This window comes from Struthio camelus, chromosome 4 (genome assembly GCF_040807025.1).
Source record: "Struthio camelus isolate bStrCam1 chromosome 4, bStrCam1.hap1, whole genome shotgun sequence".
Taxonomy (NCBI): Eukaryota; Metazoa; Chordata; class Aves; order Struthioniformes; family Struthionidae; genus Struthio; species Struthio camelus.
In genome coordinates, this window is record NC_090945.1 from 70,027,787 (window position 1) to 70,308,098 (window position 280,312).

The 280,312-nt window shown below is 39.6% G+C and overlaps 1 protein-coding gene across 11 annotated transcripts; it reads left to right on the forward strand.

The window, feature by feature from the left end:
• Window positions 1-3,470: 3,470 nt before the first annotated feature.
• LDB2 (LIM domain binding 2) lies at window positions 3,471-218,191 on the forward strand. 11 transcript variants are annotated; one of them, XM_068943319.1, is made up of 9 exons: window positions 3,471-4,035; window positions 81,244-81,346; window positions 166,034-166,206; window positions 171,489-171,611; window positions 173,264-173,347; window positions 206,518-206,641; window positions 207,792-207,943; window positions 214,027-214,169; window positions 216,901-218,191. In XM_068943319.1, exons 1-8 carry the CDS (start codon window positions 3,904-3,906, stop codon window positions 214,129-214,131), a joined length of 996 nt encoding a protein of 331 aa, XP_068799420.1. In that variant the 5' UTR covers window positions 3,471-3,903; the 3' UTR covers window positions 214,132-214,169; window positions 216,901-218,191. The 11 variants fall into 11 exon arrangements, with proteins under 11 accessions (XP_068799420.1, XP_068799421.1, XP_009671597.1 ...); XM_068943320.1 differs by having other exon boundaries at window positions 207,792-207,937; XM_009673302.2 differs by having other exon boundaries at window positions 207,795-207,943.
• The last annotated feature ends 62,121 nt before the right edge of the window (window positions 218,192-280,312 follow it).

Below are 280,312 nucleotides of genomic sequence, written 5' to 3' on the forward strand. Positions count from 1 at the left end.
AGCGCTGCGGGTTTCACACTGGCGGGCGCAAAGGGGACGGGACCCGGACCCTGCTCCTCTGAAAAATCCAGGCTTCTCCTTGAAACGAAGGGAAATCTTCATGCGGCGCTGTCAGAGCGAAGCCCTTGACTTGGCGAGGATCCTTCTGTCTGTGCCCAGGAGAGGGCAACACGGCACGCAGACATCAGCCAGCTCCTTGCACCATGTCTGGTGGCTCCCGGGGGGTGCCGAGGCCCCTGCGGTTAGCGCCCTGCCAGAGAGACGCGACGCGTGTGCCTGTGCCTCCACCGGCCAGGTCTGGCGGTCCCCTTCTGCTTCCCGCCGCGGTGCCCTGCGGGGCAGTCGCGTGCCCGTGCCCCAGCGCCTCGCTGCTCCGCTGTGCGCCGGTCCGGGCCCCGCGCGTCGCGCCTGGGGCGTCGGCGGGGCTGAGGCAACTTAAACGGGGTGGCAGTTTCGGGAGGTGGTAACAGGGTCGGGAGCGCTCTCATTTCTGGGCTCTCACAAGTGGGGTAAGGATCTCCGCTTCGAGACGTGCAGATACGTGCAGGTGGGTGTATGAGTATCTGGGTGAAAGCAGCCCGCACGCACCGTCTTTCTCGCGTGTTTGTAGCCACACGCAGGCAGACGCACAGACGCGTTCATTTTCAGATTTGGGAATACTGACTAGTCTCTTCCTCTTGTTTCCCTCTGCCTCTTTTTTCTCCTGCTCTCCCTAAACCCCTTTTCCAGATTAAGGAATATATTGGTTGTCTTAAACACATGTTTAAAGCTGCTTGCCTTTGACCGCGGCCCTGCTTTCAGTAGCTGTTTCGTCGCCGTTGCTTCGGCGGGCGAGGGCAGCGCGGGGCGAGCTGCGCGCCCCCTAACTGTCACTGCCGGACAGCAGCCACAACTTTAGAAACGGCACATCCAAGCGGGAATCGAAATGACACTGTCCCTATCCCTGTAACTTTGTTTTTCCTTTGATTCTGTCTTCTGTTTTACCGTTCTGCGCATCACGCTAGCGCAGATGATGACAGGCAACAGGGAGCGCTGCTGGGGCCTGTAACTAGCCGGTCCCTGCCCTGGGGCCGAGTTCTTGCTCGTGGGCTATGGGTGCGCTAGCGTTTGTCACTTCCTCTCTGGGAGTTAGTAACATAGTGCTGCGTAGTTTTGCTTCACGCTCGATCTGTAGGCGGGAGTGAGGGGGACGATTCTGGGGTCCGCCGGGAAGCAAATCATGATTCTCATTCACTTTCAGTACTTTGTTTTTTGTTTTTTTATCATTATTTATTTATTTATAAAGCAACCTCTTCTCTCCTCTCTGCCCTCAATAAGCCAAATGGAGAAAATAAATTTTAATGCCTGATTTAACTTCTTAAAACAGTGAATTTTACCCTGGTCAAAAAGTCCTTAAAACAGATACAGTTTTCCAGCCGGGTAAAATTCCACCATTTTAATTACAGAAGGCAATACATCCCTTCTTGTATAAACATATTTTACTTTAGGTTTGCTTGGCAAACAGAAGAAAATCTTCAATTTGATGGGTTGATTTTTTTTTTGTTGTTGACAGACACTTAAGTAGGTAGTACTTCAGTCATAGAAATAAAAACGTATACATCAGTGCTGTAACTGTAGTTTTTCTGGTCGTTTTGGTTTTAGGCCTTAAGGCAGCCTTGCGACACTAGGCAGACAGACCTAGTGAAGCTTTCGCTTAGGTGTGTATCCATGTTAACAGAGGTCTCCCGCAGCCGCTGAGCCTTGGCAGAGTACTGTCATGGTCATTGCAGCCCTACTGAATCATAGGTTGTACATACTATTTATTAAACTCAGCATATATGAAGAGTATAGCTTTGCTACATGGCTAGGGAACATTAAAAGAGAGAAGTAAAATACCGCATGTATTATCTGCTGGCTCTGTTTAGGGACAGAGGCTGAGGGAAGTCTATATTATAAACAGCTCAATGCATCTCTTGGTACGGAAACTGTTAATTCCGCAAAAGTATATGGAAATAGTTTTGCTAAACAATGACTGGTGCTGCGGAGCAAACTGTGCCCCCGATCACTAGTCAGCAGAATGAAGTGGTGGACTTTTATAATTTATCCTGAAAGAGAGCTCTGATTTTCCAAATTTAGCCAAATATGGAAGATTCCTTTCCAAAACAGGAAATTTGCAAATTTATCTTGAAATATTCCTACATTCACTTGGTTATGAGTTAATTTTCTGATAGCGGCTAAAGCTATATAATGCTCAAATATTTTCCAGGGTTATTGCATAAAATTAGAAAATTAAACCTTGTTTGTGCCTTGATTTCCCCATCTGTGAACTGGGCAGTCCTACAGTGATCACATAAAGCATGCTGGCTGAAAACTGCTGAAAACAGTCCGACTGTTATTCTCTTAATCATATTAGTTAACTGTATCTATTCCCAGAGTGGTTCCATTTGCTTGAATGAATTTACATGAGAGGTTAATTCAGCGCTGTTTATTGTTGTTTTTGCATTTATTCAGCATTACAGTTGTGTATAAAGACACAACGTTTGTTTCAGAGGCTTTTCTTGCAGGCGGTTGGAGGGCTCCCCTTCTCAAACCTTGCACTTTCCCCTGCAGCACATGAGCCCATTTTGTTTTCTCTATATTTTAAGCACTTTTTTTTTTTTTTGGTCCACGTGATAGGCGTTTCCAGGACTTTCTTGGAAGTACAATTCAGTAGCTAAAGTTCATCCTTCACCTCCGCGGGGTGATTCTGCTCCCTCGCCCCCTCCCCTCCCCCAGGCTGAGCCCCCCCCCCCCTTCCAGTTTGGGATTTCTTTCATTTCTAATGTACTCTGACTGCTCCAAGATTTGTGCGCTTGAATGGTCCTGAAAATACGAACCAGCCTCCTACCTGGCTACCCCTACCTTTCAGCTGGATAGCGGATTTTAAAATTATTCATGTGGTTATTTATAATCAGTGCCTACCAGAATTTTTGGCAGTTATTTGGGCTAGTTTTCCCACCCCGTTCTTTGTGTTTTATATTTTTCTGGGCGGTTTATGTTATTAGCATTTGACTGTTCTCCATTGTGTGAAGTGTGGTATTGAGATTATTTCTTTGTACGAATTCTCTGTCCCCAGTGATTTTAGTCTCTGCTGAAACAGGGAGCCCAACCTCCCTGCAGCCCTCTAACTGTTGATTTGAAATGTAAAAAAAAAAACAACAAAAAAAAACCACCACACACACACACACACACCAAAAAAATGTACAGAAGTGTAATGGGCTGTGGAAGCCACTGTAGATAAACACAAACACTTTGAACTGCCAGATCTCCACTGAAAGAAATCATCTCAGAGAGGTGAATCACCAGCTCCAAATGCAGGGCATTGTTGTGGCCTGTGTTTATGTATTTTGTAGTAATCACATTTCTGCTATTACACAAGTGTGCTCTTCTTAGAGGGTGATTGGCTCAGGCAGCTTTTAAACCACCTATATGCTAACAAGCCTTGCTGCCAGGTTCCTAAGGGGTCCTGGCTGGGAAAAATTAAAACCAAACCTTAGACCTCTGTCAGACTGGGAGGAAAATTATATTTTTGAACTAGTCTACAGTGTGGACAGGAAATGACCCCTTCAGAAACTGCTTCTTTAAAAACGAGCAGTGGTGCCTGAAGCTATCCAGTCTCTCTCTCTCTCTCTGGAGCTTGTGCTCTCTCTCTCCCTCTCCCTCTCTCTCTCTCTCTCTCTCCCTCTCATGCTCTCTCCCTCTCTCCCCCCCCTCTCCGTCTCTTGCTATAGAGGGCTCCCACAGCAGTTCCCAGCCAGTGTGTTCAGCCTGTATGTGTGTGTGTGTGCGTGCTGCTACTTTGTACTGTGAAGAACACACAGCCCATGTGCTCTGTATGGATGTTGATGATACTCTGTGTAGCTTGATTCTCTGCAAGCAGGCAAGATGTCCAGCACACCACATGACCCTTTCTATTCTTCTCCTTTTGGCCCATTTTATAGGAGACACACACCATACATGGTGCAACCAGAGTACCGAATATATGAGATGAACAAGAGGCTGCAGTCGCGTACAGAGGTAAGTCCCTCAGCCTTGTTTTACTGTGCATGGACTGTGATAGGTTTCAGCCTGAATTCCGTCTGAAGCGTCCCATTAGACAGTACAGTATATACAGGCATGAACCCTAATTAATTTAGTACTTTAATTGGGTAATCCCTCATTATGTTTCCATGCAGAGCAACTCTCTGAGTAGATACCAGCTTAGGCTGAAATCTTGAAATTACAGTACAGCACTTCAGGATTGATTATAATGCTGTTCTGAGGAGATTTCTGTGCCTCAGGGTGCTGTTTGCTCAGAATCTGTCCTGCTGGCATTTGCAGCTATAATGTTGCAAGGTATTGCTGGAGCATTTGCACAAAACTAATTCGGAAACGCTACAGATTTAGGGGGAGAGAGGAACCGTTATCTGGTTTTGTTTTGTAAGCCCATTAAAATTGAAAAGGACTGACAACAGAAAACGGGAGCAGAGTTTTAAAAACTTATTCCTAGGCTGCACTTAATGGACACATGTTCAGAACAACCGACAGAGAAATTCATGTTTACATTTAGAATACAGTTGCTTTTAGCAAGAGAGATGATCACTACATGACTTTATATAGCTGTCAAAAGTACCTAATAACGCAAACTACATTCACTGTTGGTTATGCTTTGTATAATCTGTAGCTGGTTTATACAGACTGGATTTTACACCGAGATCAGCTACCACAAAGAACATGCTAAATGCAAAAGGGGAGTACTTTTGTCACTTAAAAAAATAGTGGAGGCTGCATCTGGATATTTAAATGGTTAAAAAAAGCACACTTTTTGGTCTGTTAAAGTGAAAGACTCTGTGGACTGAATCAGGCTGCGATTCTGCCCATGTGTCTGTGTTTGTGCAGCAAACATTCTTGGTGCTGTAATTTTTCGCAGTAGTTCACTAGTGGTGTCCTGAAAACACTTTAAAAAGTATTAATCTTTTATAACTAATACGTTTGTGTAGAGGCAGATATCTGCTGAAATAGCGTCATGAAGCATGGTAAAGGATTTTAGATTGATCTGTTTGTTGTATCGTAATTCTTTAAGAGAACATGAGGTTATCATAAAATAAAACACACATGCCTGAATTGTCAGCTAAGCCATGCAGAATCTGTGACGTTTAATGTATATGATACAGCTAACAAGATGTGACCTGCTTTCTGATTGGTTAACTGCTACAGGGTAACTGATTTTCTAACACTGTTATCACTCCTCTCCTTAAAACATTATTCTTGAATAGTTGTTAAATGCAGTTAATGCTACCTGAAACTCAAAGAAGCTCATTGCCCCCAAAGTCATGGTAACTGTTTCTCAGTTTTGCCCCACGTTGTTGATTGCTGATAATCACTGACATTTAGATAGAGAGATTTTGTTTTGTTTTGTTTTTTGTTACTGCTTGTTTGTCCATGTCTTGCAACTATGTTTCCTTACATTCCTGTGCATTCTAATGTAATAATTACTGGCTTTTTCAAGTACACAGAAGAAATGTGTCACTAAGTGACTCCTTCAGCATTTTATATGGAAGCTGCTCTGAAAAGCTGCAAGTGTCCATTTAGCCTTTTTCTATATTATTTTAAAAGTAGTTTAAATATTTTAGTGTGACCAGCTTCCGATTACAGCTCCTTTAAAAATGTTACACTAGGAAAAGGTTTTCACGGACCTGTAAAACAACTTTCCCCTCTTGCATGGCTGAGGTGCCCTGAGCTAGACTTCAGTACATTCAGTAGCACTTTTTGCTGTGCACATCCTGTCACGTTGACTGTTCGGAGCAAAAAGGGATAACGTACTCGTCCTCACTAGTACTGCTATGGGTTTCAGCAGCGTTTTGCTTTGACAGATAGCACTTGGTTAATGAAGGCCTTATATTCAAGCATTTTTTTCATTTGCTCAGAGTAAAGATACTTTTGCCTTGTGATTGTTCATTGTTTACATTCTTGTTCTCTTGTTTTTTAATTTCTGAGGTCTGTGCTGTAAGCAGTGTTGTCTGTTGAAATTTGTTTTCTAGCTAGCTTCACACCATCTCATTCACAGTGTGGTTAAAACGCTTCAATAAAAAGTTAGTTTCCTGGGACACTTAGCAGTGACTAGATGTGGCAAGCCTGTGAAAAGTGAGGCTAGCTCCTTGGGCAGGTTGGGAGTGGAAGTTTCACCTTTCTTTGGTGCGCTTCCAAGCGTGTTTGTGATTGGTAGCTGAGCTTTCTGGAGCGTGTATGGCTGGCTCTGAATTTCTTGAATCAAGACCAGTGGAGCCCTGGGTGTCATGGGAGCAGTGTGCTTGTGCTTTGGCTGATACGGGCTCACTGGAGGAACTTTTCTTTTCAGGCAGTTTTTGGAATAATATAGGCACGGGTCTCTGAAGGAGGCTGCTGGCACATCGTGAACCCCAGGGGGTAGGTGAGCACAAGTAAAGCAGCTTAAGGGGAAAGGAATTACAAAGAAACTCTCCAAAAGTTTGGGAGTAGCAAGTTGTCAGCTTCCATCTGGATCTAACTTCTGGAGAAAGCCAGGGGCAAGTGAGGACGCTTGAAAAACGGGAACTAGCAGCCCTTATTCATTCTCCCATCCCAAATGAATACTTGGAAAGCCTTTGGGATTTTCTTGTCAATATCAAAATATTCTTAGTAATCTTCTAGCATCAAATTCTCCGCTAACCCTTGCAGTGGTTGAAGTTCCAAGGCAGAGCAAAATGAACACAATCTAGTTTAGTTTTACAGACAATGGATGAAGAGCCCATGAAAGGAGTCTCTGTATGTCACATCTGTCTGTTCTCTCTCCTCCATCTGCAGAGCCTAGCTTTGAAGTGGATCCATGTAACTGCTGCTCTAAGGAGCCTGCAAACAGGTCAGAATGATCCAAAAAAAGGCAATGGGCTGGTTGAGACACCCTTAGAGAGTCAACCATTAAAGGCCTTTATTCCTGCTGCTTCCCCAGCAGCAGAGTCTATGGCACGCTGGGGAGGTAGAAAGGTCCTTCGAATGGTTCTGCACTTCAGGTCCCTCTTTGAGAATCCTCCACTTCCACTCTGGTGCCAGCATTGGATGGAAAGAAATAATAGTCTCTGTGAAGGATGAGCCCCGTGTGTTAAGCAGACAAAGCACAGAGTGATAAATAAAGGTCATTTAGACACAGTCTGTGTATCTTTGCTGTTCTTGTTGTCTTTAGGAAGAAATGGTAGTTCTGAAAGTATCGAATTATCAACTCTAACCCATGCTAGATGTGCAAACTTTTGCTCTCCAAACTTCTCATAACTTTCTGGGCTCCTCAGGCAGAACTTAAAACTGCCTTTTTAAATTCAGGGTCAGTCTTAGGCGAAGAATTCCAATCACACCCAGGCAGGGGGTGGTTTTATGATGTAAGTGCTGGCAAAAATCCACTACCTAGCTAATTCTTATATGATCTAAAGTAAATTAGGGAGTCTGAGTTACTAACTAGCGCACAGGAACACCTTAACTTCCTTAAAAGTTGTGCAAAGAAATCAAATCTTGTAATGCTTTTTCTAAATGGAAATGAATACATGCTTTCTTAATAATACTTTGGGAGTGTCTAGTGCGATTTTGTAGTACATCAACAAGCCTGGTTTTAAGCAGCAAAATGAATATTTAAATGTTTGATAATTGCTGGGAGATGTAAAGATAAATCTTATTAACCTCTATCATAGCTGACTAAACTGTCTGATTAACCAAAATGTCAATGTCTCCTTGGTGTAAGTGTAGTTTTGAGGATTTCTTGACTATTCACTCAAACTCAGTATATTTTAATATTTTTATATCTATGTTATTTTAACATTCAAGAAAACAACCCTGTTGTGGCATAATCAGCAGTTCCTGAAGTTCTACGCAGCAAATATACAATATAGGTAAATTAGCTTAGCTGCTTTATCTCTGCTCTTCATAAAACTCCATGCAAAAAAAAGAACTATTTTTGTCTTTGATGTTGCAAATCCTTTTTTGTTATAATTTTTAATCATTTGAAGTTGCTGACACTTAGAAGGTGATTAGATCTCGTGTATAATTATTTTTTCACTAGCATTACAGTGTGCTTGCTGTGGAAAGATCAGTTAAAGTTGCTGACCGTTTAAAGTTGGATGCATTATTGTCAATAATCAAAGAAATGTATCAAGCCTTTCACTTGTTTATGTAGTCCCCTATATTTTTAGAACTTATATGTATCATAGTAGACTAAATTCACCTAGGATTATATATTTATCTCTACTACAAGAGGTAATGCTTTGCATCACCTTTTATGCAAAGCTTAACTTTCCTTCTGGCTCAGAATACAGTGTTACAAGGATGACTAGAGAAGGTGGTTAGTAGCATATTTATTTTAAAGATAATCAACTTAATCAAATTATATTAAACTCCTATTAAACTGTATAGTAAATTTCACAAAAGGAGAGATTTCATGATGAAACAAAATTTAAAGACAATTAAGAGGAAAATAAAAGGGGATGTTAGGATTTTTTAAAAGCTACTAAATGAACTGGAAGTTTACACAGACATTCTTGCCCAACCAAATATTTAAAGCAAAGCAAATCAAAGCAGAAGAAAATTTCTACAGCTAAATGGAGATCTCTTATTTTACTTCCTCATGTTGCTATCTGATGAAATAATCTTTCTTCTTCTTCCTGATGCATTTTTAATATATTAGTCATAAAAATCTATGTTGTGACATCACATTTGTTCACATAGCAACTTAGTATCACAAACAGATCTCTGATGTTGTGTACATAAGTCTGAGTTTGCCCAATGAGTTTGTTTTGTTGGGAGGAAAACAAAAACATTTTGAAACAAAAGTTTATGTGAATAAATATTCTTTTATCCTCAAATATACTCATAACTAACAAATCTAGAAACGTGAATAAAGTGTTTTAAAATATTACTTTTAAAACCATGCGATGCTGAAACTAAAAGGATCAAATTTAAAAGAAAACGTTTGAATTTGTTTAGCTAGACATTGACTTTGGGATGATTTCAAGGCTCTTTATACTGATTGTCTTTTATTTCATACAGTTTTTTCATCCCTTTTAAAAAATTTCAGTTGCAGCTGTTTTCAATTAAAATTGCTACAAACTAACAATTCTTATGAGGCTGGAAAAAAGAAAAAGACTCTACTTCCTTTCCACGCTGATCCTTAGCTTACAATCAGGGATGTCTTGCTGCTTTTTTTTCCTGAAGTTATAATGTAGAATGCAAACTGCACGCTTAACTAAGAGGAGCTTTGGAGGGCCAGGGCTGGTGAGGGGGGAGAGGGAGACTCAGTGTGAAAGTGCAGGAATGTATCTCCTCTGTAAGTTACTGTGAACCTTTCTAGCTCGTTTTCTACAAAGAGTCCTTTTTACCTCTTCTTTTTTCTTTTTCATTCTTTACTCTTCAAAGTGTAAATCCACTTTAAAAAAATTAAACTCAGTCTTCCTCTGATATAAAAAAGATTTACCATGCAGATCCAGTCTCAAAAATAGAAGCTGCTGGATGGTGAGAAGGAACAAAACAGAGATCATAACCGCTCTTATTTCAGCTGAAGTTTTGTCTGCATTAGGATTGTATATCAAATTTAAAAAATGATTTGTTTTTGGTACATGCACTTTCTTTGTTTACAGAAGTGTATGGGTAGATTACTAAACTCTCTGCAATATCTTTAGCTGGACTCCTCACTTCTAATGGTATTTTTTCGTATCTTTTGCCAAAAGTTGCATATCTGCAGTAAACAGGCATTCCAACTGTGCTGATACTTTGTTCGGTTGCTTCCTCCGCAAGCAGAACTTTCTTTCCTGCACTGGACTGTATAAACAGGCAAAAATGTATCCTCATTTTTGCTCGGTCCTCTTTTCAAAAGTGTTTTTTGCATTCTGGAAGCCTCAGAGTGGTGACCCTGGCAGGGGCAAGGTTGCCCCAGAATGGCTGGTGCTTAGCAGTCTCCAAAAAAGACTTAGGTAGGACAGGGCCACTTGACCGGGTCTCAGTGATTTCACTTATTAGGGAAAAATAGCAGCAAAAGAAACTTCTCTGAAACATTCGCTTCAGTCTTCTTAGGCTTGTGTGATTCCTTTTCCCAGTGTGTTCTCTCTAGGTTTGGTTACTAGGTTTGGTTACTGGCAGAATTCATTTCCAAAGGAAAGCATTTTGTTGTCAGAGTACTGTTTCCATCTCCATTACATGCTGGTGGACAGCCATGGCCATTTAAACTAAAGGCTGTAAATTACTAATCTCTGCCAAACAGTACTCTGGGGATCAACTAGAACTACCTGAGGACCATAAACCTCAGGGTAGTAATGGTGTTTCTGGAGACAACTCTGGCACTTACATGTCTTACAGACCTAGTGAAAAATCACCGACCCTGAAGTAAGCCCGTGAGGACTCAGGAGTGTTGGTAGTGTAGAGTCTTTGCAGAGGCAGTAAATTTTACAGGGGCAGGCTGTCTTCTCCATGAGGCTCACGCTCCCACCTTGCTGCCTATAACCGTTGTCAAGATGACCTCCTGGCCAGGCTGGCATTCCTGTCACCTTCATACAGACTTGAAGCGTGAGACTTGAGCATAGCTAACTAAGGGCTTTGTGAATAGCTCTTGATAACTGCAGCCTAAATGAAAGCATGAGAAGAGACTTCTTCCATAAGTAAGGTCTTCCTGATGTCAGCACGCGCATCCAGGTAGATGCCAGGGTAGATTCACAAGCTCAAAACTGCCACAGTGAAGCCATAACTTTGTGTAGGCTTCTAAATCCACTTAAACTCTGCTGCCTGGTTACCTGCAAACTGAATAGCGGTGGCTTTGCATCCTTCCAAGCAACTGATAAATTAGAACATAGTTGTGCTATCTATCACGTGGGATCTGAAATACCTGGTGGTATCTATGCTTCCAAATTCCAAGCCGCAGAGTCAGCTTGCCAAGTGTAGTTAGCTGAAGAGAAATTAATTCAAATCTGTCTGTACCATATGCATATGTGAGTTTAAAAAGGGAAGGGGGAAAGCTAATCTCTTGATATAGTTTTGCGATTAGACACCCACGTACAACAGATTCAATATCTGTCCTGATCCTATCCATTATACAACTGCTAGTTGCAGACTACAGCATCCTTCATGCTCCAAAAGGATTGCAGGGGCTGGTTAAATGACCTTATCTGTTGCACTCTGAGGGCAAATAAAACACTGTATGTATATAAAACTGGTCATATTTGGAAACCCTTTATTAGGGCAGATCGGAAAATAGACCTAATTACAGATCTAGTATGCTCTTTCTTCAAGAATTAAACACATGTAAGAACCAACTGTCGTGGTGTCTTTTGAGTATTTCTGTATGCCATCTACATCACCTGTGCAGTGGACTCTCTTCTTTCTTTCAAACACTTACTTTTCTAACTAACACTTACTTTTCTAACTAAATTTTTGGTTACGTTATTTTCTAAAGTACCGAAACATTTTTTTTCCGGTACAACCTGATTGAGAGAAATATGGCTTTTTATATATTGCATATTTATAATATTTCATGTACTATGTTATGATTCTTGTTCCAGTTGTGTATTTTCACTTCAGCCATTAGCAGAACATTGTATCAGTGAAAGATTTGCCATCTGTCTTAGAGCAGGATACAGAGAGATTTCTGAAACATTAATAACCGTATTATACAAAACTAAATATTCTAGATCTTTAACTTCGGTAGTCTCACAGAAGGGAAACGTCAGAACACGAGGAAGTAAAGAGAGTGAGTTTTTAGTTTTACAGTTTAAGCTTAAGCCCTCTCACCTTACTTGATGCCTCAGGAAGAAAGTCAGCAGCACTGGTATTCCAAAGCATCACCTTCTCTTTGCTATAGCGTACCCTCCAGTTTCACAGGCAGGAACCTGCTTCGCCATTGGATTTGCAACCAGGATGGTATTTTACAGTTGAGCTAAGGCAGTGTGAAATGACCCATAACTAGCATGCCAGGTTTTCTTTCAGCAGTTTTTATAAAAGTCTCACATGTGGCTTATAAAGCAGTGGAATAAGGCTATGAGTGTCTGTTTTCCTCAGCCCCCTGTATTCTGAGAGTAAGTTGCATTTTCAGATCAGTGTCACTGTCTTCCTTTATGCTTCCAGCATTTCCATATTGCTCCATTTCACATCACAACAATGCTATTGTGACTAGAAAACACCATTAAGTAAAAGAACTGCTGTAAAATAATTACTCGAGAGCAAAGGAAAATGTTTCTGGTTGAAGTTGTTCAGTGTCTTCCAGGAGCCTCCTTCCTTTTGGTACTTGGCCAATGTTTCTCCACCCCTCTTCTTTGCCATAGGAAAATGCTAAAAACGCACATACAGATTCTGTATGTGCGTTTGCAACCCAACCGCTTACTTTAGTGGATGAAGGCAATACAGTAGCTCTATCGCCTCTACCTAGATTTAATCACCAGAGTATCAGTTAACCCTTAGGGTAATTAGGTAATAATGCTGATGTGATTTGAAGTATCATTTTAAGCAATTAGAAGTTCAGATATAATGTGCTGCAATTATGTATTATATAGTGCCTCTATCCATTTTACAGAGCAAAAATTACCATATGTTTTGTGGGAAACTTGGCATTTTGCAGTAACTGGAGTTCTGCTTGTATTTACGAACAGTATGCCCATAAACTATGCTAGTAACTCTTTGAAGGCCACACCTGTGCACATCGCTGATTATGTTAAAAAGCATAGGTCCATTTAAATGAATGTGTCAGCATGAATAATGGGACATGAAAAGCCAACGCTCTGAGTAAAGGTTCATTACATGAGTGCAACAAATACTACAGGCAGAATTTCCATGAATATTCACTTGAGTTTAAAAGCGAATGTGCCTTGGCTGTGCTCATACTCTGTGTGTGTGTTTCGTTTCTGTGAGGCTTTGATCAATGAAGTTTTATTCTTAGAAATAACTGAAGAATGCAAATTTCAATTTGTTAGGCATTCTGGAAAGAAGCTGCTTATTTTATATGGGGTGAGTTAAAAGGCAATGTTTCCTGTTTTGAGTTTCCAAAAGCACCTAGGTAGAGCCATGACTCTCAGAAATTAAGTATGCCAGTGAAGAATCTGTGATCGATGTGCGGTGAGGACTGACTGGTGTGTGCATATAAAGCAAGTTAATGTCAAGGACTGGTGGCAATGGGAAAACCATAGATCAGTAAATATGATATAGTTGTATGTTTTTCCGTAGGACAGCTCGCTGCTTGCCATGCGTTACTTTAGATGAATCTAACAAGAAAGAAATTGTTTAAAAAAATTCAAAGCTTCCTCTCTTCTTAAGCTCTAGCTCCAATTCAGATTTGTGCTCTCTCCAGTCAGGGATGAGCAGCAGTAACACATGACATATGACCAATCACAGCTTATATTCTTAATAGACTACTACATGCTTACAGCAAGCTGCTTGTTATAAAAGATGAGCAAAAATGTATCTTTAATTTGAATAATAAATGCATTCAAATAAATTATTATTAATTCCTAGCAAGTCCGAGCAGAAAGAGGTGGAACTCATAATATTTATTATTTGATATGAATGATTAGCTCAGCTCTTTTCAGTACATCTTAACACTCTGTCAGGGTTAATAATGCAAAGTAAAAAGATGGGTCAAGATGCCAGCACACCAAGTACATCTTTTCTGTGACAGTGTTGTAGGATTATTTAACACCCACATCAAGAGCATCCTGAAGCAACCAAGTTACACCTTGACTGATTGTTTCATCCAAAGGGCTGCACTTGCACATATGCAGCGGAGCACAGACTTCCTAGTACAGAGCGGAGTGAGCGCTGGTATGTAACCTGAAGCCACGACCTGCGTGTCTGGACTGACAAGAATCCTACCAGTTGAGCCGCTGTGACACCTTGTGGCTTAGGAAGTAACACAAGTATCTTTCAGAAAATTAACAGGTAAAATCCAGAGGTTAGTGGGTGCTGGTAAATGCCCCCTCATACAGCTATCAACAGAAATCTCTTTGCTGGATCAGCTTATTTGAGATACAGCTAAATTAAGCGGTAGTGGGCTCAGTTCTGCTCAGGGTCCTTATAATATGTATTTTACTGTTACATGCTACAAGATGGGACATCACTAAGTCTGAGGTGCTGCCCTTATCTCCAGTGCTCTGGTGTTTGTTCATCATTTAGATTACATGAAGAAACCCTGTTTTGGCTGCAGTACAGAGCAAATATTTTATTTGTTTGCAGCCATTAGTTTGGTTAAGTGAAAAAGAAGCTTTAAGGGCGTAAAGTACATATTGGTGCTGAGTGTGTTTAAGCAGTAGCAGAGTTAAATGAAAGTAACTAAAATACAGTTAGCTTTTGGCAGTGGGCACACAACTCTGTAAAACACTGAAATTGGGGTTAAATAGATCACTGTGTTCAGCTGTGGATAATTCATTAACCATTTGCCTGGTTAATGAATTATTAGAGCTTTATGAGAAGCTCTCAGTAGCTATACAATTGGGCCAATAATGCATTGAGCTCCAGGGAATTCTGTATCTGCAAAGGCTCAGGATCTTCTTCAGGATCTTCAGGATCCAGTCGTCCTAGACTAGGACGACTAGACTTCGTCCTAGTCTCTGATGTTCACTTGTTACATCTTCAAACACACACTTCCATGTTTTCATCCATGTTGATCCTGAGTGTTTGAGAGGAGTTTCCCATAAACTTACACGTTACATCCCATAACCCTTTCCTTGGCTCGAATGCCTGCAAAAAACTTGGCAACACGTGGGCTGAAATGGTTGTCTGCTGCTGACAAACACCATCTTACTGTGATATGAACTCCCTTATTTATTGGTCTGCACCCCTCGGTTGTCCCTTATCTTCAGGTATGTCCATGGTGTTCTCGCTTAAACGTAATATGGAGAAGTACATGCCCAAACTTGCATGTAACTAGCTAGTGTCGGAAGCAATAAGCAACACAGGGCTCAGTGCATGCAGTCTTATTTTGCAGGTAGGTATTTTGATCCTTTGCTGAACTTTGTGCTTATAAAGCTGGGTAGCTACTAATGCTTACGCATAATGCTGTCTTCACGATGTGTGCTATTGTATTTATTATATAGTTCTTGGGGCTGGGACCATCTTTTCTGTTCCGGTACAGTGCAAGCATGGTGGAGTTCTGGTCCATATCTGCAGCTCATTTTTACTATTGTGCTATATGTCATAACTAACAGAAGGCTAAAAGTAGATAGTAGTATTTAAAATACTTCCAAAACCAAATCTAAATGTACCGCTTTCGTTTTGATTCCACAAATCAAAATGTTTTAATTGATATTACATGTATTTATGCACTACAAAGACTTTTCTGACTAGAAAAAAACATAATATAGTAGGTTCTTGGAAGATGACTGTTTAATGTTCTTAACACATCTCATTACTTATCAAATAACTCAGCACACCCGTGCAAACCTACTAGCTTTACCAAGAAAGCACAAATACATTTTAGGGCAGCATTTGGCTGATTGATTTGTACATCTGATATTGTTATTAAATATAGCGCTTTTTTAGCATGATTCTTCAGTAGTTTCAAACAAAGAAGCTCTTTCCAAGTCCATTTTCTCTTAACAGTGGAAAGACTAACTTATCTTAAATTCCACAGGAAAAGTGTTTTCACCTGAATAAGAAGTGGTCTAAATATATCTTATTTCATGAGCATTTTGGGAGGGGATATTGTAAAGTCTTTTAATGAATAAGTTCCAAGGTAGAGATGAACCAGAGAGGTTGTTCTAGGGAAGAAAGGCAACACTTTGCTGAGTTTATTTTTTTTTCTTTTATTGTTTGCACTCTGCTGATTTAATTAGCCAGTGAGAACAGACCCACGTTGAATATTAAAAAGACAAAATCAACCCCCCTTCCCCCGTCCTCACATCTGTTGCCTTTTGGAAACTACATACAGTACCAAAACTATCCAATGTCTAATGGATTTTGCTTTTTAACAGACATTACCTGTATTCACTTGCAAATAAATGACATCGTACTTATAAATATTTTATTCTGGTTCTGAGGGAAAGGGGTTATTTAAATTGTCATTTTGAAAGGCAATGGGCTACCTTAAGCAAAACTAGAACATTTTTGGTGTGCTACACAAATGAAGGTAGCCACATTCTTAATACATTTCTGAAGAGTGATCTAATAGCAATATCTTAATGATTACCATATTATAGGCACTTAAATTGTTCCTGAGGCAGCTTCAAGTTGAAAAGGATGGAGTCCTGCGAGGGGCAGAAAAGGCCAGGGTTATACATTGGTCAAGAGCAGGGCAGCAGAGATGGATAAAACTACTGAAATGCTCTCTGCTATATTTCATTACGCTACTGCTTTCTGCAGTGTAAATTAGATGAAATGAATTTCAATAAGGAAGCGAAGCAGTTCACTGCACCTCTGGTCGGGGAGGGCCACCCCTGCAAGGGAGCTAGAGCCCTTTTTTAATCACAATCTGGAATATGAATATTAACGCCTGATCCTGGGTCTCGGTGTTGCAGAACTGAAAGATACTTCTCTTGGTCACGGCCCTTCCTCCTTTGGGACCTTTTATGCTCTCTGCAACCCAGGATCCTCTTAGTTGTGTGTAGTGCAGCATCTTAAGGTCAGCATCAAAAAGTGTGTATTCTGCAATAGTTTTTCTCCCCATTTTTATGGGAGCATACTAGATACTTTATTAAAATATTTTTTCTATCAAGAGGAAAGTAGCCTACTAATTTTGCTGAAGGTGACTCTTTACAAACACTAGTACTTATATAATTTTCAAGATCATTATTAGGAAGCATATGAAACTATTATGACCATGGGAACTTGGATAAACCCACCTGGTGTGCAAATTTGGTTACCAAAATAGCTTCACTGAGCTTGAGAACACTAAGTGGGATTATAAGAGTCAACTGAGAAGTATAAATTGAGAGCTCAGCCCAGCAGTCTTTCCCTTCCGTAGAGACTGATGGCACACAGATGCATGATTGCAAATGCATGCTGTTTGTGGGCCAGCAGTGCTGTTGTGATTTTTTTTTTTTAATCTTTGTCACAAACTTTCTAGGTTTGTTTCAGCCAGATATTAGCGCTTGCAACTCTTCGTCACTGCAGCTCCTCATCCCATGCAAAGTTTTCCTGTTAACGAGCATTTGGCCCTGTACCTGAAGCCCCTAGAGATATGTCATTGAAGCAACTGCTGGCATATACTTTATCTCGGCAGGAGTTGATTCAGCAAAAATTTATTCTTGGGACCTGTCTTTCCTAATGGGTTTAACAGTTTTAGGTGACTCAGTTCTTAGGGACTGAGTTGAGACACCTTAAAAGGACTGACTGAGAGGGCATATTCAGCTTTTTAAAAAGTGTTGCCCGTGGTTGGCTGTGTGATACAATTGCATGTTCAGGGGCTTACATTGTATTTGCACATATTTCACAAATGCTAAAGGCATGGTTAAGAACAGCAGCTCTCACTGTCAAAGAATATTGTGTTGTACAGCGAATAACAGAGCAGGTGAAATTTTTCTGAATCAGAAATTTAGCTGGAGAGACATATATGGACCATAAATAAATTGGCAAAATAGTAGTTAGATCTGCTGAGCAAGCTACATGAAGTAAATCATTTTGCTGAGTTTATCCACACATTCACTGAAAGTGGACTCTGAAGGCTGCATTGTTAGCTGTGTTAATAGATAACAAATTTCACAAGATTTGTTATTCGATTTATCCTTAGTTTGCTTGGTTTTAATACCAAACAAAACAAATCCTGGACATTCAGAGTTAATATTTTTCAACATATTTCTCAAGCAGCTGCTAGCGTGTAGTGCTTTCCTGGGAAGGGGAAAGAGGCGATTAAATGAAATTCATAGCCTTTTAGTGCCTGCTCAGCCTGCAACTGGCAGCATGTGTGGTTTGTGGCTGCTGAACTGGCAGACTTACAGCCTTTTTATGACGTCAAGCGCACACATCACGCATTTGTGCATTGAGCTCAGTATGGGCTCTTAAAAAGCAGCCCCTCCCCCAGGTTGCTTCCCTTTAGGAGGCTGAGGACTTCCCCCCCGGGGAAGAACAAGAGGAAAAGCATCAAGCGCCTGATACAAACTTGTAATGCTTGGGAGCCTGGGCTCAGCTGTTGGGTTCAGCAGCGTGTTTTGTAGTTGCACTTTCTATATACTGCTTTGTTTGTTTAGTATCATAAACTATAACCTGCTGCTTTAATAAGTGAAAAATGGATGCAGCTAGCAAACCTTAGTCCTGCTGAAATAAGAGGCAAATGGTTCATCAGTTTCACTAGCACAAGCATATTATACCATATATTTACTTAAAAGTATAGATTGTTCAGTTCCTTATTTGTATGAATCTTTGAAGCTCTTTTGCTAAGAAAATGAGAATGAAATACTTATCTCTACAAGGTTTTATATGTGTGGACAAAATGCTACTGTCTGTTTCACACTCAGTTGCATTTAAAACCTGTGGGTGCATCTCAGGCTATGGAATAAGCTTACAAAATTACATCCACTTGCACTCTTAGTTTTCTACCTTGCATCTACTTTATGATTTATTTCTTTTTTTAGAAATTATATTTGAAATTCCCAAACATCTAAGGCTTTTTCAGCATCAAATTGACCACTGATCTTGAAAAAGCATGTACATCAGCACCAACTCAATCATCAGCAAGGGCTGGAGGAAATTAAACATCTGGGATCTATTAAGATTTTTATTTATGCTTTTAAATATTGAAATGTGTATTGCTACTTGCCTGTTATGCTTTGAGCATGAATCCATTAAAGAAAGCTCTCAGAACACACTTGTATGGTAAAGTGATTTGGGCTAGAAAGCCAGGACACAAGCATATAATTGTAGAAGAATCACACGGAAGTAATGGACTGTGTTGAATGTTGATTTCTGTCACACAAGAAATTACTAGATTATTCCCAAAGATGCTAGTCTCTTAAATTCTCTTGTGACTTCTTGCTGAAAAGGCTTCACTGTTGCATTTATCTGCTTTCTACAGGCTGTGCCTTTGAGGTGAGACCTTGTTGCAGTTTTCAGTCTTCAGTGAAAAGAGTGGTGAACTGAAATTTTCGCATTGCTACGCTTTCAAGTAATCCCCTACTTCTTTCCCTGACCAAAGGAGGAATTTTTTTTTTTTTTTGCCTTTTCAATAACAGAATATTTTTGGAGAGGGGAACTGTATTGTTGGGGCAGTAACCAGGACTCAGCAGAAGTCTGCCGAGTTTCCTCCTGAACTGCCCACGGCTGATACAACTCTGCTAATTCCCCTCACCTTTTACTTGCCTCTGGAGTGCATGGGGACAGTGGGCCAGAGGATTGATATACTAATGCTTTTGAGCTGCTCCATTGCTGCTATAACAGGGAGCACGTAAATACATTATTAGATAAAGACCTTTGGGCAACAGGAAGTGCTGTTGCTGGAGCTTTTTGGAAGTCAGCTGGGGAAAGCTCTGAACTGGAGTATGGTAGGTTTCTCAGTGATTTAGCCTTGCACCTGGAATACAACTTTCAAGAATGCATCTGAATGATACAGTTATTGTGTTTGGGGATAAATTTTCCTGATTGCAGGCTCTTATTGTAGTTTGCTAAATATACTACTCTCTCTTGCTCCTCTTTAAGCCAATAAATTTAATAATTTATCAAATAAAGAATTGTGTAGGCTGTTTTGTTAATCAAGTACTTGCAGATGTCCCTTAGGGAAAGAGAAGACCCTAGATGGATTCACAGCTGTAGAAGCCTATTGCCAACCTCCATCCGAGTGCATGTAATAAACCAACACTGCCAGTGCGCAGAACACCTTAATCAACAGCACACTCAGCACCTGGGATTTTCAGCATCAAATACCAAAGCTGTAGGAATGTCTCTGTTACCCATCAGTTAGTAACTGTCTCCTATTCTCACTGGGACCAGTCACTAGAGGGGGTGAAATCTCATATATTAACCGAGAGTATTACAAACATTTTGGCAGAAGATTGTAAATCCTATTTATGGTGACTGGTGGGAAGAGGAGCTCATTACCAGGTAGCAGTGCTTCAGCTGAGGCTGAGTCCCTTCCATGTCACAGCAACACCCTGTAAAACGTATTCAGAATTTTGTAAATGGCTTGCTGATTTTACTAGAAGCTCTGAACACAACATCTGGAAAGAATTAATTGGAAACCATGTCATTTTGGGGGAAGTGGAAGAAAAAGGATGCATACTTGCAGATAGCTGATGCATTCAGTGTATGTTTTCCACAGTGAGCTCTACCAAAATTTTCCATTTTTCACTTTTGGATTCAGAGTGGTAGAGTAATACAACAAAGGGTATAAGTTAGCTTTAGGAAGGAGAGAAAAGGTTTTCAGGAATGGCTTGCTGGCAAATAGACCATTCTGACTGACCATGAACAGAGTGATTGATCTAAATACCATTCTCATAGAGAAAGTGGTAACTGAAAGGTACAGTACAAGTGGAAGGGTTTGCTGAGGGGGCATACAGTGTCTTTAAAATGACATTTTGAATTTTTTGTGACCTGATGTAAAGGTTCAAGATTGGAAAATATCTATAATGAAGATGATTTCCTTAGTTAACTTCTATTACCTTGATGAACTACTTTAAAACTTGCAAAGTATGTATCTAACCCTGTACTGAGGTAATAAGTCAGTGAAAAGCTATTCTATTAAAGTATCAACAGATGTTCACTAGATTACAAAGACCTGACTGTCCTTGAGAATTTCCCTTTGGATGTGGTCACAGAAATACACGTGAAAATGTTAAGCATGTCAGCATAAAAACTTCAACAAAAATGAATTTAGTTCAAGTTTCACCCAGAACATCTACTGCTGATATAGAGAACTGCAGTGAATATGGGTGATTCCACAACTGATTATGATTCAAAATGTCAGTGCTAGATCTTTTTGTTTTTTGCTTTTTTTTTTTAAAGTAACATAGTAGATGAGTTTTTTTGCTAGTTTAAATTGGCATTTCACACTCTTTTAGTGAGATGCCCCAAGTTCTAATAGCTGAGGATCTAAACTTGTATTGTGAATGAAAAAGAACATTTAAAAAAAATCCAAGGAACTAGATCATAGCGTGGAAATTCTACCAAAGGACACTGCTCGCGAAAGAGTTAGTTCTCAATAAAGAGCTCTCACTAAATGCTTTTCCAATCATTTATTGTCGCAGAGGAATGGAGAGATAGGTAGCTTATTAAAAGAGACCATGTCCGTTTATGCAAATTTAATGAATTTAGCAGGTTTATCATGATAAATGGTCAGGATGAGTTGGTTCATGATGCATCTCCAGTCTCTTCTATGAAGATGCTTGTATCTTGCAGGAGGTAGCCCCTTGAGAGATCAAATCTTTAGAAGTCTGTGGCAGATGGTGATGTCGGCAGAGTGTCACAGATGGCTTTGAAGTTCGTCCAAACAGGGCCTTCAGTTAGCGTGACTGAGTTTTTGCCAGTTCTCTTGCTTCATCTCTCCTTTGGTGTCCTCTCCCCTCCTTCCTAAGCTTGTGTCCCCAGGTTGTTTCTTATATTGGGAACACTCAGTACATCCTTACAGAGCGCATCTCAGCTAACTTCTCAGTCCTGTCATGTCTTTCCCTGTAAAGCTGTTCTGCCATTAGGCATCTTGCATATTTTAAGTGCAGTTGTTCACAACAGGAAAACATTAAAACTGAACAAATGTCTTAGAAAAGCCTATCCATCATTCATGCTTCGTGTTCAGTTTTTGACTAAATCCTTGGAGCCAGCATTGACACTAGTGTCATGTTAACTAATTCATCAGTCATAATCAATTACCAATATTAATTAAGCCAGCTTCTCCTTTGATTAGTCACAAGAAATGGTTACATTTTAATGCTGCTGCAGAGAGTCTGAGGGAACATACAAAATCAGAAAAGACTGTGAAGCTTTTGGAAAATGCAACCTAATTTAATGGAATATAGCCAATTAAAAAGATATAAAAGCATAAAATAATTCAGGTTAAAGATCTGAAAAATTGTGTATATTCAGATATGAGCTGCATATTTTCACCTTCCTTCAGCTAACTGATTGATCTGAGTTTGGCTGGGCACTAGCTTTTCTTCTGAAATCGAATACCCAATTTCATGTGTGTTTTTTATACCTCTCATGTTCCCTTCATAAGTTCATATTTTAAAATCATTCTCCTGAAGTATTTTTGTTACCTTCTTCACTCTACGTCCTAAGTTTTTTAATTCATAATATTTAGTTAGGTATACAGAAATTTGTGTCTTTAGGATTTTTTTGGCATTTCTTCTCTCCCAAGTGCAACTCTCATAACTTGATTCCTTTTAAATCTTTTAAATATCTGTATTTGTAGTGGTTTATCAATCATGGCCCAGTGATTTCTATTAAAACCTTCACAAAGCTCATGTTTTAATATATCAAGTCATGAGTTTCATAATTACTGTGCAATCCCTCAGTCTACTATACTCAGTGTGTAACTAAGCATAGCTTCTGTTAAGGCTAAGACCTGAATATTTCTGTTTGTATCACGCTTCCTTTTATTCTTTAAACTATCCTCAAAGGCTTTTTTCCTCTTATACATGTAGGATACACGTCTAACCATGCTGTAATACCCAACTGCTTTAAAAATAGAGAGGGTCAATGAGCTGTTTATTCTTGAGATGTTGTATGAGGAAAATAAAGGGAAGTCATTAACTTCTGGGATTGATTGAGCTTAGAAATTGATTTTGAGGTTGTGCCTGCAACCTTCAGTCCAGAACATTACCTAACAGCTCCTTGGAACGTAGGGATTTTTTGAGATCTCAGTTAAGTTTTGAAGGCACATTAGCCTATCTGTCTTCATCAAAATATGCTTTAAGTCCTTATTATTATGATTTGCAAAACTTTACAGTTGCATGTGACACTGAAGTTGTAAAGTAATGACTGAAAAACTGTACTACAGGCCTGACTCAGCTGTCTGTGACATAGAAAGGGCTACTAAAGACCTGTAAAAACTCCTTGTTACAATTCTGTTAGTGAGTTAAGGCAAAAACTGTGGTGACTGTGGCGTTCATTTTGTTTCTGGTTATTGCTGTATCATTTCATCCCAAGATGATATATAGAATCATGGAATCTCATGGAATGATTATGGATGTTTTAGATTCATTTGTAGAGTGAAGAGTACCTTTTTTTGCCTTAGGAATGGAAACAGCAGCACCAAAGTGATAGATACAGTCTTTTCTTTAAATAAAAAAATCTCAAATATTCTCATACCTAATTGACATTTGCAGTATAGATCTGCAAGGCCTATGAAAAGACGTCTTTCCCCTCTGCAAATAATTTCTTGCAGTTCTCATCCAGACCCAAACACTGTAATAATTATGTATCTTGTAGCGCATTTTAATAAATGATGTTATTGAACGCAAAGTTACATTAGTCCTAATTCACAGTACCTAACTGAAATGTCACCTTTACCTTTCTTCCCCTAAGTTGAATCAGAAAACTTCTCATACGTCTAAACCATTTGTACATGCAAATAAAATAATAAATAGTTACCCGCTTACTACCCTTTCTGTAAGTGCAGGGTTTTCTGGATGCAGAATATGAGACATAGCTGGGACATGTCAGACTTTTCTGAAAATTTTGGCCCATGTCAAGGGAGGCTGAATCCATATCTGTGAGTTGCTATGATTTACCACAGATCATACTAAAGCCTACTAGACAAGACCATTGGAGGCAATTTGGCCACGATCAGAAGACTCAGTTGTTAAAATCTCACCTGGTTTCCAAGTCAGCTGTTAAAAATTTGTCTAGCTGTGTATGCCCTGCTCTGTTACTGTCCCTTTTCCTAGGAGCCGTGCTGCTTGTGTTTTATTTGGTGAGCAGCAGCAGCTGTTCTTTCTCATCCTGCTTTCAGACCCAGAAGTCCTCAACACGGTGCTCTGACCTTACGCTCCTTGTCCTGTGTTAGTAATACGGTGCTACGTTTTTGCTGGTGAAGTTCAGAGAAACACAACGTCCATCACAGGATCATTTCTTAGGCTTTCTGGAACAGCACCCAGAAAAGCAATATAGTCAAAATTCTGAATTTTCCAGCATTGATTGATATTAATTGTGTTATATATATATTTTTAATAATAGCAAAATAAGAAACTTTGCTCAGTTTTATTCTGAAAATCGTATCTATCATGTTGCAAGTGAATATACAACTCAGCAGCATCAGTCAAGAATTTTGTGTGAACAGAATGTCCTGAACAGTCCTACATCCATTGCAAACATCATGAATCATAACCCCAGTCTCCTATCTAGGGCACCTTTTGACTTTGCTTATGAGTGGATTGCTATCTAGTGATCTAGTGATCTTTGGAGAAGAAAAGCTGCTTAACTGCGGAGAGGCCTAAAAAAGGAAAAAGGAGAAAAAAGATAATGCCATCAAGACTAAGTGCTTCACTGATAGCTGTGTCCACACAACTGATGCTACTTTTTAATCAATAATATGGACTGATAAAAAAGAGTTTGTATATTCCAGTGTGGAAAACCAAAAATATTTACTCAACTGTCTGTTAGCTTTTATAGTAGCAACCTAGAGTTTTATTTGCAAACTGTGAACAAAGATTAAGCACTAAAATAGCTGTGAGTTTTACTTTTCGGAGGGGTTGAGGGGTAATCCTTTCCATAACTGTCTGTTCAGTAAATGAACACATTTTTAAAATGTAGTGATCTTACATGGTAGCCGTTTAAGCTAGCTAGAGTTATTTCACTTGCAGGAACGCCAGCAAAGCTCTAAGAACTAAAATAGACCCTACAGCTAGCTTTGATTATCCTGGACTATGTGGGCACACACATGGAGATGCGGTGCCATCCCTTCTGCGTTGCTTTGCCAGCCTGCCTGCAAAGAGAGATCAGCCAGGCAGGGCAAAGGGACAGACTGGCATAAACCTTCGTGCATGGTTCCTAGGAACACCAGGGAAAAACAGATTCAATCCCAATAATATTTCAGGCCAGCTAGCAGAGTAAGGAACATATTGGCAAAATAACAGGCTTGGTTTTAGAGCAGCCCAGAGGCTTTTATTTTTGTTAAGCAGTAATAGTAAACATAGCTAATATATATAATTTAGATCAGTCAGCTTTGATGTTTTAGTGCTGTCTTTCTAAGGCTAAGGATTGCTTTAGGTAAATCTCAAGTTTTCTATTCATAGAGGAAGGTTCCCCAGGAGTTAGCGGGTAGGTTAAGAGGGATCATCTGGTGAACATGGCAGAGTAACGTCTGCTTTTTCAGGAACATAATTTACTGATGAGTATGTGCAATTGGCCTGTGTGGACACTGTGCTTATTCAAAGGCCAAAACTGATATATGCCTTGAAATATGTTACTTGGGCATTTTCCGTGAGCTGCAATACAGAGAGGAGAAGGGGAAGGACAGGGTCCACAAATATTTCTGATATCTTATAGCTGTAAAAGGAGAGGATATTGCAGGACTTTTTTTTTTTTATGTGTAAGAAAATAATGTATGAAAGAAAGCAAAAGACTGGAAACTCCTGGGATGGTATGCAGCCAAAAAGTGGAAATTCTACTGACTGCAATAGAATGGCAGTGTCTTCTCAACTGGAGAATTATCACCAAAAGGAGCAACTAAATTCATATTCTATAAAAATTATGTTTCTAGGTCCTGTGAATTTCTGGTAGTTGAAGCCAATATCATGTCTGTGAATGTACAGCACTCAGAAAGGCACAGAACCAATACCCAGAATGTTCTGTTGCTGTGTTGTCACTTCTCCATCCACGCTCCCCATCTGATTTTATCTAAGGCTCATATTTGAAATTCTGGTTAAAAATAATACTGACAGATTAAAAAAAAAGTTAGTGAAAAACTAAAATTCCTCACCAGTAGCACTATCTATCACTCTTCATTGTGTACTGTTCAACTTTGCATAGTCTTTTCTACCTGGCAGTGAAAATTTATTAAGCTAGTATTTTTTTTTTCTGTGATTGATGGACTTCTGGAAGGGATTTTTCTGGCAGTAGCTGACGTCCAGGACTGATTCTAAGGGATTCATAAAAGGTAACTAGGAAAAGCAAACTTCCTGTCAGCAATCTTGTATGTCCAAGGGCTGGCACGTCTTTCATTAAAAATTCGTAGGTGTCTGCATATCAAAAAAAATTGAAAAATAGTGCATTGTTTGGTTTCATTTTCATATTTTTAAACACTAAATTGATTGGGTGGTGTCTGCATTACAAATACATTGATTCATGGTCCTGTGCTTGGGTCTTAATGTGCAGGTTCAGCGGCCTTGACAGAACTCCACTGAAGTTCGTTGCCTCTGACTGTAGCATCCAAGTCAGTTTGCTAATTGATAAAAATAATGCACAAAGCCTTAAAAGATTACCCTCCCCTCACCACAAAGGAAGAAAAAAAAAAGAAAAAAAGAAAAGGCCTGGATGTCTGAGTCAAACTGCCAGACGTTATCTGTTTAAATTCTCAAAGACACAAAGTGAGATCTACAAAGAAACTCAGAAAGAGCATCTAGAGACTGCACATTTTCTCACATGCCAGTGCTCTCACAGGCTGGCATGTCAGAAGAGGCTTTGCATTTTTGCAGTTCTGTTTTTCAGGGTGTCACAAGCTAGCACAAGTGTGCAAGACTTTTATATTGCATGAAATTTGAGGAAAAATTAATCCCCTCACGTAAGAGCACTCGGGAACTGGGGAAGTTCTGCTGTCTTCCTTCCTTCTGTCCTTCACCTTCCTCCCATTCAGAAGGTTCATTTAGACGGAAAATGTAGACCTCAAGCCTTCTGTCCTGGACAAAATGTTCTGAAAGATGAATTAGGGGTGGGGTTGTGTGCTATGTTCACATAGACCTTCATCCTATAGAAAGATCTACCATTGAGAAGCTCTGCATCCACACAGTCTCCTGGAGGCCTAAGCTAGCTGACCTCATTGTAAGCCTGGGGCCTAGATGGGGATTTTCAGCCCAGATTGCTGCTGTGAAGATAACTTTTGCTATAGTTTTTATTGTGCTTGATCTATTAAAAGCTTTCCCCCTTTTTGTGCCTCTACATTCACACAACAATTCATTGTTGCAGCTGAGATCAGCAAAGAAAAGCATTAAGTTGGATGACTGGACGACTGGAAGGAATGAAGTTCTCAAAACTAGCAGTGAATCTTTAACATATGCGTTACATGCTGCTTCCTTCAGCCTTTCCAACTATTTTAGTGCCCTCAACAAGAGCTCATTGATGGGCTGGCATAGCTCTGTTACAGTGAAACAATTTTTGGAGACTATCCTAATCTCCCTGTCTAGGATCTTGCATTAACACTCATTGCCATTGTATCTGAGCACTTCCCAAGTGTCAGAACAACAATGGTATCTCTCTCTTCCTTCCCTGCCGGCAATGGAAACAGTTAGTTTGTTCTTTCCTAGTAAGGGAACTTCAGTGGGGTCAGAGAGCCAGGATGGTTTACAATATGGTTTTGTAACTTAGCTGGATGGGTGGATTTCATACCCATTGTTGTTTTCTTCCTGCTTTGTGGTGCTTGCATACTTGCTTGCCAACTTCCTTTTGTGGTCATTGGCACAACCCAAAAAAGCAAAGGAAGGCTATAAGCGGCTGGTTGCAGAAGTGAGGCTGGGAAAAGGTGAGATTTTGCATGAAGCAGACTGATAAGGAAAGAGGCTTGATGACATGGGCAGATAAAAAAGCTTTAAAAGGCTGAAGTCACATCTGCTGAGAAGAATTTACTGCACCACCAAGAGGTCGTGTATTTTTCTCATATAAAGCCCTAAAGGAATGGGCTATAGTGCAAAGAACTATCTGAAAGGCAAGGAAGAGGAGTTAGTTCTCTGTAATATGCCGGCGGAGATACGAAGTCATCCACTGGGCTGTATGGGCCAAGGTGCATGCTGGAGATGATACAACCGAGGGCACGCTCCAGCTTTTGTTGCAGCTGGGTGCAATTTTGGGAGTAATTTCTTCTCCTAAAGTTAACAACCTTAGTAGGGACCTTTTAGCCAGAAAGACACTCCAAAAAAATTTGTGAAAAAAGTGTGCTTCTGGACAAAAGTGTTTTTTTTATTTTTTTATTTGGCCCCAAAACATTTCAGCATTTTGCCTTATACTATGTACCCTTTGCATTAGAGCTTTGAAGGTTTTCATATATGACCGTCTGGAGACTGTGGCTTGACAGCAGAAGGGAAGTGGCAGAAGAGAGGGTGATGCTGACAGGCTCACTCGCCCTTTACAGAGCCGGAGGACTACAGGATGCAGAATGGCTTTGCCTTGCAAAGGCAGAATATAACATTGGCTCTAACATGTCAGATGTACTAGTTGTGCGTAGTTCGGTCAGAGGAGCACCACGTTGCTCGTGTTAAATTTTGTCAGTCGTTTTAAAGCGCACGAAATGCAGAGTTTTTACATTTTTTCTTTAGCAAGATAATATTTCCCTGTGATATATGTCCACCCTGACCTTCTATGCAGACAATGCCATGACTAAGTATAACAACGCCGCATTAGGCATGATGTTTCCAGAGCGTTCGTCTTTATTCAGTAACTCTGCAGGGCTCTTAACACAGTGAGTATGTATAGTATGTATAGTATGACTAGCTGCCAGGACTATAGGCACATTACTGCTACACCAGTAAACATCAGAGGGCTAAAAATGTCAAGGGCCAAAATTTGTGCCTGGATTAAATATGAGAAGTGTGTTAATTACAGAGGGACTCCTGCATGGATGTTACCAGTATGCTGCTCGATGCTGGTCTGTGCGAGCACTTTGCTTATTCAGTTGTTGTAGTAAAGGATTCCTTCAGGTCTACCTTATGTCTTTTTGGAGTGCAAGTGCCTGGCCTTTGAGAGTTCTTTCTTTCCCATCTTGTTCCTCAGTTTATTTTTTAATACTTCCTTAGTTTCTTTCAGCTTTGGTTCACAGAAACTGATGTCCTTAGTAGCTGTCAGTGCACAGGATGCCCAGCGATAGCTGGTGACTGATAGCTCCTTTACTGAGCTCATGTTGTCTTTCTACATCCCCTTCCTTTTCCGTCTTCCATTTCCTTTTCCCCTTGACTATGCAGTGGTTTCCAAACTGGATGTCTTTGGCACTGCTTTGGTTTAAAAATACTTCAAATTTACATGTTTTGAGCATTCTGGAAAGGAAAAGAGAATGGCTGAAGGCTTCTGTGGTCCTCTTATTTTCTGCTAGAGTTTGAATTTTCTTCAGTTCCCGTGGGAAAGAGAACAACTTGCCAGGCAGACTGGGAGTTAGATCCTGGGAACTTGCAATCTAGTCACCTGTAATATGAATGCAGCAGTCAGAATGCCTCCTCTAATCTCTTTTATCTTGCAATTCAGTGCTTTTGGTTCAGAATGCAAAAAATATTTAGTCTAATATTAAAATATGTGAGAAAATCTAGGTACCCACTTCTTCCTTGGCCTCTAAAACTGCCGTAGCATGCAAAGTCTTCCTTCTGACAGCTGCAGGTGCTGTGCTGTTGTCTTTCACTTTTGGAACAGGGCGTATTATGTAGCAGCTTCTTCTTTGCTGAGTTTTGTACTATTTTGGTGAGCTCTGTGCAGCTTACGTTAGAGATTTTTTTCTGTAGGTGTCTTCTGTTTCAGTTTTGCGAGCTAGACTTGACTCCATCCCCTCATTTTTCCTTTTGAATTTGGTTTCGACTGGTATGTTTGTTTTCTGCAAGGCAGAGGCAGAATATTTGAGGCAGTTCTTTCCACTTCACTCCCTGCAATGGTCTCCCTCCACGACTGTACCTGTCTGGTTGGCTGGCAAAATCCCTCATCTGACAATCATCTGCAGTTGTTTAATTTATGTTATACCAATCTCCGAACAGTTTATGCAGCCCTCAAACTTGAATGCTTCCATTGAACTCTGCCCTGTACAAAACTGAAATTCTGTGGTGGCAATGAGACACTCTGGGAACGGAGAGTTCTTGAGCCAGTCCTTCTTCACCTCCTTAAATGTAAGTGATAGCATAAAGGGAACGGGAAGACGGTTTATGCCACTGGACAAAGATTTACCTTTGTACAGAAATCGGTGGGTAGCTCTGGTAGCTGGCCATTTACTTTTTGAGCAGGGTGCGTTAAGTCCTACCTTGATCCTTTTGGCCTTGGTGACCAAGAATGAGAGTAACTTAAGATGATTCAATTACAGGTGATTACTTGCTACACTGCTACACAATCTAGGTAGTTTTGTCTTTATATCTGCGTACTAGGTTTGGCTTAATAGTTCAGGAAGATGTTCCAGAAAATAGCTCTCATGCTTTAAAAATTTCAGCAAACGTTTATTTATGTTCATGTAATTGAGTGCAGACTGAAGCTCCCTCAAACAATATGTATCGTTCCTTCACGCACGCACACATGTTTTCTGCAGCCTATTTTACTTAACAGAAAGTCCATTTAAAATAAGGCTGCACAGAAATGCCAGTCTAAGCTTTTCTGCTTGGGCCTGACCCTGCTGAACTCTCCCCTCAATGTGGAGTTGGCTGTTCTATGCTCCCTTCTCACAGGACTTTCCTCTCCTGAGAGCTGTCATAATCTCCATAAATATTACGGCAATCTAGCTAGTTCACTAATAATCATTCAGCATTTTCCAGGTGGAAGAACACCTGCTAAACAGAGTGTGGGGAATATGAAACAAAACCATTCCTGTTAGTCTGTGACAATAAATGATATTTTGTTAGTTTTAAAATTAGTCTCCTAAAACATACAAAGAACTGAGGGAAGCTCAGGTGTGTGGCTATTACACAGGCTTGTCTCAGTGTGTGTCAACAGAGGTGATAAATGCTTGTGCTACACTTCTGTTATTAAAAGGGAATGCATAGCTGACCTATTACATAAAGAAGATGCCTTGCCACACAGGAGCATTTAGAGTTCATCTTCTACCTTTAGGACTGGATAGCAGTTTTAGGAGACTGAAGGCCTAGGCAAGATCAAGACTGACTCTGCGTACTCCTAACCTACAGAATGTGGGCTAAAATGCATTAGCCTGGATGTTAATGTTAGCGGTTTGTGCAATGTGCCTTACCCTGAATTTGCAGTGGGCTATAGTGTGCATCCAGCCCATTACTGTTGTCGGCTGATATACAGACGCTCACTAGGCTGCGGTTGCTAATTATCTGGGTCTGAACCCTGGGTAATACAGCAAAAATGGCCTATATTGAGAGGACTGGGTTTGCAAACAGGGTTCCTTAGAGGCATTTCTTACAGACACTTCTGCTGTAAGAGCTCTCTAAGACAAAAGATCCTGAGCATTATGATGAACAAAGGTTATTTTAAAATAAGAAATAAGAAAAAATCTTTATGAATGGGTATGCAATCCATTAGATAAAAAGCAGTACTTTGGCACCTGCAGAAAGAATAAATATGTCTGATAACTTAATCGTGGCCCTGGGACATCTTGTTGCTCTCATGGCCCTATTTTTCACTCTTCAGATGCATTCTGAGATTTCCAGATCAAAATTAATTTTTCCACATCTAACTAGTATCTCTGATATATATATGTGTATATATATATATGCTACATATATTTGTATATAGCACGTTTTATTCTCACTTTGATTTTGTTGTATCCTCCCTTCCAGTGAGAGAAGATGGTGGGGATGGCATAGCGCTGGCCATGTAGTCCTGCTGCGACCCTGTGCTAAGCCTTGCAGAAGGCCCAAGAAAAAGCAGGAGGAGCCCGTAACAAACTGTGATTTATAGCAACTCTCTCCAAGTAGTCACTCTCAGGCATCTCTGCTTAAGTCTTCAGCCTGTTGATAGAAGAAAGAGAGAATCAGAGTTGGAGGAGATCTGTTGCCTTACACGCCTCTTTGTTTTTACCTCTCTCTTCTGGGCCACTTTTAAATCTTTTCAGTTGGTTTTATTAGCATTCTTTCCTTCTTTCTCTCTCTCTCTCTTTTTTTTTTTTTTTAAATCAGGTTACTTTCATTTAAGACGTCTAATATAGATTTAGTAACAAAAGTATCAGCAGTCAGATTTAAATATCTTGGCCATTATGTTCATAACTGCACTGAAATATTGAATCTGTTCTCACTAACAAGGCAGTTTTTCACACATGGAAGGAATATGTCTAATGTTAGATCTGTTATATTCTTGAAGAGTGTTGGATCTCTCCCCTTCTCAGTGCAGCACTCCTCATTATATATTGCAATTCAACAATAAAATACTGAAATACTCTTGAATCATGCAGAGTCTTCCTATGTTTCAGTCATACAAAACACAAGAAACAAAGCTCAATTGGCCCCTTGAGGCTGAAGCAATAGTTCATCGATGCTGCTAAAAGAGAATGTCTTAAAATGCTAATGTAATTTTTTAAATGCTAGTATATTTTTTTGCCATATATGTCCAGTGGCAAAGAACTGGAAAACACAGAGATAAGTGTCAATACCATGCACTGCCTATTTCTTCCTTATATTTTTTCAGGTTTACTGTATGGCAGCATCCATGCCTCTGCAAAGAGCTTGTTTAAGACTAATGTGCCTATTAGGTTTCCTTAAACTCTGTTTATATGGTCTCCTGGACCTCTGCAGGAGGAATTTAATCCTGTGATAAATACTTCAGCTCTTTTCTAGTTAAATGAATTTTGTCCTTCGGTAAAACAGAGGTAATAACATAAATCTTGACTAAAAAAAAAAGTGGAATAATTGATACTTGAAGATGCTATTTAGAAAAAAGCATAACTATATAAAATAGAATTTCTGGTAAAATAGTAGGCAGTCCTGTACCAGAAATACCCTTAAAAAATAACATTACAGAATGATTAATTTCTTTCTTTTTTTATACAGTACTGCGTTGTTGCATGTGCATATTGGTTTTCAAAGTCAATAAACAGGGCATCAGCTCCTGCGTAGAAAGAGGATGTTGCAGAAATAATTATGACATGATGCGATAACCCCTCCTTAACAAAATTTTAAAAAAAGAAAGAAAGAAAGCAAAGCAGAACAATACTGTGGTGTTCTGGCCGTCAGGAAACAACGACAATGCTCCCACCTTTTTCCTGTGACTTACCCAGAGTTCCTTCCAGGCGACACAGATAACCGATAATGCTGTGCACCGAATCCTGTGCCAAACGAAAAGAGAGGAATTTTTTTGTTAAATTCATATCTGATAAAAAAGGGATCTTAACAACACCCTTTCCATGCAGCTTTAAAGCTCTCCTAGATAAAACACGTCTTTGTAACTCCTGCATTAGGAAAGGAGGCAGTATTTAGAGCTGCTTCAGCAGAGGACAAGCGCAAAAAAGAGTTTACTTTGTAGGCTGATATTGCCTGTGTTAACGGCTGTGAATGAACGAGAAGGTTGTTCCGCGGTGTTTATGTTCAGGAGAGAATCGCTGGAGGTGCCTTTGTAACATCCGCAGGGACCTGAGTGTTACCGAAACAGCGAAATTAGCCGGTAACGCTCACCCGCCAGGGGCTCGTGGCTTAGGGAAGGGGTCTCGGCAGTAACGCCGCTGCAGTCCTCCTCCCTGCACGTGAGCCCTCCTGGCTGCGCGGGCAGGTTTATGGCCCCCCCGGTTCTTCACGCCTGCCCAGACGTGTGTTTTGCCGCCTGTCGCGCAGGTGTGCGTTGCGCTGTGTGCGTGGGTGTTGCGTAGACGCGCGCTTTGCCGCCTCCGTCGGCGCTCAGGCCGCGGTGGGGAGGGGGCCGCCAGGAGCCCGGCCGCAGGGCCCTGACTCTCCAGCTGCGGCTGCCGCCCCCGTGGCTTGCAGCCGTAGCGGTCCTGGGTTTGCCAGCTAAAATAGGGCCACTGCCGTTATCTACTTAGGAATGGCATTTAGGCCAAGTCCCCCATGAGCGCGGGGCTCTGCAGGGTGCGGGGCGGGTGAGGAGGTGGCTGCGGCCCCTCCGGTGCGGGCGCAGGGCCGCCGGGCGCCGGCCCGCGCTTGGCGCCCGCGGCCTTTGCAGCTAGGCCGCTCTTCACGGCCGCTGGTTTTAGCTCTGTTCCCTCAGCTAATTTGCTCAGGCGTTTTGCAGGGTTATTTATGCCTCAGCCTGTACTTAGCAGCCAAGTTCTTTTTTTTCTGACTGGCTACTAATGAAGAATAAGTCAATTTATCCTCATCAGTTAAATTATAAATACAGAGAAAACAGAGTAAAATGTCACCACATGGAGATGGCTTCTCTTTTTCCATTCCCTAAATCCTGGCTTATGTAAACTGAGATAAATATTTATAAAAAATGCTAGGCACAGTAACCCTCGTTGTTAAACTATTTGGATTAGCTTGTGAGATGTAACTATTGATAACACAGTTTGATACCTTTGTAAATAGATTTCCTCTGTACAATTATGTTTTCCACTCGATTTTAAAACAGATGGTGTATTTTATTTGAGCTATGTAAGAAAGGAGCTTGTGAACCTCCAACAAGACAGAGACATCAGAAGTTTAATTTTCATAGCATATATTGCGATTTCAAAAAACGAAAATGCTGTAATTACAGGCCAACACTTGGTCCCAGACCAAGTGCAATTACAGGGCACAGATAGGAGGGATTTCCGTGGACATGAGGTGGATCTTCTGTACACCCAAAGATGCATGCAGGAGGCTAATGGGTATATTAATGCCTTTTCTCCTCGTTCTCCCCGCTCCATCGGTGTCTGTGGTGCAGTGGGGAATTTGGCTGCCGATCTGCTCAGTTCAATGCCTGGGCTTCCCCTTATTTCAGAGGAACAGGATTAAACCCTCCATTACATGCCCTAGAGGTTGTCCTCTGGTGTGATCTCTTTGTGCCATTCCAACCTCCCAATTATTACTTCTGCTGTAATAAGTGTGCATGCCAGAGGAGTTTATGTGTTTTTTTTTTTTTTTTCAAAAAAACATAGTGGAGGATTTCAGCATGTTATGAGGTTTTTAATAATTAATCGTTAAAAAATGCAACAAAAATACATGGAACATTAAAGCAAATTTGCAAGCCATTGAAGTAAAGAGCTGCAAATAGAAGCAATGCCTGTATTCCACCTTCAGCTATCAGTATAAAATTCATCAAAGTAAACCTGTTTTATTTAGACATCTGGAAAATGTACTTTGACAAACATCTACTTGATGACTGTCAGTGTCTTATAAAGAGACTTTGATATCAAAGATCCTCAGAAGCTGTCAGAATAAATCGTATGTTTTTTATGACAGAAGAATGTTTCCTAGCCATGATCTGTATTGTCTAGTTGATGTGTTTTTAGCATCTTAATACAAAGGATTATTTCTACAAATGTTTTTGTACCTACTTGTGCAAAATAATGTGATATTAATAAGATATTTTAGGAAGGTGAGCAAACTGGAAAAGCAGAGTCTGTATTCTTGCTTCTTCTGGCGCTCTTAATTCTTCCGTCCCCAAGGTTAATGGCTAGCAACTTTAAGACTTTGTGTACGCGATAGATTCACAAAGCTTAGGTAATCTATCAAAAAGCGTTTTCAAACAGATAGAGAGAATGCACTAATCGTGTACTTTGAATGATGTTGTTCCCTTGCATTTATGCTACTGAAATGTATAGAAACAGGGCAAAAATACAACTGATTTTGTTATTCGTTTTAGCCTTTCTACAAATGGTTTTTCATCTGCCATATCCAGCATACCTCACCTTAAATACAAAGAAGATAATTAGTCACTGAACTGTTTAAGGCTGTAGATATGACTGCAGTTATCCAAAATTGCATCATGCTTTCTCTCAGCTTTTTTTTTAATCCAGAAAGGCGGTGTTGCCTTGCAGTGTGACTGAAGAAGCCAAATACATTAAAACAGGAAGACGAGAGGAATGCCTTGTGGGGACTTCTTGTAAACATGCAGCATGATTGCTTTCTACTGGGGAAGGCATTTCTGCGAGGTTCTGTGCAATGCAGTGGTGCCATACATATGCTGAAAATGCTGTGAAAGCATTAACTACTGAAATCTCGTAATCTGTCTGTGAGCACTAAGTCATTAGTTGCATTTCTCCTAGGGTGGGAGCTGGTCTTGTGACTTGCACGAGACTGCCCGGCAAGGCCCTGGCAGAGGCAGCGTTAGCACTAGCCTCAGCCTGGCAGGCCAAACTTCTCCCTAGCTAAGTAAGAAAAGGGCTGGCAGCGTGGTCCTGGGTAAACAGAAAACTCTGCAATGTGGGTAGTTTACACTGGCTGGAGGAATAGTAGTGCCGTGGCGTGGTGCCTGCAGGAGCGCTCACACTGCTTAATTTTCAGCAGCAAATTCAGGAGTGTAGTTCCTGTTCAGTCAATGGGCAACAGAGGGTTCTCCCATGGGTAAATCAGAGCAAGAAGCAAACTAAAATTTAGGTTTATGGGTACATCTTCAGGCTGTCCTCTTCAGCCTCACTTGGGTAGTCTGACTCCATGTCTGAAGGATGAAACTGCTAGCACAGGATTTGCTCAAATGTAGATTCCTGCACACTTTCTTCTTTGGTACGAGAGAACGTGCTGTGGTATTTCAGCATCCCTGCCTCGTCAGAATACTTGGTTTGCAGAAAGGCATTTTATCGGCAGATAAAAAAATACAAGAATCTTGAAACAGTTTGTTTTAGGAAAGCAGTCCCCCTTGGGGTGGATATCCTGCATGGAGCCGGAAGGTATAGGAGGGGACAGGACATACTGTGCTTTCAGTGGCTGTAGATCTAGAAATGGATGACAGGAGGGGGAAGAGTTACTCTCCAGGCTCTCTTTCTCTCTCTCATAGGCTATTTTTGTTTAACTGATATCAATCAATCAATATTATAAAGCAGTCCTCCCAAGGAAATAGGGTATTTTCAAGTGTGTTTTATTTATTGCAGATTCTCAGAAAGTTCAGCCAACTTTATCTCAAAATGAAGTGACTGAATTGATTTCATTATTCACTTGCTGAATGGCTAAACGAGGGTACAGTTCGTGTATAAAACACCATGCTATTCCAAAAACAATTGCTTGTGATACAGGTAGTTACATGACAGCACTGATTTCTTTGTTTAAGTGTGGTTATTCAAGGAATTACAGGTATCAGCCTGCTGGGACACAACTAGCATTGGCCATAGCCTGAATATTGATCTGTGCTATAACCAGCTGTGCTTCAGCAGTTGCTATGTGCAGATGTAAATAGCTATGTCATCTGCTATGTGCAGATGTCAACAGCTATGGCGTAGTGCATTAAATGGAGACTGGTTCTGCCTTTCAGAGTCTATCTTTCTTAGGTATTTTTGGGGTATCCTTCCATGTTTTGGGTGAACCTCAGCCAGTGCTCCAGCAGAACCAACTCTGACTTTCAGTCTGAACTGAACTGCAGCTGGAATCCACTTTTTCCTAGAGGCTAAAAGATCATATGCTCCATTGTCTACTATTATTTAGTGTGTGCACAATGCTTACTCTAGGATTGCTTAAGGAAACAAAAAAAGTCATCAATAATTTAGATTTTACTGGAATGGAGGAAAGCTCATTTAGCAAGGAGCTTAGACAATCGCTGGAAATGAATGGGCGCTGTTAAACTTTATCCTGCAAGGCAAGACTACAAACTATTTTGATGAGACAAAAATGTTTTAAAAACTGTAGATGAGGTTTCAGCAAAAACAGCTTGTATCTTTGTGATAGTTGTGTCTTGGATCATATTCCCCAGTTTGTTTCCATGACCATAAGTATCTGAGCTCACCTCCTTGTATTTCTAGCAAGGAAGCTCGTTTCAACTGGTTAGGCTCAATGAAATTTGCTTGACCTGGGGATGGTGCTCTTCCTCCCTACCTGTGCACATCTTTCTTAAAGAAAGTGTCCTCCTCTGCCGCTCATTTTTTTCTTTGCATGTAGGATGCAGAGAACCAGTATCCTCTTTTTTATTTTTTATTCACCTTTTTTTCCCCCGAAATCTTCAGTTATTTTGACAAATGATTTCTGAAAATGAATCCATGAGGGTGATTATTATTATTATACTACGTCCTCTGGAGGGTGATTATTATAATTATACTGCGTCCTCTAATTCCCTCCCCCTGCAATCTCCTCTCTGCTTTCCCACCTCTTGAATCTCCTTCCACAGGTTTCTTTTTTCTCGTTCTTTTTCTCTTTTTTTTGCCTGTATGTATCTTTTTGTGGTTCTTTCAGTCGTGATTTTTCCTCCATCAACTTAATGCTTGTCAAAGTCAGGCCAAGAAACCAGAATAGTTTGCACCTAGACCTATTTAGCCGCACACAGATTTCCATTTTCAGTCTTGTGACTGCAATATGTCAGCCAGTTCTCAACTTACTTTCCCTCTATATTAACAGTCTGTGTCTTGCCAAATTCTGATTTTGGGATACTCTTTTTTCCCTCGTTATGTTTAAGTTCTAGAAGTCAGGCAGAATGAAATGTTAGCTTCACTGCATGCTCTTTGCTACAGAGAAGTACCCACACTTTCAGTCTCTGTGACTGAAAACATACAAAATTAGTGCCTGCAAAGCTCGATGAGCAGTGAGAAGCTGTAGTTCCCATAAACGCTCTTAGCAGACATAAGCCACTGCTGTCACTGAAGATGGTAACTTTCTTCTTTGCACTTAGTCCTGCTGCATACTACCTTTCCTTATGCCATAAGAATCATTTGTGTAACTTGCCAGATCAGGGAATGATTTCAGTAACACAACTGAGGAAAATAGAAGGTTAGATCTGATGCTTTTGAGGAATCTCAAGCTTAGGATTTTTTAGTTGATTTGTTCCTTCTATTTAAGGAATTTCCATTAAATGCTTTTCATTTCTCTTTCATGAATTCTTTAATGATGGAGAATGCCTAAATTCTGTTTTCACTGTTACAAAATGCCGGAGGAAATGTGCAAAGTCATGCATTATAAATTTGTTCAGGCTTTTCTGTGGTAGCCAGAGACCTGCCATTGTTTTTCTTCAAAAAATATACAGAGCCCTTGGGAATTTCCCAGGCCACCTATGAAATCTTGCATCGACTGTGAATTTGTGAAAAACAGGAAAAAAGAAAAAGAAAGCTTTTTTTTTTACTTCATCATTTAAGAATCAAAAGTTAGTATCCTACAGAAGGAGTTTCAGATTGCCACCCGACACCTAACATCCTCAGTTGAAAACTGTTTCAATCTAAGTGGAAGATGAGAAACATGAAGTGCTCAGAGCATTATGTCAGCAACTATAGCTAAAAATTTGGTTTTCAAAATATTTTAAAACAGAGAATTAAAGTTACCATGAATGTTTACATCTAAACCCAAACTAGTCTCCTTATTTGAGTAAACATTCAAAACTGTGTTATGCTTTCTAACAACTGTGTATCTGATCGGAGTTCATGCACTAAGTGTTTAATTATCATCCAGAAAATTAAAGCTTTACAGTCAGTACAGCTAAGAATATTTAGGAGTCCAAAGAACTACATTTTCAGATTTTGATTAAGCAAAAATTAAATGGTAGACCAATTGCAGAGAGAACATGAAATAGATATTGTTTCTCTCTCCCCATGTAAATAGACAAAGCCCTGTAATAAATACAGTTAAAAATTATCTTCTTGCTAGATTAAAAATAGCAGTATAGCAAAGAGTCTAAGTAGTCTGTGATAATCTAAGTCGTCCAAGAAAGCTGAGCTGGCCATATTTCATTCAAACCTGCATAATTCTGTCCGTTTCAGGAGCATGAAATAGCTGTAGTTTATCAGCAGAGACTATTTTGAATTCAGCCATATTTTTTAACATTTGAAACAGAGCCTAGTATTCTTCTCTGTTCAGTGATGCTTTCCTGAAGATTTCAGTCTGTTCTGAAATGCTAATGCAAGAGCTAGTTATGCGTCAGTTAAGTTTTAACCGGTGTAGAGACGGCACTTTTTCTGTGAAATAAAATTCAGCGTAACTTCCCAGCGTACTTTCTCTGCCAACCAGGCTGTAATTTCCCATGCTAACTGCGTGTAATAATTGAAGGCTCTTACGGGTTCTAGGGCTAGAGGTGCAAAAGTATGCCCAAACTGGCCAGGCTAGGTAGTATTTTTTTGAGCTCAGTCGTATCGAGCATGGCGCATCTCCATGGCTCTCTTCCCTCGCGGTGGGAGTGGCGGGACAGAGGCGCTCTGATGCCCGCCGTTGCCGTAGCCAGCTTGGAAGCACGGCTGCATAAACTGTTCCAGCTGCAGCACATCTACAATAAATGGATCCTCCTTAACCCCTGCAGGAGGTTATGTCCATTTAATCGTCTGTTTGCTCTCTAACCCATCTCCGAGAAACAATTACCTCTCACAAAAAGGCTGGCTCTTGGGTTTAGCTGGAATCAGTTTGAAGCACTGGGTTAGAGAGTGGCCAGCCAAACAGCTCAGCTGGCGGGAACGAGTGCGGCGGTGCCTCTGTTGAGCTGAGTGGGAAGAGGTGGGGGAATGAATAGGCATCGGGGGATAATGTGAATAAATAAGCAAGTGCTGATGGCTCTACGCATGCCTGCTGCAGTGCAGGTAGTCTAGTTACTGGTGCTCCCAAGCTGCTGGTCCTTGCTGGGAAAAACCCTGTGATCCCCTGCCAGCCAGGCACTCTGATGGCTCCCTTTGCAGCCGCAATGGCACGTCTTGAACCATGCCATGAATTGATTCAGCTTGCTAAAGAAACGTAAGGATACCCCAGACAAACCAGAAGAAAAATTCCCTTAATTTTCTTCCAAGTGAACGGCTCAAAGTGGCTCCCAGAGAAGTCGAACAAGCACCAGAGCTCAAACACAGGAGGCTCTGGGACTGCAAAGCCAGGAGAGGGGGAGGTAGGAGAGGAGAGGAGAGTGGGAGCTGCTCATTTTGGCGTGGTGGGCTCCGCTGTGCTGTCTAACCGCACTCTCAAAACGGGATTTGCAGCACTGCGCAGGGAACCCTCTAACCTAGCCATCTGGTAACGCTGAAGAAAAGACGGGAGTTGTAAATCCTGCCTTAGTTTTGCTCTGCAGGGAAACAGCTATTTCAGTTTGGGATTGTCAGCTCAACCACTTCCTGGAGCAGGCAGTTGTCCCTTTGAGGCCCCAAATTACCCTCTCTTCTGGCTAGTGTGCTGGTGATGCAGAGCTTCCTCAGCTCTCTTGCTAAGGCAGGGCGAATGCGCCCAAAAAGCCAATTCCACGTTCACTGGCGAGATGGGGACGGAGAAGGAGCTGGCGGCTGCAGGGTAGGGAATAAGGCACTCACCTGGGCACACGGAAACTGGGACCCAGCCCTGCACCCAGCACCCTCCGGCCACTGTTCTAGTTATGTTCCTGATCAAATGTGGATGGCTACATCTTATTTACATTTCTAGACTCCCTTTATAATCACTGAAAAGAAATATGTTCTCACAGGAAACAATTTATGTCCTTCGAATGTAGGCATTGAAAAGAGAGAGATGAAACGCAGCCTCAGAGCATCTCTTTCTCTCCACTGACGAGATGTTTACAGAAGCAGCTCATAGGTAGATGCCTACACTGAAGGAGCCGGGTTCGCTGAGATAAATCTTACAACAGGGGCCTGAGGAATTCAGTGGGCATTTGAGAACGGCCCTTTACAATTCTATTGCTTGAATTCGTTTTGGCATCTAAGTCATTTAGTGGATCGTGTTACTTAACAGGATAGGACTTTGTTTCCTTGAGTGGAATGATTTCTTGTCCAAAAGTGCACTTCATGATGCACACTCCAATGGAATTTATAGCAAAAACCTAGCACAGAGGAGACATAAAGTGTCAGAGGATAATCATCTACTGACTTAAATAGTGAGCAGGATTTGTTTTGTACTTTTTTTCCTCAACTCTTTGTCAACCTGAGCCTTTTTCTCATCATTGAGATGGATACATTATTTAGATAGCAAAAAGAAAATGCACGTTGAGCAGTAGTCTGGTAGCCACAAAGCTGGGAAAATATTTGCAATATTTATCAAGTTATTTCCATTGAAGTATTGCAGCCTGAACTTGCCAGTTTCAAAAAGCGCTTGGTTTCCAGGCTGAGAAGGTTTCCACTGACAGCAATGCAGCTATTGCACACAGTGAGCAAGCTCTGCCCATCCAAGCTGGTGAGTTAGCACATACAAGCACCGACAGGGGGAAACGAAAGAAAGAAACAGAGGAAGAGTGACTCCTATCTGTCCAAAGAGCCTGGTTTTATCTCCAAAACTAAAGATGTGGTGAAGATCAGCCAGTGTGCCATTTTCTTGAATAGTATCTGAATTCACTTCTGTTTTTGTTTGCTAAGTAAAGACCTTTTATGGAAATAATGTTTCTGCTTGCGAAGGGGAGGGAGAATTAGAACATTGAAAAAGGGAGCTTGGAGAAAGAGAAAATCAACGCTGCTGACTGTAGCATGGTTCTGCTTCCCTTATTTGGCTGCACTACTGCACTATTCCTCTATGGAAATTACTAAATCTTAAATCACAAAGTAAGTACCAGGGTACTTGATTTTCCAAAATTTGTGAAGCGACATAAATCTTGAAATTCTGAAGGTTTCTTTTCAATGGGACAGATCTAATAAACAAACAGTAATTCAGCTGCAGAAATTAAAATCTTTTCACTCTGGTAGTAAACAAACAAACAAACAAACAAACAAATATTGCTATATAAAGCAGGCGTAGTCGTGATCCAAAAGGGTCGATGCTGTGCTGCTATGTGTCAATGAATGCGGCATACGAATAAGCCGTATTCCACAGAGTCCTCCACAGAGCCGAATAGGACCAGCGAGTAAAGGCCCCTCTCTCCTCAGAAGATTATCTGCAGGTAATGATTTCTTTTGTGATATGTGATGACATTGCTGTGATACATTTGCATCAATGTCATACTCAAATTCAGAACAGCTCTAAAATCAACATTTTTATTTTTCATTGAAACAGTAATAGCTGAGCAAAAATGGGCTTGCAGTTTTAAGAAAGACAAATATCAGGTCATTATCAGAAGCATCTGAACGAAATGAATTCTTAAACAACTAATCAAATTTCAGCATTCTGTATTTATATATCACAGTGTCATGGACTGCAAATAGCTATCGGTCCCCTTTAATCAAATGACAGTTGCTTTATAGTGACTATGGTACTAATCATAATGAAGCAGCAGGTGAAACAGATAGTAATTCAATTAATTAAACCTCAAGAATTAATCCTCCCTGTATTAGAGTCATTGTTTTGGGAAAGAGTAAAAGAAAAATTGTGTTTGATATTGGGAGTTGCTCCTGCATAGCAGCTTTATTTTGTTTATTTTTTTCATTTTCTAAGCTTCACACAATGGTTTTATTCTGATTTAGTTAATGTTCAGCCTCGTCAGAAGGGTAAAATTACTGGGTGAGCTTTATTGCTGTAATGGATGTCTTGAGAAATTTAAATTGGAAAGTATTCTAATGCATCTCTGTAGAATATTGTCTGCCTCATGTCTGAATGCTTTGCTACCATGTGCAGAACATGGCACATAAGTGGCTTTTGGGCCTTGATGCATTTATGCAAGTGTTTTTCCTTGTCATCTCCTAATGCGATGAAAAGACACTTGAAGCCTTTCTTGGGGCTAACTTTTATGGCTAACTTAAATGCAAAGAGACTAATGTCCACCACAGTGCTCCTGTAGGTTTTTTTTCAAAGGTAGATGTTTTTATGATTTTCAATGAAAAATTGTGTTGTTGACAAATTGTGGAAATGAAGGTTTGTAGAAACCTTTTGTGGAAGTTGGAGCCAAGACTGAATTAAACAAAATTAATTTTGAAACTTGTGGTAGATGGAAATTGTTTATAAGCTTATATTAGCCAGTCAGGGAACATAAACTTTATCATGTGCCTTAGCCAGCCAGTTCTACAGTGAAAATGTCAAACTGCATGTAATGAATTATCTACGGAATATGCTTTGTGAACAGTTGCAAACATTATATGCTGAGATATGTTCAATACACTGTTCCTCGAACAACTCTGAAGAGTAATAGTAATAATAATAATAGGAGCCTATTTGCAGACAGTTGCAAGCAGGAGAAATGGCTAAATGTTCTAGTTAAATTATTCCTTATTTGCCTTGTCATACTATGTGGTAACAGTTAATAATATAATGCATTTTAGTAATGGCTTGGGTCAGGTTTTTTACTGTATTACTTCCTCTAGCCAGATTATTCTCTTCCATTAGACCGTTCTCAGTGGTTTATTTGTTTGTGAAGCCCATCCAATGATCATAGGCTGAATTCAGACTCGGCTTTCCCAGTATGTCTAAGCTATGAAATAATGTCTTTCTGAGGATACTTTCCAAGCAGATCTGCTCGTGGAGGGTTTTATTTCCATTTTATTGAGATTCTTCCTAAAGGATCATGTCAATGTTGAAAATCAAAATTGGAGATGGATGTGCTTCTCCTCTACACATTTTTCAGAGAATTCCTAACCTCATTTTCTGACCTTTGAGTACCATAAGATACATTAATAAATATTATGATTGAGACTTTCAAACAAACAGGGTAGTATTAAGTCAGTTTAAAATTACATCAGTTTTGTAGTGCAAATGTCAGTCTTTACACCTCACTAAGCTTTCCTATTTGTATTTAACTCATCTATTACTTTCTGCAGAGGAAACTATATAAGCTTGTATGAAATTGTATCTTCTCTTGCCTGTTTACAACAACTTGCTTACTATAATATATTACCAATAATATGGTATTCAGCTTCTTATTTTTAAACTAATATAGCAGTTCATGCCAGGCTGTATAAAAATGCTTAAGACACCTAGTATATTCAGATACATCCACCTAAAAGCAGAGCAGTGTTGTGCATTAGAGTGAAACAAGAGGAATTTTAGTGTATGCAATGGATATTGCCACTTGCATAACAATTCACCTCCCTCTGTTGCTAGTGAATATTCATATTCCCATAGTAGGGCTCTTTGTATTTACTTTTCTGTCAAAGTGTGAGATGGCATCCAAGCCCTCTAGCGTTTTATCAGGGTAGACGTGTCATTTGCAATGTTATTCTAAACCTTCCTAAATAGAACAAGCTGAAATGAGCATATTCCTGTATACCTCTCCTAAATCTCTTTAAAATGTAAATGTAAAATGATATCGACTCCTGTAGAATGTCCTCCTTCCGTAAAATCACACTGGCTTGATTTATAAGGTGGGAAGGGAGGTGGTTCTCAGGACCACTAGCACAACTCCATCACTTCTAGTCCGTAGAGTAAAGACCAAGAATCCCCTGTATTAGAAGAAATAGTTTCTAATATAATAGCGTGATGGAGAGAACATTTACGTGGAAAACAAAGTATTAAAGTATTAATGGAAAGTAATTCCATTAGGGCTCTTGTTACTGTAGAGCTGGAGAACATGCTTCCCAATGGCCATCACAACCCGTCTGTAGGATTACAGCCTGCAGCTGAAAATTGCAGACTGCTGATAAAGCCTGGTTCCTGGCATCTTCCCCGCTCTGGCTGCTGCACCCTTGCCTTGATGGCCCTTTCCTCGCTGCTTTGCCTTCCTTCCTACCTGCCCCTCACCTCAGCCCTTTTTTCCTGCTGTTAGTGCACTCTTCACTGTGCTGCAGCCTTCATTGTGTAGCGCTGTAGCAGCTTAGCCCTTCCACTCTGACGGCTGCATCTTTTCGCCAGGAACAGCCCTCACTGCCTGCTCCCACAGCCCCCTCTTCCCTGGGGGAGTGTTGGTTGTTTGCTTCCCTTTCCTCCCTCCCCTCAGCTGCCTTTCCGCTCCAGCAGCTCTTTACTGGGCCAGTACCAGGCTGCTCTCTGTGGCCATGAAGGTGGTGGTATCTCTGTGAGATGGGCAGGCTGGTCTTTGAGCAGTCCGGGCTGCAGCTGAATTGAACACCAGGCCTGAAATCTGGACTATCCAACTTAGACCCAGGTAACAGGCAAGTGTACATCACAGCTTCAAGTGCCACATTTCAAAACACATGTAAATGCCTTCTCCTGTCTTGAAAGGGAATCAAACCCACCTGCACAGCCCTTATCAACTAGCTTGCTCTTATACAGTTAGCTTCTACGGTGTTTGTGTGCAAACAGTGCTTTAAAGTGATCAGTCAGCATAATTAAGCAAAACTGCACTTCAGAGGCACCGAGTGAGTTTTCTCTTCATCCTGGTGAGAAAAGAGGAATCAGACATTAGGCATCGCTCTTCAGTAGGCTGAGATCCTTGTGACTCTGTAGCTGCTGTTTAGCAGCTCTCTAATCAAGGTATTTCTTTCCAGACCACAGTTAATGCTTTGTCAAGCCCTCATCAGACTCCAGTGCACTGTAAGAACTGGGAACACAAACATGGAAATAACAATCTGTTGTTCTGACAGGTTATTGTATGCTGGTGGCATAAGCGTGGGAGTGGGGTGTTGGTGGTGAACATAGGAAATCAGAGAGAGGAGCATGGAAAGTTAGTTTTCAACAGTACTGGAAAGGGCTGAACCTTCAGTGTTTTTGCGAAGCAATGCCTGGCCTTGAAGGAGAGACTCCACACCGGGAAGCAGAACCGAACCACACAGGGCTTAATGGTGCCACCTTGCAAACTGCTGAGGTCTTCTCTAGGGGGACCTCGGAGCCCTGATTCAGAGCTTACAGGCAGACCCCACTAGTAGCGTAAGGAAAATACACAGCTAATCTTCTCTGCTGCCCTTGTTATGTTTTCATATATCCATATACACAAAGACAGAGTTTTTGCTCTGGGATTATAATCCCCATACGTGTGACAGATGACTTTTGTGCATGCTCTATATTCTCTAGAAAATACACAGTCAGCATACTCTTGGCCCTCAGGACGCAATTTCAGGTAAGCTGTATTTATCCCGGTGGTTACCCAATGCCCTTTCCCTAATAAGGGTCTCATTGCTACACGTTTCAGTCCGGGTCGGGGGCATTCAGAGCAGTAAATGGGAGCTGGGTGTCTCATTTCAAGTATCTGCACTGTGATACTATTGGGTATCTTTTTTGCTAGTGTAGTTATACAGTGTTTAAATGAATAACATGTTTCAGTGGGTGATGTTATCAATAAAGATAATTTTAATCATCCTCTTTCTATAATCTTCTCTTAATTTTTCAGTGTGACAGTGCTACCTTTGCAATTTGATTTTATTGCAGTCTCTGTTAATTCAAATCTGATTTTTGTTGCTTTATTACCATATTCAGCAGCCATTGTACTTTATAAATATAAATGGCTTATGACTTGAAACACCTGAGTGGGATGTTGTAACTTGTCATTTTGTATTTTTGAGACCAGATTTTCATTATTTTGTCAGGCACACTTTAAGCTAAAATGCCTCTATCAGTAAATGAACAAAATGAATTTACCTCAGCTGGGAGCTTTTCAGTAATTTGAACGAGCCAGCTGAAATGCTTGGTTCATGTGTCTTACACAGATGATACTTCTATCAGAAGCAATGACTCTTCAGACCCACCTTTTCATGGTTTTGTTTTGTGTTGTTTTTCTCCCTCAACAAATCAGCTGGCACAAGAACTTCCTGCAGAAACGTCTGTGTCTGTGTGGCTGTGGCGTAGGGATAGGGTATATTTCAGATGGCACCAGCTGCCTCTGATGCAAGAGGAAGGGAATGCAATTACTTGTGTGGAAGTCTGTACATATTTGCCAGAATTTATAAATGTTTACAAGTAACTGGTCTTCACATAAGCAGGGCCCTCAGGGAGTGCTAGGCCCCCATCTGCTGGAGAGTTTTATGTCAATTCTGGTGATTTTTAGGTTATTTTCTGTGCATTTTTCTCTAAGAATTATCATCACTTAGCTTTCTTATTTAAATTTTGATAGTGCCTAGAGAGGCAGAGGCCTGATTGTTTGGATACGCTGCGTACATATGGTGAGAGACAGTTCCTCTCCCAACAAGTTTTCTGTCTGAATAAACAAGGTTAACAGGGCTGGGACGAAGCAGTAGCTCTCCTGATTTCTCTGCAAAGTGCGAGGAGGCGCACACGGAGCCCCAGTCCTCACAGGCACTGGAAGGCTTGCTCCTGGCAAGGGCAGAGGCTTTTGGAAAATATTTGCAAGTTGAAAACAGTTGGAAACGTACTTCAGGAAAAATAAACATTGCAATCTGCTTGGAGAGCTAAGGAGGAGTGGCGCAGAACTTCGCGCCCCAGAGGGTGTAGGGATTAGTGGCTTTCTGCTACTTTTATGCCCTTTTTGGGCTATTCTGTGGCCTCCCAAGTTAAGTTTGCTCATTCTGACAGCTTGATTTATATGGGCCATCCACGTTATAGTATTGCCTCGAGCCACGCCGTTGACTGGAGCCTCTCTGCGCTTACCCAGCCAGACCCTCGATGTGACCAAAGTCTGAGCAGGACAGATCCTCTTCTGCACGGGTTCGAGGCTCCTGAAAAGGTACCTGAGGCATCTGCCCCAGCGTTTGCTGAGACACAGGGGAACGCCTTGGGAGGGAACCTGGCCCACAGCTGGAGGGCAAGCAAACACAAACTCTTTTTATGATGCTGCTTTTCTCATACGCACTGTTAGTTGGGCAGAGGGAAGTAGGAGAACGTAACCAAGACATGGAGAAGAGGCACGTTTATATGGAATTTCCCTCCCCTGCTCCGTCTTTCTCCAGAAGTGGATACTGCCAAGGGCAGCAGCGAGAGGGCTTCCCACACTCCCTTGGAGCTCCTCTGAGTGAGCTAATGGCAGTGTGCTCCTGTGACTGGAATAAAATTTCTTGCACACTTGGATTTTGCACACATATTTAAGGGCATCCTTAACTATTAATTTATTTTATGTTACAGTAGAAAATTATTTAAAAAATCAGAAAGACATGGAAAATCAAAATGATAATATTGAGGGTTTTTAAAAACAGACATTTATCATTAGCAGGGAACTGTTTAAGGAGGTGAATCTTATTTTATCATTTCCCTCCTTTCCAAGATAAGAATAGCGTTGGACGAAGGTCCGTCCCTAACTGACCAGTTTGTAAATATAAGAGAAGTCCCTCTGGCCAGTGAAGACAGCATTTGCCACCTGTTCTTTTAGAGATTATCATGTTCGCATAGCAACGTGAATAAGGTAAAACATCCAGATTTTGGAATTCTTTGGGGAGACTGCTGTTTCTCCCTATTGAGGTTTAAGAGAGGAAATCCTTCATAGACCTGCCCAAAGAAACCAAAGGGAAGCTAGTCTCAAAGTGCACCACCAAAGTGTACCTAAAGGTTCATTACAAAGAGTAATTTGAAGAGCTCATCAGGGCTATAAATATGCATGGCTGGTTTTAACACCCAGCTGATTGGCAAAGAAAATGGATCACGTTTAGGTAGAATCACATCTATCGCTGCACATTGCCATCTCCTGCTTCCCCCTAATCCTGCTTTCATTCTGTGGCCCAATGTAGTGTAGAAAGGATCAAACAAGCAGTATAAAAACAACAACAAAAAACAAAAAACAAAAGAGAGAAATTGTACTCAACCTTAGAAGGGTTTTGGTTTCTTCAAAAGAAAGGCAGTTTTCCTTAAGCTCAATAAACGGCATTCATAGTGTTCCAACCCACAGATTTAGCTTGTAACAAAAAAATGCGCTATGTTTAAATACCCAAAAGTCTGAAAGACAGATTTGTCCTGAGAGCTTGTCATTTACCAAAATGGGTAGTGATAATTGGACACAGGAGACACTTGCATTTCTGCCTTCAGTGACAGTGCTGATAGTTCCTGAAAACATAAAATATCTCCTAGTGGACCTTCCATGCCTTTCTTCTAATCAGCCAGGGTGATGTCCCAGCGAACACCTCATGCACCATGCTCAGCCTTACTTTATCAAAATATTCTCAGTTCAATCCCTTTTCCAGTCCTTAAAATATTATATAACTGTGGGAATACCACAGTTTATAAAATATTAATGAAATTGCAGAAGTGTAAGATATGGAGGGCCTTCTGAGGGTGCCTTTGGCTCTGATGACTCTACAGTGCAGCAGGCATATTAATTACCTTGTTTAAAGCTGTTTTTCAAACCCTGGTGCCCTTGATCAACTTCTACCACTCATTTTAATTTTTTAGCCTCTCCCTTTGGTATCCTACACCACAGGGCTGAATGCTGCTCTTGTGGAATGGAACAAGATGAAGAAGAAAAGAGCTTATATAAGCATAGGAAAGGGTGAAAAATCAGAATTAACAGAGCATTCAAGTATCAAAAACCCTCTCAGTCTTTCTTAATTATAACCTTTTCTTTTGCTTTGTTTTTAGGTATCACTTGCTGCAGATTCCTATTAATTTAGTTTATGCTTTTTAGAGAATGTGTTATATTTTTGAAGAGTGCTATACACAACTATGACATAATGCTAGTAACATCAAAAAAAGTCTTACCTCCTTCTGACTTCTCCTACTATGCTCCTGCCCATCTCCAATGAGGAGAATTTCAGATTTTTTACTGGTTTTAGCATGCTTGGATGCTGTCTTAGATGTAGGTTACCCATCTCCTTACTCTGTTTTGGCTTTTTCACTAGTTGACGTAGCCCCTTCCCAGCTTAGTTGTAACATTTGGCTGACAACAGAACTGCTTAAAATGATATTCATCTGAAGTTAAATTGCAAGCTAAATACTGAATTGAAGAGTGCATGATAAAGTCTCATGTGATATTTTATTATTAATTGCATCAAGGGTTTGTAAAGAACAATACCAATAATTAGTCAACCTTCTAACCTCACAGAACAGAACCTATTAGTTATATTACCCTTCGTAGTGTATTTTATTAATAATTTGCTATTGTCCTCATCGTACATTATGAACTGAAAAGTGCTGTTGCTGAATCTTAATGAAGTTGTATGAATTAAAAACTAATTGAAGAGGTGCCATGGCTTTAATAACAAAAAAGATTTTTTTGATCAGGTCTAAACTGGTGGTTATTAGGTTAGTGTGTATGATTTAAAAGGTAACTTTTTGGTTCTGAAATGAGACCTTGGATTAATGTATGCTGGAAAGATTTAAGAACTTACTTAGCTGCCCTTTTGCTTATGTTGTTACTCTAGATATAAGGTAGTTGGCTATGTGTTATATTCCTATCTACTGCTTCTGAGACAGATGACCTGAAAGTAGCAAAAAGATAATTTTATAGTATAATAGTAAGGATTTGTAAGGATAAGAAATGAGGCCAGTAGCTAGCCTACAGCGAAGTCTCTTGTTGAGGAGAGAATCCCTGTCCGGGAGAGTTGTTAAGTTCTGTTAAAGTAAACGGGATTTCGGCCTATACATAAACACATACCATGGTGTTCTCCCAAATAGCAGTGGGCTGAAACACCAGTGATTGTCTCACTGAAGGGAGGGAGCCTAAACACCTGACATTCCGCTGTCCCCACCATCTCGCACCATCGCAGCTCCAGAGAGTTGGCATTACACACAAATAAAGCATATACAGTAACTGAACATCGCCCCGCAGAGCATCCTGCAAATGCAGGGCTTTTCAATAGCCCAGGTTTACCAGCATTGCTCTCGTGCTATTACTACCTCCTGTGCCGTGGAAAAGAGTAGCAAGACTTGTTTTGCTGTCAAAGCTACAAAGCTAAGGTCTTGCTGAGAAAGACATGGCAGTGCAGGGGTGAAAGACAGTAGAAAAGTTTTAGCAGGACAGAGGGAAGGAGAAGGAAAATCTGCACAGGGGTCAAAAAGAAAATCATCTCCTCCTGCTGTGTCCAAACCACTCTCAGTCGTGAGCGCCCATAAAGGGGAAGGCTACAAGTATGATTCTGACGCAAGATCTTCTGATAACTATCAAAGCCATTCTCTTTTTAATCAGGATCAGAAAGTTTGTTACAGTTTATTATTGAGTCAAGAGAAAACATTTGAACCCCTCAGCGAGTTACGGCCTTGGTGTGCTGTATGCTGCAATTGCATCATTTTATCCAAACATTATCGGGCATAAAATATCCAAGGGAGTTCAGTATCCCAGACTGACTCGAGTTCTCAAAACAGCACAACCACTGAATATATTTATAGATTTAACTTTGAAGTGTACTGCTAAAAATTGCTTGCATTTAAAATTTGCTGCAGTGTGCTAGAAATGGTTTCTCTGACTATACGGCTCGTATACATGAGTACCACGTGGTTCCCTGCTTTGAAGTAATTTTTCTCAGTTACTTAGAAGGTTTTTGGGTTTGGTTCCCTAATTATTAGGATGATGACTGGCTAGTTTTAGTCTTGTAGGAACAGAGGACTAAAAGGTGTCATCGCAAGCAACCCTCCTTAATGTAGGGTAGACTCAGAGACTGTCCATTTTACTACTGTCCCCTCAAATGCTCACCACAAGCCACAAAACACCCTTTCAGGAAACCTTAACAAACTGAAGGCAATGTTTTTGAAGAGGATTGCAAACATTGTTGTAGAAACACACAGAGGAGTTTAAAGCTTCAGACTGAAAAGAAAAGAGGTAATGTTAAATCTGTGGTATGGTCTGTCAGTTGTCCCCAAAGTATTCAAAATTAAAGTTGAAATTCCATCCCTTACTTTCCTGCTATGGATTGCAGGAATGGAAAAATATGTAAAAGAGGAAACTGCTTTTGCTGTTAGATATCTTCAGTTTTTAATTTATTCTTCCATAATTGGCCCAAATTAATCCAACTCTGACAAACTTAATGTTACCATCTGTTCGAAACTCTTGAAAGGAATTTACTGAAGACTGGTTTTCAAGCATTAGGGCTTGCAGTCATTTGTTTGTTTGTTTTCTTTTTCTTTTTTTTCTTTTTCTTTTTTTTTTTTTTTGCCTAGGAGTGTTTTTATGTCTGTCTAAGACGCCCAGAGCCAAGCTAGTGGGTTTTCTAGCTATCTGATGAAGACATTTAAATACATGTAAACTGTATTTATTACTTTATGTAAGACCTGTGGATGATGGAATGAATTGATAATACTCTGCCTAGTTCTGCACAAGCATGATCGGACGTTCGGCTTATTATTTGACTAATAATTAATTAAGTAGCTATATTAGTCCTAGGTATTGTTTTTACATCAGCAGTAAATTTGCTATATCTTTTTACAACTGTTTAGTTGTTTATTTTTTGTTTGTAGATTATAAAATTAGATGTCATGGTGGAGACTTTCAGCTGCCAGCTGTGTGAGCACACACCAATACAAACATAACGATAACAACTAACAGTCACTCATAATGATCTTTTCCCTGGAAATTCTTTGCAGACGTCAGATCAGATTCTGGTCTGTGTACTCGTGTATCTAACTGCTGAGCTCTGCAAAAGCTGGAAGTAGTAAACGTCAGAGAGTCCAGTCAGGTGTCTGAATTTGGATTAAGAGACCCGCTTAGAGGTTCTAATGAGCAATAATTCATGTGGCAGTTACGGCCATAATTAGCTGTTGTGTGACTATTTCAAAGTGAGTTAAATATCCTTCAAGAGGCGCAGAACCACCTTAGGGTACAGGACATGTATCTGAACACCAAGAGCGACGCCAGCTCCACCTGAAGTTAGTAAATCAGAGTTTTGACATATTCTGCAGTGAGTAACTGTTGTTCCCAGCGGAGAAATGGTGAAGAAAAGCGGGTTTGGAGCAGTGCTGGTTAGGAATGATGTGCCGCTGCTCATTTAGATCATGAGCTGTTTGTCAATACTAACAATTAGTGGGCTAACGATTCCATTGACCACATGACAGGAATCGATACACACACTACTTGTTAGTTATTTACCACAGAGTGTATTAAAGCCTATAGATTCGCCATAAATCCTTTAAAGCTGTCCTGCTATGATCCTTGCCACAACATGCATTGACACATCAATAAATCCTTTTGACAAGAGCCATATGTGAAAATCAATACCAGTTTATCAGCTATTTCCATGTAGTCTTTTCTACAAAGGTTTAAAGATCTTCTCCCAAAGCTGTATAACTGACAAGGTGTAGGGACAGATCTTGTATCAAATGTGCACACACATCAAGAGTGACCTTGATTAATACCTTTCACTGAAAGAATTTTGTAAATCCCAACCAAGGGAAATAAAACTGGTTTGGATGAGGTTCACAGTTTGGAAAGTCCTTTTCAAAGCTTTTACAACAACTGTTGTTTTTGTAAAAACGAATGAACTTTCTGCACACACAGAAAATGAGTTAGGCTTTTTTTTAAAGTTTCTTGTGCTGATAAAAATTGCCAAGTGCTTCTCTTTCACTAAGCCATTTTCTAGGCTGTGATGGCCATCACCAAAGGCTGTGATGTTTACTTACTTTGCTAGATGAACATTATCGCATTATAAAAACATAAAACATATATGACGTAACATATATATATATATATATATATATAAAATTTAGGCAAAATATACCTATTTCAGCAGGGTCTTCTTTAGTGCTTGAGTAATGTTAAGCTGATGCCACCTGATTGTAAATTCCAAGCCATCATTTAAAAAATTAGGCTCCTTAGACTTTCAGCGGTTATCTTTCATGTCTAAGTAGCAGATTATTTAGATTTTTACATTGATTCCATCTGGGCAAACTGTCCTCCCAAACTTATTCAGTACTTTTGTCCTGGAGTTGTGTATGTGAGATGTTTTACCAGCAAGTTCTGATTGTCTTGGAGGAGAGTATTGGGATAAAAGAAATCTTAAAATACAGAAACATATCTATCTGAAGCAAAAGTTACTCAGAAAGCAATAGCTATATTAATAATGTTAATTCTTATTCTTTTTAGAATAAACTTTTTTCTCCTTTTCTTGCACAATATACGAACAGTTCAAATTCCAAAATAGGCAAAATATTAAATTAGTTCTGTATCTCACATTCAGGGGCATGTAAGTCATGCAGGAGCTTAAAAACCATCTCAAACCCCACAGAGAGGAAAGGATAAGGAAGCCTATTACATGGCTCTTTGGGAGTACCTCTGCCAAAGTCAGCTTTGATAAAAGCAAATCCAACTCCCACTTCAGTCAACGGGAGCTGGCGCTGCTAATGGCAGGGTTGAATTTTGTCCCTTTTGTATAATTTTTCGTATGAAAGCGGAATATGTTATGCGTTACGACTCAATGAGAACGTTTCCTGAAAAGTGTTCTACAGCGGTACCCTCCCTAAAAGGAAGGAATAATAATGCTTTGGCATACTTTGCAATGGTTTTAAATTAACTGCTGCAAAAGATTGCTTTAGCACTCACGGTGGGAGATTCTGCTCTCTGCCCCCCTGTCACATGCCATACAACTTTCTACCATTAAAATCTTACCTAAAACCTCCACTCTGTAATCTCTGTTCTGCTATGCATGTTATATAATTTTATATATGTACTGTCTGCCTTTCTTCCTCCCCTTTATTTGTCTGACCTCTCCTTCATTTCTCCTTTATGCTGTTCCCTCTGATTAATCTCCAAGTAGTCATGAACGTAATGTTTTAAATGGCAATAAAATACAGGGAAAACTCTGTGTTGCTTAAATGCCTTGTTTATTGTGATGAGGATATTCAGATTGCAACGCCCCCCCCCCCCCCCCCAGTTTAAATACATGATCTATTCTTAAAACTTATTAGTGTGTATTTTTCACTTTCCACAAAGGACTTACTTAATACCTTTTCTCTCTCTCTCCCTCTCTCTCTTTTAAAGAAGAAAACTATATTTCCTTCCAGGGCTTTTCTTTCTCATTAAAATAGTGTGGATTTCTCAGTACACAACAGGATGGGCTTCTGGTATGTGCTGTAGGGACTACATGCTGAAAAGGGAGCAAAGTATGAAGAAGAGGCTGGAATAAAATCCACATAAACAACTGAAGAGCAATGATCCCTGAATGAAAAGCAAGGTAGACTAGCCTCGGGCAACGGATAACCCAAGCTTAAGCTGACCTTGGCAGCGTGACAGGGTCTTTGCATAAGGGCAGAATCCTCCAGCAATTTCATCGGTTTTGCCCCCATGTCAACCTTGCATGTATTGTTATTTTACATGTTATTTTCTTTTTCCCCACTCAAGTGTATTTATTATGGCTAATGCAAGGAAAATCCTAACTCTCTGTGTATGTCTGAGCTCTCAGAAGTCTCTCAAACTCCAGAGTACTGATGAAATTCAGGACTATTGCTTTTTTTGTTTCAAAACTGTTGAGCCAGGGTAAAGTAGATGCTAGTTTTGCACCAGCAGGGCTGGATTTGGGGCGTAAGAGTGGTCTTGCTTTGCATTTTGGCATAGATTGAGAGTATATCTTTCGCCCTTTCTGCTGTGACTGTGCAGTTAAACTAACAGCAGAGGCTGGAAAGGCAGCCGTTTCAAGCACGTCAGTTGGCAGCAACAAGACCTTAAGCATGAACAGATTTGTTGAGGCAACTTTCCCAGCCTATTCAGTAAAGGCAACCCGTTTTGAGCCATGTGTACTACGAGCTGATGGAGTCTATTAAATATCTTCCCATAAAACACGCCAGGGGCCAATGTAAGGGAAAGGGAGGAGTGTTCATTTAGAGACCTAAGTTTGAAACTGTCACCAGTCCTATCTCACCAAGGCTGCTTGGCTGACTATTCATTGGCAAAGGATGCAGGAACGCATCTCACTTTAAAATTGTAGGGGCTGCCTGAATTTTTTATCTTATGATAATTTTGCTATTTCTTTGGGTGGAACAGATGATCATGCTGTTCCCCCCCGCCCCAAGCTGGTATTTATGTACGAAACTCTGGCGAGCTGAGCGAAGGCGATGATTGCTTGGCGATGCCTTGGTTCCAGGATGCCCTGGACCCCAGGAGAACTAGTGCAAGTGACAGTGTATCAGCAACCGCTAAACACTCGTGAGCTCAGGCCTAGAGGATTAAAATGTGTTGCCACAGTGGAGAAAATTATGTTCTGTATCTTTTGATGTCATAGCAGATTTAAATGCCAATATCACGTAAGAGAGTGTGCTGCAAGTTAGTTGGTGATTACAAAAGTAGCACTTTTACTCTTTGATGCATTTTGTATACGTCTTTATTTAAGACTGATCCAGTCACTTCAAGTATGTTTATTTTTAAAAGAATGAGTTGTACAGCTTTAAAAAGCTTTAAACCATTTTTAAAAATTTTAACGCTTTTAAAAGCTCTAAAGCTTTTAAAAGCTTTAAACATGCTATTAATTTGTAGCACTGCTGAAAATACAGGGGACTTCTACTTGCATAGTTAAAAAGAAAGACTTCTTTCATACAATGAAACTGATAAATTATTACAGGGAGTCCAGTTCGAGTAGAGAAAAATTTTGCCAGTCGTTAGCTGATTGTGCCTATCTTGATCAGATGTGTTCCAGATTTGGCTGCAGAGGAGGTGCAATGGCAGAAGTCTGTGCAAAAAACCCTCTAGGAAATATTGCTACACATGTTTATGCAGGGAACCATGAGGTCTTTTCAGAAAATAATTACCCAAGTAGTTGACAGTGCAGGTTAGGAGAAAAGTTAGAAGTCTGAACAAACAAAAAAAAGCAAGGAGCAAGAGAGGTGATTTCAGAGGCAGAGATTTGTTTGGTAGCCAAGAAGAATGGTTTTATTCTTGCCCTCCAATCTGACCTATTTTCTGTGCTTTACTTGTTTTACTTTTTTGTATGAACAGTGATGTAGCATGTGTGTTAAAGAAGTCTTTTGGGAAGAAGAGGTTGCATTTCAGTAGGAAGACTATCAATTGCTTTAGGGAGTTTGTAAATCCATTTGTAGATATACCTTAAGTCTGAAGTCGACACAATGTTGCATAGATATTTAAGTGAATTAATTCAAAAGATGCAAAAACATACCAGAATCTCTATGTTAAATGGGGAGGCGACAAGCATATTTTGGTTTCAGCATAGCTTCAGTTGTTATGTGACAAAACCAAACCACCCATTTTTCAATTTGTGGTTTGCACAGTGGGGATTACGGAATATTTTACTTCTTTCCAAATTTATGACAGTAGTGTGCTAAAATAATAAAACCTTCTAGAAATTATATTTCCTTAGCTTGTAGGGTCATAAGGAGAAGAGACATTTTTTAAAAAAGAAAATGCAATCTTGTTGAAGCCTAGGCTCAGGGTGGTCAGTCCGCACATGATACCTGTTTCTTCCTGGGAGTCTGTCACTTGTCTCAGTGCTCCTGGCATTCGGAAATCTCTTCCGCGCTCTGACTCAGACAGAGGCCTGTGGTGGAGGCAGGTAGGAAAGGGGAAGGGCTTGCTTTTAAAGAGATCTCAGCCTGGAATTCGGCCAAGGTCCCCTCAGGAGTCCTAAAGGTATCTGACAGGTGAAATTTAGCAGTCCTGCACAAAAATGTTTCCTCGTGATTAAACAGCTCAGGTGGCCGGTGTGAAGGAGGGACGACTGCCAATCACTCCTAAGCTCTACCCTGCCCTTTTGGGGAGAAACTGATGTCGTGATTCATCTTAGCATGAGGCAGCGCTCATGTTTCCCTGCTGTTTTATGCCTCAGCACAGGAGGCGGTTCTTTGTTTCCTCGCCCCTCGTGCTTGCTCCTCGCAGTCCCATGCCGGGCTAAGCACAGTCTGGCCCATGGTAAAGCTTTGGAACCCGTTCGCTTGCTCTTCTGCAGCTTTCAAGGCTTGCCAGCAATGCTGTGGGAAGCCTGGAAAAAATTAAAGCGTTATTCTATCCTGAAACTTGTCTCCGCAAAAATGCTATTCTAGGCTCCCATGTTTATTGTTTCTCCATGATTCTCTGCATGAAATGTGATCAGTTTAAGAAAAGGAAAAGAAAAAAAAAGAAGAAAATCCATAATTACCTGCCCAGCGGACTCCTCCTGTGAGCAGCAAGCCAACCTGAATTCTGTCTCCTGAATCTCAGAAGTAAAGCTTCTTCAGCGGGGATTTAACTAACGTTTCTCTTTGAGAACCGAGCCACAATAGGGTTCAGCTCATCCATCAACAGCTACTTTGACAAACCACTGAGTAGAAAGACCACTGGTGAACACCAGTGGTGTTTAAAAGACCATTGGTGGTACACACCACTGGCAAAGCAAGTCAAAAAACAAAAACAGCTGAGAATCTCTCTACTGTGTTTGAGTTTAAAATCCATTTCAGCTGACAGAAATTTAAGCTACATGACAGCAAATTCACAATTCAAGTTGTTTTTGAAGATTATTATATTGACTGGGTTGCAGGGAGAACTGATGGCTGTAAACTGTTGGGTGAAAGAAGTGACTTCATCTGAGCACTCATATCTTCACGGAGATTCCAATATCATTTCTTCAGCTTGCAGAATAACTGCTCAGGCTGCAAATGCAAATCACAGTCCTATTCTCCACTGAGCCCTCTTATAGAAGCCCACATTACCCCTGGACTTAGTTCATTTGTAGGGAGCCCCTGGAGATTTGAACAGTGTCTCTGTATATAAAACTCAGAGAAATTCATTGCAAACTTTTCTTTAGAAGCAGTGCATGTATAGTCAGAGGCAGAGCACATGGCACATAGGTTGCCTTTACCATTAGACATGTGGGAGAGGAGAAGTTGTGCTCTACCAAAAGGGTCCCAGTTCCTCTAGTGCAGTAAGTTCCTTTAATGCAGTAAGGTAAGTCTTAGGTCCTGAAGCGAAGAAAATCGGAAGAATCGGAAGAAAATCGGAAGCGAAGAATTTTGGACTAAAAACACGGAGGCAGCAGATTCATTAATGGTCAGATCTTGTAAAATGGTGAGTAGCCTTTCTAATCCATGGGAAGTATTCTGTTGCTGTTTTCATTTAGAAAGCAAACAAGTAAGCTAAACCAAGTTCTCTTGATCTGTGAAAAAAGAAACCTCTTCTGGCCTACAGAACAGTAAAGACGACACTTGAACTGCTCCCCAGGGAGCTAAGAGCTTGCTCATTATTAGTTAGCTTGGGAGTGTACTTATCTACTTAAATATAATTAATAAAAAAAATCAAGCTTAATGGACCATTGAGTATATTTTTCAACACAGAAAAGCCAGGGAACACAGAGATTAGATTCATGAATCTATCTTTTATTCTTCTGATTACTCCTAGACAGCATGTGTTGATAGGGGGTCATCTCCGAAGGGCCAGAGAAGAGGGAGGGACTTTGTGGCTGGCCTCACTGCTGGCAGCCCCCACCCAGCCTTATGCCATCTGGCCCCACGTTGTGGCCTTTGAGGACCTGCTGAGTCTGCATCCCCTGAGTGGCACATGTCCTGCTCACTGCCTTCAGCAGCAGCCTGGCACCCGACATTTAAAGTTGGTGCCTGGTGCTTGTGGCTGAAACGGTGAAGGAGTTTGGCCTCACTAAGCCAATGGGATAAATTACTCCCTCAAGCCCCGGTCTTAACTATGAATCCCTTTGCTTACCTGCTTTTGAAACTATGTGTTACTGTTAGTATGGCGCATTTTAAACACAGTAATTTTCCCATTTTTGAAAATCAATTATAATATAGTCATTTAAAAAAACCTTGGGTACTTGCAAACAAAGAGAATTGCAGGGCATTATTTGTTACGGTCATTGCCAGGGTTTATGTTTTCATTACTTCTAGTTTTAAAAGTCCTCTTGGCCCATGAAAAAAGGATTTTTTCAGTTTAATGACATGTTGAAAAATAAAATAATGCACACTTAAAATGATGTGCAGCAAAACGATAATGAAAATTTATCACAGAAGTCTATGCTTTCGTTATATCAGAAGTGTCAGTAATCGCATGCTTTATACTGTATTTTGTGCTCCTTGGTGATGTCATAGATGAGGTTTTATTAAGACAGCCTGACATTTTCCATGATAACTCACTGTTTGCAGTTGCTTATAACTTTGCCAGACTTTAACCATTTGGCATTTCTATGGGCTGAAGTTTTCCATGCTGGGTTTCTTCTTAGTTGAATCTGTTTCGGAAAATTTCATCAAAAAATGATTCAAATGTTTCCAGGCATTAGGCGAGGGGAAAATGTATTTTTTATGTCTGCATTGAAAAGTTCTGGCAAAGCTTGCTCTGAATAGCAGTAGTATCCCCTCCCTCTCTCTGTCCCCCATGCTATTGTTTTGGAATAAGGATCTGAAATTTGGCAGGGGTGTGATCTTTGTCTTTTAACATTTTTATGAAAGGCCAAGTTATAAATGTTTGAATAAGTTTGATGAAGGCAGGTGAGAGAGCAGAATTAGTTGAGAAAAGAAATAGCGTTGTGGTTAGTGCAGTTAGGACGTAAGGGGGGAAAGTAGGTGAGGGACGGGGTATGAGAAGAGAAACAGCCGATTAGGGGTGAAGCACTGATATTAAACTAGGAAGCAAAGGGAGTTATGGGATTTGGTATTTCCTACACGGAAGGTCAGGACTTGGGATCAGTGTTTGCGGAAGGGAAGATGTGGGTGGCAAAGAGGTCAGCTGTCCGCTAGCCTGTTGCCCCAGCAGCCACTTTTGGGGAAGCGTATATAAGAGAAGCAGGGCAACGATAGGACACATTGTTTTGCTATGTATCAGCTCATCCTGAGCATCTGGACCACAGTGTTTAGTAACCACTTAACTACCAATGCATTAAGCCTCCATTAATATGCCTAATATGTTTTTGGTTATGCTTGTGACTTCTACAAAGCCCGGCAGGAGTGAGTTCTACAGTTTGTGTATTGTATGAAAAATTGCTTCATTTTGTTAGGTTTAAAACCATATGCTAATTTCATTTCAGACTTTTTTTAAAATTTATTTATTTCAGTGATGATTGTTATACAAAATAATCGTGTCCAAATCACAGACAGGGAAGTCCAGAAAGGTCTAGATCTTTTCTGGTTTGTAAACCTCTATTTTACCCATCCCCAGTTGCCTCTTTTCTAAGCTGAAAGCATGTAGTTGGCCTTTTTTATCACTACATGTCATTAAGCCAGTATTTCCATGGAATTATCCGTAATGGTTCTGAGATTTTTGCGCTGAGTGATAATAGCCAGGGTCCACTGTGGTTTAGATCTAATTAGGATTGTTTTCCCTCATATGGGTTACTTTGCATTCATCAATACCCTCTGCTGTTTTATTGTTGTTTAGTATTTTAAGGCTCTCATAACTCTTTGCATTCAGATTGACTCTTTCGAGTGACTTTCCATGATTGGTGAACTTTTTATCGTTATTATTCGTCTTCTTTTCAAAGTCCTATGCGAATAGGACTATACCTAGCATCTCAGGTCCTTGGTAGCTCTAGCTGGTAAGTGTTCTTTTTTGTGAAAGCTGACCAGTTATTCCTGTGCTTTGTTTGCTATCCTTTAATGAATTAATATTGATTGAGTCTTTGATTTTCCTTTATTAAAACTTAGAATAAGATAAAAACTGTCTGACTTTCACATAAAACTTCAATGCCACCACTTAGAAACTTGGAGATGCAAGAGTTTAATTTGCCTGTGAAGTTTAACTGGCATCTTTTAGCTTATCATAAAGTCTTTAATTAAATGATCACATAGTATCTTTATCATGTGATTCCTGTTTCATTTAGTGCACAGCATGGCCCTGTAATGGGAATGAATCAGGGTAACATAGAGAAAGAGACTGTTGCCCAGCGGGTAATTTTTCCAGAACTTGTTAACTGCCTTTTGAATAAAGCAGGGAAAAAAGTATCCCCCAGCTAAGATATCACATCATCTAACTTTAAGGTCATAATGTGTGCAAATAACGCACAGGTTCACATAGTTCAAGATAGGTTCATAGTTCACACAGGTTCTAGAGCTTTGCCTGGCTATTTACAACAGACTACCATAATTTACTAGAGATATGAGTAACGAATGACATGTCATTCTTTAAGCAGAAATTTTAGGTGAAAGAAGGCATAGACCCACACAGAGGTATATGGCCAGACAGATCTATGCACATAAGATCCTTCTTCTAAGTGTGATTCAGTATCACATTGTTAGTTATTATTAGAAAATTTCTTCTTCTGCAGACAGCAGAACCTTCTCCAGAACCACTGTCCACTACAGTACAGAACAATTGCTTGCAAATGCTTAGGCTTAAATGTTGGCAAAATAATATCTAAACTCTCAAGAAAACCCTGGTGTTTATAAATCAACACCAGCTGTTCCTGTTTATAGGATACTTTGTAAAAATAAAAGAATAAAATGGAATCTGATATGGCAGCCCAAATACCAAGATTTTGCTTTCTGCAAAACAAACCAGGCCATTAAAAAATTAGGGGTTTATTCAGATATTCTAATAGAGCCAGCTGGTTTCATGATAATGAATGTAACCATGTTTCTTCAATGCCTTCAGGCATACGGAAGGTACTTGGCAGAGAGATTCCTAAAGCCAAGCTATTAGAGCTGTTTTCTTGCTGTCCCTCTAGCAGGAGTGTATTGTATACATAGGGCCCTCTCCTATGCAGCATCTTCAAGCCTTTCTGGGCCATGGCAGGCTCAGATTTACCTAAAGGGCCAAATTTTGATTTCTGTCACACTGATACTGTCACAGAATCTGAAGAGATTTCGGTGAAGTCGGTGGGATTTGCTTTAGCGTAGCTGGCCTCAGAATTTAGCCCTATTGTATCTCTTATGGGCTAGCTGTTTAATACTGTTGAAGTATTGCTCCTTGCATATTTAAAAGTTCTTGGGTTGCTTAGCTTGATGATTATTTCTCATGTGCAGAGTGGCCCAGCTGAAATTGTTACAGTTAGTTAAAACCAGTAAAGTAGGAAAAAACGTTAAGAAAGACAAGAGTCATCTCACATTTAGTGCCTGGTCCCCAGAAAGGAGTAAGAAAGCAGGCAGGTTCCCTATACGGCATGTGGTGAAGGCTGGGCACCATGGGAGAGGGATTCAAGACAATCCCTTTGCGAAGCTCACCGCTCAGCTGCTGGTGGAGTGGGCTTTGGAAGGGGCGAATTTTTTTTTTGTTGTTGTTCTGCAAGCTCAGCGCCCCTCCAGAGTGGGGATTCACCCGGACACTTCTGTCCACTCTGATCCCTGAGCACCTAAAACTTTCCTTTCAAGGAATGAGCACAGAATTGAGTGCTGTTTTTCCTTTTAAAACATGTCTAGAAAAGGTAATAGAGGCTGTTATCTTAGCCTCTGCTGGTGTTTTAGTTTGTGCTTGGGATGCCACTTTAAAGCAAATTATCTGGATGTCCCCACTTACTGCACATCCGCGCGTGTTGCAGTGCAGCTGGGGAGTGTGTGAACAGGGTTCCTTTGGGGTTAATCTAAAAGATATGCTCCAGGAGCACACCTAAAGGCCTCCAATGGCAGTTGGGCTTTCAGACCGTGAGACCAGTGTAAAGCTCACTGAAATTAAACCGTTCTCTCCTCCTCCCTCATCCCCCAGAGTCCGTATATTGTGGGCACTGGATTGTCAGCACCGACTGTTTCGCTCCTATTGCAGCTTGCTAATGTAGATGTGGGTAGAGACCATTTGCATAAAAGGCTATTGGTTAGCCTCCAAAAAGCCCTATCTCTCAGCAGTGCTTTATTCCCTTAGCTCCAGACTCTGGGTCCTTCTTGCTTCATCTCTTCTTGGCCCTGTGGGTTTGCGTTCCCTTCTAAAAACAGTGGCAGAGCCTCAAAAGGAAGGTTAAAAAGGGGTAAACAGTGCCTCTCTTGGAATGGAAATTAGAGCACCGCCTGGGTGCTAAAGGCGGCACTTTTGATATATTGTTACATGACATTTTCTCCTCCCTACCCATGCTTCCCAGAGCCAGCCCTCTCGGGGACTTAGGTGCCGGCTGTCACCTCCAAGCTGCGTTGTGGCTGCTGTGGATGAGAAACGCTGGGCAGGAGCCGACCTGCAGCCCTATCTCCTCTGGCATCCCTCAGGGTAGACATGACAGTGTTTTCAGAGGGGGAGAGATTGCTTTGTGGAGGCTTTTTTCAATTAAAAACGTGGATACGGATGGACCTTAAGTCCAGCTTTAGGTGATAAAGTCATTCTTTGGATCTGGCTTCCTATTGTTTCTAAACAGTTTATCTGTAAACTTTTCATTCATGAATTGTTCAAAAGCAGATCATAAATTCTGTGGCTGCTTTTGGAAGTTGTTCAGATAAGTATTATATCTCACTGTTTATTGTTCGTGAACTGTTTGCAACACATTTCCTCTACTCAGATTTGCTTCTCTTGCTTTATGGTTGGTCACATATATTCATAATTTCCTAGGTTTTTCTTAAAGCAAACAAATCTAAACAGAAGTCCCATCATGTGGCAGACTAACTAGTAGCAACAGTAGGTTTTCATGCTGGTTTTTCTATTCGCTAATTCTGCAACTCATTTTTTATAAGCTACCTCTGTCTACACTGGAAATAAATTTAGTGTAATCACAAAATGATTTTTCTTCTGATGATTACATTCAGCTTGGCAACATGCCCCTAAATTCATTGTTCACAGACATTTGTATGAACTAAACTTTGGTTGCGGAAATCAAAATAAATAAATGAAATTGAGATCAGATTTGTAATTTGAGGAACTCCCTACAGAAAGATTTTTACAATATTGAGCAACTACTTGTGTTAACTGTTGCACTACAAACAACTGCCTGTAGATTTTTCACCAGCATGGTGGTAGGACAAGGCATTAAATTGAATTCTTGAGAAGTGGGATGCACCTTCTCTGGGCGAATTTTATGGGCCTTGCCGTGATAGAATTGTTCTCAGAATATTTATTGTTCAAAAGCCACCTTTATTTCTAAATAGTATATAGCAGTAACTGTATACAAAAGAATGCCATAATTTTTTCAGGGTGTGATTCAGGTGACATTTATCACAGTGATTTAAAGCTAATCAAACAGAGCTGGATAAAATAAAAAATACAGTCTCATTACAGAGGCTTGGCCCCACAGTGGAGCACAAGAGCTCCCCGGGGAAGTTGTTAAGCCTTACCCTGCGACCAAATACTCTGATCAGCGCTACCGTAAACTCGCCACCTTAAGGGTGTCAATAGCCAAAGAGACATAATAGACGACCTTCTTAGTCACGGAGTTATGTGCGCAATTCAGAACATCTCCAAAGTAAAGACATGAAACTCTGAAATCTCAGTTTTCCTGGTTGGAGACTTTCTGGGCCATAGTGATGGTATGTCATTTTAGTGGCAGAATCAGCTGAAGAGAACACATTATTTTGCAACTCTATTTTTAGCTTACTTATTTACTACTTGGCAGACTCCTAGTCAAGAGGGGATAACCCTGGCCCTAGTGATAAGTTTTAACAACTGCATGTTTATGCACCAGTAGGTATCTGGAGGTCAGTCATAAAAACCTGTCAGTTTGTATTACTTCTCTGTTGACTTTCCATCAAAGCATGAAGGAAGGAGAGCTGCCATCTTTCTTTTCCTATGAGTGGGCAGTATGTCAGGAATTAGATAAAATAACCTGATTTTTTTTTATATTGATTCAGAATGCTCACACCTTTGATAACTGGCCAAAAAAAAAAAAAATCCAAGTATTTATTCTGTCAGTGAAGCAGAGATACAGCTTTTGCAGGTGAAGGCAATGGAAATAATATATAAGAGAAGACATTTCCAGTTCTTTTTCAAGTGCATTGGCAGCACTCTCAGATGCTTGTGACGTCTAGTGTTGAATTCTGATCAGGTGTGGATCTGTGTGGATATTAATGAACAGTTAATTTTTAAGTCCTGCAACAGGGAATGGTAGAACTTGCATCTTTTTTAATAAGTTCAGGTCACTTTCTTTTGATACCAACACTCAAATAAAAGGTGCTGGTATGAGAAAAGAAAATATCAAAGATGGTCATGGTTTCTTCTGCTACAAATGAAAAATTTACTGTTTAGCACCCAGCCTCCAAATGAGCTTTCAGGTCTCAGTTATTGATGGCCATGAGATGAACATACGCCATTGCAAATGCAAAACCACTTAGTGGTTCTATACAAAACAGAGCTCTCAGCTGGCAGCAAGAAGGTAGAGACTGAAGACCAACTCTTTCAAATGTTAAGCTCCAAGGTCTAGCCCTTTGCTCCAAATGCTATGCCATGTAAAATGACCCTGCTGCATCTCACATGGGGTAGAACCTGCAGATCATAAAGATACCCACAATTCTTTTGATCATTGTGTAGGTGGGAAATACATATTTTGCATATTGAAGCAAGATCCATACTTCTTTTCTTCAAGGCATTTGTGGTAACAGTAGTTAAACTGAACAGATTGTGTGCCTGTTTTTCTTTATTTCACTGTGGAGTGAGTTACTTTGGGGTTCTTCTCTTGCAAAATCTGATAGAATTGAGGCCCTAAGTTCTGACCTCCTTGGAAATACGGAAATACTTGATTAAATCTAAGTACACCTGGCAAGTGGACATTTTCTAGGAATGAAAAGGGAGTATAAGCTTTCAAGTAGGAAACATCAGTTCTTAGAGAGATGGATACTTCGTGCAGTACCACCTTTTCACCTTACATTTCTTGGGAGACATTTAGTATTCCTGACTCCTGTGCTTATTATCATAGGAACATTGTGGAACATCATGTTTCCTTTTATGTTTGCAGGGCGCTGCTTCAGGTGCTCCAGTAGGTTAGCTATTTCCATATGACATTCTTGATTGTGAGACTCACCCTGTGTAACTTAGGGAACACTTATGTTTTCATGTCCTATCCCGACCACTGGGATCAGTTGGTATATATTGGCTGACAACCCAGAAAATTGTATGTCTGAAGCACACTTTGTAATATAGTTGAAAATATTCAGTACTTCTGCAGTTTCAAGGCCCTTCCCCCTGCCAGTTTAGTATTGCCTCCTTGGTTGCTTGTTACTAATTGGTGTCCATGGAATATTGGCAAAAAGGGATGAAGAAAGTGCTGACAACTTAATCTTGCTTGTGGTCTCCTCAGATCAAGGTGCAGGTGTAGTTTCAGGGAGAGATGGGGAAGTTGCTTTGATTCTGTACCTGTTCTGTGAGTCCACTGAGGCTTCAGGACGCGATAGGCTGTAATTGGCAGCTGTACTGGGGAGTGGTGAATCAAGTCAGAAGGCAGCCAGCCCAGCTCTGACCCCTACCAGATGTTGAACCTTACTTAACTGAAACATTTATAAGAGTTCGAACAAGGAGCTGCTTGCTTAATACAAAGCATATTTGATCTTCAGTACATTCCTTTGTCCTTGCTGATATGCTGCTAGATACATGGAGGGCTCTGTGCTGACCTGGCAGTTTCTGACGGGCCTCTTACTGTTTTCAGACCTCACATGTTGTGGAGGTTATGAAAAGTTCATGTTCGTTCTAGAGTGCCTCAGACCAGGGATGACTTAATATATGATTTTAAGAGATGGATGACCTGATCCAGCAGACACTACCAGATGAGCTGAGATTATCAATAAAAAAGTGTGCATGCATTTGTGCTTTCAGTGTATCTGCATGTAGAAAAAGCTCTTGACACTCAGACCGTGGAACTGAGAAAACAGGAAGGAGGAAAAAGAACCTAAATTGTTTGCTATAGAGCAGAGAGGTGATCCTTTGGCTTGTCATACAGAAATCAGGTTTGAAAATCAAGCTGATTGTGGAGGAACTAGTTTGGAGAAGGAGAATCCTAAGATGTTTGAATGCTTGGCATCCAAACTCTAGAAGAGGATCCGTGAGACTTTGACATAGTCTTTATGTGTGAGAGAGATCCAGCTACAATCAATTTTAAAGGCTCTAATGAAACCCAGTGGATAGAAATATAACATCTTACTGCAGTTCTCACTGGATTGGTAGAAAGCCAGCTGGTTTGGATACTCTGGCCTGGGCTTGACTTAAACTTCTCTTGGTCTAAGAAAGCATTACCACTGAATCTTTGTTCTCTGTCTCGCTTTTGGATGACAACTTCTCCCTCAATTACACGTTCCCAGAAACGGGACTATGTAGTTTTTTTGCTTTGTCATGGCTACTGCTGCCTTTTCAGGCTCTTTAGTAGCCTGAACACAAACCTTCCCAGAAAATCTTTGAAATTTTAGATGCTCTGGGTTTATGGTTCACTCTTGAGGAACACAGAACAGTTTAAAATTTTGTTTAGGGTTCTAAACACAATTATTCCTTATTTTAGCTAGAAATACACAGCTGTAACAAAAAAAAAAAAACCACACAAAAAAACCCCAAAATAAAACAACCACCAAAGACAAATCCATACCATCTACCTTTGTTAAGACATGAGGGTTTAGATCTTTGAATATAGGTGTGAGCTCCCAGAAGTGCATTCTTCACTTCCCTTTCTTCTGCAGCATTTCTGTACATGATTCACCATGCTAAGCAAAAATGTTTTCTTTCCTAAAGTAGTTTTCTGTGTCTTGCAGCTTTCTTCCAGACTTCATATCCTTTGAAGGTTTTAAAAGGCTGTATCAACACCTGATGTTTTTGTTTGCTGTAGAAATGCACCATGTCTCTAGATCCTGTGTCTTTAAAGAAACTGGGAAGGAAGGGAACTGGTTTTCCCAAGTCTTTGCTTTCCCTTTACCTTAAGATGCTTTCATCTGAAAAACAACCGAGGTTAAAAATCTACATCAGCAGTTCCAGGTGTCACCTACTAGATTATCAGGCTAACATGGAAGTCAAAAATTAGACACCTCAGTCAGTTTTCACAGTGGAGTTTCTAATCTGACATAACACACTAAGAAAGTCTATGGTTTCCAAGACAATTCACAAGCTTTCTATAAACAAGTTTTCCAAATTGTCACATGCATACTGTGATTTTCTATACTGCTTGATGTCCTACAACTTTATATAAAGAAATTTTATCAGCATTAGAAAATGGGGAAGGCTACTATCCATCAAATGCCAAGAAATCTCAAGTGAATAAGCTTTACTGCTGATCTAACAGATCCACAGAGTCTGAAGTGATAGGCTGTAGTTCACAGGAGGCTACTGCTGTGATGAAAAGATGTTTAAAATTTCATTAGATGTTTATAGACCCAGAGGTGAAACCCCAGTGGATTATCATATACAATATTAAGATTTTCTTTTCTAAAAAAGGATTAAACTCTGACCTGTTTTGATCTTTCTACTAGATCGCATTAGGTCTCAGCTGCAAGAATGACCTTAGTGGGTGATTTCCCTGACATTAAGTAGTTCACACTTGGCCTTGCTTACCTTGCTTAAATTCAGATTTATACATTTTTCATGTTTAAGCAGTGGGGTGGCTAGTAACTAGGCATTGTTAGTAAATAATTGCTCATGTTGCTACTAGTTGACTGACAACAAATGAAATCCTACAAGGGTTTTTATACATTTTGGTGGTAGTGATACAGCTAAGTGGCCACTTGGTAGGTGAGAGCTTTGTTTGTCTAGGGTTTTAGCATAATCATTAAATCACAGCTTTCTCTAATTGCTTCAGCTGCAGCCAGACGCAGTTGGATGGGATTCTATAGCAAATGGAATTCTGTCACATTCAATATCGGTGTTTGCTTTATTAAATAGCATTTCTCCAGGGACCCGCAAAGACTTTTCAGAGTTTTTAATTTGTTACAATATGTAATAGCTAGCTTCTGTGAAGGAATTGTTTGGCAAACTGCATGCTCATTATTACTACTGATGCCTTTTTACTTTAAATGAGGTTGACAAGGTAAGATATGCCATTTAGAAGAAAGCTGTGCTTACTTTGCTCAGTGCAGACAGAGTTTTGAAGCGGAGCACTTCTTGGCAGGCGTAAATTCTCCCATTTCTTTGAAGTGAAAATTTAAAGTTAATAATTAAAACAAACACACGCCATCACTCTGTAATCACCACCTCTGGGTTTCCCAATGTGTGCTTCATTCTCTCTGTATTTCTTTCGGTGCCTTCCAGGACAAGAATATCCTTTGTCTTATTCAGCTACCGCGACATCCTTGTCAGTCAGCTGTTACACTGTTATATAATATTACAGCAACAAAAGTGGTACAAAGTCTTGGTTCTAAATAGCTTGCCTTTTGGAAGCAGAGTTTCAATACTTTTAACACAGGTGATTCGGACATCTCTGTTTCAGTCAGAGGTTTAATTTGTGAAGATCAATGCCGGCTCAGAAAGCTCCCTGCTCTGTGCTGATGGTGCTTCTCACCGCGTAAACTTTGAAACGAGTTTATGCGGAGAATCTTCTGCCGACTGAAGCGCGACCCATTCCCGGGCCATTCCCACTTGGGCAGGGCAGCGGCGACTCCTGATTCTTGCCTCTGCGTGAAGCAGACGTGGATGTCTCAGGCCCCTTGGCGTGTGGCGTGCGCTAGAGAAACACTGAAGCAGGCAGCGTCCAAGTGACGCAAGGGTAGCTAGCTGAGTAACACATGAGAAATGACAATATTCGATATGTGTTGTCTTGACTTAGGATTTCCTTGTGTTTCAGGTTTCTGAGGCTGTGGCAAGACACATTTGAAAAATCCTGTCTCTAGTTTAATTGTATTTTGTTTGGGAATATCTTACCATTGAGAAAATAAATAAAATACAGGACATGAGAGCCTGTGTCGGCAAGTATGGCTAGGTGGGGAGTGAGGTTAGGAAGCCAGGCAAATAATCACATCTTTTTCATTTAAAACATTTCATACTGGCAGAGAAATCTTTAACCAGTGCTCCAACTTCTGTCTGCCACTCGGAGCTTTTTATATGAAACAGCAGGAACCTGGCAGCCTGGAGAGCTTTGAGCATTTTGAGGAAAAAGGTTGAACATCATTTACAGTTTTTCCTGCCAAAACTGTAAAAAATCTAGACAAAGTAGACACAGTTGTTTCGCCCAGCTTTCTGCTTGTGTTTGTCCTACTCTTCAGTATGTAAGCACCCAAAACCTCAACCAGTTTCCTTCCTGAAATTTAAATTCTTGGTGGGTACCTTGGATAGGATTTATCTTACCTACCTTTTTCTCTGTAAAAGTTATATGGCTAGACTGAACTATTCCCTAGGCTCTCTCTACAGTCAGTGAAGAGACAGCTATCTCCAGGAGGCTTTTTATCTTATATGAATTTAGACAATTGTCTTGGGGTGAAATGAATCCCAATCCTGTTGTCACCCTCCAGCTTGCATTCAGCAAATGGCAGCAAGCTCCATTTCCATGCTGGGATTTGGAGCGTTGCACAGACTATTCCCACAGCTGATTTTCACTGAATTTAAGGGAAAATGGATGCATGGATCTTTTAATTAGCTCTAAAAATCTCAGCCTAAATATCTAAGTTGGAATGCACATACATTTACATCGCAAAAATGACAAGCAACAAATGTAGCTATACTATTTTCAAAAACCTGAACATCTGACCACTTCAGTTGATTAATGTCTCAGCTAGGTTATATGGATGATACTAATTATGCAGGAGCTTTGGAAATTTGATCAAGTAAGTAGAATCTAAAATATGAATTTAAGAGCTTAATTATGAATTTAAGAACTTAATTAATTAAGAACCTGGCCATATCTTTTTTCTTTTCTTTCTCTTGAGTACAGTTTAGATTCTGAAAGATACATTCAGCACTGACAACATTTGCTGTAGAATAACGTTGCCAATTGACAAAAACGGCTGTGAGTACTAACCCTAATAAGTACAGAATACATACATGAATTAACGTGACAAGTCCTTTTGCTATAGTTAAGAACTAATCCTTTCAGAAAAATCTTAAGAATTTGGCCTCTGAAATGAGTTGAATAAAAAATATGAGTGATCTTTTAAGGGACATAATTTTCTGGTGACTCTCTCTGTCTTATCTACTTGTTAGTTAATTTCCACAGTATTTTTAGCTTAAAGAATATGCACCGCTTATACAAAACTGAAATAGTATATTATTAATACGTGACAAAGAACTTGATTCTGTTCTTTACCATTGCTTCTTAACAAAATTTCTGTGAAATGCTTTTGCTTCCCTGCGCTGCCTGGAATTATATAGTGCTCTTACAATTTCTTTGGGTGATAACTGAGAACTCCGAACCACAGTTATATCATTAAGCACTTAAATGCAGACAACAATATATAATTTAAAGTGCAGATATGCTTGTAAATAGACAATAACAAAAAGGAGTGATTTCTTAAATATTTTTCTCATGGCACTTCCAGCTATAATCTCAAATGTCTTCTCTTTTTCTGACTAGTTATCGGTAAACTAAGCGCTTATGGTATGAGCTTACACATAATAATCCTATCCTCTAAAGGAGATGGGACGTATGATAAACTGCATCTCTTCCACTTCATGTACCTTCCCAAGAAATAAGAGCTCTCCACTTAGACAGAGCTGTCCAGCATAGTGATATGTTCTTATCTGATTTGCAAAGCTTAATAGGAATTAATAACTTTTAACTGATTTGGCTTGCTGGCTAACAAGTACATATTCGGATCCTAGTCCAGCAAAGAATTTTAAGCATCTCCTTAATTTTAAAAATATTTTGCTAATTCATAGTCTTAGCAAGAGTCTTCTCAAAATCCTGTAGGGTAAAGTATCATATGGAGATAAATCCTCTCACCTAAATGTCTTTCCAACACCGTTAATCTTAGTATATGTTAAAATCAACTCTTCATTGTTGTATTTCTCAACCTGTCACCATTGTGACACTTGGCTAACAAGCTGGAACACAAGCCAGAAGTGCCTTTGTCTCATCTAGGATCCCATTCCCTGCTTTGACCACTATATTTTGCCCAAGAAGAAGGCAAAAGTGTTCCCCTAACTCAGTTGAAGAGCTGTTTCTTACCTTTCAAAATACAGTGTGTTATGGAAAAAGCCATACTTTAGATGTAGTTCCTCAGAGGCAAAGAGCTTAATTTTGTACTTGTCTGTAATGTGCCTAGAGCTCTAGTGAGACTCCAGTGAGCAGCGACAAGTGGTGAGAGTCCAGTCTGAAATGGAGGGGTCCAAGACTGTGTTGGGTCTCCGTTGTTCATTGGTGTAGTATTGAAATGCTGTTAGTAATAATTTATTTTTTGTATTTGTTATTTTTTGTTTCACTGTAATAACTGGCATAAGCATTTGTGTACACTAAATTTTAGTGCTTCGGGAGTGGGTTCTATTGGGTAGATACACCCAGAGGGACTCTTTCACTGATGTTGCTGGGAATATTACTTTTTTCTATGCCCTTGTGACATACGATATTTGATGTTCTGTATTCACTGATGGCAATACTAGTTATTGCCTTTTCATTGGGATAGATGGCATAGTAGCTTCCATTTACTCATATAGATGGAAGTAAACAAGGTAAAAAAGAAACCAGGTCAAAATGTCAGAATAAAATAAGAACATTCATATGACTGATGGTAGTACAATAGATAATAGACACACTTAATATTCCATCTCTATAAGCCATTCTCAAAGGCTGAGGCTGTTGAGTATTCTGTTGCAGAATAGAGAAGAGTAACCACAGTTCATTTTTGATAAATGCCAAACTCAGGTCTGTGATTTGTCTGCAATGATCATGGATGGAGAATGCTATAAAGAAAATTCTCTACTGTTATCAGGCAGCTAGAGACATCTCACGTCTATTGAAAAGAGGGCTGAAATTTCAAAAAACTTTGAATATGGATGTAGCATGCAATATATATACCAAGGCCAAACAGACAGTACACGAGGGGTGAATGTGTCTATCTCTGTTAACAATTGCACTACGGTCATAATTTAGTTGTTAATGCCCAGTCTTTTTGTTCACACAGCCAGAATATAGGTCTTACCTCAGGAAACCAAAGGCAATCTTATCCCAAATACTTCATAAGAAGGACAAAAGAGGATCCTCTGATTGTCACTGATAATAATGCTGTGAAATATCAACAATGGTGCCATGCTGACAATAAGGAATTGGCAGTAGAATATACTTTCTTGAGACCAGCTTCATTGCTGTTATTTTCCCTTTCTTTCTCCTATGCGTTCTTGTGTTACAGGTGCAAGTTCCCAGTCAGGAGCAGAAGTAATGATTTGAAATTAAAAATGCAGGTGAAATGACACATTTCATAAATTAACCCCTTCTGCTTTATACTGCTTACAGTGTGGTATTAAACAATATGATCTGTGTATGTTTGCTGTAGGGGAATAGTGATTCATGTACAGAGTGAGTATTTAAGGATTCGTTTCTCTTTTGTCCACAACCTGCAGTAAAATTTAAGCAATGAATGATAAATAATAGGTTTGAGACTATGCATTCTTTGTGGATTCTATTATTAGACTGAACCAGCTAGCTTGCCATCATATCCTTTCCTGAAAGCTTAAGTTAGAAAATCTCCATAACTGTAAGGACTCCAATTTTAAAAGGATATCCAACTTGAAATACATATAACATCTGTGTAGATGGTAAAATTGGGTGGCTTAGATGTAATGAAATAACTATACTTTTATAGCTGTATGTAGACTTGTCTTGCTATTTGCCAGCCTAGCAAGCAGTTGCCACACCACTCTGATAAAACGTTTCTCATTCGGGCATACTTTAATGACCGAATAAAAAGAAATAGAGGAACCATGCCTCTAAACATATGGAAACTGTCTCTCTCCTTCCTATCAGTGTCAGCGTATTTCAGTTAATCTGAACCCCTGATATAACTGTCCAGTGAGGACCTGACACTATCTCAGAATAGTGTATCTGCAAAACTGAGTTGCAAGACCAGAAAAATCACAGTATAATTGTTCTGCTGTAGCGATGCTGATTCTCAGGTCCCCAGGTTCAGAGCACATCAAAAAAATGGCATGAATCAATTAGCATATTGTGCAAAGGCTCTCTAATCTTTTTGTTTGTTTGTTTCTCCCATTTTCATCTGGATTCAAATAATTACTGTCTGACTTTCACAGTTCCCCTTTCAGAAAATGAGCTGTTACTGCTTTCTTCTGTATTTTGTTACCTCATCGTATCAAAGATATTATGGGCAATGAAAGTATGATCCTTGATAATATTAGAACTTCCAGTGAATTTGTAAGGGTAGCAATGCGTTACAAACTTTTTTCTTATAAAAAATTCTCATTCTTAAAATTCCTTCCAATGGACATCAGGAGCAGAGTCTTTGCCCACTTTTTGCATGGGAGTCAGTTCACATTTTCTCTTTGAGGTGCTATTGCTATTGTATATTTGTTGCCCAACTATTTTCTGCCTTTTCAGTGAAACAGAAACTTGGTGTTGTTTCTTTACTGCACAAACTAAGATAAGTTCCAAAGTGGAATGTAAACAATAATGTAATTAATTAATAAGTAAGCTGAAGGAACTGATATGCTTTGGGCACGGAGTAGAGTTTTGGCAAGAAGTTGGAAGTATATAATGGAACAGAAACCTACTTATGACCAAAGCCAAGTCTTAAAATCTTTCTGCCAGTTTTACTACACATTGTTTGAGAAATGGCATCCAGCCACAGTAGTAAGTGAAAGAAAAGCAAGCAACATCATTAAAACTGTGACTATGTGTGAAATAACAAATGGAAATAGTGGAGTCAGGCATTCCTAGCAGGGGGAGGGCAGTTAGAGGTTCTGTAAGATACCATTAATTGCAAGATTACGGGAGTGTTTAACTCTATGTAAAATATGCTTTATGTCTAAGATAAAAAAATAAAGTAGAATGACAAAAGCAAAAACAACAGGAGTAGCCCTGGGCAACCAGATTAGGGTTTTCTCCAGGTGCTTTTAAGAGTGGTACTAGCACCACATACTGCTAGGAAAGCAGTTCTAAATGAAGGTCAGTTGCATCCTTTTCTTGTACCTGTTTTTCCTCATTATCCTGGATAGTGATAGAAGGCCATTTGACTATATAGGTTTCTCACCAACATACTGTATATGAATATTCCACTCTTTTGCTCCATTCATACTGTTTCCAGGAAAATCAGCTAGAGACTATCAGAATATCATTATGCTGTACAGAATTTATGTAAACCATAGCAAAAACGCCCTATGCCAGATCATAAAAAGATTGTGCGTTGCAGTGCCAAACATACAGATCTCTACTGAAATGTCAAAATGTGTAAAATTAAGATATATGGATCCCTGTTAATTTGTTACTTCAATGAAAATTTGTATCAGAACCTGAAATATGTTGGGGAGGCTCAAGCCAGGTCCAAATTAAAGCTAATGGGGAGAGTTACTAGTTTCTAGTTTTCAGGCGTTTTATATTTAACGGTCCGTCAGTGTGCTCTGAGTATAAACATTAGCGCCAGAATTTTTATCATACTTCATCTTGCAAGCTTCATACTTTTCAGTGGCTCTGCAGTTTTCACAGGTGCGTTTAATGGCAAAATCTTATCTTGAATTGCATTTTGAAAGCTCCGGTGTAGCTGGATTTGCTGAGAAGTGGGGAGGGGTGGAATAACATTCCTCCCTTGGGGAGGCAGCAGTTTCCTTGGGCAGCGTTAGCCTGAAAGACTATGAGAAGCGCGCGTGTGGCCAAAAGGAGGAGGGACGTACAGAGCGCTGAAAATAGTAAGGGTCGATAGGGAAGACTTGCAGGTGCCAGAAGAAAAAATGTACGCTCCCAAGAGCACCCTTCTCTTTTTCTTTTGGCCTTCGCCTAGGTTGGGGTTTAAAATTCAGTCCTTCCCTGAAAAGCGATTATATAAAAGAGGCGCCGTTTCACAACAGATGTGCTTCCTGCGTGTATGCCGAATCACATTTATTTGTTTTAGTGACTGTCTTTGCAGCGAACCGTTTACACCTGCTACACGCGGGCCGCCAAGAGCGAGGTGAGGAGGAGGAGGAGGCAGAGCTGCGCCGCCCTCCCGAGCGCCAGGCCACACACTGGTAGCGGGGCGCTCGACCGCTGCAGCCACCGCGGTGGGCAGCGTGAGCTGGTCATTACGGCTCCTCTCCGTGGTAGCCCCGGAGAACCAGCGATCACCCTTCTCTTCATAGCAATCTTTTTATGTGGTTGAAGGCTCGTCGCACTCCCTGCTTCCTCCTTCTCGAGCTAAACGCGCCCGGTGCCTTCTGCCTCGCTTCCTATGGTTTGGGGGCAGGGGGGCTGCTCGTTTTTAACTCAGGTAATTCCCGTTGTTTTCAGCTGGGTCCTTACAGCTTGCCCTTGGGTCGTGGGTGGCCCAGAAGTGGGCAGAGCACCCCGGGCGTGGATGGGCTGTTGCAGGGTGGGTCTTGCCAGGGAGATGTTGTGGGGAGTGGCAGGGAATTCTGTCTAATTTCCCTTATTTGCAGCATTCCCCTTATTTGCAACAGCAACAGATTGCTGACATATTTGGTTTACAATCTGGCCCACTTCTATGGTACTGCTTAGCAAGTCATTCCCCATTTTGTATTTGTGCTTTTGTCACAACACTTACTGAATTGCATCTTCATTTCAGATCATTTCTGCAATCTGTCAAAATCATTTTGCATTCCAGTTCTGTCCTGCATTCCAGTTCTATCCGCACCTCCTCCCAAACATGGTTTCATGTCCTGGTTTTGTATGTGAACTATCTATTCTACCTTCCAAGTCATTAAACAAAAATAAAGGAATTTGGAGAAAGGGCCATAGGCACAGTTAGCCCTGTAGTCCAGCTGCAAGATCTATTTTGGTTCAGCAGGCACCATCATAGGCAAGACGAAAAGCCTCGTTTGGCTTGCAGACTCTTAATCACGTAAGTGTGTAAGGTGTAAAAAAGAACCCAGCTTGACTCTCAGATCACACAGTGAATATGTGGGACTGTTAGATGGCGGGGGAGAAAGAGCATCATTGTGCTTAAAATCTGATTACATTGGCCAAAGAAATCAGAGTCAGAAAAAAAATATTGAAACCGTAGGATTCCATTTATTTGGAGTCCCTATTCAGACTTGAACCATGCTTCAAATTACAAATAATAATAGGGGTGGAGGTGGTCGGAAGGAACAATGACAGTTGCAGCACAAGACATTTTGCTGCTTTGGTAGCTGGATACATCTGCATGTCATCTTCACTCCTCACCCAACTCTAAGACTGTCCCTGCCCTTTTCTCTCCTTGGACCTATTCTTTAAGTTTATTTTAATAAAAAATATTTTTCAGAGTATTAATTTTTTTGTTATGTTTAGTCCATTATTTCAATGTTTGAGTGTGTGAGTGCGCTACGTGAAAGGGAGGTTGCCATGGTAATTTCTCATTATTGTTGAATAGAAAAATAATTACTCTGGCAAAATCCCCCGTAACCTGTCAGAGCAGAAGTTAAAGATGCCTGGGGCAGCCTTGCCTTCACCATCCCCTTTTTGTAAGAAAAAGTGGGTGATTTTATTCATTTTTTTCATAAGAAGTCCATCCATTTTCTTTTTCCATTTGGCTGGGAAACACCTCATTTGGTTTTGTTCACCATGTGGCTGAGAGAGGAGTTGGGCCCACCTGTGACAAGGGCAGAGCAGAGAATTAAGCAGCAGAGTGCATCCAGGCTTGACAGAGGGTTCATGTATCCCATTAAGGGGTGTGTGTGTGTGTGTGTGCCCCCATGTGCGTGTATACATGTGTATGCATGTGTATATGTATGTATGTATGGGAGTGGTATTTTCTGTTTTTACTTCTTCCTGACATAAAGTATGCAAAAACACAAGATAAAGACCTTGGACAGTATTCAAACTGTGACAGAGTCTGGATATTTTATTTATCCAGGGAGAGAATCCACAGTAATTCAGTCTCCACATTTTCCTAGCCTTCAGACTTCTTGGAAGCAAGAGTGAGTGCAAATATGTGTGGTTTTGAGGTGAGGCCCTGCACTTTTCCCTATATTTTTTCCTTGTTTCCTGTGTGCATTTGCATTGCAATTATGTGATGCTTCCTTTTGCTTCTCTTATTAGTGGATTTTGCATTAGTAGCTCTAGAAATGCTGAAATACTGAGGTAACAATTGCTTTCCCACAGCAGAGCTGCAAATGTGGTATATGGCATTGCTTAAATCCTTTCCTCCTCTCCCCCTTTACAATGACAAGATGTATGGCCAAAAGATCTTGGGTAAAAAATGCTGTAGCCTCTTTTTTTGGCAAGTGACTGAGAATGGTAGCTCATAATTACTGATTGGGCAATGAACTATTGTATGGGCTGATAATATTGACCAACCAGTTGCTGTGAGTGAAGTGTCAGCGCTCAGAGCACAGAGAGGTGTTGCTGGAGGTCAGTTTTTGAGCTATTGTTGAACACCTATCTATTCCGTACTTACCATTGTGGCTACTCAGCTAATAAGTGCAACGTTGTTTGCATGCACAGAGCCTCATAAGGTTTACACAGGCCAACAGGACAGAGCAGCTGCTCTTTGTGACAACAGATTTCTGAGAAGCAGAGGCATTTTCGATACCTCTGTGTGAATGTGATTGAATTATGGAGCGAGCATAGCAGTGCCCAGCCTCTCTGTCCTCCCTCCTGCTTGGGGATGCCGCTGCCGTGTGGGATGAGCATTAGTGAGGAAGGGGAGCACCAGCAGCTCCGAACCAGCCAAAAAGTCTCTCAGGCTTCTCTAACAGGAGCTGGAGTGCTAAGATGTGTCCTTCTCGTTCCTCTGCTGGCTATCTGACAGCGAGCAAAGTAATGTAAAATGGTAGGGCAGTAAAGACACCCTGCTCAGCAGTGAGGAGTGAAACCCAATAACAACATCTTTAGGAGACATGGGAGCAGAACTAAAAAGATCACATAGTTATTTCTCTGCGTGTGCACATATAATGACTACGATAGATGCACGTTTTGTCTTAAATCAGCATTTTATCTGAGGGATTATTTTTCTCATAAAGGTAACATCTTCTGACTTTTATATATTGCTCAGGCCTTAGGAGGTGCTCATTGCTCACTAAGTTGGATGAAGCTAGTCTTGCACACTGGAAGGACTGCTGAAGTGATCGTGATATCGTGGTGATGAGGGTGTGATGGTGGCATCTTCCCAGGTGTACTTCCAGCTTGGGGCTGATTCTGTGCATGGCGAGTGATTTAAATCTCAGGGCCTCCGAGGAGAGGAAGATCTCTGAGGAGCAGAAGACACTGCACCAAAGATTTCAAGTGCAGTTAATAAACATATCCATATTTAGTGACATAAACAAGAGGTGGATTCTGTTGTTATCTGACTCTGGTGCAAAGCCTTGCAAAACTGAGCACATGGGCAGGTGCTCGCCATTGAGGCTTGGCTGCCTGTTGGTAATCACCCAGGTGCAAATGCATAGTTCACTTTCCAAAGGCAACAGACCACCTGTAGGGGTAGATTGGTGTATGCCTTACATTCTACACTATTTTAATAATTGTTATGTTCTGAGTATGTGTATTACTGCAAATATAAGAATACACAGGTCATCTTAAAATATTGTTTTCACCTCATGTATTGTACTGGAAAGTAAAGATTTCTCTCAACAATTACATGTAAGTAACTAGCTGGTATTTAATTAATCTATGGTAGCATTGTACTTATATTAAATACATTGAAGTGGAATGGCTATTATATTTAGTTTCAAAGTTACTTTCTTGCCAACTCATGCTGATATTCAAATTACGTGATATTATAGAATTAAATGCTGAGTTTTTTTCATGATTAGGACTAAACATTTGAGGTATGCAGCCCAGGAAAAAGGAGGAAAAGTCATAATTCCTCTATGTGCATCTAATTTATAAGAACATTTTACAGTGTAAGAAAGTATATGTAAGAAGTTACTTGTGTTTATGAGAATGAAAATTTTTGCATATTTGCTGTGCTGGACAAAATGAAAGACAGTTTATTGTATAATATACTAAACATTTTACCTCTTTTCTTAAATTAGAAGGAAACTCTTATCTAAGAAAATTAGTTCAAAATATCATATAGACATCAACACCCAAAAATCATAGGGAAGGATATGCAAACTATGCGTGTTCCTTTGGAATTTCTTTAAAAAAGGAATAACATATTTTCATTTTGCCCACTGTTAAGTGAATGATCTGTTGCTTCCTAGGATAGTGACAACCTCTGGTGGGATGCCTTTGCAACTGAATTTTTTGAAGATGATGCAACCTTAACCCTTTCATTTTGTTTGGAAGATGGACCAAAGCGATACAGTAAGAGATGCATTTATTATTATAATTTTAAGACTGAGTCTCTATACATTTATCTGTGAAAGTAAGAGACAACTGAGAACCTGGCAATAACAAACACAGTTAAACAACAGTTGATTGTGTTCAGCAACCATCAAGTTCCATTAACAAATTGCACGGGTTGGGATTTGTTAGGAAAGATATGTAATTCCTCTGAAATTTATTATATGAAAATATTTCCTGGTGGAGCAGGGCGAATCATGCAACATAATCCCTGGAATTTTTAAAATAATTTGCTTTGGCTGTGCTTGCACTCTTTGTTCATTTGCTTTCCACAAATATTCAAATGTTGAGTCTTGTGGGCAAAAACGTTCACAGAAAGGGACTTTGCAGCAAATTTTAGTATTCTCAACTAAAGAGCTTCCAAATTCAAACAGGAAGCAGGAAAAGATACCTCAAAATATATCCTTGCTGGTGTAAATAGTCATTAGTCCATCAGCTGCATGGACCTGTGCTGTTTGCACACAGTAAGGATCTGCCCCGGGTATTGTGTGAACAAGTCTAAAATATTCTCAGTCAAGTACTAAATACAAGCTTGAATAAAATGAAGCAATGAATAAATCTAATGGTGTTGGTATCCATTGCCCACATTCTCCAAGAAGGAAAAAAAAGGGGTACAATTCATTGAACAAATTGTTTGAAGGAAATAATTCACTCAGCTTTAGCACTAAGCAACACAGAGATAAGTAAACACTGAAAAACAGCATTGCAAATTGTTTCACTCCATTCAGAGTGACCCCTGCTTCACAGTGACAGCTTGTGCTCTGTGCTTAATGTTCTGAATCTTGCAAGGTTCTTATTTTTCCTGAGAGTGACTGATTGTCAGTGTATCACTCACATACTTCTAATTCCTTTTATCAATTATCTCAGGTATTTATTTGACAAGTGTTACCTTCTCCTGAAGAAAAAATAACAGCCACTTCGAATGCACGTTCTGGGATTAGTGTTGACAGAATTACAGTTTCTTGCCTTTCAAAGCAAGTGATAACTCTGTAAAGGTCCTCAAATTACAGCCTATAGCAACGTTGGTAACAGCTGATCTGTCCTGATTAGGTTGAGTCAACTTGTCAGATATCAGATTTGCTAGTTGTGTTATCAGTCCAGAAGGCACAGATACATCAGCAAAAAAGCAATTAATGTCCAGTTAGATCAGAGGGAGTTGTGTTTCTGGAAAACAGTGCTGCATATGAAAGAATTTGTCAAAGGGTAAAATATTCCTGTTGTCACAAATGCTTGATAATGGTTGTGCTATCTGTAACTGGAATAGTTCACTACAGGGCTATACTGTGATTCTTAGCAGTGCTGTTGATAAGTGTGATTGAAAGATCAAATTACTGTGAGCTCATTTTTTAAAGTTGACTAGTACATGTGATTATTTTGTCTTTTTTATGGTTTTGATTTCTGACCTCTGCACAAACTGGAGCAGCTTTCAATGTTGCTATTCTCAAGCATCTGCGATTAAAGCCCAGCATATAGGCCTCTTTCTATTCATTCACACTGGTTCCTTCGTTGGTAAATATTTACATAATTTGGAACTGCACTATTACTGTTCTTACTGACACCAGCAGTATTCTTATTTATTGATGCTATAAAAAGTATGCTTGAGCTACTCTAGTCCGAGGACTTTGGCCGACGTACGAGCAGGCTTTGAGAGCAGCCCTGCCGGGTGAGGGGATCGCCTGACTTACTGCTTGCGTTTCCAGCACTGCTTGGGGTGGGCACAGGGTGCAACTCATGGGTTAAAAGCTCCTGGCTGGGGAGCTTGATGTCCTAAAGCATGCCCAGGCCTTGGGAGCAGCGCAGTTGCTCGCCTTTCGGTGGGGACGTTAGCAGAAGAGCCACTTTGACGTGTGGCGGGTGCTCGCCGAGCAGAGACCTGGCCGAGGTGCCCCGTCTGCCCGCCAGAACCCCTCATGGCTCTGGAGCGTCTTGCCACCTCCCCGAGCCCAGTAGGTGCTCACACGGTAATGTTATTGCCAGGAAACAGTGAAATTGTTGGCTGGTAGGCAGACGCTTGGGTTGTGTAAGGCAGGACACACTGAGAGGCTGCACGGAGAGCATGGAATTTAGAGAAAGATGAAATAAAAGCAACGAGTCTCCCCCCGCTGTTCAGTCCTCAGTGTAATACCTGCCTCCTTACCCCAACATACAAATTCTGTTATACTTAGTGGAGATTAAAAACATCTGAATTGACTCTGAGGTTGGGGCATGGGAGGAGGAAGAGGAATTGTTTGTTCTTACTCTTGAAGGCACAAACAGTAGTGCAGGCAACCAAGATTAGACCCCAGAAAAGAGAAATAGGCATCCTTTGATAAGTCATTTATAGAGTTGAAGTTGATGAAAGATGCCGACCTCTTGCCTTTGCTCCAGGATTCAGCTCAAAATTGCCTTCCTTTATCTTGCTCCAATCTGTGAGATATTTGCTTACATCCCGGACATTTGTGGCTGGCACCTCATTTGCTCTCCTCTGGGCAATGGTTTTCCTCTTTTGGGAACTAAAATATTCTCTTCTGGGGTGAAGATATTCCAGAAAAACACAAACCAGGATCTTTGCAGGAGGGAGGAGGAGGAGGGGGGACAAATTGTTTTTGTTGTCCTTGGTCCCAGTTTTCCTCTGGGACGTGGAGATTCCCAGTCCTCAGTCTCAGGGACTAGCCAGACATTGGCTCGAGTGGCCAAAGACCAGGAGGAGCGCTGTGTGCTTTCCCTTCGCCCCAGCTTCCACCTCTGGAGCACCCAGTGAGCGCTGTGGGGCCTCCTGCAAACTTGCATACTCTCATCTTCTTTTCTCTAATCTTGACCGCAGTCCCCAAATCCCTCTGAGGCTTCTTTTCCCTGCTTGCTTTTGCATTAGCCTTTCTAAGCACTCCAAAGGTTTCTTATCGCAGCCTCTCCTGGCCTCTTTCCCAGCTGGCTCTCCCCACGCTCTGCTATGTTACCTGGACGCTTCAGTCCCTTACCCGGTACCAGGTGTTCAGAGCATGTGAATTAGGGCTGTAAACCACTGTTTGTGTAAATATTACAAGTTTAAAAAAAAATGCTTTTCCTTGCCTCCTATTTTTTTAACTTTTAATATACTCTGTGTCCAAGGAACTGTAAGGGTTGTAAACTTACTTTTTTTGTCTCAGCTGAGAAGCTGCTCATCTAATTTCATGACCCAAACCAAAGTTTTATGAAAACATTTTAGGCCTACCTTTACATTATCACATTTTACTGCACTCCTCTATATATTGAGAAAAGTGGTTTTCTTCCCTTTGGTAGGTTCCCTTTTAGGTATGCCATGTTTCTCCTAGATTATCAGCCCTAGGATTCTTTAATTTGTAGGGAAAGACAGATATGTGTCAGAGGGCAAAATTTAAGTCGTTGGATTACGTTTAGTTTTCTTTGCGTGAGACAGCACTATACTGATACTCAAGCTAGCCTTAAATGTGCCTGTATATCTGTATGGCACAGCAAGTAAAGATACTTACTCAGGCCCTGGAAAGAATAGAGGTCTGTTAGTTCAGTGATATGCCAGTGCTAATTAATTTGATTGCCAGGTTTGTTAGACCTAGCCTGGTTATCTTTGCAGAACATTATTCTGCCTCATATAGACGTGCACTTGAAAGCCCAGCTCAGCTTCGCATGCAGAGATTCTGTGTCAGACCTGAAATCACCACTGTGCCCATCTCTGCTGCTCTTTCTTTTTCTTCAGTATTTTATTTCTGTAGGTGCAAGAACCTTACCTTCCCCAATTTCTCCTCACCTGTACAGTATTCCAGAAAGAAGACACTGTCTTCTTTTAAGCATCAGCTGAAAGCATACGCTTTTCTCCTGCTTGCTTATGCCCCTTAGCTATTCTTTTGGTCTGCTATTACCTGTGAACCCTACTGATATGTTATTAAACTCCCTGTTGAAAATGAGTTTTAATGAGAAATGCTCCAAAAAAGTAAAGATATATTTTAATGTCACAAGGATGTGAATTATATGTGTTTTCTCTAGTCTGGCTTTTCGGCTGTAGTAAGACAGAGAGGAAGACCACACACCCCAATCCAATGCCCAAAGAAAGGGAAAGGCTCCCAACACCAAAGAGGTATTTCCTGTTTTAACCTGCACTGAATTATATTCAACAGAGAAACTTAAGAAGTAAACCTGTGAAATTCATTTTACAGTGGAAGTAACATGAAATTGGCATTAATTTATTTTGACCTGATTTATTGGGTCAAGAACTAAATCGGATTTAAGCAAAAAAAAAAAAAAAGCCTAATGGAACAGATTTTTTTTTCCTGGTTGTGGATAAAACATACTCGTTCCCTGTTAAGAGCCTTCTACCCCTATAAAAGAGTAAATACTAGACTCTGATCCATTGTTGCCCAGGTTCTTTGTTTCTTAGAGACAAAATATTTCCAGAACAGATAAGAGAAACAAGTTTGATTGACAGCTCTTAGCAGAGTCTCATCAGCTGCTGTGCTGACAGCCTGGTGATGCGCACTGTGCTGATGTGGTGGGGACTGACAGGTGATTGACAGCCCAAGACTGTGGAGACAGAAAAGATGAAGCATGCTCAGTAAGAATAATGTGCAGTGTTTATGCAGCACTGCAGAGAATAGGAGCTAGAAAGTTAACTCTTTCAGAGCAAAGGGACACTGTAACGCAAAATCTATGTAGTTGCCACTGTGCAGGAAATTAGAGCTTGGCTAGATTTCCGCTTTATTCACTAAAAGCTTTCTGTTTATGGAGAAGATGTATACGGTGAGGAGCCAAAAGCACAGGCAATCACATTTGTAGCTGTAAAAATTTTCATGCAGGTATGATGGAGTCCTCAAAATGGATTTACTAAGCCTATCCGTATAGAATGTACTGAGAATTACCGGCACCTCTCATGGGCTTCCATCACCAAATTTTCTATGCCATTGCATAGTGCTACACCGTTTCAAAAGTGGAGTTTTCAGAAGGGACAAGCTGAGCTCTTTTGATCTGTGTATTCCTAGAAAAAAGTAAAGTGTTTTCAGTTTTATTTTTGCTTTGCGTCTTCAGATGATAATTGAATACACGTTTTATGTTATAACTGCTTAGTGCAGTTTATGTTTGGATTGTTCAATATAACTATACCATGCTTTGCATTTTATGTACCTACTGTTCGTTTCCCCTGTTTGGTGCATGAACCCTGCTTTGACTTTTCCTCATTTCTCAGTTTTCCTTGGAAAGTTAGAAAAAAGCAGAATTTTGTAGACAATAAGAGTACAGTGAACTTTGGGCTTTAAGGTGCTGCCTGTGCCTTTAGAATAGATTTTGCAAGTGCCTTCACTACAGATTACCCAGCCTGTGCATACACAGCAAGTGAGCTGCTAATGGTGCTTTCCCGTTCTGAAACAAATTCTTTCTGCCCTTGTCCTTGTTTATAACCTGTGATACACCGTTAACTTTAGAGACCTTTGTTGGATGCCTTCTGCTGGTGAAATCCTGGAAACCTGCGTCTAGTGGGGATTTCTCACAAGCAAAGCAGATAGTTTGGGGATAAACAGCAGAAATCTGCCACACATTATCCACTTGCTTAACTATTGTCAGAAAGATTGCTTTGAGAGGCTAGCCTGCTACATTATCACCCCAGGTTTCTATAAAGCTGTCGCCTGGCTGCTCTCACATAGCTCCTACAGAGAAAATTTAATAAGCTGAGTGAAACAGATTGTAGTATTTCCAGGTACATGCTCTTTCTTTTTCCTTTTTTTTTTTCCCAGAGAAATCCCAGTCATTAAACATGATTTGAGCATTCAGGTACAACACAGTAAATTGACCTAGCTTAGTAAGTGAGACAGATTATTCTGTGTGACTGCCTGGTCTTCAGCTTTATATCCAACTCTCCTAATTTATGTTTCACCTTCAAAGTTTGTTTGTAATACTTTTGAATTTAATTCCAGTCCATGGATAAAAATGTCTTTAGAGTCAGATCTAATATCTAATACCAGTAACTGTGGGTCATCACTCCCCCCACCAGTTGATGACTCTCAATCAATATTTACTTTGTAAAATTGGTTTGTTAAACATTCTGAATCCATTCAACATGTGCTTTATTAATATTGCATATTACTAATTTTTAATTAGAATATAATACAGTGCACTAGTAAGTCAAATACATTACAGATGTCTAAGTGTATTGCATCTACGCACTTATCTTTATCACCCAAACTTGTGTAATCTCATCAAAGAATCAAATCAGATTTGTTTGACAAGACCTATTTTCCATAAAACCATGTTGACTGGCGTTAATTGCCAGTCCCTTTTGCTTCAATCTCTGTCAGTTGAATCCTGTATAATTTTTTTCACTGTTTTGTCTGGATTGGTATCAAGCTAGTGAGTGTATTATGTTATCTGGTATACAGTTACCTGATTGTATACTGTCCCTCCTTAAATATCAGTGCAACCAGGGAGTCTTTTGAAATTTCCTCAGCAATTCTTTTTTTAAAATAACTTCAGGTAGAAATGTGCAAAAGAAACTCCTAGAACTGCTAATTTAAAAATTTACTCCTAATAGACACTATTTAAGATCCTCCTTAGTTGCTGATGGACTAGGAAGCCCTTGGTCATCTCCAGATCAACATTCTTTCCAAATGTAGAACAGAAAAGCTTTTTTAATTGCTATTAATAAATTTACTGTATCCAGATATATGTAGCTTCAAATATACTTCAGAAAAGGTCTTTCTTATTTCCCCTAGTGCATACAATCTTAGATTTTTCACTGACATCTTTAGCATCTCTTTCTAATATTTTTTGTTTCGTAATGTCTGTTTTTATAGAATGCTTTCCCCTTTTTCTGTTTGTTTTTTACAGTTTACATTTATCCTAATTATCTTTTCTTTTCTCTTTGAATTATTGCTTCATTTTGCTACTAACTTTTTAGCTAAAGTTGTTTTCTTTCTCATAACATATTTGTGGATTTGTGGATATTTTATCAAGTCTGTTTAACAAGTTCTTAAATTTCAGTCATAGTTTTTATCCATATTCTGTCCCGGTCAGTTGACCTTTGGAAAATCAGGTGTTTTGAAGCACTCACTGTATCTGTCCTACTGATTGGGATTTTCCTTTCTTTGTCTGAACTGAATGCATGTTTTGGATGGCAGCCTTGCACAAAAATGTGGACCAATTGGAGCGTGTCCAGAGGAAAGCAGGAGTCTTGAAAATAAAAGTTACTAAGAAAACTGGAAGAATTGAAGCTGTTCAGTGTACAGAAGAGAAGGCTTGGGGGAAAAGAAAGGGGGAGATGGGATCTAATAAAAGCACTTCTGAAGGAAAGAAGTGTAGTCTGTTTCCATACCCATTGTGAACAGGGAGAAGATATGCTGGCCTTAAATTGCATAAAAATGTAGATTAAGATATTAGTTCCTACGGAGAAAGAGAATGAGGCACTGGAGCAGATCTGCTGGGGGGGCTGGGAGATGTCCCCCAGCCAAGGTGGCCCTGGGCCTCTGTCCGTGCAGCTCCCCATGGTCCCTGCTCCTGCTGCGTGTGCCAGCACTAAGCTGCTGCTCCCTTCGGTCTCAGCCATCTTCCTAAGTCCTGAGATGATTTTGTCATCTTGGGTGCTAAACCTTTTGTGACTAAAAACACCTTACAGTTTCTCATTTTTAGCAATGTAAATAATGTTTCACTAATACTGGAGGCTATGAAAGACTTCTAGCCCAGATACTCCAAAATAAACTGTTCAGTGATTGCAAAGGTTTATCGTAAAACTTGTCCTATCAACCTCTTTTAATCACACTGATATCAAATATCTTATGAATGAGTATCTCAAATCTCTTTTACTTGTTACCAAGCATATTATACAAATCAATGACAGGAAACCTCTCTCTGTAAAGGAGCACCTGGAGAAGAGCTACTAAACACCTGATGTTAATGTTGCACAATTATATATTGCCTGTAATTGCAAAGTCGCGCGGAAATCCCAGTCAATCAGACTGATTCGGTTGCTGTGTAAACAGATTAAGTGATAAGCCCTTTCGGGGAGAAATCATAATATAATAGGGAATGAAATGCATTATAGGAGTCTAGTGTCCAGGCAGAGGGCAGGAAACATAAAAGTAAAAGTAACATGAGAGAATCACAGTGATTTATGGGCTTTTTCCCCACGCGGTACAAATAACCCCTTGTCTTGGTTGGATTCTGTTCACCTATTTGGTCTCAGTTACATAGCTTTTAGTTCTATCTTTCTCTTTTTTCAATAAAAAGGTAACATAATACCAGAAATCTATGCAAAATAATGGAAAGCGGTATCTTCTGACTTTAAAATACTGAACAATTTTCAGTACTACAGACTCAGGGTAAACTATTTCATGCTTAGCATAGTGAGAGTTGCCTTTGGGAAGAATTAGTCAAAACTTTTACTCTTTTTTTGAGAAATGGGCAAGCAGATCAGTGTATGGCTTCAAATGGTAGGTATCTGTACCTTACATATGGTGGTTGTTAAGTTTTTGTAAATTTTGAAAAATATAATGTTGATCAACTAAGGTATTTTAAAATATTTGCTGTAAGAAATTAAAAATAATTATTATTACTTCAGCCTTTAAAATTAGCAGGTGATTTTTTTTCAAAAACCAAAAATTACATTTATTACACTCTAAGATGGTCAAATAATAGATATAAACTATATCTAAACTATACAGCCACAGAAAAATTTTATAACATACTTATAAAGTTCCTATAAGAAACAAGACTCAGCCTGAATCTTCATCCAAATGAGAGAACTATATATATATTTTTTCCCAAGTAGTCAGAAAATATTTTTCTCCTGCATGTTTGGTTTTATTTCTTTTCTTTCTATTGCACTTGTGTTGTTTCCTTTTTAAGGAGTACTCTATAAATGACCTAAGCAATACCAGAAAAAGCTGGAAACATTGTGACAGAGCATATTTTCATAATTTCATCTTGTTTCTGGACCAAAGAGATTCTAATAGGCACTTAACTAAGTGTTCTAGAATTTTATCCACAACCAGTATAAACTATAATGCTTTGGAGCATATTGATGGCCTGAAGGTGTTAGAAATGAATTCCCTTTTATTGAGTGTTGAATGACTAAACCGGTGGAATTTGATGGGTTTTTTCTTCCCGCTTTGAATCCTCAGGTGCAGGTGAATCAGAGTATCAGCCCCAATGGTCTGAGAGTTTTCTGCATATTATGATAAATTTATAACAGTTTGAAACGTCTATATTGTGTATATACACTTACACTGTGGGTAGTGATATTATGGAACTCATGGCCCTAGGACATCAGTAGGACAGGATTTGTAGGTGCTGATGCTTTTTAAGATCAGATAATAAAAAGTTCACTACAGAATACTACCTCTGCCTACAAACTTCATTTTGCTTACATACAATACACACACAAATAGAAAACAGCTAAATGTACAAAAGTGCGTCCTAATATAATGTTGGGTTTATTGCATAGATATATGTGAGTTTATGTATTTATCATGCAAATAAAACTTTAGCAAAACTTTAGCATGGTATTTCAATGATGCTGGTGGTTCCACATGATGTACCTTATTTTTAGGCAGTAGGTATTTACTGTAGTGCAATATGTTAAAATGGCTTCATAGAATACAATATGCAACATCACCTAAAATTACGGGATCTTTATAGAAATACTTTTAAACTGGATCAGCTATAACACCGTGATTATAGAGCCAAAAGCTGACTCTGGACATTGGGATACTATTCCCAATTTCACATTGGAAGTTTTCTGGAATTAACGTACTTGAATTTACTTATTTTTTTTAAGTCTGCTGTCTATGAGAAACCCGAAATATTATACAGAGGCTATCATTCTTTATCATACTGAATTCTGCAGTCCAAACTATATTACCTTTTAAATGATGCTGATATATTGCTATTCCGCAATTCTTATCTGTACAAGTTTTATGCCATAGTATTCAGGTCCATTCTGGTGCATACAGCACCAGAATGTAAGCAATACCTTCCCTTTGTTGCTTGCTCTCCCCTTGTTTTCTCAGGGGAGAAATGGGTTCAGTGCAGTAGTTGTTTAGGATCTTTCAAGACAAATGCAACCAATATATAGGCATTGTTAAAAGTTTACATTAGAGAGGACAGCCTATAGGAATATGTTGGATTTGGAACAGAATGATTAAGACATGTGATATTCTTGTGCTCGGTAGAGCAGTAGTTTGTGCTCCACAAAAATGACCAAGAATGTCCTGGCTCCAAAGGGCATAGTTCTGTATCTGCCTGCCCGGAAAAGGTGCCAGTTCACGTCTGATGTTCCAGAGCTGCTCTTTTTCTTTTTTTTTTTTTTTTTGTTAAGGATCTTGGATCTAAGGCGTTGAAAGTGAGTGCTAATACCTTGATTTTTTTTATTGTATGGGAAAGCTAAGAGAAAGCACAACGGATAGCTCTGATGTCCTAGTGATTGCTGAGGTTACTGAAGAGATGTGCCACGAATGGTTTTGGTGTGGAGGTGTGTTTCATTGCTGAGACATGTGGATCAACATTCCCCGGCTGAGAGCAGCTCATTGCGCAGGATCCTGTCACGTGCCGCTGAGCGCTGGACAAGAACATGGGAGCCGTCTCCTACCTACTGGTACTCCAGAATGAATGGACTATTGTGAGAGTGGTTCTCCAACCAAAGGGGCTTGTGCCTTGACTAGAGTGTCTTTAAGATGCTCTTCCTTTGTTATCGGTATTGCCTCTTTCATACCATTTCAGCTTGAAGCAGCTGCTTTTCATCTGTGACTTGGGTTAATCGTAAGAATTTATCATTTTGGTTCTGGTGGGGGAATGTGTGCAGAGAAAGACCAGTAGACGGCCACCTGTTCAGCGCAAGCTTTCAAGTCAACATTGTCTGTCCAGTTCGCTGGGTGCCTGAAGGAAGATGTTGACCATTTTGTTGTACCTTTTAAAAATCCGTTTACTCCTCCCGTCTCCGTATGACTATGAAAAAGGCTTTTATATACAATTTTATCTAGTCCAGAAATATTAAAATACTGCATAATTCAATTTTATTTTTGTCTTTAATGTCTGGACCTGAATTAATAGGGCATTACTTTTCATCTGATATCAGTCTTGTTTCTTTCATTCAGATCCAAGTTCCTTTGTAGTACATGATTTAATTCACTAAAATGAGATAAAATGAAACTCTGGTCCAGGGAGCGTTAAACTAACATATTTTTGGTGATAGCATGTAGCAGCAGCCTGCTGTATAACTGTTTGTGTTTACCTCCCCTCTATTAAGCCACTCAGAGACTTTCAAACTTTTCTTACTCTCAAGAACTGATATTTCTTATATTTGTTTCATTTCTCTCCCCTCTTCAGTCTTAAGGAAAATCAGTTCATCTATTTTTAAAAGAGATTAGAGAGATTAACAATATATGTTTATTTTATAAAACATGTCCTTATGACATTATTTTGAAACAATCCTGCACCCAGAGCAGTTTAGTGTTCCCTAACTGAGGATCAGTGCCTTCTTTTGTGTGGCAAATTACCTTTGATTTGACAGCTATTTTTGTTTCAAGATCATATGCACAGTGGCTTTTCTACTGAGGCTTGGCTCTTAGGGACTGTTGCACATGCATGGCTGGCTGTGCATCAAATTCTGTAATCCAAAGGGAAGCTCCAGGTCATGGTTATTTAAAACAAAACAAAACAAAACAAAAGCTCATGCGAGGAACAGGTGAAAGTTATTATGGTACTGTACCAAAATGTGGCCTTGCACCAAGAAAATGTTTCAAGTTGTAAAACAAAGATTCTCTGTTCCGTTCAGACTGCTTGTGTTCAATGTTCTTCTTTTCATAATCATATATACACAAGTAAATGAACTCCTTAATTAACTGGTTAGTAGTATTAGACTGAAAATGAGACCAGAGGATATTCTATACAGAGGGAAGGCTTTGACTTAGTTTAGGAAGATATGCATGGCTGTGATATGAACTTGTGCACAATGTGTGAGTATCAAGGTAGAGAGAAGGCATTTCAGCAAATAGAAAGGAAAAGTCCGGACAATACATTTCAAGTTTAGTGATTCAGCAGCTCCAACCAGTACCAGAAAGGTAGAATTTGTACTGTTACTACTCTTAGGGATCACTTTTTGACTTAAGGTCATAATCTGTTGATGTGCTAGTAGCTAGAGGCTGTATCTACGTTAGCAAGTAGTACAATGGGAGAGTATCTGTAGAGCAAACCAGTTGGTGTTAAGGACATGACGTCCGTATAACTATGGTTTGCAGAGGTTTACTTTGGACTAGATTCAGTCCCATCTGGTGAATTAAATGCCTGTGAATGGCTGGAGTGCATTAGGGGCACTCCTGGAGTCCGCCTGATTCCTTCCCTCTGAAACGAATCCAGTTTGTGAGCTTGGAGACCGTTCCACAGTGCAGACCAAGGTGTGCAAGGTGGGGATGATTGGGACACTGACTTCACAAGAGCGCTCCTTGTCTGAGCTGAAATGTTAGCGTGGGTTTAACCTGGGGAGAAGGAACCCCTTTGTAATATTGCCTTCATTAGGCGTTCTGCCAGGTGCTGTGCCTGGCATCGCAGGTTTCTTTACTTCTGATCTCATTTATAGCATAAAGGGAATAACCCTGCTCTTCTCCCTTGATTCCAAAGGATGTATGTTAGTCCTAGAGGAGTCTGATCTTCTGCGTTTCCAGCAGTGGTCATGTTCCTCCAGTAACACGCCTTTCTGGTTTGATGGGAATTGCTTTTCTCCACACACGTGTTTATTTTTTGCTTCCAGTGCTGTGAAGGTGGAATAGTCAGCCAGCTGTCTCCTACCCTTCCACCAAGGTCATTTCTTTGAGGCCGGGTGAGGTCTGCAGCCTTGCTCACCTCGTGCATCTCTGCCGCTGTGGTGCTGAGAGGCTCCCTCAGTGAACTCACTAGGCAGGCTCAGAAGTAGCTGAGTTTTTCTGCTCTAGACCTGCTGGCCCCTTGTTGGTCAAGCACTTACCTGCAGCTGAGGCGATAGCTGCTCTGACCTGTAGTCTGCTCGTGACTGCCATGGAGCCCATCACACAGAGAGTGGCATCGTTAAACACATGCGTGTTCATTATTTGAAAGCCAGTCTTACGTCGCAAAGTGCCTTCTGTGGAAGCTGCTTTTTCCCCCCACCACTTCTCTTTAATAAAAGCAAAGATAGAAGACCTGTTTAGAATCTGGTGTTGTGATTCCACAGTGTAGAACTCAGATTTAATAAATAAAACCTCATCTGCTCCTAGCGATAACTTTTTCAAAAGCATGTAAGCAATATGTCAGTAAAAATATTGTGGCCTGGCATGACTTCAAATTATTATTAAGATACCTCGATATGTCTCTTGATTGTAGAAAGGCACACGTATATCTAGATTGTAGTAAATTTGTGTACTATCAAATTCATTTGTGCAAATGTATGTCATCATACAATTACAATCTGCATCTTTGCAGTACATACGTGCAAGGAAGCAGGATTAAGACTGTACTTCAGCTTCAATCTGAACATTCCCTGATGTCTGAGTACATTGCAATGCAACCTGAGCTTTGAATTAGCCTCAATGCCTGCCTCTCTTTGGCAAGTCACTTTTACCCTAAACCAAGAAGTGTTGTTCTGGCCGTTGCGATCTATGCGTTTGTCCTCCCTAGCTCCACCACAGCACAAACAGAAGTACTGAGGCCAAAAGGAAGGGCCATGGGGCACTTCAGCTAATGCAGAAAATGACAGCATCCCTTCTGCTTGGTATGCGGCTTAGATAGCTTGGGACACTTGCAAGCACAGGGAGCAGAGCATCCGCTGGCACTGGCCATCACTACTGCACCTTGCTGCAAGAAAAAAATAGAGTAGTCACCTCCTAGACAGTTAGCAAGAACTGTCTGTCTCCTTGCCTTAATCACTACATAACTGCCAGCTCTGGAGGAAAAAGGAGGACTGACCCATCTTCTATACCTGAATGATACCAGAAGTAAAGACAACGGAGGATCTCCATTTTATGGTCTTCTAGAAAGGAGGGCAATATCAGTATTTGATATTTTTGCTTGTTTATACAATGTATCATGAGGTAATCATTCAATTCTGTTTAAGCTGAATAATCAGTTAAAGACATTTTAGTATCTACTGAGAGTGCTAGTTAATATGTGGAGATGAGAAACAAAAAATAGCATTTATAGAGAGCATGTTAAAGCCATTTTTAAGCAAGGCCATAATGTGGTAATATTGGCATGTGAGAGTTTTCTGGCTTGCATGTCTTTCTAACTGAGTATTCCTCTTCTGTCACTTCTTTTTTAAAATCAGGGCTATTGCAATTGCATGGCATTTATAACTTGTCCTTATGAAACTGATACATCTGCCCACCAGATCGTGACACGTTTTGCTGACCTGTTGATAGGATCTAAACTATACTTCTGTGTGCTTTGAATTTGCAAGCAAAAGTCAGCAAGACTGAAAGGAACAACCATGAGTCCTTTTCCATGAAATTTTGAAACAATTCTAATGTTAGAGAAAATGGGAGACTGAATCAGACAGCTGTGTTACGATAGCATATACTGCTTTTCATGTACACATTATCATCCGACTTTCATTCTCACTGAAAAACATTACAGTTTTTTTCTGGCAAGCTTTTCAAGTGCGTATGTCTTTTTCTCCTTTCCTTCTTTGCACAATCATAGTTATACTCTGATTTTTTGTCAGTGTTTTATTTTAGAAAATGCACTATTTGATATGTCAGGCTAGTTTATTTATGAAGGAAGCAATGAAAAATAACATGCTAATAAACTAATTATAAAGAACAACATTATTATAAAGGCAACAGTGTCTGAGCAAATTTTGCTTTATACTCATATGCCTTATCTGTGCAATGATAGTGTAAAGGGGCAAAGACCAAAATTTACAGAGACATACAGCTATTTCTACAAGTGTTCATGTAAACGTCTTATGTATATGCACAAGGGACTGCCATTATGTACAGCCATTTGAGGAAAAAAAAATTGTTCTTTGAAAAGACATACTGTGCTATTGTATTTAAAGTCTCACCATCATTTATGCATGGCATATGCATTCATGAAACTTTTGTTTTTTCATAAAATAATTGTTAATATACTAGGGTTACTGGCACAACTAACTTCTTGGTGAAATGTCATGAATGTATACCCTTTCTTTTCAAAAAGCAGTGTGGGAAAGGTAATGTTTGATTGATTATATGAGTAAACCTACTATTTCAGACATTGTAGTTGAACATATTTCATGAAAAAATATTAAAATACATGACTTTTAAAACAAAGATGGGCTAAAACATCAGTAATTATTAGAGTCTTTATGCAGCTTCACAGCAGTACAGCAATTCACTTTCATTTGATAATTACCTTGTTAAGCTAGTGTCCAGCTAGCTCTGTATCTTTTTAAAGAAAGTAATCTGCTCATTAATTCCTGGCAGAGCTCCAGCACCCTTCATCAAAATACTAGTTTGGAAATTTAACTGAGTTTTAGATTTTCTGGACTGAAGTAAGCAGCTCCTTTTCAGATTCCCTCTGGATCATTTGCCACTCTATTTTTCCATTTTCTTATCTCTGCTGTTATTCTTCAACTTAGGTTGTGTTTAGCTGCCTGGGTCTGGGTCTGCCCAGTGTTACGTAAATGGCGAGAACTCCCTGTCTCAATACAACTGAAAGGCTATATATTTTTTGTCTGTCCATTTCCCCTCTGAATTTTTATTTGTTAAAATAAAAAAGAAAAATATTTACTAACTTTTTATTTTCTTATGTATTTTCCACATTTGAGAGTTCATGTTGCAGATATGGCAGATAACACAAGCATCTTTTCAAAAAAGGTGTAAAAGTTTCTTTGGATGATGTGAGACAAAATATGGAAATTTTCTTGGATGATATGAGAATGGCTACCAATTCTTAAAGGGAAGTTTCTTCCTTTCTTTGATATTTTAGAGGTAGCTCAGACTTGTTTCATGGATTTGCTGAGAGCTGTTGACAGACTTAGACCAGTGGAAATCTTTCTTAAAAGTTACATTTTCTTCTTTCTGTTCCTCTAGAAGAAATCTAACTTCCTCTTTCAAATCTTAGATGCCTCTTGCTTACTGAGAATAGCAACGATCGGATTTATCATATTTCTAAACTAGCGTAAATATAGACATCTACAAAGATAGCAATAATGAAACTTCAACTAATATCCTGTTTATTCTTACAGTGCTTTTGTATAGATTCCTTCGCTGTCACTGAAGATGCTTTTATGATTTCTGTAGTGTATTTCTCTTTCAAAACAGCAGAGAAACTTTCATCTCTCTGCCATCATTACTATTTACAGTTGCGGTGGCACTAAAGATGATCTTCCACAAGTTTCCAGTCTACAGTATTTTCTCAGGCTCTTCAAAACTGCCAGAAGTTATCTCAGGGATAACATACTTAATATTGCCTGTTAAATCTGATGCCTTGAATTCCTCAAGACATGTCAGGAGGAGGAGAAGCTCTTACTTGTTTTCCCAGGGACTTCATGAGAGCATCCTTTTATTTGAAACCAGCCCAAGTCCACTGCCAAAAAAGCAATGACAATTAGTTCAGAATGGCTGAAAGGCTGTAAGATACTTTGCTAAAGGTGTATCAACAGAGTCCTCCACCCAGTGCTCTAGACATGTTGCACAGTAGGAAATTCCAGTATTCCCCTTAAAGCAAAAAGTAACAAAAATAGCGATGGGGGAGCAGGGTAGCGGTGTCTCTTTTTTAATATCAGTATGCCTCAAGAAGTCCTTTTGCTTAACATGACATCTTAAATAGTCAGTTCTCTTTGACTTTGTGTAGAAGTTGAATGCCTAGTTACTTCATGTGCTTTTGCATCCCAACCTGCATAATCTGAGTACCTGAACATGGGAGAGGGCAGGAAGGGGCTCTGGCCAGTTGGACCAACCCTGTGAAGGACTCGTTTCCCTTACCAGCTCCTAACCTGTCAGTGCCTGGTACCATGCTTCATGACGTCCAGAAGTGCCTTTCTGCAACCTTGAGGGCTTCTTTTCAACCTGCCATCTCTGCTGTAGTTCCCCTGTGGAGGGAAGACTGAACTGTGGCCCCAAAGAAATGCTTCCGAGTGCCTTGTGGGAAGAACCTAGATGGTTTTTTTTGTTCAAGAACCTTTGCAAGAACACGTTGGGCCTTCCTTCCTCTCACTATTTACCTTTACTCTTAGAGTGAGGAACAGGATAAGGATACAGGAAAGTATCTGGATGAGTCTGGTTCTATGTGTTTTCTGACTTTGATGAAAGTAACAAATCTCCTGCAGAATTTAGTTCTAACTTTCATTCCCTGTTCAAACAGAAGTATATTGCCATGCAGAATTTTACTGGAGACCCCTTGCATTTCCTTTGAAGTTTGGTCAGACCATGCCATTTCTTTCCAGTTTAGTAGGACACAGACATTCATCAATGTTATTTTTCTGCCAGCAGGAAAGCTTCTTTTGGATTTGTAGGAAAGCTTCTTTTGGACTTGTAAGGCTGCCACGCCTTGGAATTTCACTAGACAATGTCATAATCTGCAAATGTGACACAAAACTCAGTTGAGAACAGTTTTGCTGGGTTAGTTTCTGTGGTATTTGGACATTTGAGCTCCTCCAATCTCTCTTGTACCTGCCACTTCATCCCCTCCCTTTCAGTGCACAAGAGAGGAGTCAGTGAGGGTCCAAACACAGAGGCAACTTCTCTCTATAGCTGGAGATAGAGGGCCACTGCTGGGGCTGCCTAGGGAAAAGAGGGGACTTGAGGCCTTGAAGGGGCACTCATACTTGGGGCAGGGGGATAATGAGGGATTGGAAGAATTTGTAGTCTCTACCAGTGGGGTAAACACTGGAGAAGGAGGAAGAAGAAGAAGAACATCCCAAATACTTGTTTTTCTGTTCAGTTCTAGGATATGTTTATGTCTGTTCTGCTTTTAAGGGATGCTCAAGGAAACTCACCACCTGAAAAACACAGTGATATCCCCAGATTGTTGTGGTTATTTTAAGGTAAACATTGAGATGAATTTTTTCCTAGTATGATTTCTGAGGGTTCTGACTTCTTATGTCTCGTGAAAGGCCGTACTGTGAGCTGAGTATTCTAAAATTTGAATAGTATTCTACAAACTTTTGAAACTAATGAGTCCAGGATGAATTGTCTTGTCTAGCTGTAAGAGGATACAAGGAAGGAAGCCCAAACCCTCTGAGTTATAATTCCTGAACTTACTTACACTACAAAAACAGATTTCTTCTTTAGACCGTCTTTCCTAAAGCTTTGGATGAGATGCTGTCCAGGTACAAAAATATTTCTGTAGTTAACCTCTTCTTTTACTATTATTTATTTTACTTATTTCTGTGCTTTTGCCACTTTTATGACATTTTGCCTGGTTTTGGAATGAAGATATTGAAATTCCATGGAAATTACTATTTTCTCAGGATCACCAAAGTTGCCAAATACCATTCTAAGTTGCTTATTATTTTGAGAGATCCAATTTGATTATGAGATCCAAAGTGAATGCAATCTAGCTAAGTAACCAAAAGTTTGAAAGCCTGTGTGAACCAAACTGAACTTCTCGTGAGTTGTATATTGCTATAAAATGCAAAGCAGATTTTTTTTTTTTTTTTGCTAGAAGTATTGCTTGAATTCTGAGATGAATTCACAGAATTTGCACAGGCAAAAATATTTATTCTACATTGGCATCATTAATCCTGCATTTTCTACAGCAAAAAAACAAATTAATTTTATGTACCACAGTGCTAAAAATCAAAGGTAATTAAACCTTGCAGGTTACTTCTAATCTTCTACAGTGTGCCTGACTGCATCACATTATCAATGGAGAAAAGACAGCTGCCATTTCAGCACACAGCCTTTTTCAGCTTTTTATCATACAACCTCTTGTTTGTGTGAGGAGAATTTGCATGCTCCCATTTATTTTGTCCCTGCCACTTTTATCATCTTGTAGGTGAAAAATTCTGCATCCAGTGATTCCTGTCTAGTAGCTGTTCTGAGAATTTGTGCTCTTATGTGCTTACTTGAGCAATGTTTTTCTTCTTGAACTCATAAGCAAAAGCTACTGCTGATAATACACAGTGTATTGTATTCACTAAATAGAAGTGCTGACTTTTGCTATTATTTGTGCCTGAAGTTATACCTCAACAAGTGGAGAAAGTCTAAAGGATGCAGCTAGCAAAGGATCAAATTCTTGTTTAGTCAGATTGCGGCCATGAATTCAGGTAAGATTTGTTCTGTTGGACAAGATCAGGTGCCCTCTTTGATTTTCTGTCCTGAACACTGCAGCACAGTGGAGTTTACATGGGAGCCACGTGTCTGACAGGTCAAACCAGATGCCTTTGCACGTACACAGATATTGGGTACTTATGGGCCCATCAGAAAGTTATCTTCTGTGCTAATCAATTTTAAAGACTTTCTAGTTGACTCTCTTGGAAATAGGGATCCATGAACATCTCAGATTTAAATAGTCTGAATTTGGTCGTCATGTTGCAATGAAATGTTTGTCTTTACTTGTAACAGCAGCCCAATTTACATTTGTATAAAGTTCCATTTCTCGTATCTGCATTCCTTATGACTCAGGCAGTGCTTTAGTGTTAGCCTGTAAGGATGAGGAAAATTTATTTTAACAACAGGTTCCTACAGTATGTTCTGGAACATGTTTAAGCTCTTAAAATTTGTCCTCATTTTCAAAATTCCAGAACATGCAGAAGTTTCCACCAGAGTCAGTGAGAGATTATTAAGGCTTATAGTTACTTACGTGCTTAAGGGGAGGATTGTCAAAGACACACAGAGGAGGCAAACGCTGAAGGCATGTTACAAGCCAGTGTGAGTTTAGACTATTAAATATCAGGTAGAAAAGGGCAGTGCTTGTTCAGTCACATGGCAGTGGCGCATTGGATTTGTGAGGCCAAACTCTGTTAGTGATTCACAGCTGTCTCAGTTTGGATAGGACAGGTAACTTGTTTGGTCCTTGTGAAAGACTGAAAGCTTTCCATATCACTTCTTCATTGGTATCTTTTTGGACTGTAGTGACAGGAACGTCAGAATAGGCTGCATCATCTTGTCCACATGTGCCATTTGTCCTATAACTGTTAGGTAACCATATAAATGGGTAAGAAATATACTTAAATGAATTATACAATAATTTCATTAGCTGACACAAAAAGCAACCTCTGCACTTTCTTTCCCTAGAGAAATACCATGACATTTGTGTAGATGTGAATTAAAAATGCCGTATAGATAGGGCCTGGACTTCTGAACTCTGCTGAAAATGGAGTATATACAGCTGTCAAAAACAGCACCAACAAACTAGGCAGTGAGGGTACAGATCTGTCATTCAGATTGATTGGGCTTACATACGTTCACCATTTTCTGTATCTTGCACGATGCAGTATTTGATGGTCCAGACAGCTTTTATCAACTGCTCAACTGACAGAAGTCCATTGAAAAGTGGCCTAAAACAGTGTATGAATTACCTTGCTGTGATGCCTGAGGCACCGGAGGGCAGCTCTTAAAGGCTAAATCTGATTCACCTCTGTGCTCACGTCAAATTAAGCAGGTGTTACTTCTGTTTTTATTTGTTTTATCTGATTATTCATTTAACAGAAATTGACAAATAAAAAAACCCGAACAACTTGTTTTAGCTATAGAGAGCAGAATTTGCTGGAATGCAATGTTTTGTTTCTGTTGGTTTAAAATTCATAGCCATGATCCATTAAGTTCAGTTTTCCCAAACAGCTAGTTGTCTGTGCTTGTTCAGAAGCAAACTAGGGGTGACTCTTTGCTTTATATGTATTCTAGTGTCTCAACAAAGAAAAAAAGGATCACAGAAATTTGAAATTGTAGGACCTTATTTACAAAAAAATTACTATAGATGTAAATGGCTTCAACTGAGTTGATTTTATTTAGATATTTCATAATTCCTCAACTGCTGTGGCTATTCCTTATGTGCTGTTCTTGCTGTTTATCAGAACTTAAAGTTTTACAAAGAGTAAAGATTTTCTCCATTAGTGGATTCATCTCCATTCGCTGTCCTTTTCTGTTTTCAATATCAACTATTGACTGGTAGTGAATATTATACGGTTGTTTCAGACTATCTCATTCTATCTAAACTTTGCAGAATAGATGAGGCTCTTAACAAGTGGTTAAATTGATAGAAGTTAAATAATGTGGTGCATTTTGCGTGTTAGACGGGTTAAAAATCACACAAAACATGAAATGTGCGTTGTCTTCTGGTACAGGTACAGCAGCTATGGATATAATAAGACTCACTGTGCTCAAGTCCACACTGAAGAAGCACCATTTTCCATTCTTCAGTAATCAGAAATTGTTATTAAGTGCTGTATTATTCTTCATGTGCATTTATGTGTGTGTATGTGTTTTTCAAGAGACTAAACTCATAATTCATGTCTGCAGGTATTATTCCTTTCATGCCCAAATTGAAGCTTGATTGTCTAGAGTGGTTGAGGAAAACTCATTTGTATATGTCTAAATTAGATAATAAAACTTGCTTTGTTTTCTGAGAAAATTAACAGGGAACTGGAACTGGATACAATCTTGGGCAATACCCCAAATCCCATCCAAATCCCACTGCGTAGTAGGAGAGCTCAGGCATGAATTTATCATCTGTGACCTCTTCTCTTGTTCTGGGTTACGCATGGGGATCTGGGTTATCTACAGAGAAATGGCAATAGCATCCACATGCTATCAAAATAGGTAGTGTAGTTCATTTCGTAAGGTCTCTGAAATAGATGAAATAGATGATGAGAGTGCAAATATTTGTCAGAACTAGTCTTGGCTATTCACTGATTTTAAACAATTGCACTACTGTCGTGTTACTTCCCTAGCTGCTAAAAATCAATGATAATGCCAGAGTACTTTGTTCATTGTTATTTTAGAAAATCCCTAATCAAAACAAGTATATGTGCTGATGTGTGCTCAGTGGTGGAGTTTTGTGTGTTCCTTGGAAAGATGATATTCCCTGGAGAGAAAGGAAAGGATTAGAAATGATAACCACTTTTTAAATACATCAGCTTGCTCATGTGTGTGGTGTTTTTTATCAGCTTTACAGCAAAAGCTTCATTTGATTTGTGCAGGGATGTGGATAATAAGGAGAGAGGCCAGTGAGCTGATTTTTATAGTCCGTTTGTAGCTTAAACAAAGATCTGGGATTTTGCGGATAAAGACTAACTGAAATACAGCAGATTATGCAGCTTTGGTTTTTTTCAAAGATTTGTTAATTCCTCCCCCCCCCCCCCCAAGCCTGATTTACATGTGTCCATTCCAAATGAGAATAGGGAGTTTTAAAATAAAATTTATGGCAGAACTTCATCAAATCCTGCTCCTTAACCTTGGCCAGTTCTTTGTATTCAGGAATGTGTCATGCTTCAGCACTGTTGCATTTGTGATAAACACAATTTGAACTTAGACCACCATGATATTAGCAGGCACAATTTACAGTGCTAAAATGCCACTGTTCTGGATAAAATCCTTGATGTCAAGCAAGGGGTGGAGCAAGCTGCTGTCTTCACTGGAGGGTGAATATAACTTTGTGGCATGGTTCCAGTTTTTCTGTGCCACAATTATAAAGCTTGATGAAAACGGTACTGTGTTGTCTGTGGGACAGGAGTGGAACATCCAGCCCTGCCAAAAGATTTTTTAGCGCAGGCAGAAGTAGTATTTTTTCCCTTTTTCATTTAATTTCTTTAGAACATTATGTATTTTCTGCTTAAGTTAGGATCACCCAAATGCGAAGTGTCTTCTGGTTACTGATCACCTGGAAATTCAGTTGGCTAAAAACTAACTAAACAAAGCTGAGTCTGCAGGGAATATTTCCATCGCAGAGACAACTGCGAGGAGTAACGCAGCAGCATTCTTGCTGGCAGTGTGATGTAGTGGGCAGAGCTCTGGAGGGAGGATGGGGAGACATGGGTCTCAACTGTGGGAATGCATCTGACTTAGGTGTTTTAATTATTCTGATATATGCTTTACATTTTCAATGAGCAATCTCTTTGTTTTTAAGCAGAAAACAGCAAATTGAAAGAGGTGGTGCAGGCAAAACAGCACATTCTTATATAAGCTAAAGCCATTTTTAGGAAGGTAAAATAACTCAGAACAGCTAAGGGACAAGAGCAGATTTTGCTCTTAATAGCTTGACTGTCCCTAGTTTCAGAAGGCTGTTAGGCATTTTCAGCATTTGCTTGCAAATTTGCCATCTTTGCTTTAGTCTTACCACGTTTCACGTACAACTGATACCCTGATGAGAGATTTCTGAGGGAGGCTCAGCCTAAGTGGTCAGCTATGGCATATTCGGTCTGTGAAGCACTCCGGGTTCTCAGAGAGGTTAAAGTGCTGCCTGAGTTTTTCAGTACCAAGGGTCAGATTCTGATGCTGGTCTTTATATTAGCTAGCATCTGTATTAATGTGAGTGGAAATGTGTGTTGAATGCGATATTATTGAACATGAATAAAGTTAGGTGACTTATTCCTCGAAAAAATACCCATCAGTGTATAATACGCATTGTTAAAAAAGAGTTTGCTTTTTATAAAATCCTTGGCTATACATGAAGAGAAACGTCTTCAAAAATAATATTAAAAGCTTTAAAAAACCCAACTATTAATTCCTACAGAAATTTTATGTTTTCAAAAGGTCAAAAACTATCTTGTGTTCTGTGGTTGCTTTTGAATGGTACCAGGCTGTAAAGTTTGGATCACGTTGAGTTCTCTGGCAGGTGTCTGGCCACAAAACAAAACTCTGAATGACTTGCTCTTATCTTGCTCATAAGAGATAAAGAACTGCAGTAGGGGGGCTGTTGCTGAAGGGCTGCCAAGGTAGTGTGATTGTCTGGGAACAGAGGTGGTCCGTCCCCGGCTTCGCAAGGGTGAAGTCACAAAGTCCTGTTAACAGCCTTTTTTCTATACAGCTAGTGGTAGGCTTAACATATAGTAGTGCGTATGCCATCATGAAGTGCTCAGCTCTGGGGCAAAAAATTACTCAGGTAGGTAAATTTGGTTTCTAGGAAGCAGATGAAATAGCAAGCAAACTAAGAGTCTTTGCTGTAAATGAAAGAATCAGTATGAAGGGGATAATCATGATTATGTGAGACAAAACCTGCATTTCTGTCACTTTCATACAGCTGGCCATTGAAATTCAGGTTGTGCTTGATATATACAGGCATATTTTGGGAATTTACTCCAAATGGAAGAGTTTCCCATGAGATTAGCCCCATCAGGACAGGCTGAAACTCCAGACTCGGTGAGGCTTTTGTAGGGCTGCATTCATTCTTCAGCTGAGGTGGAAGAAGATGGCACAGCTCAGTCCTTCCTGGCCTGTTCGCAAGAAGAGTTGGTCAGTGCAGGCTTTTAAACAGCAATCACCCAGCAAGGTGAGGAGCCTGCTGCTCCAGGCCAAAGAGATCCTCCCCTTGTGCCAGTGTCTTTAGGTCACTACCAGGGGGAATTAATTATCAGAGATTTAGCCTTGCTGCTAGCCAGAAGGTTCCCACAAAACTATGTCCCATTTTTTGAGAACAAGTCTCACATCTTGGCTTAGCTCAGCATGTTGACTTACTAGGGGCCTTGGAAGGTATCTGTGAGTTCGCTCCTGCTTGTGTTATAGGCGCTTCTTGTTTCTAGCCCCCGCTTTGCTGTAGGGCAGAAGCAGAGAAAACCCCAAAGTTCGGTCGTGGTGGCTATCTTCTGTATTTCTCATGAGCTACGTTCAAAGAGTGCCAGTCAGCGGTAAATCATTTCTGCTATCTTACTGTGTTGTTCCTTGTGTTCCACTGATCTGCTCAGCACTTCAGAAATGGTAGAAACATGACCTTTCCCAGGAATTTTTAACATAAGGGCCCTTATCTTGCAAACTCGTCTGCCTCTGCAAACCCTAGAGGACTGAAGTCAGAGCAGCTTGATAGGGTAGCAAGATTTGTTACTAGAGATCATCCTGAATCTGGCAGAACTGGAGTCTAAATACTTTTTGAGTCTCTTAGAAATGTCTAGCAGTTTTAGGATTTTCCATGAATGTATTAAATAGAATCAGTTTTTTAGCCTGTGCTTTAAACTAAGTTTCCAGTCGTATAGCAATAATTTCAATTTGTCTTTCTTAGTGTATATTGTTAATTTTTAATGCTTCAGTTTACATTTTGGAATAAGCTTTTATGATATTTTATTACTGTACATCAGTTTGACAAGATTCTGCTATTAAACCTTTTAACACATTTATGGTTGGAAACAATCTCTGTGGTTGTGAGATTGTTTAACAATAAATACAAGCTGAGATGAGTAAATTTTATCTATTGTGAAAGTAGTCTGTCATTATTAAACTGAGCTTCTATTATACACATATTATTTACTATCATTTGAATTAAAAAGAACAATTTATTTATATTACAAACTGTAAATTTAATTTACTGTTAAACCGTTAAATTACAGCATTTGTGAAACTAAGCTGCCAGTAATTTGACTGTAAATGTATGTGGTTTTTTTTTCTGTATGCTTATGCAAAACATTAGGAAAATGCATGCATTACAAGAATCCAGAGGGTGAGTGTGTGATTCAAGCTCTCCTAATTTTTATCTGAAAATCTATCCATTTTCAGCATTAGAAAGTAAGATGCAGTAATGTATTCAGAATGATAGAACAAGGGTTTCTGATGGCTTTCAGCCTCTAACACTCTTCTTAATGCTTCTACATTTTGATCTTTTAAGATATCATCTTGAAAATCATTGTGAAGCAAAGCTACTATAATGTATGTGATACAATGCATCTGGTATCTGCCTCTGTGTCATCTTCTTTTAACTGCCCTTTTTTCGAGTGTTTTAAACTCATAGGTATTTTTGAACTGGTTTCCATAGTTAACAGTTACTACTGACAACAATTTTCGTATAATTCACCAAGGTCTTGGTCCTACAAGGTGTTGACTGCTCTGGTGCTGATCTCAGAAAGGTTACCTCGGCCTTAACGTTGAGCGCACGTTGTTATCCCCCACTGACTTCACTTAGTGCAGTGCGAGAAGAAAGGCTCACATCTCGGCTGCTGGATCTGGGGAGAGATCAGCCGAGGGGACAGCAAAACAAAAAGCCTGTCTGAGAGTTGACATAGCTGTGTATGAGCCCTGGAAACGATGAAGGCTTGAGAGAGTCACTAATCCTTCCTTGCTATCAGTTCTGACTTCCAGCCCAGAGGCCTTCAGTTCAAATTCATGCTTGGTATATGCTCTTGGATGACATAAGGTGCTTTCAGGTATGCCTTCTTCTACACAAACATTAGCTCTGGTGGCATACAGAAAGGAAATACATAGTAAAACCAGCCAGTCCACTAGCAGGACTAGTCTGGTGGCAACATCAGTTTTTGAAGAGTTAGTAATAATTTGTAAGTTGTTATTAGTGGGACATTGCTGTTGTTGGATGTTTTCTTCATCTGTTTTCTGCTGCTGTGGAATGCACAGAACATACACAGACGGTTTACGACTTTGGCACAGAATTTAAGTGGACTGGTTGACTCTGTGGAGTCCTTAAAAGATGCCTATGGCTCTCAGTTAATGTCATAGAGAATGTAGATGCCTACTTTAAGTGATCCGTTTACCCCCCCCAGCCCCCCAAGCCTAGGTGCTTAAATTTGCATCTGCTTGACTTAGGTATGCATTCTTGAGTTTTTCCGCCATTGGTTGGACTCATTCCTTTAATTCTGCCCACTTGGGGACTGCGTTTCCTCTTCTGTATCCGTACTGTTTCTAGTGGTGCTCTTCCTTCCGCTTCACTGGGACAGAATTAAGAGTTGCAACTTGTCTTATGCATAACTGGCAAAACAAAACTATTATTTAAAAATTTGATAACAAAGGACAAAGTGAATTTTAACAACACAGAAAAAATGAAAACCCCAAACTGTTTGCACAAACGCAATCTGAGCAATTACAATTTGATCATCTTTTGTCTACCTCTGCTACTCTACCCAATCTCTTACACATGAAAGCTCTCCGATGAAAACCTTATCCTGGCGTTCCATTTGCGTTAAGGCCTGCTCCTGCACCCGTCACCTCTTCCATTGCTACACAGCTGACAAACTAGAACAGCATTTGTCTTTACTGTGCTGTCACGTGCAGGCAGCAAACAAAAGTGTCCTGTGACTCTCACTGCTAGTTTTATTTCTGTGTGATCTGGTGCAGCGTGTTTGTACAAGCTGTGCTAACAGGTAGGATGGAGAACATATACCTACCTTAAACAGTTATAGTCACATCAAACATTAATTATGTTTTTGAGTTAGATCTGCAGAGAGATTCAGTCAGTGATAAACATTTAACTTATGTTCTTAAAAGTAACCACATTGCTTTGAGAAAAGAGGGGTTCAGAACATACAGGCTATTGGAGAGGCGCCAGCTTGGTCAGATGCTCATCAAGTATGGCCTGGGCTGTATAGTCCTCGTGTGCGCCTCTGCCCCAGACCGTAGCTGCCTCCCTTGGATTCATTTGTAGTTAACAGTTTCACAAGGAAAGCTTTGTGAATTTTGGCGTAGCCAGCATGAACTAACTGTTTGAGATGAGCAAACTCCTTTCTAAAAACTGTGAAAAAGCATTTTCTGGAGCAGTAAGAGGTTGGTCCATAGTGTTTTTAACACCACAAATGCTTCTCATTTGAGTCATGGAAGCAAATCTGCTCTGTGCTTCTTGTTCTCTTGCTCTGTGTTATTGAGTTGCAGGTACGGAGTTCCTTGCCTCGCAGCGCCATGTCAGGGGTATAGCTGTGAAAGGTCAGTATATAATGATATAGCAGTTTGTACTGGACGACATTTTTCAAAGTGGAATTTTTCTCCTAAACATTTCTGAAAAATCATACAATTTTTAAGCACTTCTGAGCTGAATTTGAACAAGCTGCCTTTAGGAATTTGCCATCACAGTGCTCAACGATCCCTAACCTTGAAATGTTAAAAATAAATAAATAAACGGATTAGCATAAAATAATATAGTAACTCACCGAATTTGTTTAGTTTAATTTATGCTAATCATACCATATTGGTGCTCTGGCAGATAAAATAAAGCTGGTGGAGAAGACTGCACCGGGGAAGCTATGACAATTAACCCTAGAAATTATCACTCTGAAAGTGAGTTCTGCTTTGCCATTGAAAAGAACCAGTCCAGCAAATTCTGTTAACTAGTTCTGTTAACTAATAAGATGGATTTAATTTTGTATTTTTGTATATATACATACATATATACACATGCATTTTCTTATGCCCATGTATATAAAATACAACTTAAACCAGCAGTGACTTCAGGTCATTTTATATGGGTTTTATTTCTGGCTTATAATCTTAATTGTGTTTTTTTTTTTCAAGTTATATCTTCTACCATCTTAGGAATAAATGTACATAATATAGATTGTAATATTAATTTAAGCTTTCAGTAACATCAGGAGTAATAAAAATGACAAAGCAGAAAAGGTTATAATCATCTTTATTGCTGTGATCAGAGGTGGATAGATGGGCTGTATCAGATTGCATCTGTTACAATTGTGACTTGGCTCTGACTAATGGAGGAAGCATACAGCTCACCAAAATAAATAAAATGATTACCATAAACAAACAACTATCTCAGGGCTTCTCATGTGCTCTAGTTCCTGTGTATGCTGATTTGCTTTTAGATGTAAATTAACTCCAGCTTACAAATGTGTATAGCACTGAAATTGAAAAAGAAAAAAACAGCTCTCTAAAACTCCCTTCTTCCCTTCTTCCCCTCAAATTACATTGCATGAAATGAATCTCGGACAGGATTTAAGCGTAAACAGTCTTTGAAAAGAGAAGACACTTCTACTGTTTGCCAGTTTTAATTAGCTTTTTAAGCTATTAAGCAACAGGCTTAAAGGCAATAGCAAAGATTTTCAAAAAGAGATGTCTCAAATAGATTTTTTTAATTTTATTCAGGACATAAGTAGGTAGCCTGATTTTCAATACTATGGAGCAGCAAATGGCAAGTCAAGTCCCATGAGGACTGCAGGATGCTGTCCATTTTTAGAATCAATCCATTTGTTTTGCTCCCAATTTTTTGATTTTAAATCATATTATCCTGCACTTTAAAATAGTTCTCTTCTCCTGGTGAGCGAGTGTAACGGCTAAACAAATGGCAGGAGCTGCACTAGTAGCTGCCTCTGCCCTGGGAAGGGTAAAACTGATTATGTACAACTTCTGCCAAGTACACAAAACAAACATGTAAACAAAGATCATTTTCTCAAATGTCTTTTGTTAGCTGTTATTATTTGAAGCAAGGATCACTAGCAAACTGTCAGGCGCAATCACAAGCTCTTTAGGCTTGCATTACGTTTTGACCTTGCAGAATAGTTTTCATTTGAACTCCTTGTCTTAAGTTACTTGCCAGACTGTTCACTTGGGGTTAAAAACGCTCATACTACGTATCTGCCTACAATTCCTGTTTGACAGCCTGAACAAGTTTGAGCCATTTTCTAATATGAGCTAAAACAGAGCGTATACTTTTCCACTTCTGCAGAGAGTATTTGTGGACTCAGACAGCTTGCTGGGCTGTAGGTAGAAACTTGAAATTTGGCATGGAAATAGCTCTCATGAAGGAGAAGTGCCACTGCTTTTTCTAGAGAAAATTACTTTTGATTTGACGAGGCTGTAAGCCTTTGAGCAAGTGGGTTTTTTTTTTTTCTCAGAGCTTATAGGATGTACAGCAGAGGAAAGACTCCCTGTGCATATGGTTAATGTAGCTGCAAGTGAAGAGTATAGTATAATACACTTCTGAAAATGGGTAGAGGTACCTGAGGCTGGGACTTTATAAGGTATGAAGGACACAATGAAAGAATTGTAATTGGTATGAAGTGCAGGGACTAAGCCAAAGGCTTGCTCTCCTCAGGTCCTACAGATCTCCTAACTGTTGTTGACTCCTCAGGTCCTACAGATCTCCTAACTGTTAGTTGTGTTGTCATAGCACAAACAAGCAGATATACCTACACACACACAATCATGTTTCTCTGCCCCAGAGTAACAAGAGAAGAAAAAGACTTTGTGCAAAAGCTGTTAACCTCTTGCAGAGTTGGTATGACTTTGTGGGTCCACTAGAGAAAATCCAGCAGGCCCATCTTGCTGTACATCCTGATCCACCTAATGAGCCAGTCAATGAGCAATCTACCCAGCCTGTCATATGTCACATCCGTTGCTTCGGGTTCTTCACTTATAGCCAATATCAATCCCACATTTAAATCTTTAAAAATTGTTCTTCAGGCATTTTGCGTATTTGTAGTTTGGTTCAAAGTCAGTTTTTCCAGCCATCTTTCCAGGACCAACATATCCCACCTAGCCCTTGTCTAAAGCTTCCTTTTTCTTACAGTCTTCCCATAGGGACTCTGCAGTTGTCTGTGTCTTTTCTAAAGTTCAAACTGTTCCTTTGGACTTGATTGCACAGACCAGAAGGAAGGATTCCTCCCTTTTTCCCTCCAGCTGTCTTTGCAGAGCACAAAACCAGCTCTCCTCAGGTCTGGCAGCACCTGCCCTGGCTCCAGCTTTCTCTGCGCCTCTCTACTTTACTCGCTGACTGACCCCCCAGCTTCCCTTTATATGCAGCTCTGTCACCTAGCTGTCACTTAGTGAGAAGATTCCATATTCCATCATGCACAAACTGGATGAAATCGTTGAACCTAAGATACACTGAAAAAGCCCGCTCTGTGTCAGGCCTGAAGGTTTTACATTGTGCAGTTTTACTATATAAACTGCTATCCAGTTATAACTCCGCTGACAGGTAGTGATTGACCTCCCCAACAGGGATCGGGTCCAGTCTCACTAAAATACTCCCCCAAACACTGGCTTGACTCCCTGCCCACAAACATGGGTGCTGAAATTAAGCCAGCGCCCAGGAAGAAAAGTAGTTTCTCTCTCGCATGCAGTGAGAGGACAAAGGAGGACAGCAGAGCCTTGCTGGAATAACAAGGGGAACTAAAAAGACAGAACAGGATGAGCAGTCCCAAAAAGGCAAACTGCAACCGCCCTCTCCGGTCTCCCTTCCTGGAATACATTGGTGTCTGGCCAAGTCCACGTTCTCCTTCTGTAATTGGGAGTGAATGGTAGGGATAGCTAATCATTTTCCTTCTCCTACAGTTGTACACTTTGGATAAAGTCTTGTTGCTAAAGAGTACGTCCTTGTGCTGCTGAGGAAAAAAAATCATGCTGTAGTTGTTACTGACCCTGATGCTGTGCTTTTGTTTGTTGTAGCCATTCCCCACTGTGATGCAGGTCACCACTCCCTCTTGTTGGATTCTCCATCAGTTATTCATAGCCACGTTCCCCCCAATCTCTTCTGGTAGTCATGTTCAGCTCAAAGGGATGCAAACGCGAAGTGATCCAACTAGATGTGCTGTGTGTTCTGTAAGTCTGGTGGCTCCTGCTTTTGTCTGCTCTGGTTTGCCGGGTTGCCTCTGACAATAGCTTCAAGCAATGTTTCAGTTCTTGCCACAACAAACAGCCTGCTCTAAGAGTGAATGGTATATTTCCTTTCCTTTCAAAAACATTTTCAGAACCTTCTTTGTCCAGAATTTTTTTGCCAAAGGATGCAGCTGAAGATCAGAGTGCTAGATCAGGGGCAGATCTATCATAGATGGATATAATAATGATTTTCATATTCCCCTTGTCTACATTAGGAAGCTATTTTCTCTAGAAATGCTGCCAAATAAGCATATCATTTATGCTTGCTCAGGCCTGCCCACTGGCCTGTCCCAGTCAGCTCTTCCTCCCCACTCCCTCAAAGCCTGTACACTGCTGATGCCATTGGACTTGGTCCCTGCGGAGATTTCAGAGAAGGGTTGCTTTTCTTCCTTAGGCGTCTAGCTGCCAGGCTTCCCCAGTACAGAGTGACACCATGTCAAAGCCAGCTTATTCACTGCTAAATTAATTATGTTGTTAATTGGTTGACCTATGGCAGACCGTATGGAAAAAATGCTTAGTATGTGTTTGTTGGCAAGAGCGGGTGGAGCTGGGCAATAAAGATGCACAGATTATGACAGTGGGACATTTTTATTGTAAAACATTGAAAAATGATGTACAGTTGAATGTTGTAAAATGTTGCTTATATTATTTGAAAATACAACATCCTCTGGAATTAAATCACAGATATGAGGACAGAGTTGGGTTGTCAGTGTCATTTTGGTATCTTTTCACCTTTTCATGCTTAACTGTCAAGTCTTAACATTCTTCTAGCTGTCTAGAGTACAGAAGACAGTATGGCATAAAGAGAAAATTGAGTAGTGCGAGCTGAAATCAGTAGGTGCAGAGAGCATGCAACAGCTAGAGTCTTGGGCCTTGAATCCAGTTCTTGGGAAAGGACAAAGTGCCACTGTGAGCATTAAAAAAAAAAAAGAAACTTGAAAAAATCCGAAAGCCAAACATCTCCAGTACAGTGCTGCAAAAAAAAGGCTTAATCAAATTGCCCCAATCATTTTAACCCCACAGCTTGAAAGTGTCAGTAAATAAATAACTGGTTATGCAAAGTAAGATAACTCTTTTCTGCTAATATAGCATAGAAGAAAAGAGGCAAAGCCACTAGGGGTTCCTTCTTTGATCCATAGTAGGTAACGAAAACACAGAGAATACCACCAGAACAAAAGAAAGATGTTTCCTGCAAAGAAGAGTTACTTAGCTGTCAGTCCTCTCCTTGCTTTGGATGGGAGGAAGGCAGGTTATCACCTGTGCTTGCATGAAATTCAACCTTGTTTGTGGTATGATTATATAAATGGCACTTTATTAAAAGCCAACTTTTAGTCTCAGACTTTAAACTTAAGCATAGACAAGTTCAGGAATAGATATAAAATCAATATAACTCTTCAAGTCTTGCAGACGGCATTTTGAAAGGCCCCTATTAGAGTGATTTACTGATAAGGTTGTTCTGCTGATTGGTTTGCTGTTGATTTGCTATATCTTGTCCATTAGCATCACTTTAAAATGGAAAAGACTTTGGTGTGATTCTACTGTAGGATTTTTATTTCTTCCTCTGAAAAATCAAGAGCCGTGTATCTGGGAGTAAGTTTATACAAGAGAAGTTATAATATCTAATGTAATCACACTGTATTTTTATACAACCAAAATACCCTGCACTTCTGAGGTGATTTTTTTAAACTGTGAACTATGCTAGAAATCTTGATTTATTCTGGAACACTTAGGTATATATAAAATTTTAGTAGCATGTAAGCAGAGGTAATGCAAACTCTGGGTTATTTAATATCTATATTGGATTCTAATCAAATTACACTGAAAATACACTGAATTCTGCAGTATTGATACTACTTGTTTGCTTGCGTTGTATGAGAGGCACTGAAGCAAGCACAATGATCATGAAACACAGCGCCAATACTTCCTCAATGGCCATATGATTTCTTACTAAATTAAGTTTCTAGCTTATCTAGTTTTAGCTAGCGTTCTGAGTACAACCCAGCATGCGAACATCATCCACCTCAGCAACACTAGTTTGATGTCAAGTGTGACTTAGGCTTTGAGGCTGATGGGATGATAAGTAGCCCACCATTTTCCCCTGTGGGAGATAATGTCTGCTCCAACTTGCCTTTTTACATTCAAAGGTCATGTCCAGTTGAAAGAGCAACATGCACAAATGGGAATTTAGGTACACGGTTAGCTTTTGCCCCTGAAAGTACAGGGGGATTGGACCACAATAAATATACAAGTTTGTCTTCAATCATACCTATTACTATAACTCAGCAATTTTTAAAAAGTACACAACTTTTTAAAGTAGGTATACTTTTTTCTTTAATTAGATCCTTTGCCCTAAAAGTCAGCTTTTCAAAGCAAAAGTCATTCCAGCATAGAAAAAACCACAAGCACAAACTGGACAAGTGTCTTTATATATACAGTTACTGTGATGAGCATGGTAGAAGAACTCCTGTGTGGTTTGAAAAGTGTAATGGAAGATTTGAAAGATGAAAATGCTTTAGAAGATTTTTTTCTGGAGAGCTTTTTAGGTGAATTCAGTGATGATAAATTTTTGCCCATAATTTATGTTCAGTATTTTACGTCTCCTATTTTACTACCTACTCTAAGGATCTGGAGAAAATCAGAAAGAAAAATAAATTAAAATATGAAAAGATGACATATGAGTACATTCTGATATAGTACTGAATACATGATGGGAAAGATTGTTACCACTTTCTGATCAATATTGTAAAATATTATTTTTAAATTCTGCTGTTTGATGCCTAGGCACCAAATTTCAGACCAGAGTGAGTTTTAACAAGTAAGACGTAATTTTTCCCAAGGAAATACGGAAATTGTGGTGGTATCATTGCCAGACCTCTAACTGCTGTTATCATTGCACTCCACAGTGACAATAGTAGCCACCACTGCTAGAGGTGTAAATTCTACATGTGCTTATCTATTATATTCAATTTGATGGGTGAGGCAGCGAAGAGGAAGAAGAGACGAGGAAGTAAGGCTGTACAGTGCTTCATGACTGGCTTAAGGGATATTAAATCAACTTTAAATCATTACCAACCGTATAGATGGATGGTGCACTGTTTCTAAAATTTGCAAGTCAAAGGGAGACAGGCCCAAATTCTTTCCGCTATGAAACCCCCACAGTCCTCTGCCTTTCAGGCAGAAGCAAAAAGGAATGGAAAATTCCAAACTAACGAGCGCTTCATTTTTTTTTTCCTGCAGTTCTGGGCTTAGAAAAATTGCACTCTTTTTTTCTAAGGCAAAGAAGTAAAATTAAAGTTGTATGACTGTTATAAATATTACATGTTCAGGGTATCAAGAGTACCTGTAGTTCTCTGGTTTCTGAGGGTGTTTTTGAATTAACCCTTTTATAGATCTTAGGTTTAGGGGAGAAAGGATAACAAACGTTCATACTTTGTCAAATCTTACACTGTCTATTAAGAAGGAGAGAATATTCTATATTAAAGGTGCACTCATACAAATAATAGTCTTGGGAATTTATATTTGCACTCTATTGCATAGATTATCTGTTTTATAGGAGTGGACTGTAGAGCACTGAGAGAACTAATGACTTGGCCAAGGTTACCTAAGAAGTCAGAGACAGAGTGAGAAGCAGAACCCGATGTCTTCAATCCAAGTTCTGTGAGGTTTAGTAATTCCTTCATTTTTACTGAATATTATGTATTAGTCAATATAGAAGTTGGTGCCATGTTAAATATTTGTGTATGTGGCAGGGGAAGGATTCAGGAAAGCAATGGTGAACTTTCACTCAAGGGCTGAGACAAATATGCTGCCCCATTTCATTGATGTGGGTCAGAAGAGCTTGTGGCTGTTCCTCTGGGAGGAGTTACAGGAGGTGAAAGGACGCCGCACAGCGGCATCCCTCGGCCCAGGCGTCCCCACTTGCAAAGATCCCTCCCAGCAGGGCAGGGGCATGCTTGAAAGCAGGCTATGCTGCTGGTCCCCAAAGGAGAGATGCGCTGGGCAGGAGGGACCATGTGGACGTCTCATTCTTGTGAGCTTCTCTTTAGCTGAGCGCTGTGCTCACAGGCAATGGGCTGCCACCAGATATGCTTCATGCCTGGGAAAAGCTCAGGGGCAGCTTTCTGCTGCATCTTATTTTAGCAGCAGGGAGACTCCCTGTGCTCTCATTTAACGCACTCACAATGTCTTCCAATGTGAAAAGCTATCTGTAATTTAACCCACACAGTCCAGATTACAGCAGGTAAGAACTGCCATTCTAAGCCAAAGCCCCAAAGGGCTCTGTTTTGTTGTATTTCCTCATGTGATACTGTGGATAATTTTTTAAAGCTGATTCGCTTCTGTCTCTCCAGTGACTCCAGTGAATTTGCTCTACTTTATCCTCTTTTGTATCATAATATCCCAATTACACACCCTAACATCTCTCTACCTGCCTCTAGTCTTCATTTTGTAAACTGCTCACAGCGAGCAATAATAATTTCCTTTCATTTTCTTCATAATCTTTAGCTGTCTTTGGGCTGGTTGATGTTTCCGTAATTTAGGTAAATGTTACTCTATTTAAATAAATAAACAAATTAAGTAAATTATCAGGTATTAACGCTAGCAAGACATCCCTAACGTTATTATTGTTATGTGTACTAGTGTTTCAGCAGTGGATCATTTCTACATATAGCATTTTAAGTCTGTTTTAAGGGAAATGAATACCAACTCTTAAATTCACTATTCTGCTTTCACTGCAGAAGGCATCAGTGATCTTTGAGAAAATGCACCATTTTGGATAAGCATAAATAGCTTTACTAGCTATGTCACAGATAAGAACAATTTGAAAAGAATTTGATTTAAAATTTAATTTATGTGGCAATTTTTAATTATACCCTAACATGCATATCTCTTTAAAGTACTCACTTGTTACAAAGCTGTTTTTGCCTCTGACCACTATCTGATGAGACATTCACATGTGCTAAATATACCCATGATCATAATTGTATTTTCAGTTCTCCACTAAAAATGCTGATAGCCTAAAAGGGATTTGAGTCTTCAGTGTAGCTTCCCTGCCATTATTCTTCCAATGGATTTCAACAGAAAGAAATGGTTAGAGTGCTGAGCAATAAATATTGCTGTAACGTTGTTTATCCATCATTTTGCCAAATAATAATAACAATAACAGTATATCACTGTAACAATTACAATATATATAATAATCACAGTATTTGTCTAACAAATGACTGCTAGTAAACAGGCGACTAGAGAGAGGGGTTGGAAGAAATGAATTGCTTTTGGCCCTCATACATATATCACAGTGCCAGGTGTGAGTAGTATAATTCCACTTGTATGATAAATTTGGAAAGGAGTGTTGCAAAGACATCAGGTTGTTCAACCAAACTTCAATGTGATTTTCAGATGTCTGGGCTACCGCCTGAAATATACACCACGACAAGCGTCTCTGAACAGTAATGCATACGTACCTCTTACGTTGAAGTCAGTGCGACTAATATTAAGTCACCAGACAGAGCTGGGGTTATAACCCATATTTCTGCTAAAATAGAGCTGAACGCCACTTTCTACAGAGTATTTGGACAAGTTTAGGCCAAATCAGGCCAAATTCGGTGTGCCTGTAGGATTGTGTGTCATGTTTTGGTAGCTAGGCCACAGCTTGGTTTCGAACTTGTTGGTTGTTTCTGTGTCAGACCTTTACCTGAAGAAATATAAATTTTTAGCTCTTGCACCCAGTTGTTCCTGGTTTCACTCAGATAGATGCTACATAGGGCTTAGGTACAACTGTGGTGCAAAGAGCTACTGAGCCCATCCATCGTAGGCCCTGCAGGGAAAAGGGAGCAGCTCGGGACCTGGTGCTCCACGGTCATAGCAGTATTTGCATAGCCTACCAGGAGCAATATGTTTATTTTTATCTATCTCCACCTGAGCTTGCCTACCTGGTAGGCAGCAGCATCCTTGGTGTCCACCAGACATTTTTTGAGCTGAAACAGAAGAAAACTGCAAGGAGATTCTCAAAGCTATTGATGCTAACCTTGCTGATTACCATCAAAGATATAAAAAATAAAACATCAAACACAAAAGATTTAAGAGTCTGGACCTAACTGTCAGAAGAAGATGGAGAGGAATAAATGTGGGTGTTATTCCAGCAGTGGTTGCTATATTGTTATCTTTTTGGTTTAGCAATATGGCAGAGTTTCAGTATTTTTGAGACTGAGAGCAATAGGGAAGACTTTAGTCAGAGTCTAGAGAATTTAATACCCTGCCACTGTGAGATCTAAAAAAGTAAGGAATCAATTTAATGAACCTGCTTTTCCAGAGAAGAGCTTCATTCTCAAATGTTTGACTAGTACGGCCAAAACTAAATGCTTGTAAGTGATGGGTCAGTCTCCGAAATATCACAAGTTTTAAATAATGTAGTATTTTTTCTCTTGTCACTTGATTTCAAACGTTTTGGGTGCACGCTGGTTCAGTTTTGAAGGTTTTTTCTGCAACCATTAAGTCTATAAGGATTCTCTTTTTATCATATGAAGGCTGATTCTTATTCCAGCATCTGGTATTTAGGAAAGTCATCAACTATCATCAGACTTCCAGTATTATTACGAGCTAGTGCTTTATGGGAGACTGCATTCCTCAGGGCACTGCCAATGAGTGACAGAGATGCCCTTGCCCACAGAGCACCATTTCTGACTCCTTTTAGATGAAGGCAAATACAGTCATGCAGAGCAGGGCTGTCTGCTCAGATTGTGGGACTTCCATTTTTTCAGCAGTTTTGCAAAAATCTCGTGCAATGGGGTCCAAAGTGACTTTATGTACTAGAATTTTGGCAGTGGCAAAATTGTACTTGCTGCATGCATATTGGAGGAAGGTGGAGAAAATTAAAAATCAAAGCACTGCTCATGACCTAAACTTAAATTTCATTTTAATTTTAGTTTTGAGCTTAGATCTAAGCTGCCGTAACTTTGAGGCTGGCGATTTTGCCCTAATAAAGATAATGCATATAGGATCTTTTTCTAGCATGCTTATTTTTGAGCATGTGAGCTGTTCCTACACTTAATCTGTGATGCTTTCCACTTCTGCATGCTTATTCAGAGGCAGGAGCTGCCTGTTTTCTTTGAAGATCTGGATGAATTTAGGGTGCTATTCTCAGATTTCCTTCAATTAAACCCCTGCTAGCAGTAATAGAAGATACAGTAAAGGCCTTTATCTGAATATTTAGTACTAGAACTAAAAAATTTCAGTTATAAATAAAAATTGAATATTTTACTTTATTACCCTGTCAGAAGATATAGGTGGATAAATGAATCCTTCTGGTAACATTCTGATTAAAAGCAGAATTTTCGTGAGTGAGTGAACACTTCCTTCCTTCCCTTATCAAGATGACAGAAAACTATAATGCAAATGTATTGACATAGTTTGGAAATACATTCCTTCAACAAATATTTGAGTTGAGTTAGGAAGTGAGGTAGATTATAGCTGTTTTCTTGCTGTTTCACACTCAATTGATATTAGTTATCTAATAGGAAAAACTAGGAATGTTGCAAAGAACTACAAGGAATTCTGCATTATGGAAGTACAATTTATATCGTAAATCTTATTCTGTCTTGTACATGTTAGCACACATTATTTTAAGGAATTAATCTGTAGCTTAAACTAAGGTCAGGTTTTCTTCATCTTGGAGTTGCCTTTATGTTGCAGTTTGGAATTTGGAATGGAATTTGATTATTCGTATAATGGATCTGATTCATGGACATACTAAAGACACTTTATATTCATTCCTGTTGGCTAATTTAGTCTCCTAGAGTGGTGAGAACCTTTCAGATAAGGTGAGGTTGTAACACTCGTTCTTCATTTAGTAGTTCAAGGCATGTTTTGGATGCACACAGACATGGCTAAAACACTTTTAATTCTGTCATTTCCAACTGGTGGAACAACTCTGAGGATGGCCATCCTTAGATAGGGAAGACATAAACTGACTTAGTGCCCTTTTAAACCAAAACTATCGATATGAGAACCTTTGGATATGAGGACCTTTGGGCTTTGAAGACTGGCTGTGGTAACTGTAAACCAACCAGTTCTTCTCATTCTCTTCTACCTCTGATGGTGCCACCCATTTCTTTAAAACTGAGCTCCAGTTTGTTTGGATTTATTGCCATCAAATCTTCAAAAACTGGAGTGAATCTTCCTTTTCTCTGGATATTGAAAGAAAGTGGGAGCATAATATGGGCAATGAGCTTTGGCAGCTGAGGCCTTTTCCCAAATGCATGGGAGAAGTCAAGAACATTTATATCAATCATTTGGAATGGTTTATTACTGTTGATAGATCCACCCCCCCCTTTCCTTCCCCTCCACAAGAAAGAACTTCAGGCTTCATTGAACCCCTAGAGGATTCATCCTCTGATAAAGGAGAAAAGCACAAACAGCAGAAAAAGAACTCAAATAGGAGAGAAAAAAACAAACTGGAAGTGTTCACAAAGCAGTGTACAAGCCTTTCCAAAATGTCATTATTTTCATAAATCAGCTTAGATATACGTTTTGGCACTGTTTTGGTGGGAGAGAGAGCAAGAAAGATAATTTAGTGAGAGTGGTCATTTTCGAGTTTTTGGTCACCCCTTATTTAATGTTTGGAATTTTTGTGTTCATTTTCCTACTGTTAGAAAACGTAGAGATGCCATCCATCTGCCTCACTGGAGAGCTGGACTCTTTGAAGCATTTCCTTCACTCAGTGAACTTGCTACCAGTTGGGAACACCTCTCCTTGTCTGTTTGAGTCTTTGTTCAACTTCTTGGCTACATATCTTCAAGCATGTTTTTAAGGCTGGGAAGCTCAGCAAGGATAGGCAAATGTCTGCACTTGTACCCACATGGAATGATATACAGATATTTTTTAAAAGGTGGTATTTTGAGGCATGCACAATCCTTTATTTTTTCTCTTTAAAAGAACAAGCAAAGAGCTGGAGTAATTACCTTCAGTCAGCATAACCCTCAGCATTCACTGCTGTCACAGAACAGAGAAATATTTCTTCTTTATATTTCTGGATGCAATGTTTTCCACTTTTAACTGCAGTATAAAAGGACAATGATTTTCTTCTCCACCTGCAGAAGAGTGAGAGATGAATGTTTAATTAGAGCCAGAATTTGTAATGTTCACAGAACAATTTTTTCCCCATAAGTGTCTCCACTGATATGGATACTGTTTGTAGCTCATCTCCGTAACGTCCTTACTATCTGCTAGCAACAGAGCCCTGCTGCAGTTGCTGCATAAGCAGTTTTTGCTTTTTTAATAAGGTGAAGAGAAGTCTTGTGGTTCATCCCAGTGGTGCAGTTTAAGAGAGAAACTAGAAATGAGGCAAACAAGGGCAAAGACAAGATTCCTTTAACCCTCTGATTGCTTTTGCCATGTTTTACATTGGTGACAGAAATTTCGGCAGTGTTTGCTGGGTACCCCTCCTCTCTCCTCACTACCCACAAAAATCCACTGGATACTATCGTCAAGTGACTTTTAGCTGGTCACTTTTTCTTGCATTATTTGTGAGCGTTTGTTATCTGCTTCGACTATGGGTTCCCTCAAATTACCGCAGCATGCCAAAAAGGAGGAGGGGAAACAGCAAACTGTCCAAGCAGAATCTGTTCAGCCCAGCCCTGGTGGGAGCAAACCCTGTGAAGCATGAAAGAAAAGAGGGAGGAGGGAAGCAGAGAAGAATGAAGAACAGGCCACCAACTGCCTCCTATTTAAAATCATCTATAGAAACCAGCAAAATATTGCCCTAACTTTTGCCCGTATGAAGCAATTGCAACCTAAATCATGCTGTTGTTTGCAAAGGAGCTCGTTGCCATAGCTTTTGTGTGGGCTTTACCATGGTCTCTAAGTCTTTCAGGAAGGGGTTGGATGTCGCAGGGGCTGCGCTCTTCAGATGGACTTGCCAGGCAGCCCTGCGCTGGCCTGCACGCTTTAGGCTCTAATAGCTGATTTAATTGTCCTTCTCTTGCTCCTCTGAAACAACTTATAGAGAGGCAGCACAGTGTTGCCTTGCATAAAATTCAAACCTAGCCAAGAGGTGGGCTATAGGAAAAGGTGTGATGTTCGTGTTAATCAGAAATTCCAGTAAAAATGAAATATTGGGGAGAGAGGATTATGTGATCACTAACATATCGCTGGAGGAGAGCTGCTGGGGTCTCTCTCTCCTTTACGGAGCGCTGGAACGTGGGAATAATAATAGCTCCAGTTTATAGAGCACCTTTCATCACAAAGCATCCAGAGGTGATTTACAAACTTAAACTGTTATATAGATGACACTTACTTACAAAACAAAATTGCTGTTTTCTGAGTAATGGTTTGAAACACTCTATCTTACATTAATGTTACTGAAATGATTTGGGCCATTATTGGAGAATAGGTAGGATTTTTTATTTTTATAGAGTAAAAACTGGATCACAGAGGCCAGCCTGAGAGCGAAAAGGGACAGCTCTTTAAATGTGCCCAGAAAAGCTGCAAAACTCAGGAACTGGCATGCCTTAGAGAAGAAGGTGTGTCTTGTCACTGAAGCTTCAGAGGTGGCTCAGGGAAAGCAATAGCATCACCACTGCAAGGAGTATATTGAGAGTACCAGGGCTGGCTGTCTTGCATAGAGTAACACTGACCTTTCAAAAAGCCTTGACTTTTAAATTTGTTTCAGAAATGCATCCAGCAGCTTGGTGAACTGCACTGCAGTTGGTAAGCAGGTCAGCAGTACGAGCTCATGGGGAAGGGCAAGCTCTGTCGAAATCATCATCTCAACTTCCTGGCACCCTGAGGTTTCCTTGCAGGTTTCCAGCCCAGATACTGACATTGCCTGTGGTGTTCAACATGTTTTATAGGAAAATACATTGAGGCTATGCTATATGAAAGTTAATATAGGAGGATCTGTCGCCTATAGGAGCTGTCTTCTTTTGTGTTGCTCTTTGGGTGGAGATTGCTGGTCTGTGCTGGCCTAGCTAGAAAAAGGCTTGTGTTAAATTAGAAGGCAGGTAGGACCAACTGCTGTAGAAACTGCCATCCTTTTGCCTGATTTCCGCGATGTGAAGCGTTATCCTAAGTGCCCGTTAACAGGTGAAGATGCAGCTCTCTCCTGTGCAGCTGTGTAGAGTGACTCATCTGCCTATAAACTAAGCTGAAAATCTCTTAACATTTCATCTGCAGAAAGAAGTTAGGATCTTAGGTAAAGCTGAAAATCAGACCTCTCTGTTTTGTATAGGCTGAAAGCAGGTATAGGTGGAAAGGGGTTCAAATACCTAATAATCCTTGCCTACTAATTCCCTGCCAATGGTGAGGTGGCAGTGGTGACACTTTGTGCAAACCGTGCTTCCACACTGTGCCTGTATGGGGAACGGCTGCTTTCCTGTGCAATTATCACCACACACTGTTAAATAGAAGTTGCGTTCATCAGTGCTTTCAACAAGACTTGTGTTTCTCAGCCCGTAGGAGTTTTATAAAATACCCACTGTAAACTGTTAGCCTAAAGTGTTTGGAAATATTTAAGAGATGGGTGGTAGAGCTATGTGCTTTTTGTTTCAGCAACTAATATAGTGCTGTCATCTGGGGGATTGTACCCACTTTTATTTTTGTTTTCCTCTTCTGTTTCACTGCTGATCTCTGAGGTTTATTTTGATCCAAAAAAAGAGTTCCCAGGTTGTCTCAGTGTAATGTATTCTAACTATTTAGGATTGAAGGAATGTGTTTTGCTGGCCATATGGAATACTAATAAAGTAGATGTTGAAAAAGAGATGTAAAAAATTTCAGCTGAAAGATGTAAGATCAGCTTGACACTAAACAGTGTGTTGGCAGATCCCTGTGTGGTTCTTTAGCGATGTGATTCCCATGAAAAGGCAAGCCATAAAACTTGGGATAGCAATCTGAACACATCTGTGTCTATCCCATGGTTATTCCAGCACAACACGAAGGGTAATTCTAAGTACAACTACAGTAATACAAACTAGATCTACATAATGGGATTTGTAGATTCAAGCCTAATTAGGGCAAGTAGCTCATGAAAGCCTCTTCCAAACTGCTGCGGCTGCCCAAAAAATTATAGTGTAGAGCAACTTGTAACAATCTTTTACCAAACAGTTCTGTATTTGGAACTACGTAGACTGGATATCAAAAAGAGTCTTGATCTTGACATTATCCGAATTTAGATCTTGGTTCTGTTAAAAGACAGTGTGAAGAACGACTGGAGGGGATATATGCATTCTTTCTTTTCTTTTCTTTTTTTTGGTGGAAGATGGGGTATTTGCTTCAGGAATACAAAAAGTTAAAATAAACAGCTATATTTAATCCTTCTTTACAAATGCCTCTACAAAATTCAAAGCTATTCTGACTTTTTCCCCAGCAGATTTAATATTCGGCCCTGGACAGGTTGCTTTTTGAGCTGGATAGAATAATGTGAGGAGACCATGTTTCTATTATGTTTTACTTTAGCTTGTAGTCTTATGTAATTTATTATTAATATTCATGTTGTACTAAGTTTACTTCTTAAATATGGGATATGAACTGAGAAGATGCAGTAGGACAGCAATACACTTTCACAGCACCACAAAAGCCTTTGGATGGATTCTGGATCAGTACGCCAGTTCAACAGAGATAGTGTGCACATGCTTAAATTTAAGTCTGTGGATAATTACTTTGCTAAACCGTGATCTTAAGATTCTAATTCTTGTTCAGTCTTTTATTCACTAATTAGGTAAAACTGCCCTTGATATCAGTGGACATTCTATCTCGGAAAGAATTTACTTGCCCCAGAAACACAGCCACAGGAAGCAGCTCTTACCCAAAGGTTGGTAATGGAGTGCAGCCATCTATCCAGCTAAAATTACAAGGAGAAGTTACAGAGACCAACCTAAATTAGATTTTGGTAAGCCGGGCGAAACTAGCACCTTACCCTCCAATTTTTTTCAAGATTTCCAGTGTCCGCAGATTGTTCACGCCTTGGATTTATTTATTGCAAAAAGACTGGCATGTCCAGGAGTGAAAAGTCTAAGGGAAAAAAAACCCAAATCAAAAACTCTGGAAGCACTTTTATTTATTTGAGTAAAGGATAAAGGAGTGTGCTTGGAAAGCTAAATCCAGTTCTCTATGTAGATCTGAGAAATGTGCTGTTTTATGAAAATTCATTCTTCATCAAAGGGAGGAAATCAAGCAGTTAGCTTCTTTGAGTGAATGCTAAAATGTGTGTTTTATTAGGGAGTCCAATGCTTTTGGGGTGTACAAGTGCCATCCCTGTCACCTCAGCTCGCTGAAACTCCCAGGGAGACAGTGGCCAGGGCCGACCGCACGCAGCCCTGCCAGGGCATCGTAGCGCTTCAGCACAGGCCTTTCTTTTCAGCAGGTGTCTCAGCAGAGGGTGCTGATTTAGAGCAGAATATTTCATTTAGGTCTGTTCACTCATATCCAGTTATTGCGGAAAGGCAAGGCCCCTCGGCGACCTGAGGCAGCGCTGCGCTGTATCTGCTCATTCCCAGGTAGGAGCAGAAAACTCAGCCTTTGCCAGGAGTGGTTCTGGAGCAAAAGCAGCTGCTCGCTGAAGCAGAAAGTCTCTTCTTGGGAGAAGTCCCCCCGGCTGATTCAGTGTTGTTTCCCAGCCTGGCTTTAGGCTCTTCCGTGGCTTTTCGGTCGCAGGCCAGGCAAAGCGGTGTGCGGTTGTGCCCTGCTGGCTGCAGCTCCCAGAGGCAGTGCGGTGGGGACAGTGCTGCGGCCGGTCCTTCCTCACCGTGGCTTCCTTGGTGCTCCAGCACTACCGGCCGCCGAAGAGCTCGCCCTCGCTGCCAGCGGTGCTGGCACTGTGACCTGCATCAGCACCCTCCTCAGACGGTGCTGCACACTGCAACCTTGCTGCTTTCTAGCCACACCGCTTTGCTGTGTTGCCACAGAAGCTAATCCCTTCCTGAGGATGCCCCCAGTCCTCTCACCTGGACAATATATGGATTAGAGTACGAGGGCATTTCTTCTTCCTTCCTCATGGCACGGTTGTATAACACTGTGCTACTGGGGCCCTGCAGCAGCTGCCAAATTGCATCCTACATCTGTTCCTTTCCAAATACCCCTTTGTAAGGTGAAAATGAAGGCCTCATTATTGGCTGTAAGTGTGTAGTCACTTAGGAAAATAAGCCCATAAGTAAACATATGAGTGAACAAACTGATGTTTTGCATCTACTTGTTTTCTGAATGGGTTCACAAGTGGTAAGAAAAAGACCCAGTGTCTCCAAATTTGTCCACGTGGCATTTCCCCGCTATGTATTTTTTCAAATGGACCGTCTGGCTTTTGCAGCTAATTGATATGCGGAGAAGTCTAGAGAGAAGAGAGATAAATTTTTGTGTTGGATTTAGTAAACAGAGGACCGTGATGAAGGTACAACCATTTCTTTTCTCTTGGAATACTTCTTTTTCCTCCAAAACACAGAGTTGACCATATGGAGAACTTATGTCTGAAAGAAACAGCTCACTAATTCAGGTCTCTGAGGAGAACTCCTGCTTCTTATGACAATAAATCTTTGGGCTCTCAATTTCTAAAAACTTTTCATTTTTCTTGTTCAGTAGATTGAAGTTTAGATTCAGGAACAGTATAGAATTAAAGGTGAATAAACTGTTAGAGAAACTCTTAAGTCATATTGACTTAAGTGGTGGGATCATGCCAAGAAAGTTAATACAGGCAGCTCTAGGGGAATGCTGATCAAATGATTTATTCACCTGTGTTTGTTTTAAGCAAAAACATATGTCTAAGAAGGAAAGCTCTCAAAGTAAGACAAAAAGCTGAAACAACCAAGTTTCCTTTAAACCCTCATTGTCTTCACTTCCTTCGCTGTAGTTTTTCCATTTATAGATAAAACAATATGAAGACATGATCACACAGCATAAATAATTTTTAAAGTATATTTTCAGTTCTTCACTGATGTTTATTAAACAATAACCTGGGATTCCAGGTTGTGTTGTCCCACATCAGTGGGCCAGAATGTGCCCATATGTTTCTGTTAGTCTTGGTCATTGCTGATCTCTCTCACCCGCTTTGATTATACTATCAGGCCACTGCCTGTGTTTTTATTATTAATGTTTTTCTGTAATTTTATTCTTGCTTGTAAGACTGTACAAAGAGAACTTGACAACTTACTTACAATCTAAAACGAGTATAGCCAGTTTTTAAACACACACGCATGTGCACGCTCCCACATTAAAAAGGAAGAACTTCACTCCTTTAAGGAATCCCATCTCACCTTGACATGCAGATTTACTAACTGCATGTTAGTGCTATAAATAAATGGGATCCCTTTTCCGTTCTTTAAAAGCTCTCAAAAATGAAAGAAAACGAAAATTTCAAATATACCCACAGGCAAACTAGGAACACTTGTAAATAGCTTTTTTTTTTTTAAATAGAAGCTATCACAAAAGTTAATGAGTATATACATATACAACAAACCTGTGCTCTAGGCTGATTCAGTATGGATTATCATACAGTTACTCATCCATCACTATAGGCTATAAAGCATTTACATCAAGGCACTGAAGAAGCTTTTAAATACTATCCTTTTTAAATCTTTCTTTAATAGAGATTTAGTTGTGATAGTTGTGATTGACTATCAAGGAAATAATGGACATCTCTGAGGCAGATTCACAGCTCTGAAGGTTCACTATGTAAATTAAACTCATTTGTGTAACTGTGCTTTTGCATACATCTGCTTATTTCTCTGATATTACCACGTCACCAACTAAAGCTATGATCCATGACAGAATTCAAGTCTCTGTTCATTCAGCTGTCTACGGCTAGGGTTGAGCCCTTTGTTGTAAGAATCCTTTGCATATATCTGGCTTTATTTAAGCATGGTTGTGTCTGTGTTATACCTGTGCTTACGTTAAAGGGAGCATTTAAAGGCTATTTTGTCTTCCCCTTTATGCTTGTATGCATAAAGTAACACATTTAAAAACATACTGTTCCCTCCAAGATCACTTTTTCTTCTTTGGTGTTTCACAGAGGCATTGCCTCTATGCCCCAGAAACTCACTGCTGCAACTCTGCCACAGTACAGGTATAGAGGGATACCTGACAAGGCAAGAACTTCCTTTTGGGAGACTTCACAAGAGCCATGTATGCAAGCCAATACCAACCAAAATTGTTTGAAAGAGCAAGTCCAGTTAAATTATTTGAAAGGTTCAAGCACCAGGAGAGAAAAGAATTGATTAGTGTGATCCAGAAGAGAGCTGGAACTGACCGTGAAAAAAAAGCTGAAGCTAAATGTTTTGGGAGAACGTCACATGCGTGGCGTGTATCAGGCTGTGCAGTACTCTCCACTGAGAGGTGGTCAAATAAAACTGTTACTTTGGATTAGAAAATAAGTAACAAAAGGGTTGGGAACAGTCACAGAAATGTACCTCAGGGAATGATTTTACTTTGCCTCAGGAAATGACCAAATGATAGATTCATTCCTATCTCAGTAATTTATCTTAATATGGGCCAAACACTCTTCAAGTCTCTGAAGAGGCACATGGCTCATCATTTTTCAGTATATATAGGTGCCCTTACCTGAAGTGGTGTCCGTATTCTTTCCTTCTTTTTCCTCAGTGAAGACACTCTCTGTGGAACTTGATACGCCCTGAAAAAAAGGGATGGACTTTCCCCATAAGGCACATAAATGCTAGTGAACATTAAGAGTCCACATTTGCTGCATGATGGCAAATTTGATGAGTATTTGGATGCAACCAGAATCAAAGTTACCTGTGAATTCCTAAAGCGAAGACGGCAGTGTATTAACACAGCAAGCACCGCATCCAGCACAGGGCAGCTCAGAACGGGATCAGGTTCTCATGAACGAGTTGTTAACTGATTATCTAAAAAGCATTCCTTGCATATGCAGCTAGTGATCATGAACTGGTTATATCTGGGAATAGAAATTGCACTAGCCAAAAATGTCTGTGCTTGATAATTCAAAAAAGAATGTTTTACCAAAGCTTAAATCTCTCCTGGCATGACTGATGACAATATTACATTTAAAATTGGAGCTGTGAAAGAGTCCTTGGTGTTGCGAGAGATTGTACTAGTTGATGCAAAGCTGACTGTAAAAACATCGAAAAAGACCCAGAAAATCCCAGAGAGAAGACATGCAGAACCATCTTTAAAAAGTAAATATAAATGAATATAGAACTAATGGAAAAATGTGAAAGTAGAGTCAGGGAATTTAAATGACAGGCTAAAAATGCATGCAATGGATAAATAATGGAAGCTAAAGGAATCGATGAGATATCAGTAGAAATAGAACTAAACTAACAAGAAAGATTTTAAAGCATATTAGGAATAAAAATCACCTTAATTCAAGCCTAGGTCCATTGCAATATGCAGAGGGTGAAATCATAAGTGATACAGAAAAGTCAGAAATGTTCACTTAATAATTCTGTTCAATGTTTGAAGAGAAGTAAGAGATTTAATAATTCTGTTCAATGTTTGAAGAGAAGTAGGAGAGGATATAGTGGATGAAATGAGAAGTTTACCATCTGCAGTGAAAGAGAATGTGAAGCAATATCTGCTATAATTAAATGCTATAGAAACAAAAGGCCCAGAAAACCTACAAATAGGAGTCTTAAGAGAATTATCCAAGCAGCAGAAGAGCCAAATCACTTGATGATTGAGAGGTAACTTTAGGACTGGACATGGATAATTACCTTTGGAAGACAGGCTTGATGGAAGCTTGGATGTCACAAAGTCACACACAGGTCCAGTGGGTAAAAGTTGAACTTAGACAAATTCAGCCTTCAGGGAGACAGTTTTTCTTTGCATTAAGGTAATTTAGCATTCGAACAGCTCACCAGGGAAGGTGGCAGACTCACCATCACTTGGAGACTCTAAAATGAAATGAGATAACTCTTAAAAGAGTTGCGTCTCAGAAAAATGCTGCATCCTGTTTATAGACGAGGTCAGACTACATGATCACAGTGGTCCCTTTTGGCCATAGAGTTTATAAATTATAAATTAAACTCAAACTAATTTATAAAATGATATTTCAACACAGACAAACTGGAAACTAATTTACTGTCTCCTGCATTAGATTCTTTCCTCTTATGATGTCTCTAGCATAACTGCCATTGATTTTTATTAATTCGTGATATGTGTTTGTACTGTGGTCTGTTTTGTGGCCAATTAGTATTCAGGTTATTTTTATATTATTACTAAATATTCACATGTAGCAAATGATATGTAGAAAAAAGACTGCAAAAGAGCTTGCACTCAAAATATATCAAGACAGACAACAGTTGGGCACAACAGACAAATTGAAGGGGGCTAAGGGCTGATATCATCACGCGGAAGAGAAATGTTCCCTTTGAACATAATAAGGGTACCATCTGTACAGACATAGCTGAATGTATGGTGGGTGCTTTTCAGCGAGACTAACCGCTCTAGTGAAAGGCTAAGAAGTAGCATTAAAAAAGAAGGTGATTTTATTTAATTGTCAGCGAATCAGACTCCACGTAGGAAATTAACACAGTTCTTTGAATACAGAGAGCATATGCACAGAGACCAGACCCATATAAATATTTTTAACATCCTTACAGAAGCTGAACTGAGTCATTAAATGCAAGTTACTACTTCAAATGCCTGTCTAGAAACAGATACGTCTATTTTCTAACAGATACTTCCGGAAATATCTAAGCAGTAACGGATGCTTTATCATCAGTTCCAAGAAAATATGGGGTACCTCTCCTATGTACTGTTTAAAATAAGTTTCAAATGTGCTTCCTTTCAATTCGCTTGGAAATGCAGAGTGTATCTGAACCCTGGGAAAGATGCCCTGCTTTCAAATTCGCAATGGCATACTGGGCATTACTGGGTACTTTTCACTTATTCAGACTCTCTGTGTTCTCCAGGAGTCTGGATAAATATTTTAAAAGGACAAAGACAATAGAAGACTAAATGAGTCAGGTAAGCCTTCGTAAAAATAAGTTATAGCGCATATAGTGTTATTAACTTAACTTGCTATGCTAGACAACCTTCAATGATTCCAGTATTTCTGGCAAAGGGTTTTTGACAGAGGAAAGTAATCTTAGATATGTGCAATGGTATGCAGTCATGAATATGCAGGTCTCTACTGATACCCCTTTACCCATAGCTGTGTGTAGGACAAACGTATAAATGGTGATAGAAAGTTTAGAACCCTTATGTGTGATCTGTAACTCAGATATGTTGTATTTAATGCACAACTGTATACGGTATGTCGTATTTCTTTATAGAGCTTGTTGAAAAATAGAGGCAGCAGTTTGCAAATGTACTCATATGTACAAGTACATTGTGCAAACAATAATGATGTGGATCGTTTGAAAAGTGGAATTTGTCCAGTAATTTCAGTGAGCAACAGTTCAGGCCTGTAGCATTTGTCATCATTGCTATTGAAAGGCCCAACAGTTATTTGTGGAGAGTTTTATAAATATTAGAAGAAAAAAAATATTAGAAGAAAATACTGCATTTCCCAGCAAATAGTTAAAAGACATTCCACTCTGAGTGAGTCTGTCTCTCTGAGGGAGAACGAAGATTTTCATGGTGCAGTAAGGCAAGACAGACACCTTCAGTCCAGTGGGAACTTTTGCTGCATTGAACCCCCAAGACTGAGCCAACGGTGTCATTTTTTCGGAGAATATGTAAGTCCGTTTATGTTAACGTCATGGCTCTACGTTCCTTGGCTCAGAAATACGAATCTAAAAAAGCAAATAAAGATTCTTAATACATTTTTCAGGGCCCATAGATTTTTACATTATCATCTATATACCTGCCTGCCTCTGCGTTTGCCTAGTTATCAGTCGTAGTGTGACTTTCCTATAATGCGGTATGTGTTTATAGTTTGAGCTGCCTTTTCGGTCTGCTTTGTTCCATAGGAGTATAATGAATATATAATACAAGTTGAGGTGTTTCTAAGATTCCCACAATTGGAGATTCTGATACCTTAGGGTAAACTGGTGATGCTGTTCTATGCCCAGTCAGTTACTTTTTTGCAGGTTTTTCCTTTTTCCTAAAAAAAAAAATCTGAATAAAAACTGAAAAGTTGCAATCCCAATGCAAATATTATATAGTTTTAATATATCATTATTTAAGAAAGCTAAAATATTGATTGCAAAATATAAGTGTCTGCAGATAGTTTATTTTGTTTCTTACTGTGTTTGGCTTCACTATCTCAATTCTTAGATGACAACCCTTTTTATTCTGTTATACAAGGCACATTTCATATTGTATTACTGAAATGTACAGCTGTGTTTAGTAGTTCCATTCTCACACATTTAAGAATAGCTGTGCCTGATTTTTTTGAGATTGTGCCAATATTCCAAATGGCTTCCCTTTTGTTTTTGAGAAGTTAAAGCTTCATTTTGGCATTTATCAATTCAGAAGTTATGTTCAGTTTCAACAGCTTTTTTGTAAGATTCGTCATCTGAAATAACCCACAGTAATTACAAGAATTTGTCAGGATATTGTTGATCACCTTATGCACGTGTTTTTCCAAAGAGGGATGGAGCAGAGAGCAAGGAAGTGGCATGTGTTGGTGTGTGTGCATGTGTGTGAGCCGTTTATATGAAATGTTCCCTCACTGCTCTGCATAATGTGCCGTGTCAGCAGGAATCCACCTCTAAAACTTCGAGATCTTCAATCAGTCTTTATGGCCCCTAGTTGCTTGTTGTTCAAGCTGTGTGTCACAGCCAGTCACAACAGTTACTTCAAGCAAATTTTCACACTCTTTGGCTCAAACTGCTGGCAGCATTCCTAAAGAGTCTGAGGAAATAATTCCACAAAGTGGCATAAATTAATGTGACTAATTAACATGATGTTAATTATTTGTAAATTGTATGTTTGGATACACATTACTTGAGAGGCATATGTTACATTCAATGTTTACTGAAACAAGTGACTGCTAATCGCATCTCCTGAGTGTTCCTTTCACAACAGTCAGCAAATAGAGGCTTCTCTAAAAATAAAAATTGTGTCCTAAGGGAATGCATGAACTATAGCATATAATGAAATGAGTAACGGCAGTAGAGAATTACCTTCATGTCAGCCTGAGAAACATTTTGTAACTAGTTTTGTAGGCAGTAACTACTTTCACCTCACGTGTAAGTCAGGATATATGTAGTATATTAATAGAAATGTGGAAAAAAATAAGATGAGCTCATGTAATTAAAATTTGCACACACGGACAAGCCCTCAATTTTGGGGTCAAAAAAACCAATGTTAATACTGCTGTTTTCCAACTTTTTGAGTTTCTGATATAAGACTGAAAGTGTCCTCTTGGGTCGTTGGCAGTAGGTGCACAGCACTTTAATGATAGGCCCAAGGAAGACCTAAATATGACATGCTCAGAAACCTGTTACTTTCCCAGTGCATTAGAGCCTCCTGTGGTGGGTTATAAGCTGTCTACAGACAACTGCTCCAGCCATACTGGGTAGTAGCACACTAAGCCACATGATGCACTGAGCCCACACAGGTTCTCGCGTGCTCTGGAGGGTATCGTCAGATCATGCTTGTGCCCATCCTTGCAGGTGGCTTTTGGGAACAGGGAGTTTGGTCTTGAGGATGGACATGCACAGCGCTGAAGGGGCAAAACAGACCAATGCAGTGAGTCCAATGTTGTGGTACCGCAGGCAACCACATCACATAATCCCTTCCATAAATTGGTCAAGCTCCATTATTCAGGAATATTTTCTCCTTACTCCTACTGGAAGGTTATTGTGGAATACGCGACTGTATTGCTTAGAAACCATCTTGTAATTTCTAAGTGACATTTCTCCATGGTCATTTAGACCTATTTTTTGTCACGTCAACCTTCTCTTTTAAATAGTTCTTTTACCTCTCCCATGTTTCCTCCTGATTCCTTCTACATCATATCTCAGAGCGCAGGTCCATGGAAGCCTAATTACTTTAAATGTTATTTTCCTGCCAGAGCAGCTCCCTAAACTGACTCACCATATGACTGCACATGTGCTAGCGATGGTGCAAAGGAGAGGGCAGGGACCATGTGACTGCAATAGAAAGAAAGAGAGAGAGAGAGAGAGACAGACGGACAGACAGACAGAAAAAAGCACAAGCATATGGTAGCTGTGAATTGCATCAGCTGAAGCTGCCATGGTACAGCACCTTCAGGCTTCACTCCTCTGTACTAAAAAAAATTAGCTCTTATTTAATCTTTTCTCATAAAACAAGTTCTGAATCCCTTTGATCAAACTGCTCTCTTCATCTGTTCTAGTTTAAGTTCATATATCGTGAAGAGCTGTGATGCTGTAGGTTTCTTTCAGTTACTAAATACATGGCTAGTGTTGCCTGAGGTGCCCTCACACCGACCACCCTGGCCTCCAGCTACCACTCTGGAAGGGTGCAGGTTCCCCATAGGTCATGTGTGATATGTGCCAGCCCCATGGGAATGTCTCAGATACCCTACAGCATCTCCAGTAGCACTACGCACTTGGACCCCTCAGTCGAGCCCTGAATCACTGACACTTTTACGTGGGACGTTTCATTTCCTGCAGTGAGATATAGCATATTCTTGACTCAGCAACTGTGATATTATTGAAACGTAGTTGTATTTTTTATAAAGTTTTGTATTTTTTATAATTTAAAAACAAACACTGTCATCAGAGTTGTTGGAATCTTTGCCTCACTGCATAAATCTCTATTTCCTGAACTACACAGTTGGTGGCAATGCAAGAGTCCTTCTCTAAGAGATATACTTTAGCAGCCAGAAGAGAGGGGAGGAGATGGTCAGTACAGACAGAACATTTGCTGACTGAGATGACTGATCTCTTGGCCTCTGATGTATTTTGTAGTGTGAAACATACAGATTTTTGAGAGGTAGATTTATGAGTTTTTGAGTTTTTTCTCAGCACAGGCAAATAAAATGTTTCTCTAACCTTCTTTTTATTTTTGAAAGAAACTTTGTATTGAAAGTTTAAAAATAAAATTTGATTTGAGGCAAGCATTCAGCATGGAAAATTTCAGCTAAGTGCTTACAGTTTGGCAAAGACACAAGCGACTGAAACCAAAGTATTATATTAAAAAATATTAAGCAAACTTAACTGGAGCTCTTGTCTATAATAAAAATGTATGCTTGCATACATATGTATATACTGTGCGATTTTCTTATATATGTAATGAATAATGCAGTTCATTAATTTTGAAACTGTGTCATTTGCAGTACTCTTTCAAGTCAGCTCCTGAATTCAGTGGGGCTCATTGTGTGTGTAAAGTTTAATACATACATAACTCTTTTGCAGCATCACATTCTACAATATTAATGCAGTATTCACATTATGAATTTACCTGCCTGAAAATCCAGAATATTTTAAAGCATGACTGCACATATACTTGTAATGAAATTACAAACCCGAGAATTCTACATTTGCATGCTTGCTTTATGTAAAATAGTTGTATTATATTGAAAAAACACAAAATGTAACTCCTTTTTTTCAAAAAAAAAAGTAATTGTGGCTTTATACTCTCATTTTGTTCTCCTGGAAGTGGAAGGGAAGAAAAGATACATTCAAACATAAGTTCTACATTTTGGTTGCTTAGGGGATATTTCGTCACCTGGATACATGAGTACTTGCACGTGTGGGATGGAAGCCACATTGTGCTGAGGTGCCTATGTTTGGAAGGCTGTTTTGGATCTTTTGTTGACTTACCTCTGCTTGAATAAAGAGCCTTATACCAGCAGATACTCTGAAAGTCTGCTTTATGACAAGGAGTCTGATCTATTAGAAGTCTCTTGACTGGTAAGTTAGAGGGAAAACTCTTTGCATAGATGGGCAGCAGGGTGGGATTTGGTGCCAAAGTTACACAGAGCGCAATAAGGAAGCTATCTGCAAAACATTACAATTTCAAACCACATTTCAGAAGAAACTTAGAAGAGCTTTATTATGACATAATTCACAGTGATTCAGAACTTGTGGTACAGTGCATTTTCAGATAACTGTAATTAGGTGAGTACTACGAAAAGCTTTTGTTCTATAAAAACAAAAATGCAATATTGGTGGGTTCGCAGTCATGCTGAAATCGTATTAAGATTTTTGAAAGGAGGAATAAGCATGAAAGGTTGAAAAATTATACAAAAAAAATGGCTAAAAGCAGATCTTTAAGCTGTTAAGGTCTATTTCAAATAGAAATATTTATCTATCTCTTCCACACTTGCAATATTTTTGTTTCATTTTGTTTCATACCTAACATTTAAGTATTTCCTACATGTTTCTGACATTGGTCAGACAGCAATAAAAAACTAAGATAATTCAAAAATTTTTTACAAGAAAACAACTTATTGCATTTTTGAAAAATAAATAATAATTATGGTCTCTCACTCATATATCCCTTTCTGCCAGGCTATTACTATCTGACGAAGATCGCAATTGAATCAATATACTGGTTAAACCACCCTTTAAAAAATGAGAAAATCTGCTAGTAGGTCTTGCATTGCGTCACTGTGCTCAATAATGTGAAACAGAGCTGCTACTCACAATAAAACCAAAAAAGTTGGGATGGGATAGGATGTAAATAACTGAAATTGCAGAAAAGAATTCTGCAACCTGCAGGCAGAATTAATCATCAGAAATGGCATTTGGAGATACCAGGGAAATATGTTTCGAAGAGTACCATGGACATATTTCACTGACCACGATGGTAAGGACTGTAGGTTTCTGAAGCTTGGATCTCCAGCTGCATAGTCCTTCAAGTCTGAAACATAAGCCCAGGCAGTAGGTCAGTTGAAAGGGAAGATTGTGATTGATCACTGCTCCATCTTGCAGGGCTTGAATTTTTACCAGAAGTTTCAGACACAACCAAATCATGATTAGTTTGAGGAGACAGGCTGAGATGATGTAGAATCAGCCAGGTGCCGTGAATGTAACTTAAGAACCTAACATAGACCCCAAAGATTTGGCAGGTAAAACTGGCTTCCATTCAACCTTTTATTATTTGTAGCTTTCTTTTTCCCAGTAACTGTATTCACTGTGCTCAACAGTACACGCAAAATTAGATAGTTCCTGTTGTGAAGACTTACGATGTGAGGCTGAAGGCCAGAACTGCAGTAATCTCACTGATTTCAGTGGAAGTTTGAGTAGAGTATAAAACTCCAAAAGCACAAGAGGAAATCCAGGAATTTTCTTATTGAATTCCTCCAATCTCCAAGTAATACTAACAGTTTGACTTCTTTGAAATATCCCTGAAGACATAGGTTTGAGGAGTACTGCAAAAATCCTACAAGTATCATGATAATTATAACCAAAACTGTTAGAATCCCAAACCACACTAAGGAGGGATTGGTATCAAATGTCTCTCTGAAATATTTTGCAGCGTTGAAACTGTTTCAGACACATGACTTCTGCAGTGTTTCCTAGGGAAAACTTTTAAGTTTCAGAAGTAAGATTTCTGATTTTGCTTTATTTTCCTTGATATTTTACATCATTTTAAACTTTTGCCTTTATTTTATACTATTTTAAACTTTTTCTACTCCTATATTTCTAAGAAACTTTGAGCCCCATAGCTATTGCAGCTATGAATTCATCACATATTTGCAGTTGCACTCTATCTCTAAGGTATATGATGATGCAAATCCTCAAAAGGTTTGAAGGATTGGATGTCTAGAAAAAATGGGTTAGAATTGTACACCAAGGAGAGTCATCGAAACTTAAGAGTAGTGACTTTTAATGTGTATTTTCATAATGCCAAAAATGGATTATCTTCTGTAATCCCTGCTGCCATCTAAAGTCCAAAGGGGTGTCTTCTTAAATTAAAAACAGTGGTATTATGTTTTCAAGAATATCCTTAGGTGCTTGCAGAAGCTTGTCTGCAGGTAAAACCACTGAGAATAGTCCCTCCAGCAATATGAAGAAACGGGGACAAGCAAAAGCCTCAGGAAGCTAGCGCCCTTTTTTATTGAAAGGTTAATTTTATCTGTGGGTCTGGAATGGAAGCATCTCCACGAGATTTTGATTAATCTTTTCACCAAAAGGCCAGCTCAGGCCTCAAAAGTTGCTGGTACCTCTCTGGCTGGGCCAGGTGTATTTTATGGAATTTAAAGTTTAAGTTAGCGTCTTGAGTTACATACCAATTTTCTATGGTCAGTTTAAGCTAAATTATATCATCATGTGTTCCACCGATTGGCACAACCTAGGCCAATATATTAGAAGTTCCTAACCTTGTCACATACTCCCTCACAAAAATAACCAACTAAACTAAACTGCTAGCATATAACCTTTTTACTGTAAATTAACCTCCTTCTTAGAATGTATTGTATCTATTTGTAGATTATATCCTTGGGAATGTGCATGTCCCTCAACACAAGACTAGAAAATCTTCTCTTGCTACATCCATAGAGGACATATTTTTGTTTCTCCCTTCTCCCCTGCTGGGTAGGTGACACAGAAGACAGAATACACCTACCATTAAGGATAGCCTTTCAGGTTTAATGTGGCAAGACACGAGTACAGCCGTTGTTAAAACGTACAGATGCACTGTGCATCTCAGAGAACAGGAGTTTCAGGTATATAACCTTTCCAGAATGAAAAACCATGCCAGTATCTCCGCATCAAAATCACATGGAGTTCCGATCGTAACTCTATCTTTAAAAAAATGCAATGACATGATATTCAGTGATCTGTTTTAAGAATACTGATATCATATTGTCACAATCTATCTGTGCATTATTTGGATTTTCTAAGTGAGAGATGTCAGTGAAAAGTGCAACAGCAACGTTGCTCACTTGATTTATAGCCCACTCTTGTTCCTAGGTTTCTGGCCTGCATTGGGATTTAAATTGTTGTCTATTGTTAAATACTAGCGTAATGGATACCACAGCTGCAGTGGATAGCTGTAATTTTTACTGACTTCTGTCTTGGTATGTGACTTAGACGCGCAGTTGGGTACTCAACCTGTGTATTTTGAAAATGGATTTAAACAATGTAAATGTATATATTGTTCAATTAACAATAAGCACTGTTTATTCTTTTGAACTTCACACTCTTGGAAGAGAAACAGAACATGTGTCTGTTTTGAATTTAATTTTGGCATTCCCTAGGTGCATAATGAGAGAAAGTATAGGACAGCTGGTTTGGATGTATACAGAATGTAAACCCCCAGTGGAGTGCTTAATTTTTTGAAATTCTACATTTAATTTTGAAGTCTCTTGAAAGGTAAAATACAAAACACTGAAGGAGTCGCATGATCTTAGTACAAAGGCTGCAGGAATATGGTATCTATTAGTCAAGACCCTTAGTACCATGTTTTGGCAACTGAAGAAGAGAAGTTCTCTTCCTTACCATCATTCACCTAACCAACCCCTTTCTTCCTATACAAAAGCCGTATAAAGTACCTTCATCATCCCTGAGCTAAACTGAATGGTTGTACCAGTTTTTCACTAGAATGTCCCAAGTGATTCAGCTGGTAACGTTGTATGGTGGACCTTATCTATGGAATGGCATCTGATATATCCCCTAAAACTGAACAGGAGTTGTATGCTGGTATTGCTGTGGTTTGTACATAATAACAGGTAATGCACACTTGCATCTAAGTTCCTCTAAAAGCTGAGTATTTTCCTCCAAACAACTTATCCAGCGGGAGCATTTGTAAACATGAGCTATCACCGTCATTTCTCTATGGAATGGGAGAAGAGGAGAGAGTTTTGTATTTGGGGACAGTGTACCCAAAGAGCAGCCCGAACGTAGCTATATGCCCCAAACTCAGAATTTCTCTGAGAAGTCAAGGATGTCACCCATTTGGCCTCCCTGTTTAAGCACCTGATAGACCAGTAAATGTGCCATAATGTCATAAAGCAAAAGTAGATTGCTAAATGCTTGAAAAGCATTTTGCAGATGAAAACCTCAATGCTAACTACAATTTAAATATTTAAATATTAAGTTCTCCATAGCATTAGGTACACATTTATTTTCTGTCAATATTCAGGCATTTCTACCTAGGATTTTAAAAAGAAGTATCTGCTCATCTTGAGTAAATGTATGACTTTTGAATGCATGTCCAGGCCCTATAAACCTCTATAGTATATAATTTCAGGAGACTTGCCACAGGACTATCCAGTACTGAACCATGTAGCACTCTCCATGAGATTCAGTGCAGTAGAAGAGGACTAAAATGGAAACAAAACTTTCACTCTATCCAGGAGGAGGTGCATTTGTGGCCATTCTTTATGTCATTTGATGTCTTGTAAAAGTGTCACCGTATTGAGAATTAGTAGCCTGTTTTTCTTGTGTTGCAACGGGGGTAGTTGGCTTCCTAGCTCTTCTCTAGGCCACAGCTAGTTTTGGTGGCAGCAGTGGTGTTTTAAAAGAGGAAATAGTGTAGGTATTTTCACATTTTTATCTGATTGCAAAAAATAATTTTAGATTTTAAAAGATTCTTTATACCTGTATTGGTAATTAATAAGTCAGGAAGGATTTTTGCTACAATTTGTTAGTGGAGGTTTTTGGTTTTCCTCGGAAGAATCGCGTCATTTGCAAAGGGAATGGCTCCTAGGGACACTGGGTACTTATGATTCTTACAGGTTAGCAAAAAGAGATGTTAATTTTCATCTTCTAACTTTATCAAAAGTGTTCACTGAATAGCTTATAAGCACACAGGATCAAATTCTAGACTGGACTGATAGAAGCGAGAGTATAAGGCAATAGAATACTATATAATTATAAAGTTCATTGCCTTTAGTATTAAGAAAATGATGATAGCTAAGGACATTTCGAATATATACGATTAAAACTTTTGGCTTTGGAAAATAAAATTTGTTTCTAAGGATTATGATATGTTTTACTGCTCCATTTTAAGCAGTTTATTTCTTAGCTATTTTAATTCAGAGACTATCACTGTAATTTAAATAGAATTCAGTTCTACTGAATCTATTGGCCAAGTTATGATTTGCATAACTAATATAATTATTGAAATAAAACAAGTTATGTTTCTCACAATTTTTGGTTTTTATCCTTTGAACCTGTGTGGTGGTGGTTTTTTTTTTTTCCTGTTAATAGTTTATTCAGTTGTGTAGTGTATTGCAGAATAACTTTCCATTGCAAGAAATATCTTGCATACACATCAAATATTGTGCCATGTATTCCACTCATTAAAGAATCAGTAAGCTGTTTTCTGTATTGTAAGTAACTTGTTCAAAATATGAGCTTGCAAAAGGAATGGTAAGAAATCTCCAGTGTGTTTTTTCTTGTTCTCTGAATATAAAAAAAGCAGCTGGATAGAATCTGTCTGCCATATTAAATAACATCCCAGTAGGAACTGCTTCATTCTTAGAGAAAAGGCTAACACTGAAAGACTTAAAATGTGCATATCGTTGATTCTACAGTAGTTTTTACTTTAGTTCACTCTATAGCTTATGTCCGTATATGTGTGGCTACATTCCTATATCTGATTTCTTATTAATGCATTTTTGAACGTTTAAATGAAACTTAAGAAATGAAAGGAACATTAGATTTTTTAAGGAAAAATGTAAAACTGAAGTTCTGAATTCTATCTGAGTTTTAAACTCCTTGAGGGATGAAAATCCTATAGAAATATTTTGTTGACGCTTTCAGTGTACATCTTCATTTTTATGTCTCAAGGTAAAAAAATAAATTTTAAATGAGAAATTGCCCAAAGAGGTGTGTGCATGGTGAATCTGCAAATCAGACATAAGGAATTTTTTTTTTTTTTAAGTGTGTAGCCATTTGTTACATAGCTTTGAAAAAGCTGGGATTTAGAAAGCGTATGTTGAATTTTACATAGCTTAAAATATCTGAAAAGCATTCTGTTTGGGTGACATCTTCAACGATTAAGTACAAGGTAGTCACTATATGAATGCAAAATTTCAAATGTTAAGACAGCCATTTGACATGTTGGCCTGTTATATGTGTCTTATTTGACATGTTAGCCTGTTATATGTGTTATTTATGTGATAATACTTGTCAGGTTTGTAGGGCTTTTCTTTTGTTTTGTAATCAAGATTTGTAAGTGAATACATTTGGAATATGTTTGTGTATGTGTACACACACACACACTTAAGATTATTTTATACGCATAAAATAATGGGTTAACAGTTTATACAGTAGTGAGCTATTTATGCTTAAGTATTACTTATAAGTAAAGGAGATCCATATGGAATCTTCTTTATGCAGTTTGACGTTGTTATATTTGTGCGTTTAAACCATGAATAATTCCTCCTCCATAGCAAACTAAGAGAATATTATTAAAAGAATTAAACAGTGGAAAAATAGAAATAATAGTTAACCAGAAGTTAACCTTTGTGAGTTAAATTCTGTTTCTTCCACTGTGCAGGATTTGAATTAACTCCACGCAAACCGTTGGAACTATAACTGCAGGAAGCAGTTATTGTTATGGGTTTCAACTAATCGAAGAGTAGGATTTTGTCCACTAGATTATATTACAACCGTGTATTATTGCCGCATCAGCGGCTGCTCTTAGGAGCTGCCTGAGAAGACTAGACAACACTGACCGCACCCCTTCCAAATTAATACAGATGCCAAATCTGGTCTGGCAGATGTGGCCATACATGTGGAGGCCAACTGAGGTGCAGCATCAGGAACCTGGTCAATGGGACCTCATGCTACAATGGCTTGTTCTCATGTTGAGGTACGTATGATGGCATAAAGAGAAACTCAGCTACTCAGCCCCTCCACATCACTGAGGAAAGGCCAGGGGAAAGACACTCTCAGAAATCATAGAAATGAAGAGAGCATGTTCCAGAACAGGGAAAACTTGCTTTTAAGGATAGTCTTCCTTAAGCTGATTGTGCAGGATCGTACTCCTCCCTGCTTGCTTTATTTTTTCATAGAAAGAAGGAAAAAAAAGGAGTGAGCAAACACATGCAACCTCATACTACCTCCTTCATACTACCTCCACTGACTAATGGAGGTTTGTAAAATACATGCGCCCGCAAGATGTGTTTACAAAGATGATTTTGGCATTGGAGAAAAAGCAGGTCCCAGTGACAATCTCTGTACATCAAATGAGGAGTCATTCTAGGATCTGAAGTTTCTGTCATACTAGAAAAAACTCGTGCAGTAATGAACTCCAAGTTATTTTTATTGTTATCGTCCATAAGGAGTAACATCAGGGCCTGTCTCTGTTTGCTTTTCTGTCCAGTACTCCTGTACAGAGTACTGTCGTTCCATGCAGGAACACTACTCAAAAGCATATGGAGAAGTCCACTGCTCATGCACATTACTGCTCCAGAAAATGACATATAGTCTAGTTAAATGCATAGGAAAATGATGAGTTAGTCTTATATGCAACTGTGTCAGTGATGAATGCTCTTGATTTATAAGATTTTATCAGAAAGTAAAATAAACTGTTGTGATCATCTAGGAAAACAGCTAATGTTGCCAAATTTTTTCAGCTGTCCCTTACCAAAGTACCTGGCAGGTGGACCTTAACACCTTCTCTTCTGATATAGGATGAAAATTAAATCTACCCAGTAATCTGGAGGTTAGCTTAGTTCACAAAACAATGATTTCCATGTTTTAATTAAAATCATCTGATTCATTCTCCAGACGATATTTTTATTGTGCTGCTCTTGTTATCTGTAATCCATTCTTTGCTCTTCTCGGATATACGAGTGTTTAGGCCACTTTTTCCCATCGTTTATCCTGTTAACTGCAACTTTATCTTCACGCATGTTACAGTGTATCCCAGAATGCCTTGACCAATTTCAATAACTAACTAATCTATGAGGTAGCAGCAGCATTTCATAGTGTTCCGTAGTGATTCTGAGAAATAAAATTAAATTTAGTGCAGTGACAATGTAAGAACTTTGTCACTGTCATGTATAGATCAGTTCATAGTGGTTGCTTCCTGGGTAAGTTCTTGCAACAGTAGTATAGTTCTCCAGTAAAGACCTAAAAAGCTCCCGGAAGAACTTGATCCACCTGTGCAGAACATCTTCCCAAAACTCTTTCCACAGCCACATGCTAGCTACTGAATTTAGGCCAATAGCTAGGGATCACCCAACTATGTTGATTTATTTTCTAGCAATAGCTGGCTCAAAAACCCTATTAGAGCACAATGCTAATCAGTCGCTAATCAAGTCTCTAGCCAGCCTGGAAAATGTGTTATCTGTTTGAAGAGCAGAAATCTGTACATTCATCAATTTTTGTTTTTCTTCCTAACACGTCTAGTAGCTTTTTGTTTTGTTTGAGCCTCTTTGAGAAGCCTGATACACTCTTGTAGATCTATGTTCTTCCATTTCTTTTCCTGTATTATGAAAGTCCATGAAGGCTTAAATTGTTAATGGAAATCAAAAGATAGCTATGTTTAAAACATATGCTCCTGTAAGAACGTTTCTTTCTTAGATTGTATTCTAAGGTTCTAAAACAAATCTCCCTGATAAGTTATCCTTTTTCTTACAACCATTTTAGGTCACTGATGGTTAATAGCCAATTTTTTAGTGCTTTAGTTAATGCCTTGCATATAAATCGTTGTCTTTATTTCATTGGTTGCTCTGCAATAAAATTCCTTTAATGACAATTTTCTTAAGAGCTAATTTACTAACATTTGTTTTTTTTCTGACCTTTAAATTAGTTTTAAACAACTGCAATATTAGAACATTAGAACAAATGCAACATGTATTTATCAAAGTTGTATCATCACAAACTACCCTGATAACTCGATACAGGAAATGTAGTACGTCTGATATTATTTGGAGTTCAGCATTTGATATAGCATCACACATGGGAAATTATTAGTCCATCTCAACAAAGTGGATATTAGGAATGGTACTGAAAGGCAGAATGGAACTGAATAAAAAAGAGATGACAACAGTTATTTTAAATGGGGAACAGTCACACTGGAATGAAGATATCGGTAGAATTTTTCAAGGATCAGTCTGGAGGACGTGACTTGCTTAACATTTTAATTAATGATATTGGCACAAGACGGAGAAGTAGAGGGATGGAATTTGGTGATGGCAAAATATTGTGAGGCATCATTAAAATAAAGGATGATCAGAATATTACACAGGAAAAATGTTCTGGCCTTGAGGACTGAAGTAATAGAAATGAGATGAAATTTAAGAGTAGAGATGACACTTAAGGGCTGATAAAAAGAATTTCTGCTAGAGACTTATCAGCTGAAAATGACAGAGGAGGCAAAAGACCTGTGTGTAACAATCAGTCATAGAGTAACTATGACTTACCAACGTGATACAGCTGTGAAGAAAGCAATATGATCCTGGAAAATATCAAATGAGATATTTCCTGTGGAGATAGGGAAATGTTAATGTTGGAGCAGCGCTGGAGAGATCTCTTTTGAAAAACTGGCCTCCTGTTTTTAAGAAAGATGAATTCAAACCGGAGCAAGTGTTAGGAAGGGTTATAGGGATGACTGAAATGATACAGAAGCTTGTATTGTGCAAAGAAAGTGGAAGGCAGTGGCTTGTTTAGTCCCGTTACAGAAAGGCTGAGAGGAGCAGGGCCTGCTGGCTGCGTGCCTCTCAGGGATGGAGACATGGGAGCGGAGCAGCGCTCGGCATGAAAACAAATGGCTGTGAGTGAACGTGGGCTGGAAATGAGAAGAACATTTCTAGTCATCCAAATGGTGGGATCTGAATCAGGGGTCCAGGAGCAGCAAGGGAAAAAACGGGCAAGTTTTATGATAGAGCTCAGTTAGGTTGTGGAAAAGCTGATAGAGCGGGATTTGCAGTAGCGAACTGAAAGTGCAGATTTATGAGGTTTGATGTTCCTTGTTCCTGTTATCACCCATGTGTGCATCATATATGGCAGGGCTTGTGTAGACCATGCTAGCTTATTTACCCTCAAAATGATACTAAGCAGCAAGACAGGCTCTTCCCTTGAGAGGTTTCCTCATTCGTATCTAAAACATTACTTAAACTACTGAGACTCAGAAGATTTGTGTATTTATGAAATGTACTTCAGATTTTACAAAAGATGGATTGTATTCTAAGAAAAATTATGGGATTCTTCTCATTTATTTTAAAGCTGTGTTACATAGTTTTGGCAAAGGACACAAAATGGGCTCACCTATAACTGCCAGGCCGCTAAGAGCGTGTAAAATGCCTTTAATATCAGTAAGAATCAGGTCATCTTTGCTAACCCAAGTGCCTTAAAAAGATATGAAAAGGACAGAGTGTGCTGTCTGTAGTATTGTCCTCTTGCACAAGTACTTCACTAGAACAGTGTGATAGTAAGTTTGACTTAAGATATTGACTTTGGCTCCGAGTGTAAAGCGCTTCTTAGGTTACCAGCCTTGTGATGCGACTTCTGCCAGTAGAAACTGGAATGGGCATGATTCCTCGCAGGAGAATAAGCACTAAGATTCTGTGAAACTAAAAATAAATGTTGATCTCTTGATTTTTCAAAGCAGCAATTAACTGTATGGAAAATTGTAATACAGGACAGTTTTCCTATTAAAAGTATCTGTGAAGGGCTAAATTAATGTCTGACTTTATTAAATGAACCCATGTAGTAATGCATGAAAATAACAATAATGAAAAAATATGCGCAAGAAAAGAAAGGGGCTTAAGGGAACCAAGCAAGCCCAAGTTCTCTAATTTCAATTGTGAAGTGATTCTTCACATTACTCCCCTATAATAATAGATTGGGGGCGTTATGTCATTATAGAGCACTTAAAATAAAAAGAATCGTTACTAAAAGGCAGTAGAAGAAAATTCTTTTGGGCAAACATCTTGGGTTTGCCTGGTTCACATTATCTGGGAATGCTTCTCATTTCTGTCCCCAAAATATTTGAAAAAGATGCCAATATATGAAATATTGTGGGCTGTCTCCAGCCTGAGCCTGCTGCAGCGTGCTGCGGGTGAGCTTCTGCAAGAGGCTGCTCTGCTCTGAGCAGAAACATCCTCTCTGCAGAAAATGGAGCACAGTACACTGACAAGTTGCTATGCAGCAGAAAGAAGGACATCTGTCAAGTACCATCTATGTTTTTTGTTTCACTACACTTTCATTCCTCGCAGCTTCTTCATACAACCTGTTGTGGTTCTTGTATACCCATAGTACGGAGATAAAATGGCGTGGATAGTTTTTCTTCTACTTGTCCTCCGTTCCTACTTTTACAGAGCTGGGCATTAAAGGGAGAGGTCCTTGGGGGACCTAAGCTGATGGAGATATTACCAGTTTCTGTTCTGTCTGGGGCTTTAAGTATGCTTAGTGTAGATGATTAGTTACGTAGTTGATGGGCCTCATGCTGAAGTCTTTTGGGCCTGAGTTACTCTCCGAAATGAGGGAAAATTTTACCAGAAGAGAGATTGTCAACTTTCAAAATAAAATTTTCTCTCTAGAGCTTGAGGAGGACAGCAATATTCTGCTGCTTTGACTTGGCTAGCACAGATAAGGCCTGCAAAATGGTGACTGGCAGAAGAGAGAGGTAATCGGAAAGTGTTACCAAGTAGGAGTTTTGACATGGTTTGCACTGACCACCTATGTATGTTGCTGACTGTGTCTTTTATTCACTGAAGTAGCTGCAGTTGCCTTCTAGAAAGTTTTCACTGAGAAAGTGTTAAAGTCTCCCTCTTGCTCTGCTCCAAACATTTACTCGTGTGACTAGTTTTGGTGACATGTATTTGCAAAGTGTCATTAATTATTAGCAAAGTGCTACAGGATTCTTTATATAAATTAAGAAGATGATGTTATTATATACTGTTGAACGGCCAAGGCTATTAATATATGGAGCTATTATTGTGCAAATGTAGCAAATAATTCCAGTTAAAATATTACTCCATATCCCTTTACAGTCTCCATCATGAAATGAATTTTCCCAGTAGGAAGGAGGATGTCCTAATAGTGTATCATTTAACTGGGTGAACCAAAGAAATAGTCATATACTATAAAATTCTTAAATAATACTTGCAAAATACAAGTACTGATTACCACCTAGAGCATAAGGCAGTTCTTTCCTCTTTTCCTGTACTAAAGATTTTTTACTAGTTGATTATATTATTGTGAGGGTATATTTTATAGTAGTGACATTTCACGGTTTTGAAAGTATTTGTTTACTGTGAACCTATCAGAATACTTTCAGGACACACTGTCTTCATGTTAACAAATATCTCCTTAAATGAAAAAGAGTTTTCTTAATTAAGAATTTCAGTATTATGTTTAATATTGCAGCTATTTAGCCATCCTTTCCAAGTGGTTTCATATTTTGAAGGATAAGATTTTTAGAAAGGACTGATGGGAACCAACTTCTCTTAAACCAACTGTGATGAAGGAATGGTCTTCTGCAAGTTGGCATTAGAACAAAAAATTTTGTATCAGCCCGGATTCATCAGCTGGGCCACCTGCCTTTTTCTCTTTGTGCCCCATGACTATATGACTAATAAAATGCCTATTTTTATAGTTTGTGGTCCAGCTTTGGAATAATAATCATCCTTGAAGATAAAATTGATGAAAGATCAATTGTGCAATCAAATATTTCAGCCATAGTGGGTGGCTGAGTTAAGAAAGTATTATAAGCAGAATATAGTTAGTATAGGCAGTTATATAGGCAGCTGTTGAATTTCTTATTCAGTTATCAATTACTAGAAAGCTGTTAGCTGAAATTAGAATTAAATAATGTTTGCAAACTATCCTATTAGAGTATGGTCATGTGTGGAAACAGCTGTAGTTATTTTAAAAGTTACCACCCCTGCGGTTTGCTACTGCTCTTCCTCCCGAGGTTTACTGACCTCAGAGTGGGACTTTTGGCATTTCATTCATTGCCAAGTCAGCGTCAGCCACCACCACGTCCGCGTTTGCGGAGCAGGAGCCATCACGCAGCACGTTACGGAGCCTCGCTGTGGGGCTGTAGCTTCCAGCACAGGGATGTGAGCAAACATTTGAGGCTGGAAACGACTTGCGTTGTCCCCACTCTGTCTGCGTGCGCGGGACTGTCTGGGAGCACAGGCCGTTGGCTATGCTGATATACCCCTTTCATGTTGATACCTGTCTGATAGTATGCTTTAGTCCTATGTGCAAAGAGGGATAAGCTCTAGCTGAATAGTAGCCCTTTACCTATTATTCCTATGACCAGTCTTGCAATGTTGCTGGCATAAGTATTTCAATAGTATTTATGTCCTGCAATTATACTTGTATCAAGCTCTGTGTAGATTAGGAACTAGCCTACAAGAGCAGTATTTTCAGTAAAAATGTTTGCAGTAAGCTTTCTGTTTCAGTTTCCCACCTGTTAAGCACCTATCTTTATGACTTGTGTGAAAATGATTAATTGCTACTTGATGAACAATTGCCCCCAGTTTGCTGTGCACCATAGGCCCTTATAGAAGACATAGGGGAAGCTTTGAAATTTGTTCTCGACCTCTTCAAGGGAAGATGATGATAAATTAGCTAAAACTTTGGGGCTCATCGTAAGCTTGTGATTCCATTTTAGGGCTCAGCTTACCACAGAACAGCAGCGGCATAATAATGTGGGCCAAGTCTTTCCTATTTATTCATGATACAAGGATTTTTTGAGTACTTACTGTCTCTCTCACAGAGCATTATGCGCTCACCTAAGTGTTCAGGGGCAAGTTTGTTCTCTGAAAGCTTTTCCGTTGCAATTTTTCCAACTGTGCTGTTTTAAAACATTTGCTAGTAGGAATAGGTACGCTATCCACCATTAACAAATACGAAAGGAAAACTCACATAAAAACTTGTTTTATCTATTGAAAGAGGATGTGGGTTCAGGTGTGCTCCACCGTTGCCCCATTACTGTGTCTTTTTAGTAGTTTTACATGTAGGCGTTTGCTATTAGGTGTTTGCTATTGTTAAAGTGACAGCTACATCCCCCTCTTTAGGCAAGCCATTTGAAAATAAGTGTGATTTGCATGTATTTTGCATATTTAATTCATTGTTTGCATATGCTAATTTACAATGCATTGCAGCGACAATGGTTATCGCATTCAATAGGCCTGAATTGTACGGAGTTATAGGAAAGTTTGTCTGTTCAAGTGCAGGGTCCGTTCTGTAGCTCAGCCCAGAGTGAACTGCTGTTGACTCTCAGCAGTGGTCCTGGGGATTTTCTGTATTGCACAATTCCAAATGATAAGTTAGCAAACACAATGTTCTGCTTCTTATCTTCGAAATATATCTTGCAGCTCTGGAAGAGACTTATGCCTTGCTATCAATGTCTTTGATGATAGTGACTTTGTGCCAGATCGTGTAGGGGTTTGCTCTTAAAATAGAGACTATAGAAGTTATTCACATAATGAGGATCTTACTAGCAAAGCAATATATGAAGTCAATGTACCATATAACCACTATGGAAGGGAGGGGAAATAGAAGTGCAGTATACAGGGATCTGCTGAACACCCAGCTCTGTGTGGACTGTCATTCTAAGGGAAGCAAGAATGCTAACGCATGATATTCATTTATGCAAATCATCAGGCTGTTTTCCAAGAACCATTACAATCAGTAGGATCCTCAAAAATAAATATTTCAAGAAACATCCAGATTTTTGCTGAAGAAGGTGTAAGATAGGAAGAGGCATACTAGGGAATAACTCCTTTATTGGTACTTACGTTGCTGAATATTGCAGCAATTGCCCCATACTGAAATAATCTTACAAAGGAAACCCACTGGGATCCTTCCACACTGTAGCAAACTGGCATCAGTTTATGCATTTTCCAAGCCATTATGTTTCAAAAAAGAGCAGATTCATATTGCTACTTTCAGTTATGCATTGACAAAAAATTGTGAAAAAGACAAAAAGAAAGCCCGTATAATTTTCCATGACAGTGACACCAATGTGGTATCAATAACATGGATCATCCCTCTTACAGTGATGTATTACTGTGGTTACCGGGTATGCAAGTGACCGATGATTATTTCCTTCAATAGCAGACATACCTACTGTTGCTGGCAATGCGATTTTTATCCCATGTTTCAGCAAAACTCCTGCTCAATATCACACTTAAAGACAACACAATAATTCCTGGTGAACCTAGGAGAATGGCTCATACATGCACAGAGAGTTGGAAAACTCCTTGCTAATTGTCATCTTACTGTGTTCATTAAGAAACACATATTGGCAGTCATCAAAAGCTAGTCTTCTTGGGACTAGTTTGCAAATTTGTCAGGGAACACTGCAACATTGCCTAAGGTGCAACAATCCAAAGTACCATAGACAGTGTAGTGAGTATGGGGTGTGTGAAGGAGCTGACTAGTCCATGTCAGGTTTTGTGCCTCAGATAAAATGCTGTAGAATATGTAGAATTATCCTTAATTTCTGAAGGCACTGAAGAGATCAAAAAGTCACCCACAAAATAGATATTGCCATTTTTTTCATTTTTCTGGAGTGCAAATATAGATGTTTCTCTGGAAAAAAAAAAAAGAGTTTTTCTAATTTTTGGTTGCATTTGGGTTAAAATTTACTCCTCATAAAATAAACATTGCTTTTTCTTGACACTTTTAAAAATATCATTCTTCAAGTATAACTCATACCTGTGATGCAGTAAACAAAAATGTTGCTTTATTAGGAATACCATTTGCTCTTAAAATTATCACAGCTGCATGAAAACCTGTATTCTGAAATTCAACCATTTCTACAATCATTTGTATTTTCAGGTGCCCTTATCACCATTCAGAGCGTGCAGAGCACAGTGAGTTGTGGCACCCTGCTCATTTAACAAACAGCTGACCAATTCTGCAGTGGAAAGGTTTTTGGTGACTTTCAAAAATGAGTGTCTAGTGGAAGGACATTGAATGGGACAGACAGCTTAGGAAATGAGGAAGTGACATGGGAATGAGATTACATACAAATGAGGAAACTCGGGGGAGAAAGCAGGTGGAGATAACAAAAGTGGCGCAGAAGTTCAGCTCCCTTACTGGGAAGTTGTGCCTTTGAGGGGTAGCCTGCCATCTGCCTCTAAAGTGGTGAATTTTTAGGAGAAAGTAGAGGTGAGGGATGGCACTCAATAACCACTGCTTGTGAGTCCATGGTGCACTGCCTCTTTGGAATAGCTCCGGGAAATCAAACCCACACTGCTTCACAGGCCCAACATATGTATGGTTGGAAGCGCCTATTCCACCACAGTAGGATATTGTGTGCCTGTGGGTACTCAGTCAGTCTTTTTTGGAGTTATGTGGCACTCATTGGGTGCTGTGCAGAGGAGAGAAGAGACTTAGATGGTGATGAGTAAATCAGCTCCATAGAGAAATAAGTCTTTAGGATTGCACTGGTTGCTGTGAATTGTTTTCTTCACTGAAATATATACTTCAAAGTATTTAATGAGTTTTTTTATAAGTTCCCTGCCATAGCTCAGACCATCAAAGTGATTTCACTCCTTTTCAATGGCAAGCAAAATAGCCTTCTGTTTTTTAAGAACCGATTGCCTCAGAGGTTCTTGAAAAGGCAGGCAACAGCAAGCATTTCAGGCTCAAAAGCCTGAGAGAATAAGCTCTCTCAAATGATTCTTAGCACTTCCTAGCTCTAGCCATATGTGAAGTATGCAAGAATAACCTTTTAATTTATATTTCTAGCTGTGCTGATTCTAGGAATAGGAGGATAGGAGGGATGTGGATAAAGTACTGTCTAAAATACAAGAGTGCTGATCCAAAAAAATTTTAAATGTCATATTCAGTCCAAGGTTTGTGCAGAGGTCTGGGAACAGCTCTTATTTGTCCAAATTGCTTTGCTAATGCCTCACTGTGGGCTATTTTCCCTCCTTTTCTATGATTTTTGTAGCAAAATGACATTTTAGTTTTAAATTAATCCACAATTTTGCTGAAAAAAATTGCAGAAATCAGTTTGCATTAGCAAGTAGTTGCAGAGCAAAGCCTATCTTCTGAGGTTTTCAAGTTACATGGAGTTATGCTTTACTGATGATACAGCCAGACAAATAGGGAGAAGTAGCGCTGCAGCTACGTGTCCTACCTCAGATTGTAGCGTCACCCTGCTCTGACCCTTACCCCTTGGATTGCTGGTACAACTTCACAGAAATGAAGGTAATTTTCCTTGGATTTTTTTATTCATTATTTAAGCAAAATTCCCACTGTTTCAGTGGCGATCCATGAAGGACCAGGATTTGACCTTGAATGATGTCTGATCTAAGATTAGAATCAACAGGGGAAAAAATCATTTAAAAATATTCAGGTATGAAGGTAGGGAAGTAACATTTACTTTAGACAGAGATATTTTCCTGTGGTTATGATGAAGAATTGACTTGGTAAGAGTGTTACTTTCTATTACTCTTTTGTGTAATGGATGCCCACAAAATAAAAATTTTAGACTGGCATTTTTTGCTTTTTATTCCAGCAGCTTTTTTATTGGTCTCCTAACAAAAGTATGAATTGGCTCCTGCTAGGCTTCCTATTGTATGGTGTTAGTCTTTGTAAATAAATAAGTCAGCTAACTATTCACTGCAATAATCATTAAACACATTGATTTTCAGATCCTGAGTTGAGTTTGCAATGCTGCTGTTAAAAATACTTTGAGTATTGAAATATATAGAAATGATTTGAAAGCCAGGGAGAAATTTCAAATGTGTATGTACACAACGCCATTTTTGCATGTTTATCTTGCAAGGTAGGTCTCATTTTTTTATTCATAGTCCCGTCTGACCATAAAAAATGTGAAAGATATAAAATTAAATAAGTTTTCCCACATTTGGTGATTTCTGTACTTTTTTGCAAATTCAGTACATTTTCCAGGATATTTTTAACTTGTAAAAGGAGAATATCAAATTATAGGTCTGGATCGTTCTCACTGACATCAACAGAGACACTTATTGGCAGCATTGCGCTGTAACCCTATCAACACATTCCATGAGTGAAAAATAAATGTTATTCCCAAAAATTCAGAAGAGATTTTCCCCCCTTTAATTTCTTCAGTTCTGTAAGAAAATATGTTCTAAGAGAAATTTTTGGATATGTGTTTGCAGTCTGGGATCATAAAGTTCATATATTTTTTCTGTAATTAAAATGAGAATTGCTAGGTTGATACTTGGAACATGGGGTTCCCTGAGATCTCATTGTGCTTCAGAGTTATTAATAGATGACTTCCATGTGTAATTGCATGCAGCCGTCACCTTGATAACTTTCTAACTGCTAATTTTTGGAACCAGGTAAGATGTACCGGGGGAAGAATCATATTACACTTGCCCTTCTTTTAGCTTTTCAGTTTGGCTGTTGTCAGGCACAGGTATCGGTCTCGGTGTCCTTCTCTTATGAGGACAGGCTAAGAGAGCTGGGCCTGTTTAACCTGGAGAAGAGAAGACTGAGAGGTGGTCTCATCAATATATACAAATATCTAAAGGGAGGATGTCAAGAGGATGGGGCCAGACTATTTCCGGTGGTGCCCAGTGACAGGACAAGAGGCAACGGGCACAAATTGAACCACAGGAAGTTCCATCTGAACCTGAGGAAAAACTTCTTTCCTGTGAGGAAAAGCGTGACTGAGCACTGGCACAGGTTGCCCCGAGAGGTTGTGGAGTCTCCTTCACTGGAGATATTCAAAAGCCGCCTGGACGCAATCCCGGGCAAAGTGCTCTAGAGGACCCTGCTTGAGCAGGGGGGTTGGACTAGATGATCCCCAGATGCCCCTTCCAGCCTTGGCCATTCTGTGTATGATTCTGTGTGCAAAGATGGTATAATGACTCTCTGTGAAGTGTGAAAAAAATATATCACACACTTAAAGGGACAGAAAGCATGGGAAGACGTTATTTCTGCTTCAGCACAGATTTATTATAGCACTTTTTTCAAGTCAGGAGCATTATGCATTATTGCATAAAATGGTATTAAAAACTCCATACAGTTTGTGTTCTCACTGAAGCTTATAAACGTGCTACATCGCTTGCCCTTTTCTGAAAGTGGTTATTTTTTATTTGACATTATTTTGTCAGGCATCTGATTTGTATAGCTGAAGACAGGGCACTTGCCTTTTTTTAAGGATAATAAACAAGCTTCACTTTTAAAACCAAGAAAATCGTTTTTAAATGGTAGAATATTTTTCTAATTATTTTGTCTAGCATGTCGAATACCTTTTTACTTTCTCTGCAGTTAGCTACCATTAACGTTAAAGAAAAAGAGAAAGAGAGTGGGAAAGCGAGCTTTGCTGTAGAAAAAAAGAAATCAAAGCTAACCACCAACAGCTTTTTGAAAAAGAGTGTTCCGGTTGTTATAAAACATGTATATAACTGACAAGTGATATTATCCACTGGTGAGATATTGTTCATATGCCTATGGTATAAAATTACCAGAAAAATCGTGCTGGTTATCAATCCACATGTGTTCAATGCAGTTTTAGGATTTTGAGAATGCCTTGAATATCTTTTATCCTATCACTGTAACCCTCTCACCTCCCACCAGTTCTCCATGCACACTCCCTACTATGTTACGTCCCCTTTGATGCACATGTAAACGTATTTCACCTCTGGTATTTTTAATCTGAATGTGAACCTCACTGTGATGCTTGACTAACAGTGCCTGAGCATTAAGTCCTCTGTTCAGGGAAGGGACAATCTTTCTCCTTCACATTGCCTACTCATGGGTTTCAGTCTTGCCCTGAAAAGAAGTCCTCCAGTGTTGAGGAGGTCAGCTATGTCTATACGGCAAATCACAAGAAAGCACAAGCAAGCGCATTCTGTCCACGTGCCGAGCTGACGGAAGCCATGGGGCTCTATTCTTCTGGCTCCGAGCCCAAACTAAGATATCCTGCCTCTTTTTACTAGCTTAGGCATGGGGCCGCGCTATGCGGCCCCGTAGCTTTTAGGTTTCTCGCAGTGTTAGCAGAGAAGGTTGGCATCTGCCTACAGGATGTTTAATAGATACTTTCAGCAGCTTCCATGGTTATGGTGACACTGTACTAACCAAAGTGAAGATGTAGTTTTAACTAACTTTGAACTAGCTGGCTTCCGTACTTTAAGTAGCTTTCTCTCAGCAGAAGGGAGCTTGTGGAGAGCTGCAAAACCCATCCAAGAAGAAAGGCAAGATCTGCTGGGGCTGAGCTCTGCGAGGCCCCTGCAGCCTTTGGCTGTCCTCAGGCAGGGAGGCAGCACCAGGCATGGTGGTGGTAATGTGGGGGGCTCTTTTGACAGCTGCAAATTAGACTGAAACCAAAGAATTTGTTTCATCAGGATTCCAGCTAATGAATCTATATATATGTATATATATGAATATATATATATATATTCCATGTAATGAATCTATAAGGCTAATTTGGCCTTAACGTAAATCAGGAGTTTCAGAAGTGGAAAAAAACCCATCCAATATACATGATACTTTGGCTGAGTCAGTCACAACTTCTCTTTTAATGTTTCTAAAGGTGAGAGACACCTATATATTATCTATATCTTATTCAGATCAGTTGTTTTTCCTTCCTTCGTATGGGTTTGTTTTTTTTTTTTTTTGGCTCCCTCTGCTTCCCATCTCAACATAGTTCAAAGGAGATACTGGAGGCGAGAAACTGGTAGAACTGTATTTGTTGATATTTGCCTTCAGAACAATTTTGCACCAGTGTACATAGCATAACATGCCTTGTTATATGCTCCCATAGCAGTAGCTTGAATATTTATACAATTTTTAGTTAAAGTTCCCCAGCATAATGGCCAAATTCTTTGCAGGTGGTAATTGTTGTGGTTCCAGTGATTTATTTGATTGTAGTAGACCTATTTGAATTCAGATCAACAAGATGTTGAGCATACTGTAAAATCTGTGCATGGGTCAGTTAACCTACCACCAGTGCAAACACTCCACAGTAAGGTAGACACCCGTTTTTTTGCAGCAACTAAGCTTTGATTTTGACCTCTCTCTGGCTTCTGCCTCAGATGAGCTTGAGTACCTGTTAAAGGACAGTACCTGTATAAATGGATGTGAGGGTATGGCCAATATCACTTTATCTTAAAGTCATTTTGCTTGTACTTTTACATATTTTTTTGTGTAATGCCATGTTTAATATTCTGCTAGTTCAGATAAAGTGAGGGGGCAGGGGTGGGTTTGATTTAATAGAACTGGACAGTTTGCCTGTTTTTTGTCTGTTCCTTTTGGTGTCCTGTCATTTGAATGTTATGTTTTCGCTTTTATTTCTTCGGACGACTTTTCTGGCTATCGTTTTCTGTGTTGTGTTAGTCCTTTATGCTGGTGCAGATTGCATTTGTTCATCTAAAAAGCCTGTCCTGCGCAATTTCCATCATTTTTACGGTCTTACATTTTGTCATTTTCTGCTTGAGTTTGGTTGTGGTTTGTTATGTTTTGACAGTAGTTTGTCATACAGCTGTGGATAACCTCTTTGACTTGCCTTTAAAACTTTCTTATTTGCAGTAGCTGAATGAAGTTAACTAAAACTCTCTTTCTTCAAACAGAAAGATTAGCACAGACAAAATTGCGAGAGTGGCTGTATGCAGGCAGCGAAGTGACCCAATTTTTCCGGTTTTATTAGCATTCTGTTTAAAAGTAGAGGCTTTTTTATGCAAATATAAATATTCTCTTCACTAAAATGGTTATGTGTAGTTCTTTTCCGGGGAACTATGGTTTTGATTTACAGGATGTGGAAATTTTACAGTTAAAACTAAAGCTTCCTCAACTAAGATGCATGTTTTGTTTATGGAAAAAGAATATTGGTAACTGCCACAAATCCTCCTCCCCGCAGCCTAAACACTCAGCTTAGACTGTAGGTTTCCACAGAGCTGTGTCTGCACTTACAAGTTTTGAATTTTCCAGTACGGAATAAGGTTAGGACTTGCTCTGAACTAATAGAAACCTAAATCATCTATTTAAACAACAAACTGCATGCGTTCTGATTTATTGTTTTATAATCAGTTAGTATAAGGAAGAACACTGCAGGGTCCCTGACTTGTTAGAGTATTGTCACTGGATAAGGAGCAAAAACTTAAAGCCTGAATCTGGTACAGAAACATGCAGGGTCAGTGTTCTCCTATTTGCCCTGGATTTTAAGGTGCTTATTTTAATATATCAACCCTTTCATAGTCAGTCTAATCAAGAGGCAGTCACTGTCTGTGTGCTTTTGTGGTCAGCTTTGATACCCAAGCTGGAGGCCCTATATTATAAATGAAAGCATTTACTGGGCAAGATGTTATCAGAAAAAGATTTGGGAGACCTGTAGAGAGAGACCTGGGAGTCCAAGTTGGACATGACCAAGCAATGTGCCCTTGTGGCATAAAAGGCCACCAGCCCCTCGGGCTGCATTAGACAGAGCGTTGCGAGCAGGTTGAGGGATGTGATCCTTCCCCTCTGCTCAGCCCTGGTGAGGCCACATGTGGAGTACTGTGTCCAGTTCTGGGCTCCCCAGTACGAGAGAGATATGGACAGACTGGAGTGAGTCCAGCAAGGGGCCACAAAGATGGTTAAGGAGATTGGAGCTTCTGTCATAGGAGGAGAGGCTGAGAAAGTTGGGACTATTCAGCCTGGAGAAGAGAAGGCTTGCAGGGGGTGGATCTTATCAATGTGCATAAATACCCGATGGGGGACTAAAGAAGATGGCGCCAGTCTTCCCAGTGGTTTCCACTGAAATGCAAGAGGCAATGGGCACAAACTGGAACAGAGGAAATTCCATTTAAACATAAGAAGAAAACTTCTTTACTGTAAGGGTGATCAAACAGTGGGAGAGGTTGTCCAGAGAGGTTGTGGAGTCTCCATCCTTGGAGATATTGCGAACAGTGGACATGGTCCTGAGCAATCTTCTATTGTGAACCTGCTTGGGTGGGGTTTCTCTTACTTCTTCTTGACTCACGTGTGTTTTGGGGGATTCAAGTGCTGGTTATAGACTTCTGAGAGAAGGAAATATGCTGCCAACTGAATCAAAATTATGCAGGCAAATCCTCACCAGGGTAAAATGTAGCATAGCAAATGCTGAACTTTGTTAAAAAATGGAGGAAAAAGCAGAGTCAAACCTAACAAAACGGTAGAATTTAACTGAATAGAAGGAATTGTAGAGGAAAACATAGATATCTAAAATTTTATAAGTTTTAGTATTATTTAGTTAAAACTTTAATCTATAGCAGTAGTTTGATATATGGATAGATAAGACTGCAGATACTATGAAAGTAGAAGCCTGTTATCTAGAACAGGCAAATAGTCAAAGTTTAAGAATAAGGCAAGAGAAAAATAGGTCTGTAGAATGAAATGAACTCTTTCTAGATGAATCCAGATGGAACGGGGAAAAAAAGAAAACTTGGCTTCTTGGTGTGGGAAGGATTCAAGTCACTCAGTCACAGCACTGAATCAACATGTTACTCATCCCACTCTGCAGCTTTGTTACAAAATTGAGAACAGAAGCAAAATAGCTGGAATCCTTAGATTTCCCTAATTTCCACAGGGTGCTAAGTAGATCAGTAAAGATAAAATCCAAATTGTAAGGATATGGAAGAATGTACATTTGGTAATTTTACTTCTCAAAGATTTGTGCTTTATTATCAATATAATATATTAGTACTTGCAAACTGTCTTCAGAGCTTCATGGAGTTTGAAATCTTTAGCGCCTGTGGATTATACAGATGTTTTTTGAATGTTTAAATATAATATACGTAATTGATTCAAAATTCTACATTTAATTTTAATAATTTGTTAATTTGCTTAAATAACATAAAAATTTCCTGTAAAACAATTTCAGATTTATCATCCATTTTAATATTTATTCTATAAATATTCTATCATTTTACTAAATGATAAGAGCCCAATCGTACCCACTAGATAGGGAAAAAAATAGGACAGGTCTGTGTGTGCCAGATTCTGCCTTGGATGCATGTGGGTGGCTTAATCAACATTGCCCACACATTTATGAGGCAGAATTTGGACTTATTAGACTGTCTTTTCACTGCCTTTCATGCCATACCTATCAAATCTGACAGTAGCTTTTTCTGGGAATTGACAGATTCATTTTGTTTGGGTTGGATCCACTCACCAGATAAGGCGTTATAAATGCGAAGGGATGTTCACATCAGCAGTCTGCTTTGCAGCTCTTCCAGAGAGCAAATCAGTGCATCTGAATCTGGAGCTTTACTGTTGACCAGCCTCAGTCTCTGAATTGCCCTCTCCATCGCCCTTCTCCATGGAATAGGTAGTTCAGCAAAGCCCTCAGACAGTGAATATACCTCCCTCCACATCCCACCCAGGTAAACTGTGACTGGGAAGGACATATCTAATGTGATAGTTCACTGAGACAAGTTTGGGCTAGTAAAGTGAAAGTAAACTGTTATTACAGACAGAATAACAACAGTGATATCTCTATATCACTCCAGAGTGTTTTGCTTTCTGTGTACTGATTTTTTTATTCCAGTTACAGAAGCATATGTAAATAAACATGCCAGAGTCAGGCCCACACTGATATCAATTAACAGTGCCCAAAAGATGTCCATTAAGAACAAATGGAAAGCTCAAGCTTACTCTGACAGTGCCCAGGAAAGCTTGTTTGCAGTCAATGGGAAGCCATGTTGTGAGTTCCCTAGACCTGGCTGAGGGGGATTTAGTCTTAGCATCTCCATTTAATCACTGAGATCCAACTATGATAATCTCTAAGACAGAATACTCTCATGGAGCTAGAGCTTTACAGGACAACCCAGCATTTTGGGTTGGAAGCCAGCCCTCCCCTCCAGCCCCAACCAGTGGAGTCTCTCAAGCCTGTGTGCAACGTGTCCATCATATAATCAGCTGCAGTCTGCACCACAGCTTCCAAGCAGATCTCATCTAAGCTATAGGCACAGGGTGTTTTTGTTATTCTGTTGCTGATTCTGTGGAATTAAAAAAAAAAAAATTTGTATCTGATTACTTATTTAATATCATAGCTGTGATTTAGGACATAGAACAGTACAGGATTCAGAGCTGCAAAAAACAGTCTGGAAGCAACAAAAACACAATTTTTATTTCATTGATTAACACTTCTATAGTTTGAACGCCTAAAGATTCTGTATCAATTTTCCAGTTATCTTACGTGCCGTATACATATATGCTAAATATAAGTCTGTGCCCCTGAGAGTTTGTCCTGGGAAGGCAAGATGTGGCAAGTTGCCTGAACAAAGGAGGGCTTTGGTATCAAGCCCTGCTTCTGAAAAAAGGCCATGAACCTTCATGCTGTAGAGAGGGCATTCAGATTTGACGGCCTATCTTTGGGACACAAAGGGAGGAAGTGTTCTTCTATTCCTAGCCCACAAATAATACCAGTTTCCTGTGAACTGGAAAAACATGTTTACTTTCTGTTTTATTTGAATCTTCCTTGGGGAAAAAACGGTACCACCACCATATGGTGTGTGATGGTACCACAATTGTATTACAAAGTATTTTGTTAATCTGCTTTTCCCCACAGCTAGTCTGAGGTTTGCAAAAACCCTGAACTTTGCTAGTTACAGCCATTCCTACTTAGGTATTTTTGACTTTTTGGGTTAATTTGGGATGGAAAAATATTTTTAAGCTTAAACATTTTCCTGAGAAGAGAAACTGTTTTACATCCAGGCAAACGTACTTAAGATAGGAAATAAATGAAACAGCAGCATGAAAATAATAGCATCATATCAGTGTGATAGAAGTGTATCATTGCAGGCCAAGGCCAAAAAGCTTGGGCACGATGTAACTTTCTACCTCCCTAAGAGGCGCACCACAAACCATTTAATTTTTCAGATTCTTTTATACTTTTCTTTAGAATTATCCTAGGAATTATACTTAAGAAATCCTGTGCAATATAGCCATTACTGACCTATAACGCTTCTTGCGTAAGTTCATAAACTAGATTAATTGATTTCTGAACCTCTTGTATTCTGGGCAATGTCATAAATCTCCCTATCTTTCCTCAATTCTAAAATTGTATTTTGGTCTTTGATTCACCTGAAAGGTATACAAAATCACGTGTAGCCAAGCAGTTACACCACTGAATAGGCTAAAGGTATGTCATTCCAGCTGATGCAGGCATTACGTTTTGTGCAAAATAGTCACTTTGGATATGCCTTTCTTGTAGACATTTTCATATAAATAACTATTACTTGTTGCTCAATCCAGCTGATCTTTGTCAGTTTGCTTTGCTATCTGGGGATTTGCTAGCACAAATGAAGCACACATTAAGGGACAGTGCCCACTTCTCATGGGAAATGGTATGTCCTCAGATACTCAGGTAGGAATGAAGGATGCTGTCCGTGACAAAATGATCATTTAAAGCAGCATTGCAGTGGTCTGGAATTTATGCCTGAGTGCTGAGGAGCAGGTGAATTTTCCTTGTCATTTACAGAGCATCCAGTATCTTGCAGTGCAGGGCGTCAGAGCTCACGCTATAAAAAGGCCTTTTCTGGGAGTGTCACTTTTGGAGCCTGTTAGTATTTATATAGGTGCAGATATGACTCTGTGGCTGCTTTCCTAATCTGCAGCTTGCTCTGTGCTCTGCACTGTGTGAGTTCACATTTCTGGCCTAAGGATGGCAAAACTGCAAAAGTGGCCATAGTCATCAAGTTGTCCCACAGTCCTTCCTTCACATTACTTTGAGTCCTCCTAGGAAGGAGCCTTCAGTTGACTTCCCTACCTGGCAGAAGTCACAAGATGTTACCGTAAACCTGTTGAGGTTATACAGTGGCGGATGCAGGGGAGTGTGTATGTCCATCTCTGAGTATGCCTACCTACTGCAGGAGCAGGAGGACAAGGCACATTTGTCACATTCACATCCCTGTGCCCAAGCACGAGTTGTATACATATGGCAGGGCTGGGGCTGCACGCACACACGTGCCTGCATGCTCACAGTTACATGCTGGAGGAAAAAAAATCAAAGCAGGCCCTTTGCACTTAAAATACATAAAGGCTGTGATGGAGCCTGGATTTTGTAAGTGTTCATGGCACAGCCTTATGCTGTTCTTGGAAATGTCATCTCCTGCACAAAAAAAGCTTTATTTCCACTGTAGAGAGTTTCATCTTCATCCTAGAGTTGAAATGATCTTTTTGAGCCATTGGCTGCTTCAGGAAAAGAACTAAAACCCTGAACCTGATTCAGTATTCTCTGGCAAGGCAACCTAGTGAGCAGAGGACAGGTCTGCTTGTTAATACGCATTTCTGTGAATGTTTCTCCTGGAGGGGAACATGAGATATAATTGTTTATGCTGGACATTCACATTAGTTATTTCAGTTTTACAGACAGACAGCATCTGCACACACATCTCTACTGGAAAATCAGATTCCATGGGGCATATGCTTTTGTACACCTCTATTTCTCTTCGTTAGGTCCCTCACTTTGTTATTCACAGTGGCATAATATCTCTATGGCAAACACAGAGATTGCTTGTCAGGAAAAGTAATACGAATAAGGTATTTAATGTATTTCTTGCCTTCTTTAATGTGCTGTAGCTACTGGAAACGAGGCAGAAAACAACACCATATGACCATGCTACCTTGAGACCTATCTATAAACTGCAGTTAAAATAGTTTCAAGATCCTTGAAACTATTGCATTGATATGCAACTTGATACTTATGCATTGCACAAGTAACATGAATTTAGGTTTATCACAATCAGTAGGAAACGCTGGATCTTCATATCACACATTCATTGCTTAGGATGATTAGCAGGAAATTTAATTTGCGCTAATTAGCCTTAGGGGAGCAAGAAATTAACTTGATGGGTAAATTTCGTATTTTACTATATACCAGACTAAGCAACATGAAAAAGAGGAGTTAAAGCTTGAGTACAGTCTTATGCTGATACACTGGACTTTAGTTTCTCTTAATTAAATTAAAAGACTATAGAAAATTAATATATGCTTGTGAATGGGTGGTTTTTTGGAGAGCCTGAGTTGTAGAATAGTTATTCCCAGTGTATTCATTGAATTGTCAGCCACATCTGGGAAGTGCAGTATATTTCTATACATTAAATTATGTTAATATCTAATAGCAAAATCTTTAGCAAGTCCTTATTTTCCATGTTTGTAAACTTCCATTATGTAATGTGCATTATAATTGCACATGCACTATTTCAGAATGTAGTGTACAGAGCAGAAACAAGTTGCACAGAAACTCTCTGTGAAAACCTCATACTTTTTAATTTACAACATCCCCTTGCAAATACATTTTAAGAGCCAGGACCTTTGCTCTTATGCTGCCAAAACTCCCATGAAAATAAGTTTTTTAGAAGTTACCCTCAAAAACACACAGCAAATGAAAGCGGTATGAATCGCCACATAGTCCTAGTAGTAAAAATTAGGAACTCATGAGCTCCAGTCTTGCCTGTTGATGATGACTTTTCTATCTCCATTGTTCAAAAACACTTAGTTTAGGTTGCTTGGTTTTTCCATCTGTAAAATGGAGGTAATTTTTATGTATCCGCCAGTCAGAATTAATATGGATTAATTAGTGTATGCAAAGGAATGAGTCATTCGATATGCAAGTATTGGTCTATTATAAACTAAAACGTTATTCTGTAATACCAAGCTTGCGGTTGCATCCAAATTTATCTGTAAAAAAGGAGATAGAAAACATCAGTTGCATGCCAGATAATTGCCTTTGATGTCTGTGCTTCGGCTAGTCTGTGCATCTGAAATGCTATTACTATTACTTATTTGGAGTTAGGTCCTGTAATCCTTATCTGAAACTGCTATTGAATTCAGTGCTGTGACTTCAGTGAGAGTTTTGTCCAAGTAAGTGCTGCAGATTTCTATCCACTGAGTCCATACTGCAGGGTTTAAGAAGTGTGTATAAGCTAGTTAAGGTGTCTGCTCAGACTTTCTAGCCTATGACAGCAATACTGCCAGTCTAAAAAGTGATCTCAAGTAGACTACCCGGTCATATATATTGTATAACATATCTTATACTGCATTCTCTCTTTTTTTTCCCCTAGTCTCCAGGACTTTGATTTTTCAGCAATAAGCCGCCTTATTCAATCTCTTGGGCGGGGGGAATATATGTGTGTGGGTATTTATAAATATATATGTGCACACATACAAAGATATTTGTGTGCATAAACTCCCTATATAAATGTGCTTTGCCTTTTTGGGTGTGCAAATATATTTCTGTAAATGCTCACCGCTTGTATTTATTCATTTATGAGTAATATCCAACTTTCAATCAGAAGTGACACCATGTGGCTTCCTGTATAATAATTATTTTGAGACAAAAAGAAATTGTTTCAAGAGTGACTCTAACTCTCCATCAATGTAAAAACACTAAGTAAGGTGAGCCCGCTCCTTCTGAATGGAGTAAGCCGTTTTCATTGATTTTAATGGGAGCAGGCACAACTTCATTTCGACAGCAGAGAGAGAACATGTCATTATATTATTCAAATGAAAGTTTGATTTCATTGCACTAAAATTATTCATGTTCTGTTAGCAAATGGTTTGAGATTTCATAACCTGGCGCATTTGCTGAATTCTGCTTTGTATTTTCCTCACAGCAATTGGAAGGACCCTCATTCCTCGTTATTTTAGCACTGTCTTTGAAGGAGGTGTAACAGACCTGTATTACATTCTCAAGCACTCAAAAGAGTCATACCACAACTCATCCATCACAGTGGACTGTGATCAATGCACCATGGTCACTCAGCATGGAAAACCCATGTTTACCAAGGTAACAGGGAAGACTCAATGCAGCATGTTGTTGGTTTTTGTTTTGTTTTTTTCTTCTTCAGTGTATATAAGGGTGAAAAATACTGGCTGTTGCATTTTTCTGGTACACTGAGATTATTTCTAATACTGCAAACCTTTGAAGCCCTTTAATTACTATTTTCTGTGTTCATTACGTGACCGGAAAATTCTGTGGGCATCTTCTGCAGTTCTCCCAGAGAGATTGCAAAAGGAGCACATAAAGCCAAGTTGCCAGAGCCATCAGATGTATGTGAGTTAAATTCAACCTGCCTATCTCCTTTTCTCTTGGCTTGATTTTCAAACAACAATGAAATTTTACATTGCTGCTACATACCATTCTGGATAGTATGCTTTACATTTTATACTTACCCAGTCCAAGCACTGTAAATCTCTAGGCAAATAGTGATTTAATACAGTAGGATGCTGGCCCAAAGGGCAGTGAAGCCAATGGAAGAACTCAATTGATTTAAGCGTGCTCGGGATCAGGCAGTTAGTACATATTCAATACTTGTAATCAGTAGTGAATTATCTTCATGCTTTGGTCAGTTCCAATCCTGCAGCTAATTCCTGTAATTAAATTGGATGCAATGTATTTATAAAAGCAGGACCAGAAAGGTGGAAAATATACCAAATTAAAACAAAAATCTTATATTGAAAAAAATCAGTAAAGTGGATGTCAAAATGGAAAAGCATACTTTACTAATTTAACAGGAATTGAGTCTGTTCTGTCTTGTGCCTGTTCATCTGTATGAACTGCACCCTTTGCATGGAGAAAAACTTAAAGGAGAAGGGGCATCAGGAGGAGTTAGCCTGCCCACAGCACCCTTGGCCCGGGGGACTGCAGAGGTCACAGAGTCGAAAAAGGCACCGGCTATTGCCCGCACCGCAAGCGCTGCTCACGTGGCATATGCAGTTTTATCACGTATTTGAGTCCCAACCTTTTATAGCATCTTCTTCCCTGACATCGCTATGCCTCTTCGAGCGGGCCTCAAACAAGAGTGAGAGGAGCCACTCATGTCCTTAGCACCAGTGAACTGAGGCATGCTTTTTATGGTATACTCGTTCTGGCTGTCCCACTCAGGCCCCCCCTGTGACTTACATCCACCAACACAAACGCAGAGGGAGAGACATGCAAAGAGACTGCGGAGTCTTAGGTGGCACCTCTTTCCCACCTCGCTGCTCATGAAGGGTTGTGTGTGGTAGGCGTACGTAGAGAAAACAAAGAGGGTACATGGTAGCTGCTTTCCCCCTTTGCGTGGCTCCCTAACAAGATTTCTATGTCATCTCCCTTTGTGTTAGCTTTAATGCAATTTTAAATGAAAATCAGTAAGTAAAACATACTTTTTTGGAATCAGTAAGTAAAACATATTTTTGTCGATGCAATTAGTTTATTTTGCATTATTATTACACCACGTTCCAGTGCTGTTACTTTGGAAAGAAAGACAATATGCGGCTGAGACAAAGTCAAAGGTACATTGGAGCAAGGACTGGGCTGTGTGCACACCTTGTGCGAGGGGAGCCTGGCACAGAGGCCTCGGTCCTGGGGCGGGAGCAGCAGCCTTGTTATAATCCGTGAGCCCCTCCGTGCGCGTTGCTGTCTTCCAGGGGCACGCTACCTGCTTCAGCAGTGAAGTTCCTCTTGGGGATTCTAGTTTAAACCCTGTATCTCTTTGGAAAAGTTCACATGGGACGTATAATTCGGATTGTAGGAGAAAAATAGGGTTTTGTAGTGTGTGTATGTTTAAAATAGGAGTTGGTTAGTAAAAACAAATTTGAAAAAAACCACAGCAATCGGTAGCATAAAGGAAAAAGAATATATTACTCTCCTTCAGAAATATGTTAAAGTCTAATACTGGCTCAGTTGCCCATGTGTAACTTCTAGCAAAGATACCAAAGATTTGTACCCAAAGGAGCAACTGTTGACTCTTACAGCACTGGTGTTAGACCAAACGCGGACCTGCCGTAGTAAGCAGCTCTCTGGCGGCTGGAGTGTAGCTCCTTACATCACCTCTAAATTTGCCCCACTGAATTTGCTGCAAAGATATTTTTTGTATGCAAAAACACAGATTAACTGTACTTGTTTAACAGCTGTTTCAGTTTCACAAACAACCTGTAAGCTACACATTCATTAACTTCTAATATAACGGCCTGAAACAGTTCTCATCATGGGTGGAGTCGGGAATGCATAGCTGCATTTTATTCGTTTCGACATTTTCCTGGTTAGAGCAACTCCCTGCCTACTGCAGTACTGAGTGCGTATATAAAATGGCATTTCTAATTTTTTTTTTCAAACAAACATAGCTAAGCACATACCTAACTGTAAGAATATAAATTGTCCAGCTTGTTTTAAGAGGACTATTAGACCCTATAAAGTAAGAAAAACACTAAAAAATGTATTTTATCAGGGAATAAATAAATACTACACAAAAATTGAACACAGTTCAATAGCATGAATTAAATGCAATAAAAGAAGAGCTTCAAGTCCTAGCTGCCGCACTGGTTTATCCAGTAGATATTTCTTCCCCCCCCCATGTAAAGGAAGGCATTAGGAGCGCTCCTGCGCCCGCGTCGGTATCCTCAGGGTTTACCGGCATTCCAACTTTGTGTGGTCAAACTGTTTTTCTGCCGTTAGTGATTTTGGTATTTCCTGATAGATTGCAAAGGTGAGCTTTACCTTTACTGCAATGAGCATCTTTTGCTAGAATATTTTTTTCTGTGCCCAACAACAGGTCGATCATCTGTATTTTGTACGTGCAGCACTTAAAACTCACAATGATTTTAATCCTTCCTAGCAATATTTTGCATTTTCCACGTTTCTATAAGCTTTAGATTTCTTTTCATCTAAAGAATCAGGTTTGAGAGACGGTCATTAATAAAAGCCGAGGAGTTTTAAAAGGCGCGTTACGTTAGAAAATTGACAATCTGAGCAATAAGGAGCGGGACTGAAGTTATTTTTCCGAGGTGCCAGCCGTTGGATTTCCTGCAATTAATAAGTGCAGTGAAGGGGTTAAAAAGCAATTGGTTAGTTTGAGAAATGTTCTTTTTTAGCTTTTTCCTGGCCTAGTCTAGAGCAGCCACGTGACGTACTGAATGCCTGCCAGCCTCTTTCTTGTTGATCCTCCGGAGACCATCTGTGCTGGGGGCATTGATTAGAGTGTGTCTGCTGGGATTACATCTTTTCTGTTGCCATGCCAACTAATCAGCTGATTGTGGTTACCACAGAAACAAAATGTCAGAGCTCACAGTACGCTAACATGAATTCGGCACAACAGAAAATGTTTTCTTAATTGGAGACCCTTTTGATTTTTTGGATTCTGTGTAAAAGGCGGCTTTAAAAAAAAAAAAGAAAGAAAGAACGAAAGAAAGAGAGAGAGAGAGGCCGGTTTAAAATAAGAACGGTGCCAATTTTATTGATTAAAAGCAATACATAAAATTCACCTCTGCATAGGGAAATTAAATTCCTTTGTAAGATGTATAAATTTTTACCGCTGTGATATGAGTTATGTGTTTCAGTTTTTCTGTTAAAATTTCTTAATGCCAGGGTATAAAATAAACCTGTTAAGGGCTGTGCCTTTTTGAGCTTTACAGAAGAAATATTTGAGAAGCCACAGGTATTAGTATAAGAATTATTTTAAACCTGAAGAATTTTGATGTTAACTGGTCGGTAACCAGGATCTTTGGCCTCCACACAGTAACATCAATATGCCAAAACGTTTCTCTCGTGGGAATCCGTATGTGTGTGTGTGCGTATACGTGTGTAATCTTTTATCGTAGTGCAACTGATAGGAAAATCAAAATCAGAGTCAAATGACAAAATAAGCCACATAAAAAATTTGAAGGCACTGAGGGATGTTGAAAAGGGCAGATGAAAACCTGTTGCAAGATTCTTCTTCTTAGGCCTGCAATAATCCATCCGTATAATACGTCTGCTAAAGTTACCTAACTGTTTTTGCAGAAACAACTATGAGAAGAAACTGCGGTGACGTTAAGTGAACGATTAACCAGAAAGACCACACATTGCCGTAGCGGGAGCTAGACAAGTCTGAGGTCAGGGGTTGAAAAAAGGCTCGGTTGCCTCTAGCATGGCTAGCTGTTCAAGCCAGACATTAGCTGAATTAAAACTAAAGTTGCAAGAAGCTTCCTTCAAAATGGAAGGCTAAGGCAAGTGTTTGTGCTCCGCACTGTAAAGACACTGCACCAATTGCTCTCTCCGTGCCATCTCTGTACCCTGCACTTGCAAGTTTACTTTGAACAGGAGTTGTAAGGCTAAACATCCAGATATCAATAAATAAATAAATAAATAAAAACAGAGGTAGCTAATTTTCAGATCAGGCATCATTTACAGTACTCCTTGGTACCCTGAGGTGGGATGCCATGCAAGGAGTATATTTGGCATCTTAAAGAAGACCACAGTATTTTTTCCACCTGAAGTCGTGGACAGCTGTTTAAAAGTCTCCAGTATTATATTTTATTTTTCATCTTCAGGTAGTTGCCACTTGCCGCATTTATTCCTCCCTTACGTTCTTTCCTTTCTTAAACTGCACCCGATGGCTGTGCATGGCTGTCTCAGAGCTTCTGCTCTGCTCCCACGGCTCTCAAACCCACCGTGGCAATGCAGCCTGGCTTTCCTTGGAAGAGGGGATTAATAAAAGCAGATAATAAATGAAAGAAAAATTAGAAATGAGATAAAATGCCTGGAAAAGTCAAGAACACTTGGAAAAGACAAGAACTCTTGGAAAAGACAAAAAAAAAAAAAAAAAAAGGAAAAAATCAGATTTGGCCACAGCCCTAGCAGACACTACGTACTCCAACTGAGTACGTAAAAGAAGGGTTTATATACCAGTCTGTTGTGAAGGAAGATCAACATAAAACAAGTTGGGAAAGGCTGATTCAGCAACTTGACATCAAGTGTATGCGATTGCACCACAATCACCTGCACTGAAAGGTTGAGTCATTAATTAGCAGTAGTGAATTGAGAGGGAAAGAGAATTGATGCAATAAATAAGATTTAGTGCACACAGTGCTCTCTGTTTATAAAATGCTATAAAATCTATAGTATCTATAGTTACTGTATCCACAATAAGGCCTATGAGTCATTTTCCCACATGGCTTTTTTTCTCCCCAAGAGAAAGAAAAACAATTAGCAGAGATGAACAATAGGATACTGCTCGGGTACTTCTGAATGTTGTTTGAATTAACTGATGATACAATATCGCTGAAAACAAAATTCCTGGGCATTTATTTCATGTCTTTTATGTATTCTAGGTATGCACAGAAGGACGTCTTATCTTGGAGTTTACTTTTGATGATCTTATGAGAATAAAAACATGGCACTTTACTATTAGACAGTACAGAGAATTAGTCCCACGCAGCATTCTAGCCATGCATGTAAGTAATCCTTTTTTCACTTGACCTAACGCAAAGAGATGAGATTAGGTTTATAAAGAACTCTAGCAAATTTCACACCCAAGGCAATTAACTATAAATATTTTGTTTTGCCTGCAACCACATCCATTTACAAGTTCCTGCATCACTCTCTTGTTTCTCAGTGTTCTATTGTTGCCACTATTGCTCTATTTTTTTATTTCATTTTAGCACATAGTTTTTTCCTTTAATCCCATTTAGTGGTCTGTATGATTTGGGGCCAAAAGCTGTTCTTACTAATGTTCTCCACTAAAGACAGTGAACTTTCAGCATTCCCCATAAAAATTGAAAGTAGTCTTTAAATAAGGCAAACTAATTTCACCCCTGCATGAGACAGAATACAGGTAAACACTATACATTTACTTAGAGACCCTTAGAAATTGAATCCAGATCTTCTTTTTTCAAGTCTTTTTTATGGCTGAATGAAAACATAAACATTGGAACATTAAAACACTAAATATTCTGTGGGTTAACGTCAAAATACTACGAGATAAATTGTTTGAGAGAAAAGAACTACAGAGTATTATTGTTACTTTCAGTTCTGCACTGTAGAAACATTCATATTAGTAGGGCTCCATATACAAAATTAATTGCAGGACTATGGTTTTTAGAGACAGTAAGAACACAGGGTCAAATGAATGACCTTATTTTAACATTATTGAGTTATTTTGATATCCCACGATACATATCTGTATGTCAGTGAGGAGTTTTAAAAGACTTAAGCAGCCTGGACGTTTTTGAAAATCCTATTATAGACCTGAAGAAATACCTTTTAAAATCTGGCCCACCATTTCTATCCTAGGGATTTCTTTTATTTCAGAGGGCTGATCTTCTGAACTCTTCAACAGCATCCCATTAAGAGAAAATGAGGATCGCCATGAGCAACGTTCTGTATTTAGGGGGCTGTGATTCAAAAAGGGTTAGCCAACAACCAGCAGATATTAATTTTAGCATTAAGACTGATCTCATTTTAAAGAGAAACCTGGTCTTGCAGGTAGGGCTCCTGGCTGGGCCTGGGAAGAACTGTGCTCGGATTTTTCCTGTTTGATTCTGGGAAAATAACCTAGATCAGCAGGGTTTTCCCTTGGTGCCGTTTACATGATTAAATTTGCTGCAGGTGCCTACTGCAGCACCTCCTTGAGTGAGGACTCTCAAGTTCTCTCTGCTTTAGTTTCCCATCCACAAAAAGAAAGTGATACCTTCTTTACTCCTGCCGTTATCTGCTTAGTCTGTTCGGCCTCCCAGCTGACAAATGAAAGCCTACAGGTACGCTCTGATCCCTCAAAGCTTTTTGGAGGGTTCCTCCTAGGCACTGCAATCTGCTTGTTTGCCCTCCTGTCCATGACCAGAGCACCTTGTTCTCTTGGATGAGCATGGGTGGAAGAAAGACACTAGAAAACCGTTTTTATTCTGCTCTAATTTAATGAGATTTTGCATTTTGCTGTTCAAACAGCAGAACAATAGTTGTGGTAACTCTGTGACTTAAGTTTAGCCTCCAAATACAATTTTTCTATAGGAACAACACCCCTCTTCAGAGAACCCTCTCCTCTGCTCCACCAAGCACATAAAAACAAACAAAAAGCAAAGTGAAAATTATTTTTTCCTTTGATGTTTAGGCACAAGACCCTCAGGTGCTGGAGCAGCTGTCCAAAAACATCACTCGAATGGGTCTGACAAACTTCACCCTCAACTACCTCAGGGTAAGCGTACCGTAGTTGATGATTATTGTGAGCATTTTTTAAAAGTTTCTGTTATCGTCAAGTCAAGGTAAAGAGAGCAGGGTCTGAGTCAGGTAAGAAACGGACCTAACTCTTAATGAGGATGAAGGCGAAATACAGAGACTGCAGTAAAGATCTAGCTAGTAGCAATGTGCCATTAAAAAGGGTAAGAATTTTATCATAGAGTTAAAGGAATGTGTGAGTAGCCCTGTGTTTTTGATGTTCTTTTTTTCCCAGCTTTGAATAATGGGTTTATTTTTTTGTTAGTAAGAAGCTCTTTACCATTTTTAATCTCCGTTTCCCTGTTCCTGAGAAAATGGCAGCTTGTTCTTATTAACAGCTGCCAGTCTTCTCCACCTCTTCGACCTTCCCATCTCTCCTAGGCAGAGGCAGGGCTGTGAGAAAGCTCAGCACCAATCCTGTTTGCAGCAGTCCCTCGAAGCAGTCCTCACTTCACTTGCCTCTGGGAGTCTGAGTTCTCTCCTCAGCCTTGCACTGAAGCGAGTGTGTTTTTTATGATTAAATAATGCATTTGTTCCCATTGCTTTTTGACCCTTGAAGTGCATTCAAAGTTTGGAAGTTTATTTTTATTTTTTAAAAGTATATCCTGGTGTGGGCTTATAATGCACATGCTGAAATAGGGATTTGCAAAGTTCATATTTCAAGGTTAATAATGCAAATTTTTCCTATTTTGAGACATGCCATTAGTGGATAAAATGAGGCAAATTACCCAATGATACTCTTGGCCAAGTTAGCCCGGTGTATTTGATTTTATTCCTTTGAATTACATGAAGACTTATTCAACATGGATTTTTAAGACAGCAAGGAAATTCTAGAAAATGCAGATATTTTCAGTCTAACGTAGAGCTACAGATAATCACTAGATTATTTTAGTAGTACTTCATTCAGATCTGTGATCCTTGCAACACATTCCCTCTGGATGGAGTCCTAACCCCAAAGTCACTTGAACTCCAGGTGGCACAGTGTGCTGGGCTGAGACATTTGGTGAGATCTCTCTCACTGTATCTCCATATCTTATAGATTACAACTAATAAGTTATTGCTCATTGCTGCTTATCTGGGGTTAGTGTAAAAGTTACTGTTCAAATTATAGTCCAAGTTATGCAGGGCAGGTTGGAGGTAGTGTAACTGAGGGAACAATTTGGCACAAATCCTAGGAGGAATAATACGTTGCATTAGAATTTTTCCGTGGATAAGTTCAAGAATAACACGTCTGTGTTGTGTGTATTTTATTCTCACAGTTAGTTTAGCTTCCAGTTCGGTACGTAGTCTAACCATTGCATTGTGATATACAGAACACATCCATACAGTCATGATCTCGCAGTTTGTCTGTTCCGTGCAGGCGTCCTGGAGCACGTTCCCCAGAAATTGCCACTGGGGGTTCCTCAAAAGTCAAACCAAGTCCTGCGCTATGCTCTTACAGCAAAGGGGTAACAAGCGGCTGTCTTAGGTGTGTTACTTGCACATTTCCTTTCAGATTCTGCTTCTGAGGTCTTTATGTCCTTTAGCATGACCAGAGCCACTGGCAAGCACTCAGGCTGGCCTACGCTGTGACGCTCAGTTCGCAGCCTCCATGCGGGCTCACAGCGCCATTTGGAATTTGTGGCACTCTATTACCAATTGCTTCCAGGTCCTTTGTGGCATATTCTGTAACTGTGGAGTGTGACAATGCAAATGAGCGTGGCCAGGACTGTTAGCCGCAGCTGGCATCGTGTACCCATGCTGATATCCATGTCAGGATTAAAAAAGGAAGGAAGGAAGGAAGGAAGGGGGGAGGGAGAAAAAAAATCCTCAGAAAAAGAAAACGGGGATCAAGATAAGCACTAGGGAGATAAGCGGTGAAGTGGAAAGGGATGAAAAGATGAAGTCTTACTTTTTTTCCTTCTTCCAGTCTAGTTTTGTTAGCTTAACAGACAACAGTAGGTCTCTGGGTGCAAAGCCTCCTCTGGCTCCTGCTGTGGTGATTCCAAAAGGAAATCTTTTTCTTCAAGACACCCTTTGCTTCTCTCTGTCTTGCAGTGAGGAATTGATCATTCTACTCTTTTTCAGATGTTCAGCTCATCATGGGAGCTCATATTAGATAATATATTTCTAGTTTGATTTACTTCTTTCCCAATTACTTTCTTCTGTTAATTTTAATGTGAAAATCCTTTCTGAACTGAGGATTGTAAAACCAAGCACTAAAAAAAAAATCTGGTAAATGCGTTTAGATTTAAGGTAGTTGGTTTTTTTAAGTCAGCATTTTATGATATTTTATTCAAATTTCCCAGTGTTTAGTAATTAGCATTGTTCTGTGTTCTTAAATAACAATTTGAAATTAAGCATATAAATGATTTTCTTTTTTTTTCTGCTGTACACAGCATAGGCTTGTGATAGTCATGAAAAACTTCACTGATGGGCAGAATTAATCATTTTTGTTCTCCAACGTTCACACAGCAGCAAGCTGTGCTGCAGTCTCTTTAAAGGCAGAATTTAAACCTGGAATTCAGATGGCTGTGATATAAAGGTATAGCCTATATTTCTTGCACTGTAGACATCAGAGAATGCTAAATCATTACTATTTGGGATAATTGCAGTTGCTGGCATATAAACCTCCATTCCAGAGCTGCACATTCCTATAGAGCCACAGCTTTGGATGTGTGCCCTGTTTTGTCTTCATTCACTCTAAATAAAGCTGTCCAGCACAGAACATTGATTTTGTAAATCATATTTAGTACGAATTTAAAATATATTTTCTTGGAACCTGGAAATGAAGCGTTTTGTCCTGTATCATTTGCCAAATGCTCTTTCTCTCTGTTTTCTCTGGCTTTGTATAAAACCATAGGTTTCCTTTCTTTCTAGTTACCAGTTTGTTTTGTTCCAGCATAATTGATTACCTCATCAATGGGGTCAGCAGACTTTGCTGTAGCTGCTGAATAGGAGTTGAACAGGCTGTCTCCGAAATAATGAGCAAAACCTTGTAGGTTTTAAATTAATATCAAGCTTTTTAAAATGTAATTTCTCATCAAGTCATCAAGTAGTAGATATTACAAACTAACAGATAATAAGGCCAAGACCTGTATACTAGTCTCAGTCAGTACAACTCCAGGAACAAACAGGAATCCTGTACAGAGTTTGAGGATGGAGATGGCACTTGGAAGAACAGTTTCCACCAAGCTGCAATAATTCAGTCCCAAGACGTTACCTTCCTAGAGTTTTTTTCTATGTAATTTCCTGCTCAGCTATTTCATTTAGATCTTCAATGTATAGTGGATTTGAACCCATTCTCAACAGTAGTTGTGTCCTAGCAGCACTATTCACAGTTTGGAGCTCAAGTACTCCTTGCTGCCTTCTGTAAAATCATATAGTCTCTCAGAATTTCTTTCATCATAAAAAAGCCATCCTGCACTGTCAATTAGGCAGGACTAACTGGCCTGAGCCTTGAAATATAGTTGCATCTTGCCCAGCAGGTTTTCAAAATTTATCTTTTCTTCTGTCTGGATGGGATGGAGTGATTTCTTAGAGTTCTTTCCCAGTTCCAACCATCCCACACTGTGGATCTGCTCTGGGATCCACTTTATTAGAGCTACTGGAGCCAAACCTGCATCTGCCCTTTGCAAAGGGAGCACTAGTGCAGCAGGGCTCTCCCAGTCTGTGTCTAGAGCCATCATCTAGGCAGGGGCAATGCATGGTCCCATTTCCCCTAACAACCTATACAGCTACATTAAGCCCAGGCTTATCTGAGCTACAAATTATCCAATTTGTTTTCTTGTATAAACCAATAATAAAATGTTAGCATTGCAACATAGAAGACAATATTTTCTGAATCTCCATTTTCACTAATTTAGTCTTTCACTGGACATTTTCAGATTTCTTCTACTAGGGAGATAATATGAATTATTCAATGGGATACAATTTTCTAAAGGCAATACTTACGTTGCAATCAAAATCCATTTGTATGCATACCCATTGCACATGCACAATCTTCCTTTGCACATGCAAGATAGCCATGCATGCAACAGGTCCCTTCACTGTGCAGGGGAACCTTGCTTTTCTAAATACGGTTTCATGCATGCACAGGATACGAACTCAAGTCATTTGGGAGCTGGTTTGTTTCTAATATATATAACAGTTTGTGGCAGCTAGTAGTGAATATTTTACAGCTGTTTGTCAGTCTTCAATGAAGAGAGAGAAAGATTACATGCAAGTGGTGTTAAAGGTGCAAAGTGAGGAAGTCAGGGAAAATAAATGCCATATTTATAGTTGTCCATGCAACATGAATTCATTTCCCTCTGTGAGTTGCATTAAGTTATCATCTTTTAATTGCATCATCATGCATTGGGTTTTTTTGTTTTTGTTTTCCACAAAATCCCTGACTGATTCAGTGCATAGGATGGCTAGCATTTATTGAATAACAGGCTTTTCAGTATTACTCATTTCCTCATAGGCTTTTCTGTGGTGTCATTCTAGTACCTCAATCAATTGCAAATGTTTATGATTGTGTATCACCCATCAGATGAAGAGGCACTATCATCCCTGGTTTGCACATGTGGTATTGAGGCACGCAGATTAACACCGAAGCACTCAGGAGAGTCAGCTAACTGTAGGTGGCAATTCTGAGAAAGCAAGAGCCTGATTTTGCAGAGAACTTAGGATTTTATCTCACGTCATATACTGATAGCAAAACTTTGGATGCAGTCCATTATTTCAGGCAAGGTTCACGGTTGAAAAATGAACAATGTTCCTGGGGACCCACCTCTGAACATGCTTTTTTTCCAAGTCTTAGCACCACATGAGAGCTCAATAGCAGAGACAGGAGCAGAAAGCAGATTGTTAAAGCAGCATCTGATTACTCTAAGTTCATCCTTTCTTGTTCTGCAGTTCCCTGCTTCGTTCTCCTGCTACGTTTCAATTTCTTCAACAGATGAGAATGAAGTCTTACACACAGCAGCTTCATTTACTTTGTTCTGTGCAGTGCATGGGGGGTGTTGGGGAAACAGAGGATGAACTCATGTAGCAAGATGTGGTATCCTAATGGATATGAATAAGGAGTCCTATTAAGGTGGCACAAGTACTCAAAGGTGTGGTTTTGGATTATTTAATCAGTCTGAGGATTCTCCTATAAAAGCTGTCCAAATTTTAAAGAATCCTCAGAACTGGAGACCCTACAAGCAGACACAGCATTTCCTAGCTCTCATGCCTGTAAACGATAGAATTTTTCAACCTAAAACAACTCAGCTTGGGGCAACTGTTCCTAGGAAAATGCAATGAAAATCAGAGTGATCTCACAGAAAGATCCAGATAATCTGTCTGTGCCAACCCTAATTAGCTGATTCTGCCAAGGTTTTGTGGTAATGTAATTTCTTAGCGTTTATTTTAGTAATGATTACTGCAGTTTCTGATTCTCTCCTTTGTGCTTCTAATGCTTTGTAGAAAATTTTATGTTACTTTTGGAATAATAAATGAGAAGAAATATATTCTTTCCAACACCTCATACAGTCTAATGTTAGCTTTTCACTTTTGTAATAAAGATACAACATCACAGAATAGTTATAGCAAGAATTAGTCTCTCTTAACCAGAAGAGATCAGAGAAAATGTTACTGAGAAATGTTTAAAAAAAGAAGTGATCAAGATGGAATGGGTGGGAAAAGGGATGGGAGAGTTCCAGAAAATGGGACAAATAGAAAATGAAGCGTCAGCTTAGAAATATTCTGAAGAGAAAATGAAGTCTGAAAAGATAGGACATGGATGCCAAGTTGGAAAGATAATATTCATGTTGTTAGTATTAACAATAATAGTGTTGTGCTTGTTATCCTCTCATCTCTAGAGCACTTTATTAAAACAAATCAAGTATTTTATAGATGGGGAAATTGTGGCACATCAGAGGCAAAATAAGATGGAGCAAACCTGAAAGCATTTTAAAATTCAGATGGCAATTTTAAACCAGACTTTGGAAAGTAAATGAGCCATTGCAGTAGTATAGCTATAAGTAAGTTATGCTACTTCTTGTGGTTTGATATCAGATCTTAGTTTCTGTGGACAGCAGGAATTTTGGAAGTCAGTGAAAAATAGGGAATGGGAACAGTAAGTGGTTAGAGAACAAATTAGGATTTTAGCAGAGACAGGACAAATTTTACCAGTATTCTGGAGATGGTAAAGGCCAATCTTTATACAAAGGGCACTAGAAGGCTCATGAGTTTCAGTTAAGGAGAAAGATATATTGTGTATGAACACAAGCCAATGACTGTGCCCACTGGACATACAGACCGTATGACCTTTGAAATAAAAATAAGGTCCGAACTAATGAGGATGGAAGGATGATAATAGGCAATGTGAATCCTTGAAGCATCAATGAGTTACAAATCAGAATGAAGTTAGGTTGGAGCAGTTTAAAAAGAAAAAAAGTCAGAAGGGCAATAGGGAGAAAGAGACAAAGACATAGCATTAGGCATATAAAAAACAAGCTACAAGATTTGAACTAATAATGTTATTTCAGAAAAGAAAAAAGATGAGGAAAAAAGTCCAAGAATACAGCCACAGGCTGTTTTTTAGAGGACCAAATTAAAGCTTGGTGTAGTATGCAGTGCAGTCATAAATAATAATAACTATTAATTAAGTATAGGGATGAGAGCTGCAGAGATAGGATTTGTATGAAAACCTAAAAGCGCCCAAACCAGCTTCTTGTTCAAAGCAATGAAAACAGCAAAAATTTTAATTAGTTGTTGAATATTGAATATCCATCAGTGGCTGGTGCAAACTGTTATGCAGAGAAGGATGGGTGGTCAGAAGAGGTCAAGAAATAAGCATTAATGCAAAGCTAGTTATTTTAGAGAGGGAAGTATTCATTGTAAAGGCTTCATGGCAACTCTGTGGCCTGCTCTCTGTTTGGAAAGTGAATCCTATACCTTTCCTGTATTTTTAATCTTCAAAAAGATTATTTCCTGAGTCTCTTTACTCTGTGATCGCAACCAGTTAGGTCATGAAATGTTTTTAATAATTTTTTTCAGGTAGTTAACCCTACTGGTTAGCTTGCTTGTCCCTTCCCCTTCCTCGGTCACTCTTTTTTAGGCAGAACGGCATCTCTGCTGGAGAGATCTTCTGCGATGCATCTCAAGATCAAACTTGCCTTCTCTATGTTTCCATACATTGGAGGCCGCAGTCAGTTTAGGAACCACCAGTATGTCCACATCCTTCCTGATCCATTGCTGTCTCCAAATAATATCCTCAACGCAAATTCATGTCATTATTCTCTCAGTGCATGGTTGCAAGAGCTTTGGGATCCGGAATATCATCCTGTTCCTTGGACAATTCTGTAAAGCTCCTGTTCTTCCTATGTGATACTTTGATTCTTGTCTATACTGATGGTGCACCCTCACTTTGTGTCGTTCACAGAGTCCATCTATATCCTCCCACTTTTTGTGCCATGACCTAGCATCTTTTATTAACAACAGAAATGCTAAGAAAAGACAAGTGACGCTAAGTAGTCATGTAAAATAAGCAGGCCAAAAGTGAACAATGGTCCTGGGTTTCTGTGGTGTTAACAGGTTGGCTTATGCACGCCTCAGTCTGTGTTCCAGTCACCCCTCTGTACTGATGCAGGCGCTCTCAGAGCTGCACAGTTGGTTGGATCAGGAGACTGATCTGATGGGAAAAACTTATTCAGCCGCCTCCACCTAGATGATGGTCAGCCCCAATAGCTCCCTGAGCGCTCTGCGTGCTGGGCAGGCAAGAGAGCAGCAATATGCATTCATAGCAGCTGACAGTGATCTTATTGTTGTACCTCATCTCCAAATTTGCCAGAGCAGAAAGGACAGAGCAATAAGAAAGTGCTGTGGACCTGCACAGGTCCTGAGTTTTAAATGTCCCTTTCTTACTTCTGGATCTGAGAACAGTTGTCTGATCTGTTTTTGGCTTCACAATGATATAAATTTCTTCACTTCAGTAGAGTGACTACTGACTTTCAGTGGTACAGTTTGGAGCAGACTCTTGCCCGTACAAGAGTACCGTAATTTACAAACAACTTGAACTGAAACCAAAATTAGCAGAAAGAGAAAATGTTGATTTGTCATTCTACTGGTTTTGAATGTGTGTGTGTGTGTGTATATATATAAGATAAAAAACACATTTTTGTGAGTACCCTAGGAACTGTACTGTTCAGGAGTTTACCAGTTAATTGCATTAATTGAAAATATTCTCCATTTGTACTAATACATTAGAAAACTTCAGTAAACTGTCTCACTGACATATGTACACATATATGTATATCAGTGTTTCTCTGGTAGTCGTAAATTTGCAGAATCTGTGTTTTGCTTTTGATTTCTCTGCAGACCTTCCATTCATATTAACAGAAATATCAACAAGTACATCAAAGCAATAAACAGAGGCCTGTGATTTTGCATTTGCCTTGTCTAAGGTACACTCATAAGATGTAATGGCTAATATCATTGGGGAGAGTGTATAGGCAGTGCTGATGAGCAGAAATGTTGAGACATGTAGTGATGTTTATGTGAGGTTTGTGAGCAGTGTGCAAGCAGAAGATATTTTCAAAATATTAACATAGGTTTTCAGCTGAATTGTTTCATTTCTGGCACTGTGAGCTGCACAGCTAAAAATTCAGGCTGTATTGAATATTCCCCCCTACATCCCCCAAATGGCCTTCTTAATCCTCTGCCTTGTTACGTTTTTGTGTTAAGTGTTGCTGCCTCACCATTACTTCATAATAATGCGGTTTGTTAATCAAAGATCCAGTTCAACATCCATTGAAGTCAATGGGTATATCTCCTTTGATCCAAATGTCATCTCGTAGTTTTTCATTTATTCAGAGGTCTTTTATACCCATAAAATCCAATTTATTGAAATTAATTTCTCCATTCCCTTGGGCAATTTTAGCCATGAAAATGCCATGCTTCGTGAACAACAACAACAAAAAATGGTTATTTTTATTGTATTTTTTGTTGTTTTGTTTTGCAGTTTTGTGACAAAAGAAAATTAACTTGATTTAGCCACAGATTATAGTTCTTAGGTGAGCCCAAAGGAACAAATATCAACTTGGGGATCTGACTCAAAGAAAAGGTTTAGGAATATAAAAGAATGAAGGAATACAAAAGAATAGTGCTTTCATAGCAAGACAGAATTTTCTCATCTTATTAATCATTCAGGCAAAACTTAGGGCTGATTTAATTAAAGGACTGCGCACTGTTTCCACTCAAGATAAGATGATTTTACATAAAGTCAGTACAAAGCACATGACAGAAAGCCATCCTCCTTGGGCTGATTTCATAGCATCTTGTTTACAAAGCAGGATTCGACCCAGTCAGGTGTGGATCAAAACCTCCAAGGAAAACACAAGCACTCTCTAAACAAAATGATGTTCATGATTAACCAGAGACCACGGTACTCTCTGGAGCAGAGCCCCACTGTGTTGCTTAGGTACACCACCTTCAACACAAGTATTAGTACTATATATACCAGAATGTAATGTAGAGCCAGTTCTTCAGGAAGACACAGATCTCTTCTTAGAGACTTTCCAAGCTAAGTAATGAATTAGAAAATGTAATAATCTTCTGATTGTGATATGCAAACGAAGGAAGTAAAGTTTCAATATTCTAAACACCATCAGACCTTCCAGTTTATTAGCTTTTGACACGATGTATTAGAGCTATGGTGTCATTTGAAATATTATAGTCTATTTTAATAGCAAGTATCTGTCTTTTATAACTCTCCCAATATCCTGGTGATAGTCCAGTGTATCCTTGGATGCCTTACTGATTTTCTTTGCTAGTTTGCGAGATCAAATGGTCAGCCGTACAAAGGGTATCATATCATATATTCTACTGCTATGTGCCCGTGAACAATGTAATTTTAAAAATGAATTAATTTTATGAAAATAATTGCAATAAGAAACAACACGAAATACAGCTTGCTCGTTATGATAGCTAACAGTGTAAGGAGAATGAAAAATGATTCAGAGCAAAATGTATATTCTCGGAATCGTTCAGTATTATCACCAAAATCATATTCATGACACTTTTTCTTTCTTTTGTGCACCTTCTTGGTGTCTAATTGTATCCTTAAGACCATCTGGTCTCTTTATTTGTCAGCTCCCTCATCTACTTTACGGTTTAGTATAAGGGTAGGTTGGTTCTTATAGTTTTATTTTGATTACTATTGCAGGCCACTTTGCTACTTAAAATAAGCTTCCTGTGGGTATAGTAAGTAGTAGGTACAGAAGAATCCTGCTTTCAGTTACGCAAGTGTGCAAACTGGAATTACGTCTCCAAAAGCAGTAGTCTTACTCCAGGCACCAGGGATGTAAGCGGGTGCGGAGTTTCCCCTGTGGTATTTATATATATTTTTGTCTTTAACAATACAAGGTAAAACACTATCAGATTAATCACAATAATATAGTGAGCTTCACAGCAGCAAAGGAGGTGTAGACACTGTCATATCCTAACCTCTGAGGCTTGCTGCCAGGCTGCCGCAGGTCAGCCCAGTTCTGCTGAGATGATGGGGGGCACCTGTGCACGGCCCAAAACACTTCCAAGTACAAACGCAGCTTAGAGAGGAAAGGCTGCCTCCCTTTTAAAGCAAATAAGAGAACCACAAAAGCTTTAAGAGCTTTTTTTTCCTTTCCTTTTCTTTTTTTTCCCCCACTGCCTACTGCAGCAGGGATTAGAAATGCATGAAGCAAGAGGAAAAGCAGTAGAGGCAAAACCTCTACTCCACGTGAGCCGATGAACTGCAGCACCCAGGGGGCTTGAGCAGGATGCTGCCCGTGAAGATACTTTCACATCTGTGCTGACACTATCCTTCCCCATTTCTTGTGCCAAATTCTGCTGGTGACTATTTCCTAGAAGAGGCTAGAAAACCAGAGAAATTATTTTAAGGGTCAAAATATAAAACAAAATACTTCTTAATGCTGCTTAGTTTGGAGCAATAGTTTAGCCTCTTTTCTCTCCATTTCCAGTCTTCCTTAGAATGAGATTAGGGAAGAAGAAAGAAGCCTTTTTAACACTTGCTATCAGTGTATTTATGGGTCTATGGGTCTTCCATTAAAACATTTTTTTTTGTTTTAATGGAAGTTGGGACTACTCAGTACTTCTTGAGATGGACATGTCATACCAGCTTTTACCCATAGTTTATATTCTCACACACACCTAAAGGGAGCTTACATTTTTATCTTGCAGTGTTTGATTTCATTGTTCAAGGTTTTGTTCTTTTATAGTTTCTCTCTGGACTAGAATGAGATAAGAAATATCTTCTGAAGATATCAACTGCCATAGGGTTGTTGATTTCAGTGGAAGTAAACTGAGTTATAAAATGAAAAATCAGGCCAAAATATGAAAAAACTTAGCGGAAAAATACATATTTTTAATGTTCTTAGAGCTGGTTTTGACAAAGATTTTAAAAGTTGAGCTACTTAAATTTGGCTCATATTCATTTCATTTAGGCAAATAAACATCTGCTTTCCCAAAGCAATTAATACATTTTGTCTTTGCTCAGCTTCCCACTAGTAAGGCTGGAATCAAGTTCTTGAGTCTGGGTCTAAGGCTTGTTTTGGATATAGTCCAAAAAGCTATTCATCTATATGTGTAATTGTGGAAGGTGATGCATATAAAGGTGAAAACAATGATTTGCCATTGCAGTCTAGCTTAAAGATGATTTGTGCCTTGGGAATAAGGCAATATGGGCAATTTTTCTTCTCATTAGCTGCTTTATTTGTATCTGCGGGGGCTGTCAGAAACATGCATTTAATAGCACTCAACTCTCTCTGTATTACAAAATAAGGCTGCATGAATCTATGGAATATCATAGAAATCTTGATTTTGTAGAAAATGCCTTTGGTGATGAACGGTTCAACCTTCTGTTTGAGAGTGCTCAAAAAATTAAACAGAAACCCAGAGTAAATTCATCTAGAATGACTTTTTTTATGCTTATCACATACGTAGATATTTTTTATGCATCCAGAATTCTGTGTTTTCTCTAGTTCTAGTTGAGAAAAATTGTACTAGTTAGCAAGTTTAGGCAGTGTGTTTCTAAAGTAATAAGAAAGTCCAGGGAGTGCATCTATGGTTGGTTATCAGCATTAAACACCTTGAATGAATTGCGTAGCATTAGGAAAACCAGATGACTTCAGCTAGCCAAGAAGTATAAGAAAATGCATTGCCTGCAGGCTGTTATGGCTATTATAAAATAGAAATAATTATGAAGAGGGGAAAAAAGTTCATCCACATACATTTACTAAGGTATATGTCCATGACATAATTGAAAATGTATCTGAAAGTTCTAGCATAGTAAAGCCATTTCGTATTATAAATAGTGCCCTGCCTGCTCACGTTTTCTGTGAACTCAGAAAATCTAGGTCTACTTGCAGTCCCAATCTCATAGTAGCTGACCTTTCTGCAATACTTGATTTTTGATCCAACTGTATGGTTATAAGGGACACTGTATCCATTGCACAAGTGAGGTAAAGGTGCTCAAATGTAGCTGATTTGGGATCCATATTTTTGGTGGAGGATTTTGCGTTTAGTGATATGACCAACATCACAGATCAAGTACAAGCAACAGCTTGAAGATCAGATTTCCCAATTCTTTGCTTCATACCATTACCACTGTTTCATTCCCTTTTTCAGTATTAATATGCATTCTTCTGTGTACCTGTTCTTTCTCTCACAGGAAAACGTTACTGTTGTTCTTCTGTGTACTGGGATCACAGTTGGTAATCAGAATTTGCTCTGTCAGCTGGCAGTAGAAATGGCAGTCACTTTTTACTCCCAACCTATAAATACTTACAGTAGCAAGAGAAATACCTTTATTCACCTCTCTGGAAGAGGCCAGCTACCTAGACTGGAAGCAGACACATAATGGCCAAGCGTGAAAGTGCTCAACTGGTACCTAACGCATGTTCCAAGATGTGAGGACAGTTCCTGAATTTCATGGAGAACCCCTTCCACTTGAAAATGTACCATCTAACAGGGCTAAAATCTGAAAAAAAGGCAACTCCATCCTAAGAAAGGTCCTTGTGTGCATCTATGAGTAAAGTAAGAATATAGTCTTTCATTTCATTTGTTAGTGGTGCAAAGTCATGCAGCTTGCAAAGATGAGGGTGGGTTCCTTTTTGGGAACTTCACAACAGAATTGTTAAGCACGGAGTGCAGTGCTTTATTCTGGTGATATATGAGGCAGAAAAAGCAGAGCTAGGTTTTCAAAATCCAAGCAGAGTTTGCAGTGCAAGCAATTTGGAAAAAGATATTTGCACGTGTGAACTGCAAGTCTTATCTGGAAATCACTGTGAGATAATAATGTTGGGACGTTATGACGTTATTTTACAGAGACACAAATGAAGTATAATAACAGTTTAAGGACCTTGTTGGTGGAAACTTTGCACAAATCTAGTAATAGATCAGCTGGTCTGTTTTTAAAGGAGGGAAGGAAAACTATTTATTTCCCCTCAAAGGAACTGCTACAAAGCTATTTGCCTTATCAGAAGAACACCTTTTTCCTGAATGCTATCTCTTTGACATTTGTTCTCTATAACCTAACAAGGGCAGGTGGAACCATGGAAATGAGTTATTATTGATTTGGTATAATTTTAACTTTTGTTTCAAGTCTGTACATAGCGTTGGTATTTTGAGCCTTCATTTTGCTTACTTGGTGACCTTGGGCTATCTTATAGTCAGTAAGAAGAAAGTAAAAACAAAATATGGTGCTTCCTTTTACTGCTAGACTGTTACGTGGCTCAAAGTCTTATCTAGATGCCATGATAGAGTTTCTATATCATTTTTCTTGTGTGAGCTGCAGAGAGTGTTCCTTGATCTCCCCACATAAAATGGCAGGGATTCTTGATTTAGATTCTTCCCTGAATGTTTGATTTAGCCCCCTTATATGTCTTGGTAACAAGCACACAGCAGTCTTCCTGCCTGGGACTGTGCCAGCAGGGTAAAGAACTACACCATGGTCCTTGCTGCTGCCAACAGCAGTCACAGAGCTGACAGCCCGCTGGGTGCCACCCACACTGCCAGGGAGGCACAAATTGCCTTTTCTGCATAAGGGAGGGGACCAGGAATCCCCTCCAGAATGACCTGTGGGCAAGAAAACGGTAACAAGGGGGATATGCTGACATTGAGACAGTCATGTGCAAAAGGTGGGCTTTGTTCTTCTAGACATAACAGGGCTATGCAAACTTGTTACTCCACCAGTGTCAGCAGCGTTGGAGCATGGAGTTGATCTTGGTCAGAGTGGATGCAGTGTTGGGCCTGCAGGTAAAACCAAGTGATCAGGAGAGGGCAACTAGATACTACATTCATGAAAATGGGACTGGACAGCTGCCAGGTTGTCCTGCCCAGGAATGAGAAGCCTTTCCTTTACCACCTACTGTATGAGCTCAAGTTCCCAGGAAGCTTTCTTGCCAGTGCTGATCTTTTTCTGTTGCTATTCTCTCAGTGTCTTGGAGAAAAGCTCTTACAACTTTTACGAAGTGGTTTGAAACAGAGATTCATTTACAAATACAGCATAAAAAAGAAATTAGAAATGTGAAAGAACTACATCCACATAGCCACTCCTTAATGCTTTACATGTTGTTGTTGTTGTTGTTTTTTTTTTTTCTTCAGTAGCAAACCCCTAATGAAGAATTCCCTGTGCTGCTATGCTGCCAGGATCAGGGAGCAGCTTCCATCAGAATAAGAATTAAAACCATAACTTTAGCTCTACCTACCAGATAAATGACCATTCTTTGGGATTCTACCATAAATCGCTTTTTCTTAAACGACTTTCTCATCTTCATCACACTTGGCTGCTGGAAAAACTAGAAAAGTCATACACAGATGAAAAGAAATTCAAATGCAATATGGAAGTAAATGGAATTTTCTCTGTTATCTGTCCTGGCTTCTGGCCAAAGAGATTTTATCCCCGCTGCTATGTCATCTTACCAGTTCTTGCCATCCAGATGATCCCCAAGGCTTTTATGAGTCTGGACCTGACAATCACAACACCGTGCTCCCAAATACCTTCAGAGCAGCCAGTTTCTGCTCCAGAATGACCCTTTCTGAGGAGCTGAGACAATCAGCGGTAACTAGAGCTAAAGCAAGATAGCTTTTCCTACACAAGCTTGCAAGGTTCTGGCTCAGAACACAGTTCTAAAAATGCCTTTGTCTGTCACCGAGCAGAAAACCTTTTCCAGTCCCTTTCAGAAACCCCATACGTGGATTGGCAGCTGATATTCGTTTCTTAAGCAGCATTTGCCCCACATCACCAGTTTCAGCCACGCTTTTCTGCCCACGTGCTGCCTATTCCCTTGGTTATTTTTCGGACAGCTCAGTTCCCCCAGCTGCTTTACTGTACAGCCACACAAATAGCTGGGCTCAGACAGTACTGAGGAGAGCATGGTGCTGCTTACACTGGCCTTGCCACCTAAGAAGCAGCAACCTCAGTGTAGTGTCCTTTGGATCCTATCCCTTTGTAAAGCATCCACATGGTTTCTTCTAGCTTTGCTTTCTGAGGAAGGAGAAGAAGCAAGCAAAAGCAGTCATTTAGTTCTAGTATGTCTGCAAAGAGATTTTTCAAACAGTAGCTTATTCAGTATTTGGTGGGCCTTTAAATCACAGGCTATATAGTTGGATACAAATACTTGTAGACTTCTGGCTTCTCACCAAGACAAGCATTTAACCAATTTCTCCATTTAGCCATAGATTACGAAAGGGTTGGGGAAGCAGGGGCATACCTAGAACATATAAAAATATTGCCAAAAATCCTCATATTCTTCATATGCCAAACGTTCATTTCACAGTGCACAGACCCTGACATACCATATTATTTTCCAGAACCCCAAGACTGAGGTTTCTTGCTCTGTCCAAAACTAGTTAAGAGCTTAAAAAGACAGGCTCTGAAAAAGCATATTTCTGCTAAAGCTTTGCTGGTTGGTCAGTGATGTCTGCAGACTGATTTATCCATGTCTTGATCAATTGACTCATGCCATAATGGTGTCATATTTTCCTCATTCAATCTCTAACTACTTTTAATGATTGGAAATCTCTGACTCTGACTGCGCTTTATGCCTTGTGTCATCTCTTATACTTTAGGAAGCTGCTTAGCAGGAGTTTCTACCTTTGGCTGGAGCTAACTAAAGGGCTCCCTGAGCTGTAAGATTCTTCATCATCAGTTCCCTGAATGAACCCACTCTGAAAGAAAGAAGTAAATCAAACAACACAGGAAAGAGCATAATGCAGACAATTCACAGTAATAAAATAGCTGCGTTAGTCTCAAAACAGCAATTCAAAGGAGCATAGGATAAAGCAAATATTGTATATGCCAGTTCATTTGCGCCATTTGCTGAAGCAAGTATCAGAAGGGAAAAGGATAGTAGACATGTGGGAAAGTGTGTTGAAATATATTTGGAAAAATAAAATTGTTTCAGAAGGGTATGAAAACAAAAATCTGGGTGCTTGCAAGTCTGCATCCAGGAGAGGGAGGGAAGAATGTTGTAATTTCTGAGACCTCAGAGACTTCATTTTTTCATTTACCATTTTTGGGAGTGGGGAAAGTTTTGGAGTCAAAATGGGAATTCAGATTCAGATAGGAATTTCTGTTTAACTATAGCAAACACAAGTATGGAAATTATTATGCACAGAGTAAGAAGTACAGATTTTTTTGAACCTTCCTGGATGTTGTGAGTGAGTACGTGCAAAGACTGAGCTTGCATACAGTCACCCGGATATGGCCACGGAGTGACTATGCTTTAGATGGTTAAGACAATGCAATCGTCTACTAAAACTATGTTCTGTTGATCAGCATTGGTGATATGCGTTTGAATTCTTTGAGCTGACCTGGGGGATCAGTAGCACTACTGAGGATGTTTACCTATACCATGTGATGAAAAAACTGCAAAACTTGATTATTCAGATACTGTTGTGAAATGTGTGCATTAGTCAAAATGTGATATTGGACTTATGTGATTTCAAATGTAGAAACAGTAGTACAGGGAGAAAAGATGCCAGCATTCCCTTAATCTGAGAAGGGCTGGCGCATCTGTCTGATGTGTGATATTGCTTATTAGCATATACCAACCCCTTTCAACCGCTGAAAATACGTATTTATTTCTTTTCAGGAAGACTGCTTAAATATTGGAAGATACAGTTTTTCCCTTGTAATATAAGTTGCTATAAGAAATGTAATTATTACATATTTAAATTGATAATAATTACACTTAAGAATCTGCTGCAAAAGATAATGGCTGTGTAAGTCAGGCATTTGTACACAAGTTTACCTTGATGATAAATGACTCGCATAATCCAAAATATGCCATATCACAATATTGGTTCATTGAATTATGTTCCAAAATTTTGGCCTATTCAACGCTGCAGGAATGGATGTAGAAAATTCTCCTGTTTTGCTGCAACTAAATCAGAATTTTTTTAAGACTTCAAAGATGGGCACGGTGTTTGCAGCTCTTGTGTCATCTCGCATTGTTACATAATTATAGAAATCAGAAGGGTCCTTTAAATGCAGTACAAAGTAATCATTATTTAGATACCTTAATTATCCAGTTCTTATAGTATCTGAACACCTCAAAATCCCTTATAAAAGCTTCACAGTTTCATAGATTGATGGTGTTACAGGACATAAAGCATAAGCAGAGAATCTACTCTGTCTTTGTGTATATCGTTACATTTTACTGAATTACTGCCAAACTGAGCCCAGTGGCTTCTGTTTCGCTAAGACATAGCTGGTGTTCGGCAAGGGTAGAAAGTATCCTCATAGTACCCATTTTGAATTATGGAATTATTAGTTTTCTTATTATATAGATGGGACATAGAGTAGTTCTGGGAACCATTGGAAAGTTTTTCTGGATGCAGCAGTGCTCTACAAGGAGGTTATTTGCTCTGAAAAAAATGAAAACACCACAGGAATCTTAAGGTCTGCCTATCTCCTTCCTCGTAAAACTGACTTCTCCTGACACTAGGGGTGATAATGAGAATTTGACAATTTTTTTGTGTCTTGTTTAATGTTTTCAGACCTGGCTGGAACAGATTAAAAAGCCATTTTGAAGACAGAGGATACATACTGGATCACACTGGTAGAAAAGTTCAGGATCTGTCCTTGCCCTGTAAAAGCACTGGACTGCCTGAAGAAAGCTGACATGTTAGCATAGGCAAAATTACCCAAAGCATGTGCCAGAAGTAAAACTCATGCTGCCTTGTTTGCGTAAGATGTAAATGTTTTTCAAAAATAAAGTATCAAAAGCTAAATCGTATTTATCCTTCTAGTCAAAGTTTCTAGAAACAGATACTGTCTCTTGTCACCTTCCAGGGACATTGTGACTGCCCTAGAGCCTAGAGAAATAGCAGCCTCACTGCCACCAGCAGTATCAGGAACAGCACGTACTGTCTGCATATGTTGGATAATGTATGGACAGTGCTGTCTGTAAGCATCACAGATTTCTACTTCCTAACCCAGCAACATACGTTTGTCCAATTAGTCACGGTCCTCCTCACCACAGAAAACAAATACGACTTCCAGTCACTACATCTCTAGCTGTCGTTAATTCGACAGTGTCCCTGGCAAAAGTCTTTCTGACTATATTTCTACCAGTAAACAAAACAGGGCTAGGGCACTAAGTCAAGAACGTGCATGCAGACCTCCTCCCGGGTGAGCCGTTGGCACATTTTGTGAGACAATTTGTCCCGTGGCACCAAGTGCCAGACCGTGGCTCGGTATCGTTCTAAGGACGGCATTGGCAAGGGATGGTTTCCAATAAGGAGTGTGGCTGGGGCCGCCTCATCTGTTGGAAAAGGGAATTTACACAAGCCCCGCTGCATTGCTTCCCGTGGCCGGAGAATGAGCCTTACTCAGTTTATTTAGCAGGATAGAGGTACGCATTAAGGCTGTAGTTCCCTACCTGTTAATACTGGATCTTTGTGCGCTCGGTCACCAAGTATAAATTGAGTCTAAATCAGGCGGGAGCAAAATTACAGTTCTTTCAAATTAACAGAGCGTATGCTGTGGAGTTTATACTGATTTTGTTCTTTGTGCTGGATGATACATGATGTAACGTAAAGCTAGAACGGAACTGGTAGATAATACCTTCTACGGCATGAAGCATGCTGATACAAAAGTAATCTGTCAAATATTTTTGAACAGATTTGAGTGGGCCCACTTAATTTCTACATGAAGAGCTCTCTGCATCCTGTGGTCACCAGCGTCTAGGAGCTTTAGCGCCGGCATTGCTGTGTTGCTGGAGCACAAGCGTAGATGCACAGCTAACAGCGCTGAGAGCAATGCTGCAGTGCAGCTGGTACCCCGATACATACGCAGAAGACTTTTTTCAATGTTGCCATTATTGAGAACGTCAAATGAACGGATGGATTTGAAAGACTTCCCAGAAAATACATATTCTTTTTCAACTTGCAGCTCAGTTACTCATCTAAATAATCTGTGGATTAAGTAATTTGACAGCCACTGAAAGATTTCTTTTTGTGAAACAACTGTGTGTTATTGCTCTCTCCGTTTTCCATTTCACCTGCACAACTAACCTAGAAATTGAGCACAGACATATCAAGGCACCAGACACAAGCCACACCAAGTCGTGGTAGTGTGTGTGATCCTGCCGGTGTCTCTCTGGGACTTCCACATAATGAGTGGCTTGGAAAAGATTTGGGGGGGGGGGGGGAATAGGAGCAGGGAAAGAGTTAGGGAGATTGTGCTTTACCTTTTTGCTGTGTATCTCAGTTCATTTCATACAGGTGGGCCAGAGGGAGCATGGATCCTTAGTTCACGTCACACAAGATTAACGCAGGGGAGGCCAAGCTGAGGTACATCATCATGTGTTTTAAGGGAGTTGAATGATCCAATACCTAATTTGTTAAGGTACCAGGCAGATTAGACGATCTGATTTCTCTGAATATTTAGTGCTTGTCAGTTTGGCTTAGTGCTTTGCCATCTTTCCAGCCATGCCATACTGCAGTGCTTTCCTCCCTCTTGCCAAGGCCTCTGTGCTGCGGCAATTTCCCCTCCCGTGAGGGAAGTTAAGCGTGTTTCCCCAGAGTATATCCCCACGGCACTGGCCGTAAACTCGTGTAGGGGACGGCGCGAGCCGGTGGCAGAGCTGCGCACGGCGGCCCCGCTGCGCCGGGCCGCGGCCGTGCTGGGAGCGAGGGGCTGCGGCCGCCAGCGCGTTACGCTGCCGCCTGACCGGCACATCCGCCGCCGAAACCCCATCGCTGCTTTTTGTCTAGATCCTGACAGACCGGCTCGAGTACACTGTGTACAGTCAGAGGAATAGTATTGATTTCGGTATACCTGAGAAGAATTCGTAACACAAACAAATCTAATGGTTTTTTTTTTCTTCTTTTGACTTCTGAGCATGGGTTTCTGTACTCGCTGTATAGTATTTGATCTGTGTGAAGTACAGAGTTAAAGCTTGATTTTTAAAAGCAACGCAACCCCAGCTCTCCTCTGTGCAAGCACCGTTTCAGGAGCGGTGCAAGGTAGCAAATACCGTCCTGCCTGCAAGCCGGGAAGCAGGTGGGCAGGTATTACGCTCTGCTGGGGCAATTGTCAGGAATTTCACTCTTACTACTTCAGTATTAAGAGTAGTATTTGAACATTGCTAAAAACGTTTGAAATGTTTCTGATATGCAATTCCCTGGGCCAAGGGATGCCTAGACTTTCTTGAAACGTACCCTTGTTTAATTTGAGGGCATGGCTGTGAATCAAGGTTACTAGAACATGATGTGGAATGCAAAGGTTTAGGAACGGTACAAGTTAGTTGTGTTACTAGTTATACTGTTATGAAGACAGTTTAAAGCATTATTAATGCACACGCTATCAATTCTTAAAAGCGTCATTGGCTGATGGTAATAATATGGCTTCACTTGTGGATGATCTATGACTGTAAGCATTAAATACTCTCTACTTTAAAGTCATTAATCCGCTACTTTCTTCAAATACGTTTAATTAAAAAGTTCCATTTTCCAGTAATTGCTGTTTTTATATAACCCTGAAATGGAATTTTATTGAGGCAGAAGGTCTTTTATATAAACATCCATCTGTCCACAGTGTACCAGTGCTGGGACAAGTATTGTAGATTGGGCGAGAAATGGAGAGATTATGGAAGACTTTGTGTCCCTGTAAGAACTGTGAACTTTTGTCCTCTGTGTAAAGGCTCTGGACAATTTTTGCTTTCATAACTTTGGTATAAAACAAGGGAATTAGAGAGTCAACAGAAGAGAAAATCATGAAACAATATATTTAGTGTCCAGGGGAGTTGCTTATTCCTTATTCCTTTTTTTCCTGTGTCAAACTCTGCGCTGCTAAGTATCATCTGCTTCTTATATTATTCCTTTCTGTTTGAATGTGGAATTAAGCAAACCTTATCTGCATATCTAAAAAATATATATATACACATATCTATATATGTTTCATGTTGAAAGGTATTATAATAAAATCGAAAATATTTTGGTATTAATAGGGTTGGCATTCAAAAAGTATGAAATAAATGCATGAAAGTTTGTCAGCTTATTAATCATTCCATTATAAGTGGTGTTTTTACTTTCATTGCTCTAACATCTAACCACAGTTCATTGGCTAAAGGCCAAGCTAGCTTTTGCACTGGCACATTACCATGCGGTGTAGTTCTGTACTTCTCTTCCATTTATTAATGCTGCAGACTTCCTACAATTCAAGCTAAAAATAGAACTGGTTATGTGAAAAACACTGCATTTGTGCTTGAGCTGCAGTATAGAAACAAGAGGATTTTATGTGGACGGGGGAAGAGATTCATGACACAGAAGAGCTAGCTGCTTATACTCTGGAAAAAGCTTTCTTTTTGCATGGTTGTAAATAAGATTAGAGTTGCTATGTACGTGCTACTCTGAAGGATAAATTGTATTTGTGGCATTGCCTCAGTACGTGTGAATCTTCATGTGTGTGTATTGTATGAAGGAAAGCTGATTTCTTGTACAAGGAAATCTGAAAACAGAACAGTGTAGAAAAATGAATTTTTAAAAACAAAGGCATGTTATGGCATTTGTTTTTCAGTATAAAGGGTGTTCTCACGTGCGGCATATGTTTCCAACTATCCTCAAAAATTAAACAACTGCGTATACACTCAACTAAAACTTCAAATACACCCTAAATTTTTAGACTCATATTTTGGCCAGACATAACCTCACCTATTGTTCTGTCTTCAGTATCTTTAAGACACCACTTGCTATTTCCAGAACATTTCACCACAAAAACATTCCTAAACTTATTTCCAAGATGTAATATAGCTGCACACTTAAAACTGGCAGCATTCAAATGCAGCCTCTATGGTCTTGATCTTTTTTATAATGCTGTGATTTGTTTTGGATCAGCAGTAGTTTGAACAAGACAAACAACATACTAGTTTCCATCCGAACTGAAGGGAGCTGCCAGGGACACAGGTGGAGAGTGATAGTGGAAGCGTTTTATAGTCAAATGAAAAGCAGCAAAACTGATAAGGTCTCATTGTTGCACAAATAGAAAAAGCTAAGAGTTTGCATATCAGAAATATCAGGTGTTAGGACTTGACTCAGAACTGCTGAATAGTAGCTTGTTTGCATTTGGAGAAATAGAGAGGAAGGAAATGACATGCAGCAACATCACACGTGATAGTGATGGGAGATGGCAAACAGGGAAATAGACCTTTCCTATGCTGTTTCCTAAAGATACTGTTTGGACTAGCTGTGCTGGTGGGTTGTTAAGGAACTGTGATTACTAAATATCTGTACTTGGCAACAAATAAGAGAAGAACCTCTTCTGAGGTGCATCTCAGTCTCAGAAGTCACTCATGTTTTGCTTTTAACTCAATACTGTGTAAGAAATAAAATTGGCGATTGTGTTAGGAAAAGAGGCAATAATAATGAAATGATAATAAATTGTAAGCCATATGATTTTTGAACTATCTAGAGCAAATGAAATTAAGAAAGCTTTCAAATGTGTGCTTTGCAGCAGGCGACTGAAGCACAGTAAGGTAGAGCAACAGCTGTTGGGTAGTTTTGTTGATTCATAGCCTATAATTGGATATAATAAAAAGAAAAAGATTAGATCACAGGACAAAGCTCAAATAAAAATATTTGATCCAAAGTACTTAGTTCCTCTCCTTAAGTACTGTAGACCAACCTTAACCCTCGCATAATGGTGGAACTCCATCCAAATCCAGCATAGGCTGAAATCAATGGACCTGTTCTTATTTACATGAAAGTTTAATTTTGTCCTGACAAGCGCTCTGAAATTAATACCCAGTGTAATACCAACTGTAGTATAAAGGATCTTATCATGCAGTCAACATGATGCACTTTGCAATATTATTTAACACCTATGTTAAATTAAATTACAAAGATAAATTTTATGGTCTCTCTTAAAATCATTTAAGAGCTTAATTCTGATCTGAGATGTGTAAGACAAATCTTGCTTATTGATCATTGGCCATTCAAGCCACTCTAAGATAGGAACCACATAATATGATGGTCTGCAAGAAACTTTTCATTAGGATACAAGCTTATGATTTGATGTATTGATTCTATTCTGCAGTTAGGTTCTCTGCTCAAGGAGAAGGCTGAAGCAGTTTGACCTTATTGCAAGAAACAGCAGCCAATCCATGTAATTGGGATGAGGCTGTATTCCATCAGGAGGTCCATAAGAAAGGGCCATAAGTGAATTATTCAGGTTCTGGGTTTTCACAACACTCCAAACTAAGCCTGTCAGGGGAAAGACAAGACTTCTGCAAGTCCTTCTGTGTTCATTAGCTGAACTGCAGCAACTGCCTGCAGTTTGCCTCTGCTGTTGGGATGCCAGGAATATGTCCTCTTGGTATTGAAACCAACTGCCCTTTGTTTGCCTGATTTGTCATCTGGAAAAAAAGGAAAGGAAGCCGATAACCTCTACTGTTCACTTTGGTGCAGGAATTAGAAAGAGGCATGAGCTCAGCTGCTGCAAACAATTTTAAAAGTTCACAGGACTTGTATGATGCCATTGAAAGAAAGGTTTTTCGAAACATTGTGCAGAGGATGAGCACAGTGACTCGGGAAAAAAGCATTTACTGAAAGGACATTCCTTAAATGACTGAGCAATGACAGGAAGGGTGAATAATTTAAAGTTGCAAAGTTCATTGCAAAGAGTCCAAAAAATGTAAAACTATTAAAAAACACTATTTAAACTTCAAAGAAGTAGTACATAAAAACAGTAAACCTGCTGTCTAAGCCCATAAACTGTAGATCAAAATAGAGAGATTAAGCAGGATCACAAGGCAAGTAAAAAGAGCTACATTTTCAAAAAGTCTGAGGGGAAAGGGTTATCAAATGGTCTTAGCAATGAGATACTAGTGGGCCTAAAACTTTTTTTTTTTTTTTTTTTTTTACTTTTAACAGTATTGTGAAACAGGATTCATTCCAACACATGCTGTAATGATGAGTGTACTGCCAAACAGATAACGAAATAAATCATATATGTCAAACTCGTCTGCAGAAACGGAACACTAAGAGGAATGCTTCCCCTCAGATGGGGAAGGGAGAGCACTTTTCTCCAGTTTAACATTCATTAAATGGCATCTTTAGCATGGTTCACACAATTTGCTCTGTATTGTCTAAAGATTTCAAGAAGAATGCCTATGTCCAGCATAAGAAATGCTAAATTTGGTACAGTAAGGTTTGAAGTATGTGACAGCAGCAGCCGTGTATTATGAATGCTGAGAAGGCCTTTGGATGAGGTTCTCATCGGGGATGGTATGCTCGGCTGTTTGCAAAGCTTCTCAGCAACCATGCAGCAAGAACTGGGAAGTTTACAGCGTTGCCTCTTGGCTTACAGAGATGTTGAATGCTACCCTTTCACTAGTATGGGATGGGCACGGTGCAGGGGGTGAGAATCGTGAGGTCCCAGATGGGAAGTCAGGAAGGAGGGAGAAGTGTTTTGAATCGCAAAGGAGGTTGGATTCCTTGCTGACCCGGCTCACGGGCTTGACGCTGTTGCTGCTGCCGCCGCTCGAAAGGGCAAAATGAAGGGCCATGAGAGCTAGCAAAGTTACCCTATTCCCTTGCGTTGCTCCTAAGTGGGTAGAGGAGAGGGCACTATGGATGCTGTTAGCTAACTGATATGTTAAAAAACAACAAAAAAGAGAGAGAGAGAAATGAAATTGCAGTCCAACACACTAATAAGAATTAGCTGCAGCCTTGGTGGTAGCTGCACTATTATAAGAACTGTTTCTTTTTCCTACCCACTCGTAATATTTGTCTTGAAAAACACTTTTTTTTTTTTTTTTTTTTTAAGTTTGCCTTACCTGAAATGAATGCTGCTTCTTTCCATTCTCACTGAGGCTGGGAATTGAAATGGCTGCAGATACAGAGCAGTGTAAAAACATGATGAGCTATGTAGCTTGGGAGCAATTGAGCAGCTGAATATTGCATTATTGAGAAATCATTCGCTACCTCTGGGTGTTAGTCAGAAACTGGAGAGTCCTAGACTGGCATTCAGGACAGAACACAGGATGAATAAACATTACTGAGTCCTGAGCTTTTGCTAGTGAATCCAGCATGGAGCTTAAGTAGTTGCATGTCTTCCCACTGCATCTTTCAGGGCTGGCAACACAGAGAAAAGAAATAGTGCATTCCGGGAGCTTTGTGGTAGAATTGATCTTATATTGTTTCCTAAATAACCAAATTATCAATGAAATGAATGACATTTTGCTTAATGTGCAGCAGGCAATCTGCATAGCAAAGCAGCCTTATTTTCAAGTGACAACACGTGAGAGCCGTTTAAATATATATCAGTAGTCCTCAAGAGACTTGTAGATAGCTACATGAAATTGTTGTTTTCATGTGCATCCCTTATTGTTGCCAAATTCTCCTGGCTTAGTCTTTTCCCCCTTATCTAGCTGAGATAGGATTCGCTTCAGAATGCAGGGCTCAGTAGTTTGTAAAATATCTGTGTATATCTCTGGCAGTGTATAAATAATAAATAATAAACTGTAGATGCTAACGACATTAATATTGCAAGTATTAAGCTGGAAACTCTAATTCCTAGCTTCTGAGGTAATTACAAGTATAAATATTTCTTGACTCAGCATGGCAAGCAGGCACAAAACATGGAACCTTATCCAGTGAGAAATGATGGCTTATTAAGTATATCCAGGACCCAGTAAATCTCAAGCAATGGAATTTGTCCCAGAATCTGCTTTGCTACAGAATTGTGCTGCAGAAACTCGTCCTGCTTTTTTTTTTTTTTAAAGCTAACACAAAATATCCACTCCATATGGTTTTGAAGACATAATATGAGCCAAGTTCAAGCTGATGCAGTGCTGTCTTGCTGAGCCCTGAACTAGTCTAAAACAATTTCTTTGAGAGGTGTGATCACATGCATCTCAGTGAGGTTTTACGCCAAAGCCTAAAGCTAAAATTTTCAGTGACAGTTTTTAAACCTTTTCATTACTATAAGTTTAAAGTAAATGTATTTAATTTACGAGTAAATACAGTAAATGTGCCTGTATCATATTTTCAAGCAGTTTCCCACCTCCTTCTGGATACCAAAAGCTCAATATTATCCCCTACTTATGTAGCAAAACCAAGGAGTTCACTCTGCTTATATGCACTGCCAATTTAAAAATTTTTGGCACAGAAGAAACTGAAAATGTGGAGAGAACAGTAGTCGCAATAAACAAATCAGGGATTAGTCTACGGTATTTAACTGGGATTAAGAACTGCCTTTTAGTTCTGTGCTGAAGATCCTGTAAGGTATCACTAAAATAAATGGTTCTGTGAAGACTGGATTTTGGCTAGTCAGGTTAAATGAACTACTTTTATAATGTAAACCAAAGGGGCTACTGAGTTTGCTGCTTACTACACGAAGTACCGCAAAAATTAAAAATGGATCATTTATTTAGCAAGGTATAGAAGGTACTGCACATTGATCGTATCTTAAAAATTTCTCACTAATTTCCATCCCTCAGAGGGAGTGTGTGGAGGCTCTTGAAAGAGGGAAAGCAGGTAGCAAGGCTGGTATGTTGAGTGACAGAAATCTGAAAAACACTTATTTTGGCTTAAGTTCATCATGCAGGGAGTGAGTGTGGATATAGCTGATCCACTGAAATGCAGTGATGGAAGAGACTTATATTTGACTTGACATACTGGGCAAGAGCTTAGAACAAAGCAAAAGCAATCCCCTCCAGAAAAATATGTAAAAAAAGCCTCATTTCTTTTGATTCGTAAAAAAACCAAAACATTTCTCATTTTTATCTATAAGTTTTAAATGGAAAACAAAAGCAGGTTTTAAGATGAAAATGTTCTGTATTCACATGTGATTCTTAAAAAGCACAAGCTAATTTGAGCAGTGAATTGCAAGCTGGCCAGTGAAAGAAGCAGCAATATGTTCCTAGGAAGTTTTCATTCCTCCCTGTGTTCTGCAGAGGAATGATATGTACATTAATTTTGAAAAACAATCATGAGCAGAGAAATGTAAGCTCAGCTATGAGCCTTCTTTCCCTCTCTCTGACTCCTAAGAGCAAACCATATTCAGAACCGCAGCAAAGCAGTATGGTTTCGACAGCGTAATGCTGGGAGTGCAGAGTGCTTGTGCTGTGCTTTGACATCGCTCCTAGAAGGCCGACTTTCAGGTATAGCTCTTTCCCAGTGGCTAACAAAATATCCCTGTTGTGTCACCCTCCTCATCACGGATGTGTCAGTAACATACCAAGGACTTCTAGAAATATATATCCATGAAACAGTCAGCAGAGACATTTCAGTTCCTTTCAGAAATCCTGCCCCACTGAAGTCAGAGGGACCTTTCCTGGGGAAATGCACTGGGGCCAGAATTGCACCGCAGCATTAACTGGAACTGTTCTCTGCAGAGCATGTACAGGATATAGGGGGGGAGGACTGCATTCAGCACAGAAATTAACTGTCACTGTGTTCAAATTTGTTAGTTAGTAACTCAAAATCTTTGCGGAAGAATGAACCCTAAAAGAAAGCACTGAACCCCTTCAAGGCTGCACAGTCTGTTCCAGGTGTATCTTCACTGTCAACATCCTACCTGAACATCATACGGTGACTAATACTCCCATTGAAATGTTTTTTTGTTACTTTATGAAAGGTTGGAAATCTCTATGAGAGAGACTGTGAGAAACTATTCAATAGTTTCCATAGCTTTCAAGTGATTAATAAAGCCATTCAACCAAGAAAAGTTTCAAGTATCAAAGAGTTAAAACTAAATCTCAGTAAAACTTCAGGGAAGGCTCCTGTTGCTGTCAGATTCCTCATTAGTTTTTTTCAGAAAAACTGTATTGCCTCATCTTATATTGCCTCACATATGTTAAGTGTCGACTCTATGACAATTTATAGCATTCCATTTTTTATTGGTGATTAGTGAAACTTCTCCTTATAGGGACAAAACTGGTAACCATGGAAGGGTACGGTTCTCAAAAATTGCTCTGTTTGGTAGACTTTGGGGCTTGTTGGCTGTCCAGCACCGGTGTGGTGATTATACCGATCTTACCAGAGAAGTATTGCAAGATTCTTTAAAATGCAAAAGGCATTGAAAGACTGAAATGATGCTGTTCTTTTGTGCCCTTAGAAAAGAAGCAAGGGAAAAAGATTCTTAGCTGGGTTAGCTCTGCCACCTGCAGCTCAGAACTGGCAGAACCACAAAATCCTTACAAAATATATGTATATAGTGAGCAAACCTTCACTATAGAAATTGTAGAAATTCTGATGGAGACAAGAGAATTGACTGAAGAGAGCATACAGAAATAAAATTAGCAATAGAATACATAAACTTATGACATACAAAAGTAAGGTAAAAAAGAGCTTCCATATTGGTCTTTCTGCTAATCTTCACTGCTAGCAGAATATACAAGTATTCTCAGAATAGAATAGAAAATCAGTGTTAGAGCAAAAATCATAAAGCTAAATCCATTCTTGGTGTGACTGGAGTGATCTCAGAGCTGGATCTGACCGTTTACCTATCAGGGCAAATTTTGGTTCTGCTGATAATTGAAGGAAATTACCTGTGGATCCATTTTCGCGTCTTAAAAAAAAAAAAAAAAGTCATTTAAAAAAAAGTAAATCATATCCTTGCAGATGTGTTTTTACTAAGGCGAGAAACCATGTGCTTTATTATGTTCCCTACTTCCAGCTCCCTGAGCCCCAAGGGTATGCCGTTATCATTTTCTCAAGTTGGACCCAAGCCCTGTAATTGATGAAATGTCTATAGGATCCATATGGAGCACCATCAGAAATCACTAACACCCTGTACAGCACCAACATGTATGCATATATGTCCCGGTCTGTGCTGGGCACCCAAGAATATAAACTTTTTCTGTCAGTGACTTCTCTGCCTATAAAAGGCTGGATTCAACCATAGTACTGAATCCAACCTAAACCTATTCACAGTGAAATAGTAATGGTTTTGCAGTAGTAATGGTCAGATATCATTGTGATGAATTCAAATAAGAAAACATGGCTGGAAACTAATTCTAATAATTTTGAGCTGATAAGCACCATGTGTGATTCTTTCAATATTTTTAATAGTTCTTCCAAATATATTTTAAAAGCTAAAAGACAAGTAATTTTTCTTTTAACTTCGGACTTAGTTCAATTGCCCACACACTTGAGACACCTTCTGGTGTCTGAAAAAGCCGCATGGGGCTTTGTGGCCTTCTGGAATAGCAAGAGAGATCAGCCAGCTCACCTTAGGGCATTTCAGCTGGCACCAGGCACCTATGTGCAGGCAAGCGGATCCCACCTTTTCTCTTGTCTAGATGTGGAACTTGGAAATCTTTAGCTGTGTCTCAGCCTGCATTGACATTAAAGGTTCTGGATCCCCAAAAATGTGATTTCTGTGATCTTACATTATCACTACACTGAAGTCTTTAAGGCCTGGGTGTTTTCCTGAGTGAATGATTCTGAGCTGTCCAGAAAATGCTTGTAGGAGAGATCGGTTTTGTTGGTGTTCCAAGTATTACTATTATTATAGTATTGCAGTGAAGATTTGTACATTTGAATATTCTCCAATACTTGAAAACTGTTAAAATAGGTATTTTTAAAAGATATGTCACAGAATGAGATTAGATGATCTGTGGGGAATAGGCAACCTAAGCCTCAGGCTTCTTGTGTATGCAGATGAATGTAGGAGTATGTAAAACATTTTGTTAGCTTTGTTTTAAGAAATTACTTTGTAAAATGATGCAGTCGAACCAGCCTGCCGGTTATCCTGCTCACTGGCATTTAAAGACGGCAGGTGCTTTTGGCCCACCCATCTATTAAATACATCTTGTTCCTACATTTTTAATCTAGCTCTTTGCAAAAACCAAGATACTGATTGTCACTGGCAGATTCTTCAGAGTTAAGATAATTGGACCACGATCTTTTCCTCTTCCAGAGATTTGCTTTTGAGTCACTTTCGATTTCAAGTAGGTCTCAAAGGTCACCGAAAAAGACTGTGAGATTTAATATCAATCATCATTAATCCCGCTCTTTTCACATTCACGTCCAATTCACATGAGCTAGATGCATTTAAAATGGACTTGTCACTACTGAGTGCAATACCCTCTTAGTGTTCAGGCATCCAAAGCTGACCTTACAATTTACACACTTTAGAGAGAGCAGTTGGCTGAGACTTCCCCAGCCCCAGGAGCAGGCGAGGGGTTCACGCCAGTCTGTGCGTGTCTCCATAACCAGCAGGGGAGAACCCCGGTGCCCCAGTGTAGGGGCCTCAGCGCTTGTCGGTTTGAATCCCTGTGTGTAAGATCACTCCTGCAGGCATTGCTCCTTTTGGGTCAGTATTCATTTTTAATCTTGGGTGTGAAGTGAAAGAGATTATAGATAGGATTATCATTCAAGGTGTCTACCGATAGGAGGGCCTATGTAGTTCTTTTCAGTGCACATTACGGTTAGTATACAATAGGAAACATTTTTTGCCAGAGGATAAAGAAAAGTATTTTCTTTGTTGACAGCAGTAAATATATACGGAGAAATAAATGTGTCATGAAGAAAGTGTCCCCAAGGAAATCTTGGAAGACCCTACATATATAATTACATACTTTGGATCCTGAAGCAGTAGAGCTGTTTGAGTATAGTGCTCTGTCCAGGCTAACTTAGTTTATTAAGAGTTATTACAGCTGTCTCGTTTATGCTAGTTAGTATCTGCTCATGGTGAAACAATTTAAGCAGCCCTCCCGAAAACCCAGCCTTCTGAGCACCAGAGCACTGGTCTAGATTATGAGCACGGCACACACACACACACGTGCGCGCACACACGTGAAACCCTGATCCAGTGTCTGCAGGTTTCAGAACAGATTCAGTAAGAACCCAAAATACTGCACCTCTTCCTCAGCATAAACTGGTTTCTAGCACATACTTTAGAACCTCATGCTCCTAATTTTTGGCAGAATATTAAACCAGATGAAAAGCTGAGCCCAAAGTGCACAATCTGATAGTAGCTGTAAGCCTATTAGATTACTTTATAGACATATACCTACAAAAATCTGTGTAAAAGTGTATGAAAAAAAAAGAGCCAATGTAGCAACTGCAGATTCCATTTCTGCACCTGGAAAAAAGAAATTCCTCATACTGGCTCTTCATTCTGCCCTCTGCTTTATGTTAGCTCCATTTTAATTGCTGTTAATGAAAGGCTCATCCAAAGACAGAGCCAATGCATAATGATATTAAAATGCTGAATTCTTCTCTTAGTCCTCAAGGCAGCTCCCTTTCAGTTCTCTTTTCTGCATGCTTGGAGTCTCCATTCATATGAACGAGGGTGGCACGCGCGTGGGGAGAATGGCACAGGCACTGATCGGCTCTGCAGCCCAAAAAGAATAATTTGCCCCATCTCTCATGTAAGGACACGGAAGGAAAACATCAACTGCTAAAATAAAACCAAGATGATCCTTCAGCAAGACCTGCTAACATTATGTAAAGAAACCTGTTTGACTCAAAACAAGTGTCAGCTTGAGTTATGCTTTTGTAGTTTTTCCATTCTAATTTCTAATAATTTGACCAACTTGTTACCTTACTCGTTTTAGTAAAAAGCCAAATCCTCCCCTGCTTTTAAATGCATTACTGCTGTGGAAAGTGACTCTAAAAATGGCATGTAGGCACCAGGTTTATTCTATGTCAGCTATTTCCACATCAAATGTGCTCAGTTAACAAGTAAGAAACCTTTTCCTCCTATCTGTCAGCCCCACAAATGTCAGCTGGAACCTAGGGGTCAGTCTGGGTTTTTCCTTCTCATGTACAGTGACCAAAAAACAATGATTCTGCAAGCCCAGGGCCTCAATTATATGCGTGCAGTTCGTAGTCTTCTGTGGCTTTGCATAAGGTTTAACTGACTGGAAATGATTCTCTGGTGATAAACAGGAGGGAATAGAAACCAGCTCCCTCTGTTCGTTATGCTAGATCTGCTCTGCTAACAGGAGCAAAAAGCAGTGAACAGTGATTTTAATAATTAAGTGAACAGACAGAAAGTATGTAAGAAGCAACTGCATTTGAAGAAGAGGTCTGCCTGAAAGTCCATATTTTCAAAAATCTCCAGCTTTTACATAATAGAGTACTCAAGCCAACAAGGAAAATAAAATGCTTCTCTTCTTGTGGACATATCATTCATGTGATGGGAGGAGAATGTGTGGTTCTTACAACAGAAAGGGAGCAAAATTATTTGGATTAGTTTGCATGAAATAGCAAGATAAAAGATCAAGTTTATAGTACTCATTCATGAGAACTTTGTATTGTGGCGTGTAGCAGCTCAAAGATCATTATGTGTACATTGTGCTATACTGCAATGAGGCATAACCTACTATGAACATTTTATTATTTATTAATTCATCTTTGCAGCTTTGGCAATCTGACATGAAAGTTTTTTGATCTTCTGAAGTCCCTGTAGTCTGAAAGATTGGAGTTGACGTTTACCTGATTTTCTTTTTTAAAACTTAAGGTAGTATTTATAGTGTTATATACTATTATACTGTAAATAACAGTATGTTCTTTCTCCATTCAGAGTTTGATCCTGCAGTCCCAGCGCAGATTAAACAGAGCTGTATGAAACATACTTTGTTACCAAGGGAAAAAAAGCCAAGAATATAATTTCCAGCTATGTAAATACTGAGCAGCTGACTTATTGCTTAGATGAAATTATTCTATTTTGATTTTTTCTTCCAGTTGTGTGTAATACTGGAGCCAATGCAGGAACTGATGTCAAGACATAAAACTTACAATCTAAGTCCTCGAGATTGCTTGAAGACTTGCTTGTTTCAAAAATGGCAGAGAATGGTGGCACCACCAGGTATGTTTGATTTCCAGTATTTTACTTATTTTATAATTAAATGAATATAGAAGCAATGGGAAATTTTACTGCAAATCTACTTATCAAGAGAAGTAAAAAGAATTAAAACTGTTCCAAAAGTAAGCCTGAAAATTATTCTGATGTTATATCGTTTCAGTCTGTTGCCAGATGATATGGAGCCAGATTTATAGATATGCACATTCAGATGGTTTCACTGTGTATAGAGTATAATTTAATACACAAATATCTGTAGATAAAATGTAAAATGCCCAGCAGCTCCATTAGAATTCATAGTCTGTGTAAGTCAACTTCCTGCTGTGACTCCGGAATTACAGCTACAATTCATAATTAGCTGTCTTTGAGTCTAAAATAATTTTACTTACAGCCCTGGACCTAATCTCTGTCCTCTTACACCCCAAAATCACAATTCGCTCATTTTCAGATTATTAAAAACTTGTATACTTAAGAGTATTCAGATGGATACCCAGGCCAAATTATGAAAAGTGCAGTTGTCGCCTTTGTTCTTTTCCAGTTTAAGACAAGTCATGTAATTATCCTGATTTGGTCTAAATTTTCAAGTCTCACAAATACATGGAATTGAGCATGCCTTAACATGTTCCCTTGGGAAAGTCAGTTTTAGAGATGAAGCCCACATCAGAGGTAGAAGGATGTATGTATTTTTTGTATATAGTATCGATGGCAGCAATATGGTAGAAAGCTCCCTTTGTCCTTTGTCTTTAGCAATCATTTGGGGATGTGGCCAACGCGGTAATAACAAGACCTGTATTTTTATTTAGCACTGCCTATTACTTGCAGTGTGGCCTTCAGTAAGTTACACAGTCCCTTTGAACATCCTGATAGTTACCCTGATACTCCTGTTGGTAAGCTACTTTCAAACATAAACTCCATTAATTCTTTACACCAAATTGAAAGCAGATTCCACTGGGTTTTGTCCAAACAGCATTCTAAGGTTCATATGTTAAAGCTAAATTAACCAGTACTAGTAGTAATAGTACTAGTGGTAGCAGTAAACCTATGAATTCAAAACTAGATGAGAAAATATTTTAGCACTTCTGCTTGTGTGTGGTTCATTTTAGTACATACTTTACAATATCTGCTATTTGCTTTGCTTCTTACCACTTCATTGCAGCAGAACCCACAAGACAACCGACAACCAAACGGAGAAAAAGGAAAAACTCCACCAGCAGCACTTCCAACAGCAGTGCTGGGAACAATGCAAATAGTACCAACAGCAAGAAAAAGTCAGCTGCTGCAAACCTGAGTCTATCAAGTCAGGTACCTGTAAGTCTCACTTTCCTTTTAGGCCTGAATCACTTACAGTGCTTTAATTCTTTCCTTATGTTGTAAAGGTGCATTCTTGAGCCTAAACTGTCACAGGCAAAAAGCGATCTTGCACAGTGTGCTGTGGAAGCTGGGGAATTAGTGGAGAAATGTGAAGAATCCATTCTGCAGTGCAGTTTTAAAGAACGACCCTCAAGCAGGGGATGTCCTGAGGAACAGATGTAATTTTTTAAGGCTTGGGCCAACTCCCCTTCATGTCAAAGGGAGTTTTTCCCCTGGCAGTGGGAATCAGATTGGGCCTCCTAGTCTTAGATACAGTCTGAGCACTGATTGTGTCTTTCTGACTCCCACCTGCATGAGTTACTGTGGAAAATAGGGAGTGCAGATCTGAGCAGTCACTGGCCTGTCTACATCCCTACCTTACCTCTGATCGGTGCCTATTGCAGATGCTTCAGTGGAACAGGTTATGAAGTAGCTTACCTGCAGAGGTTATCTCTTTCTGAAACCGCTGCATTTGCAGAAGGTAGATCCCCTGAAACATGGGTGTCAGTTTATTTACCCTGCTAGCTGTAACTGTTAGCATCCTAATTACACAGGGAAACACCTAATCATTTCTCAGACTGTACCAGCACTTTATCAGTGTCATATTTATTGTCTTAGTCATTGCACAGGGGTAATCTGACCCCAAACTGTGAAAAAAGTGTACTTTAGTCAATAAAGAAGTAGCTCATGTGTTTTAAAGGTAGGGAAATTAATTTGACATTATAGCAACTATAATGTGGGGTCTGGTGGATAACGTTGGGATTTTTGTTGGAAATCTGATCAGCAGATAAAAAAAGGGCTAGGCTTTTTTGAAGCCTGATGAAGTGTATAGCCCTTTTGTTACCACACGGTGGGTACTTCCTAGAAAGCTCGACTACCCAGATAAAAAAGGGAGTAGACTAACACCAGTGATATGAAATGATGATTTTTGTTTAGTAACTGATTCAGCAATCCAGTAGCTGACAGTGGCTTTGGGCTTCAGTACATTGAACTCATATTTTCTGCTTGTCATGTTAAAATTTTCACATGGCTTCCCTCCCTGGAGTCAGATTCTTTCCCTAATATAGGCATCTCTGGGTTCTTCTGGCAGCACAAAGCAGTCGGAAAGGCAGCTACCTGATCCCCTGGTGGCAGAGACCACTCTGCCTCACTGATTGTGTCTGTCAGAACCACCCCTTGGATCAATACTCAGCCATATTTAAGAAAAAACCCAGCAATTAGGTGGAGAACTGAGCAACCAGCTAGTTCCCTGCTGCCTCCAAGTTTCAAAGACAGTAAACTCACTTTTTCTCTGCTATTCCTTGCCCTGAGTTCAATTCAGTAGAACCAGCATCTGACCCCCTGCCTCTCTTAAGCCTCTTCTTCCCTGGAGATAGGTTGACTTTTGTTGGCCTCAGTGGTAGCCATGTGTACTTGTACGCTTGAATATAATTGGGCCCTCTGAAAGCTATCCGTCACTGCTACTGACAGTGAAGCTGACTTTAGGTGCTCAAAGGCTACTCCTGACTGATGAAGTAGTCAAGGCTGCTCTTGCTGATGGTAATGATAGCTGTATATCTGAGACGTGATGGTGGAGGGATTACTTGAGGGATGGATTTTTAGTCTTCATTGACTTTCAGAATGCTGAATAGTGAATATTTTGCAGTATTGTTTACTCCGTAGAAAGGTGGTCCTAACTGTTTTGTGTGGGGGACCAAGTTCCAATTTCAGGACACTTCTCCTTTTAGTCTGCACAGTGGAAAATGCTTAGTTGTTTGATTTAGCGTGCTAGCAGCTCTTCCCATCTTCCCCAATGCAAAGATAACAAACCAGATGGAATTGATGGTTGGGCCACCCTGTAGTGTAGACTGACCTTAAAATAATTTTAGCTGTAGGATATTTTGATGTCAAACTATTCAACACTTTTCAGTTAACTTAAATACAAAAATGTTACTGTATTTCTTCAAAATCATGATTCTGTGAAGTGGGCAGCACCTTACTACAGACATGCTACCGTATCTAGAGTTAGCTGCAGACAGCAGTATCTTGCTTTCTGTTTCCTTGTCTTAACTTCACCTAAAAGCAAATCAGTTGGTAGTTAATGCTTGATTTACTTTATATGCAATAGAACGTAAGATATCCACAGGTACAATTCAGTGGTTTTCTACTAGGTAAAAGTTTCATGTGGTCATAGAGCTTTCTGTGAAGGGGACTTTCCTGCTTAGTAGGAAAAACTACCGAAAGCATTTTCAGTGTTAAAAATGTTATTCCCCCTACTATTAGATAAGAGGAATGAAATCACTGTGTGTTCTGTCTCCAGATTACCCACATAAGCAGAGCTAGTTTCAATTCTGTTTTCCCCACATCATTCTCTCTGGACAACTCCAACAGTGAGCTCCTATTGACCCCAATCCTGGATTAATATGAAGTCATCTGCTCCAGATGTAAACTTTTCCTTTTTCTCCAGTGAGAAAATATACCATCTACCATAATATAGTCTAATTCCTAATTTCCTGTCACTTTTATGTTTCTATTTTAGTTTCTCTTTGATAGTAAATTAATCTTTCCTTGGCCTCTACTTTAATCATTCTTGGTTTAGGACATAGTAATTATTCAGTTTTGCTCCTACGGTGATATTGTGTACGCCCTGGCAGATGTGTGAGCTTACCATACCCCTCATCCATGTTTGTTACCCATATCATTAGCTCATCTTTCTATAGTGAGGTCTAGAAAGGCAAATTTTCCATGTTCAGCACAGTGACCGGAAAGTGGTACTATCAGCTAAGATAAAGTTTGAAACTTCACTGAGCTTTGCTGTTTTCCCCATAGTCCCTTCTAGATATTCAGATAAATACACTGGGCTAACCAAACATAACATGAAACAGTATTTGTCACCTACACATTCTTCTTCAATAAAAGGAGGTTGTGGCATGTCCTCTACCAGCATACTTTCTGACCAGTTCTTCAGGCAGGGACTTTACTGACAATACAGAGACAAGCGCAGCAAGTGAAACCATGTGGTTGTCTCTTCATGGGTGGGTCAGGCTGGCACTGCATCCTAAAGTTCAGCTGCTGAAGTCTAATCCATCAGTATCATTTGTGCCCTTTGTGTTGCCTTAAATTTATTAGCACTTTGAATGTGCTGACACATTCTAATACATGTTTAATGACACAGTCTTCAACAGCACCTTAAGGGTCTCTGCCAGCGGCTGGACATGCATTTTCCCTCTCATTAGTAATTTGAAAAGGGTCACTCTCAGTCTGTCCTCATATCTCTAATTTTTATTTTTCTTCCATCCTGCTAAATAAAAGACAAAGTTTTGCCCTTTTGACGGTCACTTGAGCTCTCTTATACTCATTTGCCCTTGTAATGTGGAGGTTTCTTTGGTTCCGTTATTTGTCACCCGACTGGTTCTGCACCTTCAGCAGCTCCTCTTGTCAATATGACTCTTTTTTGCGAAAGCTCCCATTTAACACTTTTCTACAAATTGGGAGCTTTCTTTAAACAGATGTAGTTAGCTGGTGTGCTACATGATTGCACTGCAGAATTTGTGTGTTTAGGTTGCAGTTTTACGCCCTAGTCCTCTTAGTTGCTCAGTGATTCTTTTGACTTGAATCCATAGGTGCTTAGGCAGCATGCTGTGGTGACTTATGGCCAGGTGCCGCTAAAGTCTCTCCCATAGTACAAATACAAAAACATTTTTCTCACCAGAAGTTTGCTTCTCTTAGTTTCTCTTTGATGCAGCCTAAGTTACTTCCAGAGCTTTCACAAAAACACCCTGGCTTTTGTTTAGCGCGTTAAGAAAGTTGACAAAGCAGGAATGCAGAAACTATAGTTCCCCCAGATATATTAGTCTCAGCAGATTCCAGTCATTTGACCTGCTCTCATATTTGTTCATGATCTTGATCATCTCTGATCTTTGGAAGAAATGTTGACCTGAAACCTGAATGATTACCACTTTCCTCTTTGGTCTGACCAAACAGCAAAGATGGGCAACACTTCACCAGTTTCCTCTCATGTCTGAAGCTATCCACAGTGTTTTCCCAAGTTCTTGCTCAGTTTTCAAGCTTTCTTCACAGGCTGAGATCTCATTTCTTTGCATTTTTCTTATTCTTCTCTGTTTCAAATAAAAACTTTCTTGCAAGCCCAGGCCCTTGTGTGCCAACCACTGTAAACTGTGATCTGTGGATTACAGGTATAGGCAGGATGATCAAAAGTGGTCCGTAGAGCCATATCACTTAAATAACACTTTCAGCTAAGTTTAATGAAAACCGTGCACGCTGATCCATTTTGATCTATTTGAATTTGGAAATTTGACAACAATGCACAGCTCTCACAAAGTCTAAGCACCATTACTCTAAGCTGTTCCAGCCAAAACCGTAGAAATTAATAGGTGTATTTTGCTTTCAATTACTAATGAAGTCCTGTGGAGTATAATATTGTAATCATGGACCTAGTAAAATATCATTGGTATTGGAAAGAGTAAAGCATCCCTACATTCCACTAAGTAAATCAAATATTCTCCACTAAGTAAATCAAATATTCTTCAGTACATCCAGAGTCATAATTAGAGCCTCCTTGCACTCCATCAGTGAGCTACATACCTCAATTTCTCTTTGTAGTTCTTTATAAGCGCCTCAAAAGCCAAATCCATAAATATAGCATAGCTGCTAATGTAAAAAGGAACACTACAATTTCTTACAAATTTCAGAAACAAAGGATAGGTTTAGAGTCTTTTGTAATGGATGTTGTAGCACCCAAAGCTACAGTTCCAGGGCTAGAAGATTAGGGTCAGAAATTGCCCCATGTCTCAGAACTGAGCAGTTCAGGATCTAAGATTAGCCTGAAGGAGACGAGAGCGAGCAAATTGGTTGTTATGCTTGAGGCAAAATATTCCAAACAAGACCAGAATGTCAAGTTAAGAGAGAGCAGCACGATGAGGTGTGAAAGATAACCAGCCAACTCCAGTGTTTACTCTGAAACCTAATTAAAATGTTAATTCTGTTTCTACAAACCGTTTTTGCACAAATGTCAGGCTGGTGTTTCTATCTTGGAAGTAGTGACCATTACTGGAGTGGGCAGCAATAGGGCTGTGAGTCATTAATATTTGTTGTGGTAAGGAGCTAAGAAGTCAGATTATCAAAATTATCAACACTAACACAATCCCATAAGAAGGAAGGAAGGAAGGAAGGAAGGAAGGAGGGAAGAGGTACCCTTCTTCTTTTGGCTTAGCATTTAAAGATACTCTGGCGGCTAAAACTAGTACAACTTTCAATCCTTGAAGTATAAGGCTTGTCTGAACAAAATGCTTCATGGTTTCAGCTGTTTTTAATTATCTCAGGCTGGTGAAGCAGTATTTGTGTCTTTCCGGGGCTTGTGACACTTGAGCTATGAACTAATCACTGTCGCACACTGAGCTAGGCTATGTATTAACAGTAGTGAAGATGGCAGGCATAGTATGAGGAGTTTTTCATGGCCCGCCCTGCTTTTATACCTCCAGATTCCAGTAAGACATTGTTTAGCCAGAGGATCATTTTTAAAATGCCAGGTTAAAAAGGTTAGTTGTGTAACTGAGCACAGCAGAGCTGAACTGTGAAGTTAGGTATAAAGAAGATGAAGCCTGAGAAATGACGAGTCTCTTAAATAGAAGTATTTGCATTTGAGTTGTGTATGAAGTGATCTCTGTGTGTAGTTTGTATGCATCATTTGAAGTTTGGATGGCAATTAGGGATCTTGCAGGATGAAAGGTATGCTATACATGAAAGCTGCTGTTGTGATTATATTATTAAAGAATACATATCTATCACCTAATGTAAAACATCCACTGCTTTATTTACAGTGCTTCACTGCAACCATAATTTACTACCATGAGCCATTCCTTGACCAGAAATGTTGTTTCTAATCACAGAGTAAATTAATAAGATTGAGTGACTACAGTCTAAATCTTTTTTAAAATAATCTAGTCAAATATGTGCTACCATAACTAGGCCATAGCAGTGTGTGCTGCCATGCAAGAAACTAGGGTTTAATTCTTGGATTCTGCTTCTCACTCCATGAGCAGGAGCTAGGAGCACTCCAGAGCTGCAGCCTCAACCCTGGGAGGGATGGAGCCTTGTGTCATTCAACAGCAGTGACCCCCACTGGCCAATTTAAGGAGAAGCATTGAGGGGCTCTAAAAGGAGTCACTTCCAGTCCTCCTCAGAGGTTGGTGGTCATTGCACGGGAACTAGTGAGTGGAGGTTCAATGGGGTTCAGTCGGTGGGGTCTTTAGCTTGCAGTCTGAGGAGCAGAATCCTCTTTGGGGAGGAAACAGCATGTGCGCTTCCTGAGAAAGTATTTTTGCCTGACATACTATAAGTGACAGGATTGTAAAGAATATATATATATATAAAATATCTTTTAATGTCCTATAACTAATGCTGTGATACCTATCTTTTAAATAGAATCAGAGAAAACTCCACGAACCTCAATATAATTGCAGTTTAATTCCCAGAGAGAGAGAGAGAGAGAGAGAGATTCAGTAGCATGGAGAGAAATACAAGTGCAAACTGTCCTCTCAGTGGGTGTCATTTTATTAAAGGAATAATGTTTGCAAAGACTCTGGGAAATTAGAGATGGAAATACTTAGAAGGTCATTGAGCATCTCCCCACTGATGCATGAATGTTTCCTATCACAGATGGAGTTTTTCCCAGTCCAGTGTTAGGTGACCTGAGCAGCAAAGCTATCGCTTTCTATTGGGATAATTAATCCTCAGCCTGCTGTTCCAAGTAGCAGTAATATTGTCTTACCAGTGGAAGTTACATTTTCCTTTACTTAATGTCATCTTAGCATTGTAGTTAATATCTCATCACATTGGCCTAAGGCGATCCTCTTCCTTTCGGCACTTGCAGCTGTTAAGCATGTTTACCCCTCCCACTCATTTGGTCAATGTGAAACATACTTCGTTCTTTTACCTGGCCTCCCCAACCAGCTATTCTAGGCCCATAATTATTTTTGATGCACTTCCCTATGTTTCATCCAAGTTGCCGACCTCTCCCTGGTACGGCAACACTCAGAACTTGAGGCAGCATCAACGGTCCACGCTCAAAAGTGCTGAAGTAAGAGTAACCGTTGCCACCTTGGTCTGTGATTCAGTATTTCAGTCACTGTGGTCCTTTTCGCCTGCCGTATCACACTGCATGCCCAAATCCAATTTGCTCTCCTCTGCCAGGTCTCTCTTGTCATTACTGCTCTCACAAGACAGTGGGGTCAGGTCTGGTTCAGCAGCGCAAACTATACGTTTTCTGTTGTTTAGAGGGATGAAATGAATTAGAATAAACTTTCTGTTATAAACACCTTTGTCTTTTAAACTTCTGTGTTGCAAAGCTGTGTGGTGATTTGACTTAACGAAATATTCTACTGATATATGGAGTAACAAAATATAGACAATGTAGAGAAGAAATCCTGTAATAGATTACATCTACTCGCAAATTTTTCACATAGCACAGGCTGAAACTGTGATTTAAACATTCTTGTGTAGCATGTCAGCCTTTGCTAAGGGATATCAAGAAACAGTGTAAACATAGGCAGTGACTTGTATGGTTTCATGGTGAATGAAGTACATATCTGATAAAAGAAGTCTTATTATATGCAAACGTGTCCTCTGTTTGCTTTTTACAAATGCTTTTACATTCGCAAGCAGGAACAGATACTTTAAAATATGAATCTGTTGTTCTGTAGGATTCTTTGAAGGGCGTGTTAAATCAGCAGGTACAAAGCTAGACAGACATCTGGAATTACTGCACTTTTACCGAATGTTATCTATCTGATGCCCTGCCACCTGAGCTGCATGAAAAGATGCATCCCACATATTTCTCATAGCGGTTAGCACAGCAGCCTGATTTCCCTTTGAACAGAAAGAATGCGAGAGCTCTCTGGCTTTGCACCTTTGCTTTCTGATCTCAAGTTTGCACCTTTCTATCCCAAGCTGGTTAGGTTTTTGCAGCAGATCTGTGATGCACTGGAGTACAGTAGGCGGTTTACTTGTTTTCATGGAAGGACAATTTGTACTTAAAGCAGTGATTAGATGAATTCTTTCTTTCTTGCATGCTTCAGTTTTTGATGACTACTAGCTTCATCACTGTAATTATAATTAGCACTCTTCATCTTCCTTTTACGGTACCAGCTGGACAGATTGGTCCTCTTACTGCACAGATTGGCAGCAGGGTTGCCTACATGGAGTTAGGTGACAGGCACCATGAAATAACAGATGGTAAATTCAGGGCTTGTTGGCAATCAGCAGGTTTTTGCTAATGACTTAATTAGCTATGCAAATTGTCAAATCAGTGTGAACATTGTTTTTATCGAAAACTTTACCTAAATTAATTACCATAATTAAGTAGCAGAATGTCAAGTATATTGGATGCGTAAAAGGGCTCGGCTGGCTAAGGATAAGAGAGTTACCATCTTTATTAGAGTGCTGTGCTCCACATTTGAAAACTCTGAGAATAAGAAATGTGGTTTCTTTTAAACTAGTTCTAAAACAGGAATATCACAGAGTTGCAACTGAAATGCACCCTGGTGCCTTTCCAAATAAAATGGCTCAGAAAAGAAATACTGGATAAAGGCTAAACATTTCAAGCAGGAACTTAAGCCAGTTTCACAGCCTGCTTATTTTTTTAAAACACGTGCACATTTTTCAGTCTACCTGCTTTTCACTTCTGGGGTTTCTAACATCCAGAGCCACGAGCATGCAACTAGAGAGGAGTCTAACAATTTTTCATGTAAATTAGAAATGAAGCATAAGCCTGTCTCCTGATTCCTACTGTTCAGGAACTTTAACTGTTGTACAAATATCACAAAATTAAGACATGCAAATTCTCTAACATGATTTTTTTAAGTTAATTTTTTCTCTCTCAAGGTTTCCATATAACAAATATTGGGTGCTGTTCACAGGATGTGATGGTGGTAGGAGAACCAACTCTGATGGGAGGCGAATTTGGGGATGAAGACGAAAGGCTTATCACTAGATTAGAGAATACACAGTATGATGCAGCAAATGGCATGGATGATGAAGAAGATTTCAACAATTCACCTGCACTGGGAAATAACAGCCCATGGAACAGCAAACCTCCTGCTAACCAGGAGACTAAATCCGAAAACCCCACACCACAAGCTTCCCAATAGGTTATTCCGCAGCAGGACCCCACTGGAATGTATGTCAGTGGGTTATTAATTACTGTTTCACAGCATTCTTTAAAAAATAAAAATAAAAATACCTTTCAACAGATACAGTATCTATTTCTAAACTAAAGGTCTCTGATGTTTTTTTAATTAGGGAAAAATCGTGTATAAGCTTCCATATACACTTCCTGGATGCTGTCACACACAACATGATACTGGCACTGACCTCAATTAAAATAATTGAAAATTATATAGCATCTCATGGCAAATTTCTGACAATGCATTCTATTGGAGGGGTTGTTTTTTTCCTCATCAAACAATGGCCATATTTTAACAAGTCATCAGTGCTCAGGATCTCATTAACATAACTATGTAAAACTTTTTACAATTGTAAAATATTTTCTGCTTTTCAACTTGCACCTGAAATTTCTTGTTTCAGAAGAAAAATCAGCTTTTAAGGAAAAGTAATTTAAAGTAACTTTTGTTCTTTCTTTAACTTTCCTTTCATTGGTTAATCATGTAAAGGATCCAGCATTTTTAATTCACATTTAGCTGATGCCAGTACATACTCTTTCCATCATTTAATATAAGTGCTGAAACAAGAAATGTCTTTTTTTCATCAAAGACATGAGAAATATTTTTATGTGGAAAAAGACACCCATTCCTATGAGAGTTTATGCTTTGTAAAATTGCTGTTGATCCAGATATTTTAAAGCCATGTAATCCATTAACTTTGTGGGCAGCTTAATAAATCTAAAACTTTTGTGTTTTTATTATTGTATCTGAGTTGGCTTTGTTGTTATTTCTTTTCATAGTATATTACTTGTATAATATTTTTGTAAAGGCCTCAAAACATTTTTGTTTGAATTTTTTTTTTTTTTGATTCCGGTGTATTTATGTGAAACTTTATAAAAGAAACTAATTTTTTTTTCATTTACATATTAATATGTTCAACTCATCATGTAAAGACACAGTGAGTCAGTGTGTTATATAATACAACTGTATTTTATGTATGCTTTGCCAATAAGTGTGCCAATAAACTGTGTTAACAAATGTGCTCTTCCATAGTGCATTTACAGTTCCTTGCATGCAGAAGACATATGCCCGGGGGCATGATCATGCACCAGGAATTTTTGGAATTGGGGGGGTCACTCAGTCACAATCTCTTCCCAGCAGAAAGGAAAGATGACTGGAGTTCAGGTGTGAATTCCTTACAGCTCAGTTAGGTTAGAGGCTCTTTCTCCACACTGACGATGTAGCACCGCAGGTCCGCAGCAGCGGCTGGAGCCCAGCTTGGGGGAGCTCAGGGCATCCGGCAAAGCCCCTCCAGCGGCGCTGCACGCCCTTTGCCTCCCGGGCCCAGCGGAGCAGGGATTTCCACTCTGCTGAATTTGGCCCGATGACAGCTGTACGGTGAGGCCCTCAGCTGGGACTGAGAGGATTTTAAAAATTCTCCTTCTTTCTTTCCTTTGCTGTCAAATCAATTGTCCACAGGCACGAGCCTGTAAAGAGAAATCTCCAGGCTGATGCCGCCTGCCGCCTGGGTACAGCCTTGTGCGTGCAGGCCCACGGCTAAGCCAGGAGGTGCGGGGGACCCGCGCCTGCAGCCCCGGCAGCCAAGACATCCTGCCAGGCGCACCCTGCGGGCGGCAAAACCTGGCAGGTTGAAGCATCACTGATGCGGAGATACTGAACCTGCAGGGCCCTTCCTTTTGGGCAGTGCTTTTCTCTTAATTGGAACTATACTTTTAATATGACTGGCGTTATAAAAGCACCTGGAGAAGTCTTAGGGGTTTTTTCTGAATGACTGTATGCTTTGAAGCCACTCGAGGCAAATGTGTCACCAAAGTGTATGTACATTTTTAAGCATGCACGTTCTGGATGTGAGTCCACCAAAAAGTGTTGAAACCACCATAAGAGAAGCATAGGGCAAGGCACCCTACTTTGCCTCTTGGTTCTTTGGTAGGAAACCGCCCTCGCACCTAAGCAAAGTACCACAGCTTCCAACTTAGGGATCATGCTGCTGAAAGCAAAAAAATCCCTTTTTAATGAACTGCAACACCTTTGATAGGCCTCTCAGGAAGAGTGCCCAAAAAATGACCATTCAGGTTGCTCTAGGATCTACGTCCTCAGTACAAAATGTGTCAGCTAGGGGGTAGGATTTAAAACTAAATAAATAATGAACGTGGACTGAGTTTATCTGCATAGATGGCAATGCTGCTCCTTCATAACACTTTCAGGATGTAGGAAGCTGTAGGTCTATCAATCAGTGACTTTGCGAGCACTGATTTTTTTCCGTGTAAATAATTAAATTCACACTGTATTCCATTAAGGGATCACTGGCTCCTATATAGTTGCTGTAACATTACAATTATACACTGTAATTCTAATGTTCAAAAACACTAATCATTCATATTACATTTCCATGAGCGCACTCTAAAAGGCGTTCCTTATTATTAATCTTTCAAGACTGGCACTCCTATTTCAATTTTTAAAAGATTTATGATGGCATATTACTCCTGTTGTTTCAGTAAATAAACACAGGAACGTTGGAACAGGAAAAATGGGTAACAGACTCCTTAGAGTGCTGTCCTTGAATTAATCTGGAAGGACACTTTTTCCATATCTCCTCAAAAACCCACTTTGCAAGCTATCAATCCATCCTATTGTGGTTAGGGTGAAAAACAGATGGAGGCAGCTGATTTTATTTATTCATAAAGAAAATGTCCAAATGGGCTGGATTAATGAAGTGGTTGGATAGGTAGAGGAGCTGACCATGCAGACTTCATTGCTACTTCCTTCATCCCCATGGTGGGAGTGATGATATTGGCTTTTCTTTTATGTTTCAAATTACACTCAAGACAGATCTTCTAATATTGTGTCTCTCCCCATGTGCTTATACCTTGTTTTGGGGAATATTTTCCTTACTGGTAGAGAATTAAGGTACAATGTCTATAATTAAGTACCAGATATTATGCCTTTTGGTTGTGGGTTCCAGTTAAATGATGCTATGTTCTACCAGCTTTTGTAAGCTGGTAAACCACGTCTTTACCACGTCATGGTAAAGACGTGTGCTGCTTTACCACGTCATGCAAAGCAGGAAAGGTGAATACGGATCACAGCTGAGTTGAAGCAACGAGTTCTTGGGAGCTGAGGTTGCTGCCTGAAAAATGAAAGCTTGAAACAAACAATTAATTTTACTGTAATCTCATTTCACCACCCACACAAACATTGTACCTCTTTTAGACTTTGGAAGGAAATAATGTTGTTGACACTTTCCTCTGGGGAACCGTGCAATTATTAAAGGAGGAAGGAAACTTATCTCATGATGCTGAAATACTTTCAAAGAGAAAGCTCTTTTTTGTTTCAGCTAAATGGAGGGAAATACTGGCCCTCAGTAGCACCCTGTCAAATCAGAGGGAGGAAACTCTGGGAGTTTACTTAGAAAAGCAGGATCATATAATTAGTAAAGTGACCAAGAAAGAACACTGAAAACTGAGCTAATTGCTGTTATGAAGGGCTTGGACCATGTAGGACTCATAAGCAGTGGTACATTTTGATTATGTTCTGAATAGCTTTGTTTGGGACTTTTTTTCCTTGGGTCAGCAAAGTCCACATCTCAGAGAGCATCCAAGTCACTTCAGCTCCTTAAAGTGCCTCCTTTCTCCCTTTTCACAACAAGCAAAGTGGGGCAATATTTGTGGCTTTATGGTATTTGCAGAAGGAAGGGGTCCACAAGTTTCACCACCTTCACATTAGTATGTGAACGTAATAACAAAATAGGACAATTCAGGTTGGAAGGGCCTCTAGTACAACAAGATAACTACTAGTGGTATAACTAGTATTTGTATTCTGGTAGCACGATAGAGTGTCTGTGAAAGTCACAAGCAACTAGTTTGTAACCCTGGTCCTGGAGGAGGCGATGCTTTTGCACACTTGGGAAACCAAGCAGCTCCCATCCTTGGGGAACTGGGCAGAAGTACCCTTTCCTAAAGAGATGACAAGATAATCAGTCTTGAACCATACAGGAGGGAAAAAAAAAAAAAAGGAAACTACTGAATGGAGATGTAAAATACAGAGCATTAGGGTATTCCCTGATAGCAGGGTGGAGGGGGTTTCTTTGCCCTAGCCTTTGCCGCAAGACACCGTTAAGGAGCCTAAATGATGGAACTCAGCCATAAGAATGGACTAAATTTTGCAATTTCATGGCCTCCATGAAAATCCCATTTTAGCAGAGACAGGATGAAAGAGAAAACATAAATGATTGATGCTGAAGGAAACCCAGTTTGTGCCTAATATATCCTGGAGAAACTGCTAATGGAGACTGAATAGTCCTGAAAATATTTCTTGATTCTACCACTCCAGTCAAGCAGTCCTACGGTGATATACAGCATGTCCAAATTAAAGCTGCCTTGGGGCACAAGTAACCCTAGCAGCTGCTTTCACCGAGTAGAACTGGATGATATGTATATTTTTTCTAGCTTTTGACAGCATATTTTTATACAAGGCTAAGGCCTGAATCTTCTACTGTATTAATAGGAGTTATTGAATATTTAACATTACACGGAATTGATGTTACCCTAACATATCACTATGCTTGTATTAGGAAATCTGTTGATACCCCAGCATTGCAGATTGGCAGATGGTGCCTTTAGATAGAGAGTCACTTATGGAAGCCTAGAAATTTATGGACTATGCAGCTATGTCTCATGAAAAGCTAGTAATTTCCACTGAATATTCACAGTATTCAAATTTGTTCTAATTTAGAAGGCTATTTTGACAGCAAAGAGTACCAGTTGCACCCAAGGAAGAAGCTTTATTAAGAACAGCTATGGAGCAATCTAACTGCAGGAACATTTCTGCCCTGACCTGAGGAGCCACTTCTGAAATACAAATAATTATATCCCTTACATCAAGAAATATTTTTAACTTGAGTGGGTATATGGGCAGTCTTAATCCCTAAGCACACTTGAAAACACCATTATGCACATGCACAGAGAGCAAAGATGACATCAGAAATAATACATTTCTGTGTATTGAACCAAGCACTACAAAAAGGCCTCCAGCCACAACAGTGCACAGACACCTCAGGCCTCTTCAGTTCCCTGAGAAATCAGGGACTGTGCTGTTGTTGCCTTTATGGAGAGCAGGGTGGGACTGATAGGTGTCAATTAGGAAAAGCAGATAAATGCATCCCTGTATGCTTTATGGCAGGTAGGCAGGGGAATGGGCTTCAGCTGAAGCTAGTGCCCCCAGGGCAGGATCAGCTGCCTGCAGCCTTCTGGTCAGATACCGAAGTTTGGTATTGCTCAGGGGTCTGTGCTCAGAGCTGGAGGCTATAATTCCTCAGGCTGCTTTTCTTTCACTGTGTTTTTGTTTTGGGTTTTTTTTTTTTTTGTAATTGCACTGTTATCTAGGATGTAAATATTTTCCAGCTACCTAGGATCTTGCTAGGTGCAGGCTGGTAAGCATATATGTCATCAGAGTTGGGGTTGGGGGGAAAAACCCACTATTTTATACTATGCAAAATGAATCTAATCTCTAGAGATTCTTGAGTTCTGCATTGCCCTGATTTAATTAATAGCTCTGTCTCAACAACTCTGAATTCATCTGAAATAGTATGTACTGTTCTGTATTGAACAGCTATAATGTATATGGCTAGCATCTCCTTTGTAAGTGCATTAGGAGGTGTGTTAGCAAATGCTTGATATGAAACAGGCATTTAACATTCCTTATCATATTCAGCTGCAGCTCTCATTTCATTGCATGAAGTTTCATCCCCCTTGAGTGATCTCTTGGGGGTCCTGAGTACTGGAAAAGCTTTTAAGATCTGTGTTTGGTGCTTTCTGACACTACGTTGGCTTCCTCCCCCCCCATTCTATTTTCTCTCATCTCTCTTTGGTAACTTATGAAAATTTGTTTACTGTTTTGCCCAATGTTTTTAACCTCCCACCTTCTTTGGCTATGTGTAAAACACAGTGTGGGTCTCACTTGTGCCCTACCCAGACAGATGTGTGGGAACCAAGGTGGCTCCCTCCTGTCTTGCCAAGAGGGAGCAAGTTGAGCGGGGGGCAGGTGTGAAATTTAAGAACTGCAGTGGAGACTGGGGCCTTTGTCCCTTTTTGACTGGAAACTCCATTTTGAAAGGGAATTTTCAGTTGTTTTCACTGAAGTCTCTGCTTCTGGTTATACTGGGTGGGGAGATTCATCAGAGTCAGACACATCAAAGAGTGATAAGAAAAAAAATAGTGACTGGGGCATGTATCTTTTCACAGAGGTTTTTCAACAGCTCTGTGTTACTGTAAATCACTAGCTCTTTACACGTGAATCTTTACAGGAGCTCAGTTCATATGAACTTGGTTTGTAGCAGGGCTGTTCCTGGATAATCAAGAACATCTCTTGTATAGGACCAGGATAATTTCACTTTTGCATATCACTGCTATTTTCCTCTGCTTGTCTCTGTATCAACAGGAGCAGAGTTTTGAGTTTATTTTATCCTGTAAATTTAAACTTTGTGGCTATTTCAGCCTAAATGCTCAAAAAATAGAACCTAAATCAACCTTCTTTTTGCCCAGCAAATTTCTTTTTTTTTTTTTTTAAATGCCAAAATCCCATTTAGAAGGGCCTAACTCATGAATTCATACAACAGGGTTTGGCCAGCTGCATTCCTGTGGGGAAAAAAGAAAAAATAATACTAATGATCAAGTCATAATGAGTGACTGAACAGTGCAATCTACAGGGAGTCAACGCTTTTGAGCTCAAGACCACATCATAGTGGGATGTGTGCTTTTAAAATGGAAAGGGAGTTGTCAAGTTCGATGATTTTATTGTGAGACTCGTGGTATAGTTAATTCTCAAGTACCCAGGGGAGCCGGTGGGGAAGGAAGGAGTGGTCCGGATAATAATTGCCTTTAAACCTTAGAACAGCCTGATGTTTCAGAAACCAGCAATCTGCAAGGTGGTAGTTTCTAAGAAAAGCCCATAAACAGGGGAAGAAAATCGCAGTCAATAGCGGAAGCGCCATAATGGGGCCACGCAGGCACAGACATGTGATTGGTATGGGGTGCACGTGTGCAAGGGCAGCCTTGAAAGGGAAATAGAAAATTGATTTCTTTAAATGATCTGTGATAACACGGATCATCACCAAAACTGTTCTGCTTTCTTAGCTGCAACAATACCTTTTAACTGAGGCTATACTGCAATTATGGATGAATTCTAAACAGACTTTGAGGTAAAATAAATAAATGCATTGCAAGTCCTATCTTGAAGCCAACAGAGTCATTTTGGTACAGAAAGGCCTGGCCTACAGTCATGAGCTTTCCCAGGACCTTTCTACCCATCAAACTGCCTCATCCCTATCTGAGCAGGGCCTCTCTGGCAGGAAGGCTTGTGGTCACTTCTCTTTCACTGGGAAACACCTTCCGGTGTGACTGTGCAGGCTGCTGTCGCAGTGCCTAGGACAGCCACGTGGCAATCGGGATCCTCAAAAGCATGCAATAGGTTTTTAAAACAAATAGAACCTTTTTTGTTTGACTGGAACACGCTTTCCCTTTTGGTTCCTTCCAGGTTTCAAAATCTTAATTTATACTTTGCATGTATCTTCATATGCTCTTCTGGTAGCTGGTGCCTTAAATGTGCCTAGAAGTGAACAACCCGTTCTGCAATGTGGCCGTTCGGTAACTGGCTGGTTTTATTGCCTTTTCTGTTTATACAACACCACGAGCCGTAGTAACTCCTTCTCACTTCTGTTATTCTTGAAAATAGCAGCTTCCTAAAATTCCTACAACAGGAATATGTTGAGGAATATGCTTTCTGATTGCTGCTGTACAAACACAAAAGCTTCGGAGCTTGGACTTTTACCAAAAGTAGGAATTAAGTTAACTTTACTTGCAACATCCTGGCTTTCCCCAGCAAAGAGCAGCTCTCCACCATGCAATGCCCACACGCTGCTTCTCCTGCTTCCCATCTGCCTCACTGAGGCCTGCACCTCTAGACCTAATTCTGCTGGAGTAGGGACACACATGGCTTCCCATCCCGAGCGTGCCCCTGCCACGGTGAGCAGCGCAGCGCTTCGTGCTCCAGTCTGTGCCGAGACCCAACCGCGTCGCCTGCCCCGCGCTTGCCACGTTCGCTGCTCCCGCTCAGCTACTCCGATCCTGTGCTGAAGAGGCTTCTTACACAATCCAAGTGGCTTGCAGCTCTTAACGTGAGTGGAGCAGTGCCAGTTTGGATCTCTTTATTAGCAGTATTAAATTCCATTGTGCAGGTATTTCCACAGCTGCGAGTTATTCAACATAAACTCCTCCTGAAGGAGAGAATAGGCTGCAAATAACCCACCAGGGAGCAATTTCTTAAGTGCTAGTCATCCAGCAAATTCCTTTATTCTCAATTTTTATAGCAGGATTATTTGAATGTAGAGGATATGTCCAGTTTATAATGTATTTGATTATTTATAGCAGTTATCTTGTGGAGTGAACTCAATTTAAAATGGACAAGGATTATTGGAACTAGACAGATGTGATGTTAATTTCCACAACTAACCTCATTCTCAGTGTAGCCTGTGCTATTGCTTACCCCCTCGAGAATATCACTTTTCTGGTCATTTTTCAAACTCCCAATTGTTTTCCTACTTCCTACCAAGCCTACTTCAGCCTGTAATTTCTGTTTCTCATATCTTTTCTTCACAACTATACCTGTTTCCCAGTGACCCACTTCCCTCTTTGCAATCCTGTATGAGTCTCCCTTAGGAAAAGAAAGCCCTTTTTCTTTCCACTCCACATTCTCCCTGGATACATTGAAAAATGTTGTTAGCTCTGGGACGCTCCAAGTCCACCTTGCCTTGGAGCACGTCAGGTGTTGCCTGATTTAAATCCCATATTAAAACACCTTGCGCATTGTTAAATGGAAACTCGCCATCTGTCATTCTACCTCTCTGAGCCTCTATGCTGCCCTCAACACTGAGAAATGTGTGTTTTTCAAGGAAACATACACCTTGCTGCTAACACTAGCCTAACGTTAGCCTAAGGACAGTAGGCCTTTATGCAACGCTGCTTGTTGGTATCTCCACTGCTTGTTGGATACTGCTCTGGTATCTCCAGATTGCGCTATGGTCACTGTCCAGGCAAGGCTGTACCAGGAACGATCTCACTGGGACAGTTTCTCTCTGGTAGAGAAGGCAGTAGTTTTCTGCATGGCTCCAAGAGCATATATGTGTGTCTTCAGCACTGAAAACTTTTTTGAAGGTGCTGAGTTGTGCGGTTTCCTGTCACAGCCATTTCTGTGCCTGTCCCACGGAGGCTGGGAGAGGACAGATTTTGTGTCTAATGAGTGGATCGTGAAGCGAATTTGTAATTTCTGCAAGACTGTGAAGGGAATGAGTTCATTCCCCATACAATTAGCTGTGCGAAGTGAAAATGCGCAGTTCAGGGGCTTCCACAATGACCGCTGGCTCTGCACCCAGCGCAAACGCCTAAGAAAAGTCCCGCGGGGTCAGCCGCGCTGTCCGGCTGGCCCTGCTCTCGGCTGCCGCCGTGGGGGTGTCCTGGGAAAGCACACAAACCTGGCTGCTCTCTCTAGCCTGCTGTCCACACGTTTACCCCCCTCAGGAACTGCTGCGTTAGGGCTGTTAGAGGTCCAGTCTTTTCATGTTGCGTGCTTTCTTTCAAATATGTTTATGGACCTGTTGTCCAGGAATTTTAGTCCCTTTTGAAGCTATATTTACTCTGTCTCCTCACCCCAGTGGCAGCAAGCTCCAGAAGCTCCCTATGGGCTGTTTAAAGCGCTCCTAGCTGCCCCGCGGGCTGCGGCGAGGATCCCTACCCCTTGTGCCAAGGGGGCTGCTGAACAACAGTTCCCCATTCAGCTTCTCTGCCACCTTGCTGGTTTCATAAATATTAACCTGTAATCCAGCATTTCTGCTTGCGGATTTTGGAAGACCACCTTAGCATAAGACTGGTTTCTGTGTCACTGCATAAAATGCTCGGCAGGAATGGTGATTGTGCTGGAGTGGCAACCTTGGGGGCTGCTGCGTCGCTGTGTCTGCAGCCCTGTCTGCCTCTGCTCCGTGCCCGGAAGAGACCCGCTCCGGAGCGGGTGTTCCTGATGTTATTCCACGCTGAGCTGATCAATCAAAGTGCATTGCCTACAACTAGGGCCCTTTTTCAATCTCGTGCATTTATGGCAGCACAGTGGTGTGGTTTCCAAGTGTTGCGCGTGGTTTTCATTTGTGTGACTTCCATTGATATTTTTTTTTTGAAACTTTGTAGCTAAATCTTCCAAGTGCCGCTTTACAGTGCTAGGATTTCATTCCTATCATCCCTATCCTTTTTACAGACTATTCAGCCAGCAATATTCAGGGCTTTTCTTAATGTCTTCCATCTCCTCTGCCCTCCTGGGAAGGGGCCAGCCATCAGCCAAACAGCAAGTAAATAGACTGCGTGCATTTAGTCTCGTGACGGGCACATATGTTTTCAGTGAAGAGTTTATTTGCTAGAAAAACGTAGTTTGAGAATTCAGGTCAACTTTTGGTGAATCACTTTGAATTATTAAATATAAGGAATCAGGACAGAAGGATTTCAGAAGTGCAGAAAAAGTTCATTTCAATTTTTCTGAAACAAATGAGTTTTGTTTAGTTTGGCTAAGCCCGTTCTTTTTCCCAACAGGATAATGGAGGGGGGGGAGGGGAAAAGGGGCAGGAGATTCTCCAGCCCCAAACCCAATAGCTAAGCGGGAGGTGTGAAATAAACGCATTTCCTTTGGCCTAGGCTCTTCCCCCAGCTCTCCACCTCTCCTGCACCGGAGCTCCTACTTGCCAACCCTCTGTTACAAATTGTCCAAATCCCACAGCTCTTGCCCACCAGCTGCCTGGCTGAAGGATCCCCCACCTCTGCCATCCCAGACCTCTCTTTCTAAATGCTGCATGCAACTCTGCTTATCTAAACTCACCCAAAGCTTCCCAGCCTCCAGCATTCACGTTCACTGAAATGTCATTTAGATCTCGGCAAAAAACGTTGCCCTGATATGCTCCCTGAGATGCAGAAGAGTGGGATTTGGTCAGCGACTTCCCCTGTGGTATGGGGTTAGAGTGAAGGGAAGGTGCTCTCAGTTTCTCTCTGAGTAATCTCTGTTGAAGGGCAGAGATTACTTCAACCCTACCTGGGCCGGAGGTGAGCACCTGGCTCCAGGGGTGCTGGCACTTTCTGCAGAAACTCAGCCCAAGCCTTTGCTCCCGGCCTGTCGAAGGAGGGTTCGCCCTTGGGTTTCGTACCGTGTGCGCAGTGCTACCCCGTCAGCTATTCAGGTGTCACTGGGATCCCCTTCCCTTTCATCTACTGTCCCCTGTGAAGCTTAAGCCTGGCTTTTATCAGAATAAATGAATAAACCCCAGTGAACTGAGTGTGTTTCTTTCAGCCATTTCTAAGAAATTATGGTTGAAAGTTGACTCAAAAGCATATTTTTTAATTTAAGTTCTTTGAGTTCTTTCAGTAAACTAGAAAGCTCCATTACTGAGTCTGCTCTAGTCACATTGCCGCTACCGCGGAAGGACAGGGCTGTTTTGGTACCAGCGGGAACGCTGGGAGAGAGAACCAGGGTGTCCTGCCAAGGGGTGACACGTTCCCTTTGGGGCAGGCAATTCCCCTGATTTTGGTAAAATAAAATTACTGAGAGGCTTAAAGATGCTCTCATTATCCTGCGGCTATGACAACAGACAGTTTCCTGGGCTTTCAAGTACAGTGAGTTCAGCCTGTGCGGCCTCCTGGCAGTGACCACCATTGCGGACATTTCAACATAATGATCCTTTTTCATAGGTGCTGCAAAAGGGCCTCTTCATATGGCTTAGAAGAGGTTAATAGATGAATGTATTGGATAGCAGTATGTATTTAAAGATGATGCTGACAAATGTTGCTGTAAGGGACCACAGTCCAGCTTCACGGAGTCATTTCGGATACCCCTCCCCACGGAGGGGTAGGTTGTGTCCAAGCAGGCTCTGCACAGTCTCCCGCCTGACTCTGGGCTCTCCTGGCCAGCCGCAAGTCTACAACCCCCTGTGCCCACCTGTGGTCCCCAGCCTGAGCAAACCCATTGTTCACATCTCATCGCAGGCTCATAAAATCAACACACCTGTAGTGTAACTGCTGGTCATTTAGCAAATGACCTCATTTAGAAACTAACCCCCTCAGTCCAATTATCCCTCTTGAGCCACGTGTCCTTATGTGGCAGCATTGCTCATTTATATGCTAATTTTCATAAGTCTACTTCAAAGGGGAAAATTGTTTGTTAAAAATCTTATGCTCCAGCCTCAGTTCAGACCATCTCATTATTTACCTGCAAATTTAGGGAGATATGGGTAAAAGCTCTGTTCTTTTACGATCTATTGTCTAGATGATCAAAGGAAACCATTCAATATGAAGATCAAAAAGAGTCTGGCTCCCAGCAGCCCGGCAGCTGGCTCTACCAAGTCCCAAAGTCCACAACCTCTGTTATAAGTAACGACTGATTTTACTATTAAATAACTTTTGATTACAAATTGGAGGGAAAAAATAACCTTCACAATCACATCTCTTTACTGAGGTGTTAATGAAACTAGGCTTCATATCAATATTATCTCAATTATTAGTCAAGGAATAATTACTATGTATATAGTTGTCTCTATTAATAATCTTCAGATAATGAAAAATATCCCACAGACGTAACTAATGCTGCTTCCTAAGTTGCTCGTGGCCCACAGCTAACCCAGATATTCTCTCTTATATAGATATACTGCTCAAAGGATTTTTAAAGCAGCAGCTCAGACACAAAACTGTTTACTATTTAGAGAAGCCAAAAGCAGTGGCTGTAGATTGAAGTATCAAACTGGGACACCTCATGTCCCAGTCTGTTAGGGAATTATGTCAGTGGAGTAACACAATGTGAATAATGAACCCATGCTTTTCAAGGCTGACATAATTCCTCAGCCTAAGAAATTTCAAGAGCCATGATTTGTAGAAATTCTATTCTTACAGAAGAGATAACCCACAGAATTTGTTCGCTTTACCACGAATAAATGTTAAATAGTGTATAGCTTTTTTAGAAAAATAATACAAGGAACGAAGTAGTATACACTTTTGGGCTTAATCTTCCCTTTAAAGTCAACACACTTATTCAGTATTGTATATCTTCTTTCCACGCTACAAGTGGCAATAAACAAGGGGCTGAGAACTGAAGTATGTTTGGGGGGGGGGGTCCACAGGGGAAAATAAGGATATTTTGAGACCTGTGATACTGAAATGTGCATTTTCCTCAAAGTATTTGATGCATTTCTGAAAACATGCCAAATTCTTCTAGAAATATTAAGATACCTCTAGAGTAGGAAAGCCTCCAGTGCTGCTAGGACAGATATTCTTCTTGTTCTATAGCTGCTTTGCACGATTCAGTGTGTTGTACCCTTGCCTGTCAGTCAATAGTAAATGAATACCTCGGCAGGTCTTAGATGACTTGTAGTGCTGCTCTTGTTTGGAACGGATCTAAAGCTGATGTTTTGACCATTTGTTAGTATTAAAGGTCTGATGGCACTTTACAGGAGGGTTGGGGTGTAAGTTTTGGTGTCCTGGCCAAATTCCAGTACGGGTAATTGAATTCTGTCCATGTAAACCTCCCCCTGTGGCTTTAGTTGGCTCAGGTATTCTTAATTTCCTGTCTTAAAATGTTCCATAGTGTTGCAGTGGTGCTCTTAAACAGTCGCCAGGTTTCACCTCAGCAATGTGTGAGATGATTCATACCTTACAGATCTGCAGATATCTGCAAGTCGGTACAGCCTATGAGACCTGGAGAAAGGGCAGAGGAGAAATGACAAGTTGCCATAATGACTATTTCCCCAATTCATTTTTCTAATTTTGTGAAACTTAAATGGAGGGGTTTTGTTGTTTGTTGTTGTTGTTGTTGCTACTGAAATAAATTCCTCTCCCTTCAAACCATCCATTTCTTACATGCCCATGAGAGAGGACAGCAGGTGACTGTAAGTATGCATGGCTAAATGAAAACTCAGATCTCTGCTTATGCCAGAATGTGCAGAAAACTGAGGTCTGGATCTGAATTGCTTCCCTTTCTCACCTACAAACCAGGCGGAATCCATTTTCTAACTTTACTCTGAAGCTTTGACACATTCCAGTTCCAAATATAAGCTTTATACCCTGAAATTATTCTTACTGTAGTTTCTTTATAATATGTAAAAAAACAACAAAACAGGGTTGGAGATGAGACCAACTGAACCTATACTTTAAGTTGCTCTCTGTTTTGTTCTTTTACTGGCAGTTTAAAAGCTGAACCAGTTATAAATTATACACAACATAAGAATAAAATACAACTTCCAAAAATCCTCGTTCGGTGTGATGCTTGTATGATACATGTTATTTGATGCTCCTTCGTTGTTATTTGCTGTGTTTCCTCCCTTATCAGTGACAGATATTTAGTTTGCTGCAGCATTGTGTAACTCCTGAAACCAGTCTGCATGTGTAGGGAGAATCTAAAGCACTTAGTCTCTTACCAAAATTAAGTTAGGAGGCTAAACCATTGCCTTAGCAAGGGAAAAGAGAGGCTTTTCTGTGAGCTGAATGAGCCCACCCAAAAATCCAAGTAGCCCCCTGGAAATATCTGCTTCCATCCACTGCTCATGTAAGAAGAAACGGAAGATGGGGCTTTTAACTTGAGCACCTCAGTTTGATGCTGAAGGTGGAAGGAGTATCCTGCCCTTTTTACACAAAGAGCATGTATTTTGCATTTACCATGAGGTGCCAAAAACCAATATAGTAATAAAGGGGTAAGATTTTGTTTTTATATACGTTTCGGGAAAATCTCCATAGCAGTAAAATTCAGTAAACATACTACTATCTTCTGCAGTGTTCAATACAAGGATGATCTTTTTGCAAGAGCAGGGGAAGTAGAAATGCATAACAGTTCAATACTTCCATTTTCATGGCTTACTCCTGCAAGCCTTGCAGCAGAAATCGGTACCAGCGGGGCTCACAGGGAAAGCTTTGTCTAGCTTGTCTGGTCGGCCTGGGAATCGCTGGCTGGATTACAATTGTTTTGCTGTCCACGCTGCAATTTTGTATTAGTGAGGGTTAATGGGCAGCACCTATACAGACTTTCTAACTTTTTTTAAATAAAGAAAAAGCTCCCTTAGAAAGAGAAAGTAAATATATGCCAGATTTTGTTAATGACAAACACAGGGAATAAAAGAGGGGAAAGATTAATGCTGCTGTGGTGTCTTGAACAGGCACATCTTTAACTGATCTGAAGAGCTGGTCTAATCTTTCTGGTCTAGGCAACAAAATCTACACATCTCATTTGCTGGCAGAATGCCAGTTTTCTAGTCTCAAGATTTCCTGACATGAGAACAATTAGGGCCTGATCCTGCAAACTTGGGAGGGCTTGAGTTCCCAGGAGCCATTGTGCAGTAGGTTTTAAAAAAAATAAAAACCAAAAGGAGTTAGGTGCCACCCTGAATGAAAGCAAAGGCAAGCACTTTCTTAATTAGGACAATTATTTGTTATATAAAGCCAAAAAGTGATGAAAAAATGTGATGTATAAAGTCCCAGTAAGTTAAGCTCAGTCTGAAAGTCAAGAGTTTTCACTTTGTCCTTAGTAAATTAAGGCAGAAATTATTCTTTTGAACTGTTCTGATCCTGCTGCCTTTAAATATATATAACTCCCACTTCAATCAACAGGAGTTGTGCATACTTAAGAACTCCTGGGTCTGACTCATAAATGTCTGTCACTGATTGTACAACACATCAGCGCTCTTACGGCTGATGAAAGGAACAGACGTGTCAGCAGTGGATGAGACCTTTGCACAAATAGGATAATGACACCATGCCAATATTTTCATAATGTGTGAATGAGTCCTTTAACGGACAGGGCACACGCTATTCAAGAAACTGAAAGTGAGGGAGATGGAGAAAGCTTACTGAATCCCTCTCTAAACACAAAAAGAAAATACTAAATATTAAATCAAACTATTAATGTTGTAATATACTAACATGACACTTTGCCTTCTCTAAACCAGCCTGTTACTACTTACCTTTGACATATAATCATACACTAAATAAATGATTTTTCTGTTGCTGCCTTCCCAGTATGGAATAACAGGGGTGGAAAAGCTGTTTCATTATCAGGGATTGACAAATTTATAGACCAGTTTAGATGATACAGTTACTGCAGGTAGCAGGTAAATGAACTGGAGTAGCAGGGATATATATGGAGTGTTTGCCTTTGCCTCCCGTTGGGATTGAGGTATGAATTGGTGATAAGCCACCCCGAAGCCTGCTGGTCCTAGGGCTCTCTAGTCCCAGGACAAGTCCTGTGCAAGAGCCAAAGCAGTATTATTTTCCCTCTTATGCCCTGTTAAGTATGGTTCTGAAGAGGCAAATCATGTACACATAATACTAAATTTTTAAGACTACAAATAATCCAATTGACTTAGTAGCTGTATTCATCTACTCACTTAAGCTTAAACAGAGACTTAACTTAGTTGTAGGAATGCTTCTGAAGTTTGGTGTCTGGGACCATCCAGAGATTTTAGAAATGTTTTATCCTTGTCTCTTCGGTTTCAAAGACAGTGTTAGACAGTGTTTACTGGAGCAGTTCAGAGGAGACAAAAGCAGTGAGACTGCAGTCAGACTCGTACACAGATAAAGGTTTCCTTCCTCAGGAAAAGCTTCTGCTTGCTGGTTGTCTTGACTAAGGGCTGCTTTGTAGCACTTCATAGGACAGAAGATCTTGCCTATTTTCTCACTAATATAAAATGTTACACGCGTCTTAACTTTTTCTAGCATCACCGTTTTATTGAGGGGTAGGTTTCCATTTTTCTCCAATCTGATACAGTGACTGTGGCCTTTGCCTACATCATTTTTGCCCTTTGCTTGAGATGGACACATGATGTGGGAATAGAAATTCCTCACTAGCTCTGTGTTGCTGTCTGTCCTTCCTCCTCACTAGCCCTTAGTCCTCTCAACCTTTTTTCTGATGACTCCTGTGTAACCCATGCTGAGGGTATACAGTCTCTCAAAAGACATACCTGGGTAGCAGTATCACTCGGCCTGAGTTGCCAGGTCTCTTGATTATGCCCGTGGCAGGTACTAGTCTCCATTTTCTGCCTACAATAAGATGACAGTTTAGGGAGTCTCTTTATAATCAGTGTATTAGCAACCAGAAAAGGAAAATGCCCAAAGCTGGTATTTAAGCCAGATTCCCAGGAAAGATAGGGAGGAAGGCTTATGGACCCACTTTGAGCATGGCCCAGATCAGGGGCCCTCCCAAGGTCCCTTCCAATCTGCCAGAGGCTGTGATTTTTGGAAGGAGCAACTGGAGTGAAAATGCATAAACGTATTTTTGCAATGAACAGGCCCAGTTCAGGTCATGGTAAGATGACTAGTCAGAAGGAAAAAGCAAGAGAGGCTCGATGATCTAGAAAGGGACACCAGACTTCCCAGGACACCCTGCACTGTGTGGCAGGTTTGGATGAGTTGCGCTGGTCGCAGGACACAGACATAGAGTGATAGGATTAACCGTTTAGTGGAAATGCAGCCAGCCTTTGAAGAGCTTGAAAAGAGCACCTGGTGGCTGAAACTCTGGGCTGGGAATCGGTGTGCAATTCAGAAGTAGGATTCTCCCCAGCAGTTGTGCAGGGGGAGCTCAGTCATTGCAGCATAAAATTAGTGATGATTTCTCTAAGAAAACTGGTTACTACATGTCTGCAGTGTCTATAACAAAGGGATTTTTGTATCTGTGTTTTTATTGCAGAACTTGTAATTCTGTAAAGTATTTCAGTGCTTGTGGAAACCCATTGCATGAATTAATAAATAGTAATGGAAACTGAAAAACATTCTGGTTCAAATCTAAGAGGACTCCAGTCCTTTCATATAGTGAGGACAGCCTTTCTATATTCCCTTTCTTGGGATGTCAAATATATCTTTCCAAAGCATTTGACCAATTTGACTGGGACCCATGGGGGAATTCTGGATGCTTTGTGGTAGAGTAATGAGTCAGAAAGTTTTCTTGCCAGGGATTGGGAAATGCTTGACCTCATTTCTGAGAGCACTGTTTGCAAGGGAAAGATTTTTACCCTTAGCGGAATTCTAAATGTTTTGTGTAGACCTCTGAGTATAAGGCTATGGAATCCCTTTTCAGAAATGAAGAATTTGTGATTATCTTTGTAGTTACTTATAGGAAAATATATATAATGTTAAATGTAAAGGCTAATAGGTAGAATTTAAAATTAGTCCAAAACAAAGATTTTTAATTGGGGCATAAAAAGAGTATAATGTTGAAGAGTTTTTGATTATTGTTTGTTAAATGTATAGCTTTCACTTAAGCTATAGCCTTGTACATGTAGCTTTATCTTCTAAAATCTAAGTCTGGGAAAGCTTCTGGCAGTCTAGCCCTTTGCAGTAAGGCAGGATTAGGCGTATCTATTACATTTTTGACAAAGATTTATGTAATTCCTTCTTAAAGAACTCCACTGTGGGAGATGCCCCAGACAAGCTATTCCTAATGCCTAATCTGAGTCTTCCTTGCTCCGAATGTAAACCCAGTCTTTCTTGTCTGATCTGCTATAATTGTGGAAAACAAGCACATATTAATCCAGGGGCTATGTAGAACAAGTTTCCGCAAAGTTGTGGCAATGAAAAATTTGGGGTGTCTCTTGCGCTCGGCAACTCCTTTTTTTTTTTTTTAATAGTGCCTAAGCCTGTAATCATTCCACTGGAATCAACATACATTCCATAAGGAGAATTACTGCAGGACCTAAGTAAAATTATATATACAGAGAGAGAGAGAGAGTTGCCAACTGTGTATCATTTTCTTCTCCAAAAGTTCCCTAATTTGTTAGATTTTTAGGTGCACAAGCAGAGCCCCTGTGGCTGGCAGCTCCTCTTTGAGTGAAAAACCAGATGAAATCCCCAGTGGTTATAGGCAACACTCTGCTTTGCTCGCTTGTTTTGCTTTGCTTTACTTGAAGGTTTACCTTAGTAAGTCCATAAACAATATTATACACTGAATTCCATTTATTTTCCACATAACTAGTTGAACCGATTCCATCAGAACGACTGCCACATAATCTAGGTATCTGACCATCAGCTAAACAATCACAAGCATATATAAAAATCTACAGGAATGTTACCAATGCTGATAGCTTACTAAACTCGTCTTTATAATAATTGTACCTACTTACAATATTGTACAAACTGAGCTTCTAAATCCATTAAACCTTTTTTTTTTTTTTAAGGTAGTGGGCACCACAGACCTTAATGAAGATCAGTCTTTTTATCCTGGAGACTAATATAACTCCTGGCCCCAGAGTTTGAACCCTTTGTCCTTGGACTGCCAGAGCATTCTCATTTTTCATCCCTGCTGAGAACACAGCTACAGAACATTTCCTAATTTTTATCATATGTTACTGTGTTTTGTAAAAAGCAATTCCTTTTTTTGAAATAAAAATAATAAAAGAAACCGCATTGCAAGGAATACATATTTTCCAGTTTTTTACCTTACTTGATCAACTCATTCGAAAAGCCAGAAGTTGTTCTTTTTCACTAAAGCTAGAATTTGTAAGACTTCAGTCAAAAATGTGACTCTCTTATATCTTATTACATTTCATGTGGGTTATGCAGAAAATAAATTACATACAACTGTACTGCATAAGTACTATTGCTGCATTTTTTTTTTTTCACTGAGCAATTTCTGAAAGCAGTATAAATCATAGGCTAAATTCTGCCGCCCTTCCTCCAGCCTCACTGAGCCAAAATCCCATTAAAGTTAACTTTGAGATTTGGCCCCATGACTAGATGAGTATGCGAAAGCCTGTAATTTATAAGGCCATATCCAATCTATTATACTTCTGGAAAATGTTCAGAAATATATTTTTAAGAGACTTTTGTCTCCAAGTTTCTAAAAAGCCTGAGTAATTTCAAGGAGGCAATCTGATAGACAGATTTGTATGAATATTTATATAACTAATAACAGAGCCAATACTTCTAAATATTTTCTAAGGATATACACTCAAGTGAAACAGTGAATGCATTTTGGCTGTTTGTCTCTTTTCTATCTACTTTTTTTGAATATTCTAGCAAATGACTTCACAGTCAGGAGTGTTGAAGAATGTTTGAGAATAATGATAGTCTTCACAGAGTGGATTTAAACTTGTAGCTTTGAGCAGTTTCATTAGAAATGTCTCTTAAATTGTGATAGAAATAATAATACATTGCAATTAATGTTCAGTAAAATTTTTAATTTTGCGTAGTGACCATTTGAAATGCTCACTAATCTACAGGTGATCTGCAGAGAATCCACTGAAAGAATAATTTCCAATAGTCCAAGAAAATTATAAACTATCTGCAGAACATATGCGAGTACAGAAAGGTTAAATTAATTAAATAGATTATTTACTACAAAATACTCATCTAGCATAGAAACTAACCCTGAACAGATGTATACTGCTCTGATGTACACTTGTGGTCTATTTGAAGATAAATTAAAATGCTTTTCTTAATATCAAATAAATAATTTTCAAAATTCTTAAGATCTTCAGTTGTTAGAGAACATATGCAGGGCAGTATTAAATACTGCAAAAAAAAGGCATCTGAAAGGTCAAGAGAAGTTTCTCTATGAATAGAGAAGTTTGTACTTCCACCATAGGAATTAATAAAGTTCTATAGATCTTATAAGCCTGAGCTCAAGTTCTTCATTAAATAGCTTGAATTTTGATGATGAGGATGAAAATAGCCAAATACAAATTTGCAAACTACCCTGGAAGCCAGTTTGGTCATAGCTGGGTCTCTGCTCCCAAGTCCTGCCAAGCTCTTCTCCGTAAAGACATCTCAGATACGGCTCGAATCTAGACTGGTGTGCAAGCACTAAGGGTGCCCAGTTTACCTCGGTACTGTAATTGAGTTAGAAATGGAGGACAATCTGGGAACTGTATCAGTAAAGTCCGTATCTCTCCTCTCCTTACCGCCCACTAGCTCCACATTGAGAGGGAAAGAGTTCAGCTGTTGGGTGTGAATTGATGCTTAGGACTCATTTTGACGATGGGCAGAAGAGCTCTGGGAGACTTTACCAGTAAAGCCTGAAGTAGATTTTCGTAATCATAGGATGTTCAAGCAATGGACACTTTATTATAACGCCTTTGCTCATGGATATTTTGCACTCTTATATGTTTAAACCGCTTGTATGCATAAACTACATACTTAAATATGCACGCTGCCTACAATTGTTTCAATATCCATAACTTGTCAGACGGATAGTTATTATATTTTACAAGCACTAATATGTTTGATTTATGTTGATATGTTTTGATTAAATTTACTGCTGATTAGTTGATCATCACTTTGAACAGCAAGAAATTATATTTCAATGTTCTTATTACACTGCTTGGCATTCCATTTATGAGCTATGGCACCAATGGGAATTATCAGAGCTAATTGGTTTCTAATGAGGATATATTAATTACATAGATGTAAGGAAATTCAACTCTTTTTATTCTATTTTACTTTAAGACAAGCAAACATGAGATTAGGAAAAAGAAACAACCAGACCCTACAGTAATCCTTATATTCTACACAAGTGCATTGTCCTTATACTTTAGATTGATCCTGCACGTATAACGGGTCTTTAATTCTGAAGGCTTTTCCTCTGCTGTTGCTGAAGATTTGAAGAATCGTGTCCTTTTTCTGTTAAGTTGAACATACTGCTTTTTTCATCAAAAATAATTCCTAATGGAAGAAATAATTATTTTGGTTTTATATTGTACAGCCTCATATCTTCTGGGATAAGAACAAATGATTTTGAATAACACTGTTATTAGTTTTAAATACAAGAGTGAGAAGGAATCAAGGATATAAAATTTAAGAGTTAAAAAAAATTAAAGTAGTTGGAAACTCTTCAGAGTCCTTACTTAAAAATCTCATATATCTGCCTCCCCCTGCCTGTGAGTGCCAAGAAAAAACCTCGAGCTAATTTTGCAGTTTTGATACTAGTTTACTGATTTTGGGTACATGATTCTATTATATCCCTACTATCTGGTTCTCGCATACTGATATCATCAGTGACATTGGCCCTAATCCAACAAAGCACTTACGTATGTGTGTAAATCCCACTGACATCCATATATGGTTGCACTTTGTTGAATTGGGGGTGGCTGTCATCACAAAATTAAACATGGAAAAAAACTCCGCTCAAGACTTGCATATGTAACCTGAAAACTAACAGCTGTATTTGTAGACTTCTGCTTAACGTTTTACATGTTACCCTCCCAGCCAGCCCGCAGGTCTCTGCTGCGTGCGTAAGCTGCTCTGCAGCTTTGGGATGCTGCATCCTGCACAAATGAACTTTCTTGCCTTTGCTTCGCGCATTCATTCTCTCCCTCTCTCTTCCTCTTTGTCAGATAAATTTGGTGTTTCGCAAGCCACAGTCTCAATCCCACTTTAACGATACCCGAAAGCCACTCCTTGCAGGCTCAAGATCACACATAAGTTGTGTACTAATATTTTCTTTAATGCCCTTGCTCACTTTCAGGCCTGCTAATGAAGGCTGAAGAGTTTCTACTTAATATACTTAGAAAGGCCCTTTCGAACGTGCTCTAGTTTGAGTATAATTTGAAGGTTTCTTATGAGCGCATTCTCCAAGAAGAAAGAAGAAAGCACATATAGCATATCTTCAGGGAATTGCTGGCTGTCTTAACACCTCTCTAATGTGATTCATGCTAAAGCACTTAGGAATAGCAGCCTGTCCATGTGGTGTTCACTAACTCCCCCAGCCTGTGAAGCAGTAGCAGCAGTGGCCTAGTGGTATGAATAATTTATGTCTGGGGTAAAGCAGTTTTACATCTTCATATGTTCACCCATTAAGTGCGATCCAAAACCCACAGGAATGCACAGAACGGCCTGGGCTTCGCTGGGCTCTGAGTCACACAGAGAAGAAACTTGTCCTCATCGGCTCCAAGCAAAAGGGCTGTTTCTAGTGCAGCATTTCCAATGGAGGATCTTAAGATGCTTCATAATTCTTAACTATTTTAGCACCACAGCAGTGACCATGAGATAGATGCCAAACTGGCAGCACAATTATTACCTGGGCCCTGAAGTTCAGCTTTCGAGGGACATGCTGGCAATATGTAGTCACTAAAGTACACAGTGCCAGAGACGGTGCTTGCAGCAGGTGGTTTTAAAGGATACAGTTCCAAAGGCATTCTACGTTAGACTCTTCTCTTTATAGTATTACAAGACTTATTATGAATAAAATTAGTTTGTTATACACAGGTAAGATGCATGTAAAGCACAAGATGTTTATTTTTATGACCCTTTACCTCAACTCGTAAATGTTTGTTTATTTTTACAGTAAAACAGGAACCTGGCTATCCTATTTTCAAACGTGCAGTTTATTAAAATGCTCAAATCTCCTATTTAAATGTTTCTGCTCTGAATTTCAAGTAACCAGTGTTTAAGTATCAGCAAACGCTGCATAAGTGATGGGAAAAGGTAAAAACGCTCTCCCGGTATGCTGATAGGGGGCCTATGACACATTTCTAGCTGGACTGTGTTGTTCCACGACCTGGAGAAAGTTAGGTGCCCTATGGATAGGATGAATACTTTAAAACTGACTAGCCAGAGATAAAGCATCAGGTAAACAAAATCAAAACTGTAAATTCAAAAAGAAGGAAATTCGAGGAAAGCTGATATATTTGGGTTATCACGGCAGGGAACGGCTCACACGCACAGAGCAGTGGAACTGGCAGACAGGAGATGTAGGAAGATGGAGCCTTCTCAGTGCAGTTGAAATCTTCTGACAATCAGCTACAAGTTTCTAATAGGTCTCAACAGAGCAAGAAAAAAAAAATAGATGAATTTTCACAAGTTTAGAAAAAAGGGATGTCTCTGAAACCAGAACAATGCTATTGGCCAGATTTCAAATTCTGCCAAAAATACAGGTACAATACAGATTTTTTTTTTAGAAGTAGCGCTTTAACTTTAGCAAAAATAATCTATTTCATGGATCTTATTCTGGAAAAGCCTGAAATACTAATTCTCATGCATTCCAAAAAGTATCTGCCTGAGGCAGAAATGCAGCATAGAATATTTCAGCCTAGCTCCTTTATATTTAGTTAAGTCATGAGATTTCATAATGGGAATGGCTGGATGCATATCGCTAAAGATGATGGTGACAGGCCTGAAGAGCTCTATTAAAGTTGTAAGGCCAAGCACCGAGCAGCCAGAAAATTCTAGCATTAACGTTAGATGCTGAACTTTATTTTGCATCCCTTTCTGTTGTATGCAGTCTTTAAACACATGTTTACATGTGTGTTGTCTTTCTCCAATAATAGTACCATCTCATTCAGTGTCCTGAATGAGCTCAATTAATGAGCAGATCTTTTCAGAGAAATTGAAAGGGAATCCAACATAAGGCAAGTTTTCCCCTTGCCTTGTGCTTTGAAATGGCTTGTGTTTGCTAGAATAAAAAGTTTCTAAAGCAGTCTCCTGAGCCAGACATCCATGATACCAAACAGGCAAGGTACAAAATTGTTAAAGGCATCTGGAAGCAAGTCTTTCTGGGTTTTCTGAGTTCCAACATTTTGGTGCAAAAACGAGGTTGTTATTATTGTTTTAACAGTCATATGAAGTACATTTTTGGCTAAAAATACCATTTCATGAAACTTTCTATGGAACAAAGTGGAAAAAAACCTTTTTTTCACAACAGAAGAACATGTTTGATGATGTCAGCAGTTATTCAGACAGTATTTTGGTTTTGAAAAGAAAAAAACCATTCTAGGTCAAAAAGTTTCAACAGCTTCTTGAAATCCAGTAGCCTAAGCTGCCTTTGTCGGAGGAAGTACACCAGAAACTTCATGAGTATAGAGTGTTGTGGATCCGTAGTTATAGCTGGTATCTGGTAGTTATATCTGTTGGGTTCATGACCATACATTCTATGTTAACAGATGGGATGGATGCTACCTGTTACCTTCTGACTTTATTGAAAGAAATATTCTGTAAAATGCTTTCCAGTGGTAGACAGTCCTGACTACCGAAAGAGGAATAGAAATCTTAGAAGGGATACTCTGCACCGAAACGGGACATCAGAAACACTGGGAACTAAAGATTTCTCATTCTGGATCTTTTATTTTGAAGGACTTTACTCCTGTATTGTGACACTGAGACAGTTAACAACAAACTTTTGAGATCAGATTGGAGAAGCCTGATGAAAGAGCCTGATGTTTTGCCTGATTTTTCTTTTCTCTTCCTCTGCGGGCAAAGGCCTTGAATGCTGAAGGCTGAAAAGTCTATTATCACCAGAAAGAAATGTAAGTAAACAGGGCATTACAACAATGAGTTCTACTGTACATGACATGAAGGCAAGAACCAGCTCTGTGCAGAAAGCAGTGAAAGATTTGGCTATATCTTGGCAATTTTTCAAAAATGATAACAATAAGAGGTTTTGTCGCTTCAGACATGTAAATCAAAAGGATATTTCAGCACTAAAAATGATACTGAGCGTTTCTAACCATTGACCCCAAACCAGCATTCAAAAATAGACATTAAAACTAAGAAGCTATAATCCCACGAGCCGTGCACAATCAAACCTAAAGAGCTAAAAAGATTGAATTTTTAAAGTCCATTTGAAATTAGGTTGGCAATAACTGCCCTTATCCACAGGAGAAGGATTTTTGATATTCCAAGTTAAGATGTGATAAAAAGGAATAACCCCAAAATTATACCAATTGTATATTTCAAAACCAGCATTTGAAATGGGCTGAAATTCCCCAATCTTGTTCCTAAATAAACAGCAAATACAGGGGCCATGCACGCAGGTAGTTGGGACTGTAAGGAGTGAGAATTTTGCAGTGTCCTTATTTCTAAGTGGTGGAAGAGTGAGTAAGTGAAATGCGAAAATGATAAAATTTGATAGTCTTTATATAGTGCATTAACAAACTGTGCAAGCCTGTCTAAAAACCAACAGTTTGTCCAAACTTGTGCAGTAGACATTTGGCAGTTTGGAAGGACCTGTCAGGCCGTCATCCGCTGATAAAAACCTAAAGTTGCCTGTTAAAATTCCCAGAGGAGACGAGAATACCTGTACCTCTGAGAAATGCTTTACGAACTCTAAATGCACCGAACTGAAAACATAGTATAGCAGCCTGTTAATGGCAGACTGTGTCTTTCACTGCCCTCCTCAACTGCCCTCAAGTGAGTGAGGCTAAGAGCCCTGGCTGCTTCTGTGAGCTGTGGTTCTTAATGCCATGGACAGCAGAGTATTGCTGACTTACCTGGGGCATCCTATGGGAATGAACAGTGTCTCTTCAAGAGGCACATCCAAATAGCCGAGAGGATTGGACTAGGCACTTGTTCCTTTCCTTGTCTAGGCCCTAACCTCATACTCATGCAAAAATAAGGAGTAAAAGAAGGCTTTAAACAAGATGAATAACGTACTCCGGTGAAGCAAAGTTCCACTGCAGGTGGGGGATAGGTTGTATTTATAGTATAAATAATTAGCTTAATTAGCTTAATTAAATAATATTATTATCAAGCTAATCGAGATCACTGCTGCCCCTTTTCTCTTCTCCTATGTTGAACTGAGCTAGTGTGAAAAATTTTGGGCCCCTGCAGGACCACCCCCTAGGAATCTGCTCTTCGCAGAAGCTTGTCAGAGGATGGGTTTGCAGAGCTGGAGCATAGAAGTCCAGGCAGCAACACCACCACCAATCTCTGGTGCTGATTTCCTGTTCTGCTTCCTACTTCCCCACGAAGACAAGCCCAATACCTGAAAGGGTAGTGTGGATACCTCTGAGATAGTTTTAGGTGGTTTAGTATGACATAGACCCGGAAGGATAGCTCAGATGACTTAACTGGGTGAGAATCATCTTCAAGGCAGAGCCTAATTACTGGCATGAACAAAAGTTTGATGGGCACCAGTAAGACTTTTCTGAGGACTGGAAAGCAGTACCACTTCATCAGGAGGCAAGGGAAATATCTTTCTCATACAAGTTACCACTGATGAGTCAGCATTGAGGCTCTGATATGACACATGCAATGTAAGGAATGGATTTTGGGACATGTGAAGAGCACTTGGAGAGCTACAAGCATTTCTATGCAACTCAGCTGAGCCCAGTGCAAAGAAAACCCACAGTAGGAGCAGCCCAAGCCTGCTCCAGAACCGGAAGCGGGGATGACCTATTACACCCACATTAATAAGTCCCAGAGCAAGTTTAGAGATCTCTGTATGCTGCTCCATTACAGAGCATGACATGCTGTTATACAGCACGGCGTCATATTGAATAGAGAGTAGAAGAGCCTGAACATGTTCTGCATTAGTGCTTAGCATTGTTCTCCAAAGAATCAAGACCAGTCAGTAATAGGAGTACATAAAGTCCAAAAAAGAAAAAGCAAAAAACCCCACAGACCTCTCCTCACTTCTTTAAGGTCTATGGTATCTATTATAACCATGTAAATTTTTAAGAATCATGAAGTTCATAAACTGTGAGACCTTTGTTAAAGCTTCTACAAGTGGGATAGAAAGAACTGAAACCTGGACTCTCCAGGGAAATCTCCACTTTCTTAGAGGTCTGCCCCAGCTTCAATACGTGGAGTTGAACAACTGAAAAAAACAGATCTCAGTTTCAGATAGTACCAAAATTGCAGTTGAGATCAAAGATTTGGTTCATGATCTGCGCCTGCTATCCCAGCTTTGCTGAAGCCAAACAACAGGCTAGTTTCAGTTAAAGACTTGGCTCAGGGTATATAAATGAACTAAACAGAGTGTCAGGAACTATGATCTTTTTCAATGATGAACAGTCCATTTTGTTTTTTTATTGGTGTCATTTAATAAATCATTCTAATGTGCATGTGAGGTAATATTTTTCCTTCCAGTTTGAGTTGCTTGGTACTGAACATTCTAATATATGTAGGTATAAAAACTAAAAAGAACTATGAAGCCAAACTCAATAGTATAAACATTTGGACCCTAAAAAAAATTTTATTTGATAAAACACATAACTGGGCATTAATACCTTATAATGTGTTAATATTTCTCTGAAAATCAGCGAGTAATAATTCTTCCATTATTATTAAAGAGGCCTAATAATATAGCCCTGTTATAGGCAAAATTATTGCCATGAATGTGAACACTTATGTTTAAATAATGTGCAAGGAAATAAGCCATATAGGCATGTTTATTCAGAAGTACTCAGCACCCAATCCACTTATTGGTAGCAGTGGGATTACGGGTGATTTCGCCTAGAGCTTTCACCAGTATAGGTTACTAAACTTTCTAGCTTGTCAGCTTATCCCACGCATCCAGAAAATGTTATATTGCAAAAGTTGCATTGGCCATTGGGCTGGCATGTTCCTCCTCAATATCAAATAGCTCCTCTGGAGTTTGCTATTTTCCACATACGTAATTAATTCCCACTGAATTGAAGTGATTTTAGTAACACATTGATGCCATCAAAATACTTCGGGTATCTAGAAGGTGAACCCAATGTTTTTTATTAAGTTACTGCCTTTGATTTAAACTACAGGTAGTGAACTACAGCTCCCAAACACACTTCACAATGTTCATGCTTAGCAGATCACAAAATTGTTAGTGTTACTGGAACCCCTTGAAGGGGCGCAGGTTGTTTACCTGTAGGAACAACTGAGTGAGGTGGAGAGAGGACAGCATGAAAATACCTGTAACTTTTGTGCTTTGGTGGCTATAACTGAACTCTTTAATCTCCAATCTGGCAACAGAAACATGAAGCATGGGAGTTTTTCTTGAGAATTATGCCCAAATTAACAATTTGGGGGGGGGGGATTATAAACCTGTTTTCCATTGTATGAAACCCATTTGGCTCCCACAGTGAAAACTCCCCTTCATACACAGGCTTCGTCGGATGCCTGTCCAGGTCTCTCCCAGTGTGCTAAGCCACTTGCTTGGCACTGTCAAGGTATATTTCATGCCTACTATGAACATATCTGATGGGCATGCTCCCTGTTAACCACATCTGATGTCTCATCTCAAAGGGAAAAAAGGATAGGTATCTGAGCAACAACTCACTAATGCAATAAATTGCATTTGTTAAAATTATATGGTTGTTGAATAAGGTCTTAATTGTAATTGCTGAACTTGTGTATTTATGGCAAAGTGACACAGACTTAGTCATTAGAAAAGCAAAATTCAGCATTTTCGAACTGCCGGTTTTCAGTGACTATTGAAATTCAATATGCTATCACTGGAATTACTTATTGATCTGTTTCACAGTTTCACAGACCACTGCCATATACTTGTTAACATTTGAAAATGAAACCCGAAATAGTTATCTTTACGTTCAGCTCATCTGGTGCTGTGACACATTTCCTGGATGAAATATATGCAATAAATTCCATGTTTTGCTAAAAATGTTTTTCTGCAACTGTATAAATCCAATGGAAGCATCAAAATAAAACCTAATAGCGGAGACGAGGCCCAGGCATTGCTTCCACGCTGAAACCCCTGTGGCCTGACTTGCAGAGGAATTCAGATGTCCATTTCCCATTGATTTCAGTAAGAGCTAGGGATAAATCCTCAAAGCATCATAGTCACCACAATATCTTACCCATAGTTGCTTACCATCTAATGCCATTTCCATTCCTAATTTAGGAGCTTATAGGAGCAGAGATCACTTTAGAAAGAAGAGAGACCTGTTTTGCCAGCTACAATTGCAGTTTAGAGGAAAGACCCAGGAAGCAAAGCAGATGGCCTGACTGGATTTGAGCACCCAGCTCTGTCAGGTAGGCATCTCCATCTGATCCTGAGTAGTGAAACCCATCCTGCAGCCAGGCTCTGCTGTCAGTCATAGCAAGAACTTTCACTAGCATTTTCCATCCCATTGATTGTTTTAGGATGAGACTTTCCATCTGTCCCGTTGCTGCTGTTCCACTTCACACAGTTACCACAGGACCAAAAAGGGGCAGAGTGCATACAATGCTGGTTAACGCTCATAGTCCAAGGGCTCTCTTTTAGTCTCTAAGAAGACAGGCTTGGAAAGAATAAGGCCAGAATAACCACTGGGATGTGGAAGACCTGACTGAAAGTAAATTTCTCAGATCACCCAGGACAGCATTTTGAATCTTGATCCTTCATCACCCTAATGAATGCTCCATCTACGCAGCTCCTCTGGACATATGCAAGCAGTCTCTCCCTCAACCCCCATTCCCCAAAAGGATTTTGTTCCATACTTCATACTTTCACCCACGTGCTAGATGTCCTCCTGTTTGTTTGCTTGGTTTGAGAAGTTAGCTTTGGCTCTGGGTAGCAATATTAGCACTTAAGTAGGTTTCTATATGATAAATCATGAAAATATTTTCTTGTTAGTGTACCTGGTTCAGGAACGAGTGAAACCAGAATGTATTGAATATAGCTCTGCATCCTAAACATACCAATACTTGATTCAATGCTTGATTCTAGTCCTAACAACTGTAGAGATTTCATCACTTGCAGTTCTGTTACCTCTAAAATAATTGCTAGATTTGCCCTGTAATATTTTTTGTAAACCTTAATGTAAACATCAAAAAAGTTGAAAGATATAGATGCAGTTGAAGATGTCTAAAGAAGAAAAATGAAGTTTTATAGTTCACAGAATCACAGAATCGTTTAGGTTGGAAGGGACCTCTGGAGATCATCTAGTCCAACCTCCCTGCTCAAGCAGGGACCTCTAGAGCATATTTCCCAGGATCACATCCAGACGGGTTTTGAGTATCTCCAGCGAAGGAGACTCCACTACCTCTCTGGGCAACCTGTTCCAATGCTCTGTCACCCTCACAGGGAAGAAGTTTTTTCTCAGGTTCAGGTGGAACTTCCTGTGGTTCAGTTTGTGCCCGTTGCCTCTTGTCCCGTTGCCGGGCACCACAGAGAAGAGGCTGGCCTCATCCTCTTGACACTCCCCCATTTAGTTCGGTACCTAAATTCAGCTGAGCTATTCTTTGACTGTGTCGATTAAATTACCATGCTTTGTCTGACTTTGTAAAACTTGTACCTCAGGATACAAGCCTAGGATACCTGAAAATGAAAAGCTTTATTTTTAGACTTGTAGGTTTTGGAGCAAAAGAACACAGTTTGATTTATTTGTCTTATACTGACTTGACTGGATATTATATCAAAGGTGGGATACTGTTTTAAAACAACTGTCCATGCAAAATACCCATGCGTGTGTCTCCATTGTAATATCATGTGAACAAATTAGAAACAAATGAGATGGCATCGCAAAAATGTACTATTATCCAAGTTGGCTAGCGATGGACAACACACCACCATTATTAGACTTGTTCGGTATGGAAGACCATGACCTTCAGATGTGTCTAAAATGGAGATTAAGTATTTCACCTTTAAAACTGGTGCTAAAAGCTAAGGTGGAAACCTCGCAGAAGAAAATAGGAGATGAGTCACTGTCACCCATGTGGGCAGGATTTCACCATCATCTCCTTTTCCTCAGTCAGGGTGCTCAGTGAATACCAAGAAGGCAAAACTAGTAGCAGTTACTGTCACAGATAGCTTTCTGTGCAGCACTGCACAGCTGTGCCGGCCCTTGCGTTAGTACTGTGAATAGCAACTGTCAGGCAAAGTAGTCAGCTAAACGATGGCCAAAGTAGCTCACCCTGAAATCTGAAGAAGGAACAGTCAGGTCCACAAAATAATCCATCAAGCTGTCCTCCAGACCTGAAGCAACATGTCCATTTGCCACAGCCTGCAGGGAAGTACTACTATAAGGAGCTATGTAGTAAGTAGCCTTTACTAACAAAATTACCATTCTGGAATATCTTCTGGTAATCTTACCAGTGTGCAGAGTCCTTATTCGTTTTCTGTCACTATGCAGAATTTAGTTCTCAGTATTTTGGGAAATCGCAGTTACAGCAAACCTTTTCTAATAGCAAGAAAAACCATTTCCCCTCCTTTAGTCAATAAATATTTTCAAGCACTGCAAAAGCTAAACAAGAGAGCTCTAAAGGTTTGGGAATAGTAGAACCTACTTGATTAGAATTAATCATTTATAATGAAGGAAGCAATTGCTTCATTCATACCTTAGAGTCATGCAGGATTTCATGAGGTAGTCCAGGTGTGCAGTTTCTGAACTAAAATATGACATTTTTAAGAGTAAAATTCAAAACAGTGGTCGCAGCTATGAAGCCTGAATTAGCCAGGTAGGCATTCTCACTTTCTGTCATTTTATTTGTAAAGCTATATTTCTTATATTTACTTTGGATCAGGTTTTGAGTTAGTGCATTGGAATATGGTCGTGCATCACAAATACTGTAAGAGTGAGCTTAACTGCTAGAATGCCGGAGGGTTGATTTTATGCCACGCTTGCAATAGATGTGCCTTTGTATAAAGTAAGAAAAATTGGTAGAGATGGGATACAAGTGGCAGTGAAAAGAAAAATGTTGAGACTCTTTCTTTTAAAATACATCCTGCAGTTCAGCTATAAAGCTCCTTATTTTTAGAAAACCAGTAGAATTGTTCAGGCTCTGCCCCTGCAGTTTCAATAGCAGTCTAGTGCTTTAAAACCGTGACCTTGAAAAGAAAGCGTTTACATTGTAAATGTACTGGCAGTATGAAGACTATTCTACGACTGAGTATCCAACTGCGGCAAAAAAGTTCAGAAGCAGGTTTTCTTTATTAAGAAAGGCCTAATTCATGGGGCTTTTTTAGTGGCAAAAGCACTTGGCACTAATTGTGGCTTAGTTCTAGCAGTGAACTTGTATAATTCTCAAATTTCACATAGCCAATTAATTCTCATGAATACCAGAAATCATGCTTTCTGATAGGTGTTGATACACAACGTTTTTGATGCTCAGATTTTCTAGAAACATAGAGGACCTCTAGAAGAGATTGGTTCTTGTGTCTAAAATGCAGTGTAGTTTGCTGGCATGTAACACAGGAGCTTGTGATGACCAGAGTACTGAAAGGCTAAGCTGTATCAGTGCAAAACAAGCTGCACAGGTAACAAAGGGGTGATGTGTGGCCATAGAAAGATTGAGAGCTGCTCCCAGCGCTGCTACTTGGGGCGGTGTTGGGGGAAGCACAGTAGAGAAATGGCAAAGCACAACAGCAGGGACACCCTGCATGGTGTGCAATTCACAACAGGTAAAAAATCGCCCCTGGGAGAAGCTCCTTGGAGAGTAGCATTGGAGAGTCAGCAGGAGGCAGTACCTGCTACCCAGGGGTGGAAACAGGGTGCATCTGCTGCCAGAATGTCTTCCTCTACCTCCATCCTAACCTTGCTTTCTCTCTGCTGTACAACATTTCATTGCATGGCAATCAACTGCAGTCACTTCTCTGCTCTGTTTGTGTCCCCCCTAATTTCCTGTTCCACCTCCATCCTGCTGCAAGCATGACCCTATTCTTCCCATCTAAGTTTTACCTTTCTGTGCTGACTTAGAGCAGGTAATACAGCAAAAACAAAGCACCTTCCCCCCCCCCCCCCCCCAAAAAAAAAAAAGACTGCAATTGGATTAGCTAAAGCTTATTCATCGAAAAATAATTTAAAGGGTCAGGTGCTTTCCTGAAGTCAGCTTGGATTCTGTCCTATTGGAAAGACTGACAAATTGTGGGCATTTGGTGGAGAAATAAACTCACTTTAATCTACAGAGATTAAGATGACAATTGTGATTATTTTTGTTTCGGAAGATTTGCTGTTTTAATTTCATTAGCAACAACCGGAGATGGTGGTGGTTTTGGATAAAAGTGAAGATTTTCAAGATAACAGGTGAAATCACAAACCTGGGAACACCCTTAAAGACCTCCAAATAGTGCAAGATTCTCAATAAAAGACAGAGAATTGGTGCCTGTATGACTGAGCCTGTGCCTGACTCCCTGAGCTGCCAGATCAGTTCAGGAAGGTTCCCTAAATGCTGCATCTCTCCACTCCTTCACAAATATTCAGCCAGGGATTTAAATTAAAAGAACCTGTCCCCATAAGAGAGAAAGACAGTGACACTTTCTCTCCCATATAATGTGATATTCACTGTGTTCAGCTTTAGGTAAGTGAAAGTTATGAATCTAGCAAAAGACTGTTTTGGAAACCCCATTCAAAGCTATGGAGAAAGATCCCATCCCAGCCCATCCTGCCCATCTCAGATTGGGTGAAGCACCCGCTGTTCAGCTCTGTCCACTGACAGCCTAGGGAGCATAAGGACTAGAAGACTAATATTTACACGGCTAAAGAGAGCTAAGGTGAATCCCATTAAAAGTTACTATCTTTGAAGTTTTTGCTGTTTTGGTATAGAGGCTCAAGTCGCAACACCATAGTTTAGAGAGACTTCTGTCTTGCATTTAAAGCAGAGAGTCACCCTTTTGATTATGTATGTAAATTAGCACGGCTTCCCCAAAATTGCAGTTCTCACCCTTTAAAAATAGGATGAATATTCTGAGAATTAATAATAAATCTGGTAATTTGAGTTAAAATTAAACTGGTCATTAAGAGAAAATTAGCACATGTTCTTTGTCCTGAATAATGTTAAAAACAAATAACAGACTCTTCCAACTCTCCATATAGTTAAATTAACAGAAATTTTGTGCACAAGCTGTACTTGAAAAAATTAGATTGTAATTAAGATAAGTTACTAATTATTGTTTTATCAAATTGCTGTAATTATATAGGATTCAAAGAGGGTCAGGTCAATAGTTCACTTAACTCTGAAGTGGAGCTGCATCGGAGATCAGCAAGTCACTGTCCTCCTCTACAGAGGGTCTTTACAAAACAAGTCTGCTAGATACAATGATTCAGCGGTAGGAGGTAGACTTGGCATGTCAAGAGTCCCCAGTCTTCGTATATTTTTAGCACAGTTAGGCTGAATCAGACACAAATAACTGAAAGGACTTTTCTTATCATTTTTGTCTTGACTCCACTGTGCAGTGACAAAGCCCTATCAGGGAAACTGAGGCACCAGCGCAAGGAGATGTCTTCAGTTGCAATGGCACTAAGATGGTACCAAGTGGAGGAAGCCTAAATAAGGTCATTGGCGGGCAAGCTACAGTTATTTCATATCCTCCTACGTACAATTGATCATGCGTACAATGATCATATCCTGCTACATACAGTTGAGAAGTTGATGAAAATATTAAAAATAGAAACCATCCAATTCTGGTCATGCTTCACTGTCTTATAGTAAAGCAGATACAACCACGACCTTTTAGAGCAGTCTTCTCAAAAACTTCAGACTGAGACACCTTCAAAAAGGCTACTGAGGCAACAGTTACTGCTGTCTTGCTACTGAACTCTCATGTCTTTCAAACATCCTCCAGCACGGTGCATTATTCTTCTTAACTATATAATTGTTAGTGACTTCCTCTCACAGATGGACCGTTTAATATAGAGCTGCTTATACTCTAGTGTCAACGGCAGCTTGATAGTTACGTCCAGGGCCTCCATTTGACAAGATAAATGATCAGGTCAATGTACACTGCTTGCTACTCATTCGGTTGAATATAAGCTGCAGAAATTCATCAAATAACACCAACAAGCCAACGTATTTCTAGTATTTGATATCCTGAAGGAAAACTGTCAGCTCAAAGGCCCTGATTCTTCTTTAGCATATCCACCAAATAGTCCAGGAAGGCTTCAAACTAATGATGGTTGGAGGTCATGGTTTTGGCAAATACAACCACTTCATTACTACGGAAAGAACAAAGTACCTATATATTTTTATATTTTTTATAGACAAATGAGGGTAGTCAGTTGGGATTTAATATTAAATAAAAGGATTTTTTCAATAAAAGTATCATTTTGTTTCTCTGATTACAGGATCTTAGTAAGACAGGTGATTCTTTAAACTTTTCATGTAGTTAAAACTATGAAAGTCTCAAGTCTTACACTTGAAGACAGTTTTACAGGATTAATAGCCATTTTCCCCACTTAAGTATTATTGCTTTGAAAGTTCTTCTGCAGACAATCCCACGGAGAGCATTGGAAGCCTGTCTTTCAAAATGGTTGCCTTCTCCTAAATGGACCTGAGGTTGCAGTGAAGTGGCTACACTGATACTCTACCTTTGTAGCCTGGCATACTCCCTCACCTGTCTCTCTGAGGGCATATTTCTGGACATAGGATAGCCATAGCTGAGCTCCAAGTGCTCACAGTATGCTAAATTCCGGCTGCCCATCAATCCTAGCTACCTTTGTAGCATATGGCATGAGATATGGGATCAGTGCCTTCTAGGAAGCATGCCAGAAAAATCTTCCCTCCAGGCTGTTGGCCAGACTGTAGCACCAGTATGGCAAAAATAGTGCAGAACGACATCACGCAGTTCGACCTGTGGACACCGTAAGTGCATATACCCAGCCTGTGCTAAGTAACGGAGGTATCCAGTAATCTATTCTGACCCTACTCTTCCCTGGCTGCTTTGAGGCTTGCAGTACTAGTGTGAAGAGAGTTTATGATGAAAAAAGCAGAGCTGAAGGAGTCTATATCCACAGGGGCATTTTGAGAGGAGCGGCATGTTTCCACTGCTGTTCTTGCAATGGAGATCACAGGCTTCTCTTAACGAAAGTAGCTACTGGCTATATTCTTAATGGGAACGCTACGATGACACAAAGAAAAAAAAAATGTAATTTCTATTTTTAGGTAATCATTTGAATCTGGAACCAGAAATACTAAAATGTCCTCATTGAAATAATTTTGTTATGTGGTAATGTTATTATATAGCAGAGCTGAGGTTCCTTGCATGCCATTTCTGAGCATTTCTCATACTATCTTCTAAGTGTTTTCTTATTTTGCTTCTGAATTTTAGACCTTATTTATGTTTGATTTGGGATAATTACATTGTTCCTACAAATTTATTGTTTAACTTCAAGTGAACTTGAACTTTATTTCAGTGAAGTTGGTATTTTTTATTTTATTTTGACACAGAGTATTTTCTGCTTTTGAGCACCTATAACTAGCCTCATACAAGTCCTAGAAAACAGAATAAATAGGTCATCTTGTCTATTCCATTGCCTCAAGGGAGAGGCAACTATACCTATGTCATTCCTGACAGATATTTGTCCAACCTGTTCTAAACAGCTCTAATGATGGAAATTCCTCAGTTTCCTTAAATTATCTATTCCAATGCTTAAATATCCTCTCAAGATTGAAACCATTATGAGATTATTAAAAATGAAACTACGCCACCACATTTTGCAGTGGAGCCATTTGAATTAATGTGAAATGACATTTTAATGTAAAAATGAACAATTGTGTCTAGCAGTTTGTTCAAGATTGGTGCACTCGCACTCACACAATAAGAGATCAAGAATGATCACCAGCCTTCCAGCTCTACAAGCAATTGCAAATCTCCTCTCTTCATTTCAGCTTTCCTAATTCTAGCAGCAGACATGGCATACCTGAACTTCTGGCACTTCTTTCAAGGTACTTCTGAAGGCCTTGACTGGAGAGATGTTAGGTATTTATGCAGGAGGCAATCTGGCTCTGTGTTTATAATGATAATGTAAGCATCTGGACAGTGTATCGTGAACACAGATCTTCCAATTTTATGTACTTGCTATTTCAATCATGTTCTCTAAGTGATACATGAAATTTGAGATCTTGGCACTGATCTTTTCTATCTGGGACGTACTCTGCTGTTACATGCAATATAACGTTACAAGAGAGCCCAACTTTACACAGAGAGACTTTGTCTCCCTTTGCCATCCCCCTAGCTGTTCACCCTACCCTGCTATTGGGTATTGTCATACTCTGTGACTGTGAGCTCCTGGGAAGAAATACTGTTTTCGCACGATGCGTCAGTGCACCTTGTAGAAAAATGCCTTGATCCTTTCCAAGTGCCAGCATTAAATGCTAGCAAAGCAAAGCAAAGTTCAAAATAATGACAGTGCATTGTCAAAAGCTGTTTTAGTGATAGTAGTAACAAAACAATGGTAGCTATTTCTTCTAAATAGGTAATCTCTTAAATCAAATTGCTCTTCAGAAAACACACTGTATTTCTACAGAGTTTCACAGAACAGTGTTTCCTTTTAGAGAAAGTTCTGGTCCATAACATATATATTTCTGAGTAAATTTCAATGTAGATGTACCAAAGTTGCACTGCTGGGTTTTTTTTCACAACAGGGGCAATAGCTGGCATGCTCCCTTCATTCATTCTTCTGCCAGCTGCTTTATTAGCTACTTTAACTGTCTCTGCACAGGACAAACAAGCCACCAGAGAGAATGGATAAAAGGTAAGTTAAGCAGCTGAACAGAATGGGGTTGGAGGAATATGGGAGAATAAAGCAAACACTGAAAAAAAGTTATTTAAAAAATTTTGCTCTGCTTTTTCTTTAAAGTAGAAAACGCCGTGGGAATTACTTGTTCCTCATTCCTAAAGTGTAGAACTCCGATTTTCTGAAAGGCTGGAGGCAGATGAAATCACTTGCGCTTGTAGCCTGAGCAAAAAGTGCTCCTGTCCTAAGAATATCTTTCTCTGCAAGTTCTCACAACCAAAGCTTGTACAGGCTTGTTATTATTGTACAGGCACAGAGTGATGGAAAGGAGGGGGAAGAATAAGAGCTCTTTCTCCTGCTTCCATCAGTGCTGGCTAGTGGACAACTTTCTCCAGCCCCAGGTAGCCCTGCGGCAGGTTTGCGGCATTTCATCTCTGCTTCCAGCCAGCGGTGAACACGGTCCTGCTTGGGTGCCTTTTGGGCACCCCTACAATCACGGCAACTCTGCATTGCTTTTAAAAAACTCACGTAATCTTCACTTGCAGAGTGCAGTGAGAAGTCCAAAGGGACTTCTGCTGCTGCAGAAAAAAAGGGCCCAATCCTTTACTGAGCCAAGTGTCCTGAACTTCGACTGAAACCTGCTTTATAAAGAGGGATTTTCGAAAAGAGGCTTCAGCACTCTGAGTCCTGTTAGAGTTGTTCTAAACCTGCAAGGCAATAAGGCACCTAATACCAGCAGAAATGGTCATGTGCACGTTGCCCTGCTGTTGCACTCGCATAGCGAGCTGATCGTGACTGCAACATATGTTCTTTGCTTTTTTGGCTAAAGTTATGGCTGTCTTCCCTTTTCTCTCTTTCTTTCTCCCCCTGCCCCCGCTTCACCCTCACTCTGACTCTCACAGGAGCAATAAATGCCAGTAGTAAATATTCTCCGCCTCACAAGGATTTCAGTAAATTAAGATTCACATCCAAGCTTTGGGCAACTTCCTGGATTCTAAATGGGATCCAAATGAAGGTTTTCCAAAGTCTATACAGTGTAATAATAATAAAAAACATATCTAAATCATTAAAATGAGTGACAGCATTCCCTATACCAGTTCTGGGCTCTATAAATAATGTATAAAACCAATCTGCATTATATTAGCCAAAGATAAAAATTAGGAAAGGGTGAGAGTAAAAATACTTCATTTTTCGATAACACAAAGAAAATCCTCTGGGCCGCCGAGCTGAGAGCTCCATCTTGTGGATGTTTGTGGGTGCAGATTCATTTGCTGCTTGTCACAATATTTTTTTTAATTTTCACTCATTTAAAAAATATTATGAGAACACAAACTCTTTACTGAAAAGTAACAGCAAACCAGAGCTGGTAAAACCAACTGGCACAACCGTGCTCAGCATCCTACCCAGCTGATTTTTCAACCTGCTTCACCATTAGTTTTCTCCCAAGCTCACTCTCATTAGAAATGGACCAACAACTTATCTCATCACTTACGATTAGAGCCTAAATAATTAACGTGCCCTGGCATCAGTGATCTGCTTTGTGTCCTTTCTCATGATCCAAGTTTGCCTCGCTTTTTTTGCCAGCTTAAATGCTTGGTACCTCCCCTGGCTTCAGCGGAGCGTTTTTGGCGTCGGGCTGGACCGGCTGCCAGACGTAGCACAGCCAGAGCTTCCCACCAAAGCAACTGGGCTTGTGACCAAGTGCTTCTTCAAGATGTCCCAGCCAAATCCCATTGTTGGGGGTACCCTTTTTTGCTGGCACGCGCTGGAGCCTTATGCTGGCTCCTCAGTACATGCTGAGACCAGCTCTACCCCTGCGAGGGCAGAGGCTCCGAGCAGGACCCTCGGGTGCCCACCACGGAGCAAGCACTACGGTGGAGGGACAGAGGTGAGGACACAGTTAAGCTACCCCTTCTTCTCCTCCCTGCCTCATAAACCCGCACCTCGCCGGTGAGAATCCTCCTGGAAAACTGTTTGCCATTTCTGTTGCATTTATTAACATTTGGAAAGCACTTAAAGGATGAAAGACTATTTATTTGGTTTGCATTACTGCCTGATTTCATCCCATTATGCCTACTTATACACCCTGTGATGCCAGTAGTTCCTGTAGGGCAGCATCATGTTTTCTTGTCACCCTTCAAATATTTGTTAATACATCCCCCTTGTCCTTACCAGGAAAGGGGAGATAAGCACGAGACAAACTACCTTTCCTAGCAGTTGACATTTTTTTTCTTAATTCGCTCCTCAGAATTTGAGAAGTTTTTAATTCAACCATTATTTTCTAGATGCCATTAACCAAGAAAGAGTGCTTCGTTACAGGCAGTCGTGAGGAGTGCATTGGGTTTATGAAGCATTCCTTTCCATAATCTGTAGTACGCAACAACCTGCGGCACTGTCACAGGCTGGTGACTAACAGAAATTGGGACCTAGCCTTGACTTTTAAAAGTTGCAGATGCAGTTGTGGTTGTAAAGACCCCCCTCACAGATGGGCCTAAGGAATGGGACAATGTTGAGGAAGAGAGGACAGACATTTCGTGGCAGAGGCAGATTTCCCCCTGAGAACAGGCATCAGAAGAAAGCCCAGCTGTATTCATGCAGTGTCCTTGCCTCCATAGCTGCAGTGTCACGTGCAAGCAGGGAGCCACTTCCCGCTAAAGCAGTGAGACTGGGGCCAAATGCTTTTGGACTTGAAACTTGCTCCTTCCTCATAAGGGAGAGTTTGGGGGAATTCAGTTTTACGCTGAGGTATTTCTAAACAATAGCACAGGCTGAATATCCCACTGCTCATGTATCTGCAGAGGAACAAAATTCTTATCTAACCTCCTTTCTTCTTCTTCCAAAGTAACTATGTGAAGTGGATTTTGGCCAGACTGAGGAATCATGGCCAAAAGGATCTGCAGCAGATCTCTAAACTCTAAATTTCGAGTGAAACCCATGGGAAGACAGGAAACATACTACAAGAAGAGGTAAAGGAGGACTGAGGATTGTGCCATTCTTTCCTCACCCCCTGAGCGCCTGAGAAGGGAGTCACCTTGTTGTTTCGGAAATAAAAAGTGTGCCGATTCTGCTCTTGAGCCTGGCAAAACTCAGCCTTTTAAGCAAGATGGTGGGTTGGGGAGTGGAGATCAGCAATGCATTTTGTGATGGAAGAGCTAAGAGTGAGCTATAGAAACTGGAGCACAGAAGAGAAAATGAAGTAGCTTACAAAAATAATCTCGCATGTATTAGAGATACATAAAACATTAGTGTTCTATAACATTTATACTCAAAGCAGAGCGAAATACAAAACACTGGTGGATTACTGCAGTTCAATGGCCATCAGCTGTTCATAAATCAAGTACACAGACAGACTGCAAACTGTCTTGCTGCCATGACAAAGACACAGTGATTAATGTTTCTGATATGGATTAGGGAGGCATTGAGGTAATATTACATGTAACTCTGAGATGCTACCTTTTTTCTACTTCTCAGCTGAAGGCCAAGCAAATTTTAGTCAATATTACACAGAATCAAACTGCTAAGAGAGTGCCATATGCTTTATTTTATAATGTTCACACGCGTACCCTTGCAAAAGAAGCTTCTGGAATATTTTAAAAAAATCAATAACTGTTATGCAGTAACTTCATCAGCACTTTCTTACACATATTTCCCAATCTTATGCTGTTATATAAGTTTCTGTACAGGCTATATTTTAGCATATATGTATATGTAGTTCTCTTTCCTTCACTGATGTGGTTTTTCAGTCTCTGCAGTGTGGCATCAATCCAATATCTGTAAATCATCCTGTCTCCTCAGCCCAGAGAAGGATGCAATCACTAGAAATTCTCTAACTTATTCAGGGAGAAGGAAAAAAAAAAGAAAGAAAGAAAGAAGAGAGTCCAAAGACTCTCAGCAGCAAAAACCCCAGTGTCCATACAGAGCCATATCCTCCACTGCCAGGGAGATAAGGGTGGGTTTGGGACACAGAGTACATTGCACATACCGTTGTCTTGCTTTGTTCATCCCCTCCAGACTGTAAGGCTATCTCCACTCACATTCCTCTCATACATAAATTCTTGCAAGGAAGCTCAGATTAGCTCAGCTCTAGGACAGGGACTACATGGATGTAGCTGGACTGTTTTTCTACAAAAGATTATGTTCTGCAAACCTTCAAAGAGTGTTGCTTTGTAAGTACCCCTCCTCTCTGAAGCCTGGGCCTTTCTACATTCCCTGCTAATTTATGTGTGTATTTGCAGGAGGCCCACAGGATTCATTAACTGGACTTGCTAATCTAATTAATTGACCAAGTCTAGAAGAAAAGTCACAGATACTGACTAAGGTAACATTTGACTCTGGATTCCCAAATTTGAAATCAGACCTATGCTTGTGCTTTTCTTATGCAGCTAATCTGGAGTGCTGGTTGCTCTGTCGTTACCCACAGCATCTGTGCCTGACCTCTATGCTTGCATGACTGCTAGTGATTTTAGTTGAAAGTGCTGTCTGATGAATGCCAGAATTGTAATGTAAATTGATGTACATTTGTTGGAATCAGTGTTAGGACAAAAATTAATTCTAAGCTTAAGATACACCACTCTATGGTTTCTTTTTCCTCTGAAAGAATTAAGTGAAACCAAACGAGCCAAAATGCATAAAAAAAAAAATCCCATCCTTAAGTTAATAGAAAAAGTCACTTACCGCTGCTTAAGTAAAGTGCTCATGAACAGAACCCATACAACACATTTCCACAGTTTCTCGTCATTAGAGGGCAATTGGTCCGTGTTTATCAAAAGACTTACAGAAACGTAGAGTTCTTTTCTGACAAAAGGGTAATGTGAGTCGATAAACCATTCACTTTGGTTTGGCTGGCTTCACAAAAAAAGGTAGTTGTATTTTGATTAACAAAAGAAACCCACCATGTTTCCAACAAATTGCATTCACTACTTCCCTGTTTAATTCTATCAATAGATATTTTTTGAAGTATACAGACCGGCGCAAAGGACACATCACCAAACACATTGAAATGCATTCATCCCTTTCTTTTCCTCATTATTCATTAATAACACATGGGCACTTGTCTTCTGAATCTTTTGCTATACTTTAATAGTTCTGATTTTATGAAGCACACAAGGTTCCATGAGAAAGGCTCATCAAAATCACTCATAGTCTATATTTATTTGCATTGATCTATCATCAATTAGCCTTTCAAATATACAAAATCCTTCTTCATGCTCCACCATTATCCATTTGTCTCTTGTACAACTGACTAGCCTTTTTGTTTAACTTTCCAAGACTAAACCAAGACTATTTATGATCTTACAGATGTTCAAAATTAAAAATAATATTAGTGATTCTGTTTTTTCCTTTAATAAAATATTAAAAGAGATATTTTATTCACATTGATCTTCCTTTGCATACATCTTCTGGTTCAGTAGGTTTCAGCTGTTTTCTTTTTGATTCTAAATAAAGCTTTTCAGCACAAATATTTCTTTCAGACTACTGAAATGTTTTACAGGCAATACAATTTGACTGAATCACTACATAAGTAAACAATTCTTTATTCCAAAAAAATTATGGAAAGTGTTGTGACAAGTATTTTCATTTATCATATACAGTTCTAGCTCTTTCAGACACTTTAAAAAAAAGTATTTATACTACATGTGTTGCAGTTAAGTCATAGTAAAGGTTCTTTACTAGGTATGTTTCTAATTTCAGAATGTAGCTCTTTCAGAATGTAGTTATTCTCAGTTGAGAATAAATCTCTGTCATCTTACATAAATTTAGTTAATCATACAGATCTGATTTTAATGAACTTCAGAAGCAGAGAAGACAGGACAACATTCTCACAGACTTCGTACTGCTTTGGGGTGTGTGAAAATCTGTCCCAGGCTTCCCACATGATCTTGCAATAGCTGTTCGAGGCTTGCCCTGAAATACTCTGGCTTTAGGAATGAAATCCAGAACCCGATCTAAGTGTCCAGACATGCTCAGAGGCGAGCTTCCCTGTCAGAGATGCCAGACTCGACAGCGTGCCTTAAATCCTGCTTTGCTAGGTCTTGTGCATCTTACTCGGCATTATGCTTGTGATCCTTAAGTTCTGAATTCCTACCTCAGAAATCCTGGTAATCAATGCTTCTGTCCTGTTTTCAATATACAATAAGTGTCGGGATACACTTCGGCATGTAGGTATGGCCCACTGTTATACACTGGCCCATCACTGCAAACCTCAGAGGTCTGGCTTTATGGAACTCAGCTTTAAATGGACATGCAGCTTTCCAAGGGTTTTGGTATCCTACACAATCAGTCACAGCAACTCAGTTTATCAAAATATACATGAATAGCAAATGCCAGATAGCGGTGGGAAGGATGTTAGGTGTGTTTTTGTCGTTCTTCTCACCAACTAGATTACTAGTAGTTTATAGCAAGGTAAATACACAGTGGTCCCTAAAAAAGTGAAGGCAATGAAAAAGAATGAAAGGTAACATGGCTCAGCTGGCTTCTTCCAGGGGAAGAAGAACTTCCCCTTGGAAGTTTCTCTTCCTGAGTTAAAGGTGAGGCCCTGCTGTCTTGGGTGTCACTGGCCTTTTTGCTGCTGGACATCTCCCTTCCCTTTTTGCAGGGGCCTTTGACTCTGTGGCTACTAACAGGAGGAGTTCTAACTCTGCACCTACCTCCTTCTCCAGGAGGAGACACTTCTGACGAGGTTTGGAATGACTAGTGGGAAAATCTGGCAAGCAAATTTTAGCAGCTATACATTTTGATTATTGTGGCTGAAAGTCGACAGAATTTCAGAATAAAGAAATTCTTACAAAAATTCATGTCTTTATTGTAGTGATCAGTGGATTACTCTATAAATACAGAAAAGAGATCCCTGCAACATAAAACAAGGATCCAGAGGAGACCAATAGTTTAGTGACCTTATGTTGCAGCTTTCCTCTGGACTCTTGGTAAGGCGTGCCCCATGGTTAATGAGAGATCATTTATACAGCATTACCAGCAGGCAAATAATTCTAACTACCAATAACATTAAATCATAATCTCTATGCAAATAATTTACATAATGTAACGGAATATCTGGTCATTACAGGACAAACAATTCACAATGTTAACTGAGGATAGTCAGTTATCTCAGAGTAAATAAAATTAGTAACTAGACAAAGCCAAGTTTATATCAGGTTTTAGCTAGTTAATAATCAGTGAGTGTATCACTAGCAAAATACATCAGACCATATATAAATGCTCAGTACTAACTTTGGCGTCTAATACAATAGAGATTGGAGCTCATATATAAAAACTAACTATTCAGCAGGATGTTACTGGCTATCTGCAGGTATATGAGTGAGTGGTTGGGGGGGGTGGGGGTGGATTCACAGTGAGGCTTGTTGATTCTTGTCCTTTCATAGATGATACATTTATATTTATTGAAGCAATGAAATTATAGGTTCATCGATGGTTTTTGTCCTTTTCCTGTTTTTGAAGGGTTAAGCCCTGCTGGCCACAGGATCCTGCCTACAGTGCAGAGGACAAAGCACTGCTGCAGCGAAAGCCCAGATGAGACTGGTCTGCGTTCACATACTTGAAAGATAGCTGTAGATGTAGCTGAACATAGCTGTAGATGTAGCATTATTCTAAATCTGGCATTAATCTAAATCTATTAACAGAATTATTTACAATCATGGAATCAGATAATGTTATCATCCAGCATAGGGGACATTAAATGTGCCAGAAAGATATAAAAGATAAGATATAAAACAAGGGAGAGAGCAGAGCATAACATACAGGAGGGAAAACTATCTTGGAATAGAGCAAAAAGCAGCCCAGAGCATGCTGGAAAACTGTGAAAATAAGGATGCAAGAACAGAGCTTCTATATAGTTAACTAGGGAGGTGAACAAATAAGATGCTAGGGAAAGGAAAAGGGAACAGTTATTTTTCATCTTCTAATTTTCCTATTGAAAGGAAAGGATAAAAGGCAGACACTGTTGCAGCAAATAACGCCTGAAAGCTGACAGATGTATTTGTGAACTTTACTGTACATAAATTTTTTACTGAAAAGAGAAAGTATTCTGTTTGTTTGTTTGTTTTTTCACTTTCTTTTGTCTTCTGATCATAAAGCAGATTAGCGTACTTAGGCTACACAACTGGAAATCCAGGCACCATTGGCAATTTTAGGGACATTAAAGATTTTTCCATGACAGACCAGTCTCCTTGAGGAATCACACCCAAGCCGTCGATTTGAATTTTCTATCCTTATTCAATGTTGCTCTTGTGACTCATTTTTCTTTTCCTAATGTCTCAGATAGCTCCGTGATAGGCTGTGGGCAGATATCCTCTTCAAGACCCCAAAGTGCCTATTGACCTGTTGCTACCCACAGCCGTTTGCACAGCCAGCAGCAGGAAGCTGCCTTCACTGCACTATTCCTGGAAGGGATCTTGGGCAGATTTGCTAAAATGCTCCAGGCAACCTTAGCCCAGCTAGCTCAAACCACTTTCATCAGCTGTTCAAATTAGCCCAAACGTGGTTGTCTGAAGCTGATTAGCAAATGCTCACAAGACTCCTTCTGGGCAAAGTAATCTGTAGCGTTAGCAAACAGCATACAGCTGTGGGAGGGAGAGTATTTTCAATGGGCACATTTGTTTGCTAAGATAATGCCCATTCCTGATCTTAGCTGGCTTTTATCAATAACTATGTATTAACACAGCATATTGAAAGCGTTTTGACCAAACTTAGGTCAATAAAAAGGATATGAAGTACGGGACACAGTTTTGGTTTTTTGGTATGTTTACATACCTACATAAGCTTCGTTTTCAGACATGCTGCCTGGTTTCTGCTCTTACGGGAGTCAATGTTAAGTGGCAGATGCTCAGCACCTGTGGGACCAACAATTTATTCAGGCACCTTACTCTTTATTAAAGTGCCAGCTTTAATCTCAGCTTTGGAAGTTTTTCTCCAATATATGGGCCCTCTGGGCTTTTAATAAATTCTTTTTAAAGGAATCTTAATCTCAGTTCCTTTAGCTCTACTATTATGAAGAACAATATTCAGAGTATTAAGGAGGTTGGGGGAGATCGGCCAGCTCCGCAGCAGGTAACCAAGGTGTTTTGGCTGTATTCTTTAGTAAAGCATCAAACTAACCTTATGCTATCAGACAATGTGACTATGCTATATATATATGTGTGTGTTTGCTAGTCAGTTGCTTTACCTATGCATCCACAAAAAGAAACTCTTCGAGTGGTATGAGGGATTGTTCAATCCTTTTTAAATCCAGGTATAGTGGAGAAAAAAAAAAATGGCACTGATTGCACTCTGACACATGGGCAGTAAATTAGTCTTATCCTATTTGCAAAGCTAAAATAAGACCCAAGAGTACATGCTACAGAGGTTTAAAAGGCAGTCATGCACTGATGAATTCTGCCTGCGTTTGGCAGATCTGGAGCTAGATATAACGTATTGCTGTAGCCTGGGTTGTGAGAGGCACTTTCAACTTGTCAGCCCCAGGTCCAGAGGGCAGATATGACCCTTCTAGCTTAGAAAGACTAAGAGCAGCCTCCTGCCAAGGCAAAAGGTTTGTTTAACAGAATATGCCTGAGATCCAGGCAACCAAGTCCCTAACTGCCCCCTAAACTACCCGTCCTGACCTGATGGGTCTTGCAGGTTCCTGCAAAAGCTACTCTTGTTGCAGCTCTGGCAAAGTCCAAAGACTTGATTTGCGCTTTTTTACTTCTGACGCTTGCCGCGGAGTGGACACATGCACACGTGTCCCCTTTAGCTAGCTGCCTGCAGACTTCATTTGTTAATTTAGCTCTTCACCAGCTAAGATAAACATTGACTGTAGCAAGACTGAGGTTTTTTGCTTACCGCTTCCCCCTTGCTGCTGCTGTGACCACACACAAGCTAGGGCTTATCTGGCAGATGACGCAGCGACTCTGCCTCCTCAGCGGAGCGGCAACCGTCACTGCTCCCCAACATCTCATGTGCCAGGCGGCTGATGGCTGTCTGCTACCTGCCTCAAGGCTGGACCATGTGTACTGGATGCATTTTTAAAACACCTAAGTCAAATCTAGCTTCGTTTGAAAAGAACCCTTCCCCTTTTACATGAAGCACGTATTTTTTTTAACCTCAAATGCAGGCTTGCTTCCCTTTGGAAGAATAAAACAAGAGCTGAGGGATGGGGTTGTTGCCTCTCCAGTAGGTGAGAGGATAAGAGCAAATCCTAATGAACTAATGAAACAGGGCTATTCAGGTTTGGCACTCAGGATTCGCTGCATGGTTATTTTAAAATTTGTTATTTTTTGATCACTGGGTGCAGAGAAACTCTGCTCTGCGGCTAGATGGTCTTCCCTTAATTTGGGTTGTTAACAGAGTTAGAGTCATGGTAATTCTGGTGTTGCCCATTCCTGACTTTTAGGCACGATAGCTAGCTATTCATACTCAGTATCCTAAATTAGTGCAGGCTAGAGACAGTGACAGAGACAATTCATTACCTATTTCCAGGATGCACCGTGCTGTTGTGTGCAACATGTACTTCTCTGTCTTTGGCCCATGTTCCAACATTATCTAAAATAACAAAATATGTATGCTTTTTGGAGGGCTTAGAGAATTTCCCAAGTAGTTTTCTGGCCCCAAACCTTCATGAGAATGTCCCTTCTGTTCTGAGTACAGTGGATACCTTAGTATATTGATGTATAACTTGCTCCAGCTTACTTTGATATTTTTCCCTTTAAACTGCTACCATACTGCTTGGCTCTCTGCCTGCTATATCTTTGATGCAGAACAGGTTCAGATAGTTCATCCACTTCATACTTTTTCTCTAATTAAAAACGTTAGGTTTTCTATTCAGACACTTAGTCCACAGCAAAGACTGGCTCACCTTTCCCTGTGTCTCAGAGCAGGCACGCTTTTTTTGGCCAGCTCTGGAAACCAGTATCTTCACTGAGATGGAGTGGGCAGATGCTGTTATGGTTGTAAAGTGTCTACTTAGACCTCTGTGTGGAGCAGAGCAGGAGACACAGGTCTCTACTTCTGCTGCCACTGGAGCATTGCCACTCCTGCTAGACCTTTATTTCTATTTAGATAGACTTGCCAATAGGTTCCATGTTAGCAACCCATCATTTTTTTCCTTCATTTTCACATTTTTATCCTAGGAAGTTTCTCTCCTCCTGCATACTGTTGTTTGAACTCAAAAGCTCCCCTTGTCTGCACTGGTTTCTTCATACAATTCCCACTTGCAAAGGGGAACTCACTAGAAGCACCAAGTTAAAATCATTCAGAGTAGATGATGCAAATCTTCATAACATGCTTGTGTCTTTTTCTTACACATGTTACAGGATAGCTAATACCTCTTGGAAATAATTTATGGAAACATTGCTGCATCTTCTGATATATCTATGCCGCTTTCAGGCGATATAATCTAAACTAGAGAAGAACACTCTTATTCTGGGTGGACAAAAACATGTCCACATAGCATTGCTACACATTTTTAACAACAGCTGGTCATTTTCTCATCACAAAAAAAGCCCTTAGACCTGATTCATATATCTGTATTCTTCTTCTTAATCCTAATGTAGAGGGGTTTACTCTTTTTGTTTTAGTGAAAGTTGGGCAGAAGATGGAAATATCACAAAGTATTCACTTGCTAACCTCCCTGAACCTAGGCACAGGAGATAACATTATTTTTCACTCCATACAGTTAATCACACTGTTTGTCTTTTGCAAACTGATAAGCATTAAGGCAACAAAGGAGAAAGGAAAGTGATAAGTGACTTGAAAAGGTCACTTAGAAAGGGGAAGAAATATATAGAAAGAAATATATATTTCTTTCTTCAGAAAGAAATAATGGATGAAAGCTCTGATCTATGGAGGAGCAGGAAGAGGTAATAGAAGACTTTAAGTAAACTACAGGTTATTGAAGGAAATAAGTTTGATGGAAGGGTAAATACAAGCAGAAATGGAAGCTGTTACCAAATTTTTAGCTGCAAGAGGTGTAAAGAGCAGAGCAGTGTCCTCTATTAGATAAGGAATTGGTCAGTATTGGAAGCTTTGCAAACTTTCAGAAAACGTAAGGGGGTAGATAACTTCAACAAATGACAATATTTCCTGATATTAAGAGAATGGTAACATATTAAGAGAATGGTAACATGGATGGAAAAAGCTGTCTGACCCAATTAATTCTGACTGAATTTGCAGGTCTTTTGCCAGAATACTGTCCTCCTCAGTTATCGATGTTTAGCTAGCTATTAAGCTGTATCATCAATGTTAACGATATTTAAAACCTGGAATAAGCCTAACCACTCTAAATTAACAATAGAATGAAGGAGATGTTCAGAGCTCCTTGGGGAACAGTACAGAGTAAATGGGAGATTTTAGGGCCAGGAGGGTATTAAAAGGCACTCAGCTCAGCTTTCTTAGTACATGGTTTTGGCTTATAACAATGAAGTAGGTTTAGACATTAGATTTAGGATGTAGATTATGTATGGGCTGTGTTTCACCTCTAACTCTCCATGTGTTTAGAGCGCAGGTTGTACAGGCAGCATTTGTCAAAACAAACCCTGAGAAAGCAGGAGCATTAGGGTGTACCGTTCACAGGAGCAGAAGATTTATTTCCTGTCTCTCCAGCCTTCTTCAACATCTACCCCGATGTTTCTTTCTAAGCATCTGTAAATGGCAAAGTATATATTTTTACTTTGTTATGTCCAGTGGAATAATCAACAGATCTGCTAAATGCCACACCTCTCCTATGTTAATCTCATATACTCCTGTGTTACAGCTTAATAATTTCAAAATGTTTTTTCTGCAGCCATTGTTATTGGCTTCTTTTAAGACTTTCCTCACCAGCCAGTCTCAAATGCAGTCTCCATCTTCTCTGCCACTTGCACGTCCAGTTGTCACCAACTTCTGAAAGCTATCTGAAAATACATTTTAATACCTCCCAGACCGCATTGATCCTATCGCTCCAAAGTTTTGGAGAACTCCAAAAATCTAGCTGCACTTAATTTTTCCCAATGATATCTATTTCCCTACACCTGATTGCTTTCCCAAGCAAACTCCCACTCTCCTCCTCCACAATTAAGGTTTAGGTCTACAGTCTGAAAGCGTCCTCAAGACTCATCAGGCAGTATTACAGTTGCCAAATATCTTACACAGGATTAGTTATCATCGTCTGTAGATGCCACAGAGGTACAAAAACCCTCAAACACCTATATACTTGTCAACTCGCTGTTTTTTCCAGAAACCTACTATTTCCCCTTGCCATTCTGCAAATATACAGTGTGAGCACAGTTTATCGGTTTTCAGATCCATCATGAAATGCATCACTGCATGCACTGAGATGTATCACATGTATGCACCATGACATATGAGTAACACATGCATCATCTGTGTGCATACATCATCCACTGATGTATGAACATATTCGGAACATATAGAGAGTGCGACATATCAAACCCACTGCCTGTGCCTAGGTTGACTATATGCCACCAAAAAATTGAGTCTACCTCAACCATTTAGTTGAGGCAGATCTAAATTCTAAGCTTTATTCAATCTTGGACCGCTTATACCCTTTACTCTACTGGATGATATGGGTATAACAAATTAATTCCTCTACACTCAGAGCTTTTTGAACTATTGATCATCAGTGGGTCCTCCAGCTTTGAAAGCTGGTTTCTACAGCATGATGAGGTGAACACCTATTCTGTCATCTGCCTTTTACTGTACAGCTAGCATGCCTTGATGTGCTAAACTTTGTCCTGAGTTGCATCACCAAACTGCATTCTGGACTGCGTGCACTTTTTGCTAGTGATACAACGCGTGGCATTGCCTACCTTCCTATGTATCTAGCAGCCACCCTGCCTACTGTCTCTCATTCATCTTCAATAGACTCCTGAAAGCCAAGCTGCAGGAACAGCTGTACAGGATATAATGCTCTATAACATCTACTTATTCAATCTTGAATTTCACCCATGTCTAGCCCTTTATCTTACAGAGAGGTCAGGACTTTACTGCTTGCTGACTTGGCATTTTTCTATGGTGTTCTGAAGGAGGCTTGGGGGATCTGCTTACCCAAAGGTAGGAATTGATTTAATGGACCCTTACAGAAGTTGGCTGCTCAGGAATGTTCATGGAAAACAACTTTTTAACCCTGCAATCATCCTATCCACAACAGCCAAGCCAAGGACTCCTCACGGATGACTGCATTAGCAGATACATTGCCAACATATTTTCTCTGTTCTTTACCTGCCGTTAATTCAGTATGTAGTGGCTACGTAAGAACAGGAAGAATATTTCAATATAACGTCCTCACCAAATCTTATTGATCGTATTCAAACAGCTTCTTAATCTCCTGCCTATAATATGATTGCAGGTCACATTTAGAGTCACAAGATGGCAGCATAGAATAAAAAATTACTGAGAGGTTGCGTTCGGCATTAATGTGTATTTTAGTTGAATTTCAGTTTGACTCTATACTATAAATGTTGAATTAAGCAGTGCCCCACAAAATTTACCTTTGGTATGAAATCTATGAAGTATTTTCCAGAAGCTTGGTGCCCTTTTTATTTCAGTTTCCTACAGAATTCCAGGCTTTTTTTTTTTTTAATTTTTTTAAAGAGATTGCCTCGGATTCACTTCACGCTAAGTCTTTCGAACAGAAATTGTACTTATAAGCAGACAAGCATGAACAATCCACATTCACATCAGAATACATTGGCACACTGTGTGATAATTCAGCTACTGGCAAGAGCTCTTAACTAACAGCTATGTAGATCTGATAGAAGTCCATGTTAAAAATGAAGTGAAAGATGCATTTTTAAAAAGTAAAGGCTTAAGCATAACTATAGACCTGGACTCATAGTGTGGTGAACACAGGTCTGGGCCAAAGGTCCTTGAGGTCAACAGAGAGCTAAGAATTGCTATAATTAAAATGGAAATATGCCATAAATATTCTGAGGCTACCAGAGGTCCGCTCAGCCCCTGGTGTACACTGGCCTTGTCTAAAGCTCTCCCATAACTTGTCTGGCCTTGTCTAAAGCTCTCCCACAGCTCCTCCAGAACTTGCATTAGATGCATAATAGGCAGGATGATAGACTGCCCAGAGCATATTTTTCTCCTACTCCAAATATTAATCCAAGAATACTTTGACATGTCTTGTGGTGACCTCTGCAAGTGGCATGCAGACTCAGTCTGTGCCAACGAACAGACACAATGATTTCTGTTAGCTTGAAATCCTTGGATGCCAATTTTGTCAAAGCTGCAAAATGGGGCAAAATGCAGAATAGGGCTAAGGAATGCCTGTGCTAGTCCTGCTTCTGGTCTAGCTTATACACCCAGCCACTTTGGGGCCCCTTTTGCGTTTCAGTGGAGACCTTTTCTGTTGTTTTCCTGATTACTGCTAGCTGCTCGTTGTGTGGTTGTTAAAACTCCTGTAATACTGGAATATATAAAATCTATCCCTGTTTTGGATGAGAGAGGTGAGATCACTGCTTGGTGTATGGCAATATTCTGCTCCAAGCATCCTATCCCTCTAGTTGATTCCTTAGGAGGAAAGAGCAAGAAATCCTGAATGAGACCAGGCTGAAATAAATACTGTGCTTATGGGCAGATCTTTCTAACTTTCATCAGTTACAATTTGGTCTATGTCCTAAAGCATGGAGATTAATATCATTATCACAGAACCGAATCTTTACCAGTGCAATTCTGAATATTACACCTTCACTTTCCATTTGAAGTTGTTGTGTAGCACAGTTATATGTTGTTAAAAGAGCTCTTCTTTATCCCTATATTGACTGAATTTCAGCTGTGGAGATAGTCCCTATACTCTTTAGGATTTTTTTTGCCATGCTATAGATAAGTTATTTCTGGCAGGCATGTTCACACAATCTCTAGAGGATAAAGTAGACCCTTGCTATTTTATTTCTGATCATTTATGCAACACTAATATAGATGAAGCTAGATATCACCAATCTCTTTATTAGAATAGGAATTAACTGTTCTTGTTAGTAAATATTAATTGTAGCTACTGCACATGATGCTAGGACAAACACAAAAATAAAATTTTCATTTGTGGCCTATATATTTTAAACCTAAACTTTTGTTGGCAAAAAGATTGTACTATAACTTTCAAGACTACCTGAAAGTCATTGTGATTTGGGCAATTTAAATAATCCTACATTTACCTTTTACATCAGCAAACTTCACATTCATCTGTCAATGAGAAAGAAAACCTCCTGGCTTGTAAAAAGCACTTTGATTTTCCCTTTGTTCTTTGGATGAACTAATAAGATATGTATATAATAGTAACTTTTTTGCTACCTCTCATAGCTTCATTCACTTTTTGCTCACTCAATTTTTCATCATCATCACTTGACTTCTTTATTATTATGATGATCTCCAATTTGGACGGGGAAATTCCTTGAATAAAATCTTGTTGTGCTTTATTTGTACGTAAGATACTATGTATTTATGTAACATATAATCAACAGTAACAATCAAGCAAAGGAAATCACAACATTAAATCAAGCCTATGATATTTGCATTCCTATTGCGTTTCCTATTTGAAAATTTCAGAGATATTGCTGAATCAAGCATCACTGTTCATTTTATACACAGGAAAAATGTGCTATTGAAATATTGACTCCACTTCTGGAATAAAAAAAAAAAAAGAAACATGTTGATTCACCATGCTTTAATCATAAGCCATCTAGTCTCCTAATATTTTGAACAATCATGTGTAGGTTTTCTAATGTAGAGAAGTCCCTTACCTTCCTCCTCTGGCAAAGAACAGACGTTCTTTTCATTTGTTCCAAACTGATGAAATGGCTTTTTACTAAAATAGTCTACTTTTTGTTCTGTGCATTTAATTTCTAGTTGCATTCAAATGTCAACAAATTGATCTTTGGCAAACTAAGCTTTCCACTATGTAATGTCATTTCCTCATTGAATTAATTACTCCATTGTATCAGTAGAAATATTGCTTTTAAAGTAATTGGAGACTTACATATCCATGTTCTTTATGCAAATTAAAATGAATAGCTATACTTAGTAAATGGGAAAACTACCTAGAGTGTTAGAGCTGTTCCCAGCCTGGAAATCCATTTCCTACAAGAAAAATCCAGTTGTTAATCCATTCCTGAATATAAGTTACAGTTTTCAAGCCTGTGTGTCTAAAGTGAGGCTCCTCAACCCAGATCTAAAATTCTAGATAAAAGTGGCTTCATTGCAGAACTGCTTGTCACCTGCAATTGCCTCTAATGCAATAAGATTTGTCAGTGCTCTCTCTCAGGGCCAAATTATCTGCTCAATTACTTCCTTGAAAGTTCACAGAAAACAGGCTTTGCTGCATAGAAAGCTGGCTCAGGATCAGTCCATTCCTTAACTTTCTGAAACAGGAGACTTCTAGAATCAAAGGGGTTGAATGGTCATTACAAACATGTTAGCGTGTTATTCTCTCCCGGGACGTTGTTATTTTCGAGCATCAAATACTCAACTCCTGGCTCACCCTTCAGGGGCATTATGACACTGATTGTGCGGCTGATTCAGCAAGGCATTACAGCAGCTCACAGAAGATGGGCTAGAGGTATAAAGCATCAATGTTCTTGTTTTTGCAAAATTTTTACAACTCGGCTATTGAGGACATGCACCATACGTGGCTAAGGAGAGGAGAACAAGATCTGCCATGGAGGTGCACTGTAGCAAGGAATGGTGAGTTGATACCATGAGCAATCATTACATTATTAGTACCTCTCTTTTTAAAAAAAATAATCAAGTATTATTTTATTAGTTTTGCTTTTCCATATCATAGATTCTAATTTAAATGTGTTCTGCAGACACATTCGAACATATAACTAAACCATCTTACTGGAAGTGTGAAATATCACTATTACATAAAGTCTGGATAGAGGGCCAAATTATATTACCATAAAGTAAATGAAGCTGTTTACACTTAAGATGACAGTTCTGCATCATCCAAAGGGAAATACTCAGTCATTTGACTGGGTTTTTATTTTAATTGATAATTCTCCTGGTTTCATTTCAAATAATCTCACTTAAGGAGAGGGGAGCGTTGGAGTTAAGGGCTGTGAAATATAGGAGTACTAGGAGGGAAATGGATGTGCCAGCTGCGAATACACAAAAGAGGGAATGAGTCATGTAACTTCTGGGTATTGCCAGTCATTTGGAAAGGGGTCATCCTGACTGGGCAGGACTGCGGTTAGTAAAATTTATGTATCAAGCATTTATTTCTGGGTTGAATGAATAAATGATCTGCTAGCAGATCATAATTATCATCAATGATCTGCTAGCAATGCTACGCTAAAGGTTCTGTCAACAATTATATTACAAGGATTTATAATAGAGACCTAAAATAATGCATCCTGGTCATGCAAATAACTCCAGAGTCAGACACTGGATCAAGTTTTCATAAGCAAGCAGCTGACTAATGCCCACAAAAATATCCCTGTTCAAGGGTGTCATCTTTGTGCATGCCAGTAGGATCATCATTTGTGGAAGGGTTTTTTTTTTGTTTATAAGCATTTCTATAGAATGCGTGGGCACTGGTATATGTGAACACAAGTGTATGCGTTCCTGTATGCAGTCACTCTCAACAAACACACGAACACCAGTGCACACCTGTGTATATTTTGTAGGCCAAAATAAGCCACTAAATTGTAAAGAAATACATATTCTTATGGCTGAGTAAGAAATTAATCTAGTACTTCCCAGTAAGTCCCTGTAACAGAACTGCTGACAGTACTTTAAACATAAAAGTAGTAAGAGAGATCATTTATAGGCCTTTTTCTTAGTCAGCTGCCAGTGTTTGAAAACGTGCTTTCACAAGATTTTTCAGAAAGGAATATATTTCATATTTTTCAGTTAGACTGTTGGATTCCTTACCAGTTAGTGTTTTCCCCAAAACTTATGTTCTGAGGTCCCAAATGCAAAGTGAGTGGATTAAAGATGGAATCTCAGCTTTTACTCAGTGTCTCCCTATGAGTTTTGTCAACACTTAACACGGCTTTGGTGTGCATAATTTGTTGTAAATTACAGCATCTCATAATAATAATTTGAAAAACGAAAAGAAAAATGTGTTCAGTTAATGCTCTGCTAGTTGATACAAAGGCAGGACAGGTAGGGTTACTCTGCAGGAATATCAAACATTTTCAGGCTAAGTGCCTTTCTTCATCATGTGCCAAGGCTGAAAGAGCAATCCCAAACGCATCACAGTGCATCTTGTTTCTCATCAGTGTGGAGCAACGCTGCTGGAGTTCCAAATGGTGCTTGGAACCGCACAGACCCTGCCAAATTAAAATTGCCTACTTTAAAATAAAAAGCTTGAGCAGAAAAGGGATAGGATATTTTGAATTCAGGTTGAAAATGTATTCTTATCTCATCACACTGCTATAGAGGGTCTTGGAGAGAAAAAAAAGCATGACTTGGGAAATCATTACCTTGATGCTGTGACTGTGCTATTGTAGATAAGACAATTTATGAATACATCAAAAACCAAAGTCTGCATGCTAACATATAAAAGATCATGTTGACTATGTTGGCCTTACTGGAATTAAAACCAGAGTTGCATTTGATTGAATACTGCTGTCATATTGGACAACTGGATTGTAAGAGTTAATAACAAAATCAGTAACTAAGGCACATACCAATCTCAAGGGAAGACAATTATTCTAAAATGTAAACTGAACCTTTGCCTCAAAAAGACTAGCTGAATTTGGTACATTTCCAATTTTAAAACAATACATAGTTCCTAAAGTTAGTTCTGATTTCGGTTTCAGTTCAGATTCTGTTATATATATATACAAGTAGACATTTGTTTATGTGTATGTGTGTGTATTTACATGTAAAGAACAAACATCCGTGGGCATGGAGAGCAGTAACACATAAGGTTTGTCACCTTCACTGTATTATGCGCAATGGATTAGGCCATGTATAGCCATTACAGCATCATTTAAACAGCAAATAACTATTCAATGAAGCAATAAAACATATATTATTTCAAGCTTACGACAATTCAAAATTGATTCCAACTGCACGAAAACTGCATGAGTCCACTGAAGCTCATGACTTTATTTTAACTTACAATCACGAATGGTTTGGCTCCAGAGCTATACAATTTTCCAGTAATTCCTTTTTTTTTTCTATGTACAGTTTTTTCTATGTAGTGTTTTTCATGTGCAAATATAATTGCAAAGTGGGCCATGATTTTCAAATGAGAATCTAAACTTGAGGTTCTAGAACTTCTGACTGCTATAGCAGGTCCTGCTGGAGGCTCAGTATTTTTGAAGCACACATTGTTACCGCCCCAAATCAGTGAGGTACTTACGCTATACGTTTAAATAAAGAACATCTGCACTCTTTCCTGAGCAGAGATGCTTTCCAGATGTGAGAGACTTAAGAGCCTATCTAAAGTTATCGGAATCTAATTTTAGGCAAAAGCTTTGAAGCTTCTAATACGTAAAAGTATGCATCTGCCTACTTTATCACAATAGGGATGTTCTTGTTCGGCTGAGATTTTCAAGTTACTAAAATCAGTAGGACTGTTTCCAGCCACTTTGATTGTTAACAATGCTTGTAACAGATTCTTGCAACATCTCTATTTGGGCTTGGCATGACTGAAAAGTCAGACTGTAAGTTCAGGCACAAAACCCAGACAACTCTGAATTTTGGCTTTAATCTCTGAGCAATTGTTCCTTAAATCTGTAAGAAAGAAAAAAATGGTAGACCGAAACTTATATCAGGAAACCTACTCTTAAAGGTAAGTTATTTTCTGACACTTAAAGAAAAAAAAAAAATACCACTTTTCGTCCAATACTGGGAATTTCATGCTTAGGTACAGGAAATGCATGTTTAAATGCTCAGATTCATGCTCTTCTCTTCCCACCTCATGACTCCTCTTTCCACTTGCATTTTCTCTATGGGTTTTCTCCTCCTAATTCCCCTCACACCCGACTTCTGGTTTAGCTTTGCTGAGGCAGTAGCTGAGGGTAGAGTCAAAGGCAGCTTCGTTCTTATTTTTAACACTTAAAACCAACTTGTATTGTCGCATTCAGAGAGTCATCTTCAAATATTATATAGTGTAGCTACAGATATGTAACAAGCAACAAGGAGGAGGAAAAAAAAAAAAGATTATAAAGCCTTTCTTCCGGTACTTTAGGATGCAGACTGTGACAAAGTCATTTGGAATCTAAGAGACAGGAATTTCCCTGCTAATTCCCTCTTAAATGAACTCTGAGGGGAAATGTCCCATATATCACTGAGTTGAGTTATGTAGGGGCTGCAAGGCCATTTGCTGCTTTTCTTACATAATAGATGTTGGAGTTTCAGGTATCCGCTCCAATACAGGCAGGAGTTTGAGTTGTGGGGTTTTGCTCAAGATATAAACGCCAAAGAAATCTTTGCACAAAGAAATGCAAAACTATCAGATCACATGCAGAAAAGGACTGGCACTGAGATTCCGAGAGAAAGTATTGCCCTGAAAAAACTCTCAGGATATCCGATAGTTACAAAAAACATTAAACCAGGTAATTCCTAGCAGTCTGAACAAAAAACCCAAAGAATATTATGAATTTTATTTTTAAGATGAGGACATATTTTTAAAAACCTGTAATACTAAACTAATGTTCTGTACCTCTGCCCTTCCTTCCTCCTTCAACTTCTGAGCTATGGTCTCAGGATAAGATGCCACACACAAACATCTCTAAAGAATGATTTCTTCCAAATATATCAAAGATGACAGGTGTGGAAAATTACGCTGTTACTGGAAAGCACCATTGATTTTAACTATGGAGCAGCTGCTGTGCTGTACAATATAGTATCCAAAGCAAGCAAATAATGGAAATATACCAGTGAAAAGTCAAACCTGACTTTCAGGTGTTGTAGTATTGCATAATACTATTCGTACTTGGATTATTTAAGGACATGCTGATGTTGACTAATGCCCATTAGTTTACCTAAGAATCAACATAATCTTTATTGAGCTTGCACCTCGGGGAAAAGAACGCAGTATACTCTTGCAGAGAATCTACTGTAAATTTGGTATCATAGATAAGAAAACAAAATTAACAAATAAAATACATAGACTGCTGGGTCGTCTCTATTCAGGTAATTTCTTAAACAGAATATTTTTCATACCTAAAGATTATCCTATACAATAATTCATGTACTGCTTAGATGTCAGACATAAAATGGAGGAAAGAACCTTTATATGACTTTTTCTTCTGTGGGCGTAAACAGATATTTTTAACTTCAACTACCAAACAGAACTGGCTGAGACAGAATTAGACTGCACTTCCAACCAATCCTTTTGTACCTTGCAAATATACGACAGCTGCGATTTGGAAAGATTTAGAACTAAGTTTGTTAATATCAGTTGTTGCTAAGAGATGCATTGCCTCTAGCAGAAGTATGAATATGCACCCACATATTAAGCGGATCGATGAGCTAAACATCACAAACCCAACATAAAATAATTTGTTGTTTGTATTACAAAACGGCCTGAAAACATTTTATTGTGGAAAAATTAGTATTATTGCACTTTGAGTTCAACATGAGTTTTGCTGACCTGCCCCTTCATGGAAGGTGCACTCACCAATGATATTTTTTAAAATGAAGAGTGATTGAAAATCACATTGAAGACTATAACTTAATATAAATTCTTGCAAGAGACTCAAGAAAGTAAACCACTAAACCACAGGTACTTTTAGTATGTAGGCTTTTTTGAACAAAGTCTATACAAGTTTAAGTCTCAGTGACAAAAAGCTTACAGTGAAAGATAGGTACCAGATGTTTTTGTATTACAGTTATGAGTATCACATTGCTATTATCATCATTTTAACATCAGCCCTTTATGGCTAAATTAATGTATTCTCAAGTTTCACTTACCTTTTTTCTGCCTAGTATATTGACTTTCCACGCTTTTCCCAAGACTTCTCTCATATTTCTTAATCTTTACATCTATGCCCATAACTTATTTTTCCTATTAGTTATCATTTTATTGATAGGTTTTTTTTCCATGTTTGTATTACTCTCCAAAAAGAAGCTCTTATTTCTTGCTAGCACACTTCACTGATAGACCATTTGTTTTTATATTTTCATGTGCATGTCTGTGTGTGTGTGTGTGTGTGTGTGTGTGTGTGTGTGTGTCACTTTTTAATAATGATGATAGATCTTTTTTCTTAAGATAATGTTTCCTCTAAGATATCTGAGTTACTAGGGCTAAATGACATAGATGCCAAGGTCTGGAAAGACAACAAAGATCTGCCAGCAAAAAGTACTGCAAAGAACAATTATCCATTTTCTTAGTTTTCTTCTTAACAGCTCTTAGCCTCGTATAAACATTTTTTCCACTATCAAAAAAGGAGGAGTTTCAGACCATATAAGAATGGATACTAGAGACTATCCTGAACAGAAGACGGAGTAGCTGCAGCAATGAACATAACTGAGCTGTATATAGTATAGAAGTTTTAACACTTGAGAACGTCAGAAGAAACTTTCCTGACACCAAATTAGCAAAAATCCCTCAATGATGATTATGTATATGATAAATTATAAACATCAATGAATGAAATTGTGGAGATAGGTAGGTAATCGTTACTCTGATATAAATATGGGCAATCTAAGGCAAAAAATGAAGTAATCTGCACAAAGCCCCCCAGATTAGCACTGCTTGCACTCCTAATGAAATTCAAGTAACTCTTACTTTCTAGTCCTGTAGTCAGTCACTCCATTACTATCCTAATGCTCTTTGCTATCGTATGAATGAAATAGCTGCTTCTCCTTGGAGAGAGTCATTTATTTTGATATACCTCCCTTTTTCTCCCCCTACCTGTGAATTCTCTCCTGAACAAGAAAGGAAACTCACTTGCAGGAACGTATACAGGACAGTGTCTTGTTCTAAGACAACTGCTTCAGGAAGAAGATTGGTGAATGGTTATGAAACTGCAAACTGGATTCTGTCCCTTTGCAGAGTCACTCAGTAGCGTGTTTCGTAACAGATAAGCTACGGAAAGCAAAAAAATACAGCTTCTCATGCCCAAGCAGCACATGACCCCAGATAACTCCCAACAGCAGATACCATAACGAAACACTACTTCCTGTGTAAACGCTGCTAGAATTTTTCACTAAACAACTTTTCCCTTAAGAATGTCCTAGCTTTTTCTTCAAGGATTCAAATATTTTGAAAATAAATTTTGCTGCAGTTGTGCCAACCGTCTTGAAATGTCCAACTGGACAAAATATCACGTTATAGTTAAAATATGCACATCTTTGCACATGGAAAAGAACATATTAAAATTCTATGTAACGATCAGTTACATACTGGATATAGTGCACAGGAAAAACATACACTGGGCCGTTGTGGGTAGTAACACGAAGTTAACTGCCTGGTGTGCTTTGCCACATCAAAAACATGAGTGAATTGCTAGCTGAACAGCACTGCAGTCATACTGTTATCATGCCTTCAGCTGAGCTTCTTCAAACAGAAAACTGGAAGAACTTGTAACCTAAGTAAGGTTATCTGGGGTCAGCCCCTGAATAGTAAATATGGGTGCTGTCACAACTAGTGCAGGCAATTCACTAGATAGCTCCTCCATGGGCCTGAAGGAAGAAAAAATAGCTGGTTTTTAGATGATCCTTGATGCTGCAAATGCCTTCATCTGTGTAAGATTGATAGCAAGTTTGTGATAACTGGTTGTGCTTAAAGATCATGCAATGCATCTTACAGATGTATACAGCTATTATATACAGGAGGAAGCAGAATACTTCTCAGGGTGACATGTAGCTTTGCATGGACTGCAACAGCATTTCTATTGAGAGGGATTCTTCAGCTCTTTCTCGGGGCTCTTTGTCCTGCATCCTATTTTCACCTGTTTTATACACCTGTGGAGAGAAGAAGGGAGCAGAAAGCCAATGCTGGCAATGGCTACTGTAGTAGCTATCACTGTTAGCTCCCTGTGTGATATTATTACACACTGTAAGTGTCTGTAAAAAGCACTTCAAGGCCTGAAAAGGCCAAGAATTAATCCTACCTGATTTTAGGCA

What these genes read in the sequence shown, in the direction of transcription:
- LDB2 (XM_009673296.2), top strand. Translation starts at nt 3,904, where the DNA reads ATGTCCAGCACACCACATGACCCTTTCTATTCTTCTCCTTTTGGCCCA. An exon ending in AGATGGACCAAAGCGATACA is followed by an intron (nt 81,347 to 166,033) that starts GTAAGAGATGCA and finishes TTTTCCTCACAG; the next exon opens with CAATTGGAAGGACCCTCATT. An exon ending in GAAAACCCATGTTTACCAAG is followed by an intron (nt 166,207 to 171,488) that starts GTAACAGGGAAG and finishes TATGTATTCTAG; the next exon opens with GTATGCACAGAAGGACGTCT.